Consider the following 231,487-nt stretch of genomic DNA (forward strand, 5'->3'; position numbering starts at 1 on the left):
TTTGATTTTTTTCCCTTCTACGGATGAATCGAACGTCTCAGTGAAATATGAGATTTCTATGACCTAGTGTCGAATGTGATGCTGATTTGCATATTAATCGATGAGTACAATGTGGACGCGGAATTTATTATTTTTTTATGTACATACAATAAACTTAGCTTGATTCTCATTTTGGTGACTAAGTGTTGAGTACATGCTGAACATCAGCATACCTTTCTTCCTGTGAGGTCTTAATTTACAAGATACAATACACTACTTTTAAATATATTATACGTCTTTCCACCGCTTGTTAGTATTGGACTGTTCTTCCGACAACACAGATCTTTAGGGGACGTCCATAAATGACGTCACGCACCTGGGGGGGGGGGGGGGTCAGACATTTGTGACGATGTGTGACGAGGGGGGGGCAGTGTTTAAGAAATGTGACGTCACATCAAAATGCCCAACTTTAAATCAATATAGACAACACGTGCTACTTAATTAAATAGACTTTTTAATAAATGATTTCTCCTACAACATCAGAGTGCAGCGCCACATTAAATACGCACTACAATGACAATAGTTTAAAGTGATTTGAATCATCTTTTTTTTGGGGGGGTCAGAGCTTTGTGACGTCATATTTGAGGGGGGGGGGTCTGACTTTTTGTGACGCCGTGTGACGAGGGGGGGGGTCCAAAATCGTCCAAAATCGCGTGACGTCATTTATGGACGGCCCCTTATGACATCATAAGAAGCCACTTCCTACGTTGCTCGGGATCTTGTATCACCAGGGGGCACTACACACATGGCTCTGGCTAAAGATTGGCGTTCTGCTGTGCTTTTTAAAAAGCCAGGTCTACCCAAACAGCCATTGTCACCGTCATTCATTGTCTAGCCACGGCGGCGTGGACGAATGCCTCTCTGAACAGTGCAAGGCTGTTACCATACATCTCACGACTACACCACACACACAATGATCTAATCTCTCCATCTCTGTGGTGGTCATCCTCTTGAAAGCGTATCTCCTCATGCTGCCATCCCTACACGAAAAACTAAACTATTTTTTATTTCAACAGGTAAGGCCCACTGACCCATGTCGTTCTTTTTCAGAAGCGCCCTGGCCACAAATGGTAGCTCAACGAAGTGGCTTATCATAACGTGGACATTTATAGCAGGCAAATACTTGAAATGCATGTTTCTAAATGTGGAGGGGTAAACCGGAGGACCCGTATAAAAATCCATACGACCACGGGGTAAAAATGCAAACTCCAAATATACAAACGTCAAGGTGGGGATCGAACCCACGACGTCCTGTATACAGGGACGAAGTAGTTAACATCTCGCGAACGTGGTGCCCCTATCACCAGTATAGTCCATCGACCCATCACATCGATCTTCAAGCCCTTTTACTTTTCTTAATCATTAAAATTATGCCGCTGATTTGTGTTTTTTTTTCCTGATCCATGTGTTCCACTTCCATGCATCTCAGAAAAATTCCAAGCATGCATTGTCACCCATCCAAATTTGCCTGGATTCTACTTGTTTTTTGGTGTGTGAACTGAGATAGATCTATTATTGCATCTACTCCAAGAGACTAGTCTGGCCTAGCCAAACAATTTACAGACTCCAGCCCTTGGACTCACTTCTTGAATTGTGCTGCAAGCTTAGTTCCAGGCTGACCCCAGAACAAGGTATGTCATCACGGGGGTTAATGCACAATTTCGGTGTAAATTTCTGACCGCGTTAGCATTAAAACAACGTGGTAAATGGAGTGCAAAAATAAGAGCTTATAATTTTAAATGTCTAGCCTAACCAATGACTACAGCAAAACGTGTTTAAATGAAACAAATTACGTGGTGACGCTGTTGCATTGACAGAGTTGCACGAGTACAATTAACAAAAAGTAACCCAACGAATTGTTGATAACCCCGCCTTAAAAGAAACATTTGTTCACGTTTCGGCAATGCAGCCTTCTTCATAGCACACACATACAGAGGCCAGAGAGATGGAGTTAATAAGGTTTGGAGACTGCACCTAACACCATGGGGCGTGATGGAAATTGTATTTTCCAATTGTTTTATGATAAGCAGTTTTGAAATAGATATAGTTACCTCATATTAGCTATTGAGTAACTTTAAAAAGATCACTCAGTGACCACCACCACTTTGGCTAGAGAGGGCAGTGATGACGTTGGTGTGTAATCCCCTAAGTCATTCGTAAGAGTTATCCCATTGTCTGCTGGTGTCAGGGTCCGCTATATCCACATTTGAAAATGAGCAGAAAATAACTCAATGGGGACTATACATAGCAATCATTGCCCCACTACTGGCAGGCTAATGCCCCAGGTCACTTTTGCTAATGACGCTATGCTGGTAATTTGAGTTCTGACGTGGTTAAACAAAAAACTTGAAAGACGAATTTGTGTACACAGTACAAAATCATATTTGTTGGGCTTGAAATCCCACGTAGCAGGGAGGAGTGCCATATTATAGTTGTGTTGTGGGGGTCCTATTGAAGGGTAAAACGGATTAAGGTGCAGCCCTGTAATGTCTCACTTGTGTCACTACTCGGGGAGAGGGTAGGGGTCGGACAGAGGCTGGGAGAAGTAACGGTCTCATTGTGGCAACTGCCACACGGGAGGTCAAACCGGTGACCTTTGGACTGCCAGTCCAGTGCGCTCACCATCACACCACGACAACATCCCAGACGGAATAGACCAATAAGATGTTACGCACTTTTTTTTCTTCCAATGTGACGTGTTGCCTTCCTCAAACACTGGAGCCTGTACCAAAAGTATTTGGTGAATATGTTAGAACAAATTTTGATTGAAAGCTTTCGTGACTGCAGTAATTCATATTCTTAGCTCTTTCGGTAAAGTCACGTTGAAGGGAAACAATAAAATAAGAAAATATATTTTATTATATTATTGTTTTATATTTTTTTATTATTATTTTATTGTTTCCTTTCAACGTGACTTTACCGAAAGAGCTAAGAATATGTTAGAACAAGCCACATTTCACAAGTGCACGTCTTACAATAGCTTCTGACCTTTGGAAATGTTATGACATAACACTGGGAGGGATGACTTTCTGGCAATAATTTTTTTTACCTCCGCTAAGATGTAGATTCATCATTCTCAATGTGAAGCAATTGAGCATGAAATGACGGCAACGATTTAAAATGTAACATTTTATTGGAGCGCTCAAAACGTTCAGGTTTTATTCATCTCAAAAGTGACTGAAAAACAGTTTGTGCGTTCTAAAGTCGTTTTTAAATTCGTTCGTCGACTCATGTGATCCTGGGGTAACGGTGTTGCCACATGCAAATGGAGGTTTCCTATCCTCTGGGCAATGCTGTACGTACTTATGAAAATGTGGCACATTTAGCCGCCTATGCACACATCCAAAAAGACAAATGGCATATGAAACACAAACTGCTCTTGCAGAGACAGAATAACAGTTAAGGGAGGAAACAAAGTGATTAAACGCACCAATCAAAGTGCATGTGGGAGTGAGAATGGGAGCTGCAAATACCATTTGTCAATTGCATTGCCATTGAAAGGTTCTCTTCGAGAAGATATATTCCATTAGCACAGTTGGCTATGTACGGTGAGAACGAAGTTCAACATACATACATTGAGGTGACTTCTTATTTGAAACGGGGGAGTCACAAACTGACGAATGTGACTGCACGGCTTTAATATGCGCCGCATAATGAGACTTAAGTTGTTACTCTGGTCACGGGCAGATGGTCTATCGATGTTTGGTCACCGGGTTGATGACATTAGTTGTGATTTTTCACGAAGCAGAGTGGGCCGCATGAAGGCTGCCATCTTCCACCCTGACTGCATAATGGCTGCCAGTTTGTAGATTTCCACAAAGTTACTGCACATGTTTCTATAACACACAGGGTTCTACAGACCCGCTGAGAAGTAACTGAGATGTCAAAAAGCAATGATAGGCAAGGACATATCTCCCCGAGAAGATGCTTCACGAACAGTTGCAAATTAATTTCCCGAGCGTCAACTGCTCAGGAGTTCTGCAGTATGCACATGCCGTCCTATCTCCTGCAAAATCTGTATGTCTAACCGGTAGCCCACTCTGTCTTTGTAATGCGACCAGCACTTAACCCCCGCACCCTGACCGACCAGTTCACCCCAGGAAACTGGCAGGAGGTAAAGAGAGGTCTCGCGATTGGCTGTTGAAACATGCGGAGATAAGATTACGACAGTTGGAGGACCGTCTCTTTGGCGAAATCTTTCCGTATTTGCAATCGTTTTTACTGCAATACGAATGTAAGTTTAAATCCCAACCACTCTAATGAATGTTTTAATAGAAAAGTGGCCAAGAACACCCCGGAGTGACTACATAAAACTCAGGGGACCATAGGTCGCCTTCAATGGGCACTTCCAAACACATGCACGGTCTATTTCATACATATTTAAAAGCTGCCCTATAAATATTTGATTCTTTACAGTGGCTGTCTGACAAACTATCTGTGCAGTTACAATATATGAATGCTATTTATTCAGTTATTTCCGTCCAGCATTATTTATTATTTTAGTTATTTTGCCTTGACAAAGCAAATGCAGCCACAAGTGTTTAATTTACGTATAGTACTGTGAAACATTTGATATGCATATATATAAAAACTAATCTGGGAGGCGTTGTCTACCAAAGGCGTATTTATTGTGCATCACATTGTAATGATCCTGTGCATCTCATTTTGTCAAAGGATATAGCTTAATATATGGATTTTACTCTCATTGCATGTGTGCCAATAAGCCGCTGCTGAACAGCTTACAGCACATTGGCTGACTTCACCAGTGAACCTGAAATCCTTTTTGACACAGTTACATTTTCTATCACACAGACATGACGAATTGAATAAAGTCCGCAGAATTCACACCTTTTGATACTCACCGTCTCTTTCTGCCATTTGTTAAGATCGCCTTGCTCGGGTTATTTTATTTGTTACACCTCTTGTGCAAATTAAACAAAATATAATCATCTTTGGAACACCCATTAATGCACAGCTTGATTCTTCGTACTTTTCATGATTTTTTTTGGTGTGGATAAATTATATAATCATTCTTGGCCAGTAGTAACTAGTTTTGCACAGAACTTCAACATTATCAAGATCAATTGAGTGTCCTTGTTGGCACACATGTTCTGCCACTGCCGACAGTTGTATCTAGGAGTATTTGATATTCCTTTGGTGTTATTTTAGTTTCGTGTTGATCATTCGTCCTGTCTGCTCACCATAGCATTTACCACGAGCAATTAATCCGGTGCACACATTCTGTCGATAGCTTCGGTAATACATCTTTAGTACCAGATATCAATTGCTGTACTGTGCCAAATCTGACTTGGATATTTTGTTTTTCCAAGCATCTGGATAGTTGATCAATTACTCCCGCAATGTATGGTATTTCATAGTTTAATTACTTGATCAGTTTCAACACTCGTGTTATTTGATTTGGTTTTGGCATTCAGTGCCCTGTTGATTTGTCCATCATTGTAACGGTTTAATTGCAGCACTTCTTTAACATGTTAAATTTCACTCCTCAGACTATCACCATCTGACACTTTCTTAGCCCGATGTATGAGCGTCTTGATGATAGAGGATTTCTGTACGGGGTCATGGTGTGACTCTGCATTCAGATACGCGTCAGTGTGTGTTTTCTTTCGGTAAAATCTGTGTTTTTTTTTACCATTTCGACTGCGCCTGAGCAGAATATCCAGAAATGAGAGAGTTCTGTCAGCTTCCATTTCCATGGTTAACTGAGATGATTTAGAAATTCGTTAAGCGTATTTTTGCCGTTTGGCCAGACCACCAATATGTCATCCACATATCTAAACCAAGCAGAGAGTTTTAGTGTGCTTTAAGCTATTGCTTTTGCTTCAGTCTTCCATGTACTGCTCATCCCGTTCCCCACGGTACACATCCACGTTCTTACACCCCCACTCACACTTTTCCTCACTACGCGGGTGCCTCTTTCTATTCCCCACCTCCTCATTTTCTTGATTATCCACCCGGAGTTCACCTACACACGTGTTTAAATCCTAGATCCTTCGCTTAATCATCCACCCGGAGTTCACCTCCCAACGTGTTTCAATCCTACATCCTTTTCTGAATCATCCACCCGGAGTTCACCTCCCAACGTGTTTCAATCCTACATCCTTCGCTTAATCGTTCACTCGGAGTTCACCTACCCACGTGTTTCAATCCTACATCCCTCGCTTAATCATCCACCCGGAGTTCACCTACCCACGTGTTTCAATCCTAGATCCTTCGCTTAATCATCCACCCGGAGTTCACCTCCCCACGTGTTTCAATCCTAGATCCTTTTCTTAATCATCCACCCGGAGTTCACCTACCCACGTGTTTCAATCCTAGATCCGTCGCTTAATCATCCACCCGGAGTTCACCTACCCACGTGCTTCAATCCTAGATCCTTCGCTTAATCATCCACCCGGAGTTCACCTCCCCACGTGTTTCAATCCTACATCCTTCGCTTAATCATCCAACCGGAGTTCACCTACCCATGTGTTTCAATCCTAGATCCTTCGCTTCATCATCCACCCGGAGTTCACCTACCCACGTGCTTCAATCCTAGATCCTTCAATTAATCATCCACCCGGAGTTCACCTACCCACGTGTTTCAATCCTACATCCCTCGCTTCATCATCCACCCGGAGTTCACCTACCCACGTGCTTCAATCCTAGATCCTTCGCTTAATCATCGACCCGAGTTCACCTACCCACGTTTTTCAATCCTACATCCTTCCTTAATCGTTCACTCGGGGGTAATAATTACACGACAGGACACCCCTGGTAAAATCGAAGCTTCCTCAATGGACTGGCTTATCCAGATATAAAAAAGTATTAATACACTGCAGACAGCCTTTATGGCTGTTTTTGGAATAATATGAATGTTCAATAAATAAATAAATATGCATAAAAACAACTGACTTTTTTTTTCATCTAAAATAATTACTCGAACCAAAAAATATATACAAAAGCGAATCGAAGGAAACCCGGGCGTGAATTAGACGGTTACATGATCTCGCATAGCCTCGTGCAGTGCTAATGACGGCTGCACGCGCAATGCGTATGCAGCAGTCATTAGAACTGCACGAGAATGGCTGGTCGTACATTCGACGTGGATGCTCCTCGATCCGTCATTTTCCCCGTTCTCATTGACAAAGTCACGTGGCAATTTTCGCGACGCACCAAAAAGAAATAATCCACACTGTCCTGCGATATTATCTTTCTTTCTCTGTCGAGGCAATCTCATCGCATGGAAATAAAACGCATTTCGCCCTACCACTTGAGGTCGGGGTGAAGCCTCTAAAACTTAAAAAAACGGTGCAATATCCTAAACACAACCACTCCATGACCTCACCAAAGATTAAGGTCGCCTTCCGCCGCATTACCTCCATCGGCACCCCCGCATCATCATCATCACCACCACCTCTGCGAGCCATGGAATCTGTCTACAGAGTGTTGGGGCAACGTTGGCTGTTCACGAGGAGCACCTATGAAGGTCGGCAACTTCACGCGAGGTGGCCAACACCACGCCCGGTCGCCTTTGTCTCTCTTTCTTTTACGCCTGTGCCATCGGGGACTCGGCCGCGGCGATGTCTACACACCGCACCAGGTACTAATTTGAGGCTGAGTCGACCCACGGGAGGCGCAGTACCCGGTTCAGATTATTCGTCACCGACGTTGGCCCTGAGCGGGAATCGAACTCGGTTCGCCGGGTTCGCAGCGCAGCGCTGACCGCTACACCGCGCACTAACCCCTACGCTTCGTATCCGCCGGTGGAAACGAGCCACCTCTGCCATGCATGTGCGGGTGACAATCGAGGGCGAGAGGTGGTGCTTGCTTCGGGTCTGGAAACCCCTTCCCCCCCCCTCCCCTCTGCAGAATAGTCTCTCCCATGCATCCCTCCTCCTGGAGGTTGTGCACACTCACGCACGCGTGTGTGGTGAGTGTTACACAGAGAGAGAGAGCGAGAGAGAAGACACGGGCGTTACACGAGCTCTTGTCAGCTGCTCAGCCAAACCGCGCACGTAGCCTCCACCGCGCACGCACTAGCGACGTCACCGCCAAGAGCTCCTACATCAGTCCACGCGCGCGAGAGAGAGAGAGAGCGTCAGAGAGAGGGAGCCTGAGAGAGAGAGAGCCAGACAGAGAGAGAGCCAGAGAGAGAGAGAGAGCCAGAGAGAGAGAGGGAGAGCCAGAGTCAGACAAAGAGAGCTGCACACGACAGACACACGCAAACATAACAAACGTACAGCGAGGGAGGCTGTTACAGGAAGGGTATTCGATTAAAGTCGTGCATACAGACGCACTCCACACGCGCGCGCACACAGCGTGGCGTGTGTATGCGTAGAGAGTTGCAATTTGCGAGCGCCTGCCGTCATCACGTCGCCAGAAGCAGTAACAACACGAGCGGCACCAGCGCCTGTGCCGGGAGGTCTTCTCGGGGAAAGACATCGCGTGCGAAGAAACAGCAGCAACTCGGCACCACCACCACCACCACCACGATCATCATCCTAAACATTATCATCAGCAGCTTCAGTGTCTCCATCACTTGCATCACCACCTCTTTCAGCATTATCATCATCACCGCAACGGTCTACATCATCACCACCAGCATCATCGTCTCGACGTTCATCGCCATCATCAGCACCACCAGTAGCACCTCCACCAGCACCATCATCAGAACCCACCAGTAGCATCATCATCATCAGCACCACCAGTAGCACCTCTACCAGAACCATCATCATCAGCACCTCCACCAGCACCATCATCAGCACCACCAGCAGCACCTCCACCAGCACCATCATCAGAACCACCAGTAGCATCATCATCATCAGCACCACCAGCAGCACCTCCACCAGCACTATCATCATCAGCACCTCCACCAGCACCATCATCAGCACCACCAGCAGCACCTCCACCAGCACCAGCATCATCATCAGCACCACCAGTAGCATCATCATCATCAGCACCACCAGCAGCACCTCCACCAGCACCACCATCATCAGCACCACCAGCAGCACCTCCACCAGCATCATCATCAGCACCACCAGCAGTACCTCTACCAGCACCACCATCATCATCAGCACCTCTACCAGTACCATCATCATCATCGGCACCACCAGCAGCACTTACATAAGCACCGTCGTCATCATCATCGCCTCCATCAGCAACTGCACCACCACCACCATCACCTCTCCGTGCCATGGAGCCGCCAGAAACAGTTTCCGAGCTGCGCCAGAGGCTACTGAAGGGCGTTAAGAAAGAGGTAAATACATTACATCTGTAACGTTCACAACGCTGTCATCATTACAATAAATGCAAGGTATATGGTAGTACCGTGTTGAAATATAACGCATAAATGCAATGTATAATATCATTATCATCATCACCACCACCATCTGTAAACGTTACGTGTATACATTATGTCTATATTACGTATTGTACCATCTTTACAGTCTGTTATATTCCTGTGTCTGGCAGCAATATGGTTCAGGAGCTGCGTGCCAATGTCGAGGTTCTGCTGCTAGCCACGTCGAGAGAGGGCATCAGGAGCGAGAGCCGGCGTTACGGGCACGTTACGCGCCTGTAAAACGTGTAAAATGTATATAGCGTTTCATATTTAACCTCATACAGAGTACACACATCGTGTGTTTTGAATAATGCAAAGGCGCCTGAATGAAGAAACTCGTGCTGCCGCTGCTGCTGGTGGTGGTGTTTGTTGTTGTTGTTTGTGGTGGTGGTGGGCGAGTGTTCAATTCAATTCCCTGTTGCGCTTAGCCGGGGGTGGGGGGGGGGGGAGACATCCAGACGCGCATGTAGCAGCAGCAGCAGGAGGCAACAGATACAGATCCCATTCATAATCAAGATTTTTGGGTTAGATCGCGTTATTTTATCAATGTGTCGCATTCATTCTGGCAAATCGCCCGAAGATGCTTGATGTATCTTGACTTAAAGTTTTTGTGACTGCAAGAATTCAGATTCTTTGGGTCTTTCGGTAGAGTCACGGAGATAGGTTCAAAGAAAATAACAAAAAACCACGACGTTTCGATCGCAACACAAACGTTCGTCATCAGAAAGACGAACGCCATCAGGAAGACGAACGCTTGCGTTGCGATCGAAACGTCGTAGCTTTTTGCTATTTTTCTTTGAACCTTTCTACGTGACTTTACCGAAAGACCCAAAGGATATGCCGGATGTAATTTCTAGCGAAACGTAATACTCAAAAAAATTTAAATGCCGTGGATTCACTCTTCAACACACCGGTGTGCTAAAGTAGTGTCAACGTGACACATTTTTTTTGTTTATTGATTGACCGTGTCGGGTGTCGGAGGGTTTGCGACACATTTATAAAAAAACCGCGATCCAACCCAAAAAAAAAATATTATTATCAATAATACTGGTCTCGAAATCCTACTACGTGTTAAGCTGCACAGATCCCGTTTAATAGGCTCCGCTGTTGGTCGATGTTTGTGCCGGCGACGGCGCGAGGTTGCGCGTCGAGCCCTCCTCCTTTGGCTCAAGCGGGGGCAACGTTTCTCTTCCGACGGTGGAGGAGGAGGTCCCCGATTCATTTGTGTTTACCCCGCGACTGATGCTGTCATAAATCGCGAGCAATCGCTGCTTGCCCACAGTCACTCACGTGCATCAAACACGCACAAAAAAAAACAAAGACAAAGATCCCCCGTATAGCCTGGAACAGACTGTTGGTGCAAGTGGCTGTTAGCGAGCACCTATGAAGGTCGGCACGGCACGGCACGCAAGGGGGTGGGTGACCAGCGCCACGCCCGGCCGCCTTTGTCTCCCCAGTGGCGATGTTTTTACGCACCGCACCAGATACTCGTTTGAGGCTGAGTCGATCTAGGGGAGGCCCAGAACAGTTTCAGATAATCGTAACTGATGTTGGTCGTGAGCGGGAATCGCACTGGGGTCGCCAGGTTCGTAGCGTAGCGCACTAACCGCTACATTACCGCTCCTCACACACTCACACACTCCACAGCACACACTCACACACTCCACAACACACACTCACACACTCCACAACACACACTCACACACCACACACTCCACACCACACACTCACACACTCCACAACACACACTCACACACCACACACTCCACACCACACACTCACACACCACACACTCACACACCACACACTCCAGACCCCACACTCACACACCACACACTCACACACTCCACACCACACACTCACACACCACACACTCCACACCACACACTCACACACCACACACTCACACACCACACACTCACACACTCCACAGCACACACTCCACACCACACACTCACACACTCCACACCACACACTCACACACTCACACACCACACACCACACACTCACATACCATACACTCCACACCACACACTCACACACTCCACACCACACACTCACACACCACACACTCCACACCACACACTCCACACACTCACACACTCCACACCACATACTCCACACTCACACACCACACACTCCACACCACACACTCACACACTCACACACAATTCACCACTCTCACACACTCCACACACTCAAACACCACACACTCCACACCACTCACTCCACACCACACACTCACACACCACACACTCACACACTCCACACCACACACTCCACACCACACACTCACACACCACACACTCCACACCACACACTCACACACTCCACACCACACACTTACACACCACACACTCCACACTACACACTCACACACCACACACTCACACACCACACACTCCACACTCCACACCACACACTCACACACCACACACTCCACACCACACACTCACACACTCCACAACACACACTCACACACCACACACTCCACACCACACACTCACACACCACACACTCACACACCACACACTCCAGACCCCACACTCACACACCACACACTCACACACTCCACACCACACACTCACACACCACACACTCCACACCACACACTCACACACCACACACTCACACACCACACACTCACACACTCCACAGCACACACTCCACACCACACACTCACACACTCCACACCACACACTCACACACTCACACACCACACACCACACACTCACATACCATACACTCCACACCACACACTCACACACTCCACACCACACACTCACACACCACACACTCCACACCACACACTCCACACACTCACACACTCCACACCACATACTCCACACTCACACACCACACACTCCACACCACACACTCACACACTCACACACAATTCACCACTCTCACACACTCCACACACTCAAACACCACACACTCCACACCACTCACTCCACACCACACACTCACACACCACACACTCACACACTCCACACCACACACTCCACACCACACACTCACACACCACACACTCCACACCACACACTCACACACTCCACACCACACACTTACACACCACACACTCCACACTACACACTCACACACCACACACTCACACACCACACACTCCACACTCCACACCACACACTCACACACCACACACTCCACACCACACACTCACACACTCCACAACACACACTCACACACCACACACTCCACACCACACACTCACACACCACACACTCACACACCACACACTCCAGACCCCACACTCACACACCACACACTCACACACTCCACACCACACACTCACACACCACACACTCCACACCACACACTCACACACCACACACTCACACACCACACACTCACACACTCCACAGCACACACTCCACACCACACACTCACACACTCCACACCACACACTCACACACTCACACACCACACACCACACACTCACATACCATACACTCCACACCACACACTCACACACTCCACACCACACACTCACACACCACACACTCCACACCACACACTCCACACACTCACACACTCCACACCACATACTCCACACTCACACACCACACACTCCACACCACACACTCACACACTCACACACAATTCACCACTCTCACACACTCCACACACTCAAACACCACACACTCCACACCACTCACTCCACACCACACACTCACACACCACACACTCACACACTCCACACCACACACTCCACACCACACACTCACACACCACACACTCCACACCACACACTCACACACTCCACACCACACACTTACACACCACACACTCCACACTACACACTCACACACCACACACTCACACACCACACACTCCACACTCCACACCACACACTCACACACCACACACTCCACACCACACACTCACACACTCCACACTCACACACCACACACTCACGCACTCCACAACACACACTCCACAACACACACTCCACACCACACACTCACACACTCCACACCACACACTCCACACTCACACACCACACACTCCACACCACACACTCACACACCACACACTCACACACTCACACACCATACACCACACTCACACACTCCACACACTCCACATCACACACTCACACACTCACACACCACACACTCACACACTCCACACACTCACACACCACACACTCCATACCACACACTCACACACCACACACGCCACACCATACACTCCACACCACACACTCCACACCACACACCACACACTCACACACTCCACACCACACACTCCACACCACACACTCACACACTCCACACCACACAACAACAACAACCGCCATTCGCCACTAAATGGCGGTGATGTCACCACGACGCTTGTGCCAGGCTATGTGCACCCTGAGGCCACGTGAAGTGTCGAACGCCCGCTGGCAGGAGGTCACGGGGCAGACCCAGGTGCCATGGGTCGACTGACTGAGATGAGTGGCCGATGCACCACCTGTGCCCCCTACTGTACCAACCTGCTGTGCTTTAGCCACCCGGCGCTCCGCTCGTTGTTCTGAGCGTCGCTTCTCCGCCCTCCGTTGTTGTTGGAGGGCGACTGCCTCCAACTGCCCAGTAACGTCCTTCACGAGCCTCCTCCACAGAGGCCGATCTTGACACCGCTGGTACCAGTCATCGGCAAGTCCACTCAGCTCCACGTCCTCCTGTACCACATCACTCCATCTCTTCTCTAGCCCGTGCCGCGCCCGCTTAGCCCCCTCAATCCGGCCGAATAAAAGCTGTTTCGGCATGTGGTGGCTGGGCATGCGGGCTACATGACCCAGCCATCGCAGCCTTCCCCGCTGGAGGAGCTCACCGATGGGACCTTGCCCAGATCTTTCAATGATTTTTGAGCTCCTCACACAATCCAGTCTGGTTAAACCCAGGATGGATCGTAGGCAGGCCAGCCTAAATGTGTCTAACCGGCGAAGATGTTCCATTAGGGGGGTCCACGTTTCGCAAGCGTAGAGAAGGGAGGGAATGACCGTGGCCGAGAAGACCTGAAGCTTAGTGCGGAGCGACAGACCAGGTAGCTTCCACACAGCGTTACGCAACCGATGAAAAGATATTGCCGCTCGACTGATTCGGAGTGAGACCTCTGCTGTTAAACTGGAGCCAGTCATAAGCACACTGCCTAGGTATGGGAAACTCTCCACTCTCTTCACAACTGCCCCATCACCGATTGGGAGTTGTGGGGGTGGAGTGTCCGATGGTACAAAATACCCAGGCAGGTGCTTAGTTTTGGTGGGGCTGATGGTAAGGCCCCACCTCTTAGTGGCACGCTCCAGTCTCAGCAGCAGCGTCTCCAACTCCTCCTCCGAATGTGCAGCTATTACCAAATCATCAGCATACATAACGTGGTTGAGCAATAGGGAGCCATCCCTTGACCGCACCCGGGCGTCGATCAGCCTCCCATTATATCTGTACCATATGGAGATTCCCCCGGTACAGCTATTGAAGGCTTCACGAACTACGTGGTCAAAATAGATGTTAAATAATGTGGGAGCCAGAGGACATCCCTGTCACACCCCAAGGTTAACAGGGAATGGCTCTGACTCCCGGCCACGTAGTTTTACCCGGGCCCGCTCACCATCATGAAGGTCCTTAATCATCGTGAGCAGAGGGTCAGGTACTCCAAAAGCACGAAGAACAACCCAGAGCCCAGGCCTACTGATGGTATCATAGGCCTTGACCAGGTCAATGAAGCAGAGATGTAGGTCTTGTTGGAATTCCCTACACCTCTGCTGTAGCAGACGGACAGAAAACATGGCATCTGTGCAGAACCGTCCTTTCCTGAAACCGCATTGGGGCTCCGCAAGCCTCTCCTCAGCGTGCCTGGCAAGGCGATGTTGAATAATCCTTGCCAGGACCTTTCCCGGCACACTGAGGAGTGAGATGCCCCTGTAGTTACAGTCTGTGCGGTCCCCCTTCTTAAAAAGGGGGACCACCAGGGCATCCTTCCAATCCTGCGGAACCCGTCCAGTGGTCCAGACTGTTGTTATGATGTCATATAGGGCAGTCTGTGCACAAACGCCGCCCTCCCTCAGCATTTCGCTTGGGAGATCATCTCTGCCCGCTGCCTTTCCTGGTCTCAGACTCCGGATCGCCTTCAGTACTTCCTCAACAGATGGCACCTCAGCCAGTCACTCACAGGGGGTGACTTCTTCCAATATTTGAGGCACCGCAGCCTCAGCAGGGTCATCATCACTTTGTGCCATGATGTTTTCCTGGCTGAGGGATTTTCCCTCCCGCAGGACCTCACAGAAATGCTCAGCAAATCTGCAAACCTGTTCCTGGGGGTTGGAGATTGGATCACCGTCTTTCCCCTAATGATGGTAATAGGTGTGGCGCTGCAGGTTACTTTTTTGATGGCGTTAAATAGAGATTTGTGATCGCGGGCCACTGAGGCAGGCTCCATCTCCTCAGCAACTCGCGACCACCACCCATCCTTGCAGCGCCTCACGGCTCTCCGAACCTCCGAGCGCAGGCTGCGGTAAGCCTCCTTATGTGGGATTCTGTAGCCGATGACATTGGGCCTGTCGCTTTTTCTCAACCATCCTGAACACCTCCTCTGTCTGCCAGGGTCTCTGGGGAGGTCTGGACCGCGTACCCAAAGCAGCCATTGCAGCTGCTATAGTCACAGTCCTCAACCTCGCCCATTTACTCTCAACATCAGGAGGAGTCGGGGACGATGCCAATCCCAGCCGCAAGCGATGATGAAATTCTCGCTTGCAACTTTCATCAGATAACTGAGACCAGGCCACTTTAGGTTGGAATGGGGTCCTGGGTGTACACCCACCACCGGAGTGGAAGAATGGCAGGCGCATCTTACAGATGACTAGTCAATGGTCAGAGGGCAAATCAGCTCCACGGTAGGTCCTGGTGTCAAGGACATGGGCTCGCATCCGCTGGTCCGTCACTATGTAGTCCAGCAAATGTTCTTGCTTGGACCCGGCATGCATCCATGATGTTGTGTGGATGCGCCGATGCCGGAACAGCGTGTTGGTAATTACAAGTCCATGGGCTGCACAAAAATCTAGCAGCCTCCTACCGTTGTTATTGAGCTGATCTGGCCCATGCCCTCCAATCACTCCAGACCAGGTGCCAGCATCATGACCAACTCGGGCATTGAAGTCACCCAACATGATGACTATCCCGAGGTGCCACTTTAGCCAGCACCTGTGACAGGAGGTCATAGAAGGCATCTGACTCATCGGCTTTGCCTGCATCCCTCCACGGATGTTCGTCTTCGGTGGGGGCATAAGTAACCACGACCACCACTCCTTGCCTCCGGTTGATGGGAAGGCAAGCCCAAAGTAGCCTGGGGCTTACAGCTTCCCACACCTCACCGCCACGCTCCCATGCCCCCTTCATTCTTTTGTTCAAAAGAAGAGCCACACCCTGTTGTTTGGGAGTCTGCTGCCCCGAGTAGAAGACTGTCCACCCCTCATGGTGGCAGGAGCCAGAACCGGTCCACCGGACCACCTGAATGCCACAGAGATCCAGGCGGTACCGGTCCAGCTCTCGACAGAGGAGTAGCAGCCTCTCCGCAGTGAGTGTTCGAACATTCCACGTGGCCATCCGTAGTGGCTTTTCGTTGTTTCTGGAGGAGCCCCGAGGGTAGAGATTTAATCTCCTGGCTCACATTGGGGTTTGGCCAGGGGACGTCATAGACGCCTGTCCTCCCGGGGCCTTCGACACAAGCTTATTAGTTACATATTTCAGTTTAACTCGTGGTTTAGTGGTAATTAATTGAAGGTGGAGGGGTTACCAGCCCCTCGCACCCGTCCAGAGCCCCCGTTTAGCCACTGTGGTGGACAAAGACGCCATGAGGGGAGGAACCAATCGGAATTGGCCCTCCCCCCACAGCACTGTCCACGACAGAGTTGCCCGTCCGGCACCGGACGAGCAACCCACACACATTCCACACTCACACACTCCACACCACACACTCCACACACTCACACACCACGCACTCACACACTCCACACCACACACTCCATACCACACACTCTACACCACACACACACCACACACTCACACACCACACACTCACACACTCACACACCACACACTCACACACCACACACTCACACACTCACACACCACACACTCACACACCACACACTCCACACCACACACTCACACACACACACCACACACTCCACACACTCACACACCACACACTCCACACCACACACTCACACACACACACCACACACTCACACACACCACACACTCACATACTGCACACTACACACTCACACACCACACACTCACACACCACACATCAAACACTCACACACCACACACTCACACACCACACACTCCACACCACACACCACAACACTCACACACTCACACACACACCACACACTCACACACACCCCACACTCACATACTGCACACCCACACTTACACACCACACACTCCACACCACACACTCACACACTCCACACCACACACTCCACACCACACACTCACACACACACACCACACACTCCACACACTCACACACCACACACTCCACACCACACACTCACACACACACACCACACACTCACACACACCACACACTCACATACTGCACACTACACACTCACACACCACACACTCACACACCACACATCAAACACTCACACACCACACACTCACACACCACACACTCCACACCACACACCACAACACTCACACACTCACACACACACCACACACTCACACACACCCCACACTCACATACTGCACACCCACACTTACACACCACACACTCCACACCACACACTCACACACTCCACACCACACACTCCACACCACACACTTGCACACTCACACACCACACACTCCACACCACACACTCCACACTCCACACCACATACTTACACACTCACACACCACACACTCACACACCACACACTCACACACACACCACACACTCCACACCACACACTGCACACCACACACACACCACACACTCCACACCACACACTCACACACCACACACTCCACACCACACACTCACACACTCACACACCACACACTCACACACCACACACTCACACACACACCACACACTCCACACCACACACTCACACACACACCACACACTTACACACACCACACACTCACATACTGCACACCCACACCACACACCCACACACTCCACACCACACACTCCACACCACACACTCACTCACACACCACACACACCACACCACACACTCACACACTCACACACCACACACTCCACACCACACACTCACACACGCGTGCCCACTTGTGATGTTTGATGTCAGCTGTTGGGAAATATTTTGCGGGGTAATGGCCGAACCTACACGGCTTGCATGAAACGCGAGGCAAATGAGACAGACGATATATCTTTACTTGACCAAGTAAGGCCCCACTTGAGCTATATAGTTCTCTTTCACAAGCGACCCTGGCGATCACGAATAATAGTCAAATTAAGTTGCTTATCGTCGCGTGGAAATGCATAGCAGCCAAATACTCTCTAAAGCCACGTTGATTCTAAACGTGCAGGGGGGTGAAAAAACCGGAGGTCCCGCAGAAAAATCAACGCGACCAAGGTGGAGATAGACACGCAAACTCCAAAATATACAGCAGCAGGCATCTTAAGGGTTGGAGATCGAGCCCACAACCTCCTGTATACCAGGCGAGGGAGTTAACATTTTGATAGCGTGGCGCCCTGTGAGGGTTTTGCCACGTCACAGCCGCGGTGATGGCAGCAACGTAGCTGGAGTGAATTGTGTAATTAATAGAGTTACCAAACAGGAGTGAATATATTTGCAATTAAATGCCCGCTTTCTCCTGCCTTATGGGAGGAAACATGTTATTGACAATGCATGAACAACTTAACCTGTAAATTGTGTTTATGGTGTAATAATAGTATGCGACATACGATGGGTATTTATTTCAATATAATACTGTGAACGTATTCATCACATACCGACAATTGTATAGGGTGTCCGTCATGTTATCATCCATCATTAAATAATTATAATTAGTAGTTTGAGCTCGGTCGATAAAATGACGCACACACACACACTTGGTCATGGAAATGTAATCGTATGCTTTTCCCTTACGTGTACACTCTGGCATTATATGTCCACAATGCCGTGTGTGCACACACTGCGGTGCATTCTCTAGTTGCTGACAAAAAGCGGGCAGCTTAGAATACGTGGGCTGCAAACTGTGAGTGCGGTTTAAAAAAAAACACAATCATTTCTCAACACATATTTTTTTGTTATCGCTGCGTGGGCAGCGGAGCAGTTTGTTATTTTTTTTGTTATTTTCTTTGAACCTATCTACGTGATTTTACCGAAAGACCCAAAGAAAATGAATGACCAAATGTTACAATGCGGCCATCCCAGCAGGGGGGGGGGGGGGGGGTGGAGCGGTGGTGCAGCGGTTAGCGCACTCGGTCGATTCTCAGCCACGGCTGATGTGAGTGGCGATCTGTTATCTGAACCAGTCAGTCCTGGATCTTCCCTCCCCTTCCACGCCTTTTGACGTCCTTCCTCTATGTCTAACACCGTTTGAGACTCGGCTCTAAAGAAAGCTGTCTCTGGTGTGGACTAATCAGTTTCAAAGACAATGCATATATTATCAGAGCATGTTTTTTTTTTTGTTTTCATTCTGACCACACGTAATGTGGTTAATGCAGACATGATTCCTTGTCACAGGTTTCAGTTTGGTGTTTTAACATCTTAACACCTGTGTTGTTGCCAGAAAAAAGGGGAAGCCTATTCTCATAAGTGAAGATGCTTCGCTCTGGCGATGTGACGGCGCTGCCTTCCAGGATTCTCGAACAGGTGGAAATTCAAAAGGGTGGGGGTGGGGGGTGGGTGGGTGGGCAACGACGCCGCTTTTAATGAGACGCAGAGCACAAGTGGTCGGTGCTGGCACGGTTATTAATGGTCAGCGGGTTGTGCCAGTGGAATAAACGCGCCCCTGCCGACTGCCGCGGGTCAATTAGCGGGGGAGTCACACGGCGGGGAGATGCCGCTGCTGTGCGCTTGCCAAATCCACCAGGCGTTCGTTAACGGTGGCCACCCCCCCCTACCCCCCCGCTACCCCCGCAACTCGCACCCCCGATTAATTTCGTGAATCACCCGCTTCCCACTGGCTCGTGGCCGTTGTAGTTGATGGGGGAGTCCTCGGGGGCAACGGTGGATGAGCGAGTATCGTGAACGATGCGAGGAACTTCACCGCTTCGCACGCGGGCGCAGCGCTGCCGATTAGAAGTCGTTAGGGCTGGGGACAGATTGATACATTAGTCGTCGTCTGTTTGCCGACTTATCTCTGCCTTGTCGTGATTTTCCCACTGGCGGGTGGGGGGGTTGGGGGGGATTTCCTCCTGCATCCTCCGAGCACATTGTCCTTTGCCCAGAAACCATCACGAGGAAGCAAGTTACATTCGTTATCCGCGTCCATGCGGTTTTCATAATTGCCGGTGATTTACACATTCAAGTATTAATTAGCCCCCGACACCCGCTAACAACGGCCCTCCCTCGGGTAAGATTCCACCCATCGTGATTTTCCACGACAGTGGCGAGACAAGGATCGGTGCTCCTCCTCCTCCTCCTTCTCCTCCTCCTCCTCCTCCTCCTCCTCCTCCTCCTCCTCCTTCTTCTTCATTGTCACCGAGCCAGCTCCACTGAGCTCATCCGATCGCCCACCTTCACCAAGTACGCACGAACGTTGAACTTCTTTCGCGCCGTACGTAGCCAACCGACGGATACGCGTTCGTCGAGATTTTGTTTTTTTTTCTCGAGTTGTTGAACGATCTTTCTTCTGATCCTCCTGATTCTCCTGATCCCCCCCAACGCCGGTTTGGCTGACACCCCCCCACCCCCCCCCAAATCAATCGGCAGGTTTCCCCACGTGACGTATGTATGTTGAACTTCTTCGGCACCGTTCGCGGCCCAGTCGGAGGTGGCGGGGTGCGGACAACAATTTAAACACAACAAGAGCACTTCTTGATGAATGAGTTTGTCAATCTAGATGATGACTTAACAGCGCGCAGCCCTAGCGGCTTCCTGAAACCGGAAGGAAGAGCATTCCAGGCGGCCGCGGAAGCGCATCTGAAGTGAGTGGTTGTAAAGGCGGCGACTATTTATCACTGAGCACGTGGATGAATGTGAAGCTTTGTTTGGCGTCGAGTTTGGAGAGGCAGCACCTTCGGCGCCGTCTCATCACTGGGGCCACGTACGCTGGAAGACGACGTCGTACACAGGGGCTCATACGCTACCTTTTTGGTTCTCAATATGACGAGCAATCGTATTCCGTGATATCAATATTATTTCAATGACGATGATCATGATGACGACATCGTGTTTCAATTGTTAATGGTACGATCTGTCCTCCTGTAACGCTGCGTGTTTTCATAACGCGAATTGGATATAATGCGATTAATGTATTAGGGAACACTTTTTTTTTTTAAATATTATATATTTAACGCGGATGCAAATTGGATATAACGCGATTGAATGAACAGAACTACGTCACGCAAGTAGGAATACAAGCGGTCGTACAGCCGCCTCGGGTTAGCATCACACGAAGGCATCGGGGATGCTGCTGGATGCTTCTCAATGCTACCCACGCGTGTCTCGGCCTTTGTTCAGCCTGCGTACGCATCTCACGTGTTATCGCGGACTGTGCTTTACCCTATGTTATATCTTATTATGACGCGATTTTTCCACAACGCGGTGTTTTTCAGGAAAACAACGACCGCGTTTTAGGAGAACGGACTGTAGTGTGAGAATGATTATTTAGAGACATATTGCAATGCATAGATGTATCGACAAGTGTCTCCAGCGAGCAATCTCAATCAACCAATGGCTATTGAGTGATTTTTGCCCACTTTTGAGGTCCGGCATCACGCTCACAAAAAATGCAAAATTTGCATTTTTGAAAGGGGGGAACATTAGTTCAGATTCTTGGTGTATTATTCAACCTTCCGTACTTCTCTTGGCTGTCAAACGATAGGCAGACAACTCTCATTTCTAGATTTGAAGCTTTCGTGACTGCAAGGATCCACATACTCTTTGGTTCTATTCGGTAAAGTCACTCTCATACCTGTCAACCCCTTATCATTGCCGACCTTATTAGACAGACCAATGCAGACCTTATTGGTCACCCCGTGCCCCTTTAAATCTCATCCTACAAAGTCCCATCACAAGGGAGAAACATCACGAACAAATTGACAAAGAAAAAAGATTGCCCATATTGAAACTTGCTATAAGCCGCGTGGACCTGAAAACTAAATTTCCCTGTACAAGAATACTGCTAAACCGTATGGGTCGACAGCGATGAACTCTAAGTAAATCAACATCGTAGCGTGGTGAATCACTTGTTGCAAATGTTAGAACATCTGCTCTGGTGGTTGTAAAATCTCTCGATGCCTGCCAACACTCTAGGCCAAGATTGACATGGCGAAGAGACGGTCAAAACAACATCGCACTGGCGATGTTGTCACCTCGACGATAATTACAAAATCAGCGGGCCGGAATGGCGTTTTAAATTAAATATAAATTAAAAAAGAAATTAAAAGCTAAAAACCACGACGTTTCGATCGCAACACAAGCGGTCTTCATTAGGCGCCTGATGAAGACCGCAAGCGGTCGAAACATCGTGGTTTTTTGCCTTTATTTTTAATTTAAATGTATTTTTTTTATTTCATATTTATTTTCTATCTACGTGACTTTACCGAAAAAACCAAGAATATTTTTTTCACCTGTCCCTTTCCCCGGATGCGCGAAGGCAACCGTTGCAATAAAACGTTTGAAAAATTCAGAAGCAAAAACAACAACAACAACAACACTCCCGTTAAACAAACAAAAACCTGCCACACACTGCAGCCATCATTCAGGGTCGGAGAAAAAAAATCTCGCACTTTGTTTCTTCTGAGCGACAAATATTTTGACATTTTTGCCGGTAGGATAACATTCGACTCCTGCTGGCTTGCCCATTGCCTGTATCCTTCCATCCGGCAGCAAAAAAGATTAAAAAAACAAAACCTCCCACGATACACAGCACCGTTGTCTGATTTATTCTTCTGAGGCCCACTCACTTGCTCGCTACATGGGACTCAAGGTGTCGACTCATTGCCCTGCCGTGGCGTATTCACCTCCATGAGCCATGAGCCCTTGGGAATCGAACCCAGAATTTCATAGCGGTTGCGCCAGTGGCCTGACTCATCCGTGGAGCTCTGCACGCTACATGCGACCAGTGTTTCGAGCTCTCCACTTTGACCCTTTCAAGATATGTGGGTCCCTTAACCGTGCCCCCCAAGGATATTTCTTGTGAATTTTGTTTAACATTTTCATTTGTACCTGAAAGGTGACAATTTTAATTAAGGGGGGGGGGGAGGGGTGGATTTAGGTGTCACATTTTGAAATTGCATCCTCGATGAAACCAGACGTCATTGATATTTATGAGTTGCAAGTTATTATTGCAGCCGCTGCTTGAAACGTGTTTCTACATACATATTTTTTTTTCCGCGGTGGTCAATTCTGAATTTATTTTACGGAGGATGTCGCATTCATCGCTTCGGGGGCTGCTTCCCCAGCAGCAGCGCGTCTACGGCAATAATTTGTAAACACGGCGGATTTGTCCTGCGGTGTTTTTTAGTTGTTGTCGCCGCCACCACCCCCACCACCACACATCTGTCGTCGTTTCTGCTCTATGACGTGACTTGTGCTAAAATAGAATAAGAGGACGAAGAAGAACACGAACCTACTGCATTATGACTATTTCTAAAATGTGCTGCAATGGCGTCAGATTCACAATGACCCTTGGTTACGTGAGGAACGAGCCGCTAGCGATGTCCTCTCGAGTTGCTCGCCTCGCAACGTTTCATTTTGTGAGTAAGCATTTTGGTCGGGGATTTGACTCAGCCCCACCGTCCGTCCAGTGTGGATAGAGTCAGCCCCGGTGGTACGTGAACAGTGGTCGCCTTGCTATGTGGAGGCACTGACCTTTCTTCACATGCACACGTGGAAACTTCACCGCTGTCTCAGTCCTGCTAATTGAGATGAAAACCCCATGGTTTGACCACTCTTCGTTCCATTGCATCCATAAACCCACTCATCGCATCCTCTCCTGCCCCCTCACGGAATCAACATCGCGTGTAATTCCCAAGTGCGCGACATTGTCAGGCTGAACGGCGCCCGCCCGCCCGCCCGTGCGCTCGCTCGTCCGCAAATTCTGAATCAGCCAAAACCCCCAAAGGGCCTGCAAATGGCTCCCATTTTGAGCCTAAATTCCCCCAGCCAGAAGACGACTTGACGCTGCACAGTCGAGAGGACAGCGTTAACGCAAAACCAGCCGGGCTCTTCTCAGACCTCTGCCGTACGGAATGTCACCCCCCCCCCCCCCACGCTCGTGGGGTCCTCAAGCACTGTCTAAGCATTCGAGAACCCCCTTCTCACAATCGAAAGACTCGGCCCCACATCATTGTTACTGCTGCTGCTGCTGCTCTCGTTAAATAAAACAAGTGGCCATCCTATGGAAATACTGGCCACCCCACCATGAGACTGCAGAATGTCCATCACTGACTCAGAGTCACCAAAGCAGAGGTGGTTACCACTACCACCACCACCACCACCCCAAGAAAGACGCTTGGCTCTACGTTTTGGACAAAATGACTCGTGTGTGTGTGTGTGTGTGCGCGCTTCCAATATTTGTGCGCCAGACGGGCAGCAGTGCTCGTAGCACGTGATTACTCTGTCCACTGAGCTCGTTTGCATGGAGTGGGAGGCTTTTATTCTCACGGCCGCCTCGTGGTTTATATTTGTGGAACTACTGGAGCGTGATCGCTCTAAAGGTAACGTTAAAGATCCTGCGACAACATTAATTTGTCTAGGAAATTATGTGCGGTGGTTGCGGCGTTATTCAAATGTCATAATTGAACATTTCCTCGTGAGTTAAATTTGAACAACCCTTTCATAACCACGACACAATGCTACTTGACATCTGTGACGACTGGACATCTATGGAAAAAAGAGCTTCACAGCTCGTCGGATTCCTCCAGTCTGAATAAAGATTCTGATGTGGATTTTATAGGGCATCCGAACTCGGCTGCATCTCCATTACAAACGCCCACAGATCCTGTATCTCAGTGGATTCCCACCTGGTTAATTGAGGGCCATAAGTGATCATGTTTGTCCTTTGAATTCACTTGAAGCTACAGTGAGGGAAAACAAGTATTTGATCCCCTGCTGATTTTGTACGTTTGCCCACTGACAAAGAAATGATCTGTCTATCATTTTAATGGTAGGTTTATTTGAACAGTGAGAGACAGAATAACAACAAGAAAATCCAGAAAAACGCATGTCAAAAATGTTATAAATTGATTTGCATTTTAATGAGGGAAATAAGTATTTGACCCCCTCTCAATCAGAAATATTTCTGGTTCCCAGGTGCCTTCTATAAGGTAACGAGCTGAGATTAGGAGCACACTCTGAAAGGGAGTGCTCCTATTCTCAGCTTGTTACCTGTATAAAAGACACCTGTCCACAGAAGCAATCGATCAATCAGATTTCAAACTCTCCACCATGGCCAAGACCAAAGAGATCTCCAAGGATGTCAGGGACAAGATTGTAGACCTACACAAGGTTGGAATGGGCTACAAGACCATTGCCAAGCAGCTTGGTGAGAAGGTGACAACAGTTGGTGCGATTATTCGCAAATGGAAGAAACACAAAATAAATGTCAATCTTCCTCGGCCTGGGGCTCCATGCAAGATCTCACCTAGTGGAGTTGCAATGATCATGAGAACGGTGAGGAATCAGCCCAGAACTGCACGGGAGCATCTTGTCAATGATCTCAAGGCAGCTGGGACCATAGTCACCAAGAAAACAATTGGTAACACACTACGCCGTGAAGGACTGAAATCCGGCAGCGCCCGCAAGGTCCCCCTGCTCAAGAAAGCACATGCCCGTCTGAAGTTTGCCAGTGAACATCTGAATGATTCAGAGGACGACTGGGTGAAAGTGTTGTGGTCAGATGAGACCAAAATGGAGCCATTTGGCATCAACTCAACTCGCCGTGCTTGGAAGAGGAGGAATGCTGCCTATGACCCCAAGAACACCATCCCCACCGTCAAACATGGAGGTGGAAACATTATGCTTTGGGGGTGTTTTTCTGCTAAGGGGACAGGACAACTTCACCGCATCAAAGGGACGATGGATGGGACCGTGTACCGTAAAATCTTGGGTGAGAACCTCCTTCCCTCAGCCAGGGCATTGAAAATGGGTCGTGGATGGGTATTCCAGCATGACAATGACCCAAAACACACGGCCAAGGCAACAAAGGAGTGGCTCAAGAAGAAGCACATTAAGGTTCTGGAATGGCCTAGCCAGTCTCCAGACCTTAATCCCATAGAAAATCTGTGGAGGGAGCTGAAGGCTCGAGTTGCCAAACGTCAGCCTCGAAACCTTAATGACTTGGAGAAGATCTGCAAAGAGGAGTGGGACAAAATCCCTCCTGAGATGTGTGCAAACCTGGTGGCCAACTACAAGAAACATCTGACCTCTGTGATTGCCAACAAGGGTTTTGCCACCAAGTACTAAGTCATGTTTTGCAGAGGGGTCAAATACTTATTTCCCTCATTATAATGCAAATCAATTTATAACATTTTTGACATGCGTTTTTCTGGATTTTGTTGTTGTTATTCTGTCTCTCACTATTCAAATAAACCTACCATTAAAATTATAGACTGATCATTTCTTTGTCAGTGGGCAAACGTACAAAATCATTATGGGATCAAATACTTTTTTCCCTCACTGTATATTGTGTGATAAGAGTATCGTATTTTAAGGACGTGGCATGCTGTGGTGTGCAATGCTTGTGTGAAAGTCTTCACTCTAATGGGTTATATAGCCGACCGCAGTTATATATTAAGTTATTGAAACATATACTTATTGTAGATGTGTTCAATTGCCAACCGTTATCTCAAAATCATTATGCTAATGTGTGTAAATAAATAAATAAACACAACTATTTGACGTCTCCTTTTGTAAAAGTAAAAGGAGACGTCAAATAATGTTGTAAAGAATGGAAAGTAAGAAAGACCCACGCGAACGTGAACTGAAATTGTTGTTTTACCCTGGGGGCAATACAACGAGGCCTGTGGCTGTTCTGTCGCAGTACGATTACACAGAGACGGAATTTCGAATTATCCCGATGTTTGGTTGATAAAAAAAAATGTGGGCTAATTCTTAAAAAATAAATATGTTGAAATGCCCTTTTGTCCCCACGTAAAATAACACAACACGCGTGTCTTCCGTGATTTTTCAAACAACCGGCATCCGCTTGGACTCTGTTATCAGGCCTGACACCCACTTTACGGTAAACATCGCTGTTACCGTGTCCGTTACAGCGTAAGCTGTGGGGTATAATTTTCTTTCCCACACCTCCGAGCTGTGCACAAATGGTGTGGCGTTGCTTATGCATGCGTCCTGCCACTTATGACCATCTGCGTGCTTCGTGGCAGCATTTTTGCAAATGGTCTAGCAAAAGAAAAACCATAATGATCATGATGACAGAATTGAAACGAACGCGAACGCTGGCAATGGACGAGCTCATTATTTGAGAGTCGCGAAAGCTGCACGCGTGCAAATGATTGCATCGTAAAAGGTTTTATTCGAAGTAGCCATCGGATCGTCATGTTGAACAAACTCTACAGTTCCGTGCCTGTGAACGCACGGGAGGGAGAGCTGCATTGCCTATTACAACAAACGACGCGGCCCCGATAGGGAGAAAACAACTAAAATTGGCGACGTTTCAGGCAATAGCCCCTCCCCAACGGCACACAAATGGGGAAAGGCCTCTGCCCAAAACGTCGCCTATTTATGTATTTTTTAATTTTTCCTTTTGGTGGCAGCGTTAATTGACGAATGAGTCAGTTATTATTTGTCCTTGGGCATCCGCTGCCAGCACAGGATCACCAAATAATATTTGACCGCATACCACTCCGAGGGGTTTTATTTGACGTTGAGAACTTGTTGAGACGAAACGTATTTTATTTTAGTTAAGCAGGGGGCGACTGTAATTTGTGTTGTTCTTTTTTAGCGGCCACCTTCCAGTGTGCGCGTTGCTTTGGTAATGTCTGGCGCACATGTCTGGACGGCTCCAAAGCAAATATCTGAAGATACGCCTTAGTGAAAGCTGCGGCTCAGTCGAGGTGCAAATCATCTCGACTGCGCTCACCTGTTGGGCCTTGATGTTGCGCGTGATGACCACGATGCTGCTGCTGCCCAACGTGATGAAGATTTTCATCTTCATCATACGTACATATTCCTAATTGTTTTTTTTTTTTACACCGCCGTTATCGCTTCGTGACGGTGGAATTTGTTAACGATAATCATGACTCGGCCGAGTTTTCGGGATATATGTTTTCGGCAGTAATCCTACACGGCGGGTGTTTGGATAGCCTTTTTAGTAAGACGTGGGGGAAAGCTCCCGTGTATAGAGACTATAACGAGACGGTTCACACATATGTGTTCACGGTCTCGCGCTTTACACTGCCACCTTGCGGTTTGAGACTTTTAACAAATCTGCACAACTTGCCAACCTTTGCCTAATAATGATGATGATGTCATTTGTAATGCGCCCAAATTTGCGGACGGAACGGCCGCAACTCGGAAGCGCGGAGCCAAGCTCAGAGTCACTCGAAAGTCAGGTCGCAGAGGTGAGTTTTTTAAGCGTCTCTTGAAGGAGACGATGGAGGCGATGCTGCGAATGTGCAGTGGGGATGCGTTCCAGACCGTGCACCGAGAAGCGGCGCGTAGCCGTGACCGTCCTGAGTCTTGGTGTCGAGAGGAGGTCGTGAGTCGCACTGCGAAGGCGTCTCATGCACAACCACGCCCGGATGATGTTGCTGGAAAATAGATAACGCGGACAATTTATTCTTCATTTACCTGTCATATCTATGTAAAATGTCAAGGTTTGTCGTACACAGCCCATTGGCTCAATGGCCTCCTGGGAAGCGCATGAATTCAGCAGCAATACAAACATACCCTAGACCGGTTGACGTAAAGTGTCTCATCAGCAGAGTCGGGATTGGATTTCTCTCCAACATACCTGTGGACTGAAGTAGTAATACGTTTCTTCACGTTTGTTCATGTGGCAACTTCATACATTTTCCGTGTCGGATAGAGAAGGGCGTGCGACACAGATTTTACTCGCGCGAGATCTGACACAAAAATCAATTATGCATCATAACATTGGTCGCGATAGCCAATGAGTCAAAATTTTCGGACCAACTTTTTTTGGACCACACAGCGCCTTGCTCTTGCCAAAGATATCGCGGCATCTTTGATGTCCACCGCTAAGCAGACGCAACGTGTTTTACGCTTGATACACCCGCAAAAATAACTGGGGTGGCAACCGCTGGATTCCAACCTTGAATCTCTGCAAAACAAGCAAACCACGAGGCCATCCTCAGTCCCATCGCTTTGTTCCGCGCGCTGAGCACACCCATTCTCTCTCTATCTATATCTCTCTCTCTCTCTCGAGAGAGAGAGATCTTCCAGAACACATTTTCACTGCCACGTTTTATTGCGTTCCTCCTCCATAGCGTCCTTTATAGGCGATCGCTCCTTGGAAACGCGTTGCTTTATTATGCCAATGTGCGCACGTGTTTACGCGCGCGTGCGCGTGTGTGTGTACAGTACGTGGTGTGTATTTAAACATCGTTCGTTAGTTTATCGATCGCTTGTCCCGGTGAAGGTCGCGACGAAAGCGTGTTGAGTAGGGCGGTCCAGACCTCCCTTTCATTGTCCACCTGAATAGATAGGTGCTCACACAAACATACTTTGTGTCGACAATCATTGAATGGGCGATAGGTCTTCATTCTGATAAGAGATACAGGCGCCGCCCTGAAATAGCTTGCTCATGCCACGCCTGGCAATAGGGCCGCTTATAGAGGAAGCTCTGGAGAGTTCCCCCTCGCCCCCTCCGATAGGCGAATTTGGTCTCCTCTACCGCGCCGATTCACACGTCTTAGAAGAGGTGGGAGTAGGCACAGTTGTCCCACCGCACGCGACCTGCCGATCGGCTGACCGTGGCGAACTCATTTATACCACTCCGTGGACAGAGGCGGCGGGGGAGGAGGAGGGGGGGGGGATGGGGAGAGAATTTAAAAACTTGCACCATTGTATCAATTGCCGCGCCTGGGAAACGAACGCAAGCGAGGCTTCTGGATTGCAAGTCACGTGTGCTAACCGTTAGATACATTGCAGCACCACTAATCCTTGTATAGGTCAATAGTAATTAAACAAAAAAACGAAAAGTAATACTGTGGTCTTCTTTGGTTCTTTCGGTAAAGTAACGTAGAATGAGAATAAAATAATAAAATAAAACAATAAAATTCTCACGACGGTTTAAATCGAAATTGAATACTGTGGTGTCGTTTATTATAATCCAGGAAAACCCCTTTGAGTCTCAAGCCACGCCCTTACCCCCCCCCCCCCCAGTTGCCAGAACATTTCTCCCTGCACGGAAGGTCCAGATATGGAATTGCCTCCCTGAACACACTGTCGGCGATATCACTGATTCTGAGTCTTCAGGCCTTCAAATGCCGAGCACTACATTGAGGTCTCCTAACTTCACCCCACGCTTTGTAGAGACCAAGTCTGATGAGCTGCAGTGAACAAATGATTAATGCCCTTTGAAATGGCTATTGTTCACAATTGCACCCGCTACAAAAAAAAGACCGTGTCAGCTGAGTGCTTCACTGGGCCATTTTACAATTGTAACGTGTGTTTTTGATGCGGGAGTCCCGACACACACAAAAAAAACCCCTACTTATATCAAGGATGTAAATTCTCAAAGGCCCACGCAGAGATGGGTTCATGAACCCACTGGATGTATCATCATTCTCCTGGCCACTTCATAACCCAGTGGATTCTTTAAGTTTCACGAATCTCTCCATGATACACCAACCTCTGCCACTTAAAGTCATACCTTTACAGTTGTGTGCTACCGCACTAAGTAGGAGATCTATATAAATCTAGCTCTGCACCGCTGCAACACCGCGCCGTAAACGTTGAAATGTAGCCCTGGCGCGGCATTGGCTCACGGCGGAATCGCCGAGTGGCACTCTCAGATGTACGCCGGCGCGTCGCCGCATTTCAGGTGAGCCTCAGAGGAGGCTGCGTATTGCTCGATGAAGTGGCGATGCTGCTGCTGCTGCTGCATTGGCAGTGGTGCATGAGCAAACAGACCTCTAAACCAGTGGCTCTTCACCTTTACTACAGCCTTGCACCCTCTTTGGATGTCAATCGCTAATTGTTTTTACAATATTAAGGAATACGGAGGTTTGATGAAAAAAAGTATCTGTGCTAACGTGCCCGTGCTTAATTTGTGTTTCGCTGATTTACCTTTTAAAAAAAATCTGCCCTTGTCTCGCACCCCTAGAAAGGGCATCTCGCACCCCCTGGGCGTGCGTGCACCCCAGGTTAAGAAAGACTGCTTTAAACATTCGTCAAGAGCACTGCGGCCTTAAAAAGTAAAACATATAATAGGCGACGCTTTGAGCAATGGCCCTTGTTCACAGCTAATAGATAACACATGCGTCAAGAAGGAGGGTGATTGCCTAAAACATCATCTATTATAATTTTCCTTTTGAAAACCACCGTGTAATTTACGAATGTGTGAGGGTGTATTTATATGAGTGCACAAAACCTTTTAGCATCATGGACAGTAGCTCGTTCAAGCCAGTTGACAATTTGGTATAATTGAGCAGTTAAAAGTCTACGTGTTTTTTTAGCAAATGAGACCCTGGGTTAGTACAGTTTTGTCTACGCAATGACTGTAGCTTTAAAATTACACAATGCAGTAGGGCCTTTCAGCACCATGGACAGCGGCTCGTTCAGCCAGGTGATCATTTGGTTCAATGACGCAGTTAAAAGTCGATGTGTTTTTTTTGTTGCAAAGTAGACCTTGGGTTAGTGGGGGTTTGTCTCCGCAATGACTGTAGCTTAGCAATTATACAGTGCAGTAAGGCGTGCAAATTATTTGTTTTGGAACATTGCAGTCAAAGAAGCTTTCAGAATTGGTCAATAACACTGCCTTAGGAAGAAACCGTTTCGGGCACTAGCCTTTCATCATAGCACACCCAACATGTATTTGTCTTTTTAGGCAGTGTTATTTGTGCTCATGCACCACTGCAGGGCCAACCAAAGTATGTGTGTTTATTATCGGTGGAACAATTGAACGATTTGTCATGATTTGGCTCTAAAGATCACGTGAAACTATTACATACAAGGTGTATGAATAAAGCATCGATTCTTACACGTGCAATTGGATGCATGTATCGTGAGCTTAAGATTTGATCTTAGTCAACCCAATCATTGCATCGTTCCACTTCTAATAAATGATCACGTTCCCATAATGGGTTCACCAAACTGTCCCATACGACAAAGCTGACAGCTCAACGCGGCACGCTTGGGACAAACTTCACTTCAGATGGAGGCCCGAGGATGTCAGAGGAGCTGACCGAGGCCTCTGGCGCATTCGCCTTCTGAGAAACTCCACGATTGTGTTTATTCCTTTTCGTACACTGAATCGGTGACTGGGCCAAGGTCTTCATTCTGACAAACACGTAAGAACCCGTGTTTTACGGGCGCAGAGCCGGCAGCCTGGAGCTCAAACCCAGAATTTCAGCAGCAACCTAGTTAGTAGCCTGACGTGGGCTCGCACGCCTGAAGCGCCTGTCACCCCGAGAACTTCGTTGTCTGACGCTAAACGGAAGTGACTTGATACTATTTGTAGAGGGAACACGTACAAAGGTTAAAGGTGCTTGTAGGACACGAAGTATTAATCACCATTACCCATTGTCCTTTAATTTAAATAAACAAACCCAGTCAGGTGTGTGCATTGGTGGGTTTATAAGCATACATATGCTTGCTCTGTTAAGTAAAATATTGGCTTCTTAAAATATCTCTCTATATATAAAAAATACAATTATACGTTTTTTTATTTTAGCAGGAAAGTTTACTTTAACAATTGGTGAAAACTCCTCCCCCCCAATAGATTTCACTTGTGTCCATTCCTTCGGCACCAGGTCAGAGGGACCCGTTTGGAAATCTCGCAGAGTGCTGTGCCCCGTGCGGCAGAGAAGAACAGCCAAACACATTCTTTGCAGGACTTCGAAACAATCCTTCCTTGGCATTGCTATCCATGACACAGCAGCGTTCACATTTTCCCACATTTTTGTTGCATCGCATTCGAACGCAGATATATTACGTATCCAAAAATCGGTGCAAAAATATATTTCAGTTTCATGGGGTCGCTTATCTTTTGTGCAGTCAAAGGTGGCCAAGCCAAGCCCATCAAGAGGGCGCCGCAGTGGCGAGGTGTTAACTACTTCGCCTGGTATACAGGAGGTCGTGCGTTCGATCCCGACCCCAATGCCTATATAGTTGGAGTTTGCGTGTTCTCCCCGTGGTCGCGTTGATTTTTCTCAAGGCCCTCCTGTTTTTCCCTCCACATTTAGCTTCTGAAAAATAGCTATACAGCTAAGTGGGCCTCACCTGGTAAAATAAAATAAAAAGTTAAGTCAGTCAAAAAGTTAAGTTATTCACTCTGCTTTGGAACCCAATGTAATCACCAGTGTCTGAAGCGCCCGGGTTCACACCCAGGATCACTGCAGTCCTGGTTCGACGCACTGACCTCCGAGCCATGCGGCCACCTTTTTTTTTTACAGCTGAAGACATTCCATCCCGTAATTTTACAGTGAGATGTTCATAAGCTGCGCCTATCGTATAAAGCAACGTGCGACTCAAATGAAGCTTGTATTGCACTGTGTACATTTGTAATGGATTCAACTGAGTCGCAGACGTACTCTGTGGAGGCAACACATTTTTATTAACATCATCACATTAACACAAAGGGGTTACTGCTCCTTTACCAGATAACCTATGGTGGTGGACCACCAGGCTAACTACGCTAGTTACTTGGAGTAGCTACAACGGACAGGACCCTAGCTTGGGTCCTTGTCCACGTGTTGGTGACTTCTTCTTGAACGTAGATCGTAGTACTTCAGATGAGAACAGCAACGCAGAGCCCTGGTCCCTGTGGGGACCCCGGTTTATATGATCCCGGGTCGTGGCTGGCCACGCCCTTGGCCACGACCACCTTCGAGAAACCTCCTGGCGTTTCTCGACCCTTCCCGTAGGATCTCACCCTGACACGTGACCACCCCCAAGCCCCCACCTGGGGCCCCTGTGTAGATCTTACTTGTCACGTGCCTTCCAGGGTCAACCAGAGTGCCATGGCCCAGGGTAACCTCACCCCATGGCTGACACTCTCACACTCCCTCTTGTAGGAGTCAGCAGTGCACGCCACGCGTGGTGCCACTGCGCTATCCCAGCGCTCACCGAGCCCCCTCTAGGGCTGGTACTGCACCAACCTACGGGGTGTCCGTGATGACGGTGCGTCGCACGCCGTGCCTCGCGATAGCCGGCATTACTCAGTGACATCCGCGATGTCACCCCACATTTAGCAGAGCCACTCGCGTGCGTCCATCCTGCAAGAGCCCCTTTAGCCACCAACGTGCTTGCCAGACCTCTGCCAATTCTGATGAATGATTCATGCTGGGCAGTGTGGAGCCCACGAGGGAGTTTGGGGAGGGGAGGGCTGTGGAGGGAGGAGGCAGGGATGAGCGAGTGCTCCCATTTTGCTCAACTGCCTCACGCACGTTGTCCCCCTGCTTTCGGCTCAAGCGCCTGACCGATTTTCAACAATTACCCGCAAAAAAAAAAACGTTTTGGAAACGTCATCAAAAAAAAGAAGACGAGAGAGAACCAGATGTTTCAAGGCTCCTTTATTATTTAGCTGATGGATGCACTTTACAATTTCACATCGCGAAGGTTTTTCATCATCTTGCCACTGAGTCACGAGCCCGTGGGAGCGTGCATTTGTCGCAACGGTCATTCGACTCTCCGTGCAATGAGTGTTCGTGTCAACACATTTCTCGGCCGCCTCTATGTCACCGTGTTTATTTATTAGCATCCTGGAGCAACACCGGCGGCTGCAACTTTAACACTTTGCTCTCCGTCCGCGGTGTCCGCGAGAATAAAAAGGCGCTTGCCGCACATTTTCGGCCTGGCGCTGAAATTTGCAATGATATATATTCACCCCTCTAACTCCTCTCACCCTTCACTTCCTCCGCCAGACAAGCCGAGGACTCCCCACCCGTACGTTAAACACCACTCCTCCTTTTCCTCCTTTTAATTTCTTATACACAGCCCCCCCCACCCACTCCCCCGATGTTACACAAAACAAGAAATGTTTTAGCGGCGCGATTTCCCCAAGTGAATGAGACAATAAACCCTCACCCCCACCTCCTCTTCTCCGGGTTATCGGTGTCCCCCCCCCACCAACCTCTCATGAACCACAGAACGCTTCAGGTTCGTCGGGCGGGGCGCGGGGGGCCTTGTGGATATTCGCATGCGGGTTTGTTGTTTTTTTGTTGTCGTCCAACGTTTCGCAGCGGGCCCTTTGTTATTGTGCGCAGCAACGATCTACTAAATTTTATTTTATTAAAATGAGATATATTTTTGGTTTGCAGCGATTGGCAGCCATCCCGCGCGTGCAAACGCAACGGCAGTCGAAAGTCACTTCCTGTTCAAGTTGAGCCATTGATGCCACGGTTCTAACGTCCTGTTTACACAGCCCCCGAGCCGATGGTGGAAGTCTGCCGTTCCTATGGCGGGGTCGAGTTTATCCGTAGGTCGACCACTGTGGACTTGTATTGGGATTAGCTCATCTGTAGGAAAACCACTGTGGAATTGTATTGAGGCTATTTAGATTATGTTGCTGCTATAAATGTACAAGTGATGGGCCACTTTGTTGAGCTACATTTGTGGCCGGATCGCTTCTGTTAATACTTCAGTTGGATTTGCCTGGTAGGATGGGAATGTTTCGATTTAAAGCTTTCGTGACTGCAGTCCTAATGAACACTGCTAAGCTTGGCAGCTAAGCTTGTCTTTCCGACAGCTCTGTTCTTCACCCGAGGACGGCTGCTTGCGTTGTGGCCGAAACGTCGTGAGAATTGTATTGTTTCTTTTTATTATTTTATTATTTCCCTTCTACGTGTTTTTAGCGAAAGAACCAAGAATATGATGGGAATGGTTTCATTTCATTTGTATGTGTGTAGGTGACGTGTTTACCTTTCATGTATCGTCTTTTTGTTCTGTCCGTTGTGGTAATGTTCTGACCCCGTGCCCCTACTGGACATCTGTGACAAAGAGCTGTACAGCTCATCGGATATCCTCCACCATAAATAAATATTATGCCGATTCTGACTTCTACACAAAACGGTTCGTGTTTTATCGACCCCAGAGGGATAATGGGTTCGGTCAACTCCCAGCCAGGATTTGCAACCTCTGGTTGTGAGCCGCATCCCCTCTGTTATACTCAGCCGCCACTGGCTAGGCCATCCGGGTTAATAAATTGAGTAACGTACCACATTATATGCTTAGTTCTTTCGGTAAAGTCACGTTGAAGGGAAACAACAAAATAATAAAATATATAAAACAATAAAAATTGTCACGACGTTTCGACCATAACGTCGTGACAATTTGTATTGTTTTATATATATATTTTATTATTTTGTTGTTTCCCTTGAACGTGACTTTACCGAAAGAACTAAGAATATGAATTACTGCAGTCACGAAAGCTTTAAATCAAAAGTTAACGTACCACATTGTGAATCGTCGACAGTGGTGGACATCCACGTGGTCAAACCGGCTCCCAACATGGGAATTAGAAATGTCCCACCGTTGAATCAAGGATTTCGAACGAATGTGAGCGTCACCCCATTGTGATTTGTTCGTCCACTTCATTTCAAACCCCCCTCCCCCCCCAAAAAAAAAAATAGGCATTCAATTAGCCCCGGCACATCGACGAGTCGTACACATTCATCGCGATGACAAAAAAAAGCGAACATCAAACGCATTTTTAATGTTCGCTCAGAAAGTGGCCTGAAACGCCTGGGCAGAGTGCCACTTCCAGCGTCGACGAGGGCCGCACAGAGTCCACGCGGTTTGCTCAATGCCGGCTGCGGGTCTCGGCGTCCTAAGGGGGTTGCGCACGTTTAGCCGGGGCCAGGCTCGCAACGGGTCGAGATGTCAGGGCGTCAGCAACGTTGCGAGCGAGCGACAGAGAAGGATGGAGCAGACGTCACGTTCAGATTCCACTTGCGTACGAACTCGACCGTGAAATCCCCTCCTACAAAGATGAGCGACCTCCATGCGGCCACGCCGAAGCTCCTGTCCACCTTCAATGAACTCGCCCACGACAATAAGAATGCAGATTGTCTGAAAAGGGAGAAGTTCAGGAGCGTTCCTGATGGAGGATAAGTGCAAGAGTCTGATCGAGAATCCCGTGGATGGGTTCGTGGTGAGCCGCATCCTGAAGGACCTTGGCGATGACAAAGATGGGGAAGACGACTTCCTCGAGTTCGTGATCACGATCGCGGCCTTGAAATTCTGCTGCCATCCCAACTTCCGAGCGCACCACGAGCGGAATGGCAGGACCCACGCGCTGTGCACATTCAAAGTGTTTGAATGATACGGATACTATGAAATAAACGTTGTGATTGCAAAAAAAAAAGAGAGAGAGGAAGCGACGCGCCCTGTCGATGGTGTCGCTCGCTGGGGTCAACTCCGTCGCCCGTTGCGTCACAGCACCCCAGGCGCGCTCTAAGCGACAGCACAGCAGAGGCTACAAACGCGGGGATTCAGCGCCACGTGGAGCCGGCGGCGAGACGAGAAAACGAGAGACGTGCCCGGCGGATCTCGGTCTGGCCCGGCACAGCTTCGGGTCGGCATCTTTCGTGGTCACGGATACGCCGCGCAAACCCCCCCCCCCCTGCCCCCCATACCACCCCCTGACTTCCCCCTACCCCCCTCAAGGTAGTGTTCCCTGGGGGGGGGGGGGGGGAATCAGCCTCTGCTTTGTACATTTAAAGCAAAGACAACAACGACAACGCCGCGCACGACTTTTGCCTGGAAGGGTTTTTTTTTATTGAAGGCGTTTCCTTCCGGGTGTTAACATTGCGGCGTTTCGCTGACGTTAAATCATAAAACATTGTAAATGTTGCGGATTTACTCTCCAACACCTCGGTGGGCTGAAGCAGTCACTCATTGGTGCGTTGTTTACGCGACAAACCTCGCTGGCTGTGTCGGGTGGTGGAGGGTTACGACACATTTATACTGACGCCATCTAACCCACGAGCTTCGCTCGCGGACAGTGAGGCTGCAGCAGCTGCGATAATCAACGCAGAAGGGGGGGGGGGGGAGGAGGCGTGAGAAGTGTCTGCCTCTACATTATTCTCCGCAGCAGAGGCTTTGAATGAACAGAAGCCGCCCTCTGGAGTGTGCCAACGGTGTGCGCGCTCGAGCCTAGCGCGATAGCTCACCATCGGGCGGGAGGTAAAATCTCATCTAATATGCATTACCCTCCCCTCCCCCCCCCGCAATGAATGAACGTGAACACGTGCTGCCACCCGCAACCGAACTCCTCTGCATGATAAAGCCAAGAATCCCCTTGCCCGCAGCTTTCTTCCATAACGCGGATGTATTCAGTTTTCTCGAGCCAGTTGTTGGCGTTGTTGACACGCTTTTATTACGCGTTGCGTGCCAAATCGTCAGCGGGCTTTCGCGAGCAATATCATCCATAATAGAGGGGGTGTTTTTTTGGGTCAGATCGCGTAAATACGCAAAATACTCGATCTAACTTCCCCCCCCCCAAAAAACCCTCTATTATGGATGCCAAATCGTGCTTTCGGCGCGAGGTAACACGTTTTTGTCATGAAATTCCCGACACGACCCAATGCCACGTATCATGTTGCAAACGCCTGCGAGGAACCCCTTTTACACCGTTCGTCCGAGTCCGCGTCTCTCGTCAGCGCCGCAGTTGATCAAATTGGCTCCCGCTTTGCGTTACTTCTCCAGGCCAGCGAGCAGTCAAGGGGCTGGGTTTGATCCCATCAGGTACAGAGCCAAAGTTGATACTCTGGTGAACAATTAATTGATCAACTCGGCTGCCAAACGACCACACTTGCTAGACGTGGCTTACCACGATACCAATTTGCTACGCTGCCGTGATCATTTTAAGGGGCCGTCCATAAATGACGTCACGCGATTTTGGACGATTGTTGACCCCCCTCCCCCGTCGTCACACGGCGTCACTTAAAAGTCAGACTCCTCCTCAAATATGACGTCACAAAGCTCTGCCCCCCCCACCCCCCAAAAATTAAACATGCTTCAAATCCCTTTAAATTATTGTCATTGTAGTGCGTATTTAATGTGGCGCTGCTGTAGGAGAAAACATTTATTAAAAAGTCTTTAATTAAGTAGAACGTGCTGTCTATATTTATTTAAAGTTGCGCATTTTGATGTGACGTCACATTTCTCAAACCTCCCCCCCCCCTCGTCACACATCCTCACAAATGTCTGACCCCCCCCCCCCCCCGGTGCGTGACGTCATTTATGGACGGCCCCTTAGCACGCGCGAGTCACCTGGGGTGTGGGCCACTTCAGAGGCGTAAACGAAACGCGATGGAATGGAAACATTTTGTTTTAACCAACGGCGATTTTGCTGAGCGCGCTGCCGTGTCTCACGACTGTTCGACGCGGTTGTCCTTCAACGGAATGCTGGGTGCGATGGATACCAGGCTCCGAACTGATCTGACCTAGGGCGATGCGGGGGCGACCAGGGAGCGATGGGCAAAATCTCCTCCCTCCTTCACCCTCCGCAGCCCTCGCTGCTCGTTCGGCACCGGCGCTGACTCACCACCGGGCAATTAACCGCGAAGCGACCGCGCGCGCGCGCGTGTGAGTGAGCGAGCGAGCGAGCCGCTCTCGCTGACTTTGTAACCAGGGCTGGACCCGACCCGACCTCGTAAGACACCGCTTTGCTTGTGCCTTTTGTCATTTTATACTGGAGGAATCCGATGAGCTCTAAAGCTCTTTTTTTTTACAGATGCCCAGTAGAGGCACGGGGTAAGAACGTTACAAAAACAAAGAGTTACAAGACATGACAGGCGTGCAAAGTATAAAGTCGGGGTAAACAAATGACCCAAACATTAATACATCGGCTGTGTCTGGTGGTGGCGGGTTTAACGACACATTAATATTCACGTGATTTAACCCAACACAAAACCTGTATTATGGATGATATTAGTCGCCAAAGCCCCACGACGTGTTAAACAAATGACCCAAATGCATACAAATTAAACGAAACCATCCCATCCTACCAGACGAAGCCCACTGAGCCGAGAACTACACCCGGGATGCTTTCTCACTGTGTGACGGATTTGATTTGAATTGCTACTTCTCAAACACATTTTTTCCTGATAAAAATTTTTCCAAGCCACTGTCAGTGTTCTGCCAATTAAGAAGCCACTTGGGATTCATTGCGCTTACAAGAGGCATCTGCAGTGATTCGAAGTCGGAACAGTCCGGAACGCTGTTCCAGGAATTGTTTTTGTTGGCACGTCACATTCACATCGTCTCAAGTGTCCCCAGTGGTGTATAGGACTCAAGGCCGTAGCCATGGAGTCAACATTGTGGGGGGGGACCAAATCTTCCAGGGGGTCTGGGGTCCCCCCCCAGAAAAAAATCTAAATTTGAAAACTAATTTCCTGCCTAAAATATTTTAAATAATTCACTAACACATGGGATGGACTTTTTATTTACTTTTTTTACAATAATGTCTAATAGTGTATTGTATTTACATTGCTCTGTTTCTACTTTTGTACTATTTCTTGTTTCATTGTATGTAAAGGCATAGATTAGGGATTAATAAAGTATAACCAAAACCAAAATCATATAAACAGAAATCTATCTTATAGCTATATATTGGGGGGACATTTTGAGCATATTTGAATATTTGGGGGGGGGATGTGTCCCCCCCAAAATATATTATAATTACGGCCTTGATAGGAGTACAGTAAGCAATAATATATTTGTTATGTATAGGCGTGCCTTGTACTCTAGTTGTAGTGCCTTACGCTAATAATCCTACTCGAAGCCAGCCTAGCAGCGTTCTGGAAACTATCGAGTCAGAAATGAATCCGTGGATATCTGGGTGACTCGAGTGACCGTCAATGCGGGGATTTTTCCATCTCGTTATTTTGCTGCGGGGATTATTCAAATGGGAACCTTCGACCGATATCGGCAAAAACGGTGAGCTGCTCTTTCTGGCTCGTCATTGTACAGGGTCGACAATGTCCAAGTTAAAGCAGCCTGCGCGACCTTTGCTAATAACTCGCAGAGCTGGAAATATCGAGCGATCAGCCTTCACCGACTCAGTGACTAAAAGTGCTCTCACTGCTGGTAGTGCCGCAACATGGGAAGACATTACTGGGGAACTCGTAAATGGCCTTACCCCGGCGAGATGAGTAGCCCCCTGTGCTCAGAGCTCGATCGTACCAACGGAGCATGAATGCAAGGGGGTGTAATAAATACACATTTTTTTTTGGTCTGCTTCAGCTCGTTGATTATAATAACAAAGTACACGCGCAGATTTTTTTTTGTTTCGTTATTCAGTTGTATGCATGTTTTGAAGATCCAGAGCATGATGGATGGACACTTGCGAATTGTATATATAAATATATATGTAAACTACCCACCGGTACACGCAGGACGGGTTCAAATGTTCACTCCCAGTGTTAATGAGAAGCGCCACTTAGCAGCCACACAGCTTAAGGCTGGACACGGTTCAAGAGAAGATAATACCAGGGCCGTATTATCCAATATACCACAATAGGCACTGTGCATAGGGCATACTCACTTATCCAGCGACCCACTCACTCACCCACTCACCCACCCACTCACTCACCCACCCACTCACTAATTCACCCACTCACCCACTCACCAGGGCCGTATCATCCAATATGCCACCATAGCCACTGTGCCTAGGGCCTACTCACTCACCCAGCCACCTACTCACCCACCCACTCACCCACCCACTCATTCACCCACTCACCCACCCACCCAGCCACCCACTCACTCATTCACCCACTCACCGACCTACCCAGCCACCCACTCACCCACCCACTCACTCATTCACCCACTCACCCACCCACTCATTCACCCACTCACCCACCCACTCATTCACCCACTCATTCACCCACTCACCCACCCACCCAGCCACCCACTCACCCACCCACTCACCCACTCACTCATTCACCCACTCATTCACCCACCCACCCACCAGCCACCCACTCACTCATTCACCCACTCATCGACCCACCCACCCAGCCACCCACCCACTCAATCATTCACCCACTCACCGACCCACCCAGCCACCCACTCACCCACCCACTCACTCATTCACCCACTCACCCACCCACTCATTCACCCACTCACCCACTCACTCATTCACCCACTCACCGACCCACCCAGCCACCCACTCACCCACCCACTCATTCATCCACTCACCCACCCACTCACTCATTCACCCACTCACCCACCCACTCATTCACCTACTCACCCACCCACTCATTCACCCACTCACCCACCCACTCACTCATTCACCCACTCACCCACCCACTCATTCACCCACTCACCCACTCACTCATTCACCCACTCACCCACCCACTCATTCACTCACTCACCCACCCACTCATTCACCCACTCATTCACCCACTCACCCACTCACCCACCCACCCACTCACTCATTCACCCACCCACTCACTCATTCACCCACCCACCCACTCACCCACCCACCCACTCACTCATTCACCCACCCACCCACCCACTCACCCACCCACCAGGGCCGCATCATCCAATAGACCACAGCAGGCACTGTGCTCGGGCCTACGAAAACGAAAAGGGCCTACGGGAAAAATGTTTTTGTATGTTAAAACATTTAACGAAGATTTCCTCTTGAATAAAATATTCATACATGGATAGGAACAGTACATATATACAAAAAGGTCACGTCAATGTCAATGGATTTGTTCATAAGGTGAGAGAAATTAACACTGGATATTAACTTTTCGAGATTTTTGTCATTGAAAAATGAGCAAATTACGTCTTCAGATGTTGTTTTTCGCACATTCAGCAGTGCAATGGAAGACAGAGCGTTGCTGTCCTGTGGTTGGTCGGAGACAGTTTAAAAAAATAAATCAGCTTTAGCGAGTGACAGCGACGGTCGTAACATTGGACAGCAGCAATGCCAGCCTGTAGACAATGTATCACTGAAAGGCCTGCGAAACAGAAGTGATATGGCCTACAATAACCTTAATCCGGCCCTGGGACCCAGGCCGGTCATTCTTTGGCCTCCGTAGCAACATATCAACGGGCACTGTTATCTGGAAAGCGTCTTCGACCCCTTTGTGCCTACACTGGAAAAGAATTTCCGCGATGACGCTCATCACAGATTGCTTCGAGATCATTCAATCAAGTCACGCTTGGGATTGTCGGGATTAAGCTTATCAATTGAAGACGAAAAAATGGTTCACGTGGATTAACATGGCCCCGGGATCGCTTGGCTCGTTTGAAGTTTGCAAAAGCGTGGCCTCGCTGCGATTTTTAATGCCGGGAAGGTACGGACCCTGTGCTGCGCGGTTAATGGCCCTGGTGGCGCGCGAGCAGGTGGAGTGGGCAATTCCGCGCTGGGTGCTCTTGACGGCACACGGAGAGGGCTGTCCCCTGCGTAGCGACGGTCGGGGGTGTCCGCTGGTGTCGCACAAAGCGATTGTCGGAAACCCGGGCGCGCATTCACGGCCTTGGCCGTTCAGTCGGGTGACGTTCGCCCGTCACGTCTGACCCGCACCCGAATGGCGAGGCGTGAAAACGCCGACAAGTTCAGACCTCGCCCCGCCAGACCCTCTCAATGCAGGGTCACCCGTAGGTGCCTGAACCTGATGCAGGACTCCATATGGTGAAGATCAAGGGGTGGGGGGCACTTTTCATTTCCCTAAGGCATTCCCAAAGTGATGCAAAGATTCACCAATTGTAGCTACAATTTTAATGCAGATGAGGCACATGTTTGTTAATTGCCATGAGTGATCCTGCTTCTGCAGCTGCTGCTACTGATGATGATGATCATATTTTCCAGCAAAGCCACAATTGAGTCTGAGGACTCTCGTTCACGTAGGCCCTGCGTTTGGATGTCTGACCAACACCAATTATATTGAATATGTTTTCAGCATTGGGAGAAAACTGAAGATACCAGAGGAAACCCATGCAGAACAGTGGGGAGAACACAAACTCTACACAGAGGTGCCTGATACAGTCAATCAATCAAACTGTATTTCTATAGCACTATTCGTGCAAAAAACAATGCAATACATAGTGCTTTATAGACACGAACAATAAAAGTGAAATTGTAGGAAAAATAAAATCACGTAACAAATTTCTAGAAAAGGCATAATAACAATAACACATTAAGAAAATCCAACAGGAATCCAACCTAGGTTATTCTAGCTGTGAGGCACAGGTGTTACTCTTACTGCGATGCCCTGCTGCCCAGATGATTGAGGGTGTCGTAATTTTTTGCTGCCACTGCTAATGATGATGATGATTCAAAATAATACTTGCCACTGGATTTGTTTTTATTTTGGGATTTGTGGGATATATATTTTGTAATTCCTTTAAGACCGGATAGGCTTTCACGAAGGCTTGGCGTAATGTTAATAAGATCAAAGAGGATTATGTTTAATAATAATACAATCAAAATCCCCACCCCACACCCACACCCCCCCCCCCCCCCCTCCGCAGGAATGAGCAGCGCAAGTGTAACAATGCCCGTGTCCCACAACATGTGGGACACGGGCATTGTGGGACACAAGCAAATTGCGCGTGACCTGCAGAATCTGCAGAGCGAGTAACACGTTATATAAATTGCAGCTCAACGCAAGAGAGAGAGAGAGAGAAACAACAATCAAAGACGGTTTGGGTAAAAACGTCGAGGTCTCGCGAAGATGACCAACACCTCTGCACGGCGCGACCACCCTCAGATTTTTAAAAGCCTGTCCGGTTTTTGCAACGCTCGAAATTTTTGGGATGAGCACCAAAAGGGCGAACGTGCGATTCGAGCCGAGTAGTGGGGGGGAGTTCAAATGTTCAGGCGTGCGAAGCACGCGTAACCGCCACGTCTTGGGGCCAAGGTCACGTCTCTCTCCTCTGGACCCTAATGATCTGATGGAGCTGGCTGATAATATAATGGGGTTTAAAACACCATGTCTTGCTACCGTTAATATTAGCGTTGCGGTTCGGTCACGAAAACTGCACGCATTACTCGTCGGTAACACTGCCTTGAAAAGGAAATTATGATGTAATTGGCAACATTTTGGGAAATGGCCCCTCTTGATAGCAGAGAGGTAAAGTAGGCCAGATCACTTTTGTCCCAAGCCAAAAAAGGTTTGTGCGCTTTCTACATTTACAGCCTCGAGACGCTGCTCACTGCGCACGGGGGCCCTCAGACAGAGCTCCTGCAAGGAGCCGTTGGACCACACGGCATTGAGAGCCCACCTGCCGAGACCATCGGGCAGCCCGTATCGGACAAAACGTGTCTCATGAGCACTTTTATTAAAATGACAAAGGCGTGTGATTGACAGCTTTGGATTCTGGTGTCACGGGGTCCCTGGAACCTGGCCTTCACGGGGCCCATGGAACCTGGCCTTCACGGGGTCCCTAGAACCTGGCCTTCACGGGGTCCCTGGAACCTGGCCTTCACGGGGTCCCTGGAACCTGGCCTTCACGGGGTCCCTGGAACCTGGTCTTCACGGGGTCCCTCGAACCTGGCCTTCACGGGTCCCTGGAACCTGGCCTTCTTGGGGCGGGGAGAGGGATGGTTCTGGCATCTGGAGATCCGTTTAACACCAAACTAGTCGGGGTGAGAAGGAAGAACGAAAGTCTGTCTTTGTACCCCTCATTGGTCCAAGTCAAAGCGTCTTTCTGCTCAAGTGACCAATGGGATGGTGGTGGTAATCACCATGTGGTGGAGCGGTAGCGCTGCGATACGAATTCAGTGACCCGAGTTCGCATCCCGCTCACGGCCAATACCTGTGACGAATCTCTGAACTGGTCCTGGGCCTCCCCTAGGTTGACTCGGCCTCAAATGAGTACCTGGTGCGGTCTGTAAACCTCTCAACTGGCGACAGAAAGGCGGCCGGGCGTGGTGCTGGCCACCCACCCCCTCGTGTGCCGTGCCGGCTTTCATAGGTGCTCGCTAACAGCACTTGGCCCAACAGTCTGTTCAGACTGTACGGGGGATCTTTGTCTTTGGCAACCACGTCTCCATTGGTCGGCTCTGAGTCGGTGATGGACATTCTGCAGTCTCATTTGTGGGGTGGCCAGTATTTCTATAGGATGGCCACTTGTTTTATTTAACGAGAGCAGCAGTAACAATGATGTGGGGCCGAGTCTTCCGATTGTGAGAAGGGGGTTCTCGAATGCTGAGACAGTGCTTGAGGACCCCACGAGCGTGGGGGGGGGGGGGGGGGTGACATTCCGTACGGCAGAGGTCTGAGAAGAGCCCGGCTGGTTTTGCGTTAACGCTGCCCTCTCGACTGTGCAGCGTCAAGTCGTCTTCTGGCTGGGGGAATTTAAGTCCTAAATGGGAGCCATTTGCAGGCCCTTTGGGGGTTTTGGCTGCTTCAGAATTTGCGGACGTGCGAGCGCGCGGCCGGGCGGGCGGGCGGGCGCCGTTCAGCCTGACAATGTCGCGCACTTGGGAATTACTCCCGATGTTGATTCCGTGAGGGTGCCGGTGGGAGGCAAGGTGGGGGGCGGGGGGGATGAGTGGGTTTATAGATACAATGGAGCTACAAGGATGGTGAATCCTAGTTTCATCCAGATGGTATATTTAGCAGCCCATTCACATGGAACCTGTAGTGGCCCTATCGATTTGGCGAGAAGCATGACATGAATAACGCGTGTGTGCGCGTGTGTGCATGGGGAGCGGTGGTGCAGCGGTTAGTGCTATGCTGCGCTACGAACCCGACGACCCGAGTTCGATTCCACGGCCGGCACCAGCGACGATTATCTGAACCGCCACGGGGGGAAACAAAGTCGACCGTGTGTGGTGCTGGCCACCCATCCCACCTTCGTGTGCCGTACCGGGCTTTATAGGTGCTCCCTAACAGCACTTGCTCCTACAGTCTGTCAAGGCTATACGGGGGGTCTTTGTGTGCGTGTGTGTGTGTGCGTGTGTGTGTGCGTGCGTGTGTGCGTGCGTGTGTGCGTGCGTGTGTGCGAGCGTGTGTGTGCGTGCGTGTGTGTGTGTGCGTGTGTGCGATAGTGTAGCGGTTAGCGCGCTGCACTATGAACCTGGCGACCCGGGTTCGATTCCCGCTCACGGCCAACACCAGTGACGATTATCTAAACCGGTCCCGGGCCTCCCCTAGGTCGACTCAACCTCAAATGAGTACCTGGTGCGGTGTGTAAACATTGCCACTAGGGAGACAAAGGCGGTCGGGCGTGGTGCTGGCCACCCACCCCCTCGTGTACCGTTCCGGCCTTCATAGGTGCTCGCTAACAGCACTTGCCCCTACAGTCTGTTAAGGCTATATGGGGGATCTTTGTGTGTGCGTGTGTTTGCGTATGTGTGCGTCCACTGCGAATATTCACCGAGCATCATCGCTCGGTGAATATTCGAACCGCTCCCGGGCCTTTGTCGCGATCTAACCCAAAACAAAACCCCTATTATGGAGATCAGAAGCCGTTGAAGCTAAACTTGGTTTGTCAAGCTGCGCGGTGTGATGTGGGCACAGCATGCACGCCTTGCAAAGCCCTGCTGCCTTGGGGATGAGGCAGGGATGGTGACTCACAGGGGAGTGAATGGAGGCCACGTTGTGTGTGTTCTAAACCAGAATGTGTGAAACGCACGGTGATACCTGCTTGAGGGGTCCAACAAATCGATCATGCGAAAAGGTCGATAGACATGAATCCCCGGCTTTTCATGTCCTCTGCTCTTCTGAAGCATTCTTCTGTCCTGAAGCCGTTCCGCTCTTTCACGTCAGTAATCCAGTGCAGGCCTTGCATTCCGAACGATATTTTCCAAAATGTTAATATTTTCTGCTGCTGAAATTGTGTATTGATTCCAGTCCCAGTTATTTGCTATTCTTGTAAACCTTTAACATTCGCCTTTTCTCTCCCCCCCCCCTCAACCCAGACGACATTCAACATTTAGGGTAAACTTAGGCTTAAATGTCATCATCATAATCAGCCATGGCCAATCCATTGATGGATAAAGGTCTCCCCAACCCGCTGAACTCTCCCTCGCGATTCTGCAATGCAATCATCCACCACAGCATCTGCACACGAGCTCGTTCTATTGCTCCATCCTATAACTACCCCCAATGCAAAATTCATGACACGATAATCCACAGCGCGCATCGCCTCTCAAACAATCATCATTTTGGTTGTTATTATAGAAACGATGAAATGCGAGCTTTCGTTAGCTTCCACGTGCCGTTCGAGTGAGAATCGCTCGCACGTCAGCCAGACTCGGCTCCCCCTCGAAGTGATTTACGAGGCGTGATATCGGGTGCCTGGAAAGCCCATTACAGCATTTTCTGCTGAATGATTGGCACGGGTTCCGTGGTGGGAACGCTGCCACTGCGGGGGTCACTTCTGGAGGGCGCGCCCACTGCTGCTGCTGCTGCGAACACGAAGCGCCCGGCGATGCATCGATCTATTCATTCAAATATTCAAATACATTCCCATGCTCGTGATACGTGCATTGAATTGAAACCACGTGCCTCGACGAAGACCTCCTCGCAAAGCCATCGCCATACCCCGCCCCCCCCCACCCCTCCCCCTCGTGATGCGAAATAAAATAAATTTGCTGTTGCATTGAGGCTAATGGAGCGGACAAAATTTGCGCAGTGGATGCACAACAAAAAAAAATGAGAAATTACAAATGAGATGTTTAAACAAAACTCATTTGGGCCTGCCGACGTGGCCCCAGCGGTGGCGCGTTCGTCGCTCGTAGCGGAGGGTCGGGATTCGAATCTCGCGGCCGCCCTGATTAACACCGCGGGGTGGATTTTATCCGTAACAATTTGCGCCGCCTCCTTCGCGGTAGTGGCCATCGAAGACCGCCGTGAAGTGGTTGTCATCGCGAGAAGAGAGCGGGCCCGCCGTTTTGCCCGCCGTTTCGCTCCACGCGATCCCGAAAAAGCTCCCCGCACGGCGGAGCGAAACGCCAGACTGTAGGCGTCGTTGCAACACGACAACCCACACGGTGGGGGGGAGGGGGGCGGGGCGGGGCGGGGGGTGGGGGGGGAGTGCTGCGTTTAATTTAAAACCAAAATCACGTAAGCCCGAATTTACCTGTCTTTCTAAGGGGGCCGATTCTTCGCAGAACGCACGCCGCTACGGGGAAATGTGGACAATCAATAAAAACACGCCGCTCTGCAGAGCTGCTTTGCCCCATGGGATTATTCCTGCCCGAGCCTCGGAATTGTTTAAGAAAATGAGATTTTTAAAATCATATTTTTCCAGCTGGGCTCTGCTCTGGCTCTCCTCTGCTCCGGCTAGCAAGTGGCAAAGCATGCACCGTGACCTCTCGTTTAAAGAGGGAGCAAACAAAAATTGTATGGGGGGGGGGGTGGGGGAATGCGGGGGGGGGGGGGCACGAGACGGTTAACGTTGAAATTAACTTGAAACGACGACGCTAAAAACAGAACGCGTAGCGATGGCGATCCAGATTTTGACGATCGTGCAATCGTCAGCTCTCGAACCCTCTCGCCCCGTGCGCGTGCACGAGGGGCGACTGCCACATTCGTCGGCTTAATTGTCCCAATTCGTATTGTGTGAACAACGGCTATGTTTAATTTTTACTTTAACAATTTAGAAGGGGAGTGGGCTAAGTCTACAGCAGGGGTGGAGGTGGGGGATCACCTCCTCTGCCCCCCCCCACCGCCAACATTTGTCGGCTTAATTGTCCCAACTCGTATTGTGTCAACAATGACAATGTTTAATTTTTACTTTAATAATTTATAAGGGGAGTGAGCTAAGTCTACAGCAGGGGTGGTGGTGGTGGGTCACCTCCTCTGCCCCTCCCCCCGCCGCCACCACCTCGTCAAAAGCTACAGGGCTCAGGGGTGTTGAATGTAGTTGGCTGGAAAGTTGACCTGCGCGAGCCAGGGACACAGGGCACGGATCTCGCTGTCGACTTGACCCACGGGCTGGAACCGCCGGCATTAAAACAAAACAAAAAAACACAACGAAGATCAAAAATGTACCCTTTTGACGGCAGGATGCCTCTGGAAGGCTTCTTTGATGTAGCTTCGACGAGGCCTGGCCGTTTACTCTGTCTGTGGCCTTTTGAAAACACCCTGCTGGCCACAGCAAGCCATCAGCGTCGTTTTCCAAAGGAAAGACTTGCAGCAAGGAATGGCAATTCTAACTCAACGTCCAGAATGCAAATTCCTCACCACTTCTCCTTCTGTATGGATTGATATCAGCAGATTAAAGATGCGATTTTAGATGTTGTTATCCACCCAATTGTCTGTTCAGACGCAGAGAGGATCTCTTCCGTTCCTCCTTTAAAGGGCCGAAGACATCGGCGGCAGTGGAATGTTTGCGATGCGGTTGATGGTTTGGGAATCGGTGGCCGGGCACCCGCAGGCCGCCGAATCTGTGACGGTGCCATCTCTGGAATTGGGTGGCCACGTCGGTCACACGCCCCGCTCCCGATTCGCCTGATGGTCGACCATGGGCGGTGTGGAAGGTTGACACCGGGGGAGGTTCGACGGTAGGGTCCTGTGTTGAGTTTTGACGTCGGGCCGGAGTCTAAACTCTCGCTATCACCTCTCGCCTCCGTTTGTATTTGTGGCGTGGATGGTTTGTGACATTGCTACGCTCACAATGTTTACCCACAGTCACCCGGGTGAAACATCCCATCCGGGGATGAAATCCATAGTTTGCCAACAACGCAACCACGTGGCGAGAGATTATAGATTCATATGAGCCCGAGGAATGTGGAACGCTTGCTCGACGAGCTCAGTCAGGGTCGACTGGGGAGTCGAGGAGGCAACGTTGGCATGTAGTTGGAACCAGAACAACTTTGGTCCAACGTCGGCCCAATGTTCCATGTTTACTGGAACACAATTCCCCCCCCCCCCCCCCCCCCCGTATATACGATTGGCACGGTTGGCTACGAACGGGGCGAAATAAGTTCAGCATACACATGTGCATTGCGAATTAACGGTAAATTATCTGCAGTGGAACAGATGCTTATATGTGGAATATGACACTTGCAGAACTACTTCTGGAAGCACTTCAATTGACCCCCGCTCGCTCTCTCTCTCAGTGCAATGTGACGGGGGATGGGGGGGGGGATGGGGGGGATTTGCTTTTTTTATCCCCGGGGTGGCAATTTCAGTTGTCGTCAAGTTCAGTAGTAAGCCGAGGAGAAAGAAGAGGAAGGAAGGGCTTAGGCTGAGCTTTGGACAGGAGCAGGGAGTCAACAGCACGGATGGTTGGAGGGAAGGGATTAGCCCAAAGCAGGTTTCATGTCAAGTCAATAAAACTGAAATGTTTCATTCTAAGGTAAATCTAAGCACTGGATTTTAACCAAATTGAGTTAAAACGCACGTTATACGTATGTAGTGACATAGCTCTGACTGTTGGACAGCACCAGCAACTGCAGGTGGGCACTTAGCGCACACGCCCCTGAGCATATACGCGGTGTGTGTACCGGCAGGGTGGAGGAACTGGGGCAAGGGTCACGGTAGACCTCGTGGGGAAGCCCCTAGAACCCTCTGGAGGGTTCGAGAAGGGAGGCGCGGCTAGGGCGGAGCCAAGCCGCGCCGAGGGGAATAAAAGCAGCGGAGAGCGAGAGCTCCGGGCTGCCGGTTCTGGGATTGGACTCGTCTCATCGTCGCCGCCCTCATCGCCGCTGCGACCACCTCGTCTCCGGCTGACTGTGTGTGTGAGGCACGCCACCCGCATGCACAGACGACACTTCACATATCGTGGGTGACTGGGCTGAGACCATGACCATCGACTCGCTATTTATGAAAACACGAGCGGCTGAAAACCTCTGACCCCTGAGCTACCTGGCCACCTCCACACAGCTTGACTACTCATCTCACGAGGTCAATGTTATTCAGATCTTGATGTGGTGTTTATAGCAGAGTTGATTTGCATATATAGAGCGATGAAGTATTCCATTGGTTTCTGAACCGCATCAGGAAATTATTGTAGAATGATGATAATCAACTAAATATTCGCACATTCTCACTCTGTACCCCGTTATCGGCAACACTGCTGTGCTCACACACCACGGATACGGGACATCTGCGAAGAAGGGTTTTAGAGCTCATCAGATTCCTCAAATCGAATAAACTCACGGGAACGCACAGACACACTCGGGGTTGGCCCCACTGAGTTCGCTTTCGTAAGAATAAGACTCTGGCCGCGTTATAAACTCGGGGTACAAAGACGGGAGTGAGATGTGGGGATCTCATCTTGTTGTAAACAGGGTGATATTACCCGACCGTGTGGAATGACACGCCAATCAACTTTCATTGTCATTATATACGTCTGGTAAAAAAAAAGGTGTTCTATCTGACAAATAACAATTTCACTCTTGTCCGCGAAATGAGATTTCCAGAAAGGAGAAGCAGAAGGGAAAAAAATGAAACCGAAACGTGAAAAATTCCTGCAATTTGAAAAAGGACAAATATATGCCAATTCTTTTTTTCCCGTGTCGCATCCATCGCAGCAGCCGCAAATAAAATTAGCGTCCTTGGCCCACAGTATCCATAGCGATGCTTTGCAACGTTAAAAAAAAGCCTCGATGTCAGGGTGTTCAAAGAGTCTCCGAGAGTGTTCGTCGTCTTCGTGCCAATGGTGACAGCAAATGAACAAGACAACAAGACTGACCGCAGTGTAAAAGACAAAGATCCCCCCTATAGCCTCGACAGTCTGTTGGGGCATGTGCTGTTAGCGAGTACACCTATGAAGGCCGGAACAGCACACGGGGGGGGGGGGGGTGTGGGTGACCAGCACTACGCCCGGCCGTCTTTGTCTCCCCCAGTGGCAATGTTTGTTACACACATCGCACCAGGTACTCATTTGAAGGCTGAGTCGACCTAGGGGAGGCCCACGACCGGTGCAGATAATCGTCACAGAGTGTTGGCCGTGAGCGGGAATCGAACCCGGGTCGCCAGATTCGTAGCGCAGCGTGTTAACCGCTACACCGCCGCTCCCCGCTACACACACACACACCACTACACACACACCACTACACACACACAAACACATTCAGATTCGAGGTGTCATATAGTATGCAGCTTGTTTCAAGCCCGACACTTTGCTTTCTCGCCATAATTGGTCATCAGTATCTGTGCTCAAATAATAAAATAAAAATTCCCCGCGCGTGTGCACACGTGGAAAGAGCTCCGCTCTCGCTCACCCCAGCGAAGAGACTATAAAGTAAAATCCCCCTGTGTAGCCTGTCACAGGCCATTGAGGCAAAGTGCTGTCAGTATGTATGCTACTGTACGTTGAACTTATTTCGCCACCGTACGTAGCCAACCGTGGCTAATCGGAGGTGGGGGCGGGGGGAAAGAGGATAGAAAACTAAACACAACGACAAGCAGTTCTAAAGAAATGAGTTTGTCAATTTAGATTATGTAAAAGTGCACGGCCCCCAGTGGCTTCCTGATATCGGGAGGAAGAACGTTCCAGACGGGCGCAGAAGCGCATCTGAAAGCGCAGCGCGGATGCGGTGACCACCGTCTTTGGTGATCATCTTTGAAGGCTGGTATGGAGCACAACGGTGTGGTTGGGCCAGAAACCGTGCCTCGCCACCTTTGTCTCTCCACCACTTATTTTTTTTTTACGGCTGAGTCAACATAGGGGGAAGCCAAACACAAATTACGGCTAACCACTTGGCACTGGTATACGGCACGCGGCCAGAAAGCGATCCCTGGTCACACAGGGCCCTTCACGTACCTAGGCGGGCCTTGCCGAGTCTCGGCCAACAGGAGGGCCCTGCATCGGTATGTTTGGCCAACTTCGTAAATGCGTTTGGCGTGGTGGCGGGGGGGGAAACAAAAAAACTGGAGACCCACGCAATACGAAGTGGTCACACTAAAAAGCTCTGCACGGTTAGATTCGTGAACCCGTGGCTGCGTACTCCCTGGCCAACTCACGGCCGGTGCCGTGGGTGCGCGCAACGAAAACGAATCGCGAGCGGCGGCGCTCTTCGCGTCACAATGCACCGCGACGGAAGCTTCCCCACGCAGCGCGAGGCTGCCCGTGAGAGCAGTCCCGTCAAAGAAGCCCCTTTATTTTAACCGAGCGAGAGCGCGCGGAAGGGTTAAAGGCATTGTTGACAACTGTGATTGCGCCTGCGCGGGAAACACTCGGCACGAGATGTCAAGGATAACGACGGCGTGGCAGGTAAAGAATGCGTGCGTGCCCGAGAACGTTGTCCGCCAAAGTGACAGAGCGATGAAAATCGGCTAAGTGTGTAGGTGGCCCGACGGGCCGTTGCCAGCATCGTGAGGGATGCGCTTTGGTTTGCAGCAAGGGAGTCGAACGCACCCCCAGTTTGACGTCGAGCGCACGGTCGGAGCGACGCGATCGGCTGGCCGTGCAGGCGCACGCCGTGCGAATTGTTCCATCGGCGGGAATGCGAGAGACGCCTCGAAGGAGGCCCTTCGATCCGGCAAGCGGATTGACCACGGCCGCCGAGTTGGTGGTGGGAGCCGTTCGGCACGCGGTGCGGCTTTTTTGCGGCGTGGAGCCAATGTTGTTTAACCCGGGAGATTTAAAACAAAAAAACAAATCCGAGCTGTAAATGACGAGCGCGCAGGTCCCACGCTTCCATTCGATCTTCTCGCACGGGATTCAAATCGCGGCCGATGCTCTTAAAGTCCCTCCGCCTCTGTGCACCCAGCAAGTATTAAAGAATGGCTTCGCCACAGGTAGTCGACCGGTGGTTTGCGTGTGGTGGGTACTCTCACCTACTCCAGGACGTCTCGCCGGTGTCAGAGAGTGGGCCAAATATCCTCTACAAGTAGCGGGGAAGCCCTCGCTTAAGCGCAATTGCGAGGCTGCACACTTACTCGAAGAGTGCTACAGTGACGAGATGTTAACTACCTCGCCTTGTATGCAGGAGGTCGTGGATTCGATGCCGATCCTGACGCCTGCTGCTGTATATTTGGAGTTTGCGTGTCTCTCTCCCCGTGTTTAGAGTATTTGGCTTCTATGAATTTCCACGTGATCATCCACGTCATTGAGCTATCATATGTGGCCAGGTCGCTCCATAGCTCAGGTGGGCCTTACCTGGTAACATAAAAAAAAAACATATATATGGGTCAATTTAGTTTGTTTTACCCGTGCACTCAATAACCCGCTCCTGTGAATGACCTCACAGCGAGCGGCCGTGCAACGTGCCCCGAGCCCATTGGTGGACGCGGGCCGCATGTGGAGCCCTTTAACGACAGCTGCTGACCCCCACCGTCCAGGCCACCGCCCAGGCCATCGCCCCCCCGGGCACGAGGCCAGACAGGCTGGGCACAAGGTGTGCCGCACCCGTTAGGGGCCATCCCATTGAGTCCGTACGCATGGAGGAGGGAAGGGGGGTTAAACCAAATGCGTACGCTTGCGTATGGGGGGTCTACTGACAATGTACGCATAGGAAACGGGGTGGGGGGGGGGCTGAAGCCTTGATAATAATTTGTCTACAATGACCTTCAAATGAGCCACAGTTCAGCTTTTTCAGCTGTCAGACAACAAGTACTAACGGGGGGGAAGGGGGGGGACTGCGGGAGAGGTGTCACTCGTGTGCCACCCCTGACTGCAGCTATCACGCAGCTCAGCAAAATAAGTGGCCAAGGTACGCAACTTAGTTATTTAATGCAGCCGGCGGTAGCCTATCTGTTTGCTTCAACGCGTTAATATCCCTTGATCGTTTCTGCGTGGATTCAATATCGGCCGTTCTATAGGATTCGGGGGGGGGGGGGGTGGGGGTGCGTCAGGCGTACGTACGCAGGTGTGGGGGGGGGTATAAAAAGTCCGCGTGCGTACAGGGAGAGGGGGGGAGGGGTCAAGATTTGACAGATTTTTGCGTACTCACTACATGGATGGCCCCTTACAGCGCTCTGAACGTTAACCTCCGGGGGGAGGGGGGGCGGCGAGACACCGTCGCCACGTGAACCGCAATTACTTGAAGCCTGGCCGCTCGAACCCGCCTTCGCCATTCACTGATAGTAAGGGGATGTCACGGGTAGGAACGGAGATGGACGCCACGAGGGAGACAGTGGGGGCGAGAACAGGGCAGGAGGAAGGGGAGGAGCAGGCGAGGAGATACAGGAGGAGGAGTTGGGGGGGCATTTGGGGGGCTCGGGGCGATTCTGGCGGGGAACGGATGTGGGAGAGGGCTGTGGGCACGTGTGAGCTGGGGTGAACAAAGGATGGACCCCCCCCCACCCCAAACCTCGTGTCGGCTCCAACTCTACACGAGGCATCACGAAAGCGCCGTTTCTCATGTTATTTGTGTTTCCGTTCGTTTGAGTTTAGCCTCAAGGGAGAAAAAAATAATATATCGACCCCTTTGCGTTTGCGTCGTCACTGCGAGAGCAGTGATTTACATTTTCTTCACAAGTTGGGTAATTAAATGCCTGAAATCACCGCCCACAGAGAGACCAGCAGAGTCTATTGTGAAGACGTCTCCTATATCAAGGTGTTTTCTTTTTAACACGACAAACACTAAAAGCAGGCACATCAAAGAAATGTACAAACATCGGAAAAAAGCACAAATGTGTCTAATGCCATCGAGAGAGAGAGAGAGAAACCAATCTAAAATGTGATGCAGTATCAGTTAAGCAGCTTTATAGTGGGAAAGTACACGAGTCATAAGGCAGTGATCTAAAGCGTTTACATTCAGGTTGTGCATGCAGCGAATGGAGTTCATTGTAAAACAAATAAAAGCCCCCATTGAGCAGTAGTTAAAAGTCTGACGTGATATTTTTTTTCACGTTCCAATTTTTTTTTTACGATCGACTGCGGCTTTTTTTTCCCTTCCAATTTAAGCGTCGACATCTGCCCGCGTTCTCCGTGTCCATCACGTTTGTGTTCGTGTGTCCGGTCGAAGCGTTCTGCTCGCGTTAAATATTCAATTTCGCCGTACCGGTCGGATTACGGTTGACCGCTCAGCGTTGGGTTTCACGAAGGTCTGCGAAGGGACTCCTCTCGCTTAAAGATGCATTCGATGACAACACAAGCAGCAACAACGTTAACGTGCAATTATTTAAATGCATTTTAAAAGATGCGGCAACAATGCAGCATATAGTTGGACTATTTATATAAATTATTATAAATTGCCATCTGGTACCTTCTGCTTTATCTCGTTCGCGCGCGTATTTTCCTTTCAATCAGTCAGCTGATTTATGCAGAATCTCGCACAACCACACGAGAGATGCCAATGTCCCTCCTTCTAAAGGATGTCGGCTTTTTACGATTACCGAGAGGTTGTGGTTTTTTTTTCTCTTCTCTCTCTCTCTCGAGCACAACGCGTGCCCTGCGATAGTTCCGAACGGACGTTCCGTTCCGTCTCGTGGCACGATACTGAGTGGCAACGTCTGGGAAAAAAAGGTGGTGCTCGACGGCCAACCCTCTCCCCAAAACCATCGCTCACCTCCCCACCTCCTCTCGAACTGACCGTCCGCCGAGTGACTCTGCGACGTTAGTCGCAGCAACCCCAAACCCTGGTGGAGGACACCGCGAGGGAGAATGGTGGCTGAAAAGCGCCACGATTTTGGCCGTCCGACCAGAGCCCTTTTTGACCGCAAGAGGCGCGCGGTTGTGCGCCCTCGTCCCTGCCGTCTTTATCGCCGGTGTAGGCGGCGCTGCCTTGCCCGGCACCTCGCTCGTTCGCCAACAGCAGCAGCAGCGGTGGCACGGGTCTTTCTGCGTAACCTGCAGCCCGGTAATGAGTGCTCATGTAATTGAAATGCAATTTACACTAACCGTGGATTTACATTCCCGGCGCGTCGTAGACACTAATTGCCCCCGCTTTCCTGCAGATTGTGTTCGTGCCAAGTCCCTCCTCTGGTTATAAGCGGTCACATTTACATCGCTAAACGCTCGACGCTGATGGATAGCGGGGGCTCGTAAATCGGTGTATTGTGCGTCACATTTCAATTACCCACAAATAATAATGATGGTATTTTAGGACAGAATTGTTTATCGCACTACAGTAATTGCCCTATTCTCGGTGAATGAACGGGTAACTTTAAATTACCTGGGATTGGTGGCTTTGTTGCAAGGTATAAGCACACAAGAAGCCAAAAAGAGTCATTTTGGGGTAGATTGTTCTCTTGTGCTTTGCGAGACGCAAGCATTCGAGAAGAGATCAAATTCACACCTTTTAAAAGTGTTGCCATTGCTTGGAAAGCATTTACGCTGGTATTTTAATTATTCATATTCTTAGTGATAATACACTGTCAGCTGCTAACAATGCTTTTTCAACCTTAACGTTACCAGCTATTAGCGTCTTGGTATTTTAAATAATGAGGTACGCTTGGAAATAAATGTATAATTGTGTTAAAGTACACATCACTATGCAACTCATTATCTAAATTTGTTCGTGTATTAATTATATATATACCTTTCCCCCGGCTTTTGTCCTGAATGTTCATTTTGAACTCTCCCAGAAGTAGTGCCCCCCCCCCTCCGATAGAGAATGGTCTGCAGAAGTGGATATCACAGATTTGCTCTTGAAATCTCACCTTCAAGGTGACCTCATCCACACTGGGGGGAGGGGGGGGGGAAGCACTTCCCCATCCACCCCGCTGCGGATTCATCTTTTTCCCGCTTGATAATCAATCTGATATATTTAATTCTCAGAGGAAGCAAACTAAGCCATTTCAAGTGCAGAATAAAATTCATTGGCATGGGGATTTGTATTTATTTATTGGTGTCCAGTCATTCGTTGACTACGATGCATTTTTGAGATCCCAGTTAAAATCACGGGGTGGCTGCCCCAGCTTTCATTTCACAACCCCAACACTTCCCAGCAGTTCAGCAGTGCCGGCTCGGCGCTCTTGCGTTGCCAGATCGTGAGCGCTGCCCAGTGGTTTGGTGAGACCTTCATCCTGCAGGCTGTGGATAAATTATGGTCGATGATTATTCGGCAAGCTCGTCGGCGGGCTTGAGAGCGCTGACGCGATTCGCTTTGGGATTACACTTTAGTCTCCCGCGGGAGCCTGGGATTCTGAACCCAGCGTCTCGGCAGCGTTGGCTCGCTTGCTCCGAACCGGGGAATTATCTTACCCGAGTCACGTGGCCACCTTGCTGTGACTAGTTAATTGAATGGCTTTCCCCACATCACCACTCCTTTTGTGCGTGTCTTTGTGGACTGGGCGTTATTTCCGACCACCCCTGCCATATACCAATGCATTTGCTGCTGGGCAACAGTTCATTGTTTCGATGCTCCCCAAAAAAATATTTTAACCAAGCACAGTATTTACCATCAAGTTGATTAGCATTCCTCGAGCGATGTTTATACTTGAATAATACATCATTACTTTCCACGTGACCATTGTAGATGTGTGAGTTATATTGAAAATAAAACAATTATATGGCCTTCCTTATTTTATTGCTCCGTCTTATTTATGTTTTAAATTGAAATACAGACGGCACAAACGTTGAATGGTATTCTCTCATTACTAACAAACTTGATGTCCGCGGTTTTGGCTATCCCTGCAAATCGCATGTAGAACTCTACACGACTGCATCGAGAGAAAGTGATGAGAGAAATGTGATGAGAGAAAGTTTGAGAAAAGTGGTAAGTGATGAGAGAGAATGTGATGCAAGACAGTGATGAGATTATTATAATCCTCACGTCGTATTTAACAGCGTATTTATGTATTTATTGAAGGTTAATATCATTGTAAAGAAGCTCCTTCGCAGGTTCCATTTTCTACACGATTTATTTAACAGTAACGAATTTACGAGGCGAGAGTACGACTCACACGTTTCCCACTAGATTAATCTCGGACAGTCCTTCTTGATGGTTTCCACCATGCAGATCTCACACAGTCCTTCTTGATGGTTTCCATCATGTAGATCTCAGACAGTCCTTCTTGATGGTTTCCATCATGTAGATCTCAGACAGTCCTTCTTGATGGTTTCCACCATGTAGATCTCAGACAGTCCTTCTTGATGGTTTCCACCATGTAGATCTCAGACAGTCCTTCTTTATGGTTTCCACCATGTAGATCTCAGACAGTCTTTCTTGATGGTTTCCACCATGTAGATCTCAGACAGTCCTTCTTGATGGTTTCCACCATGTAGATCTCAGACAGTCTTTCTTGATGGTTTCCATCATGTAGATCTCAGACAGTCCTTCTTGATGGTTTCCATCATGTAGATCTCAGACAGTCCTTCTTGATGGTTTCCACCATGTAGATCTCAGACAGTCCTTCTTGATGGTTTCCACCATGTAGATCTCAGACAGTCCTTCTTTATGGTTTCCACCATGTAGATCTCAGACAGTCTTTCTTGATGGTTTCTACCATGTAGATCTCAAACAGTCCTTCTTGATGGTTTCCACCATGTAGATATCAGACAGTCCTTCTTGATGGTTTCCACCATGTAGATCTCAGACAGTCTTTCTTGATGGTTTCCACCATGTAGGTCTCAGACAGTCCTTCTTGATGGTTTCCACCATGTAGATCTCAAACAGTCCTTCTTGATGGTTTCCACCATGTAGATATCAGACAGTCCTTCTTGATGGTTTCCACCATGTAGATCTCAGACAGTCTTTCTTGATGGTTTCCACCATGTAGGTCTCAGACAGTCCTTCTTGATGGTTTCCACCATGTAGATCTCAGACAGTCTTTCTTGATGGTTTCCACCATGTAGATCTCAGACAGTCCTTCTTGATGGTTTCCACCATGTAGATCTCAGACAGTCCTTCTTGATGGTTTCCACCATGTAGATCTCAGACAGTCTTTCTTGATGGTTTCCATCATGTAGATCTCAGACAGTCCTTCTTGATGGTTTCCATCATGTAGATCTCAGACAGTCCTTCTTGATGGTTTCCACCATGTAGATCTCAGACAGTCCTTCTTGATGGTTTCCACCATGTAGATCTCAGACAGTCCTTCTTTATGGTTTCCACCATGTAGATCTCAGACAGTCTTTCTTGATGGTTTCTACCATGTAGATCTCAAACAGTCCTTCTTGATGGTTTCCACCATGTAGATATCAGACAGTCCTTCTTGATGGTTTCCACCATGTAGATCTCAGACAGTCTTTCTTGATGGTTTCCACCATGTAGGTCTCAGACAGTCCTTCTTGATGGTTTCCACCATGTAGATCTCAAACAGTCCTTCTTGATGGTTTCCACCATGTAGATATCAGACAGTCCTTCTTGATGGTTTCCACCATGTAGATCTCAGACAGTCTTTCTTGATGGTTTCCACCATGTAGGTCTCAGACAGTCCTTCTTGATGGTTTCCACCATGTAGATCTCAGACAGTCTTTCTTGATGGTTTCCACCATGTAGATCTCAGACAGTCCTTCTTGATGGTTTCCACCATGTAGATCTCAGACAGTCCTTCTTGATGGTTTCCACCATGTAGATCTCAGACAGTCCTTCTTGATGGTTTCCACCATGTAGATCTCAGACAGTCCTTCTTGATGGTTTCCACCATGTAGATCTCAGACAGTCTTTCTTGATGGTTTCCACCATGTAGGTCTCAGACAGTCCTTCTTGATGGTTTCCACCATGTAGATCTCAGACAGTCCTTCTTGATGGTTTCCACCATGTAGATCTCAGACAGTCTTTCTTGATGGTTTCCACCATGTAGATCTCAGACAGTCCTTCTTGATGGTTTCCACCATGTAGATCTCAGACAGTCTTTCTTGATGGTTTTCAACATGTAGATCTCAGACAGTCCTTCTTGATGGTTTCCACCATGTAGATCTCCAACAGTCGGCCCCGATGTCGTCCACCTGCAGTCGTCCTTCAGGCCCCGACTGTGGGCCTCGCCCCCCCCCCCCCCACCCCTTATATCCCCACTCGGTTATGCCCCGGTAACTTCCAGCGCTTCCCCCCCCCCCCCCGGCAGATTCTCCCAGCAGACTCCACCGTCTTCTACTTCCCTTCTCCAACCTTCCCTCGTACAGTACCCTGCTTCCACCCACTTCCACTGACCCCACTACAACCCTTGCCATGTACAGTGCCCTACATCATTATCCGCGAAATTTGCTATTCATGAGCATCTCCGGAACGTACGCCTCGCGAATAACGAGGAAACACAGGACATCATTACCATTCTGAGACTGTGTTGACTTTGCCTATTCGAGCTTGTGCATATTGAGCAACACAGCACCCTGCAAATAATAAATTTGTCACTCTCGTGAAGTCAGAAATGTATACACATTTGGACAGCCAAAAACAAGTAAGTGGAGTCGTGGAGTGGAGCCAACGAGTAATGATATTTTCACAGTCTTAGCACCTCCCATTAGGACGGTTGGCTACGTACGGTGGGAAAGAAGTTTAACATACATACGTGGAGTAAAAGGGATTGCCACAAAAATATATTTTTTGGCGAATGCTTCGAGGTGTAATCTAGGTACAGGAGTGACTGTTTCAGCCAATGAAGTGAATAACATTTTTTTCGACCATTGGTATATTTGATATTTGTAGTTCAAGGCTTTCATGAGCGTGCTATTTTACAAATGATCATAGGACGCATTCGTTTCACCAGAGGGGTCGATGTGGCTACCAGGCATATGATGTTAAGATACATCACAACCGTCGTGCAATGATCCGCCCGGAATGGGCGATCGCTGACAGCACTTTCCCCCAACGGTGTCAAAAAAAGCTAAACGTGGAATCTTTGTTTATTTTGTTATGTGTGTGTGTGTGTGATCTGCGTGTGCACAGTGGCAAAGACCTAACTACGCAGCAGTAGTCGTGTGCGTGCGTGCGCTTGTTTTGTGCATTCGCTCGTGGTCCAATGCTAGCGACCACTCCTTCCATTCAGTGTGTCCCAGGCCTTTAAACACGCGCGGACATGGACTGCACAAAGCAACGTCGTTTTTGATTGCATTAAAAATATATATACTTTGTAAAAAAAAAAAATTCCGTCTGTGAATTGCGCGGACAGCATGGAACGTCGAATGATGCTGAAACCCACTGTAACTTTATCCAACGGCGGCGAGAGACAACACCACATTAAAGCTCGCAAATTTTCCTAATCATTCTTTTTCACCCCATCACCATTTGGAGAGTGCTGTGTTATCACGTGAGCGGTTTCTCTCTCTCGCTCTCTCTCGTGCTGCTGCTGCAGCCCCTGTATTGGACACGGAGACATTTAAGTTGCCATTAACAGTTTTACGAGAGGAAGTAGTTCCTGTGCAGTCATCAGTGACAGGCTTTGAGGCCATCAAAATGCGCTGCACGTTAGCATCCTTAACAATGCCGAGTGGTCGCTCGGGGTCTGGCAAACGCCGCATTGCAAGGGGCGACGGCTTGCTTGCAGCCCTCTGCGCTTCTGTACGAATCATCTTAAATCCCCTTGAGCCGCCATCCATCTCGTCGAGTGGACTTCGTTGTCAAATGAAATGTCACCCGATGAGGCTCGAATGAACCGTACCGAATTAACCACACTCGCGTTCTGCTTCAACATTTGGTAGAACGCAGAGGACGATGTTGCGGTACATTATCAACCTCGCATATCAACCAATCGCACGCCAGGCCGCCACAATTGCCCACCGCGACACTCCAGTGGAGTATTACGCGCGCGTCATATATCTGTCATTTCCTAAATCCCACGTTTTCATCCTCCGGTAATGGATCCTTGGTCTCGCCGACATGCATTCGCTCACCGCTGACGCACAGCAAAGCGTTCCCTCCTGTCTATCGGTTTGTGCTTCATCTGTTTTTTTTTTTGTCCAGCAACCTCGCCGTGCAAGGTAACAGCAGCAGCGAGAGTGGGGGTGGAGGAGGAGGGGGGGGGCGACATATCATGATAACACATCAACTCTCCGAAAGGATGGGATGGAAAAGGATGATTTGTCATTTGTGAGCTTCTTCGTGGACCCGTTTCACACCACCGCCTTTAGGAAATAACAATGGACTTTCGTTTTCGATTGGTGTTCACAGCTCTAAATCTGTAACCTATCCTGCCCCATTCCTCAGTTCCCACCGAGTCAGATTTATGCGATGTTTGTCCTGTAAGAATATTCACTGTGTCTGCCTCGCTAGGTTTTCTCTAGGCGCGATCGTATATGTATATACAGCATTATAGTTATAAAAGCTACGTTAAGATTACGTCATGGATCTGTAGTAACGTAACTTTAAGAAGAAAGCAAATAATTTACAAAACTACCTTCAGAGAATGCTTAGGTTCTGACATGTAGGTTCAAAAGTACACCGATAACTTAAACAATAATAATTATATCTACGTGGCAAGCACAGCTAAAATAACTCACATGCAGCACAAGTCAATTACAGAAATATAATCGACGTGGCAGGCTGGGCTTGACGCTCTTTTTCTATATTAAATTATACTTTCCCGGGGTGTCTCCCTGCAGGCTTAAACGGGCACATTTACAAGGAGGCCTTGTTTACGTGTGTGCAGCGCGGATTATAGCAATCACGCAGCACAAACACACCAGAGGAGCCCCAGAAAAGAAAAAAAACAATAAAATGGGGCTGGTGGAGACGTGTGCAGACATTACAGACAGCAGGGCCTTCAGCTTGGCGGTTATCCGATATTCAATTTGAAAGGGAAAAAAACGAGACCCTTACGTCGAAGCAATATGCGCCAGTGTGTGTTTAGGCTCAGTGCCTGATTAAGCTAGTGCCGGGCCTGTAGCATATGCTATAAAGGGGCCCTATATACAGTTTTAGTTTTCAGTTTATTTATTTGGTATAGCCCTGTGAGCCATTCGGCTCTTGAATCGGGTGCAACCACAACAAACAAAAAAACAAAAACACGAACAAGAAAACATCTTAAAGTGACCATGTGACTGTGCAAACAGAAAATCCATGAAAAAAACAGCAAAATCTTCCTGAAAAAGCACCGTACACCAACGCTGTGTGCAAAAATCCCAGTGGGATGCAAGTCAAACAACAACAACAACCACAAGAAAACTTAGATTAAGGCCATCAGTCTAACTCCGTACTACAACAAAACAAAAATGTCCAAACCAAAAAACTTTTCGAAATCACCAAAAAATAAAGCCATAATTGCAATGTAACAGTGATCATAGGGACTGTGACAAAAATAAAACACATACAATTTTTACTTGCATAGTAAAGTTATTGAATTTTTTTCATTTTCTATAAAGCCAGATAATGCGACAAATCGCTAACCTTAAACACCCAGTCGTTTCATAAAAGTTGAAGGCAGCATAGTACTATAGTCAAGTGCAGAATCACTGCACCGGAATTGATAGCTTGAAAGCATTTAGTGCGGGGCCCTTGAAAGTGCGGGGCCCGTAACATTTGTAGCCACTTTGCTACTAGGATAATGCGGCACTCTTTAGGCAGCCTAGCAATTGGGGGTAAATACCCCACATTGCGTTTTGAGCATCGCCAGAGTGCAGACACTTCACTCCAGACACATGAGAAGCTCCTCGACAACCAGAAAAAAATATATTTGTAGACCATGGAGCAAAAATGGATGAACCCTACTCCCCAGGATGAAATACTGTGTGCGTAGCCTGCATGGACGTTATCACAAGACACCTTGCAAGCCCGCCAGAGGGGTACAACAGCAATCTAAATTACTTTCCCAGGTTAAATAGCTTCAGGTGTTGCCATTTATATATTTCAGCGGGACAGAACATTGCCAACGTGCATCACTGTCACCATTATTAAAACCGATCTCTATATTGTTTTCTTTCCACCTGAAGAAGACCGCTTGTGTTGCGATCGAAAAGTCGTGGGTTTTTTTTGCTTTTAATTTAGATTTGTATTTTTTTAATCTACGTGGCTTTACCTAAAGAACCAAGAATATGAATTTCTGCAGTCACGAAAGTTTTAAGTCTAAAATTAAATCCGATCTCCATTCTACAGTCGCCCTATCCCCAGGACACAATTGTGCCTGTGGCTAGTAAACAGAACAATTCATCATCGTCAGCGGCCATGATCAATCCGCTGCTGGATCGAAGGGCGTCCTTCGAGACGCCTCTCACATTCTCGCCGATGGAACAATTCGCACAGCGTGCACCTTCGCGACCAGCTGATCGCGTCGCTGCACCCGTGTGGTCGACGCCAAACTGGGGGATGCTTTCGACTCCCTTGGCTGCCACTCTTTCGTGATTCCCTCCCTCCCACACCCACACCCCCACCCCACCCCGCCCCCCACACTTCGGCCGTCATCCCTTGTAACCAATGTGATCCGCCCAAACCTACGTTGTGTAACAAATTGAACACAAAGAACTGCACTTGTGTTGCTTCGTGCCAGCCTCTTGTCAGAGCTGTAGGTCAAAGCATACCAGGGTAGCTTAAATTCCCCTTGACGAACCTGCAGCTTGTCAAGTGCCTTCTCAGCCATTTGAACTTGATGCATTAACGCGAGTGGTGGGAATAAAATAAAAACATTTTTAATTTTGTTTTATTTTTTTACCTACGTAACTTTACCGAAAGAGCCAGAGAGTATGGATTCCTGCAGTCACGAAAGAACGAGTGGGGATGCTATCAAAGACCATTCTACAGATGATAATGAGACACTGCCTTCATGTTAGCCTAACGGCTTGAGAAAATGCATAACAATGGAACACATTTTTACGTGGTACTCGATTGGCACTGGTGCACTAGCACAACAAAAACAGCATATTCATAGAAGGGGCCATTTCTTGAAACGTTACTTTTTTCCTTTTAGGGAAATGTTATTTATGGCAATACGTTGATGTGGTATATGTGGTATATCATGAACAACAATGCGGATTCATATAGAACGTCTACAAATGACTGCATCCTCAGAATGCTGTGCAAAAAAACAATAAAAAAATAAACCTTTCACTGGAAGAACATCAAATTCCCCGTGCCACCGTCGGAGCCGTGGCAGGCCCTGCGAGAGTCCCCGCCACGTGAGACGGCGACCATGGCAAGGGCCAAGAGGCAGCGGCAGGATCAGGCCAGCAACGGGTTAAAAAAATGTAAAGCAATAATAATACATAAATAAATGAAATAACGGAGGGGATTAGCACATTTTAAATGGGTTGGGGGTTTTGCAGTGAAAATCTGAAGCGCTCAGCGGCATCATATCCTTTTCACAGGGTGATGGGAGACAGGCACAGCCAAATCGTGGCCATCGTCCCATTAAGGACCCATTCGCAATATTTGAAATTTGCCGTCACAGTTAAACATTCTGCGGCCAATCATAAGGAGAACAAAAAAAAACCCCATCCTTAGATTATGTAATTACAAACAGCATCTATAACGCTCTCTTTGCTCCCCACGACTCTGGAGATTTGCAATCACATTCGCTTGTTATTTTGAAACGCACTGCCACGGGTGGCATAGTGGCACAACGATCGGTGCGACTACCGTGTGGCCCAGTTTCCACGGAGGTACAGCTGGAGTTCCTCCTCATCAGCTTGTTAACATTTCCTGAGCAGAGTCAATCAATTGAAGACCACTTTGCGGGGAAGTCCACGTCCTACAGATAGACTCAATCTTGGCGTAAAAAAATGAGAATATCCACCAAATAGCTCGGACGAGCCACCGCCTCAATGATCATTTGAGTAAGAAATCACTTTGCCTTTGATTACAAAAGTATGGTAGATCGTCAGAGGTAATGAGGTGACATTTGCAGCAGTGACACGGCCTCACGGTAGCGCATTTTCGCCACTTGCTACGAAGGTTTACAGCTCGATTCCAGTGTTCGGCCCGGTCATATTTCCGTGGTGTGCATTAACCGAAGAATAATACAGGCCGACTGCTTCACAGTGATAATTACAGATCACGTGACATCATTCGCAAGTTGTACATGGCAATCATAACTGCCCCGCTTGAAATGCAAACATTGGCAGAACCCCTCCTGAAAAAGGCATGAGAGTGAGACTTTCCTGGTTAAACAAACGCGTGATAATACGAAAAAATAATAATAATACATTATAATTAAATACCCTTTGACAGCATTTTTCTCTCTCCTCCACTCTCACCTCTCATCCACCAGGTGAAGCAGATCATGGAGGAGGCTGTGACAAGGAAGTTTGTTCATGAAGATAGCAGCCACATCATCACATTCTGTGGTAAGCCGAGGCGCGTGCGTGTGTGTATGTCTGGCCTGGCACAAGCGTCGTGGGGACGTCACCGCCACTTAGTGGCGAATGGCGGTTGTTGTGTGTGATTGAGCTGTGACCCGAGTTAGATTCCTGCTTACGGCCAACACCAGTGAAAATGATCTGAACCGGTCCTGGGCCTCCTCTAGGTCTACTCAGCCTCAAATGAGTGCCTGGTGCGGAGGGTAAACATCGCCACCTAAAGTATGTTCAAATATGAGGGGGGGGGGGGGGGTCTATGTCCTTTTGAGTGTGAGCACGGTTGCGTCCGGTTAGTTTTTCCTTTGACAAAAATTATCACATTAAATGTGCCCGATATCGTCGTTTGGACAATGTAAGGTATGCAAGGCTGAGTTTGGTTCATACCTACAGCACCTGGATGGGTGACCACCAAGGCTTGCCAGATGTCTTGGAACTGGGGCTGCTCAATAGGAGATGACAGTGTTGAGTGTCACCCCGAATGTGTGTGCGTACTCGGGCACGTAGTCTTTTGATTGAACCAAATGAACGGTCACAAATGAATGGTCGTGAATACACATTTTTGACCGAAAACATGGGATTTGTCACTAGGAATCTCTGCCAAGGTTCAATGGGTCTTGCATATATAATTACACCTATTATGGTTTTTGGTCCAGGAAGATACACTGCACGTATATTGTTGATGAAAACGAATTCTATACGGTCAAGGGCTGGATGGCAGGGCAACGTTCCTCACGGCACTGTCAGACGACGCAAGATTCATGCTGGTTCAGCAGTTCCACTGCTGATATACTATTTATTGTTTTATTTTTCTACCTACGTGACTTTACCGAACGAACCAAAGAGTATTATTTTAAACATAAGCTACTGTGATGACAGTGGTTAACGAACCCTGCCCCCTACTAAGCCGTGATGGGCTGTACCTCACAGTGATCGAGCAAATAAGCGCTCCGCACGTTTCCCTCCCGTATCGGCCCTCCACGTATAAAAAAAGAAAATTAATTATTTACGCATCCCTTCAGCCATACTTCCTTTCGGGAGTGCATAAAGTCAGCAGGATTGGCTGAACACAGTCAAACCCTGGACCGGTTGCAACATTCAGTGCCTCATTTACAGAGTCAGGATTTGCCCAATGTTTATGGGCAAGGAGCCCGTCTTTTAAGCCACGAAATATGAGGCGCATAGAATTCATGTTCTTAGCACATTCCGATCGCTGCAAGCCACGAGTGTAGTGGTTCTCAGAGTGCGGCCCACCGCTAACACCAGTGGGCCGACGCGGTCCTCCGGAAATAAAAACCTTTTGTTTCGGACGTTAATTCACATTTTACTTAGAGAGTATTTAATTTAAAAAAATGAATTTTTATTTAAAGCTTTCGTGACTGCAGGGATTCATATTCTTGGTTCTTTCGGTAAAGTCACGTAGAAGGGAAACAATAAAATAATAAAAATATAAAACAATAAAATTATCACGACGTTTAGACTACAACACAAGTAATGATCATCAGGTGTGCAAACCACAGCAACAAAATTTGAAAAAAGTGGGGTTTTTTGAACGTTAGTACCACGGACAGCGATTTTGGCAGTTGTTTAGATGGACGAGTCCATCCATGTTCGGAAAATGAAGTTAAGTAAACAACCCTGACTAAACTACCCTAACCTTAAGATTTAGATGCTCCCCCCCAAAAAATCACCCTTATAGCTGCGTTAAAAAATGTGTTTTTGTGTTCCCTTAATATGAATCACGTTGTGTTACTGGTATTTAGAGAGAGAGAGAAGCGAATGCGTTTTGTCGCCAGGCGTGGTCCGTGCATATTTTTTACATCGGCCGCGCGGTCCGCGTGCCACAAAACAGTTTGAGAAACCACTGCAGTAGAGGCAGGGGGGAACTAAACCGCATCACGACTTTGAAAAAAATAAAACAGTAATAATTAATTCCGTAATCAAATCACAACTCGAATCGTGAGGCAAAGTGAACCGCTTCGCAGGTATGCACTGGGTGTTTTTTTTAAATTCCGCTCAGGCGGGGTTGTTTATTCTCGTCGTGCACAGGGAGGGGACGGGAAGGGTTCGATTTGAGGCGATCGTTACTGACGAACGAGGAGGATTTTGTGGCTTTTGTTTGTCCCAGTTTCGCCTCACAGTAGATTCTGAAGGGAAAAAAAAATTGCTCATTTCCTACCGTGCTCCAACACGCACTCCCTGCCACACCACGCACCCCCTGCTACACCACGCACCCCCTGCCCCACCACGCACTCCCTGCCACACCACGCGCGCCCTGCCACACTCTCAGCAGCAGTTTGCAGAGGTTACATCGGTGGCTCTTAACCTTGACTGCAACCTTGTACCCCTTTGGTTCTCAATCGTAAAAAAAGTATAACGTTAATAAATACTTAGGGTTTGATTAAACAAAGTAGTTGTAGGTACGCGCGCCCCGCTTAATTTGTGTGCTTCGATTGTTTACCTTCAAAAAAATCTGGGCGTGTATCGCATCCCCAGAAAGGGCATCTCGCACTCCCTAGGGACGCGTGCACCCCAGGTTAAAAAAACCGCTGTGTTACATGAACCAATTACATACATCGTATGTTGTTGGCGTGGATGGTTGCCGTGTCTGTAACTTCCCACTGCTGGTCAAAGGCATCCATTTCCTTAAATTCCTTCCTAAGTTATCCTGTACAGTCGTGGCTTTCAAACTCTTTGATGTCATCTCCCTGCTGCCATCTCTTCCACTGTCTTCCTCTTCGCTTCCTGCCTTCTCCCTCTTGATGTCCACTCCGTGGTTAATGTTGTCCACCTCTCGTCTGTTCTTCTCACGGCATCTCAAACGTTATCCTCTCGCGCGCGCGCGCGCGCTAGATTGGGTGCAACGTTGTTGCGAACGTGATCATCCATTTTAAAGATGAATCGATGCGTCGTCACACACACACGCACGCACGCACACACACGCGTACCGCCATGCAGCGGGGAAACACGCGTTCGGATGCAAGCGCTTCCCCCTTTGGGTCCTGGTGTTCGGGGCCACAGATAGAGATGGAAGGGGCGGGGGGGGGGAGTTAGGGAGATGGAGGGAGTGGTGGGAGTTGTGGGGGGGTCACGCGACGCAGCACAGATCTTCAGGCTGCTTTGCTCACTGCTCAGCAAACCGTGGCATGAATACTGCTTAACACCCACAGGCAGAAGCCAAATCTCGGGACGATGTGGAGCAGGCTGCATAATCCAAATTTAATCCGGCAGGGATTTTTTTTAATTCTTATTATATTTTTGTTAGAGTTTCTCTTCGTTTTTTTTAGCGATTGTGCTGTTGGCATCGGTTGAATCCGTCAAGGTCTGTTTTACTGTTTTGACTTTGCATCGCTAATTACATGAAAAATAGAATGCGAGTGATTGGGTTTTTAAAAAAAAATCTCTCTACATATATATCAACACGAGTCATTGTTAATCAGGCCGAGCCGAACTAACTCGCCGCACGACAACCCGGATTAGTCACCAGTGGCTGCCGCTCTTTGAAAGGTCCTCGTTACAATTAATTTTTTAAAGTGTGCGTCCGCTGGCTTGAGGCGCCTTCGTGTTCAGTCGTAGAGCCGCAAGGCACCGCACTCACACTTTGGTGCACCGCTTGAACAAATGCGCCGCGGTGTTCGAAATAAACAAAACAAAATCGTAATTAGTTTGGCCCCACAACTCGTTACATTTACCGAACATTCATTATGCATTATCCGTCGACCGTGGAGTATGTTAGTTTGTGTTTGAATAGCAAGAGCTTTTGATTTATTTCGAAATGCCTTTTTCTTAAAATGAGGGTGCTCCAACAAGGAATTCCCCTGTAGTTCGGTGATCTTCGCGATGCAGCGGTTGACGATTCATTGAGAGGATCGTGTTTTTGTTTCACCGTGCTGAATGGTGATGCCTCTAGTTGCCGCGGGAATGACACAAACCCATTACCTACAATATGTTTTTAAATCACCGATAGATATTTTTGTTTCAAAGTTTCCCTGCGTTGGTCTCACAGTGCCCAGCGTCAGAGTTGTATGATCACACGTTAGATTTCCCCCGACAAATATTGATTTCCCCTTCACCTCCGGCCTTACGTGAACCCAAAGCACTTGCACAGTTGCCCAAAGCACCGGAAAGTTGGAGCGAGACGTCTCTCTACAGCCATGGAAACCCCCCCCCTCCCCCGTCAATTCTTAAATAATATGCGACTCCATTTAGAGCACAACGTCGCACTAGGGACTGACTTGAGGTAGTTAATGGGTATGCACAAAGGTCGGATGCGTTAACTTCCGTAGCAAATGACAGCTAAACCGTGCTCATACCACACTGGGCGCACGCGGTTAATTGGTCAGGGCAGACACGCAATGGCCGGATTCGCACCGCTACGCAGTATGCCTATCGTGAGCTAAAGGATCATATTTCATCAATGAATTTACATCATTTCCACATCCTAGCTAGCAGACGGACAAACGAATGCACATGGGGGTTGAATCCGCAGAGTGGATTCCTTCCAACCTGACATCAAACATTACGAGAGATATGAGCCCTCTGCAACGAGCTTCGTGCACATTTATATATATACGGCAACATTTTGCGAACTTTTATCGCGGTTAAATTACGCAAAAATGGTGTCCCACGCGGTTCGGAGATGCGCGAGGGGAAGGGCACTTCGACAGATTCGTGAAAGCTGAAAAGCTGAAAGCTTCGTGGCTTTGCGAGAAAAGCCACGACGGTCGCCCACTGCCACGTCCGTCAGCGCTCGCTTTATCTCCGTTGACGGAGGATTGGCACCGACCGTGACGGATGCTCGCATCGTGTACGAGCTTCCGGGCTATGCCAACTCGTTTACAGGTGACCTACGGGTTGGGACACCACGGTGGAGAGATGTTAACAACCTCGCCTAGTGTACAGGAGGTCGTGGGTTCGATCCCGACCACGACGCCTGCTGCTGCTGTATATTTGGAGTTTTCGTCTCTCTCTCCCTCTCGCCCCGTGGTTGTGTGGATTTTTCTCCGGGTCCTCCGGTTTTTGCGTCCACATTTAGAATCAACATCACGCATTTAGAGTATTTGACTGCTGTATATTTCCACACGATCAGCCACTTCGTTGTGCTATCATTTGTGGCCAGGGCGCTTATGAAAAAAACAAAACTTATACAGCTCAGGGGGCCTTACCTTGTAAAATAAAAAAAGAATAGTTTATAAATAAAATATTTTATAGAATAATAACCCCGGGATGCAATCAGTGCGGCAGGGCGGCCAGGCGATGTGGAACTCATGAGGCTGGTACAACTGTGACGTTGATTTACCGCCGCAGCATTTAAAAGGGCACCACTGCGTGGCTGTTGGCCGATGCTGGCGCCGTTCACGTTCGCTTTTGATTCTTCGAGCCACCGCCCTGGCGATGTTGCTCCCGCCGTCGGGGCGACGGGGACATCGACGATTCCGATCTGCGAATGAGTCGAGATGCCGACGGGCGGACGGTGACATCCAGCAGCATTTGCGCCACGCGCCGCACGACCCTCGTGCGTGCCGTCAAATCCAGGAGACGTCAACTCGTCGCTGCCGCAGACCAAAAAATTGACGGGCAAGGAAAAGTCGCCGGACGCGCGTGAAATGGGGCCCACCGCTGTGCAGCACGCTCACCCTGGTGCCCTGCTGGGTTGTTTGCGCGGGCTCGCTCCATCGTGCCACGCGGCTTTAAACGCTTCCCACGGGAGCCTCGCGTCACACGCGTCCCGCTGAAACCAAACGTGATGCCCAAGGCAAACGTGGAAATTGCGCCTGCGGCAGACGCGAAAGGATCGCGAGCAATCCAAGAGCGCTGGAATCAGCAGACCGAAAGGTCGGACGACGTGGACCGGCTGCCCTGCGCGGCAACCCGCGACGCCGGTTTGACGTGAGTCGGAGTCATGATGGAGCTGGACGGAGGAGATCGTGGTTTTTCGCAAGGGGGGTGGTGACGGGGTTAGCGGTGGGGTGGCGGGGGTGGGATGCGAGCCGTGGCGCCGCTGGGTACCCGGCCGTCTCGGTGGGGTTGGAGAAGCCGCGCGTGCGTCACAGCCGGAGACGGCCGCTGTGTGACGGGAATAATGAGATTTCTCCCCGCTCTGACGTGCGCGACGCCCCCTTGCACTCCCTCCCCATCCGTCTTACGCCCACAGATAACCGAGGCCATTATTCAGAGAGACGCTATTTTTAAACGAACCGGTGGTACAGGTGTGGGTTATAAGCGGAAGGGGGACGAGGTGGGCTCGTGTGTGCGGAATGGGCCTGTCATTCCGCGTTCTATGGGACGAGTGCCACTCGAGGGGGGGGGGGGGGGGGAATCTGTGTACAGCAGCTTGCTGTGTGCGCGCGTGGCAATTGAGAGAACGTAAAAATGCGTCGTGTTTTCTTTCTTTCCCCGCCACGATGTAGTGTTCAATAACAAGTAGTAATACTAATAATAATCATGGAATGCACTTCTACGTAGAGCAAAGAAGATTTGTGAGCCTCTTATTGGATGAATGAGTATGATCATTAATTCCTGTTCCTCGAGACATCAATTCAGTACCGCAATAATGATGTGAATCTTCCCTGCGTTCAATCTTCCCCCACTCCCCTTCGTTCACTGCAACGCGTGGCTACAAATGTCACGACAAAAGTGCTGATGCCTTCTCTGGACAATCGTGCGTCTGCACTAACTTTGTCATTATGCCTGTGGCCCCCTGTAGCTGTGATCACGCTATGACTATTTTTCATCTTCACTTTGTTGGCTTTGCCATGGCTATGCGTGCGCACGCGTGCTGTGTATATTCCGGGCAGCACTGGGGGACTCTGAGCCCGTATGAAAGTGTCAAAAACCAGGCAGAGGCATCGCTGGGCCACGGTGCGCTGAGCGTCGTGCAGGTGCCGGTGAGGCAGCGGGAAAAAAGCGGACAAACGGCGTCACACTTCAGCGAGACCTTCGCGAGCTTAAATGTGACTACATTGCCTGCGGGTCATGCACCCGCAAGTCTGAGAATCCGTTACGCCACAAGAACTGCCCTGCGGATAGCTGTGCGGCTCAGGAAGATCCCTTGCAGCCTAAATGAACATTTTTAGTTTTCACATTTACAGACCTCTGCTAATCCACTCCTGGACGAACGCCTCCCAATGCTGCGTCGGTCATGCAGACTTGTTTGACCATACTTCACTACACTGGTCAGTGAGATAGGTAGGTAAAAAAATATTTTTTTACCTAGCGACGTGACTTTACCGAAAGAACCAAAGAATATGAATTCCTGAAGTGACGAAAGCTTTAAGTCAAGATGGTCATTGAGAGTTCATGACGGGTGGGTACCCATGACGGCCGGTTCAGATATCACTAGCCGACTAATGCTAATCATTGGCCTGGAATCGAATGCGGGTTGGTCATGATCATAGCGCAGTACGCCTCCCAATGGGCCAGCACTTCGCCCATTCCAGCCCTTCTAGCTTACCACAGGGAATACCGTGGTATAAGCCAACATGGTCATAAGCAGTTTCCTGCGCAAACGAGCATGGGGAGATACGTACCTCATACTTATAGCTCTGACCCAGCATGGGAATTCCACATTCCTCTGGTGGGGGACATGTTCGATAAAGAGGACAAGCACGGTTGACTGCCTACCGAGGTGCTTGTTTTATCCATCCTGAAGGGCTAAGGGCTGACTGGACCCCTGACTGGGATTTGAACTTGTAACTAGGAACGTAACCGCCTACACTCGTTCCATGAATTTGTCACAACTCAGGCTCGAGATTCCTTTCAATAAATAATTCACTCCGTCTCGTTTTTACCATCTCATTCGCATTGTTTCTCATTTTCTTTCCTGCCTCGACCGTATAGCTTTTCTTACCGTGGGCGACATTAGCATATGCTTTGCATATTTCAGTCAATGCATCGATTGTAATCAATGAGCCTCACACTCCATTCGATCCATATATAATTTGCTATGAAGAAGGGTCGTTGTCCGAAACGTCGTACATTATAGATATATGTGTTTTTCTTTTAAGGCCGCAGTGTTATTGACGAATGTGTTAAGCGTTTTTTGGTAAAATTGTGCTTTAGCCCCACTGCCAACGCAGCATCACCAAATTAATTGCCTTATTATTAGTTTAAAGGTGCAGCCCTGCAAGTGCTTGCTCACACCACGGCTGGAGGAAGGGCTTCTGCTAGAGAGAGCGAGAGAGCTCCAGAGAGTCGCTCTCGTGGAGGGGGATTTGGCCTACTCTTCCACGCTGGCCAGAGATCTTGGAAGAGTTGGGAGTGTCCACGCTTTACGTCACCGCACGCGACCTGGCGATTGACAGGCGGCGGCGTGCCCGATTATGCTGCTGGGTGGGCAGAGGTGGTGACTTCCGGGTGAGGAATTTTTCATGAGGACATATTACAAACCCACGGACACCACCAGACGAATCAGCCGCTCTCATTGGCAAACTAAACTGAAAAGGAAAGTGCGACATTGCCTCCCGCATTTGGCAATGCTTGCCGAGACCGTGGACCGAGATCTGACCTCGATTTGCCTGCTGTTTTCTCAATTATATCTCAATAACGTCGCAGTCTCTGACAGATTAAGGCGGGCATTTCTAACGTTCCCATAAGCATCAGGAGGGGAATTAATTTCTCTCAGTCTGCCTTCTCAGTTATTAGTATTAAGTCGGCAAGTGTGTTTGACGTGTTCGCAGGACCATGCGGCATCTATTTATTCATTCATTCATTCGTTTGAAATGTACGACCTCTGCTTGGGTAGAGACACTGAAATCAATGCATTTCATTTTCAGGAATGTTCATCCACAGAGGCAAGATTGACTTTCTACATTTGCCAGTGTGAGCAGTATTCAAATTTACGATAGTGAAATGTGGAAACTTTTTATGGGCTTATATTTTCTATATGTATCAATGCAATATATTTGACAATCTTATATCATATGCCATGTATATATTTCGTTTAAAGCAGAGGAGGTCCCCCTGAGATTGATGTCTGGTAATGGAAAGTTTGTAATTCAGCACTCGAAGGTATAATATTATATATAGGTACAAGGAAATAAATATCTGAATCCAAGATATTAATCTAAACGGCATCCAAATAAATAAATAAATACCGGTTTGTATATACAGTGTCTTGCAACCCAGGTCACCTTTGCAAAAAAGATATGAATCTCAATGGGTTCTCACTTGGTTAAACAAATGTCACTGAATTGAATTGCTATTCATCAATATCAACACTCGGGATTTGTGAGAATAGTTTGGCCATTTTGACAGTTGCTCCAGGTCTATCGCGAGCCCGGGAGCAGATTGGTGGGTGGGCGAGCGGGGGATAAGTATGGACAGGGTGCATGGGCTACACACAGAGTTCAACTGGGGCTGCTAGGCAACCGATAATGTTATCAGGTCATCAAGTAGGCAGGCCAGCGCGTGATTCGCCGATGATGAAATCGTGTTGTCTCAACTCTTAGACGTTTTATCACGATCGAGGGGCTTAGGTTAGTTCGTGATCTGGAGTCCTTCAACACACCCGGGAATGCCGGGGACGTTGCAGGGCCCTGCCCGCGAGGTTTGGCCTAAGAGACGGCTTTGAGGATTCGCTCCATTTCGACCGTCCAACCTCTCCTTCGATGATGCCGGTTTCCATCGTTCATGCGGGCCAACCGCGTCCAAGCAAACCCTACCGCCCAAAGACAAAGGGGGAGTATTTTACTCCTTTGGGGTGAACGTGCAATTGCGCCTCAACAGCTGCATGCCAGTGGATCCTTGAATCCATCTGTGCGTCATGTCCCCGTACGCGAAGGCTTTCTCCCGTTTTGCTGGTTTCCTATTGCGTGCCACAACAATAAATGGCAACGCAGGATCCTACTGAAAAATATTCCGAGGACCAAGCGTTGATGCCCTGGCTAGCTTAAGGTCATCGTTCTTATTATCGTTTAAGCGTAACTTGAATCGCACGGCCTACGATCAATCCCTGTGCAGATATTACTCGGGTCAAAGATGTCTCGGACAGTCCAGGGTTTGTCCCAATTAGATTTCTATCCTAATGTCTCCGTGTGTCCGCGTCCGTTTAACACGCAGGAGGCCTTCGCGGACCATTATTGTCCATAATAGAGGTTTGTTTTGGGTTAGATCGCGTAAATATTAATGTTTCGTGAAAGCCACCACCACCCGACATAGCCAATTAATAAGGTTTGTCACGTAAATAAAAGATGCCAATTCGTTACTAGTTCAGCACACCGGCGTGTTGGAGAGTAAACCCACAACATTTACAATTTGAGTACAATTCCAGCACTCGAGTAGTCGAATTGTAAATGGTGTGGGTTTACTCTCCAACACACCGGTGGGTTGATCTAGTAACGAATTGGCATCTTTTGTCCACGTCCATTTGCTCGATTCCTTCCTTGTGAAAAAGGGCGTTTATTTTACATTCACGTTGCGACTGTCTGCGAACTCTTGCCAGATGTTCTCCTCTCTCATTCCTCATCCCAGAGCCAAACGTCACAAGGATCCTCTCGCCTGCTCCCTTTACCTAACGTTTGCATTGAAGTGCCTTCCAGAGTAACGAATTGCTGTGTTCACCCTCGCTTGGCGGTTGATTAAAATTCTCAAAACATTTTGGTAAATTTCTATGACTTCGTGAACTTGTTGTTGTAGCGTGTATTAAATGTATGTTCATCTTGCAGCTCCATTACGGGCTTTGTGTTAGCTGGGCAACTTTATCTCAATGTATTATCCTCTTAAATGCTAAAACTTTTGTCGTTCCCCAGGCAGACCAAGTGTCATACTACCCATAACTTCTTATACGGAAACTATCCAGTTTCCTGGTTGCCCAAAATTGGCTACATCATGGTGATTTAAAAGCAGACAAATAAATAATCCATCGGCGCTACACCCCCCTGCGCACCATCTATCCTGCTACCTGGCGCCCATCCGAACGCCGCTCAAGCGGAGGCTTTACAATCTCGCACTGCCACCTTTGCCACTCTCGCGTGTTACCACTCTCTCGGTGTGAGAGCTCTGGGCATAGCAGGGCCGTCTCATTCCGTGCACATGGTTGCGACGGTCACAGTGACACCGCTGATTAATTACTGCCGTAATCTTTTTCTTCATTTGTATGACCAAGCGAAGGCTCATTAACGTGTACAATTTAAATTTCCAGGTGGGCCTGGTTAAACGTTGAAAGTAATTCCAGCATATAATAATAATAAATTTAGTTTTAGTAGTTGATAATTTGTTGCGTTAAGGTATCGGTTGTGACATTGGCACGCCTAGTTATGCGATGATTAAACTTGTTCTGGGGTATTTAACTCGCATTTAAGGTCTGAGTACTCCGGATTCCTCCCGCCCCACAGGGCCCTCATGAAAAAGTCTGTAGACCCATTTAAGACTTCCGAGTTAACAGAGGACATTAATATTTATTGCTCATGAGGGGCTTGAATACATTTTTTCTTAAACAATAACACACCTAATTCATATTCTTGGTTCTTTCGGTAAAGTCACATAGAAGGGAAACAATAAAATAATAAAAATATAAAACAATAAAATTCTCACGACGTTTCGACTGCAACACAAGCAATCATTATCAGGTGTGAAAACCACAGGAATAGAATTTGAAAAAAGTGGCGGTTTTTTTTTAACGTTAGCACCACGGAGAGCGATATGGTAGTTATTCAGATGGACGAGTCCATCTATGTTCGGAAAAGAGGAGGGGGGAGACGAAAATAATGGATGCGGTCTGAAAGCCACCGTAAGCGTCAATGTCATGTGAACCTACTGAATTATAACAGTGATCTGCCACGGCCGAGGTGTTGGTCCTACCGTGTTTCAGGTCTGCTTTGTGTTCACGAATGCGGTCCGAGACATGTCGTTTGGTTTCTCCAATGTAACTACTACCACAGAGGCAACTTAGTTTGTAGACGCCAGGGTACTGTATGTCCGGAATCACAGACAGAACCAGATCACGGATTTTATGTAATGTGTTGAAACGGACCTGGATCTTGTATTTATTAAAGATTTTGGAGATCTTTTTTGTGATCCCTGCAATGTAGGGTAAAGTGATGGTTTTGAAAGGCTCCTCAAGAGGGTCCTTCTTCATGGTTGGAGTGATAGCTTTGCAGAGTGTGTAGTCGGAGTAGCCATTAGCCTTAAGAGCTTGGTGTACGTGCTTGAGTTCAAACCATTTCGGGTCTTAATTGATTGTTCACGCTTACGGTGGCTTTCAGACCGCATCCATTATTTCCGTCTACCCCCTCCTCTTTTCCTAAAATAGATGGACTCGTCCATCTGAATAAATGCCAAATCGCTCTCCGTGGTGCTAACGTAAACAAAAAAACCGCCACTTTTTTCAAAATTTCTTGCTGTGGTTTTCACACCTGATGATTATTGCTTGTGTTGCATTCGAAACGTCGTGAGAATTTTATTGTTTTATATTTTTATTATTTTATTGTTTTCCTTCTACGTGACTTTACCGAAAGAACCAAGAATATTATTATTCTTTGTTTCTTTCGGGAAAGTCACATAGATAGAAAAAAAAATAAGCCCCTCCCCGCCCCACCTCATCAGGATGACGACCGCTTGTGTTCCGATCGAAACGTCGTGATATTTGTATTCACTTTATTTTTATTTTTTCCATCTACGTGGCTATACCGAAATAACCAAAGAATATGAATTCCTGCAGTCACGGAAGTTTTAAGTCAAAATGTATTACCTTATTATTATCTTATTTTTCATACTTTTGATATTGGCAAAGATATCCCATGATATCGCTGCTCAACCCCAGCTATAAATTCACCGACACATGTGGCATTGTCTTTGCACTGTTCGCCTATTGGCGTTCTCTGCTCTGGCACTGGTAGTGAGACTAGGCCAGAATGAAGGCTGTCTCTGGTGTAGGCCAATCAGTTTCAAAGACAATGCCCATCTATTATTATTATCAGAGCACGTTCGTTTGCATGTTCACCACAAGTGTTTGTGATTTATGCAGACTTGATTCCTTGCGAAAACTATCCATTTTGTGTTGGCCAGAAAGGGTGAAGACTATTTTTTTCATATCATTATTACATTTGAATCTTAATTATGTTTTTTTTAATGCACTGATTGACCGAGCCCCTCGTGGCCAGTGCTCGACCACTCAACATGACAGCGGCCAGGTGACAAGAGGGCATGTGCAGGGGATGATGATGATGGTGGTGGGATTCGATATGGGAGAGGTGGGGGGGGGGGCTTCAGCGTTTACTGGCAGGGAGCAAGCACAGCCTTTGCCTTCTGCTCTAAAGCAGGGCCTCGACATCTGCATGCAGGTATATATATACAGTATGTTGAACTTCTTTCGCACCAGATCCCATCGCTGTTTTTGTCGGATCCCATCGCTGTTTTCCGGAAGGCTCCGGTGACAGATATTTAGTGTAGCGGTCTCCTAAGCACACATAATAATTGCTGGTTCACCTGACCAATTACCTGTTAAGGGCACTTAACCGCATTCGTGATCGCATATCCATGGCAACCCCCATGGGACCGCAACCTAATTGGGGGGATGTTAAAGCTCGGCAGATGGCCCCAATGATGCGGCGATGGCCGCTGTGATAACGATGGCCACCGCTTGCTGGTGTCAGTCACAGGAGCCCTATCCATCGCTGTAACGGAGGATTAAACTGGCGGCAAGTGGGGTCTCGCAGCAGCGCAGATGGGGCGAGTGGCGATGCAGGAAAATGATTGGTTAGTTAGAGGTCGCATCCGTCGTGAATTAGTCTCGTGGCAAGGCTAACCGGTTGGCTCAGCAGCAGGACACGCGGCTCACGATTGGAATGCTGCGAGTTAAAAAAAAAAACTAAATCCCTGTTTGGTAGTTGACTCGGGGCACATCGTCTCTCTGGTGTCAACAAATCAAGTGCGGACTTTGTAAACGCGTTCGTCAACAGTGGTCGTCCTACGGAGAGACTCGCTCCCGCCACGGGCAATTTCCCTCCACCGGTTTCAGCGTTGTCAGCGGGAAATTAGCTCCGTCCCTCAATTGCTCGGTTTGAGCGGTGCGTGCCGAGGTCGTTGGTCCTGGGGACGGTGACACGGCGCAGCTCCAGTGACCTTTTTGCCACTTATTCCAGAGGTTTGTCATTCAAGACGAGTGGGCCATTGCGTGCCGGGATGACGGTGCAAGATCGCCAAATGAGAAACTGACTACATTTTGGATTGCACGTAGCAATCATCGCCCTCGCCCCCCCCCCGCCATCGAAACCACCACCACCTCGCCCTGTTGGTTGGCAGACAATCCTCGCATGCAGGCCAGGTGCTGAGTCGCCTTGTGCGTGTGGTGGTGTGTGCGAGTCGAGCGGCGTCGTCTCACGCTTGGAGCACACGCGCGCTCTGCAAATTGTCACTTACATCCGAGAACAAACCTCTGCGCCACCCCCAGGCGCACGACAGTCTCATCGACCACGTGGGCAATCGGCAGATGCTCAGGGGGCGGGGGGGGGGGTGGCTCGTTCATTCAAACATGTGTCCTGTGTTTTGTTGTTATTGCTGTAAATTTATTCTACGGAACGTTACATTTGTTTTGTATCAAGTGTTTACGTTGCGAAGTTCTATCACCTGTGGCGACTGCGCGTCGGGCGTCTTCACACTGACGGGCAACGCGCGCTCTGTGCGCTGACACTCATCGCGCTGATGCAAAGCGCCCCGAGACGCCCCGGCGTATAGGAGGGGCGCTGTACCGATTAAACGAACGATCGTTATTATTATTATTGTTACTCTTCTCGTGGCAGATCATTATCAACATGAAGATTATCAACGTAGTTTACGCACGGCACCGTCGTTTTCTCGCCTAATAACAACTGAACGTCACGAGCAAGTCATCACGGATGAAGCAAATAGCTGGTCTGCCCTGCCACGTTCGGTAGCAACTCCTGGAATAGAAAACATCTGGCCAATGACCAATATCTGATCGGCGTCGCGAAGCAACTTACATGGCCACACAGCGTGTACGGATGCAGGGCTTTTAGTGGAAACGAACTTGATATGGAGTGGCAGATTTTTTTTTACATTCATTTTACATTTATCAGTAGGGTGTATCGTGTCAGGATGTTGGTCAATTAAAAGCAATTTGAAGAACCCTTATCAACGCAATCGGAGGCCATCGTTGTGCAAGGAAAAGGTCTGCTCTTTGTGTTCGCGAGAATTTATCTTGCAGAAAATGTTCAACTTTGAGGTTTTCGTTATGTCACTGGCACATTGGCCTGCTCTCGCACATGATGCTAGTGGGTATTTATCAGCAATGTCACAGTTTTGGTGGTTCCTGGTAGATGTAGTCAGGCTACGTTTGGGTACATTCTCTCCCAGGAGAATGCACAGACCTCTAGACCCATCACGCATTCCCTCCAGGTGTGTTGTTAACCTCGGAGATGAATACGGCTGACTTTAGAGAAATCAGACATTTTGTGTTTATTATTTTTTTGTTTCGGGACAATCACCGATGCGAGCGCTGAGATTACCACCGTTGTGCCCACGAGATGCTGTTTTCCTGTGGTTGGTAACCAAAGTCAGATCTCAATAATTGCTGCCCCATGCGTCTAATCACCGCATAACCCTCCTGAGCCATCCGGTCATGCACGCAAGAATCCATTTTAAATGCATCACGAGTGCGTAGCCGTCACTTAGCACCGAATGGCTTTGAGAGTTTCCGTTGGGACATTTTTACTCAACGCGGTCTTAAATTGAGGGCTGCGGCCTTGCACAGTGCTCACAGCCGCGACTCACAAGCAGACGGGCCTCGATTCGAATTCTTAACTCTGCCGCCTTTCCGTGAGGAGTCTGTACGTTCTCAAGTCTGTACCGCATTGGTTTTCCTGCCTGTAGATAAAATAAATAGAATCGATGTAACTCATGTTGGCCAAACATCCCAAAACTCAAAGTTTAACTGCCGCGAGGCTTCCCTGGGTGATAAAAACAGCAAGAATAATAAAACATAATTGAGATAAACAAAAATGCCATAATATTTTTTTTTATTATTGTATTGTTTCCCTTCTACGTGGTGACTTCACCGAAAGAACCAAGAATATGAATCCCTGCAGTCACGAAAGCTTTAAATAAAAAAATGCCAAGGTGCAGCCCTGCAATTGCTTGCTCACGCCTCTGCTTGCGGAAGAGCCTCTGTAAGATGGAGCTGTGGAGGGCCCCGTCCGGAGAGCTTTGTAGACCGAACCATCCCACGGTGGCCAAACGTCTCAGAAAAGGCGGGCGTACCCACACTAAAACGACCACCACAGTGACCACACGCAAGATGCCGATCGAATAGTCACTGTGGTGCACGCACCCATTAACACTGTTTGGGTGGGCAGAGTGGGTGGGCGGGCGGGGGAAGAGGGGGCGGGCAGGAATTTTAACAACAACAACAACTGCTGCACCACTCTTTCGATGTTCACTGCACCGTGATGGTGGGTGGTGGGTGGCTCGTTCATTCACATGTGTGTCCCGTGTTTTGTTGTTATTGTTGTAAATTTCTTCGACGGAACGTTACATTTATTTTGTATCAAGTGTTTAGGTTACGAAGTTCTATCATCTGCGCGTCGGACGTCTGCACACTGACGGGCAACGCGCGCTCTGTGCGCTGACACTCATCGCGCGAAGTTGAAGCGGTTTCTTGCGATATGACATGAATAGAGGACTAATCGATTCAATAACGTAGTCACACCCGTGTTCAGTATTCCCGGCACCGCGTGTAATTGCACACATCTTTCACCAATGTCTTTTAACCAGATCAGCGGCGTAGCTATCGGGTGCACAGGCGGTGCATTTGCCCCAGGCCTCCTTCCCCCCCCCCCCCCCCAACGGGCCAAAGGGGCCCAGGGCGGGCGGGCGGGCGGGCGGGATGCTTAGAGAATGGGAAGAAAATTGGATAGGAATCCCCATTTTATCCCTTGCACCCAGTGCCCGTGCCAACCACGCTTAACCAAGTGGGAGGCTGTCGATATCAATGCCATCCTTTGTACGACGGACCCACACAGACGGCCGTGTGGGCACTGAGCGCACGGTGGAGTCTGCCCGTCGCGATTGCAGCAGCGACGTGCAATGTTGGTGGTTGCCTTGACAGCCCGTGGCGATGCTCGGTCCACGCGTGCTGCTTTCCTGTGCGCGGCAACGGTCGAATTGCGCTCCGTGATTCCCGTTGACTCGTCGGTGCTTGTTTTGCTCATACAGTATACGAGACGCGACATCAAGTATTACATTATGATGATGATGATGATTTAGTTGATGATGGTGCATGGAAATTGCCGGTTTGTCCAGTCACTTCAGAGCTTGACTCGTCGTTCATGTCTCACAAAGTGGTACCCGCTTTATCGACCATGGATGAATGATGGGACGACCTGTAAACTAATCTATTTCTGATTGTTGGATGATTGGTTTAGCCTCAGTGACACCTGGCAGGATCTGCTGTGAAGTAGGCAGAGATACACCTAGTAACTTAAATAATATTAAATAAGTTATAGCGCACACATATATCACAAATTAGCTGCATTGTACGATCGAGAATTCGGAGGCGTGGCGCCAGTATGTTAGCCCAGGTGAGAGCCTGGACCAAGTGAGAGCCTGAACAGGTGAGAGCCTGGACCAGGTGACAGACTGAACCAGGTGAGAGTCTGGACCAGGTGAGAGCCTGAACCAGCTGAGAGCCTGGGCCAGGTGAGAGCCTGAACAGGTGAGAGCCTGGACCAGGTGAGAGCCTGGACCAGGTGAGAGCCTGGACCAGGTGAGAGCCTGGTCCAGGTGAGAGCCTGAACCAGGTGAGAGCCTGGACCAGGTGAGAGCCTGGACCAGGTGAGAGCCTGGACCAGGTGAGCGCCTGAACCAGGTGAGAGCCTGGACCAGGTGAGCGCCTGAACCAGCTGAGTGCCTGAACCAGCTGACTGCCTGAACCAGGTGAGAGCCTTGAGCTGCTGCTTGAATGTGCATGGTGGCTGAATGCTGCGTACGCACAGTGGAAGAGAGTTTCAGATGGCCGGTGTAGTTAAGTAAATACTGTACAAGGTTGTTGTTGGGGTTTTTTCTAATCCAGAACAGCCTTACTGCGTCTCTCAGAAATCCCTTTCAACAGGCTCTCTCTTGCGACATCTACCCGAGCCGCTCTGTGAGAGGTATTTTTCATACGTGAGGAGACTGGAATACCTGGTGGAAAACACGCGATGTTAAAAAGGATAAAAGGGAACGTAGGTTCAACCCACTTGCTGCGCTCCTAGCTCCAGGCCACCTCAAATGTCCAGCCTCGTGTCACAGAATTTGACGGGGGGGATTTTTCTGCACGATCCGCCAAACGTCGCTTCGAAAGCACCGGATTATAGGCGTTGACGATGCGTCGTGGTTAATTATTATCCGTGGAAATGACTGGATGGATGCAGGAGTTGAATTGTGGACTCTTTGCAAACAGGCTCAGAGGAAAGCACATCACCTAAAAGTGTTCTCGTTTTCATGTTACCAGGTGTGGTCGACCGAGTTCTGTAGCTCTTTTTCATAAGCGACCTGGCCACAAATGATAGCTCAACGAAGTTAAACTCAACGAAGTGGCTTATCATGCGGACATTCAGAGCAGACGAAAACTCTAAACGCGTGGCGTTGATTCTAAATGTTGTGGGGGGGGGGGGGGACCGGAGGACTCGGAGAAAAAAATCCACGCAACCACGGTGGGATCGTAAAACCCCAAATATACAGGAGTCAAGCTTGCGAACGAAGCTCCCACCAAGTGGAGCGAAACGTCGGACATCATGCCGAACAACGGCCGGTACAACCTGGAAAACAAACATTGGAAAATCCGTACATCCGAACCTACGTTGTGCAGTGTGGATTGCTTAATATGTCCAATCACGATTATAAGGGCGTTTTTTTTCTTCTTCTTAATAGTAAAAATAAAAAATATATATTGTTAACGTGAGGACAGTCAATGCACATGCGCTTGTTAAATCCCCGCACCTCCGATTAGCACGGTTGGCAACGTACGGTGCGAAAGAAGTTCAACGTACATACGGTACATACAAATCTGGGTGCGTGTGTGTGTGCGTGTTATTTTTTGTTGAATAGCGAGGCAGGAGCACGGACGCGCGGGGTGGTTGCACGCGCCGGGCCATTTGAAAAAGCAAATCGTCTTCCCAAAGAGACTCGCTTATAAAAAAAAAAATAAGAGAAGAGAAAATGCATTAAATGTCCTAAAGCCTCGCATCTTGAATGGAAATGATGGATGTTCTTGGTTCTCTCGGTAAAGTCAGGTAGATAGAATTTTTTAAAAAAAATACATTTTCAATTAAAAAATGAATTATTATTAAAAATTAAAGCAAAAAACCACGACGTTTCGATCGCAACACAAGCGGTCTTCATCAGGCAGAGAGAAAAGAGTGGGGGCGGGGGTGGAAATGATGGAGCGAATGTCTGTCCGTGGGATTAAATGTTAAACGTGCACGGGTCGCCGTGTAATTCGCGTGCTGGGTTTTACTCTTTTTTTTCCTCTTCTCTCCCTTCAAATTAGCGGAACGGTTGTGGAGGGCGACGTCAGATTTTGAAGTCGCTTGCGCTAAACCGTGGAAAACCTTTGTCAAAGGTGTCACGTGGAACTCCAGTGTGTTCATTGTATTTAACAAGTGATTGGTTTTGTCGGGGCTTCATTATTTACTGAAAACTCGATGACGTGTCTTGTGGCCAGGGTGGAGAGCTGGTCACATGGTTTGACTCGGTGGAACTTCTAAAGAAATGGTAAAAGCCAAGCTCACGGCACTGCCGGCGGAAGGGTCTCTAGTCTGGCCGGATGTCGTGGAACGGGAGGTGGCAGTAGCCACACTTTAACCCAGCACACCACACGACCTGCCTGCCTATCATGCACACCCTTGGCTTCCTGCTGGGTGGGACGGAGGCTGGGTGGGACGGAGGCTGGGTAGGGAGAGATTCAAGAAAACCTCATCGATCGAAATGGCGACCTCTGTTTTGCAACTCACCATTACGCCACGATTTAATATTGTCTCATATATATAAACACACACAAATACATATACGTAAAAAAAAACAAAGATCTGGTTAGTTTTTTTTCACCAGTTATATCCATATTGTGACATCACATCGGTCATCAGGAATGAACACCGACACATCGCGACTGCCTCTTGCCAGTTACCTTTGCAGAACATCTGGCGTGCTATATCTCTTTTGTTCAAAGTTAACACTGCCTCTAAATGCAAAGGGGACACGCTCTAATGCTTCCAAAGCAGGTTTGTGGGTTTTCCTTTTTGTATGCTCGCACGACGCTCCGCGTTGCATAGAAACATTCCAAACAAAACAACGTAAAAAACTTCCCTTGCTTGTGCAGCCAAATGGAGCAATCTAGAATCGTGACTACGAGTGTGGGCCATCCCATTCCATGTGGAGGAGGTGGAAGGAATCCCGTTCTTTCGGGGGGGGGGCCCCCCTTAGCCTTTCGTAGCGCTCGCGATGGCACGCACGAGCCGATGTCGATCGTGTTAAAAATGCCGTGCGGTTTTTTTATTTTTCGGCATGCAAATCTTCGCCGGACACGACGGTTTCATGCGGTTGTGGTTTTTTTTTTGAAGGGGCCGTCCATACCACGCGCCAAATGGTAAGGGTTGTCACGTAAACACAAAACGTGGCCAATTCGTTACAAATACAGGTTGTGTGCGTCGGAGAGTAAAACCCACAACAACATTTACAATCTACAGACCTTACTAATCGGCTGTGGCGGGTGGTGGCGGGTTCGACGACACATTTATATATTTACACGATCTAGCTTCCGCCCGAAAAACACCTTCTATTATGAATGTTGGTCGCGAAAACCTACTACTGCGTGTTAAACTTTATAAGTTTAATCGCAACGATGCAAAACAAACCCTCGTCATCCAGAATGATACATTTTCAACAACAACAAAACAACACAAATAACAGAATCCGCAAGGTAGGTACAAGAAAAGGTAGCCATGGAATAGCATTGCCCGAGTTATGCGACGATATTTTTTTTAAAATAAACACTCCTATCAAAGTCAACAAAGTTGGGCTAAAACAATTGCTATCAACTTTAGGGGCCGTCCATAAATGACGTCACGCACCTAGGGGGGGGGGGGGTCAGACATTTGTGACGATGTGTGACGAGGGGGGGGGGGGGTTGAGAAACGTGACGTCACATCAAAATACGCAACTTTAAATAAATATAGACAACACGTTCTACTTAATTATATGTTTTCTCCTACAACATCAGAGTGCAGCGCCACATTAAATACGCGCTACAATGACAATAGTTTAATGCGATTTGAAGCATGTTTTATTTTTTGTGGGGGGGGGGGGCAGAGTTTTGTGACGTCATACTTGAGGTGGGGGGGGGGGGTCTGACTTTTTGTGACGTCGTGTGACGAAAGGGGGGAGGGAGGGGGGATCAAAAATCGTCAAAAATCGCGTGACGTCATTTATGGACGGCCCCGAAGGAGTTTCGGCTACAGAAAGACTCGTCGCCCCTCTGCGCCGTCGGCGAGCCCGTGAAGTGGTGGTAGGGGGGGGGGAGGGGTTTATCCTTAATGAGGTGGAGGGGTTTATCCTTAATGAGTTGAAAAAAATAAAGTTGTGCTCGGAAAGAGGCAGAGCACTCGCTCAAACGTGATTGGATTGAACTTCCTCAAGTTAAAGAGGGGCCCGCCTTGGCAGTCGTTGTGGTGCCAGAAACCCCAATAATTTACCGCCTTCATTGCCCAAAAACATTCGCCCGCTCTGTGTGTTTACGCGCTGAGGGAGATTTAACAGCACTACCGTCTAAATTAAACCTATAAAACGTCTAACCAATGCATGTATTGTACGTTGAGCCTCTTTCGCACCGTACGTAGCCCACAGTGCCCATCTTAAAACGTTGTCAAAAATAGGGGGACATGCATCAAGCCAAGTGGTTATTTTTTCTAAATTATTATTTTAAAAACAAGTAATGATGATAATGGTTTTTTGCTGATATGCACTTGGACTTTGTGCCTTGTTCACGAAGATGAATGTTATTATGCACAAATAATCCACCAAACTTAATCCGGAATTGGATCTTGTTCTGGCTTATGTTGTGATAAAGGCATCGTCAAAAAATTTCAAACAGCCGCATGACTGTTCTTAACTGCTCCGTAGCGCTCTGCGATTGTGCTCGACAGATCTTCGATGTGTTTGCGGTTGAGCCATGCCAGTGGTGTTCCGGTGCGAAGAAGCTCCCAGCATGCGGAGCAAAAACGTCGGACATCACGCAGAGCAATGCGAGGCACAAACCTCGAAAATGCGTCAGAGATTTTGCCATTAAAGCGCTTGTTTTAATTGCAATGAGTTTCAAAACCATCATGCACAAACGAGTAATCAGAACAGCGGCCTCCGTGCATTATGCAGAAGCCCATCAGCAGGAGCGCATTGTGCTCCACCGTAAGCATTCATTTGAGGAAATGTGACTGACAGGAAGCAGTTTTTCTTCTATTATCGCGAATGGGCAATGTTTCAGGAGCTAAATGTCTACATCTAGGTCTGCTAGACACAAGAGGGATTCACGAGAGAGTTCGTGTGGATTAGCTGCTCCTCCTCCTCCGTTGAACGAGTGCAAACAAACAAAAAAGCAAAAACATGAACAAGAAAACATCTTAAAGTGACTACGCGCAAACAGAAAAATCCATGAGACAGAAAAATCCAGGAAATGGCAAAGCCAGGAGGTGCGATGTTTGGGTCTCGACTGAGGCGTCTATTCTGGACGTCGGCATTGTTCCGCTCTGTCCGCCAGCGATCATTCCATGGATCTTTGAGAGTTTCCAGGATGTCACAGAGCAAACCGAGACGGGAGATCGGGACGTTGGTCGGCAGCGAGGTACATCATTGGTTGTCGTTGGCAAGAAAACGCGTGAACTACCTTGGAGTTTGTGTGTCTCTGCGGATATTTGGTAGCAGAATGTCTGCCAGAACAGTGAGCCAGAGGATGTGCATTGCGTTATTTGTGTGTCTCGAGCACAATGCTATGCTACAAAGTTCTGCTCGCACTCATTACACACAAAGAGATTGCCACAAATGAACCACAATACCTTGCTGATCTCGTCATGGGGCATAAACCATCACGTGAACTCTGGTCATCCATTGAACAAAGACGCTTCCGTCTGGAACACTCTTCCTTCCGATATTAAGAAGCCACTGGAGCCATCGACTTTTAAATCTAGATTGTAAACCCATGTTCTTTCAAATATGACGTTTGTTGTCCTTCCCCCGCGACTCCGATTAGCACGCATGGCTGGGTACGGTACGAAATAATTTCAACATACGCACACGCATTCTTGTTTCCGATCTTGTTGCGACACGCACAGATGACGCACCGCGTTCGGCACTGCGCAGTTTCGGAGCCTACGCAAACCGATGCCTGGTGTGGCTTTTACGCAGTGTTTGTTTCTGTACTCAGGCCCCTGATCCTCGAATATGTAATTGCTTCTCGCGTAAGTCAACACTGTGCACATCTCAAACATTGTTTAGTCAATCTTCAAATAGGGAAACAATCCTTTCGGCTTAACCGTGGACTCCACAAAACGGCGACGCGGGGCATTCAGCCGAGCCACGGGTGGTTATCCGGCCTCTTAAATTATTTTCACGGCGCCAGTTTTATTAGAGCTGGCATCGTTGGGTTATTTCGTGCCCTGTCGCGATAACTTATTGAGGCACAGAATCTCGCGTGAGTGTGGTTCGGCGGGGGACGGGGAAGGAGTGAGATTCACCGCGCGAGATGCCCGGCTGAGTTACGAGACACCAACACACAACACGCACAACGACACTCGACGGCAGCTTCGCGCCGTGCGGGAATAACGACCTGAAACTTCCCTCTCTGTGAGATTAGTTTTACATCTGTGTAAAGGGCCACAGGAGGGAATCCAACGCAGTGAGTGATGAAGTGGTAACTGCCAGTGGCTCACTTCCATTGCACATACCGTGCGCGATGGGGGGGGGGGGTTTGCGCGTGCCAACTTCACGATGGCTAAATCCCACTTTGAGCGTTATAATAACATACACTACACGTGCAATCCTTTCGTCAACGTACGTGCGTACGTACGTACGTTGACGCGTACGTTGAACTTATGATGCGTACGTTGAACTTATTCGCACCGTACTTCGCCAAATGGCATAATTTGCGTTTATTATTCATCGTTTTTAATTCCAGGCAGTCACCCCAATACCATCTAAAACCAAATCCTCAGGTTTCGATTTAAAGCTTTCGTGACTGCAAGGATTCATCTTCTTTGGTTCTTTCGGTAAAGTCACGTAGAATGAGAATAAAATAATAAATTAATAAAATAAAATAACAATATAATTCTCACGACGTTTCGGCCACAACACAAGTGGCCTTCATCAGGTGAAGGGACGAGACTGTCTGGAGGACAGCGCTGGAGCAAACTGAATGAAGGTAGATTGTGGGGGAGTTCGCTCCAGCGCTGTCCTCCAGACAGTCTCGTCCCTTTACCTGATGAAGGCCACTTGTGTTGTGGCCGAAACGTCGTGAGAATGTTATTGTGTTATTTTATTGTATTAATTTATTATTTTATTTTCATTCTACGTGACTTTACCGAAAGAACCAAAGAAGACAAATCCTCAGGTGTTTTACGTTTGCCTGCGCCTGGCCCGCATTGACCCCACTACCATTGTGAAGATCTGGTTTCGTGTTTAACTCGGCCCAGCAGCTTCCTGGCCGTGTGTGCCTGTTGTGTCCTGTTGGCTGGGTGCACGCAGTGACAAACCAACCGCTCAGTTGGCTGCACATGGGACAACGAAGTGTTGGCCAAGTGTTTGTGTAAAATAGCTCTCCCCTTAAAATGTCGGCTGAAAGGGCCTGTCATGACATTTCTAGACTGTTCTGCTGAGATCAGGTTGACCCTCATGACAGTAAGTGTCCTGAAATGGAAACATTATTCACTCTGTATTGAAAATGTTCAATACAAATTGAAAAATGCATATTTTGATTAAAATTAAAACTAATTTTTATTAAATTGAATTGAAACTTGGGAATGCAATCGGCATATGTATTCACACTTGTTTGGGATAACAATCAAAAAAGCGTAGCAGAGCAGGGAAACCCACTGCTTTATTCCATTGTTCTATTAGTATAATCACAAATTGACACTTGGAAATTCCACAGCTGGCAGTGAACCACTTTGTGTGAGAGAATGTGCCCTGAAAGATGACTTCACAGAACTACTCCCAAGGTCACTGCACTAGGACTCTATATTCACATTCGAGAGGTACGCATGTTATATTTTGCTTGCAAAGAGCGATTGGTGCATGTCAATCAAACCAAAACGTTTTACTTCTAGGAATTGGAATCAATCAATATCAAATGAAAACCCAAATAGACTTTGATTGCGGTGGTGCAGTGATTAGCGCACTGTGCTATAAATCCGGCCACCTGAATTCCATTCCCAGCTGTAGATACAATGAGTGGCAAGTGATATTTGAACTGTGGTGAAGCATCGTCAAACAAGCAACCCCCCCACAATCTACCTTCATCCAGCAGTGGATTTACAAAGATAATTAAGGTCGGTAAAATCATTGAGCGTGGATGTACATAGTTTATGTATTCAGCCCTCGTGAATGGGACAAAAACACACTGCCTTCGCTTCAAATTGTTTGTCAAACATAATAAGCATTTTATTATTGGTTCTTTCGGTAAAGTCACGTAGAAGGGAAACAATAAAATAATAAAAATATAAAACAATATATTTGTAAAGTCACGTAGAAGGGAAACAATAAAATAATACAAATATATTGTTTTATATTTTAATAATTGTATTGTTTCCCTTCTACGTGACTTTACCGAAAGAACCAAGAATATGAATCCCTGAAAGTCACGGATGCTTTAAATAAAAATGTAATAAGCATTTTCAAGAGATTATCCTAAAAATAATTCATATGAATAACGATTTCCATACGCAATCCGTTAATTTATTACACTCTTCACGTACGTATTTTGAGACAATTAACAGCTCGGCTGACGCGCACCAGGCTTTCTGCTGGCCAACGTTGAACTCTGACCCCAACCGATCGACCCTCCCAGCAACGCCTATTTCTAGGAAAGGAACTTTAACTCCGTATGGCCACGGTGAGAGAGAGTCCTCAGTGGAGTGCACGTCCAGGTGCTGGCTCGTAATGTTCGATTCCCGCTCCGTCGTCTGCTCTGACGGTCATCAGCAGCACGTTGTGCTCCACCGTAAACATTCGTTTGAGGAAATGGGACTGACTCAGAGGAAGCAGTTTTTTTCTTCTATCATCGCGAATGGGCAATAATGTTTCAGGAGCTAAATGCCTGTGTCTGCGTCTACTAGACACAAGAGGGCTTCAAGAGAGAGTTCGTGTGGATTTGCTCCTCCTCCTCCTCCGTTGAAGGAGCGCAGACTACGGTGGTTTACGATACGGTCCATAGATGCGGAGTATATTGGCCACAGTCGCACTGATGTGGCGCGTGTCTTTCATTTTTCCACACATGCAGGAGATGTGCGCACATCGGCCTGTTGATTTTCTGATGCGCTTGATGGTTATGCCACCCAGTGCCTTCGAGGAAATGGCAAAGCCAGGAGGTGCGGTGTTTGGTTTTCGATTGAGGCGTCTACTCTGGACGTCGACATTGTTCCGCTCTGTTCACCAGCGTTCTTTCCGCGGATCTTTGTGAGATTCCAGGATGGTGACAGCACAAACCGAGAAGGGGGATTGCACATCGCGTGAGCCCCTTTGCCACTCGGATGAAGCCATGCCCCAGACCCTAGAGGCTCGCATCAACCAACGCATTGCCGCGGTAATTATCGGTTAGGCGATTTTTAAATGCATCCAATTATTAAGCAACCGCACAAGGGAATGTTACTTCTTTATAAACTGATAATTATAGACGTATACTATATATACACCGCTGTGCGTGTAAATATAAACGCTATTTATAAAGTTTCACGTGCAAAGACGTAAGTGTTGATTTATCCCTACAGGATTATATTATTATTTGAATCACTGTCAACATTAAAGAGCTTTTTGCACGAAAATAGAAACCAAATTAACAGTCTATTTGATCACTTTCCATAGAGGAGGAAAAAAAATGTGATGTCATGCTCTGTATGCACATACACATACTGTGCATGTAGCACGGATACCTACACTGACTTAAAAAAAAACACTATTCAGTAAAATAAAATACAAAAACTTTTTGACATGGAGAAACGGCAATGATATCTCGCTCCCAAGGTCAAAAAAAGTAATGACTCGCCATTACCATCTTCATCTACGTTTCCAATCATCGGAAGACTCGTGGGCATTTATTTTTGCCGGCACGTTAATTGCGTGACAAAGTTGTGAATGGGTACCGAATAAGACCGATACGCTGCCCCCCATTAGAAATCGCTCACTAATAAGAGTTTATTTCGACATCCGGCTGCTTCAAACACAATCGCTCCAAATTCTGTCACCAGTCCGGCTATGGGCACCGTGTGCGTGATAGCCACGCTTGATTTCAGTGTCAAATATTACAGACAGTACATTGGCACACCGCATGCAACTTAATTAAAATACTGCACGCATTTCCATCACCCTCACGATGAGTTTTCGAGATTGGCGTGAAAAGTACGGCCACGTAAAATATAGTAACTTTTTTTTATATATAGTCGGGTATTTTTCTCTGTTTGTATATTTATTATTGCCAATTTCATTGCAGTAAACTAATAAAAAAACACGCAAAAAACATACCACCTAAAACATGGCATACAAGAATGTGCAAAAAATAAGCTCTTTTAATGCATGACGATGTAGCAATTATCCGGCGTTGCTGGAAATCTGGCACCCCCTCTCTCCCTTGATAATCGATTATCTGTCTATAATCGATGATCTACTGTATCTGTATTCAACTTCATTGGCAGGCCTGAGGCAGCGGTGGAAGCCCCAGATGCCACAGTAGGTGCCAGTTTTTTCTATTCGACGACTTTGCTTTCCAAAAAGTGGTCCCTTTTTTAAAAAAAAAATCAATCCCCGTTAGAACGCATGGGCTGGCACAGTGGCCCCAATGCTGGCATCGGCGCCGACTCACAAGTCAGTTGTGAAGCAAATCACGGAGGAGGCTCGTGACAAGGGAGCTTGTTCGTGAAGACATCAGCTACATCCATCACCTCCTGTGGCGTGCGTGTGTTTGTCTGATGAGCCGTCTCCCGAGTTCGATCCCTGCTTGCGTCCAACACCAGTGAAGATTATCTGAACCGCTGCTGGGCCTCCTCTAGATCTACTCAGCCTCAAATGAGTACCTGCTGCGGAGTGTAAACGTCGCCACTGGGGAGACAAAGGCGGCGGAGCGTGGTGCTGGCCACCCACCCCCTCGTGTGCCGTGTCGGCCTTCATCGTTGCTCGCGAACTGTGTTTATTTTGCTAATCAGTGGCAGCGACCACACAGAATCTACCGTCGAGGCGATGAATGTACCAAAGAGAGCAAAGTGTTCCGGCAGACACTCCCGCTGTTTGATTTAAGCCCAGACGGTAAACAGATTAATAATGTAAATACGCCATCAGGCTGCAAAACGAATTCTTCTGAATTATACAGCTACCGTGCATTACTGTATCTCCAAATACCCTGGGACGTCTGATTATGTAGCCGCATTGATTGGCTCGGTGCTTAAAACTCTGTTAGCGAGTGGGAGCTAAGCAAACACTTTTAATTCCACAGAGGTAAAATTACTTTGGTGCGTGGGGGCAGTGTTGAGATGGTGGAGCTCGTGGGGCTGTGGGAGTAGGTGGGGTGCGTGGCAGGTGACATCTCAGGCACAGTTCGGCTGCTGCGTGCCACCACCACCACTGGCTGGCACCACCCACTCCCGTCTGCCCACCCACCATGTGATCAATGCCTTCGTCTTCTTTGGTTCTTTCGGTAAAGTCACGTAGAATGAGAATAAGTAATAAATTAATAAAATAACACAATAAAATTCTCACGACGTTTCGGCCACAACACAATGCAGCTCTGTCGTCCCGGCAGGTCTGTTCCTTTCAATGAAGCTCTGTTGTTCCGACAGGTCTGTTCCTTTCACCTGAAGAAGGCCACTTGTGTTGTGGCCGAAACGTCGTGAGAATTTTATTGTGTTATTTTATTTTATTAATTTATTATTTTATTCTCATTCTACGTGACTTTACCGAAAGAACCAAAGAAGATGAATCCTTGCAGTCACGAAAGCTTTAAATTGAAATACAATGCCTTCGTGTTGTGCAGCGAGGATCTCGGGGAACAGGGCATTAGCCACGGCCATCAGCAGATGCAACAGTGCCTAGGCAGGGCTCGACAAATGATGGGGTGGCGACGCATCTTGTGCCTCCTGCTGCTGCTGCTGCAGCAGCCGCCACCCCGTGACCGACAGGGGCCGTGGCAAGGCAGTAGCCACCCAGATTAATCGATTTTAAATCGAAATTTGAAACAATGCGATCAGTAAGTCGCAAAGGCTGCGATTTTTTGCGATTTGAAAAGTCCTACAATTTTTTATATTCTTGGTTCTTTCGGTAAAGTCACGTAGAAGGGAAACAATAAAATAATGAAAATATAAAACAATAAATTCTCACGACGTTTCGACTGCAAAACAACACCTGACGATGATTGCTTGTGTTGCAGTCGAAACGTCGTGAGAATTTTATTGTTTTATATTTTTCTTGTTTCCCTTCTATGTGACTTTACCGAAAGAACCAAGAATATGAATCCCTGCAGTCACGAAAGCTTTAAATGAAAAAATTAAATCCTACAACTTTCTTATTGGAATTGTTTAATTTTTTTTATTATAACTTTATTTATTTAACTTAACAATTGTTCTATTTTGATTGTTCTATTTCAAGAAATACATCTTGGAAGCAAATCATATGTTTTTTCAAGTTCTCATCCTTGCATTAGAATATATAGAGCAGTTCATATTTTGATGGTATCATGTGGTAATGCTCCATCACATGTTTTAAATCTATTACACGGTGAATGTTAAACTGAAGCTTGACTTAAAAAAAATGTTTAATCGCAAATCAAATCGCAATATCTGTCAGAAATATCGCAATTTTATATTTTCCCCAAATCGTTCAGCCCTAGCCCGCGTGTCCAGTGGCTCTTCACGTCCTCATTTGAAACCTCCTCCGTTGCGCGTCTCCGCGTCGTGCCGTCTCTACAACTACGGTTGTAAGGAGGAGGAGGAGGTAAGAAGTCACGAGGTGAATCGGTGTGCGCCGGGCAGATGTGATAGGCTGTGAAAAATAGGGGAATCGATACACGGTGAGAATGATAAATACGGCAAGTCACCAGGGAGAATGTGTTCGCACGCACCTCGGCTGGCTGTAACAGATTGTGGCGTTTCCGTCATTAAACTCAAAAGGGCAAACAAAACCCTTTCAAGTGTCTATCATAGGCAGGAGCAGCAGCAGCTGTGAAAAAAAACATTTAAACAGTTAATATATTATAGTGGCTTAATCGTGAGAGGTTCATACTGCTGCTAGGGTGATGCTCGTTTCCACGCAACTGTACCATCTTTCTCAAAGTCTCTCCCAACTCAAATGTGCGTGGGGAGGGGATGGGGGGGGTGAAACGCCCATCGCCGTCGCTGGCCCTGAACCAGAGGTGGGAATTCCACATTCGCATGACGAGGGCGAGTATGGGATTGACCGCTGCTGACTTTCTAAAAAAAAGTTGTTACCCGTGCTAACGACCCAGGATGGGCTGTATGTATGTATATTGAACGTCTTTCGTACCGTACGTAGCCATCCGTGCTTATCGGGGTGTGTGTGTGTGTGTAGGGGGGGGGGCTGAGTCTCTCTGATGTGTTTCTCTGGCTGGGGCCCACGCGTTTCCCGACGCTTGATGTGCCACCCCACGCCCCCGGCCCCACTCCGGCAGCTTCCTTCGGAAAAGCGATCCCGACGTCGACGCCGTTCGCTCGCTCGCTCGCTCTCTCCACCACTTGCCGAGGAAGCTTCGAGAAGCTTGGAGCCAATCGGCCGCGGGAGCATCGCGGGCGGGAGCGCCTCGCGGGACGAGCCGAGTAGCAATGACCCCGCCTACTGCGCACAGGAGCCCGCGAGACGTGTTCCACTCGAAGCCATGAGCCAGAAATGACTACATGTCAGTCCCGATTTGCTGAAATGGGTTCGTATTACGTAACTGTAAAAAACCCCGACATATCCCCCCCCTCTCACTCTCTCACTCTCTCTCTCTGCCAGTTGTGCAGAGAGAGAGTGAGAGGTTTTTACTTCGCGCAAGCGCCGAATGGTGCCCGCAAAGTTGCTCCAAGGAGACGCGGCGAGACGAGTGTTCTGCGCGTGAGAATGTTTTGTAGGTTTTTATTTTAAATCGCTGGTGGCAAGCTGACATTCATATCCGAGATGCTTCGTAAGCAACTGCTCATTGGACCATCGCTTACTCTGAAATTTTTTTTAAAACCCCCCGCTTATCTTAGAGTTCTATAGCGATTTTATCCAAGGCACTTTACATGAGTTATGAATGCTACAATGAGGGTAACTAGAAGTGATATATACGGTGAATGGGGTATAGGGAGGGCGGTTAGTGGGCACCGGGATAACGGGGGTGATGCCTAGGGATGGAGGGAAGGATTGGGGCAAGGGAGACGAGGGGGGGGTCATGAGGCATGAGCGCAAACTCTACAGGGAGAGGGGGGCTTCTCGCTTCGTGTGGGGAGGGGAAGTTTGTTGCAGTGCGAAGGGGGCAAAGAAGGGGAAAAGGGGGGGGGAGGGCGGAGACGTTGATTGTGTGGGGGGGGGGGACGGTGAGGAGTGGTGAGAGAGAGAGCCGGGCGGGCGGGGACGTTGAGCGAGACGATGGTGCAAGGAAAGCCTCGAGTCGCCCACAGCACAACGGGCTCACTTCAATTGTCTCATCGCCCAACCGCTTGGCCCGTCACGTCGCCTCCTCGGCCACTTTCATTTGACCCGGAGAGGCGTAAAGAGAGACCCAAGCGTCGTGTTCAGGGTGAAATTGTCAAGGGATGAGAGCGAGAGAGAGAGACGTTCTAAATGATGTAGCCGCAGAGACTTGCGGTGGGGGGGGGGAGGCAGCTTTTGTGGAGGAGAGCCTCCAGTCAGACGGTGCTTCGCATTGGCGGTGCCTCTCCCAATGCGGGGCCCGATGTGGCTGAAGATATTTGATTGATCGTAGATTTGTAGGCTCAACGCCACCAGGGAGGAGGGGGGAATCCCGTTATTCGGGCCCAGGGTCTTTACTCGATTGTGATGCCATCTGGAGGAGCGTGGCGTTTCCTACACGAGCGTTGTCACAGCTCGGTCACAACTTCACCTGGGCATCCTCACTCCGGCTACCACCGGAGTTCATATTTGTCATTGGCACTGTGCGTGTGTGTGTCTCTGTGTGTGTGTCTCTGTGCGTGTGTCTCTGTGTGTGTGTCTCTGTGTGTATGTCTCTGTGTGTGTCTCTGTTTGTCTCTGTGTGTGTCTCTGTGTGTGTCTCTGTATGTTAAACATACAGTTTAACAGCAGAGGTCTCACTCCGAATCAGTAGAGCGGCAATATCTTTTCATCGGTTGCGTAACGCTGTGTGGAAGCTACCTGGTCTGTCGCTCCGCACTAAGCTTCAGGTCTTCTCGGCCACGGTCATTCCCTCCCTTCTCTACGCTTGCGAAACGTGGACCCCCCTAATGGAACATCTTCGCCGGTTAGAAACATTTAGGCTGGCCTGCCTACGATCCATCCTGGGTTTAACCAGACTGGATTGTGTGAGGAGCTCACAAATCCTTGAAAGATCTGGGCAGGGTCCCATCGGTGAGCTCCTCCGGCAGGCAAGGCTGCGATGGCTGGGTCATGTAGCCCGCATGCCCAGCCACCGCATGCCGAAACAGCGTTTGTTTGGCCGGATTGAGGGGGCTAAGCGGGCGCGGCACGGGCTAGAGAAGAGATGGAGTGATGTGGTACAGGAGGACGTGGAGCTGAGTGGACTTGCCGATGACTGGTACCAGCGGTGTCAAGATCGGCCTCTGTGGAGGAGGCTCGTGAAGGATGCTACTGGGCAGTTGGAGGTAGTCGCCCTCAAACAACAACGGAGGGCGGAGGAGCGACGCTCACAACAACGAGCGGAGCGCCGGGTGGCTAAAGCACAGTAGGTTGGCACAGTAGGGGGCACAGGTGGTGCATCAGCCGGTTATCTCAGTCAGTCGACCCGTGACACCTGGGTCTGCCCCGTGACCTCCTGCCAGCGGGCGTTCGACACTTCACGTGGCCTCAGGGTGCACATAGCCTGGCACAAGCGTCGTGGTGACGTCACCGCCACTTAGTGGCGAATGGCGGTTGTTGTTGTTGTTGTTGTGTCTCTGTGTGTGTGTCTCTGTGTGTATGTCTCTGTGTGTGTGTCTCTGTGTGTGTCTCTGTGTGTGTGTCTCTGTGTGTATGTCTCTGTGTGTGTCTCTGTGTGTCTCTGTGTGTGTCTCTGTGTGTGTCTCTGTGTGTATGTCTCTGTGTGTGTCTCTCTGTGTGTGTCTCTGTGTGTGTCTCTGTGTAGCGGTTAGCGCGCTGCGCTATGTACCTGGCGACCCGGGTTCGATTCCTGCTCACGGCCAACACCAGTGACGATTATCTGAACTTTCTTGGGCCTCCCCTAGGTCGACTTAGCCTTAAATAAGTACCTGGTGCGGTGTGTAAACATCGCCACTGGGGAGACAAAGGCGGTCGGGCGTGGTGCTGACCACCCACCCCCTCGTGTACCGTTCCGGCCTTCATAGGTGCTCGCTAACAGCACTTGCCCCTACAGTCTGTTACGGGCTACACGGGGGATCTTTATCTTTGTGCACAGACTGCCCTACATGATATCATAACAACAGTCTGGACCACTGGATGTGACTCGCACGGTCCTCGGGTCACCTACATGCAAACAAGTGGATTGGTCACCGAGAAATCACTTCAGTTGAATTCATTAGATTATGTGAATATACCGGAGTGATTAAAGGAAAATATCTGCAACAGGCGAAGTGCACTTTGTTATCAAGTTGTAGCGGACCTTACATAGAGCAGCCCCTGTTGGAAGGATATCCGATATTTAAGTAATTTTTTTTGAGCGTGACACTCAATTCTAATGCGGTTATGCTACTTCGCATTATTCCCGCGAATGCGTTAACCAGCGTGGAGCGCTCGATACCCAACAGAATTGATGTTCTTCGTTACCAAAAAAATGACCGCGTGATTGATCACCGAGCATGGGTATTGATTCCGGGAATACATTGCATCGCAAAATTAGCGCGCCTCTTTGAATGTGGTGTAGACATTTTTTTCCATTTGTCGCTGTTTTTGTTGTTGTTGTTGTTGTTGCTGGTGGTGGTGGGCAGTCTCACAGTCGACGGACGTTGAGGCATTGAGCAGACTTTGAGCTGGGAAGGCATCGTCTCTGTACGTCACAGCAATGCATTCTTACACAGGCAGGAGAGGGGCGGTCACCGTGCGTGGCTCGCTGTGCCCTGAACCCCCCCCTCCCCCCCCCCTGACCTGAGTTCGATTCCCCGCCTTGACTAACACCGGTAGCAAAGTGATAACTCAACTTGTCCTGACTAGAATAATGACGTCCCCTCGCTTAGTTCAACTCCTGGGCTGTGTTGTTGTAAAAATAACAATGTGACATCTTGACGTGACATAGCATCGCCTCGCCCATGCCTGTGTAATAAGAGACTACGCCGACGGTCGCCGACCGGCTGCATAGGCACCGCTGTATCAGCCATAAGCCAATCAAGTTAAGTTGGGATCATCTGGGCGGAAGTTCAGGGGCGGAGCTCAAGGGTGCTCGCCAGGAACCATCGGGAAGGTTCTAGAAGGGGCGTGGCTAGAGGCGGGGCGTGGCTCCGCGTGAGAGGGATATAAGGGGAAGCAGGAAAGAGGCTCGGGGTCAGTGTGGGAAGTCTGGAAGCGGGACCGCGTCTCGCACCTCCGGACACGTGGCGGTCCGAGGGTTGCCTCCCTGCACGCCGCCGGCCAGCGGCGGGCAGGAGCGGGGAGCGCGAGCGAGCCGTGCGCGGGACGGAGTCAACGCACACCGCGCAGAGAAGAACGGAACGGTTAATATCCGAAGAATGGAGGAGCGTGGAGCTGCTCAGCCGACACAGATATAAAGAAAGAAAGACACAAGTCAACGTTCGTCGTCGAAGTGTTTTTTTTACACCTGCATTAGAAGTTGTTGCAAACTATTTTTTTTTAATGTTTGGACGGCTCCCCTCTCCAGCCCACGGAGGCGAGGGAGGCCCACGGCGGCCGGATGGAGTGGGAGGGGAACCCGGCACCGGGGAGCTTCGGGAACCCAACTCCGTGGAGCTTCGCGGCTCGTGCTGGCTGGGGGACTTTTATCGGCTCCTGCTGATGATTATAGAACACTAAAATGGGGTGCATCTGGTCCCACCGAGTACCGTTGCGCATTGTTCTTGACATTAAATAAGTCACAAACCGGTCCCTGGTTTGCTTTGTTTCAACTCGGTTCAGGGGGCCCATTGGTTGATGGAATGAATCGTCGTTTTATTTTTTAAAACTTTGATTTGGCGACGAAGCAGAAAGCCTGCCCGTTTTGTTGTTATTACCCACTGGACATGGCGTAATGCTTTTATATGAACTACAACACGCTCGTATTGCTCTGTCAGTGTCCGCACATGTTGCTGTGCCAGGTGTCGTGGAGAGGAAATTGAGCACAGGCAGAAAAAAGCAGTTGACTGCTAAGTCGGGGGAGAGGTAAACAACCTGAAATAGAGCACAGGCCTGGAACGTGACATCTCAGCACTTGTAGTGATGCGCTAGACACAACCAAAAAAATGTGTTTTCTTATCTGTTCTTTAGAAGATGAGGATGTAATTGTTGATAGCATCGAGCTTATGAGTCATTTCAGACTACTTAGCTGTGTCTGTTGTTCTTCTCTGTAATCTAAGAATTGGTTACAACCAAATTTACAGAAGTAACTTCATAACGAGCTCTCACAATCTTGATTTGAAGCTTTCGTGACTGCAGGAATCCATACTCTTTGGTTCTTTCGAATGTCAGCAGTCCTATTTAAAGCTTTCGTGACTGCAAGGATTCATCTTCTTTGGTTCTTTCGGTAAAGTAACGTAGAATGAGAATAAAATAATAAAATAAAACAATAAAATTCTCACGACGTTTCGGCCACAAAACAAGTGGCCGAAACGTCGTGAGAACCTGTCGTCCCGACAGGTTGTTCCTTTCACCTGAAGAAGGCCACTTGTGTTGTGGCCGAAACGTCGTGAGAATTTAATTGTTTTATTTTATTATTTTATTCTCATTCTACGTGACTTTACTGAAAGAACCAAATAAGTCAGCAGTCCTGTTGTATCTGTTCCACCTGATGACGGTCGCTTGTGTTGCGATCAAAACGTCGTGATTTATTTTATACCTATGTGACTTTACCGACAGAACCAAAGAGTGTGAACTCTCACAACTTTATTTTGCTTGTTGTTTTGGATTGTGGGGGGAAACCAGTGGACCTGGAGAAAACCCACTCACGCATGTGGATATATCTCAAACCTCTGCACAGATAGATTCAAGAATCCATATCTATACTGTCATCTTCTGGACACTTCACAGGTCAACCCTACAACACCTGGCATCCCCAGTCTCCCATCCATTACTTAACCAGGCTTTAACTGGGTAACAATGGGGTGGTCCATCGGGTCTTAACTAAGGGAATAGAAACGAATAACATCTTAAAAACGAATGTACGTGTCATGACAACGCTGGGACCAAAATCAATGCCCTTTAGTCAATCCACTGCTGGATGAGGGCCAGACGATATAAACAAATTTTAATAAAACTCAGACGAACTGATATCAACGCTTAAATACTGCCAAGTGTGGATAACATTCGTGTGGTGGCAAGGATCAGAGAGAAAAAAAAACACCCAAACTCTTGCAAACCACCACGCGGGCATAGACGCAACAACGAGGCCCGGCTTCGCAAAGCCTCGCCTCGGTTGTAAAAAGAGGAAGCGTGGCAATTTCAACGAACACCAATGGGGGCCCAACATTTTGGGTTTGTTTCAAACGAGCCACACCATCAACTCTCGTATGAGGGCCCCTTGTTGACGGGCTCGCATTGGCCGGGTGAAGAAAAAGAAGAAGAAGAGGAAGAAGAAGAAGATATGAAGAGCGGGAGGAGAAATCGTCTGTGGCGCAGACGGCGGCTTAAATCACCGCCGACTTGGTGGCCATAAATGCAGAGGCGGACAATGATTTGCGCTGCGCTGGCTGCCAGCCTCCCGTTGGCTCGGGTCTCTGGTAATTATAGCCGTGTGGCGGCGTGCACACACCCAACCCGTAATTCGCTCGTGATTAATTTGTCCGTGCTCTGCATGGATGGGGGGGTGGCTCAGGGGGTGTTGGTCTGGCAAACACAACCCCCTACCTCCTCGTGGTGCCGGACGGCAACGCTGTAGTGGGCAGTGCCGTGGGGGAAGGGCTAATTTAGACTGGCCTTTCCCTTCATGGCGTTTGTAACCACCACAGCGGTTAAATGGGGGCTCTGGACGGGTGCGAGGGGCTGGTAACCCCTCCACCTTCAATTAACTATCACTAAACTACGATGTAAAAAACGTATTAAGCTTGTACCCGAGGCCCCGGGGCGACAGGCGTCTATGACGCCTCCTGGCCATCATAACAACAGTCTGGACCACTGGATGGATTCCGCAGAATTGGAAGGATGCACTGGTGGTCCCCTTCTTTAAGAGGGGGGACCGCACAGACTGTAACAACTGCAGGGGCATCTCACTCCACAGTGTGCTGGGAAATGTCTTAGCAAGGATTATTCAACATTGCCTTTACAGGCACGCTGAGGAGAGGCTTGTGGAGCCCCAATGCGGTTTCAGGGAAGGGCGGTCCTGCACAGATGCCATATTTTCTCTTCGTCTGCTATAGCAGAGGTGTAGGAAATTCCAACAAGATCTACATCTCTGCTTTAGTAACCTGGTCAAGGCCGATGATACCATCAGTAGCCCTGGGCTCTGGGTTGTTCTTCGTGCTTTCGGAGTCCCTGACCCACGAATATTAAGGACCTTCATGATGGTGAGCAGGCTCGGGTAGAACTACATGACCAGGAGTCAGAGCCATTCCCTGTTCACTTTGGGGTGCGACAGGGATGTCCTCTGGCTCCCACATTATTTAACATCTATTTCGACCACTTAGTCCGTGAAGCCTTCAATAGCTGTACCGGAGGAATTTCCATCTGGTACAGATACAATGGGAGGCTGATCGATGCCCGGGTGCGGCCAAGGGATGGCTCCCTATTGCTCAACCATGTGTAGTGACATATGACGTCACTACTATGTTGGGACTGTACGAGCGTAGAAACATATGACGTCACTATCATGTCGGCTCGGAATGGGGGCTGTAGGCGGGTGTCACGGGGGTCGCGTCAGGCCGTGGCACTCAGCGTGAACCCAACAGGACACGTGACTGGATAAAGGGGGGGCAGGGGCCCCAGGGGGAAGCTCAGAGGTCACGTGGTTGGGGGCCCGGACCTTCCCGAAGGATCGAGAAGGGGGGCGTGGCCTGGGGCGGAGCCGGCCACGCCGGAGGGGTTATAAGCGGGATGTGAAAGGGGAGCTGGGGGCTGTGATGAAGACGCCATGAGAAGTCTTCAAGTCTCCGATCGTCGTTCGTGACCAGGCAGCCGTCACCTGCCCTGGGTCACGCTGCGCAGTGTTCCCCGAGTGTTAGTGAGATTAGAAACAGTGGCCACCACCTTATGTATAGCGTTCACGTTGGTGTTATGCGTTAATAAATAGTGTTGCCTCCAAGTTGAGTGTGCGCCTCAATCGAACCCATTACACATGTTACGTATGCGGATGATCTGGTAATTGCTGCTCACTCATAGGAGGGGTTGGAGGCGCTGCTGCTGAACCTGGAGCTTGCCACTAATAGGTGGGGACTTACCATCAGCCCCACCAAAATGAAGCACCTGCCTGGGTATTTTGTACCATCGGACACTCCACCCCCACATCACCAAATTGGTGATAGGGCAGTTGTGGAGAGAGTGGAGAGTTTCCCATACCTGGGCAGTGTGTTCATGACCGGCTCCGGTTTGACAGCAGAAGTCTCACTCCAAATCAGTCAAGCGGCATTATCTTTTCATCGGTTGCGTAACGCTGTGTGAAAGCTATCTGGTCTGTCGCCCCGCACGAAGCTTCAGGTCTTCTCGGCCACAGTCATTCCCTCCCTTCTCCACGCTTGTGAAACGTGGACCCCCCTAATGGAACATCTTCGCCGGTTATAAACATTTAGTCTGGCCTCCCTACGATCCATATTGGGTTTAACCAGGTTGGATTGTGTGAGGAGCTCACATATCCTTGAAAGATCTGGACAAAGTCCCATCAGTGAGCTCCTCCAGCAGGCAAGGCTGCGTTGGCTGGGTCATGTAGCCCACATGCCCAGCCATCGCATGCCTAAACAGCTTTTCGGCCGGATCGAGGGGGCTAAACGGGCGCAGCACGGGCTAGAGAAGAGATGGAGTGATGTGGTACAGGAGGACGTGGAGCTTAGTGGACTTGCCGATGACTGGTACCAGCGGTGTCAAGATCGGCCGCTGTGGAGGAGGCTCGTGAAGACCGCTACTGGGCAGTTGGAAGCAGTCGCCCTTCAACAACAACGGAGGGGGGAGGAGCGACACTCACAACAACGGAGCGCCGGGTAGCTAAAGCACAGCACGTTGGCACGGTAGTGGGCACAGGTGGTGCATCAGCCAGTCATCTCAGTCGACCCGTGGCACCTGCGTCTGCCCCGTGACCTCCTGCCAGCGGGCGTTCGACACTTCACGTGGCGTCAAGGTGCACATAGCCTGGCACAAGCGTCGTGGTTACGTCACCGCCACTTAGTGCCGAATTGCGGTTCAGGTGGGTGGCCACAGGCAAAAAACAATGATGCGGACAGATGGATTTACTGTATGGGGTGGCCCTGGGCAGGAAAATGCTTGGATGCAGACTAAGTCATGCACTTACATACATAGTCATACAGATATATCATAAGAATGTACAGCTCTTTGTCAACCCACTGTCAGGGTGAAGGCCTCCCTTCAGGACAGGTTTAGGGGGTTGTTTGACCATACTTCACCACGCCAGTGAGTGCGGTTTGGTGAATGGGTAAGCCACAGGTCCGGTTCGGGTGTCACTCACCACAGATGCTGTTGCCATGTGGCCGGGAATGTTCTGTCACCGGCGCGTGGTAAAGTTCTGTCACTGGCGCGTGGTAAAGTTCTACCACTGGTGTGTGGTAAACGTGGTAAAGTTCTGTCACTGGCGCGTGGTAAAGTTCTACCACTGGCGCGTGGTAAAGTTCTACCACTGGTGCGTGGTAAAGTTCTACCACTGGCGCGTGGTAAAGTTCTACCACTGGTGCGTGGTAAAGTTCTACCACTGGTGCGTGGTAAAGTTCTACCACTGGTGCGTGGTAAAGTTCTACCATTGGCGCGTGGTAAAGTGCTGCCCCCTGCTGTGTAGAGCAACGTGACTCTTCTCCAACGTGGAGAGTTGCTGATGGCACGACCAGGATAAAGTTGGGCGGTTTTTTTTAAATAAATATAAATACATTGCACACGTTAGGCTGCACGACACTGCCTCCGTTTTCTCCAACGTCATCTCTCAGCGCCATCCTCCAGCGCAAACCCCAGATGCCCGATTTAAACTTCTTTGTTATACATCCAGAAGATAGACGAGAATCATTCCCGGCATTGTGACACCGTACCGACACGTGACATTTTTCGTGTCCTCACTTTAATCGTGCCAGTCTGTGTGCTGTGTGCGTGACTGCGCGTGTAAGTTGTTGAACTCTGTTTAAAACAAAAACAAAACCGTATCCTTGTTTATTAGTTGACGTTGTCAGAAGGCTCTGCGACTGCGTGGGTTTCTGAAATATATTTCTAGTGGCTTCGTGTGGACCTGAAGCAAGGGTTGCTCACAAGGGATGCTTGACATTAAATATTCATGAACCTGTTGATTCCATATAGCTCCAGTGCGAGCATCTCAGACACACACAGCAAAGCGGTCTTGTCAGTGCAGTACCCCCTTGTCTTAGGAGTTAATGTCATACGATTGTACAGTATGTAGTGCACGCTACAGTTCTCAGGTAAATGTTTCATGGACCAACTTGCCAGACGTCAGAAGCAAAGCAGTGACTTTGTCTGCCTCCTCTGGGCTTCACGTTCATACAATGGTGGGCACAAATACAGCGATAGTACTACGATATACCGTACGATATATATCAGAGTATCCAGAGAAATCGCATGCACAGATAGGGCTGCAATCGATGTGACCTCTGGCCTCCTAAAGGCACCTCACTGCCCTGCAGGGTGAGCGTCTCGCCCGCGTGATGTCCGCGCGTGCCACCAACCCCCCACCTCGGAGTTTCTGGAATTGCGGCCGCGCGCCACCACGTCTGGCTTGATCTCGTCACGAAGCCTTGATCTCTGCTCGCAGGATTTGAGGTAGATGCTCTCGATGATCAGGCGGTCTGAAACCTCTCGCCGCACCGCGCGATTTTCGTTTTTTATTACGACGGAAAGGGTTAGAATTTGACCGCGAGCGAGGAGTTCAAGAACATCGCTCCTGAAATTGCAGCTTCCAGCTCGCTCTGCCATCGCCGCGGATGATTGAGCGGGGGGGGGGGGCACCGGTTGCGGCACTTGGGCTGCGACTGCGTTGACACAACACAAATAGCCAGCCAACGTTGGACAGAGAGACAGAGAGATTGAGTGAGAGGGCGTTTGGCGATCGCACTCAATTCCAGCACCATTATTACATCACGAGGCAAGGAAATGACAAAGCTGCATCTGGTGGTTTCAGGTTCGAGTGCTGATGCATTACAGCACTCCCCCTCCCCTCCCCCCACGTAACCACAAATGCTTTGTGAAAAGTTTGGCAATTGTGGTGCGGTCAACAGTGCGGCTTGATTGCGTAGTGTCGGGCACAATTATTTTCGAGGTGGGAGCGTGCATGGGTTTTGCCGGTTCGAATCCCAACATTTCTCCGATAAGACTGTGGAGGCATAGCACCTGATTGGAAGTGGAACATGACATCCCTAAATGAGATTAACTTGAAAGAGAAGATCAGTGTTCTTTGGTTCTATTCGGTAAAGTCACGTAGGTAAAAAAATAAAACAACAAAAATCACGACGTTTCGGCCACAACACAAGCGGCCTTCATCAGGTGAAGGGACCAGACTGTCTCGAATACTGCGCTGGGGTGAAACAGAGCCAAGCTCAGGCCACGGGGGGATGCCCACAAAATGAAACCCTGACGATCGAGTGCAATTTATGACGGGATAATGTGATGACGAAGTTTAAGAGCTTTGACATTAAAAAAGTTATTCATTTGAAATCCGGCTATTACATTTTGTGCCGTTTTCATTATCACCACCATCATCATTATTACGCTGGTACTTCTTGCAGTGCTGGGTATCCGACCTGGTTGCATTTTGTATGCAATGTTCGGTTGCTAGGAAACGGCAGCGCATCAGAACCCCCGTCTCATTAAACGCCGGTGGTGGTTTGACCCGACTCTGTGCGATTATGGGGATGTGACATTTTCTGTCTGGCGACAGTTTTCTCTCTCTCTCTCTCTGTTACTCATGCAGGGGCCGGGGGGGGGGCATCGGAAATTGCAGAATTGTAAATTTTTGGTGAAAGGTCCAATCTGTGGGTGGATTTAATTACACAAACCCAAAACAGGCGCTGTGGTGCAGAAGTTGGCATGGCCGAGTCTCAATTTGCGTTTAAAAAAAAGACAACTTTTACGGATGTTTCCTGTTATGGAAAACCTGATGCTGCTATATGGTGGGATGGTTTGCGCACTGGAATTTGCAATCCAGAGGTCGCAATCCACCACGTTTACCATTCCTCCGTACTGCCCGTGTTCGATCTTCCCACATCTGTCCACCCAGCAATGTGTGTATGTTGAACTTTCGCACCGTACGTAGCCAACCGTGCTAATCGGAGGCGCGGGGGGAAGGACAAGAAACGAACACGCAAACAAAACAGTTCTAAAGAAATTAGTTTTCAAACTAGATTTAAAAGTGCACCACTGCCAGTGGCTTCCTAATATCACAAGTGCGTTCCAGACGGCCGTAGAAGCGCATCTGAAAGCGCGCGATGCAGTGACCATCTTTGTTCGATGGCTAGCCAAAAAGGTTCGATGGCTAAGAACGTGATGAGGTGAAGAGTGGGGACCAACACCTTATCCGAGCTGTCTGCCTGGCCAGGATGTCTCGCGGGGGAAGGGTGTTCATTCTTCGCGATTGTGGGAAACCCTCCATCCGTGTTCTTATTGAACCTTGCTGTCGATTCAAATATTCCTTTCGTCATTTCCCCCGAGTTTTTATCCTGAAAGCGCTGTCGTCCTCGTGTCATTGGATGATGAACCCCACTCAGAACTCCGACAGAGCAGTGCATCGCCCAGTCCACTGAACGAGACGTTGACGAGCTGCTTAAAGAATCTCTGCGATTGACTTATTATCGTGGAGTAGCGTGTGCCTGTGATCCAGCACTCTGAAGGCGAGGGTTGGTGGAGCATGCAAAATGTTGTGAAACTCTTTTCCCGTGGGCGAGGAGGTGATATATCCCGGTTTTACAGGAGAATGCGGTACAGCATTGTGGACTAATCTCTGTTCGTTTCCATTTGTTCGGGGATATGATATCGCCTCCTTGTGCGTGTGGATTTTCTACCGGGTGATCCGGTGTCATCCCACGTGTATAATAAACACTCGTCATGAATTGGTTAAAAACATATTTTTAAAAACAAACCAATGCAGGACCTTCTTGGGATAAAAAAAGACCTTGGGCACAATGTAGCATTATTGGATAAATAAAAAAAGAGTTTAATTATTATTATCCACACTCGTGTAGAACTCTCCAGTCTCGCTACAGAGAAATGTTGACAATGAGTCAAATCTTCCCACGCAATGCCACTAATGGGGCTTGTTTAACCATACTTCACCACGCTGACCTATGTGCAAGGGGGCGTGGGTCGGAGGGCTACACCATTTCAGATATCACTCGGCGCTGACGTTAGGTGCGACCAGGTTTCGAACTCGGGTCGCCGCGTTCATATGGCAGTGCTCTAACCAGTGAACCACCAACAATGTGCATGTTCGATCGCATCACGTGAGTTAATGGGATCAATGGTGAGAGAGAGAGAGGTGTGTGTGTGTGTGTTAGCGGGTTAGAACTTAGCGGTGCATTCACTGGAGAGAATTACGCGAACTCACAATTCATTTGCGTGCACCGGCTGGCTTGTGCCAGGAGACGCGATCCGTGGCGTGTCACCGTGCCCACCAATAACCGCGGCTGCATGACCGGTCGTACCGAGATCTCCGCACCATGCTACGCCGCTCCGCCCAAGCTGGTGCAGTCACCGCCGTGCCATCTGTATCGACGTGGCACTGAACTTGCCAAACCTCGCCGTGCTACAGCCTTGTTTTAAATAACGCACCACGTGCCGATTGTCACGCGACGCCACGCATCCGTCCCGTGTCATGCAAAACCCCCTGGCCGCACGCTATCGCTCCCCGCTAAGAGCATCCCCGCTGGCAGGGCCAGTAGAATACTCCCCCCCCCCCCCAGGTGACAGATGAGCTGGTATCTAGCTTTTTTGAGCCCCCCGAAATTCGCCGTGGTCACACGGTAATTTTTAAGGCCGGTGCATAGAACGTGTCGCTGCGAAGATGTGCACTCCAGTCTTGTGCTTTGGAATGCAATTCAGGTTTTGCTCAAATTGTGAGCAACTGAAATCAATATCGCTCACCGTTGTGTGCGCGGGCGGGCGGGCGGGCGCGCGCTAATTGTGATCTCGGCAACTTTCATTCGGCGGACTGTGCTCGAGTCGGTCACAGCACCTGACTGAGCAGTTGTCATTGCACGCAGCGGAGTATAGGCCTCGTGGAGGCCAAATTTAATCACACCGAGAGCAACTGGCGAGAGTCGATGAACTCAAGACGCCTGCAGTCTTACCACCATGCAACGTAATTCCCAACAAGTCTCAGGCACTTAGCACACAGCCAGTGGTCTGCAATATCGGATTATTATATTGCGTTTTTTTGTTGTTGTTGAAATGTAAAACGTTTTCCTCGCCCACATTATCTTCCCATTGCGCTATTGGTGTTTTGTCCTGAGATTACAGAAATGTCCGTAGGAAGCCCTTGCAGTGAGCATTGTACCTCCTTGTTTTTTTTGGAAAACAGCCCTCGAACATGATGTCACACGAAAGCATCAGGTCTGAAGTCACTTGGATAGACCTCTTCATCCACACCTTCCGTCCTCCCTGAAAATCACGTTTGTCACATCAATCAACACCGCGATGTTCAATTATATCAAAGCGGGAATACGCACGCGGTAATTGAATGAACGAAAGGCGCATTTGATGAAGACGGGCGTGGGTTGTTTTGTTTTGGGCGGTCGTTCAGCGAACGGGCCGAGAGACGAACAGCCCCCAGTGGCAAGGGACAAACCCGGGGGGAGTCTCATTACATTGGTGCCGGCTTGGTGCTCTCAACATCGGTCACAAACCCCCAAGTTCCGAATGATCCTAGTAGCAAAAGTAGCTACATATGTAGTAGCCTCATATGTGTGGTGTTTATAATGACGAATACACTCCTTATGAGGCACACTCTGCTTATTGTAATACTTCTCTTGCATAGTCCTTAACACACGGAGAGGTATACGGTCCCCTCACCCGATACCCTAAGAAGGTACAGCCTCTGGACTTAGCGGGACCTACACACAGGTCTCTTGCTAACCTAAGGAGGTACAGCCTCCTATCTTGGCGGGACTTACTCTCGAGTATACCGCTATCTTAGAGTCCTCCGGCTTGGACCTAGGGGAGGCTATCTGACCCACCGCTGGCCCGGTGGGTCTTGACCACTGGATACGCCGAGCCTTAGCCCTCAGAAGGGCTGGAAGGCTGGGTCCAGGGTCCTGTCTGTCTTCAGCCCGGGCTTCGGTCTTCGTGTAGGGAGAGAACTCCCCGCGCTCTGCGCGCTCACCCTTCTTATACCCGTTTGTGGCCAGGTCTAACCAATCCCACATTTCCACGTGGAACTGTCTGATTGGTTCTTACCACAGTGTAGCTGTGATCCGCTTCACCTCGTCTGACCCCAACCGTTATTCACACAGAGGTAACGCTGCACTGCCCCTTTGATACCTAGTGGCAATGCAGGTTACTGAACAGTGAGTAGTTAGCACCTCTACATGTGTAGTAGCTACGGGCTCCGCACTTTCAAGGGCTCCGCGCTAAAATGCTTTCACGCTATCAATTCCGATTCAGTGATTCTGCACTTGCTCTATTACTATAGTACTATACTGCCTTCAACTTGTATGAACGATGGGTGTTTAAGGTTAGCGATTTGTCGTATTATCTGGCTGTAAAGCAATTGAAAAAATACAATTACTTTACTGTGCAAGTTAAAAATCGTGTGTTTTAATATTTACGGTTTTTCTTTTATTTAGGGCCCATTTATAATAGATGTTACAGGCCCCGCACTAGCTTAATCCGGCACTGCCACCCTCCCCACCCCCAAAGCCACCTGATCTTCACAGCAATTTGATCAAACATATTCAACTTCTGTGAAAAGGGAGAGAAAAAAAGCAAACAAACACCAACCCCATTTAAAATGTTAATTCGCTTGTGCTGAATTTGAACAACTCCGAAATCAGCTGTCTGCCGGCTGCTCATCTTCCATGCGGTCTGTGAGGCCCCCACCACCACTACCAACACCACAACCACCACCACCGCCACTACCACCACCACCCCACCACCACCACCGTCCCCACCACCACTACCAACACCACAACCACCACCACCGCCACCACCACCACTACCCCACCACCACCACCGTCCCCACCACCACTAGTAACACCACAACCACCACCACCACTGTCACCACCACCATCCCCACCACCACTACCACCGCCACGTCGTCCCGCATATCCTCCACAATCGCCACTTGCCCCCCCCTCCCCCGTGTCCCATTCCCCGTACGCACGCACGCGCCTGCCCCGCGTGTGCCGCCCTGCGTCACTCACGCTCCCTGTCCCCCCGACTCGCACCCCCCACCCCCCTCCCCCCCCACACGCACCCCCACTCCTCCTCACTACCACCTCCCACCCCCCACTCCCACCCCCCACTCCCACCCTCCCCCCCCACTCCCACCCCCCCACTCCCCCCCCACTCCCACCCCCCCGCTCCCCCCCACTCCCCCCCCCACTCCCACCCCCCACTCCCCCCCCACCACGTGCGTCGCTCGCAAAGCGTCCGTGGAGTCGTGCCTGCTGCACGGACTGCGGCGCCGCGCCGCCGGCTTCCTACGCAGCAACAAGGTGGCAGCGCTCTTCCTCAAGGTGGGCAAGAGCTTCCCGCCCGCCTCCGAGCTGTGCCGCCGGGTGCAAGAGATGGAGCTGCTGGTGGAGAGCGGCAGGTGCGCCCCGAGCGTGCTCGCCACACGCGGAGAGAGGGCGCGGCTCGCGTCTGTATTTGGTGGGGGTGTGGTGGTGGTGGTGGCGGTATGGGGGGGTAGTGGTGGAGGGGGTCAGTGCCGGATGATCCTAGTAGCTAAAGTAGCTACTACATATGTCGTAGCTAAAGTAGCTACTACAAATGTCGTAGCTAAAGTAGCTACTACAAATGTCGTAGCTAAAGTAGCTACTACAAATGTCGTAGCTAAAGTAGCTACTACATATGTCGTAGCTAAAGTAGCTACTACAAATGTCGTAGCTAAAGTAGCTACTACAAATGTCGTAGCTAAAGTAGCTACTACAAATGTCGTAGCTAAAGTAGCTACTACAAATGTCGTAGCTAAAGTAGCTACTACAAATGCCGTAGCTAAAGTAGCTACTACAAATGCCGTAGCTAAAGTAGCTACTACAAATGTCGTAGCTAAAGTAGCTACTACAAATGTCGTAGCTAAAGTAGCTACTACAAATGTCGTAGCTAAAGTAGCTACTACATATGTCGTAGCTAAAGTAGCTACTACAAATGTCGTAGCTAAAGTAGCTACTACAAATGCCGTAGCTAAAGTAGCTACTACAAATGCCGTAGCTAAAGTAGCTACTACAAATGTCGTAGCTAAAGTAGCTACTACAAATGTCGTAGCTAAAGTAGCTACTACAAATGTCGTAGCTAAAGTAGCTACTACATATGTCGTAGCTAAAGTAGCTACTACAAATGTCGTAGCTATGGGCCCCGCACTTTCAAGGGCCCCGCGCTAAATGCTTGCAAGCTACCAATTCCGGTTCAGTGATTCTGCACTTGCTCTATTACTACAGTACTATACCGCCTTCAACTTTTATGAACGACTGGGTGTTTAAGGTTAGCGATTTGTCGTATTATCTGGCCGTATAGCAAATGAAAAAATGCAATTGCTTTATCATGCAAGTTAAAATGTGTTAAAAAAAATGTTTTAACTTAGGGCCCCTTTATGACATGTGCTACAGGCCCCGCACTAGCTTAATCCGGCACTGTGGGTGCGAGATGGTGGTAGCCTTAGCGTAGCAGCGCCCGTTCACGTGGTTGCTTTTTCGAGTCACCGCAGACACAACCGCAAACTGACGCCGTTGATTCGAATCCAGATACGGTCAGTAGCGCTAAATGCCGAATAAAAGGCCCAGTTGAGGGCCAGAAAACCGACGGGTCGCGGTCTCTCCCGAGCGGACCAACTAAGACCCTGAAAGGACTCTGAACACCTCAACCGGTGACTTCCTAAACATAGCCTCGCCACCCTCAGCAGGCGGCAAGGCCTAAGGGATCAATGCTTTAAATTCCACCGCCGGAAATGGCGGCACGTCGACAATAACTTCCGCAAGGGTGTTCACGTGACGGTCATCAATATATAATCTGGCTGTCGCCTGATGATGCCGGTTGTAATTACTGGCGAAACGTCGTACTCAGATTGTAAATGTTGTGGCTTGGCTCTCCAACACACCGGTGCACTGTACTAGTGACGAATTGGCCACGTTCTGTTTACGTGACAAACCCTTACTAGTTGGCTGTGTCGGGCGGTGGCGGGTTTAACGACACATTTATATATTCAAGCGAATAATATTGGTCGCGAAATCCCACTACGTGTTAAACTGTTTGTGTACTCGTGTACATGTGAGCCCCCGAATGAGGAACGGCCATCACCATCTCGACCAGCAGCCACTCGCCCGGCCAGTGGCTGGCCGGTCGATGTTTGGTGACATCGATAGCCGCCGGACACAACGGGAACGCTCAAAACAATTTACGAGGCCAGAGAAAGAGACGCGAGGAATGGCCGTCGGTGCGAGACGCGTTCCTGACATGCGACCCTAAAGAGCCGGGGCTAATTCCACCGAGTCCGATGGGAAATGAGACTGGAGCCAAGAATCACGCTCCGTCTCAAAAGGACAGGAACGGACAGCCACTAATTGCTTCACAAACAATTATGGGCAAATTTCCAAAGGGCCGACACAGACCGGCAGTCACGCACATTGGATTACCGATACCGGTTCATAACCTCGACACCGCGGCCACGTTGGTACTTTCGGAAGGCCAACCGGCCCAGCTACGAGAAAGATACCGAAGCCCAATTGAACCAAAGCTCTGAAAACTTCGATAGATTAATCAAATTTACGACAACTACTGCGAAAGTCTGAATCACGGCATGCCATCAAACCACGAGGGAAGGGTTAAATCGTTATGGGCTAATGACGACGACGATGAAGCTGGGTTTTTTTTGTTCCCCCCCCGTGTGTGAGAAGACGTTTTTTGTTTTCCCATTCCCCCAGCGATTCGGTACAGAACTTCCTGAGCTCGTTGCACGCGTTGCCGCAGGATCTTCACAACTTGGCCGTGGATCCACTGTACAGGCAAGTGTCCGCTGCGGTTCTCGGCAACACTCCGCTGGCTACTTTTACGCTCTATAACCGAACCGTGCCCCGCCGGGGTCATGCCGACACAGTCCGCCACCGCACCCTAACGGAGAGAGGGGGCCCACTGCGGAGACCGCACCGCAAGTCACCCCGTGGAACGTTGATCGCTCCCTGGCCGAGACGTCGCTTGACAATCCATGGGGTTATCAAAATGGGTTTCGCTTTTTACCCGAGGCTTGTCTAAAAAACATTGCCTATAGCCCGTCGGTCTCCCTTGAGAGACCCCTGTGAAAGCAGATCAAACTCGCTGTACGGGACACCTGGGCTACCACGCTCTGACACCCAGGATTGGTGTGTTCCCCTGTCAACCGCTTTGCCTCCTTGTCCTTACAATTGCCCTCGGTAATTGTTGTGGAAGTGGCATCCATGCTGGTAGTGCCAGCGGAGTGGTCCCCCAGGTGACCGATGAATTGGCGGTCACACTTTGGTGAATTTTAGGCCGGTGCATAGCTGCCCGTGTTGTTGGGGGAGAAATGCATACAGTATAATCCTGAGCTTTGCAATGCGGTGAAGGTTCCTCTCAAGCTGTGAGCGACTGTAATTAACTATCGCTCACCGTTGTGTGAGCTCTCGCTATTGTGCTCTTGAGAACGTCCACTGGGTGGTCTGTGTGCGAGTGCTGTGGGTCACGGCACCTGGCCGAGTAGTTATCAATGTGCGCATTTGAGTGAAGGCTCACGGAGACCAAATTGAATCTACACGTATGTTGGACCTTATTCGCACCGTACTGGAGCCAGCTGTGCCAATCGGAGGCGCAGCGGGAAAGGACAATCGGTGCACTACCAGGTATTGGTAGCGTAGCGGTTAGCGCGCTGCACTACGAACCCAGCGACCCGAGTTCGATTCCCGCTCACGGCCAACACCGGTGACGATTATCTCAACCGGTCAAGGGCCTCCCCTAGGTCGACTCAGCCTCAAATGAGTACCCGGTGCGGTGTGTAGTAAACATCGCCACTGGGGCGAAACAAAGGCGGTTTGGGGCGATGCGTTGCCCGCCCACCCCTTTCGTGTGCCGTGCCGGCCTTCACGGGTGCTGCTCGCTAACAGCACTTGCCCCAAAAGTCTGTCAAGCCTACACGGGGTGTGGCGTGGGGTAATCTTTGTCTTTGTGTGTGTGTGCGCGTGCTTCTTCCTGGGGGGGGGGGGCGGGGGTCGGGGGGGACAGGAGGGCGTCGGGCCGCGAGCCCATGAAGCGGCAGACCAGCGCGCAGAAGGGGGCCAACCTGTCTCCCCAGGCAATCCGCCACCTGTGGGTTCGCACGGCGCTCTTCGAGAAGGTGCTCGACAAGGTGGTGCTGTACCTCGTCGAGAACGCCAGGTACGCCACCACCGCCACAGCCACCGGCACCGCCACCGCTCGCTGTGCTGAGAAACGCCGGCCGATTTCAAAATTTGAAGAAAACATAAAACCGCAACGGAATCCCGCCGCTGTCGAGAAATAGTGCGGCGCCCAAGAATACAAAACGCGCCGCAGGTAGCCTCGAAGGGCTTGGGTGAGGTGGTGGGGGGGGGGTCTGCCAATTCGCTGCAATGCTTTCATCCGAAATACGTGAAAAACAATCAAAGATAGAACAACCGGTTCTCGCTTAAAAATTTAGTTTTGCTGCTTAACGCTCAACCAAAGGAAAACAACCACAATGTTATATTTTGAACGGTTTCTGAATGACACCAGGCTCAAACATGTTCATGGGGCACTTAAAATCGAGATTTTGGCGCCTTTAAATGAAAAAAATCTCGGATTTTCAGATCTTTCCTGTTGTTTGTGGCCTAAAAGCTACCGATGTAGCACATTTCGGATTTCTATCTTGTCGGGAAGTACCCTCGAGGTTGCTGAGACATACAGATTAAGGTCTTCATTCATAGCAAGGGCGTAATTATAATATATATTGGGACACATCCCCCCCAATATTCAAATATGCTCAAAATGTCCCCCCCCCCCAATATATTGCTAGAAAAAATAATTGCTATGCTATGTAAATAAAAACAACGATTTGCTAAACCTTGGCCACAATATCTGGACTTGTCTTCAAATAAATCAATGCATAGATTTCTGTTTACATGATTGTGGTTATGGTAGTACTTTATTAATCCATAATCTCTGCCATTACATACAATGAAACAAGAAATGGTAAAAAAGTAAAAACAGAGCAATGTAAATACAATACCACTGTTAGACATTATTGTAAAAAATAAACAAAAAGTCCATCCCATGTGTTAGTGATTTTTTTCTTCATATTTTAAGCAGGAAATGAGTTTTCAAATGTAGATATTTTTCTGATTTGGGACCCCCAGACACCCTGAAAGATTTGGTCCCCCCCAATGTTGACTCCATGGCTACGGCCTTGATATATAGATACCCTATAAACCATGCCGGACGAAAGAGGAATATAACGAGGCCAAATAGAATTGATGCGTCATTGGAATGACATTAGTCGGAATTGGAGCACGCGTTGGATTGATTTAGAATCACAATATTGAATTCATACTGGAGGAATCTGCTGAGCTACAAAGTTCTTATAACCTCCCAAGGATAGTCACTGTGTTCATATTCTATGCACAGACGTACCGTTTTTGTCTATACACTGGTTGCTGCTGCTGATGATGATGGTGACGCTGCTTTTTCATTAACCCGAGCTGCTGACACCATAATTCCACCCTTTCAATTGTTTTTCGGAATATTTATTGAATTTTACAAATGAAGTAATTATGAAAAAGTAATCAGCGGGGTGCATGTTAAGTAATGGTAATCTTATAACGTGGAGTAATAATGCAACATTTCCCATATATCCGTCTTCAGTCATTTTAATTAAGAGTCACATGCTTTGAGATACTCTTGTATTAGAGTTCCTAAAATAATTAAATACGGTAGTTATCCTGAGATCCTTAAACAGTGCGTTTAATGACCAACTTCGCTCGGCAGGCACGTGCTAATGAATCAATTAAGGTCTCATTTCATGCTCACAACACACGAGTTGAATTGTCTAAGAATCAATTATTCATGATTGATGTAAATGATAACCGTGCGCGAATGTTACATTTGCGCCCATGCCATGAATGTGTGTGGACGCCGAATATTATCGAACCTGTAACGGAATTCACAAGCGTAGGGCGTTGAATGGTGGTGTCTTTATATATTTCTGCGTTGAACTTCTTTCGCACGCTAAGTAGCCAACGGTGCTAATCGGAGGTGCGGGGGAAGGGCTACACAAAAAGCAGTTCTAAAGAAGTGAGTTTTCAATCTAGATTTAAAAAGTGCATAGCTCCGGTGGCTTCCTAATATCGGAAGGAAGAGCGTTCCAGACGGCCGCAGAGGCGCATCTGAGAGCCTGCGTTGCGGTGACCGTCTTTGTTCAATGGCCAGCCGAAAGCCGCTGCGAGGATGACCGGAGTTCACGTGATGGTTTATGCTCATTGGTGAGATTAGCGAGGTGTTGTGGTCCATTTGTGGCAAGCGCTTTGTGTTGCATTGGCCATGCTGGCCACAAGTGAGCGTAGACTTTATCTGCAGTGGGCGTTGTTTTGCTCGGAGCGTATAAGCACTGCCCCCCTGTAACGCCGAGTGCTGTTGTGTTTAACAGCGTCTACTACGAGAAGGACGCCCTGCTCGCAGACCCCGTGGAAGGACAGCTGCTGGCCTCCTTGTTGGGTGAACAGCTCCCTTACGTTCGACGCATCACAGCGCCAGCACAGCTCCATCACCAAACGCATATGTGTGCCCTTGCATGAGACCGCATGCGTGCGTGTGAACACACACACGCACGCACACCTCTTTTCGTGGTGCTTGTGCATGCATGTGCATTATTGTGCGTGGATATGTGTGGTGGGTGGCGCCTGTCTGTACGCGCGCGCGCGCCTGTGTGTGTGCGTGTGTGCACTCGCGCGCACGCAGTGGGTCCGTGTGCGCTGGAGTACACGCGCATGAAGACTGCAGACCACTACTGGACGGATCCCTCCGCCCAGGAGCTCGTGCAGCGACACCGCATCCACAGCCCTCGCGGTGGCCGGGCCGAGTCGCCCTCCAAGCGTCCAACGCTGCACGTGAGACTCGCACAAAGACAACGACACCCCCCCCGCGCGGGCCGAGACAGGCCGTTAGCGAGTACCCTATGGTGGACGGCACAGTAGACCGCGAGGGGGTGGGTGGCCAACCCCGCGCCCGGCCGCCTTTGATCTACCTCGTGGGGATTTTTACTCACACAGCACCAGGTACCCATTTGAGGCTGAGTCGACCTAGGGGAGGCCCAGAACTGACTCGGATAATCGTCACTGATTGCTGTGCCGTGAGCGGGAATCGAACTCGGTTCGCCACGTTTGTAGCGCGGCGCGCTAAACGCTACACGACCACTCCCCACACACGCACACAACAGCAGCCACAGAGGTCCAGGCAGTACCGGTCCAGCTGCCGCCAGAGGAAATGGCAGCCTCTCCTCCGCAGTGAGCATTCGATTCATTCCACATGGCCAATTGTAGTGGTTTCCTGCTGTTTTGAGACGAACCCTGAGGGGAGGGGTACAGTCTCCTGGCGCCACCAGATGGGGTTTGGCCAGAACACTTCATAGATGCCGTGTCCCCCCACCCCCGGGGACCTCCGGCACCAGCTTATTTTAGTGTTTTCTCCATAGTTTTTATTAACCCCTCGCATGGAACATTTACCCGCACATGGAGAAATACACGCACATACCTATGCTCGAATCTTCTATCATTTGCCCTATCTCGTCAGATATCAGGAGCTAATCAGGGCTCAGTCTGGATACACAGCAGGTTTATCATTAACCAGCACAGACGTGTTGACAAACAACAACAACAACACGTGGTAGACCCAGGAAACCCATCGCAGGGCAAATTACTCAATTGTGAATTCACGTAGCGATTGGTGGCAGCCTAACTGCGAAAGCCTGGCAGGAACCCTCCTGAAAAGAACAAAAACGTCACGAGCCTCGGCGAGCCGTTCCCCCCCCCCGCCCCCGGGCGAACGAGCGTTCACGACCGTGATGCATCCCCGCTACTTGCGTACAGCGGGCGCGTGTGAAGCTGCGTTGAAGCCGCGTTTTCCCGCGTGCTCCGCGCCGCCCCAGATCAAGAAGCGTCAGTCGAGCGCGGGCAGCGTGTCGGAGGACCGCCCGGTGACGGCCGCCCGCGACTACGTGGAGTCGCTGCACCAAAGCGCTCGCAACGTCCTCCTCTACGGCAAGAACAACGTCCTCGTGCAGCCGGTACCGCACGCACGCAAGCACGCACGAAGGCGGGGCCGGCACGCTCGGCTCTGCCCGTTTGCTCCCGCGCGTACCCCCTGCGACTACGTTCCGCACGTGCGCGTGTGTACGTGCGGAGTGTGTGCGCTTGGCGCGTGCACGAGCACGTGCGCGCAGCGGTTTGCATAGCGGTCGGCGCGCTGCGCTTCGGATGCGGTGACCCGAGTTCGATTCCCGCTCACGGCCAGCAACGGTGACGATTATCTGAACCGCGTCCTAGGCTTCCCCTCGGTCCACTCAGCCTCAAATCAGTATCCGGTGCGGTGTGTAAAATTCACCACGAGGAAGAAAAAAGGCGGCCGGGTGTGGTGCTGGCGACCCACCCCATTGTGTGCCATGCCGGCCTTCATAGGTGCTCGAAAGCAGCACTTGCCCCATAAGTCTGTTGAAGCTATATGGGGGATCTTTGTCTCTATGTGGAGTGTGTGCGTTGGTTGGGTGGGGGGAAGCAGTGGTGTAGTGCTTAGCGCACTGTGCTATTGCAGGCCATGAATGACATAATTGGCCAGTGAAATTATAACCTGTCCTGGGCATCGCGTAGGTCAACTGTGTTAACATCAGCGCTCGAGAGACAAATGCAGCAAGGCACTGTTCTGACCACACCGCACCCTCATGCTGGCCTTAATTAGGTGCGAGCGCTTGCCCAGACAGCCTGTATAGGCTGTACATGGGATCTTTGTATTTGTGGATCAGTGTTGTCGGGATTAGTGCACTCTTACAATCCCAGCTCCGTGCTGGCTCGGTGCTCTGACACGGTATTTGTCCTAAGGGCCACCTGGACTGTTCTGGCAGTGGTTGTGTTTGACCTTTAGTCGAGTTTGTGACTATTGCTGTTATTGCGGTGGTGGTGGTTGTTGTTGCGGTGGTTGTGATTGTGGTTGTTGTTGTGGTGGTGGTTGTGTTTGACCTTTAGTCGAGTTTGTGACTATTGCTGTTATTGTGGTGGTGGTTGTTGTTGTTGCGGTGGTTGTTGTTGTGGTGGTGGTGGTGGTTGTGTTTGACCTTTAGTCTAGTTTGTGACTATTGCTGTTGCGGTGGTGGTTGTTGTTGTTGCAGTGGTTGTGGTTGTTGTTGTGGTGGTGGTGATTGTGTTTGACCTTTAGTCGAGTTTGTGACTATTGCTGTTATTGCAGTGGTGGTTGTTATTGTGGTTGTTGTGGTTGTTGTTGTGGTTGTGCTTTCAGCGTGGGGACGTGGAGCCCGTGCCGGGATACCTGTCCCTGCACCAGGCCGGCGAGCGTCTCACCCTCAAGTGGACCCCCAATCAGCTGATGAACGGCAGCAGCCCTGACCCCGAACACGAGAAAAAGTAGGGCCCAGTAGCGCGGGCGCCTTCACCGTGGCTGTCTGCCCCCCCCCCCTCCTCCTCCCCCCAACTGCTCTCACTGGCAGGCAATAGCAGTGTCTCACTAACACACGTTTCGATTTTGTTTTAACTCGTTATTATAATACTGTCACATTAACAAACAAAACATTCTCACATGGAACTCTCACAGACAGTGGTGTAACGTCGTATCATGTCAGAGGGCGGGCACGATGGAAATCCCTTCAGTCGCCTCTTCATCCACACTTGGCAGCGTTCCTTCTCACGTGGTCCGCTTAGAGCGGCCTTCATCGCACACACATCAAAACTGGACACGCGTACCTTCAAGCTGCAGATTTAATACTCGTAGGCCTTCGCGACCAATATCACCCCCCAAAAAATAAAATATCTATTTCGCAGATCAAACACGATGGATTGTTTCGTGTTTTTCGGCGGCCAGCCCCTTTTACGCCTGGGATAAGACCATTGAGGAGCCACTCCGCCTGACAGCACGGGATGAATGCGTGGCTGAAACGCGGCGTTAAACCCAGGGTCCCAGTTTAAACCGCCAGCTGTGCTCGCCAGCTATGCTGTGCAGGATGGGGGGGGGGGGAGGGGGGGTCGCGTAGATTTTGTGAAACTCCCTCACTCGCCGGGTGGGCTGCAAGGTGGCCGGAAATTTGCAGCACAGACAGTGGGTTCACGAGCACATCTGTGAGAACCTTTGATGCCAGCGGTCCTGTGGCTAGGTGCTGAAGCAGCGTTTAGTCCTCTTGAGCCTCCCGGCCACCTACCATGTTTGGCGCTGTTTGGAAGTTGGTAGTTTAGTCGTTCAGTTCAGTTCCATTTATTTTGGTATAGCCCTGTGAGCCATTCGGCTCTTGAATCGGGTGCAACCGCAACAAACAAAAAACAAAAACGTGAACAAGAAAACATCTTAAAGTGACTATGTGACTGTGCAAACAGAAAATCCAGGAAAAAAAAACAGCAAAATATTCCTGAAAAAGCACCGTACACCAACGCTGTGTGCAAAAATCCCAGTGGGATGAAAGTCAAACAACAACAACCACAAGACAACTTAGATTAAGGCCATCGGTCTAACTCCTTACTACAACAAACAAAAACGTGGCCAAACCAAAAAACGTTTTCGAAATCACCAAAATAAAGCCATAAATGCAATGTAACAGTGAGCATAGGGACTGTGACCAAATTTTTAACAATAAACTAAATAAATAACATGTAACACCAAACCCTAGAGCCATAGCTGGCTGCATGAGTCACTCCACAAACAACAGGAGCATCAGTCGGAGTATCACATTTTTTCAATGCACCTTTAAGATCAGCACACTAAATCATTAATGGTACTGTTTAACACTTGTCATTTTGTGGATTTCTTGTGATTGCCGGCGCTGCGACTACATAATGTCGTTTATGATTACTTTGCCTGTATTTACGATAATTTATTCATACAATGTTTACCCGTACCTGGCAAAGAGTTGCATGTCCTTGCAGCGACATCGGAGGGTTGTCGCAGATTACGTGTTCAGTGCTGTGTGGTGCTGTCAGTGGCAGCAGTTGTGGTGGTAGCATTGGTGGTGACAGGAGTGGTGACGTTCATGATTACGGTGTGAGTGTTCATGTGTTGGGCGTGGTGGCATAATGGTCGTAGAAACACCGCTGTCATGGTATACTTAGGGACAGTGGTATTCATAACGGTGGTGGTACAGCAGTTATGTGGTCGTTGGTGGTGACGTTTGTGGTGGTGGTGGTGGTGGTTCATTGACGGTGCTGGTGTTGGTTGTATGGCAGATGTATATATTTTGATGGTGCAATGGTGGTGGTGATGATACGATGACGATAGTGGTCATGACCATATGATGATGATGGTGGTGGTGGTGATCGTGTAATGGTGATATGCTGGTGTGCTCTGTTGCTGTGAATGTGCGCTCATGGCTATCATGGTCATGTGGTGGTGCGCTCTGCCCAGCGTGTTGTGGGACTACGCCATCACCGTTCACCTGGAGCACATCGTCTACATCCACTGCCACCAACAGCGTGAGTCCCACCGGCCGAGGCCTCTGCCCAAGCAGTGGCCGTACAGGTCACGTCAGAGTCAGAATCTTTATTTATACTGGAGGAACCCCGATGGGCTATAAAGCTCTTTTTCACAGATGTTCAGTAGGGTCAGGTCAGAACGTTGCAACAACAAAGAACACACAAGCGCAATTTAAGTGCAAAGTATAGGAAAGGCAAACAAAATACTTAAAATAATATATGCAAATAAAACTTTAAATACTTTTGTTTATCTTACCGGGTAAAATCCACTCGGCTATGAGCTTCCCTTTCAGAAGCGACCTGGCCACAAATGACAGCTCAACACGTGGAAAATGTATAGCTGCCAATAAATAATATATAGACGCATGTTTCTCATTTGTGTGGAGGGGAAAAAACCGGAGGACCCGGAGGAAAAAAAAATCCACGCGACCACGTGGAGAGAGAGAGAGAGAGAGCACGCTTGCCACGGTGGTGGTGCCACCGTTAAACCAGATTGAAGCCAAAGTCTACGCGGGTTTGGTGGATCCTGCCGATCTGTGAAATCCGCCAACCCGCTGGACTGCGCGCGGTGGCCAGAAGGTGGAAAGCGCGCCACGTGGGCTCAATAACTCATCTGCGTGGACGCTTTTGAGTGTTCCAAATACACACGTGGGATTTCTCTAACCGCCGTGGTTACCTAACACGTGCACGGCACCGCATTGGGTGTTTGTCGCGCGTCCTAATGTAGGGGTATTGAGGGGGTCACCGAGCCTCTCCTGAATAAATAATGTGAATGTGTGCCAATGTGTGTGTGTTTAAGAACTGGAGAGCAACATCGCAGCGCTTCACACAATCCCATCCAACCGAGGTTCAATGCCTATCCATGTACAGCATCGAAATCCGGTGAAATTCTAACCCATCCTGGTCCTAACCTTGGCCAACTCAACCTGAAATGAGTGCCAGGCGTGCCTCGTTAAAATCAAAAGCAGCTGGGTGCGGTGCTGGCACCACCACCACCAACTCCGTGCACCATTCCGGCCTTAATAGGTGCTCGCTAACAGCCTCGACGGTCTCTAAGACTTGCGTGGGGGTGACGGGGGGGGGTGGGGCGTTGTGTCGGTGCAGCGGAGAGCGGAGGCACCCTGGTGCTGGTGAGCCAGGATGGCATCCAGCGACCTCCCATCCACTTCCCCCGCGGGGGGCACCTCCTCTCCTTCCTGTCGTGCCTGGAGAGCGGCTTGGCCCCACGCGGGCAACTCGACCCTCCCCTGTGTACACACATGAGCACGGTACCCACACACACACACAGCACGGTTACCCACACACACACACACAGCACGGTTACCCACACACACACACACACAGCATGGTACCCACACACACACAGCACGGTTACCCACACACACACAGCACGGATACCCACACACACACACAGCACGGTTACCCACACACACACACAGCACGGTTACCCACACACACACACACAGCACGGTTACCCACACACACACACACAGCACGGTTACCCACACACACACACAGCACGGTACCCACACACACACAGCACGGTTACCCACACACACACACAGCACGGTACCCACACACACACAGCACGGTTACCCACACACACACAGCACGGTTACACACACACACAGCACGGTTACCCACACACAGCACGGTTACCCACACACAGCACGGTTACCCACATACACACAGCACGGTTACCCACACACACAGCACGGTTACCCACACACACACAGCACGGTTACCCACACACACACACACAGCACGGTTACCCACACACACACAGCACGGTTACCCACACACACACACAGCACGGTTACCCACACACACACACAGCACGGTTACCCACACACACAGCACGGTTACCCACACACACACAGCACGGTTACCCACACACAGCACGGTTACCCACACACACAGCACGGTTACACACACACAGCACGGTTACCCACATACACACAGCACGGTTACCCACACACACACAGCACGGTTACACACACACACAGCACGGTTACCCACACACACACTGCACGGCTACCCACATACACACAGCACGGTTACTCACACACACAGCACGGTTACACACACACACAGCACGGTTACACACACACAGCACGGTTACCCACATACACACAGCACGGTTACCCACATACACACAGCACGGTTACCCACATACACACAGCACGGTTACCCACACACACACACACAGCACGGTTACCCACACACACACACAGCACGGTTACCCACACACACACAGCACGGTTACCCACACACACACACAGCACGGTACCTATACACACACAGCACGGTTACCCACACACACACAGCACGGTTACCCACACACAGCACGGTCACCCACACACACACACACAGCACGGTTACCCACACACACACACAGCACGGTTATCCACACACACACACACAGTACTGTTACCCACACACACACAGCACGGTACCTATACACACACAGCACGGTTACCCACACACACACAGCACGGTTACACACACCTACTCACAGCACGGTTACACACACCTACTCACAGCACGGTACCTATACACGAACGCACACAGCATGATACGCACACCGGACAGTACATACATACAGCAGAACCCAATTACATGTTTGTGCAGTCATTGGTGACCGGACCATCGACTCGCTGCACTTGAGAACCCGGTTCCATCACAGGCACCCGGTTTCATCACGGGCGGCCGCCTGGATTCGAGACCCAGAATGTCGTCGGCGCCAGCTCGGCGCTTTGATATCCGAGCCCGCTCCGAGCCATCTGCGATGTCGAGGACGACGAATTCTCCCGTTCGGCGCGTGGCTCCCACCCCCGCGTCTCTCGCCCTCGTCCCAGGGCGCCGTGTTCCCGCCGCTGCGCAAGCGGCTCGGCAGGTCACACGCGAGCGAGGAGGACCCCTCGCCGTGCCCCCTCGACGGTGCCGCCGTGGCCGCGGGGGTCGCTTCCCACGACGGGGTCCCCGGCCACGGGGACAACGGGGCCCTCGCGCCCACGCTCGCCGACGACGGCGGCGGCGGAGGAGGAGGAGGTGGGGAAGAGGATGAGGGGGCCGACGGCAACGTGGAGGACGAGGCGGGGTCGGCCGGCACCGACTACGTGTTCCGCATCATTTACCCCGGATACCGCAACGACTTCAGTAAGACGCGTCGCATCCCGGGCACGCGGCCCCCGGGACGAGCGAGATTTGACCCGATGACCCCGTACGGGTGACGCCACTGGTACGGATTCACCCTCACTTGGCAGACTGGGGGTGTGGGCAAACAATAGGGTTTAGCACCGCCCCCCCCACCCCCCCCCCCCACAACATGAAATCGCAGAGCACAGGGAGTATGTATTTTGTGTGTATTTTGTTTACACGTAAATCACACTATTAGTATATTCAAATCTTCTTTCTGTGTAAGCGCTTGACATTAAATATAATGTACTCCACACGATAGTACCTAACATACACGGCATATAGCTCGGTGGAGTGATGCTGTAGCCGAGGGGGTAGATAACTCGGGGGGGGGGGGGGGGGGCCGACACCACGTATGAGACTCGCATAAATTGAAATAATTTGAGCCGATTTAAATTGTCAAATCCGTTTTTTTTCATTGCCTTCCAAAAGGCATTATCTGTTCCGAATCGGTGATACAAACCCAAAACGTTAATGTATTTTATTTTGTTAAATGTTCCATTGCCTTAAAAAAGGTAATAATTGTTCCGAGTAGGCGATGCAAACCCACATCGTCAATGTATGTAACACATCCGCCTGCTGTCCTCTCGCCCAGCTACAGCGGCTCCCACTCACAAACCCATGCAGACTTCAGAATCAGACCATTTATTCACACTGCTGGAGGAATCCGATGAGCTATAAAGCTCTTTTTCACAGATGTCCAGCAGGGGCACGGGGTCAGAACGTTACAACAAAAACAAGCAATACATAAAACCACGCCGGGGGTTACAGCGCTGCGACACGCGCGATGTCACCCTGGCCGTGCCTCCGAGGCCCTACCCCATTTCGTTTTTTGCCCCGCCACTCCACCCCCCGCACCGCCGATTAGCACGGTTGGCCACGTACGGTGCGAAAGAAGTTCAACATGGGTACGCGTACGCACGTACGAAATGGTGGCGCCGCCCATTGGCCATCGGGGGTGAGGTTTTGGACATTTGAAATCGGAGCGCAATGTTCAATTCTTGATTGAAATGTTAAAAGTGTCTCGCCGTTTCCAACGAGCGTGGGACAGCGGTAATCTCCGTGGGTTGCCCCTTCAGCTCGAGTGGAGAGAATTCCCCACGGTGTTATAGCAGGGGCCTGTCCATCCCGAGAAAAAAAAAACACTTGTGATGTACACAAATGTGTTGCTTGTTTGTGATGATTGACCTCTAAAGGAATGGTGATGATGGGCTGCATTGACTTTCGACCAGGAATTGAACTCGCAACCTTACAGCCGTGGGGTGCGTGCTCTGACCCAGCACGATGCGGTTCTGGCAGAGGCACAGGTTGTAGCAGCGTTGTTGTTGTTGTTGTTGTGCCAAGGTGAACATGATGCGGCTTTATAGAAGTGCCAGAACCAATATCATCGTGCTGATCTCCGATGTGTTTTTTGGGGTTACACCGCACGTTATTTGGCACGAGACGCCTGACGTTCCGCCCCGCGTGCTGGGAGCTTCTCGAGGATCCGAAAAGCTCCGTTCGACTGGGGAATCCCGTTCCTGCAGAAGCTCCCCGGCGCGCGGTGCGAAACATCGGACACCACGCAGAGCAGTGCGCCGTGAAACTCGAGGGAGCGGCAGAGTAGCCGCCACGGAACGACCGAGCGCAAAGAAACCCTGCACAGTCGTGATATTAACGCGACGCAGGCTGCCCGGTCGTCGTTACTACTTTTTCTTGTTCGCTCGAAGTGTTTGCGGTCCTCCCAAAATGTCGTCCGGATACTTTTTGCTTTGCACAGCACAGACCACGACAATCTCCACAAACACCTCCATTCACGCTCGGCCGTGTGCAAATGGGGCTCACGAGATTGATGGACCCTTCACGGTTGTTAAGGGCCGTGTAAAGTGAATGTAATCTGCTTCAGTGCATAATCATATCTTCAACCCACCTGAAGGGCCAATCAACATTTGCCTCGGATATAAAGTCATGAATGTTTTTTTTTTCTCCCACTAGGACCCTGATTTTATTAGTATGCAGGACACACCATGACAAAGATAAAGGGACATTTTTTTTGCCATTATCAAAGTATGAAAAATAAAAATAGGTTTTACCCTTTGATCCTGGACAAAGAAAGGTTCCATTATATAGCTGCTCCCCCCCGAGCTATGAATGCTCTGATTACGTGTGACATTGACTTTGTACTGTTCGCCTTTTGGCGTTATTCTCTGGTCTAACAACTGGTGGTGATACTAGGCCATAATGAAGTCTGTCTCTGGTGTAGGCCAATCAATTTCAAAGACAATGTCCATAGATTATAATTATCAGATCACGTTTGTTTGTTTGCATGTTCACCACAAGTACTGTGTGTGGTTAATGCAGTTACTTGATTCCTAGCTAAAGGTTTCTGTTTGGTGTCTGAACATCTCAAAAACACCCGTTTTATTGCCAGAAAGGGGAAAACCTCTTCTTATTTTTCATACAAAAGATGAAAGGATCCAGCTTGCTGTACAATCTGCTTTCACATTGATTTGTGATTCGAGAAAAATAAATCGTGCCCATTAGGTTTGGCCATCTTTTGATAACAAATGTAACGTTTAGTGAAAGAGTAAAAAAAATAAAAAAATCTGCGCACTCATAACACACGTGACAATTGTCAACATACAGCAGCAGTAACGCCACATTTGGTCCCGTGCACATTTTGGAGCAACCGCTGTTAGCGAGTGACCTCTTGAGGTCAGCTTTGCTCACGAGGCGGGTCGTGTGGCCAGCAACTTGCTTAGTCGGCTCTGCCCTCTTAGTGCTGATGTTGACCACTCCGCAAGCGTGTGCTTATTTGAGGCCGAGCCGACCTAAGAGAGACCCGGGACAAGGTCAAATGTCATATGTCACCGACACTGGCGTAGCGTTGATGGCATGGACCCAGACGCGGGAGATGAACTTGGGCCCCAGGACCTGGGCCTCTCTTGTCCACGGTTCCTCGTCCATTTTGCAGCGCCATTTATCAAACTTGTGTTGATGGAATCATTGCAGAGTGCACTAACCCAAAGCGAGACCACTCCACACACACACGCGCGTGCACGCCTACACACAAACACGTGCACAGTCACGTACACACACACACGCATGCACGTGTTCCTTAAGGAAAACGGACAGGCCACGGTGTCGAGTGGGAAGGCTGGTATCCCGCCGGGCAGCCTTCCCGCAACCCGCCACAATCTTATTTGCAGTTTTAAATTCGTCTATTTTTTTGTGTTTCAGCAAGCGAGGGGAAGTTGAACTTTAATCAGAGCGTGCCACTGCACAGAGTCAAAAGCAGTGCTGGCTACGAGCACATCACCCACCTTATACGGCGAATCCCACCAGCGCAAGATGCATCACTGTGCGGTTCAATGCGTCATGCGTGCTGTGGGTAGCGCGGAAAAAATAACGATATTCTGTCACTCCTCCCGCATTCGCCAATCGACGTTGACCAATGTGGTGAGATACATTCAAATAACCCTCGTTGCCTAGATGGTGCGGGGGAGGCCCTCATCCAGCAGTGGATTGACGTATGGCCTCTACATGTACACACGCTGTGGCAAGTATCCAATTCATAATGGTGTTTTTGTTTAATGTTTTAATGAACTTTCGGGCCCTTTATTAATCCACTGCTGAATAAAGACTTTCCCAAGTCACGTCAGTCACGACCATACTTCGCCAGGCTGATCAACGTGGTTTGAAAGAAACGTTATCAAATTATATATCTGACTAAACTGAACTGTATGGACAAGTTAAAAATCCCATGAACTTAATGTTTCAGTGCATCCAAAGCAAACGAGTAGAGTGTCTTTTAAAAATATATCTTAGGTGAAGGAATAGCAGAACACCAACGTCTTATATGCCGTGTTCCCCTTTTACATTTCCACGATAACGATTTCAATTGGATTCAGAGATGTGTTCTGTTGTAGTGAAAAACAACGGGAGAGCTTCGTTACATCGCGTAGCGAATGAGCCGCGTGGCCAAAACCTCAGATCAAACGTCAATTTCCCCCCTGCTCCACATTTTAACCGAGTTTTGTTTGAAACTGTTATGTTTGATTTAATTCTACATCTGACCAGTGTCTCTCTCCTCTTTCCCTATCTCCATCCCCCCTGACCTCTGACCTTGACCCCTTCCACCTCCCCTCCCCCAAACAAAACACAGTCACCATTAACTACCACCACTTATCCAGCAGTTGCATGGGCTCCCAGGCGGAAAGTAGCGATGAGGATGATGAGGATCAGGATGATGATGTGGATGAGAAGGTGTCGGACAGTTGGGGGGCAGCACCAGCCGCTAGGCATGCTGGGAAGAGCGCCCAGGGGCGGCCTGTGCTGGCCAATCGGCTTCTGGCCGCCTTGCTCCCAACTTTGCTCTGGCCGTTCCGACCTGCCCAACACGTGACCCCTAACCCCAGTAACTACCCTTCCTTTTCAACTAAGTTATTTTTTTCGGTGTGCACTGAGCAAGCGTCCTTCTCCTTGGTTCGGTGTTTCGTTTTAATTTGTGTTATTTCTCATATCCTCGTGTCAAACGCAAAGTCGTGGAAGCCAAGTCTCTGTTCAGGGTGATCCTATGCCAGGGCCACAATTTGCTGCATCCAACTTTAAAGTGTTTTTTCATCTCTCTTGTCAAAAAGACATTTTCCAACTGAGAATTTCACACCGATATTTATATAGTCCCTGAACAATACAAACTTTAATTCACCTTCTATATGATATTCTCGGTTCTTTCGGTAAAGTCATGTAGAAGGGAAACAATAAAATGATAAAAATATAAAAGAACCAAGAATATGAATCCCTGCAGTCACGAAAGCTTTAAATCAAAATTCTATATGACAATTTAGTTAATGATATTTGAAAGAAGTGCTCAATCATAGTGATGTATCTTGGTAGTTTCCTTGATTGCCTCTTGTCAATGTGTCCACATAGAGCAACGTTGAGCTGAGCAGGACAGTTTGGAGTATTTTCTCCCTCTCTGTGAACTTCAATACGTTGCTTTAGCTTGGCTGTTAGAGCCTTTGGCATTTACACTGAATCTTAGAAACCCCAAACGTGCTGTGGCAAAGCTTATGATGCATCGACAGCTCTTAGACACCCTGGTTGTGAAAGTATTTGTTTTCATTGTTTGCTATCTATGTATGTTGAACTGCTTTTGCACCGCACGTAGGCAGTCGTGCGGGAAATTAGTTTCTTATTAAACTAATTAGTGGGCGTTGTATTATTATTATTCACACACTCGTGTTCGCGGGCGCATGCCCCCTATCTCCCTTGTGCCACGTCCAGCTGGCACTTAAAATGTTGGAAATTCTCCCCCGATTTTTCTATCGCCTAAATAGTGATCGTGTAAAAGCTACACGTGCGATTGATTTTAGTATCCGCGAGTCACGACGAGAGGTGAGGAGGCAATTTCCATCTGATATAAATCGAGGATACAGTTTTAGATGAACCCCAACCGGGTGTATCATTATCTTTAAATATTATTCATTGTTTTTAATTTGCCTTGTCACTTAGTCATTGCCACACATTTAGACTAGGAAATATATTATCGCATAAAATAGTTCAGTGCTCATAAACTGATGAACATTAGATCATGAGATGAGTTCTCCTATAATCCTCAGTTGGCTCAGCGTATGAATTTCGATACATATTCCTGTCCACGTGGCATTCGTTAGTTTGAAATGTCAGGTTTTATATCTCTTGCAGGGCTTTGATTTTGCCAGCAACAACAACCGAAGTCGATTTTTCAAATATATATGTATATAATCTTCTCGCACCTTTTAGAAGAACCTATGAATTGATACTGTAATTTAAAAGGTGTGATTATTTTTTTGTGGAATGTCAAGACATTTATTTAACCTGATCATTTAAAGTTGGATGGCACGGCGTCTCAAAAGGACGGTGTATTAAGCATGCCTCTGCGACATGTCCACGATGCAGGCCCTGCACATTAAACACAACCCCCAGTCATTTATAACTCATACGAACCACGTATGTAGGCAACGTTCCCAACAATACGACGTGAAATACTCTGCGCATGCCTTGCCCTGCATGGTGCATCGTATCTGGATCGCTATGCAGGCACCTGCATAATCCGCGCTGTTCAATACACCAGGCCTTTAATGTTCATTGCACCTTGGAACAGAGCAATGGTTTATTGCAATGGTCTTCCGACAGGTTCGTTTGAACCCTTCCACCTGTGAGAGCAGTAAAAATTCCCAACGCTGGGAGGCGTAACCCCGTGCGCGCTTCTAACACTGGAATTGCCCAACGGAGAAATATACCAGAGTGCACTCGCTGTGCGATCTGATCTCGAGTATTTTGAGTTCAAATTTCGTGCCGATTTCATCTCGCATTGAATGCCATGATATCCACGAAGGCAGTGCGTGTGACAGAACAGTGCCAGGTTCCCCGCCCGCATCGTGAGAATAATGTGCATTGCGTTGGGCCAAAGTTTGAATGTGCCGCCCAGGTGAATCTGTGGCACCTTCCGTAAAAGCCGAATTGCTCCGAGAGACGCGGTGAGAGACAGACTCTCTTTGCGACAACATTCTCACGCAAATGGGCACATTATTCTCTCGCTTAATTTCGGTAACATATGCATGAAGACCGAAGCGGGGAAACAACCCCCCACTGTGTCGACAGCACCACCAGCAGCAACATTTGCCCATGAGATGCGAGCGAGTCGCAGGTGAAAGGGGGGGTCCGTTTTTTTTGTCGCTGCTGCAAAACTCTGACAAAACTCGCGGCTGCGCGTGTCCCTCCGCTTGCAGCTGTTGCAGGCAGGCAATTTTGACGCATCGCTCTGCAGTCTGCCAATGCACAACCCTCCCTCCACCCCACGTGTGTTCCCTGTGCTGTTGCTGTTGCTGCTTCAGTCGACAGCGTCTGACTGGACCATTCCATTTCAAGTTTCGATACAGATGAAAGCTGACCCTTCTCCTGAGTCACAAACAGAGAAGTCCTCCTACGTTAGACTCATTTGGTCATCGCCTTCCTTTAACGTTTCTGCATTCAAAAATATATATTTATCAACCTATTGCCAAAAGCTAGGTTTTTTGCCATCAGGATATTATTAATTTGTATTATTCGCGTACTAAATCGAGGGGTATATTGTGATATACATCTACAGGAACGTGTTCCTACCAAGGCAGTTACGTGTAGCGGCTCTTGCAGATTCTCTCGTTCAAAAAAAGAACAACGTACGCCACGTGGAAAGGTGCTAATCTTAAAATGTTTACGCTCCTCAAGTCCCGGAGTAGAGGCGCCTATGTTATTACACGACCACTCTGTCACACCTTCATGTGACCCCATTCCCCCTCTGCCGGTGCTTCCATTAATCCGAGGAAGCACCGTGGTGCAGGCTGTCCCCCACACAGCGATGTAGCTCAGTGTGACTGGTTGTAATTAAGGTGGAATCGATGAGCCGTCACAGCCCCAGTAATTGGTCAATTCGCATTCTCTCCGTTGGTACGTAAACGTGGGAGAGACGAGCGACAGTGCCCCGCGCCGTCCGTTGATTTGTAAACCGAAGGCGCTGCAGATATGAATATCTGAGGGGTAGTTGGCTCAACGCATGAAATGATCAACTATTTAAATATATAGAGAGAAAAATACACAAACGTTTACATTTTTGATACAGTTCAGATATTGTATACAGAAGAGTGGAGTCTCAGTAGCTGACGAATATGACAAAGGTAAACAAGAAAATTGGACAGCTTTTCATTTTGCATTGCGTCTTCGAACAATGCACCACTCCAAAATTCAGCTGACCAACTCGTGGCTTTACCAACAGCGCTTTGTTTTCATCGTTATAGCATTTCAGGTTTTGTTTTTAAGCTAAAACAACAAAAATTAGCCCCACCCATTGCATGCATTTTAAAATGAAACACAACATTGCAACAGAGCGGATCGTTTCAGGACGGACACGTGTGCACGCGTGTATATTTGACTCAGAACGAGCGGCTGACATCGAATCCGCCATCCCTTCCCCCCGGTTTTTTTGTTTTTTTTTTGCGCAGCTATCGTTGTTCCTCAATTCGAGGTGCGCGCACTGAGGTTGTGCGAGCTAAACTTGGCACGCGTTGCTCCCCCTCGCCCCCAACTGCGCGGTCGGTTTGCGATTTTGAATTGACAAGCGACGTAGACGCCTTTGTTTTGCGTTGTGCGCAAAACACCGGATGGGTGGCAAGCTATTCCCGACTCTTCTTCATTCGCTGGGCTTCACTTTTTTTGTACAATCGCGAGTCGACATTTAAAACCCTGAGGCTTGATGTAACTAGTGTTTCTATATATATGCATCCTGTTGTGTCTGCAAACTGCCCTGCACGTGTTCATGAAATGTATTCAGTGCATCGCTGCCTTTGGCGATGAAGGTGCCGGGGTTGTGCTTCAGACACAAACGTTCTGGATTATTTTTTATTGCTCTACAACCCCCAACTGTTGATAACGGTGAAAATGTATAGTCATCTTGGCTTGCTTAAGAAAACTGTGAGTCTCTTCGTTGGAGGAACTTGATTTGGGGAATTAATTGGCCAGTTTCATTAATGGGGTTTGGCACGTGGGGAGAAACCTGGGGCACTCGAATAAAAGCCACACACACGAGGGGATAACGCTCAGAAGCTCCGCACAGATTGATTTTTATTTAATCCATTGCTCTGCTGCCTTCTCCCGGCCGCCTGGCAGTATGTATCATAACTTGTCGTTGTGTGGGAGGATTTTTTGTAGTTTTGGTTAAAGCATGCTTCCAAAACGTCTATTTCTAATTTTATGTAAACTGAGATGACACGATATATATATATGGAGTTGTCTCTACTCGTGGCCACACAAGCAGATATACGCTAGCCATCTCGGATCTGCCTGCATTGATAAACAGCAGTAACCAGCAACATAACAAGGCAGCTCAGAGCTTGGGCCATTTTTAGGTTTTTATACTGTATTTATATTTTTAATTGCATGGAAAATACGTTTCTAGTATTTGGGCTCCGTATGGTGTGAAGAAAGTTCAACATACGTACATAACAGAGCATCCTACTTTTAAGATAGTTTGTTTATTTTTGGAGGACAGCCGATAACCGAGACAGGCATTGACATCGTCTCCACCAGTTTGGTGACCCAAGGGGAAAGGAAGACCCTACTACGATACCATTTGGTGTTAGACTTCCAGGGCAGCCTTAGGTGTCACGTGTCTACTGGGCAGCAGCTGCCGGGTCTTAGAGAGAGGGTAAGGGAAAGGCATTGGCGAGGTCTCGTGGGATCAACAGTGTTGGCCATTGTGCAACCTTGATTGTTCAAACGCAACCCTTACACTAACAGCAATGCGGTGTCCTTATGAAGGGAATTTCCCCACACACAGTGCCCCCCCCCCCCCCCCGTCTGTTTCAGCCAACCAAGGTTGCTGCGGTCCTCAATTCCCTTTACCCGTTGGTACATTTCCAAACAAACCCCTGTCAGTCGGTTACATCAAGCCTGCAGTCGTTTTGAAAGTCTCTGCAACTTGCCGCTCGGAACGTGGGCAAAGATCGGCGTTTTGCTCCTCCGTACGAAGCGTGCGCCAACACGCGCCCCCGCTCCGCCCCCCCCCCCCCTACCACCCCACTCCCCACCTGCCTGTCGCCTTTCAAATCATCGTCTCTCATTTCCCAAAATTCCTTTCCAAGCTGGGATAGGGATCTTGCGATCGCTGCTCGTCAACAGGGCAGGGTAGTCCTGCGGGTGGCGGCGGCGGCGGGGGATGACCGCGTTTCCGTAAGAGGGTGACAAGCAACACCCACTGCCACCGACCCCCCCCCCCCAACCCCCCAAACTTCTAAGATCAACTGCCACTCCAAGTTGACAAACGACACAGCAGCCAACGAGGCCCAAATGTAATCTGAAAAAGCTGTTCTTATTTTAATGCAGGTGATAATTTAAGAGGATGAACGTCAACTCGTAATGCGCCGCACGGCACTCGCTCGCACTCTCGTGGGGGGAGAGGGAGAGAGAGACAACGACTTGGTATGCGCGAGGAACCACAGGCCAAGCGGAAGGCAACCGCGCGATGAGCCGTTGCCCACAATTGCCCAAGTTCTGCGGTCCTCTCTATATTAAAGAGTTATCGGCCAAAAATACAGCACGTGTGCAACGTTACTGCAAAGGTTCCCGTGTTTGATTCTCCTAAAAAAAAATAAAAAAAACTGTTTGCTAATTAACACTGTCAAAGAGCCCTGTGGGTGCGTTCTAGGGTTGTGCCGTGCGTGGCTCGGTACGATGCCTGGCGTTTCAACTCGCAAAGAAGCGCCCAGCCCGGGGAGTAAAAGTTCGGGTCGTCGCGCCGAATAACGCGCGGTTACAGCCCGAAAACACATCAGCATTGTGTGGCACAACAGCGAAAATCTACGCAACAACGTCAAATCCTTATTTGAGACCTTAGTTGCACGCGCGCAATGAACGTGAGTGTTCCGCGAGCGAGCCCTTTTGCGTACAGCGCTCAATATTTTCAATATTTGATATCCAACTTTTTTTTTTAATTTCGACAAGCGTAACTTGAGCAGAAACGATCACCATGCTCATTGTTCATGCAGTTATATGCCGGACAAAATCTCTCCACCACCCCCCCCCCCCCCCCCCCGTCCTCATTTTGAAGTTCCCATCGACGTGCTCCTGAGTGCCAACAATGAGCGGCAGCACAGTTGGAGTCATGCTCTCTCTCTTAGTCATGATTATGCCACCACCCCCCCCCCCCCTCTCACAACATTGTACCAATTAACCTATCCGATGGCGTTCTCTCCCACGGCTAGGCACCGATAACCTAATGTGTGTCTAACGTAGGCCGACAACTTTTAAATAGGTCCGACACTCGTCAGATGTATTTTTTCTTAGCACACATCAGTATTTACGCACGACAGCTCCGCTTAGCCTTAGCAGGCAACCCCCTTTGCTTGTCGCCGCAGGGGCAGAAGGGCCAGAAGCCGAATTTGACGCAAGGGGGTGACCGCAAATGCAAACGCCGTTGCGCGGGAGGACGCTTCTCTGGGCCTCGTGCTGCGAAGACGCTCCTGCCATCGTTGGCATGATTATAGTGGGGAGCTCATTGTTGACACGGCCTTGGGGTGGCGGGGGGCCCTCAGAGAATGGGGGCGCGTGGTGGGGGGTCGAAGTGGCGGGTGGTGCTTGCCTCTCTCTTCCTGTTTCCGCTGCCCTGTCTGGCGTGGTGGCCGTCTGCTCCATCCCTAACCCAGCTGTGTTGGGCTTTTTTTTCTGTCGGCACTGGCTTTCGGTTACACACGACAACGAAGGTTAAGTGTTGGGGCTCACCGTGGAAGACACAAGGCTCGCCCGCCTGGGTAGGCGGCGCCCTTGGCTCTGTGTTTTATCCACTCTAATGTCGGTTTTAATTTCGCATTTGTAAAACAACAACATTATTATTATTTATTTGCAAGTATTTACAGAGTGCACCCAAAACCACGTTATGCGGCTCTGAAAATTCCCGGTGGTGGATTTTTTTTTTTTTTTTGGGATCGAACGTCGATCGACCCCGTGACAAGAATCTGTCAGTGCGCGGCACGGTGACGAACGCTTTTTTTGCACATCATCCGCATCGCTCGCCACTCGTACGGGTGTTGGGTACAATTATGGACGTACGCTTCTCTCTTGTGGCGCTGTCGTTATCCACACTTGACGCACAATTTTGGCAAAAGGGGTCTGCAGTCTTGTGCGACCGTGTACACGCGTGTACTCGATGCGCACATGGCCATGGGTTTGCATGAACATGCGGCCTCGGTTTTGGGTGCACCCTACAAATATGTGACCAGTGCCCTGGGACAATTTCTACGAGTCAATGCTACACATATCTATAAACAAAAATGAGCCTGACCTCACATCTTAATGTAAGTTAGGGTGTCAGAGCACCAGCTATTATTAAATTGTTATTGCAGTCCACACAGAATCAATTTGTTAAAAGTTCCAAGCAGGTGTCATTGGCATTGCTTGGGGATTTGGCATGCCTCTCTGCATTTGCCAGCACCCTTTGTGCTTTCCAACAAAAGAATAGCCACTTCTCCAGGTTACATTTTCTACGGCACATAATCTGGAATAAATTATATAGGGCCCACAAATTGGACAGTGTGAAGCTGGAGAGGCAATCTCCATTTTCACCCCTACGGTAAAAAATAAGCTTCACGGTTACATAGCTGATGGGGAGGTGATTCGTGTGGGATGTACCTCTTTGTGCTGTAGAGGTTTATGTAATTAATTCACTGAGCCCCCAATGCCGTGGGCATTGCTGAAGCCCTGATGCTGGCATTTCCTCTGAGTGATAGATGCCAATAATCACATGGTGATGGACGACAAAACCTGAACCGACAGAAAAGAAACCCATTTTTTGGGAGCACATGCTTTTCCCCTGTAATTCTTCACCGAGTTGACCCAACCCTATCTCCCCCCCTTCCTAAAATTCCAAATGAAATGAATGAGAGCAAAAATCATAAATTTACACCTCCCTCTAACCTCTGACCTTTGAACTGTGGGATATCGGCCGCCCCTGGGCCTACCTTTCTTCAGCAGGCACTTGAGCCACGGGAAAGATCACTAACGGATGCTTTCTTTTTTCATAATTACAGTAGTATATTTAACATCCACTTTTTCACAAGCCAGTTGGACTAGCTGATTACGTCGCTTTACGTTTCTAGGCTTCACAGTGCCATGGACCTTGTTGGTAGACCTATATGAGCGTCAGAAGTTCAGAAAGCATGGGACATTTCAATTCGGCTGCCGTTGCGGGTGTGTAATCTTTCCAAAAAATATACGCACAATCTACATGACGTAATGCTGGGAAAGGAAATTTAGACTCGGCCTCCGTTGTTTTTTTTTGTTTTAACGCCCAGCATATAGTTGCCGTTTGCGTATATTTTTTTGCCAACGGAAAAGCATGCTCGCACGGTAGCGACACCACGCTTTGTCTTTAGAGGGCCAAACTTTTCAAATATCAAACAGCTTCGAGAAGAGTTCTCGTGTACGGCACCGCAGCCGAAACGTATCGGTCTCTGCACGCGTATTTTTTGGGGGGTGAATTTGACATTGCACGGACCATTGCACAGGAGGACCGAATTTAAAAAAAAATGCGACGCTTGAACTTCAAAGCGCTGTTTTCAATATTTTCAAAGTTTGACCCCTAAAGTGTTAAATAATGTATCGGGCGCATCTTTGTATATTTAAATATATATTGTGGCCTTCTATACAGATTTATTATAATTTGTTTTATTTATTCTTAGGTTCGGTTAAAAGAGTTGTCACAGGCTGAAGAATTAAGGTGAAGAGCATTGGCTCGGAGTAAAAAAAAAAAACCGCTTGGCTGCTCTATTAATGGACTTGATCTGACGTTGCTTTGCCCACCCTCTCTCTCTTTTGCCTCCTCCTGGGGGACTTTTGCCTACAGCTCTTAATCAAGACGCCACACTTTACACATCTTTTTTGTTGTTCTTCCGCTATGTGTTTGTTTATTGTTGTTGCTCGTATTCTAATTGTGGAATGCAGTTTTCGTTGAACGTTAAGGAAAACTTGTTATGACATTTTTTTCTCATTATAATTGATCGTTTGATTTAATAGAATGTGATTTGATTTTTTTTTACATTTGTGTCTCAGACGTTCTTGATGTTTGTTTGCGACGTTGAACACGGTTTGTTTTTCTGATATTGTGCAGGAAGGCTGCTTTGTAGTGATAAATATTTGCTAACTATAGTTGTTTTTAAGTTGGCATTTCAAGCCCAGTTGATTTTATTTTTACCAAATGAGTGTCATCTGGTGAAAGCTAATGTTTATCTCATCATAAAAGTTCCATTTACCTTTGAAACTAACAGCATCAGCTAAGTTAAGGCAACTATTTTCGTTCGGAAAAAAGCAAAGCGGTTTCCATCACAGCAAAACAATTGGATATTTTGCGGTACGCTTAAAAAAAACACAATTGGTATCAGGAATAAAACTAGAAATAATCGAGTCACTGCAAGCTGGAGTTACGTGTACTCTGTCCAGAAACCTCAACAAAATCGTCAAAAACACTGCCTTCAAAAGCAGTGCCATTGCGCTAAATGTCACCTATTCTAAAAAAAATCCTATTCAAGGCAGTTTCTTCGCCGAATGTGTTGACTTTCTATTTAAATTCGTGCACCACTGCCAATGCGGTGTCACCAAATAATGTTGCAGACGGCTAAATAGAAAAATCTAGACTCTTCGGTTGTACGTGCTGTACAGATCAGCTTTGGTGTTTGGATGGTACATTCCATATCTCTAGGGCAGTTGCCCTGGAGAGCTTCAGATAAACTCTTTAGAATGCACGTGGTTCGTCAGCCTACGCCGCCGCTGGTGTGTTTTCAGAATGCGAAGTAGATATGTAAACTGCATGGAATCCAGTTCAGAAGCAAGCGACGCCCAACAGACCAAACACGGGCACGTGTAGATTTCCCTACTCCTTTATATTATTGTGCTCTCATGAAAGAGACTGAACCTTAATCTTGTGAAACAAATTACGAAGCCGGAAATAAACCTCTGTCTTTTAAAGTTAATTACCATTGAATTATGATTACTAAACGGATCTCAGTTTGTCTCTTATTGACGTCCACACCCATAAAGTCAGTGGCAGCAATTTCCCTTTGGACAGACAAGCACGCTGCGGGTATAGATTATTCCTTGTTTACGCGCCTGGTGAGAGACACTTTGCTCATGTGCTGGCCCATTCAGGGTAATTTCAAGAGGCCATCTGGAAATGGTGCTGTTGTAAGCTCACTGGAGCAGAGCCATTGCTCAGAATTTACCATATGATCTATGAACACCTGGGTAAAAACAATTGGGCATTTTCTTGCAAATTATCCTTTTCGTTTAGGCAGACAGCCGCTGTTTGTCACAGACCATTTTTTTAGATTGTTAGTTTTTATTATATGGAACTGCAGTGCACTGTCATTAATGTGACGTCAATGTATACAGGTTTCTCTCACTATACGCAGCAGTAGTAGAAGCGTTCCAAACAGTTTTTGCGCACAAAGCGAAACCGCACGAGACGGCTGCCTTGTCGAGTAGCGCCAATGGTACACACATCACACACACACACAGTACACACATCACACACAGTACACACATCACACACACAGTACATACAGCACACAGTACACACAGTACACACATCACACACACACGGCACATACAGCACACACACACACAGTACACACATCACACAGTACACACACACAGTACACACATCACACACACACAGCACACACACATCACACACACACAGTACACACACACAGTACACACATCACACACACACACAGTACACACACACACATCACACACACACAGTACACACACACACACAGTACACACATCACACACACACACAGTACACACATCACGAATCCAAACCGCAACGAGCAAATTCTGGGCAAAAATAGGTTTTGCCACATGTATGCAGGGTGCTTCAAAAAAATGTTGACACTTACATGGGACTGTCGTTTTCAATTGGAAAAGAACGGATACTACACTGTAACGTGCTAACAAAAGTATGTTAATAGCTTCAAAAAGTAAAAGAGTCTCCCACTTGTTCGCCATCGTTGTCAACGCGTGGCCTGGAATCTTCCCCAGGTGGTCTCCAGAGCTCGGAGGCAGGACGCTTCTTGTGGTATTGTTGCAAATGCTCAGAATTGTTAAAAAACTCTTTTGAAGCACCCTGTATATGCAGATATTGCGCACAAAGCGAACCTGCGTAAAGCCAGGGAAACCCGTGAAGTGAGATTATATCTCGATTTGAATTCGCCAAGTAAGTTGCAACGTCACATTGAACAAATCACAACAAAAGTCCCCGAACTGTTTTGCGGCACGCAAGGGCTGTCTGCGAAAGAGGTGCGCTTCCTGTATCCTGGTATGAGGCTGCATACCACGGACAAAGTGCACGGAGCGGACGTTGCGTGGTCCGTCCGCACCATTTCATGAACAGCAGGGTGTTCTAATCAACGGTGTCTCCTCTCGAATTACACTGCGAGTCAATGCGTCGTCTTCTCTGGCTCCATCCTCCCATAGCCAGTCTATTATTAACATTTAAAAATAAACCTCAGGCTTCCTGCGTTTCTCCTGCGATGTAAATACATATTGGTTGGGATAAGTAGACCTTGCAGTTATCCTGTTTTTTATTTCACACAAATGATACAGAATCAGAATATTTATTTATACCGGAGGAATCCGATGAGCTATAAAGCTCTTTTTCACAGATGTCAAGTAGCGGCGGGTATTGTTACAACAGCAACAATACAAACACGACAGGATTACAAAGTACAAGAAAGGTAAAACACATCACCCAAAAAATATACAAATAAACTAAACCATCCCCATCCCACCAGGAAAAGCCCACTGAGGCATTAACCTATTTGTCAAAAGCAACCTGGCCACAGATGTAGTTAAAACAGAAATTAAAGCGCAGTAGCGACAGTTTACAGTGACTCGCGAAGTGCAGTGTTCAACCAAGAAAATTCCATGACAAGTCCAAAAATCGATAACAATTTCGCTTTGTTATATATATATACCCATTCATTATTTACTTAATTTATTTGACGCGTGTCCATGATTTTCCGGAGGCCACTCACTATTCGGCCAATCTTGAGAAGCTCCGCTGGAATGGCGGGTGAGGATTAACGGTCGACTGGCGGTTGTTGTTTGTTTGTTTGTTGTTATTGTCCCCGTGGCTTTGGGCTCAGTCTCGCAGGACCTGCTGGAAGTGCAGGCCTCTAACGTGGCCCTCGGCAGCCCCGGCCAGTGCCCGCCGCCGCCGCCGCCGCTCTGGCAGACGGGCGAGGCGAGCCCGATGAGGCCGTACGCTCCCGTGCCTGGCGTGGCCTCGCCCGGCTCCCCCCCTCTGCCGCCCAACGCGGTGCCCGCCGCCTACCCCGCGCACATCGCCGCCGAGAGGTACGCGGAGCCGCCGCCGCCACCACCACCCCCCCCCTGCCCCCCCGCTGCCCCCCTCCGCAGGACATCCGCGAGGGACTTTGGCAGGAGAAAGCGTGGCGTTCTTCAACTGAACCTTATGGGCGATACACCTTATGGGCGGTTACCATAGTCAACCCGGCTCTCGCATAATGTCCGCGATGCTCATCTCGACGAGCTGTACACGATGCACTCTTCAAAGTTGAATTGTTCGATAACGGATTTTCTTATGCTGATGTTTGGCGTGTCAACATCGCGGAGTAGCACCACCGATTTCGGATTGATTGGTACCCCAGTCGCGGAGTTAAGTTACACCCCTGGAAAAAAAATAGTGTCCCAAAAATAAAATATTTAATTGCCTCGGCCAATTTGTATTATTTGGCACCCCGGGGTACCGCCGCCGTGAGGATGAACTGGCAACGTCGGTGGTCGCGGTGGCGGAGCTGTCGAGCGGTTTGAGTTTCTTCTCGTCCTTCAACTAGTCGGATCGCGCACGGCCATTGTGCGTCGCTGAGGCGCTCACGTGCGTTCGACTTCGCATGTGGACGCTTTAGTAAATTGTTGTACGAGCAGTGCATTCGACGATGTGCCTTCGCCCGCGCTCAGTATTCCAGCAACTGCCTCGTAAGTGCGCGCGTCTTTTCGCAAAAGTCGATTTAAGCGCCGCATGTTAGCCTGCTCGCCTTTCACCGAGCTGATTGTTACTCTTGCGGTGCGCAGAATTGTTATTTTTACAATGTACTTACATCTACAGTCACTGCGTGTTTTTATCGCTTTTGTTCGATAAATTATGTTTCGCGCTGGCGATTGGGGTGTGTGTGTGTGTGTGTTGATGGGGAGGGCGTTCATCACAGCAGTGGATAGAGCAGGGTTTACGTCCCTTAACACTTTGCTGCTGCCATTAAGCGCACGCTCATTTAGATGCAGTTCAAGGGGTGTGTGTCTTGTGGTTATCTAAAGTACCCTTGAACTGTTGCTACATGTCATGAGCACATTCATAAACTGTCTGGGCAATGCCAGTACTGTGCTGCGTCTCGGGTTGCCCCATCAGTTTTCCTGGTATGTTCACTTTTGAGGCAGCTGCTGCCCAGGGAAATCCGAAAGCTGTCACCGGGACATAAAACAAATAAGTAAATCCAGATTTATTTATTTTTTGCAATAATAAGATACCACTCACATGTAGTTCTCCCTTGTTCCGGTATTCTTCTTCTGCCCACGATAGGCCCTTTTATTTTGTACCTCGGAGGTGGCAACGCTATTTTAAGCAGCTGGTTCACACAGCAGATCAGACGGCGTGCGTACGTCCCCGGTACGTACGTACGTTGAACTTCCTTCGCACCGTGCGTGGCCAACCGTGCAAATCGGAGGAGCGGGGGAAGGACAACAAACTAAGCACAAAAAGCAGTCCTAAAGAAGTGAGTTTTCAATCTAGATTATTTAAAAGTGCACAGCTCCCGGTGGCTTCCTAATATCGGATGGAAGAGCGTTCCAGACGGCCGCAGAAGCGCATCTGAAAGCGCCGCGCGATGCGGTGACCGCCCTTCTTGGTTTCGATGGCCGAGCCAAAATCCGCTGCTGCTGCTGCGAGGATGACGACCGGAGTTCGCGTGACCGATGGTTTATGTTCCTTGAGATCAGTGAGACAAACGCGTGCGTGTGTGCGTTTAGTTATTCCGATTGCTTGTTTCCTTCGGAAGCCTGTGCGTGCTGATTGTGTGCCATGTCCTCTGGTGGCTTTGTCTCTTCCCCGCGCGTGCTTAAGGACTCCACTCAAGAGCCTCTGCGACAACATGAGGAGACAAATTCTCTCCCGCGCCTTCTTCGGCTGTGAGTGCCCAAACGTCAGCCGCGGGGCCACCAGATCGATCGACTCGCCATCGGAAGGCTTTGGCGATTGACTCTTTGGGGGGGGGGGGGGGGGTTGATCAAAGTCAGTATCGCTTCGTGGGTAGGCAATATCGTAATGCCGAGCCTCTGGAGAGACTTGCTCCACCCGGAATGTGGAGTTTCCACCACTGGCTTAAGGCCACCGATGTTGATGAATACCGCCACACTCTCATTTGAGCAGGGAGACAACAAATCCCCTCCCACCCCCCGTGTAGCCTTAACAGACTGTTGGGGAAAGTGCAGTTGGCGAGCAGCACCTATGAAGGCCGGAACGGCACATGAGGGGGTGGGTTGCCAGCAACACGCCCGGCCGCCTTTGTCTCCCAAGTGGCAATGTTTTTTGTTTTTTTTTACAAATCGCACTAGGTACTCATTTGAGGCTGAGTCGACCTAGGGAAGGCCCCAAGATCGGTTCCGATAATCGTCACTGGTGTTTGTCCGTGAGCGGGAATCGAGCATGGGTCGCCGGGTTTGTGGCACAGCGTGCTAACCGCTTCTACACCACCCCTCCCCTCATTTGAGCCGGGAGGCACCCAGAGTGACACACACACACACACTCACGCGCGCGCGTGAGCGTGTGGCCCGGTGGCTCATGGGTCAGCGCACCGAGCCGGCACAACTGAGATCCTGAGATCAAGCTGCAGCTGCACGTCACTGAATCGAGTTATCAACTTCAGCGAGCTCTTGATCCCGTCCCGTCTTACTTATGACTCGACGTACAAATTTTTTTTTTATATATATACGTGTTTTGTTGCCAAATTTTGGCTTATTGGATGGGCACGTTAAAAGGTGAGCCGTTAGCGTGGGTAATATTCTATTGAGATGAATTCAGAAGTAATTCCATGATGACATCTTCCAGTGGGGGGGGGGAGGTTAAACACGTCGTATCACGAAATGGCGATGCCGAGAGCGAAATTTGAAAAAAATAATGTTTTGGAAACAAATGGTGAGGGGGGAAGTATGAGGTGGACGAGTGACTCAGGACGGCGATACGCACTCGGAGCGCTGACCCCTCGCCGCCAAAGTCCTGGGTTGTAATCTGGGTTTCACTCAAGCGAAGCAATACGTGTGAGCACACGCCTGTGCGTGTGGGGAACGGCGGCTCAAAAGCCAACGTCAGCGGTAAGTGTGACCAGAACTTGTCCTGGGCCCCCTCAATTAAAGGAGTGCACTATGTAACAATCTGCGGTTTGGCATGCATGTATGTTGAACTTCGTTCGCACCGTACGTGCCAATCGGAGGTGCGGGAAAATCGCGGGCGCGGCCGGTTGTGTGGTTCTGGCCACAGGACCCCCTTCGTGCACCGTGCGGGCCTTGATAGTTGCTCGCCATCAGCACTTGCGCCAGCGGAGGATCGCCTCGACACGGGAGTTGTGATGCCGTCGTGCATGTTGCGGTTTGCCAGGGCTCGCCTACTGCAGGCACCTGAGCACGGTGCGCACGCACCTGTCCGCGCTGGTGAACACCGACATTGTGCCGGCGGATCGGCCATGCGACGCCAGCAACGGCCTCACCCGGCAGCTCTGGGCTGCCATGGAGGCCGGCACGGAGGTTAAATTGCACCACAAACGGCACACCATCAACCACAATGCCAACCGCACCCGCCAAAACCCCACCCGCCAAACGTATCCGCCAACTGCCACACGAACGAACTGCACATTGAGAAAGTAAGATCAGTTGTGATCTTAAAAAAGTCTTTGCAACGTCAAAATCACCAGACTAGGCTTTGCATCAATTTCAGTCGATCAATGTGTTTAACTTGCTGACCCACTCGTACTGGACATCTGTGAAAAAGAGCTTCATAGCTCATCGGATCCCTCCTCCAGTCTAAATAAATATTCTTATCAAGTTGTACAGCGGAGTCGAGCTCCCCGTTCTCCGCTTTTCTTCAAGCAGCGGTGGAAATTCCATATTCCTATGGCACCGCGGCACGAGCGTCTCTCTCTTATGACAACCGCTGCTAATGCGCTTCGCCCAGGAGGTGAGCGAGACGGAGATGGTGAGGTTGGTGTACTACGGCGGAGTGGATCCCTCCGTCCGGCACCACGTCTGGCCATACCTTCTCGGCCACTACCAGCTGGGAATGACGGCAAGCGAGAAGCAGCAGGTGAGGCTCGGCCCCGCTTAGATCGACCGAGATCGATCCGAGCGGGGCCTCTCTCTCTCTCTCTCTGTGTTGGAGCTTTGTCCACAGAAACCTGCCCTTGTTTCACGAATTCGTCGTCTCTTCCTTCGCACGCGTACATTTTATCGTTGGGTAATTTTTTTTCAATGGGACGTGGAGTGTGTTCTGCACATGGGAGCGATCGTCAGCCCGCAGAGACACGTGTATGAACGGACCCGCAGAGCTACCATCTTCAGGCCATCTTACGGCCCAGCGAGTTTTGATGTTTCACAAACCTCTTCGTGCTTCACCAACCCTTCTTCTTTGGTTCTTTCGGTAAAGTCACGTAGAATGAGAATAAAATAATAAATTGATAAAATAAAATAACACAATAATATTCTCACGACGCTTCGGCCACAACACAAGCGGCCTTCATCGGGTGGCCGCTTGTGTTGTGGCCGAAGCGTCGTGAGAATATTATTGTGTTATTTTATTTTATCAATTTATTATTTTATTCTCATTCTACGTGACTTTACCGAAAGAACCAAAGAAGATGAATCCTTGCAGTCACGAAAGCTTTAAATCGAAATTTCACCAACCCTTGCTTACAAAAACGCTGGATCACAGCTGCAGCGCCCACCGCACCAGCTCGGCAGTGATTTCGTGCGAGAACATCGTGCTGTCAGGTTGCCGAGACAATGATCCGGAGATGTTGACCTTGGTGCGAGCGCAGAAAGCCTGAGGCCTCGTGTTAGAGCGGTGAAGGGCGACGACAAGCCTGCACCTGGGTGCCCCATCTCCCTCGCCGCCACCACCACCCTCTCGCCATTCCCACCACCCTCTGGCCACCCTTGGCCGACGCCGTGACGACGCTCTGTTCCGTACACGCACCGCTCCCTGTCTCCGCCGTGTCGTGTGTCCCCCCCCCCCCATGTCGGCGCAGGTGGACGAGGACACGCGCGCACGCTTCGAGGACACGAGCGCCGTGTGGCGCACGTGCCAGGCGGCCGTGCAGGCGCGCGAACGCGAGCGGGAGGCGCTGGGCGGCCACGGGAGGCACGCGTCCGGCACGCGCGCCGCGGGCTCCGCCGGCAGCCCGGGCGGCGCCGCCGGCGGCGTCGGCGTCGCCGCCGCCGCCGGCGCCGCCGCCGCCGGCAGCCCGGGCGGCGGCGCCGGCGGAGCGGTGCAGGGAGTGACGGCGAGGAGTCGCGCCGCGTCCTCGCTGGCGGCGCTCGGCCGCCTCTCGAGCTCGGCGGGGAGCCTGGAGGCGCGGCTCCTCCGCTTCGGCGCGTTCGGCTCGAGCGTCAGCAGCGAGGTGAGGAGGCAGCGGGAGGACGCGTCGGCTCGGCAGGCTCGTGGGCATCGCGTCAGGCCCACCGAGCTGGCACCACGGCGGCGGTCGGGGTTTTTGGGTTATGAGTTCAGCTGCTGGGGGGGCTAAACCAGGTTCTCAAGTGTGGTGAGTTCATGGCATCACCCCGCGCTGTGATGACTGCACGTAAATATACTTATTGTTAAATTGGCTTGCCACTTTTGTTCGGCTTATTTCAGCTCTGCTATGTCAACATTGTGCGCCACCTAGTGTCGGAAAGATCCATTGATATGAGATCAGAAGTAGTTCTATTACATCGTTTTCCAACACACGGTGGTACGCTGCTCACTCTGAGAGGTTCACGTGATATAGCTCTTTATCTCGCCACGTGCGTAGATATTTCTTCACCGCAGTGTGTGTGTGTAAATGCAGAATGTAAAAGAGGAGTTTAAAAAAAAAAAGGAGACAATTGCTGGTAGCGTGGTGAGCCGTGTGGACTCCAAGGGCAGTAGGCGACGAGGCTGTACCCGGGCCCTAAGCGTGCGCCACGCGAACCGTCGGAGCGCCGTGCCCCTCGTGCTTTGCCGCGCGCCCCACCGCGACTCTCCCGACAGCTCGCGTCAGCGGTTGCGGGGCCTCTCGAACCGTCGCAAGGGCCGCTAGCCTCGAGAGGGCGATCCTCTCGCAGCTGATGCGCTCGGTTCCCCTTCGCGTTGCGAGCGCCGTGGTTTTGGCGCGGCGTGCAGTGGCGGTTGCGGGCGCGAGCGCGCGTCGGTCCGACTTGTTTGTCGACGCGTCGGAGAAAGAGGAGCCCGCTCCTCTCCCGCGGAGGGCCCTCCTAGGAGGATGAGCCCGCGTCTCGTCAGAATCGCGCCCAGCAAAAGTAGAGCGGGGCGCGTGTGCACCGATTGCCCCCCGTGCAGCACGCCCGAGTTATCTTTCTCACGAGACGCTTCCTCGTCCGGTCCTCCGGACGTTTCGTCACGCTGCACCGTGCCGTGCAAATTGTGACGCACCAAAGCAGGTGGATGCAGGACGCAGGTGCAACAACAAACACAATTTATGTTTCGATTTAAAGCTTTCGTGACTGCAAGGATTCATCTTATTTGGTTCTTTCGGTAAAGTCACGTAGAATGGAAATAAAATGTTAAAAATAAAACATAATAAAATAAAATTCTCACGACGTTTCGGCCACAACACAAGTGGCCTTCTTCAGGTGAAAGGAACAGACCTGTCGGGACGACAGAGCTTCAATGAAGCTTCAGACCTGTCGGGACGACAGAGCTTCAATGAAGCGCCAATGAAGCTCTGTCGTCCCGATAGGTCTGTTCCTTTCACCTGAAGAAGGCCACTTGTGTTGTGGCCGAAACGTCGTGAGAATTTTATTGTGTTATTTTCTTTTATTAATGTATTATTTTATTCTCATTCTACGTGACTTTACCGAAATAACCAAAGAAGAAAAAACAATTTATGTTCATGTTCCGCCAAGGTATTGTTTATTCTCAAGGACAGATTGTCGGCAAACCATGGCACGGTTGCCATGGTTGTACTGTGGACTTCGTAGCAGTACATTTATGCAACGTTTAAGCTGGCATAATGAGTGCAAATAAGCCGCCTCGTTCAGGTGACGCATTTTAAACGACAGTCAAATAGTTATCATTCTCGCTTTTAACATGCGAGGTCTGTCTTCTTTCAATGTCTCACGTGGTTATAAATAGAGGACAAAATTCCAGCCTACCTATTTATCCACCTGCATGCAGCCTACCTACCTACCTGCTTGCCTGGCTACCTGCATGCCGACCTAGTGACCTACATACACGATACCCACCCAGCTCTATGCCTACCTCGTGCTTTACATGGAAATGTTTCAGATAACAAATTTCAGTTAGGTCACGTGAAACAAGATCTATCCTTAGCGAACAAGCGGCACTCTATTATACCTGCAAGTGCTGCCAATGTATCTGGAGAAGTATAGGTTCATTTAAATCACATGTGATAGAAATGTATAATACTATAACGTACTGTATAACCACATTGCTTGTTCTGATGGAAGTGATGATATGCTACGACTGTGCTTTCATGAAATACTGACCGGAGGCTGGTTGTCTTGTTAGAATGTCGGTTATGAGTCGCGATGGAAGAAAGCGGTCAATTGCGACCGTCATCTTTTTGCCGTTGACTCTGCACGCAGAATCTGTTGCGTGGACCTTCCCTGCAGCTACGCACGAATGCCGGTCAACCTGCGAGTGATTTTCCTGCTCCATCTCCCCCGTGTTTGGTGCCGCGGCCTTGAGTAACGCCTGCACTGCCGTCGCCATCGGACCGACGACAGATAGGCGCGCACCCCAGTCGTCCGATGCGGTTCACGTCGTGTCGAGCGGCGCTGGGTGGCTCGGGGCTCAGAGTGCACTGAGTCGGCACCCCCCGAGGCGATCCTGGGTTCAAAACCCTGGGGCTTCCGGCCGCATGTTGATAAAACCCCCAACAACAACAAAAACTTAATAACGTTTGTCAACGATTCGGATCAGGTTTCTCCAGTGGAATCTGTTGATGGTGTCAGCCTGGCCACCAGTGATTGCGAAAGTTGAGTTGTTCGCTTCACTCGGGTGTGTTCTGCACATGTGGACAAAAAAAAAGCTTTAACGCTCATTGGATTCTTCGAGTACAAATAAATATTGTGATTTCTACTTCGTTGGGCAAATTCCAGCTGTTGAAATTTCAAATGTTGTTTTGACTGTGTCATGATGACTCTCTTAATAGCTGGCCATGTGATGAAGTTCAGCAATCCCTCGTGTGGCTAAGATGACGTTGAAGGGGTCTCACAGGTTTCTCCGTGAGGTCACCTTTGAAAGGTCCCTGTTTAAAGACCGGTTGATGCAGAGCCTTTGTGCAAAAGTTTCGAACAGACAATTCTTCACAATAAAGGCCTTTGGGTTAGATCGCGTAAGCATTAATTCTTATATTATAATAGACAACTCGATTAGACAATTTTTCGTCTCATGAGATGACACTGAGAAGCACAATTTTGGGAAAAGGCCCAAATAATTTATTAAAAAATAGCATGCAAATTTCCATAAACAATCATTGTGCTGCGGTTACACATATATGTATCTGAAAACACATACACTCTTTGTTTTTTTCGGTAAAGTCACGTAGTTAAAAATAAAATAAATGAAAAAACAACTAAATTAGTTGTTTTTTCAATTGTTTATTTTAACTACGTGGCTTTTCCGGAAAAAAATAACAAAGAGTATGAATCCTTGCAGTCACGAAAACTTCAAATATAGAATAATACACTCTTGGTTGCGCTGTGGTGTGGTTAGGTAATGACATATAACATGATGTAAAAAAATGTTTTCTTTTTGCTCTTTCACTTCCATGGTAAACCAGTACAGGTGGGGACTTGCAGGGAATTGCTGTCAAGCATTCCTCATCACACGTTTCTGTTTGACCCTGTCAACGTACCGTGGATGGGCACGTGCGACGATTGTAAATCCAGTACAATGGAAGTTGCCTGCTACTGCAATCGAGTTTCACAACACAGCTTGGATTTTGGTGTGCTCCGGACAACCGCAATCCTAGCGCATGTAAACCACGAGGGGAATTAATGCTCCCAATACAGTAACGAGAGATGTGATAGGCTGGGTGAGCCTGCTAGAGAGTACCAAAGCTTAAAATGTCAAACAATCGAAAATAAATCCAGGTATCATGGTATTTTGTTGGAAAAAATATATCTCACAAATATATATTTTTTAATGGAAAATTATCGCCGTGAAAAAAGTTTCCCTTCGCAGATAGATTTTCCCAATATAACGAGTCCTGACTTATGCTCAGTGGGCCACAGATTTGGGGTCCACTTCACGTTGGGGCAACGCTCCTCTTCCTTCCGTGCCCACCAATGAGACATCGTCACCGAGCACAATGCCTTCCGGCCGTTTCGTAAACATTTTAAACTTAGCTCAGGGATCGTTATTAATTTCCTGCTCTCAACATCACGAAACACGTGACGGTGTACAGGTAAGGGGGTAAGAGTTACAATGCGGTTGACGTAGGCTTCTCTCCGGGTGTTTGGCCCCCTGAAGGGTGCACAGGAGCAGTCGCGCGACAGAATTCCCCTTAAATTTCGATTCAAAGCTTTCGTGACTGCAGGGATTCACCTTCTTGGTTCTTTCGGTAAAGTCACCACGTAGAATGGAAATAAAATAATAAAAATAAAACATAATAAAATAAAATTCTCACGACGTTTCGGCCACAACACAAGTAGCCTTCTTCAGGTGAAGGAACAGAACTGTCGGGGCGACAGCGCTTCAATGAACGCTGCTAAGATTCGCAGCGTCTTTTAAGCTAGGTGGGAGAAGTAAAGCACCTTGACAAAGGAGTTTACATATCAAACAAGAGAATTTAGCATTGACATAGCTGTGTTAAAGTGTTGGATCAGCAGGGTGTTAAAGTCAGAAATTAGCATGTAACTGGGAGATTAGCATGATGTTAATGTGAGGGATTAGCATGTGACTGGTCACGGAAATAGCTATGTTAAAGTCAAAGTTTACATATCAACAGAGGCATTTAGTATATGGACGCTAAAGGACTGCAACTACCGATGTGAAAAAACTAAGTATAAACTACATCAATATAATAAATGTACTCAATATATTCTTCAATAAGTTGAGCAATTAACATAGAGTAACTGGGTATACACTACACTATATAATGAATACAATATAGTAAACTAATAAACGTCGAGAGAATTTTATTTTGTTATGTTTTTTTGTTTATTATTTTATTTCCATTCTGCGTGGTGACTTTACCGAAAGAACCAAGAAGAAGAATTCGCCTTTTTTTCCCTGCCATCGTTTCAGATAAGGGTAGTCGCCGCACATTCGGGATAGCGGAACTTTCATACTCACGGCTTTTGTGAGCGCCCTGTCATTATTTCCGCTCCGGCAAATCGACCCTTATTACCGACGTTAGCGGGCGGCCCCCATAAATCACTGCGGCGGTCGCGTTGGCGTCGTGTTCTCGCGCCACGAGCCGTGCGGGTGGCTGGGAGTCCAGCCATGCGGTCACGACGCTCCCCCGGTAAACCAGCTTGCGCGGAAGTCGAGAGTTTGATCCCGCAGACGATTCGCGTTCATTCTCGTGCACCGTTATTGCCAGAGGGTGCCCTTCGCCCCCAAAAAAGTGACGCTGAAAGATTGTTTTTTTTCTCATCGTTTCTGTACTGGATGCCAAGTGGCCTCAAGCCAGATTTGTTTTCATAAATTGTTAAAATTGAATATCCTTCCCTTTGTACAGTAACAAGATTTACCATGTTGCCCTTGCAAAATTAATATTACTTGGCCTGTGGGCGTGCGCTGAAATTGGTACGACCCAGAGCTAAAATGTTTTACAATCAAACACCGTTTTTAACGTATAGATGTCTAAACTTGACCAAATTCTAGACGTGGAAATTAAAAGCATATTAATATGCAATCGCCATTTCAATGAAAATACATTTACATATTTGCAAATAGAGCTCTTTGTTAATGACATTTGAGACGTGCAATTTTCTGAACAGCTTGCCAACTCAGTTTAAAGACGTTTAGAAAGTGCAGTGATGCATGGTAAGTCAGCTCTCTCTGGCTGCTGAGAGCCACTATCAACCTGAAGCGATTATGTTGGCATGACTCCCATCAACGCCCGTACATGCTGACTTGACCGTTACATCTCTGAGGTAACTGCAGTGCTTATTGTTAATTTTAAAATCTTAAAGGTTTATGAAAAAAGTATTATATACTGTATATATAAATAAGAACTGCTAAAATTTTGGGGAAATGATGGCAGATTGGAAAAAAAATCTGGAAAAAATATGACACTAAGATGGTAGGGGGCCATCCATTGAGTAGGAACGCAAAAATCTGTCAAAACTCGACCCCTCCCCCCCCTCCCTGTACGCACGTGGACTTTTTACACCCCCCCCCCCACCTGCGTACGTACGCCTGACCCCCCCCCCCCTACCGAATCCTATAGAACGGCCGATATTTAATCCACGCAGAAACGATCAAGGATTAATAATATGAACGTGTTTAAGCAAACAGATAGTCCACCGCCGGACTATCTAACTCATTTGAAGGCCAATGTAGACAAATTATTAGCGAGGCTTCACCCCCCCCCCCCCCGGCGTTTCCTATGCGTACGCACATTGTCAGTAGACCCCCCCATACGCAAGCATACGCATTTGGGTTACCCCCCCCTCCATGCGTACGGTCTCAATGGATGGCCCCGTATGGAGATTATATAGTGGGACAACTTGAACACGTGCGTATAGTAGCTTGTTTACTGAGGGAAGTTTGAAGCTCAGCATGGAGGAATTAGTTTCCACACTTACATCACGACACTAACCACTTTCAGCTCAAGCACATGTTAATAATGACAATACTCGGGACTAAGTTTCAAGATTGCAACGTTTAAAAACCTGGGTTAAAAAAAAACGGCCTCCGTATAATTTCTGATAGTACACAGTTAGAGTCAGCACCTGCAAAAGTCCAATCCTCAAGTATATTTTCCCATCGATTATTCCCCTGACAATATTTCAGAAATCATTTCAAAATATACATTTATTCTACCTAAAAGTCCACGAAGTAAAATAAATTATTGCATAAATTAAATTGTCTCATCAGCAACCTCTCAAGAGTCATCATCATCTGTCCCTTATGTCGGCTGAGCCGAATGAAACCCACCTTTGTTCTCCTCCTAGAGCTAGCATCACTGTCCTCATTCAGTCAAAATCATTTTTCGCCTCGAAACCTTTTACCGCTGCATCTCTCCACCCGGTGGTGTCTTCCTCTCCCGAAAGCGTAAGTGCGCTATAAAACAACAGAGAGAAGTTACTGATTTTTCTTTCATGTGGTGACCCTCATTCTGAGAGCCCCCCCCCCTCCCTTTGTTTTAACACCGGCGACCGTCTTGCGTTCGCGTGTTGTTGTTGGCGGCGGGGACCGTTTAGGGCCCAGCAGACGTCTCTCCCGCCTTAGCGGGTAACGGCGGGGAACGAATCGCGGCTCTCTCCTGCACGAAGCCCTCTCAGCAGAGTGGCAGCAATGGAGGGGGAGGAATGAGACCAAAAGGCATGCCCTGTGTGCGTGTCGCCCGTGTGTTGTAGTCGAGCGTGCACCCGTGCCTGCCTACTGGCTGCAGTGTGAGCGCCCAGGTAAATGCAGCGTGGCTGCCGTGCCGTGTCACCGCATGCGACGTTGTCGTCCTCTTCTGCCGTGGGCCTCCCCTGGTTCCTTTCAAACACCCCCCGCCTCCCCCGCCCGCCCGCCCCGCTCCCCCACGGTTCCTGCTCGTGCGCAATAGCGCCGCGTCCCAGCTCTGCGGCTCGAGGTTGCGGGTGGCAGCTGTCGCCCCCCTCCCCCCCCCAGGGAACCGGTGACCACTCGGCGTGCCGGACGCTTACCGGCGTTCGGGCGCGCGCAAGTGCCGTGGCGCGCTCCGCTCGCGCGGCGTTCGCAGCGTGGCCAGATTAACGATGCAATTGGCCTCCACAGTTCGACGGGAGGAAACGGGAAACTTGCGAGTTTGTGTTTGTTCACCACCCCCCCCCCCCACGAAACGTGAATTCATTTGGTATATTGACGCCGTTCTCGAAGCGCAAGGGGCTCTCGCGAAGGCGCGTCTGATTTACAGACGAGTAGCTTTTCGCAGGAGTTTCACAGCAGGGGGGGGAGAGGGGGGGGGGCGATGTTGCATTGTGGCTCTACTCAGGATAATTTTGCAAGTAATGAAAAAAAATTGCACATCGCATATTAAAACTAGCGTATCACCTTGCAGCGGACTAGACTCTCAAAGAATGATGAGGGGCGGCCAAGGTTGCGTATTATTCACAGGCTGATCAACAGGTGACAACTCAACCACCATCTGCTGGGTCTCATCGCCTCAATTCTCAAGCTCAAAACTATAACCCTAGTTGATGACAGACGGCGCCCGCTGTCAAGCGGTCAGATTTCCAGTGGGTGTAACTATCACAGCGGCGCTTCGCTGAGCAACAATCGTGCAACTTTGAAAGGAACAGGCCCTGTGTTCCCTCTCGTGATGTGCTGTGCTCGTACCACCCATCCGTGCTGCCCGTTCTGAAAAACACCACGAAAAAGAGGCCAGAGCGATGCACACCACCTGCTGATAATCCACTGTGTAACAATAAAAACTTAATTTGTCCCTGGGTAGTAAGTGTTTTTTTCTAATTGCTTATGCCTCAAAAGTACAGAAAATGGCTGTTATCCCCCACGAAACTTTGCTTTTGTTCTTTTGAAATGTACCTATTTTCGATGAGAAAACGTGGTGTACATTTGTGTCATTCCTTCACGTAAAGTCCTGGTCACAAAAAAGCAAAGTTTGTGGGGAATAAGCCATTCTCTATACTTTTAAGGCATAAGCAATGAAAAAAATAACACTTACTTACCCAGGGACAAAAATCGTGTTACATCGTGCAATCTGTACGTGCGCGGGCACTTGTGTTTTTTCCTCTTAACACCTTGATCGATAACCCTCTTGGCGCTTCCGTGTTATCACACTAACGGCATCGTGTTTTGAGGCGTCGCTTGTCCGGTCCCGTCTCTTCTTCGTCCACGCAACCCCGAGTGACCGTGGCGATGTGCAAAAAAAGTGGCACGGCCGTTGAACGTGTGGCCGTCGTCGTGAAGGCCCCGCCGAACGTGATTGTCCCGCCGAACGTGATTGTGATTGTCTCGCCGAACGTGATTGTCTCGCCGAACGTGATTGTCTCGCCACGCGCAGTGCCACGATGGGTGCACTCGCACGTGCCAGACCTCCCCCACCCCCCCCCCGTTCTGGTTTACACTTAAAATAATCATAATTCACACTTTAATTTTTTACACAACGCGTCAGCACGACCCTAGCGGAAGGGGTGAACCCGTTAAAATCTTCCCCGTAGCAGCGCTGAAAAGTTCTAAAAGAAGGGCCATTTCGTGGAAACGTCAGCGGCACATTTTGTACTTGGTGTTTTGAGGCAGCGTTACCGATGTACGTGCTGAGCTTTGTTCTAATTTGTGCCAAGTTCAACGCGGTAGCTCGGGTTTGCTGATGGGCAAGTGGCTTCGCATTGACTGGCGATATAGGAGATCATACTTTATTTGAGCTACGGCGTAATGGAAGGAGCCCATCAGAGGACAGAAATCAACAACTTGTTAGGAACGCTCACGAGAGGCGTGTTTTAAAATTTGGTGAAATCTCAATGTGTTTCGTAGCAATGCCTGCGCTAATCGGCACATTCTGCCATAACCAATAGCGAGTTGGTTACGTTTAGTACAGGCGTCGCAAACTCCTGAATTAAAAAACGCGCGTGACAGCAGCGGCAGTTATCTGACGTGCACGTGTGAGCTTGAGAGCCGTGCGATGTGAAACAGAATGCCACATTCATAAGACAATTCTATTTGGTTGCTTGAATTCGAGGTTTGGAATGCTGTATAGCCTGGTGCGGTCAATGTGCTGGCCACGGAGCTACGCCTCGCAGTGAGATTCCCATAGCCGCCTACCAATTTACGTGGCGAATTACCAGAATGTGTCATTTGCTCAAAAGTGAACCATAAAATCTTTGTTGACATTGTTCACAAGATTAGGCGGAGCCATGCCGGTGTCATAGCCCGCATTGCAAATTGGACCAATATATAAAACATTTTACTCCTAAAATATTTTTTCATTAAAATGCAATATCCGCTCTTTTGTAAATATACATAGTTAATTATCTGCCATGCACGAAGAGGGAATGACTCTCACTGCATCACGTGTGATTCTATATAAAAAATAAAAACACACAACGTTGAATTAATTCGATAAGTAATGTTTATTTTTTTAATTTGGAATAGTAGATACGATGTGGTGCTCGTAAGTTGCCTGTGGCATCGACACACACAGGCATCGTAAAAAGTGAGAAAAGCAGAAGCCAAAAACCACAGGCAGATTTAATTTGAACTTGGCTTATAATGGTGGACCATTACTTCTCAACGCTGACACCACAAAGTGTCGAACGCATGGAATTGCTGCAGGTTAATTGCTTGCTGATAATTTTGTGAGTTAATCGCTGTGGAACAATTACCCAGGGTTAATTGATGTGGGGAAACCACTTTGAGTTAAGTGCCCTGCGAAGAGCCTGAGTAAGCCATTACGATTCCAGATTGGAGGGCGGACTCATTTATTTGATTAATGCCAGTTGGATGTCCAGTTCTTAGCTCTTGTCCCAGAGTTAGTGTCCATGGGTTGAAATCCTACCGCTCCACGATAACGTTTGCAGGAACACGTCAAGGAATATGAGCCAACGTCAGATTTCATAGGTCTTCAGGGACTCGCAGCAAATGCAGACTTGTTCTCTCTGTATTCCACAGTGAAATTGTAAAAAAAATCTACCTCATCACCAGGTGCCCCTTGCAAAAGAGATAATGAGTGTCTCAGTGAGCTTTCCCCTGGATGAATTGACGGAACCATTGTTATTTAAATTAGTTAGTATTACCCGTACTATTGTTAAAATGCTGAATGTTAATATTGCATTATCATTGACAGTCCACCTAGCTCCATGTTGACAGCCACTTTTTTTTAAATATTTTTCTTGAACCAAATTTAAGAGGTTACGTAACAATCAAACCAATTGCATGTGGCTGTGGAGGCCAATGCTGCATATGTCCGGGTACCGGATAGACGGTTAACCTTCATCAATAACAGATAAGACCCCCGCTGAGACCAGACGTCTCGTTTTCACTAACCACACTATACAGCAAACCAGTTTCAACATGAAGCAAAAAAAACAAACAAAGGCAAACGTTGAATACTTACGACCGCACACCTCTCACCGTTATTTTTGCCCAGTGGAAACGAGAGTTGTCATGTCTATGTAATATTATATCAGCGCAGTGACGAATGATACGTGTACTTGATTCAGGTCAGAGATTGCAACAATAACAGTATCAGAGGCAGGATAGGACACGCATAGTGCCTCCTGTACATTAGCTCGGTGACAGGATTGCGGTGTCTCATTTCGGACCTCTCTATCGCCAGGATTAATTGCTTTGCTCTCAGTCGGCGGTTAACAGTGAGAAAGAAAAAATATGTTTTGCCCAAATGACAAAGTACAAATTGTATAAAATAAAAGGGTGGAATAATCTGTAAAAACACGACAAAACACGAGTGCCATGAGTTGGTAAATGTTGGCTGGGAATAATTGAGTTTGACACGTAGGCTTTCGCAACCAATATTATTCATAATGAAGATGTTTGGGTTGGACTGCATAAGTATAAATGTGTCGTAACCCTCCACCACCCGACACAACCAGTCAGGGATTTGTCACGTGAACAACGCGTGCCAATTAGTTACTACTTCACCCCACCGGTGTGTTGGAGAGTAAATCCACAACATTTACAAGTTTAGTTCTATGACGTTTCGCTGGTAATTACATCCAGCATCATCAGGCGATTTGCCAGAATAGTGAAGCCATCCACCTGCTTCCGGTCTTAATAGAGCAACAGGACGACGTCATCACTGTGAACCCATCAGGTGTAGAGATCAGAGGGGGAGGAGGGGGTTTTATTGGCTGTGTCGGATGGTGGAGGGTTACGACGCATTTATACTTTCGTGATCTCACCAAAAAACCTTTATTATGGGAATAATTGACTCTGCCCGACGTCTGGGCAGGTGTTTGAGTCGGTAGACGAAGTGGAGACACACGCAGGCCCCGAGGCGTCCACAGCGCTGCAGGAGTGCCTGCCGGACCTGCAGCTCCCTTACGCACCCGGCGAGGACCCCCAGCCCGGCCTGGAGACGCAAGACTCGACCGATACGCATGGCACGGGCAGCCACGCGGAGGCGGGGGGCAGCCCGTGGGAGCCCGAGGAGCAAGGCATGCTGGGGGGCGCGGACGAAGCCGGTTGCCACGGCGATGGCGAGGCAGTGCCGAGCCCTGGCTTGGGGTCGCCGCCGTCTCAGCCAGAGCCCGACAGCGCGGTTGGAGATTACACGGTTCGTACGGCCTCCACTCTCTCGCTTTGTCGCGTGCGTTTGTCCAGGAAAGCCTCGCCGGTACATCTTTTTCACCGTACAACCAGAACGTGCTGAGCCAGCCCAACACGGCTCAGTAGGGGCCAGGTTCATATTCTTAGCTCTTTCGGTAAAGTCACGTTAAAGGGAAACAATAAAATAATAAAATATATATAAAACAATAAAAATTCTCACGACGTTTCGACCATAATACAAACGGTCATCATCAGGTGTGAAAAGCTTTTGGTGTGAAAAGCTTTTCATACCTGATGATGACCGTTTGTGTTATGGTCGAAATGTGAGAATTTTTATTGTTTTATATATATTTTATTGTTTCCCTTTAACGTGACTTTACCGAAAGAGCTAAGAATATGAATTACTGCAGTCACGAAAGCTTTAAATCAAAAGGGGCCAGGTTGTTTTTCCTCTGCAGAACCCGAGCCGTGCCACTGATGGTCACGTGCAACGAGACGGGTCGAGATGCATGCAGTGTGCTACTCTGTGATGCAACTTGTGATGAAAATTATTTAACACCACCCCCCGTACCCCCCACCCCACGCCGTCCCCTGCTTGACCTGGATTCAGATACATTTTGTGAGGCCAGAGTTTCACGGTTTAATTCCGACTCTGCTCTGCATATAGTTGAAATTCACCCATGCTGCGAGGGTTCCCCCGACCCCACGCCGGCACGGCTCGCATGTGCTAGTGGGAATAAAAAAAAGTGGGAGACACATTTCTGGCTGTACGTGCATTCAAGCAAGCGTTTGAATGCAATTTTTTTCATTCATAAAATGTTATTATTTCTAAGGATTTAAATACATTAACATATCAAGCTGATGCACACGAGTTTGTGGGAAACATGCTTGTGGCGAATAGAGGTGTGGGCAGCAAAGGTTGGCTGCGTGGCTCACAGGTCAGAGCTCAGAGCGCTGAGCCAGTACTGCTGGTGTCCTGGGTTCAAACCCAGGCTGCCACCTGATGATAAAATCAGGTTCTCCAGTCGATTGACTTATGAGTCAATAATAACTGCACAAAAATCCCATCGCATAATGTTTGGCTTTGTACTTAATTTGGCTTAATACCAGCTCTGAGAATTACAAATAATGTCGGTTTCACCGTCACGAGACAAAAAGATGTTCCATCAGAGTGTGTGTGCGGGAAAATGACACCAACTGTGCAAATCATTTAAACAAACGGCCACTGAAGCATTTTCCTGGTGAAGCCCCGCACAAAATATCTTCTGCAGCCATTCTCTGGATTGCGAGGCACACTGAATCCGTGAGACGTCCGTACCGATTCCTCAGCTTTGCCAATGATGCCAAAGTATAATTGGAATGCGTTGTGGGGGTAAAGGCACAAACTCACTCTTTTTTTTTAAAGAAAATGGAGGGTTGGGAAGGCGAGTGGTGATGGTAGTGTTGTAAACATGCTACCAGAGAGGCAATGACTCACAAGCAGAGAGGAGATGAGTGAAGCTGATTGCGAGCAGGGTCAGTTCCCCCCCTCCGTTGTATCGTAATTGTTCCATCGGCATCACGGCACGAGGCGAGGGCCGCGCCGATTCCCAACGCTTCGCAGGGCCGCACATCGACTCCCTTGCACCCGAGGACAGCCCACAGAAGCAGACGTCGCAGAAATGCTTTTACGGAAATATTCGGTGACGTCTTTTTTTTTAATCCGCATACCAGGGGGCGCATTTTCCATGCAGAAAAAACTACTGAATTAGTTGCGTCGTAGTGATACTGATATATATAAAAAAAATTCTCAAACCAGGGATTTAATTGGTTGAGAGAAAAGACCAAATTAACGTGACGAGTAGTTTGGTAAACAATAATCGGTGATCGGGCTGAGACCGTGAACTCGCTGCGCGTGAGAATCCAGCTTTAATCTGACCCCTGACTTAGTCGGTCATGTGCGCTTCCGTAGCAAGAAGAGCTGGACATGTACGCTATGAACTTCCATCGCATCGACAAGGATGTTCATCGGTGTGACCGCAACTTCTGGTTCTTCACTGCGGGGAACCTGGAGCGGCTCCGCAGGATAATGTGCAGGTTTGACTCCATATCCCGGTCCAGTCGTTCCAAGCTGACATTATTGTTTTTTATTATTATTATTGTAGTGCCATCCAAGAAATACAGCAACCAGGTGTGTATTACGTAACGACCGGGCAGGCAATTAATGGCGGCTGCCGCTGTTGCGGTCGCTGTTGTTGTTGCTGTTGTTGTTGTCCGCCCACGTGGTGCTCGTTGTCACGCGTGTGCTCGTGGCAGCTACGTGTGGGAGCACCTGGACGTGGGCTACGTGCAGGGCATGTGTGACCTCCTCGCGCCGCTCCTCGTCATCCTGGACGACGGTACGAGCGGCTATCGCCGCTACCACTCCTCATCCGCACTTCAATCACTCCTCATCCACACCTAATCCGTACCTCATCCACTCCTCATTCATTCCTCATCCATTCCTCATCCACTCCTCATCCACTCCTCATCCTCACCTCATCCACTCCTCATCCACACCTCATCCACACCTCGTCATCTCCTTATACAAACCTCACCCATTCCTCGAATGTCTCATGTGGAGACACGGTCTCCATGACTCGGAGCTGCTGCTGCTGCTGCTGGGCCACTAGAGCTCGGTTCTCCGTTGTCGTGGAAACGGTCCACGAGTTCTGCTTAGTGGCGTCGTGACGGCCGACCCCCCCCCCCCCCACCGACGTGTCCCCGCAGAGGTGCTGGCCTACAGCTGTTTCAGCCAGCTCATGAAGAGGATGATCCAGAACTTCCCCCAGGGCGGAGCCATGGACAACCACTTTGCCAATATGCGCTCGCTCATCCAGGTGCGGCACCCGTATCGGTCGGCATGGGGGCACTCGGCACGGTGGCTCTTGCCACGCACATAAGAGCACACACTTGCGCAAACACGCACACACCCTTACGTACATGCACTTACACGCAAACGTGAACGAACACATGTATACTCTTTGGTTCTTTCGGTAAAGTCACGTAGGTATAAAATTAAATAAATCACGACGTTTCGGGCGCAACACAAGCGTCCGTCATCAGGTGGGAAAGCGATGGTCTGCTGCTGAGGCAGACTGTTTAAAAAAAATTTGAAATGGGTGTAGGCCAAGGGTCATAAAGAAGTGGCGTCGTTGCGTCGCAGTTTTATTGAGCTGTCTTTTGTGGTCCCGGCCAGATTTTGGATTCGGAGATATTCGAGCTGATGCATCGCAATGGAGACTACACTCACTTCTTCTTTTGCTACCGCTGGTTCCTGCTGGACTTCAAGCGAGGTGCTGCCCCCCCCCCCCCCACCCACCCCACCCCACCGTGTGCCCTTTCTACTACTCCGATCCCTCTCAAACACTGGCTGCTATAAATTTCCACACGATGAGCCACTTTGTTGAGCTATCGTTAGTGATAGCCAGGTCGCTTCTGAAAAAAAACCCTCTATATAGCTCAATGGGCTTTAGCTGGTAAAATAAAATAAAAATGTTTAATCGTTTCGATTTTAGTGTAATGTCCGACTCGCCAGAGACATCTATATCAGCAGATACGTGAAAGCGATAGAATATGTAAAAAAAAATATTTATTCAGAAAAACAAACAGGTTATTGGACGCCAAACAACTAAATACAGCACAAACTACTTTAGAATGAAGCGCGTATAAAAGCATTTTACTCCCAGCTGCTGGGAGCAGCCGACTAGCTGCACGTCTAAGTCCCTGAAGAAGCTCCCAGCACGTGGAGCGAACTGTCGGACACGGCGCGAACAACTCGCGTTGCGACCAGGACACACATCGGGGAGCGGTGCGGCACAACCGCGAACATCCAGCGGTAGCAGCGGCGTGGGGGTGGCAATGCGACCCGCGCGTGGATGATCCGTCATCACCGTCCGCCGCTGCTCCCGTCGCGTCGTCCATGCCCTGGCGCGCTTCCACCCCTCCCGTCTGTCTCCCGCGCCACCCCCCCCGCCTCTCACGGCCCCCAGAGCTGGTGTACGAGGACGTCTTCGCGGTGTGGGAGGCCATCTGGGCGGCCCGGCGCGTCTCCTCCGAGCACTTCGTCCTCTTCCTGGCGCTGGCGCTGGTGGCACGCTACCGGGACATCATCCTCGAGAACAACATGGACTTCACGGACATCATCCGCTTTTTCAACGGTTCGACTCGCAGACGGACACACGTACGGACGGACACGTACGGACGGACACGTACGGACGGACACGTACGGACGGACAGACACACATATACGGACAGACGGACGGCCACACGTACGGATGGACACACGTATGGACAGATAACGCGGACGGACGGATACACATACTGACAAACGGACGGACGCGCGTACGGATGGACATATGTACGGACGAACACACGTTCGGACAAAATACCTTGTAAGCAGGGCTCTCTCTTGGGAGAGAATATTATGTACTTTTAAAGCTAAACTGAAAACGAATTTTCTTTACAACTGCTTTTCGTGTTTAGTTCCTTGTCCTTCCCCCGCATCTCCGATTAGCATGGCATGTCCACGTACGGTGCGAAAGAGGTTCAACGTACATACGTGCATGCGAGAAAGGTGCTCGCCGTGGTGTGAGCAAGCAATCGGTAAGAGTCTCCCGTGGGTCTTGGCCGCCCGCAGAGATGGCGGAACGGCACGACGCCCGGCAGCTGCTGGCAGGGGCGCGCGAGTTGGTGCACCGCGTGCAGGCGCTCATCGAGAACAAGTGAAGCGCGACCCGGTGCCGGCAGCACCAGCAGCAGCCGCCCCCACTCGCCACCCACTGCCACCACCGCTGACACCACCACCACCGAGCAGCCGCCTCGTGGGTGCTGCTGCTGCTGCTGCTGCCCCAGGGCGTCCGGGGGTCAAACGCCAAACCGGGGACAAAAACTCTGCCGTCGGATCCTGCAGGTTTCTCCCAGTGGCCTCACACAAACACGAGGCAGCACCTCAACCACCGGTGGTGTGCAGATCGGGTGCATTGCTTTTGGATATTTTGCTCGAATCTGTATAATCATATAATGAGAATATGATTATACAGCCCAGCGTTACCGCTACCGTTTACATCTCGTGGGTTAATCCGCGAATTTCCACTCTCAAGAACATTCCAAAGTTATTTTTTTTTTGCTCAGTAACACCCCCCCCCCCCGTCCCTTTTTACCCCACTGCCTTCAAAACATTACTTTCACACACGACGCAAATGTACACGTTCGTGTGTGTCGTTATTTTGGTTTGATAGTTTTTGTATAATTATTATTATTTACGCCCCCTCAGGCCCCAGCCTTGGCCCACACTCTTGTGCACCATAGCAATGCCACCGAGGCCCCGATAGTGGCAATGCAACAAGGAGCCAGGGGGTCTTTGCCAGCAGGGCCCATAGCTCAGACGGGACAAGAATGCACTGTGTGCTCCAATTTTCCCGCTGGAGGCTACTACAAACGAGACCTTTTAACGCCCAGGCCCGAGACCTCTTTACGGAGGGCCACGCTCTGGGCCAAGTTTATTAACGTGGGTCGGGGCTTACGCTCGGAGGGACCCCCCCCCCCCCCCCCCCGCAGGGGATTCTGCGCCGGTGTGGTGGCGGCGCTCCTCCAGTACGCCCGCCGGGGCCTTCGCGACGAGGAGCGGACCTCGCCTTGCCCACGGCTGGCCTGCGCCTGGCCACTCGCCGGCACCACCGTGGTTGACGTGCCGGCATTGTTGGGTTTTCACTGCAGCTCAGGTTGGGGGGGTGGGGGGGGCAGCACCAATTAAAGAGCTGGAGCTGCGCACGCCGTAGACGGTGCCGCTCGTCCATGCCACGGCCGCTCACACGCTCTCTTGCTCGCTCGACCCAGGGATGTGGCTCAGGTCACGCTGACCACCGACGCTCACGCACCTCCGATTAGCACGGTTGGCTGCGTACGATGCGAAAGACGTCCAACATGCACACGTACATACTCTACACGGACACTCAGCCTATGCCCGGCGCATCCTACGTCCCCCCCCCCCCCCAATCTACCCATCCGAGCCTAATGCCCACGCACGCACGACCGCAGAGACCACGAAAGTTTCTTAACGTGAACACACAAAGCTCACTACGGCCAAGTACCGCTCACCGGACTTTGCGCGTGTGCGACGACCTCCCCGAGGCTCCGCTGCACGATGCTGGTTTGCACAACTCACTCGGTGCTGGTGTCTCTCTGCTGTGCGTCGCGACGGTCGCGTCTCACGGACGTGGACGATGTTGGGCCGAGAGAGAGACGCCGGCTTCGCAGGTGCGTGGGTCGGTTCTCCTGGGTTTGGAAGCACGAGGGGGCGGTTCCCTTTTGCGGGGCCCTTTGTAACTCTATCCTCAGCCCCGGCCACTCCTGTCCCGTTAATTTGACACACGCTTGAGTGCGAGGGCTCAAATCTCTTCGAACTCGTCGTTCCCCGTTTGCTGTTTAAGCTCCGCTCCCCGACCTGTCCATGACTACAATCTCCCAAAGGTTTCTGCCAATCAATGGGAGAGACCCTCTTCCCTTCAACTAACAGAGCTCCCCTGCTGCTGTCCGGGATTAGCTGAGCCGTTGCTACACCACCCTGCACTCACAGCCCATCCTCGCCACCGCAAAGGGCAAACCAAGGGCAGTGACCATGCGTCACACCGCGTAGTCTTGTCATTTGTACGACCACCAGCTTCCCTGGAGGTGGCTTTGTGCCAAGCTCACCATATCACTGGGTCGGGTGGCCTTCCCCCCCCCCCACTGCCCTTCAAACGTTGCCAATATTTGTCCACCCAAAGGAAGCCCTTGGCCAAGGCCACCTGCTAGGATGCCCAGGGAGGAAAGCCTAGGGTTGGTAGAGAGGTCTGATGCCAGGGCTATTCTAAGGGTAACCCACCCCTTTCCCCCGCGATGTGAGCAGTGTGCAGTGCTGGGTCGCGTTGACACTGGGCTGCTGCTTTGTAGGTCAGCGTCACGCGCATGTCACGAGGCTTGTCCTAACCTTAGCCTCGTGCCGCGATCTTCGGCCTGGACTTCATGGTCTAGTGCGACAGGTCTCAGGCCTTGGCGTAGTGGTCTAGCGTGGGAAGCCTCCGCTTTTCCCTTCTCTTAGAAGAGGCTTCGACCTCATGTTTGGCTTCGTGTAATCTGCCTCAGCCTTGTCCTCAGCCTATTGTGAAAGGTTTTGACCTTTTTCTTGGCCTTGATTTAAAAAAAAAAAACACGGCTCTGTCCTCCAGTACCCAGGCCTTGAGCATAGACGTAAGTGCGTACGATGGGATCTCAGTTCCATTTCACAGAGCACGCGATGCCCACAATTACAGAATATGAAGGACCGGTCCACACAAAGAGGATCTGTTGGGGACGTGAGAGCGCGTGCCTATTTGTGGAGCCAAACGCCGCAATGTTAAGCAAAGGGAAGCACATCAACATTCCACTCTTATTATTATTATTGTTCGCTTTCGGGCGATGATGGTATTTAAAAAATATATATTAGAATATATACCATAGTTGTTTATTGGAAGTTTAAAAAGAAAAGTTATCTTTATAATGCGCACTGTGAAACTACAAATTCCATGCGTTTTGAGCGATGGCCCACACATCGCAGTTTTGCGAGGGGGGCGTAACTTTTTTGCGAGGTTCCGAGTGGCCTCCGTGACCTGCGTGACCTTTGTCAGAGAGCGACGCGGGGAGGGCACAACTGAATCCCTGACTTCATGGCTGGCCAAATGTAGACAAGAGTCTTTGAAAAGGACTATGCTGTGAATGTGCAACCGAAGTGGATTAAAGCGAGGATATGCGTGTGGAAAGAAAATTGGGCATTTAATCTGAAGAGGCTAGGTTAAGTGAAGAATATACGGTAGAGTACATGCTTAGGATAAACGGTAGTCTGGGTTTATCAAGTTTAAATGATTTATGTAGATTCAAAGGTTATTTTTGTTATTTGAATGGCTGATGCTAAGAATTGTAGTGTTGAACCGTCTATGGAGTTTGTCGTAGATGTGTGTGACATCCAAGGTCACACAATTTGTCAGACTTGGTGCCAACGATGCCCGTTACGATCCACTCAGTGCGAAACACAAGAGTCACGCTCATTTACTTTTCAGCAGCTTCACTATTCAACACGTGCAGCACATGCATTCATGATTACGGATGACCTACTCTTAAGTGATTTCATTACGAATAATAATACAAATCCGCGAGTTTGTGTTTTGTGTAATTTGACATTGCCGAGGTCAACCGGTCGACATTTTGGGAATTTATATCTGAGAGTCCCGATTCCTGCGAGAGCCTTGCGTGGGTGACAAGGTGACATTGCCTTCGCCTATTCATACTTCACACCCAATGAGGAAATGTGCAGTTCGCACCTCCTCATTCCCATCGTGATCGTGGTTTTATGGTGGCTACTGAATAGTTCCAAGCCGCTCGTTTCTATCCGTTTCGTGTGCCAAAGCCTGGAGATTTTCGCACGAATGCCTTGACTGCATTTTTGCCGTAAACAGGCAACACCCCCCGCCCCCCCCCCCCCCCGGGACCTTGAATGCCTCTCCGTCCCAGCGTGGCTATCGATTCCAGAAGCCTAAAACCCCGAAACCAGAATGCTGTGGCTTTGTTGTGCATGCTGGTGGTGGTGGTGTGAAATGTGTGCCCATTGCAGGGACATGCATGGCATTGTGCCAGTGTCAAAATGACTTTGTGATGCTGTGCGTGTGTGTTTTGTGGCTCGCAAGCGGCACACGAGTTGCGTTAATGGGGCTTTTGTATAACCCAGAGTTGGGGGGTCATGGAAGTGTATCATCCTTAACGGTGCCTGTTCTCTGTATTTATTTTGAAACTCGTTTGAGGAGGAAGGCATTTTGTCCACTCGCCTTCTTTCGAGTCCGCAGTGTGACCAAAGGAAGGGCCTCGAAGATTGTGGCTTCAGGATTTCCAAATGACTCATCTGTGTAGCAGTCGTTGGCCGCAGAAACCGATCATTTCACTGGGAACTCAAACTGAAATTTCTAAACCAATTTCTCATGCGATATTTTATAACAAATTTTCCCTTTACAATCGTTTAGAGCCATTACAAAGAATTCACAAATCCCTCCCCATGGTAAACAATTCACAGAAAGCATCTACTGGTGATGATGATCAAAATGACGATGATGATTATGATGAAACTGAGGACATGCAGAATTCTGTACTCGATTTTAAAAATTATTCCTGACTTGTGTAAGCCAGACGCCTTTCCAAAATTGTGTAAACTAAATGTATTTAACAATTCAACCGCCCAATTCCCTTGCAATTGTACGTGAAGTGAATCCGAAAGGAGCATGAGGTGACTGCTGTGCCTCGGGGCAGCTAATCCGCAACGTTGCCAACTTCTGAGAACCTGGGTTCAAAACTTACGCGAGCGATTGTAATATAGAAGCGGGATCTCAAAAGTAATTGCGTTTGTTCAATAATTTGCACAACAGACTGCATTATTTTTTTAAAGGAGCCAGCCATCAAACACTCCTGCACGACTGAGGAATGTCCCGTTAGTTGTTGTTGTTGTTGTGAAATGCACCCTGAACCACATCGGGCAAAGCGCCGTGATGTCACCCCGATATTGTTTGCCAGACACGCGGCTTTGCGTGTTGTCTGAGAGGAAAACGATGTTGCCCCAGTTGCCAATGGAACAGATCGAAACGCTTATTGGGACACCGTTGAAAAAAAAAATCTGAGTTTGAATTTGAACAACTACCCCACGATTAAACTGGGACTCTTGAGTCGAGTTAGTTGATGGCTGTCAGGTCGAATACCAATGCCCACACGTACAAAACCCATTTCGTAAAACAATTGTTGTGTATGTGTGTGTGACAACTTGATTCATTCGAACTCAGAGAATGAAAACACAGTGAGTGTTACGACCACGAGACAAACACGGTTTGAAGGGTGTATACAGCGGTGCCTCTCATGCGCGTTTCTGAGGCCAATCGAAGGCCCTCTTGATAAACCTTTGGCGTCGTCCTTCAGGGCCCTGCTCTGGCACACTGCTCACTGTGAGAGGTCTGTACGCGGAAATACCTTTGATATCATGGCGTGGCATGGCTATTTAAACAAACTGGGTCTACAGTGGTGAGAAAATAGCAAAGCTGTGTCAGTTCGCTGTTTACGTGAACACGTTACACGAATGGCCGCACTGCTCCCAGATTGGTTATTCACGAAGACAGTCGGTGGCGTGGTGTAAGAGGGCGCGGCAGGTGACGCCGATGGGCAGGGGACGAGGATGACGGCGGTCCACGATGGACTTCCCGACCCTCTCCGAGTGCTTGCAACTTGCCGAGGCAATCCTTCGGCGGGAGCTTATGAACCTCATGGCGGTAACCAGAGTACCCCGGCTCTCGCACAATGTCCGTGATGCAGTCGTTTCTAGTCTGTTGATGGTCGGCGACGCGGCTATCGACTCATCTCGACGAGCCGTACTCACGACGCGCCACCACCACGGTGCGTGCCGCGAGCGTTCGGAGGTTTCGGCGCGATCGTCCTCGCTGCGTTTCGACATCGCGGAGTGGCGGCACCGATTTCGGATTGATTGGTACCCTAAGTCGCGGAGTGAAGTTACACCCCTGGAAAAAAAATAGTGTCCCGGAAATAAAATATTTAATTGCCTCGGCCAATTTGTATTATTTGGTACCCCGGGGTACCGCCCTAAGGATCATTTGTCGGGTGCAGACGACTACTGGAGGCATGTTTATGATTCACCTCCCCGGTAAAATCAAAGATTGGTCATATTTAATCTCATTCTGACCGTCTCGTTTGTATTTTTCATTTCTTATTCTGGCTCCTGTTTCTCCCCCCCCCCTCCCCCCCAAACTCAATTATGTTAACTCTATAGCGTTTTATAAAATGTGCAAATCTCCTGAACAGTCGATTCTTGCACCCACGCTTGCGTGCGTGTGAGGGCGAGGAGCGACGATACCCGATGAATCCCCGTATCGTCAACGTGCCTAATGACCCGCAGTGTTCATGGGCTGCGCCATTACTTCCAGTCCTTTTCTTATTGGGTGCCATACTCCTGTTTTGTAGCCTGGGTTTTTTCTCATTTCTGCTCTTGTTAGTTTTCTTGCCGGGCCCAGTTATTTACTTTCATCTCAACTAATAAAATAAAACAATTGGTTCTCAAATAAAAACGAAACTTTATTTTTTTATTTTTTATTTTACCGGGTTAAGGCCCACTGAGCTATATATAATAATTTTTCAAAAGCGACCTGGCCACAAATTATAGCTCAACGAAGTGGCTCATCGCGTGGAAATGTATAGCAGCCAAATCCCTGAGCGCGTGGTGTTGATTCTAAATGTGGAGGGAAAAACTGGAGGACCCGGAGGAAAAATCCACGTGATCCGCGGGGAGAACACAACAGGCGTCGTCAGGGTCGAGATCGAACCCACAACCTCCTGTATACCAGGCGAGGTAGTTAACATCTCCTAGCCACCGTGGCGCCCCACGCGTTTAAGAATTGCGACGAGCACCTAGGGACAGCTTGCCGGGCCTCAGCTGCTAAGACACAGCTCCCGTTCGAATGTCTGCCAAACCTCCCCTGCTCAATTGTCAATTTGAAGCGAGCGTTACACAATATCCCTCCAGTTGAGTGGTCGACACTTAAAGTCGGTGGACTTGACTCTGCCGCGGTCGTGTACGGCGGCGAGACTTACAACGGTCGTGTTTTGCATCGGCTCCCTTTGTTGTCTTGAGAAAATAATAAATATATATTTAAATAACATAGTTATTTAACTTTACCCCCGATATTTAAAACTGATGGTGTCATGTAAAATAGCCTATTCATTTTTCACACACGTGTTCATGTACATGACCCAAGGTAATACAGTACTGTAACACACAGCAGTATGGACCATGTCTATCGGTATATATAGCAACAACAAAAGAACATCTTCTAGACTTTGCACTTTAACGTCATGATTATGTTTACTGTAGTAGTGTGTTGATGGTTGGTTTAAAACAAATATAAATGTAGGAATAAGGTGCAATGTTTACTTGATGGGGACCCACAACTTCTACAGTTGAGCTGATGGGGGTACAAAGGAGGAGGCGGTGCCGCTCAATGCCCAGCGGGAATCCTCCTGGCGAACCCTGCTTGCTTGGCGAACGTGGAACACCCCTTAGAATTACCGCACGTGTTACCCAGGGCATTGGCCCGTGAACACGGCTGGCTGGCTGGCTGGCTTTGGGAGGATGACGGCGGTGGCGGGCGTGGTGGCATTTATTTGCCCTCGTGGTTGAATCCGTGAGTTACCTTCACCCGCTTTGCCTCTGCACCCGAGCTACTGCCTCAGCAAGTGAGGGCGAGGCAGCGATGAGGTTTGCAGCGTGGATCCGCACCCCCCCCCAACGCCCCACCGCTTTCAACCCGTTGTTGGTCGGTGTGGTGTCAAAGGTCAAAAAAAGAGTACGTTGTGCTCAGACGAGCAATGTGGCAGCGGCACCTTTTGTTTTCTGTTGGTGGCCCCTTAGCCCAGCTGTGGAAATTCCACATTTCCAAGCCGTAAAGCCAGTGTCACTGTAGGATAAACCCACTGTTGGCTTTCCACAAAGTGGTACTTTATGCAGCCAGAGAGAGGCGGTAGGCCTCGGCCAGCCAATACTGCTGTCTCTATTTGGGAGCATGAGCCACAGCGCAGCCAATGGCCAGCTAAATGATAGCAACGTGGAGTACAGAAACTTATCTGCAGAAGCTCAACATTTGGGATTTGAAAAATATCCCAGACGAACATCTCAAGGGGAATAAAAGGATGGGAATACTCTGAAGAGAATGCCCATTAACCGGAATAAAACTTTTTTCCAGTATTAAAAAAATACAATATTCAGTAGTCCCAAGAAAACGCAATACCACGCAGGCCCATGTACTTCAAATGTAAGTGCACAGACTGATCCTGTCACCAGCTGTAACACTCTGGAAGAGTCACCTTTAACAATTTTAGAATTAAAACAATTTTACACCCATGTAGTTGTATTGTTATTACTACAGATCATCAGCGCGCGATGATCTTACTACTGCAGTTGCCATAATTGTTCCGGCATATAGAGATTTAAACGCGCCAAAGTCGCTCGCATCAAATCCCATCAAACGTGCGCAACACGTTTCCGTACACTCGTGACGTATAAGCTTATCAAACTGGGCATGTAAAGGATAGTGACTGAATGAGGGCTGCTGTGCAAATGCATTTTCCTGACGCCTGCAAGGTATTGTGTGCCCTGCACGTCTACATTGTTTTGTTTGTATTTTAAAGTGTAGGGGTAATTTCTCGATGCCATGGCCGGGGCCAGTCTATTCCTCGCCTGACCAAGTACCGACCCACTGTTCAAAGCTTGACTTTCACAGATGAACACGAGAATTTAACAAAATGTACGGTTGCCAATAATCCTGCTTGTATCTCGACTGCACGGTTTTTCCATTTGCAATCGAGGATAATTGTACGTGCAAGGGGGCCTTTGTTTGAAGACACCTTTAAAGAAATACAAGTTTGATAGACATTCCACACAGGCGGTGATAATATAATTTGTCTTATGAAGCTTAGAGAAACAATGATGGTGATAAGACAATTCGACCCCAAAATCAAATTAAGACTTTCCCAATGCGAGATTGTGCACGGGCACAGCCACCGTGTGTGTCATGGATGTCCACACACCACCGTGTGTGTCATGGATGTCCACACACCACCGTGTGTGTCATGGATGTCCACACACCACCGTGTGTGTCATGGATGTCCACACACCACCGTGTGTGTCATGAATGTCCAGACGCCACCACCCCCTCGATGGTGTTTAGATGTGGCTAAGAGACACCCACCAAAAAATTGCATTCCCGGTCAAATTTTATTTTTACACGCCTTATAATAGGGAGTGTGTATGGTTACTCCATAAGAGAGGTTTTTTTGGGTTAGATCGCATAAATGTGTCGTTAAAACCCGCCACCACCTGACACAGCCAACTAGTAAGGGTTGTCGCGTAAACAAATCTGGCTGTCGCCTGATGAAGCTAGTTGTAATTACTGGCGAAACGTCGTACTCAGATTGTAAATGTTGTGGCTTTGCTCTCCAACACACCGGTGTGCTGTACTCGTGACGAATTGGCACGTTCTGTTTACGTGACAAGCCTGTTCGGTGGAGGAGGTGTTGGTGTGTGGATGGGGTTCTTTATTTGGAGAAGCTTCGGTTTGCCGTCGTTACAGACCCTGCACAAAGACAACTATCCCCCGTATAACCTGTGTCAGACTGCTGGGGCAAGCGCTGTTAGCGAGCTGCACCTATGAAGGCCGGAACGGATACACGAGGGGGTGGGTGGCCAGCAACCACGCCCGACCGCCTTTGTCTCCCCCAGTGGCGATGTTTGCACACCCGCAGCAGGTAACTCGTTTGTGGCCGAGTCGACCTAGGGGAGGACCGGTTCAGATAATCGTCACTGGCGTTGGCCGCGGGCGGGAATCGAACTCGGTTCGCCCCGGTGTTCTTGGCGCGGCGTAAGCGCTAACCGCTACGTGACCGCTCCCCCCATACAGACGCTGCGCGTAGACACGCGCACGCACGCGCACGCACGCGCGAAGCGATGCCTCTGCACGCCCAACACAAAAAGAAGAGAACCCGCGCTTACCTTGTTCCCCCTGCCGAGGGCTGTGCGACTCGCCTCGTTCCTCGGGTTGTCTCTCTGGCCTGCCCGTCTGTTCGCGTCGTCTTGGGTTTATTTTATTTGTGGGGGGTGGTGGTGGTGGGGGGGTTGGGATGGGGTGGTGGGGGGGGTGGGGTGGTTGTGTCGGAGAAAATTTAAACAAGGAGCTTGCCGCCGTCTGAATGTACCACCGTGGATTGTGAATGTTTGTTGTAAGTGACTCAATAAAAAAACAAAAGCGCGGTTATCAAACAAACAAACTAAATTAAGAGATGCCGGGAAAAGTTGTTTCATTTTTTGTTGTTGTTGTTAAAGGGGCCAATGCCACCGTTTGTGTTGTCGGATTTGAAGTGAAGAAATGTGTGGCGCGCGCACGCGCACACAGGAAGAAAAAACAAAGACAAAAATCTCCCGTCTATATTCTTAGCTCTTTCGGTAAAGTCACGTTGAAGGGAAACAATAAAATAATAAAATGTATATAAAACAATAAAACATTCTCACGACGTTTCGACCATAACACCTGATGACGACCGTTTGTGTTATGGTCGAAACGTCGTGAGAATTTTTATAGTTTTTTATATATATTTCATTATTTTATTGTTTCCCTTCAACGTGACTTTACCGAAAGAGCTAAGAATATGAATTACTGCAGTCACGAAAGCTTTAAATCAAAATTTATCTCCCGTCTAGCCTAAACAGACTGTTGGGGCAAGTGCTGTTAGCGAGCACCTATGAAAGCCGGCACGGCACACGAAGGGGGTAGGTGGCCAGCACCACGCCCGGCCGCCTTTGTCTCCCCAGTGGCGATGTTGACTACACACCGCACCAGGCACTCATGTGAGGCTGAGTCGACCTAGGAGAGGAGGCCCAGGACCGGTTCAGAAAATCGTCACCGGTGTTGGCCGTGAGCGGGAATCGAACTCGGGACGCCGGGTTCGTAGCGCAGCGCAGCGCTGACCGCTACACCGCCGCTCCCCACACACAGGAAGACAAACACACAAACGCACACAAACGCATAGACAACAAATGAAATCGCGAGTGCAGTCCACTTGGTATTCGCGCCGTCAGTATTCGCACGGGAGCTTCACTTTGTCTGCAGCAGCTGTCGCAGTAAGAGGCGACGTGATTGTGTGGGGCACTACCCAATCTCGGTAACTTTTAAAAAGAGTCATTTACAAATGTGTACCACCTGTGATGGCCAGCACCGTGTACACGAAGAACATCGTGCGATCTTTTGACGTCCACTCTGTTTTGTTTTGTCTTTGCGTGGTTAATACACCCACCACGATATTAACCAGGGTGGCCACTCGCCCCGAACCCAGGAACAACCCCCCTGCAACAAAGCGGCGAATGCGCTCGTCGTCAGCCACGTCACCACCCTTGCACGAGCATTGGCTAAGCTGTTTGGTAAGGTTTTAAGAACAAAATTATCTCCACCAAAGTTTTGTTGTTTCTATCCCCCCCCCCCCAAAAAAAAACACATACAGTGGACTATCAGAGATTACAACCGAGCGTTGAAATGTTCACACGGTGCCCCCCCCCTCCATTAAACTATCCCACATTTGTGCAACACCCCCCCCCCACCCCATCAATTATTGACCACAGCCAGGGCCAGATTTAGATTTTGTAGGCACCCGGGCTACAGGTACTGTGAGCCCCCCAGTAATATTTTCAAAAGGAAAACTAAATTAAACTACAATTTATTTTTACAAGGCCAACAAACGAATACAATTAAGCAATCACAAATGAAATAACGGTTCACTTCATCTCTGGAAGCCCTCAAGCTGGCGGAGGCCCCCCAAGGGTGCAGCCCCTAAAGCCCCCCGTGCCTTAATCCGGCCCTGGCCACAGCTCTGAACAACCCCCAACCCCCACCCCACTCTCATCACAGCCGCAGGCACAGAGTTGCGGACCCGCGCCACTCCCCGAGTCCCTCCCACGCGAGGAGTCGACACTTTGGGTGTCCACACAGGAGGTGGCAAGCGGGGACGCGGTTCGCAATTGACGCGGGATGATGCCCCCCCCTACACCCAGTGGTGTGGTCAGGGCTGTTCGTCGAAGAACGGGGGCCCACCACCTGATGGGCTCCCTTACAAGTTCACGTGCGACGTAGTCGGAGCGTGGTTAGCGACCGGTGTACAGGCAGGGCTTTTGATACTTACATTAAGCTGTGGGGGGGGGGGGGGGGGGTTATAGTTGGTTGGCCGGACACATTCCGCTTTTTTTTTTGCGGGTAAGAATGTAAAAAGGTCACCAACGTGAATATGATCATACTCATATTCTTATTTTATAGCTACGTGACTTTACCGAAAGAACCAAAGAGTATGGATTAGTGCAGTCACGAAAGCTTCAAATCAAGATAGTCAATATTATATTCTTGGTTCTTTCGGTAAAGTCACTCAAGTTATTACGTGACTTTACCGAAAGAACCAAGAATATGAATCCCTGCAGTCACGAAAGCTTTAAATCAAAATTCCAAATGATCAGTTGACGATTGTGGTTGCATGTCGTCCTCCTCGGAGCTGCCTTGGCATGATATCGGACAAAAAGGTAAAAATGTCGAGACGGCCCTTTTGGTTTACCTGCCCCAGTGTTTGCGAGGCTTTGATGTTGCACCCAGGTAAGATGGAACAGGGGTCACGTGCAGAAGGTGGGGGGCTACCCCCCCCGCCCCCCAAGAGGAGAGGGAAGGAAAGGTGCTTGGGCCGAACACTCAAGTTATTAAAAGTTCAAATTAGTTTTTTAGTTTGCTAGGTGCGCGGCACTATGGTGTAGCTGAAGCGTGTCAACGACCGCCTATTAAAAAAAACACACATGGGCTTGAAGTAAAAATTAAAGTACGGTTTTAGTTTAAAAAATAAACACGCAAAACGGTGCTCGTTTCCACGATTCTTTCAGGCTGCTGCACTGAAATTATTCAAACCCAGCCATGGGCTCACAAGCAAGACGCCGGCACAACAATGCTTGGTTGATTGACCGAAGATTATAGTGTACTCGGTTCATTTGTGAACAATGCTTGTTCGCGGCAGTCTGCAGTATCAAAGGTTTACATGTAGGCAAAGGAGGTGCTGATTATTCTCGCTGTACGTTCTACAGAACCGGTTTCAATTTACTGGAGACACTTTAGTCCATAAATGTTGACAGCTGTTGAGCACGGCTGTATTAAAGACAAAAAAGGTTCGGAAAAAAACAAGACACCCTTCAAATTTCCCTTCTCAAAATACCAACCCTTGAGCCACCGCAGTTGAAGACAAATACGCAATAAACCAATTATTTGAAAAATCTCTTGACTGAAATATCCGCTCGTTGTTTCCCGCATTTTGCAAGGCATTCACTTCAAATTTTTTTCAAGCAGCTGAAATCAATGACCTTGGCATTTTCTTGATGTAATGGACTTTAAAGTGACCTGTGGAGTTCCAACTGTAGGTGAACCGGCTACTTTTGAGTCGATTGTATTCCCTTTGCGAGGTGAGATCATGCAATAATGCCAGGCTCGAGTTTATTTTTTGTTGCACTGGATGATATTCAACATTGCCAAACCATGTTCCTCAAAATGAACGATGTCCTGTGTATTTTTTTGTGTTTGGGTGGTATCATGGAAAGGGCACAGCATAGGGCACATCATCAAACAGGATGGTTAAGCACGGGGCAGCTTTGCAAAAACAATTCTAGCTCGAGGCAGATTTTTAAAACATGTTTTTAATGGACATTTCACTTCTGTACAAATTTGCAAGAAATCTTAATATAGAATAAAACTTGTCAGCCTTTGCATAAATATATGCTGAAGAATTAAACTTTCAGGAGCATTCACCATTTCGATTAACCAATGTTCCGCTAATGGCTGAACCCAGCAATGCGGTTCATTGTACAACTTTGTGGAAGATCACTTAAACCTGGCGTGTATCATTCCGTCCTGGCGGTGCCGTTGAGACAATTTTACAGCAAAATTCAAGATGATTAAAGCGGCCCTAAGTTCAGATGTGAATACATCAATAATTGAATCACGTGCCTTAATTTGCATGGGCAACATACATGACAATATCTCATATTGTACAGCTGAAGAAGTTGACTATGCAAAAACATAAGGGACACTCAAATTGGAGTATTCAATCTTGTGCAACGGTTGTCGGTAACTGAACATGCACAGAAGCAAATCAACATCACTTGCTCCTGTTCAGCATCCCACAATTACTCTCGACCAGTGACAATGCCTTACTTAAAAAAATGGTGTTACTACTTTTTAACTCATGTTCACACTCAAGTTAAAGGCAATTAAATATTTGCATTTGTAAAAAAAATGTTTAAAGTATTGAATACACAAACGGTGGCAAAATAATCATCCCAACATCATCCACACCTTGAGGGGTAATTTAACCTTTTCTCCTTCCTACGACGTACACATGCGTCGTTACGTTTTTCTTCCAATGACGTCACAATGACGTACGTGTACATCATGACGTACGTGTATGTCGTAAGTTTTTATTTCGATTCCATTGGACGTACGTCATGACGCACCCGTGTACGTCATCGGAACTGAATCAGAAGCAAAACAGCACGTGGATGCATCGTCACACATCAGGCCGAACAACACGAGGCACAACCCAAAGACGTATCGGATGTAAAACACACAAAACATTTCGTACGCACCCTAAAAAGATATTTCAACGTCCAGGAATTTGCCAACTAATTTCATTGTACTGACCTATAGAGCATTTCTCGTTGTATTCTAAATTTTGGTATCCTCATGAATCCCTCGTTAGTGTGACCACGTTCAAGTGAGTATGGGGGAGGCGTGCTCAATCTCCATTGCCAGCCCTGAGGATGTAAACATTCCACATTCCACGATGGGAGACAGTTATAGGACAACCACCACATACCCAAAACCAAGGTTATGGATTGGGGGGGGGGGGTAGGCTATACACGGAATGTCGTATCTCCTGGCTGATGGTGAAGTGCCCACTTTATTGGTTGATGGATGAGACCCACCCCCCAATTATCGATCGATTGACGCAAGACCATCAATCATCAACAGCCACCTTTTCACGTGCAGCCGTCCATTCTAAACTGATGTACAAATACGGCTGTTGTACAATGGCGGAGCCAGTAAATATTTCCAATAAATTTGCATTGCAGTACCGTGAATTTCAGTACCTGCGACTGCCATATGACACGCAACAGTTACGCGAATGAAACGTCACCATAACAAACACCACGAAGCATCGAGGCAGGGGGTGTTGAATTAGTTGAGCCTCCCTCGACAAAGATGACGATGAGACGTCTTGCAATTGGCAAGTGCTTGATGGTCGGCATCAACTTTGAGATAATTAATACATCATTCGGAGTATTTTGGCATATTCTGGGTGGCCGTTAGAATCACAGCAGGCCTTTAAAATGGGCATAACGCTACAACAATCCTAAATGTAATTAATATTTTTTTTAATGAACGCCCTTTTCTCACCGTTTAAATGGGAAATGCTATCGAAACCAATGTACGCCACGTACACACACACACAATCTGAATTACAATGCTCAACCAGGGTAATACAGGTCGCTTAATGTGACCCCCCCCCCATCCCCCCGACTGCTCATAAATGACAGACCGCTTCAAGACAAACAAGAGCAAGGTCGCAAGAACAGTACAGCTGCAATGCCCGGTCAAAAACAAAAGAACCTGTTTCATTAAAAAAAACCTTCAGTTTTGTTAGAAAATATCCGAGTGCAAAAATGCATTTTAAAAAAACGCCGTCCCTCTATTGTCACGGTGACAGTACGCGAGTCGATTTAAACAAGCCACGGTGAAGTATAGCCAATCCGCACGGCGTCGTCAAATGAGCATCTCTCCTCCCCCACGCTCAACAGCGGTGTGTGTGCGCGTGCGTGCGGCACGTGTTAAAAGTGTGGCATGCGAATGTATTCGGTGCCAGGTCCGGAATACGAAACAGCCGAATGAGCTGGAGCACAATATGCGCAACTGGTTAAGAACACCTTTTTTTTCTCTTGCACACAAGCTTGGCCACTCGTTTTTTTTCTTCCTAATTACAGCTTGCCCAATGCGAACTCTGCTGCTTGCACAATGCAGAAAACGTCAAAGCTCGTGTTGCCTGCGATGCGTTCTCTCCCTCTGTCGGCTGCGCCAGGTACTGCTGTAACGTTGTTCATTTTGGTCCGAGGCGCCTTGGAATGTAATGTTTTGATACTTTGTTGTGCCTTGCACGGGGGAGGGGGGGGGAGGAGGGGTTATCTAATTCGGAGGGGTCTCGCATTGGTTGCAAAGAATGCGGCAATGTCATCCTGCCGACCGAGTTCTAGCTGTATGTCTTTTGTTACGTGGACGGGAAATATTGTAAGATGTTGAGTAAAGGGGAAATACAATGGTCAATGTTTGTTTTACCTGTGGGAGATTACTGTCCACATCCCATGTTCAGATTCTATTATTTCACAATGGCAATGATTAAATCCTTCAACAACAAAATTGGCCAAGTTGGATACATTTTTCCGGTGATGTCGCGAAAAGGAAAATGTTTTGGACAAAAAAAAAATCGCCTAAAATGTATTTCTGGTCTCCTCGGGCCAAGTTAAGCCACCGAGATAAAATCATTATTCTATGACTTATGGGCTTAACGGACACGTAACTGTGTACACAAAGCCAAAGCAAGGGCAGCTTCAGGGGCCGTCGAAACATTTCGGTTACCACCAGTCGCTAAGCTATAACACGTAGCTAGAGTTCTCCCAAACTTCCCCACAACACACCTGGCTTGCTCACCCATTGCAGACTTCTCATTTCCGTCGTCAACAATACCCACGCGTTCATACGAAAGAACACGTTGCCCGGGCAGAGGCTTGGTTGTCATGTGAACCAGCTCTGGGCGCAGATCGCTGAGGCCGACAAGAGACGTTTCGTTGTTGAGGAAGGTAGGGGATGTGACTATGTGCGCCACCGCCACACGGGAGCGGGATGGTTTCCGCTGTGCGGCGCCCCCACGGCTCGCCCAAGGGACTCGCACAGGACACAGGATATTGCACTGCTACGCACGTTGCCTCACGCACAGTTATCTCGAATGTAAAGCTTGCGCTAGCCAAAATACCAAAATGCTATGCTGTAATATAAAAAAAAAATATTACAAATTAAGTGTTTAATAGACTTTGACCATCGGCTACTGTAAATGACATCAGTTAAGCGTTTTCAAGAGCTTACTCTTTCCTTCGTGTAAATGCAGCTGGGCAAAGCTTTAGTAAGCATCCCAAAGCAACACACAGGGTCGGTTTATAATAAACACACTTGCCACATCTTCACAGTATATACCAGCAATTAATATGTACAAAAGTTCCATTTATTATAAAATTGACATTACGATAATATACAAATGTCAGCTGGTTTCTATCATTTAAATTAGCTCAGCTACACATTTAAACCTTCGACAATAATGAAAACTTCGGATCATTTTTGCCAAAGGAAGACACTAGTTCGACTGCACGGTAACCAACGTCATTCATGTACCCGACCGGCACTACCCAAACGATCATCGTGAATAACTTGTGCACAAATTCGTCCACGCCCGTTCTCGTACACCTCACGGGCAAATACACAATGGGCACATTTGCACAGGCGCAACGAAAAAAACAAAGCGTGGCGTCGTAATCGTCCATGGGCCACGCCGCAACGAAACGTCCCTTCACTTCGGCGCTTCCGCATCTCGTGGCGGCGGGGCAGGCGAGGGCGCTGGCGAGGGCGCCGACACAGTCACTGGCACTGCTGCCGGCGCCGACGCCGGCGCCGGCGCAGCTCTTCCTGCGGGCGTCACGTTTCGCTGCGTCTCTACTGCGGTCGTGGCAGCGGCTGGCTCGGGCTGCTCCACGGCAGGAAGTGCGTCGCCGGCAGGCGCTTGTGCATCCGCGGCGTTGGCGGCAGCAGCGCGAGCATCGGCCAAGGCGGAGGCGACGGCGGGAGCGACGTGCGGCTCCACCAAACTGCCCGGCCGTCCGACCAGGACCGAAGCAGCTGCCAGCTGACCGGCCGCTCCGCTGCCTTGCCCGATGAGGACAGGCAAACTGATGATGTGGGTGGTGGCGACAGCACCGGCGGGTAAAGGGTGCACGAGCGTGGGCACCTTCGGAGCAGCCTCCAGAGTCACCGCGGATGGAGGGGCCCCCCGGGGTCGCGTCAGACGGGGGCCGCCCCTTGGCCCCACCCCACCGATCACGCCTTGCGGGACGCCGGGCTGCGCCACGTGGATCACTGCGGCGCTGGGCCGCCCGATAAGGATGTGCGCCCCCGTCACGTGTCCGAGCGGACCGGTCTGCCCGATGAGCAGCGGTGCCGCCTTGGGGCTCCCGCTCACGGCGTGGCTCATCGCCGGGGAGCCGGGGCCCGCGGCAGATACGGCACGAATGTCTGCCGCCTGTAGGCTCGTGCCGCCGCCCAGGGTGGGCTTGCCGCCCACGTCGGGGTTGATGGGACGGAGGACGTGAAGCGCGTGGCCGAGCGGGGCCTGGATGACCGACGTTTGGCCGGACGCGACGGCCCTCTGTGGCACCGCCGCCGCCGCCGCCAGGCCCAGCGTGGTCGCCGCGCCGGCCTTGTCGTGCACCAGGGCGTGCGGCAGCGTCAGCACGTGCTGCGCGACGCTCTGATGCAGCGTCGGCGCGTGCGACGGCGCCGGGCCCACAGCACGAGCGGTCGCCGTTGTCACCGTCACGGCGTGGTAGTGGTTCTGCAACGTCGGGGCGTGCTGCTTCTGGGACGGCGCGCCGACTACCGTCGCCAGCTTCGGCGGCCGCAGGGGCTGCTGGGAGGAGCTGGGAGGCGCCGCGCCGCCCACCACCTGCACCACCGACGCGTGCTGGGCCGCGGACACCGGGGCGCCCACGTGCCGACCCGGACCGACGGCTGGCACCTGGCGGACGGCCGCCGCCGCCGCCGCCGCCGGCTGCGGTGACGTAGCCTGTGGAGATTTACGAGGCGTCGCACTGGACGGCGCGGTTGGCGGCGCAGGGTGGCAAGCCACCTGTATTGGCGAGCCAAGCTGGGAGAGCACCTGCACCGTGGTACGTGGAGATAGAGTCTGCACGGTCGCGTGCTGCGCCAACGCCTGCAGGGCCGCGTTTTGAGAGGTCTGTACAGGCGGCTCTTGGGAAGGGACCTGCACCGGAGCACCCTGAGGGAAAGCCTGCAATGCCGTGTGCTGGGCGAAGATCTGCACCGTGGCGTTCTGACTGGCCGCCGGTCCTTTTGCACCGTGGGGAAGGGCCTGCCAAGGCGCACTCTGGGCAAAAGCCTGCACCTTTACATTCTGGGAAAAAGGCTGCATCGGTGCACTCTGGGAAAGAGGCTGGGATGGTACATTCTGGGATGATGCTGTCTTTTGGAACCACGATGGTGTTTCAGAAGGCAGGACGGGTCCAGAATTCTCCAGTTCTTCATCCACGTTTTCTTCTCCCTCTGCAACAAAGCAAATCGGTTCAACCGGATGTTAAGGATGAGGGGGATGCTCATTTACCTCGAACCCAAAGGCTTTAGCGAGACAATTTTGACATAAGAAGCAGAGGGATAACATTAAAGAGCAAAATTAGCCAATGCTCTGACAGTTCCATCTTTTGTGCATCGGTTGTTTGTGGCAGAAATTAATTGTCATTTGATACAGATGGGAAATAATAAATGATTGACAATCGGACCCAACAAAAATATTACGAATCATATTCGCTGCGAAAACCTACGTGTTAAATTCATAAATGCAATCTTTAAAACAAGAAAATTACAAAACATATTTCTAGTAAACTCTGCCTAACAGGAAAATGTGGGAATGACTGGCACATCCAGAGCTGCGCCAGTGTAGGACCCCCGAGCCAGAACCATGATATGGCCTCACCAGACATCTGAATTTTATTTGGCGACAAGCAGGGCCCAGGGGGCTGGGGCATAATGATGCATTCATTGCGTGCGATGTCAGTCAGTGGCACACTGAAGAAGGGAGAGCGTCACCCTGCGTCAATTAAGTGCACCTCGGACTCATTCACACTCGAGTGTGACATTAGCAGTGCTGCCCAGCTTCTGCGGTGCAACGCAAAACCGATGCTTCTGAAGTCCATTACGGGCTGGCTCGGCATGGTCCCCCGGCACAGCTTAACTGTGAAGTGAAAAAGTTATCAATTTTGCGTGACCCACTGCTTGAACAGACAACCGTGCGACACACCCGCTTTAATCCGAGCCCTGCTATGCGAAATCACACCTCACACTCTCAATCAGTCACGTGAGAAGAGAGGCCAACGTGACCTCCCCTCCACCCCGCCACTCCCATTCGATTGATCGTTCACCCCTCCCGACACGAATGCAGGGAAGCCGTCGCTCACCAGAGGCTGTGGAGGTCGCGTCGTCGTCCTCCGCGTAGTCATCCTCGTCGTCATCGGTGGCGGCGGTGGCGCCGCGGCTATTCGAGTGTCCCGGCCGCGGTGTGGGCCCGCGGGGCATGGCCTGGCGCAGGAGGCTCTCAATGTGCGCCGAGTCCAGGCTCTCGCCCAGCTCGTTGCGCAGGTCGGCAAGGCGTTGCTGTGACGAGATCTTCTCGCGGGCCAGCCGCTCCATCTCGTGCTCAAACTCCTTCTCCTTCCGCTTGAGCACCTTTGTGAGCGGCAGAGGTCACGGACAGTCACAACGAAGGGCCGTAAGCCAAGGTGATGAATCGCTCCACTGCGTGATTAGGTGAACAGTTATAAATCAGGATCGCGACTCGATTTCTAGAATGTTTTGGATCCAGTTTTACCATCTCATTTGTCGTACATTTGTATAGTCCCATTCGCTCAAACCCAAATTAAACACTTGCATATAATTTAAAGAAACGGTTCAAAGCATGTATGATGCGTGTTACAATGGCTTTGAATTTCATGTCGTGTTATATAAACCACTATTGGTCTCCCGAGCCGCTCACAATTGCTCTTATTAAAACGACCTGCCTCCTAAGAATAGGCGAGTTGATGCCAGGTGACAATGACATCCAAAACGTGCAATTCAGCAATTACGCAAAAGCACTCGCAACATTTAGAATAACAAAATAAGTCTCTAAGCGTCTCTCTGCTCAAAGGAGCCTGAAGCGGTGCTCATGAGCACCGGATGACTAATATTAACTTCACACAAACTCATCTTTAGATCGCAAAGAAATTAAGGGCTGGGATTGTAACTTTTAACCTTCTGATTTTCAGTCAAGCACGCTTGCCACAGTACAAATTGCTAAACGATACATTAAAGTATTCCTTTTGAACCAGGAAAGAAGAATCAGTTATCCCAAGACTCGTTGAGAAGATTCCTTAGTAGAGATTGTTGACCGATTCTTTTGGATGTTGTACATGGGAGAAAACTATAACATCTTGACGCTTTAACCCCCCACCCCCAAAAACCTAAGTATGCATGCTACAGTGAGGGAAAAAAGTATTTGATCCCCTGCTGATTTTGTATGTTTGCCCACTGACAAAGAAATTATCAGTCTATCATTTTAATGGGAGGTTTATTTGAACAGTGAGACAGAATAACAAAAAAATCCAGAAAAACGCATGTCAAAAATGTTATAAATTGATTTGCATTTTAATGAGGGAAATAAGTATTTGACCCCTCTGCAAAACATGACTTAGTACTTGGTGGCAAAACCCTTGTTGGCAATCACAGAGGTCAGACATTTCTTGTAGTTGGCCAACAGGTTTGCACACATCTCAGGAGGGCTTTTGTCCCACTCCTCTTTGCAGATCTTCTCCAAGTCATTAAGGTTTCGAGGCTGACGTTTGGCAACTCGAACCTTCAGCTCGCTCCACAGATTTTCTATGGGATTAAGGTCTGGAGACTGGCTAGGCCACTCCAGGACCTTAATGTGCTTCTTTTTGAACCACTCCTTTGTTGCCTTGGCCGTGTGTTTTGGGTCATTGTCATGCTGGAATACTCATCCACGACCCATTTTCAATGCCCTGGCTGAGGGAAGGAGGTCTCACCCAAGATTTCACGGTACATGGTCCCATCCATCGTCCCTTTGATGCAGTGAAGTTGTCCTGCCCCCTTAGCAGAAAAACACCCCCAAAGCATGTTTCCACCTCCATGTTTGACGGTGGGGATGGTGTTCTTGGGGTCATAGGCAGCATTCCTCCTCCAAACACAGAGAATTGAGTTGATGCCAAAAAGCTACATTTTGGTCTCATCTGACCACAACACTTTCACCCAGTTGTCCTCCGAATCATTCAGATGTTCATTGGCAAACTTCAGACGGGCATGTGTATGTGCTTTCTTGAGCAGGGGGACCTTGCGGGCGCTGCAGGATTTCAGTCCTTCACGGCTAAGTGTGTTATCAATTGTTTTCTTGGTGACTATGGTCCCAGCTACCTTGAGATCATTGACAAGATTATCCCGTGTAGTTCTGGGCTGATTCCTCACCATTCTCATGATCATTGCAACTCCACGAGGTGAGATCTTGCATGGAGCCCCAGACCGAGGGAGACTGACAGTTCTTTTGTGTTTCTTCCATTTGCGAATAATCGCACCAACTGTTGGCACATTCTCACCAAGCTGCTTGGCAATGGTCTTGTAGCCCATTCCAGCATTGTGTAGGTCTACAATCTTGTCCCTGATATCCTTGGAGAGCTCTTTGGTCTTGGCCATGGCAAAGAGTTTGGAATCTGATTGATTGCATCTGTGGATAGGTGTCTTTTATACAGGTAACAAGCTGAGATTAGGAGCACTCCCTTTAAGAGTGTGCTTCTAATCTCAGCTCGTTACCTGTATAAGAGAAACCTGGGAGCCACAAATCGTTCTGATTGAGAGGGGATCAAATACTTATTTCCCTCATTAAAATGCAAATCAATTAATAACATTTTTGACATGCGTTTTTTCTGGATTTTGTTGTTATTCTGTCTCTCACTGTTCAAATAAACCTACCATTAAAATTATAGACTGATCATTTGTCAGTGGGTAAACGTACAAAATCAGCAGGGGATCAAATACGTTTTTTCCCTCACTGCACCTGCACTTATCTTAACATCCTTTCACACACTATGAGAACATTTTCTCTGGCTGGCTCTCATACGCATGTTGGTCGGCTTGCGTGCAGTGGTGCGCCATCGCTGGGCACATCGGCACGATGGTCACCCACCATCCCACAGCGTTGAGCCGGGTTCGTGCGTGGCGCCTACGGCATGCCTCCCCGCCCACCCACCCACCCTCCACATCGGTCGTGTGTGTCCCACGCAAATGGGCGGCCAGTGCCGGTTATATACAAAAGGCAAAAAGCACGACAGGGCTTCCTCATTCTGTAGAGTGAAGCCATGTTACGTGGTTTTGGTTAGCACGCAACATTTCACGGAATAAATTCAAGATAATCGTTCTCAGAGTTGCATTATGTTGCAATAGACTTGTGAACAATTTGCAGGAAGACTTGTGAACAATTTGCAGGAAAAATTGTACGAGCGCTTTAAAAAAAACTGCCGTATAAGTTTGCGGCATCTGGACAGTAGTCTAGGAGAATGCATGATTGAAATTGAGGGAATAGAACACGGTGTGAATGAATAGACGAGTGGTGGGGACCGATGGCCCGTTTCATATTCCTGTTCCAATGATTCTGTTCTACCCTGCTGCACTGTCCATCACATGGATTACACATTGGAAATTAAATCCCTCAAGCATAAATTATGGGGCGGTAGCCAGGTGGCTAATACAAGGTCAGGGCACGGATCTGGAACCACCGACAACCTGAGTTCAATTTCAGGCGAGTGCGAGATTTATACAAGTTCCCAAATGTAGCCAGTTGTTGGTCCCAGCGAAGTAACCAACGAATGCACTGTAAAAAAAACAACTCATGTTAAAGTTGAGCTTTATCACGTCATTTGGCACACTTCAGGCCGATAATTATAAAAGGTTGAGTTTTATATGCAACGAACACTCTTTCGAAAGGGGAAATAAAAGTTGTGCCCCCCATGTGGAAAAAAAAAGCGGCTAAACGATTGAATTTAAACATAATTCTGACAGCATGTGCGTTTGCTGTTTGACACAAGACGGTTTGCACGGTTTTGCTACGAGAGCGTAAAAATAAAGTGTCTCTTTACAGAACTCCAATAATGCAATTGTAAGTGCAGGTAAAAATTATATTCTGGATGATTCCGCCCCCCCACCCATTACCTTCCTCCACCGAACTTCTCCTTCCCCCTGAAAATAAAATCCCTCGACCATCTCAGAATGCGCGTCACCACGACACGCAGCTGCATCTAATTATTATTGTATTGCTCCAGTTCGATGATTAGGCACAACCCTTAGGAGCAACAGCAGGTTTGTTTTACATCCAAAGTGTCTACCCCCTCAGCGATGCAAGGATGTGTTTGCTTGTAGCAGAACTGGCACAGTGGATGTTAAAAGATCTTGCCACGTTATTCAGAAAAGGAGTCAGCCACGTGTACCGGCATCCCTGTCTATATATGCCACATTTAAAAATTACTTGCAATCTGCTGAATTGGGTGAAGCTCAACAGCAACATCACCCCCATCCCCCCTGCCGACACCAAAACACGAACACGCATCACTCTCACGACAGCCCTGCAAAATGACACAATGACACGAACACCAATTGTTGCTCACGAGTCGGATTTGATAACAAAAATGTCTGTGCTCATATCCGGGCTCCTGTTGCGGAGTCGACACTGCGATAATCACCAAAACCAAACCCCCCCCCCACCCAGCCTCCCGCCTGCCCCCTCAACACTGCACCTGGATATAGCGCAGGGCTCCACGCAGGATCGTCAAATTTGACGTCTTCTTCTCCTCCATGCTGGGGATGATCTTTTTGAGCGCGTCGAAGCACTCCTTGAGGTGAGCGCGCCTGCGGGCAAGCAGGGCCACAGGTATCGCGCAAACGCCCACCACGCACTGTTCACGGTCGCGCTAACGTTAGCCAAGACGCGCGAGGAGGAGGGGGGGGGAGAGTCATGCCCATCGTGCCTGGACCCGGACAGGAGTGCAGCAACAATAAGATCAGTTTACCACGTAGCAGGCTTTGGCGACCAGTATTATCCCAAACAGAGTTTTTTTTGGGTTAGATTGCATAAATATAAATGCGTCATTAAACCCGCCACGGCCAATTAATAAGGTTTGTCACGTATACAAAACATGCCAATTTGTTACTCGCTGTCGCCTGATGCTAGTTGTAATTACTGGCAAAACATCGTACTCGAAATGTAAATGTTGTGGGTTTACTCTCTAAAACGTTTTGTTTACGTGACAAACCTTACTTATTGGCTGTGTCGGGTGGTGGCGGGTTGAACGACACATTTACGCGATCTAACCCAAACAAAAACTCTTGTGAACAAGAAGATCGCTCGAGCCAAGAGGAAAGACGCTGCCATGTACACAAAAAGAGAAAAAACATGAAGTGAAAAAAACCGAGACGTCAAGTGTCACAGGTCTGCCCTTTACAACAAAAATCTCGCGCAGGAGAGGCTGGAATGCTAACAGGACTATATTTTACACCGTATTATAGAATCTACGGTATCACAGAATCTCGATCCGTCAACGTAGTTATTGTGACCTCAATATATTGGCCAGGTGCTCCCCCGTTACTATCGTCACGCGTGATGCATTACTGCAAATGCATATTTTGCAATAAAGCACAATCTCAAAGATACGTATCAAAAATAAAAACTTGCGTCTTTTTTCATTTTGGAATGTGGCGTCGTATACTGCGATTCGGAGTGCAATGATCGCAGATCCGACATCGCGATGCACAATCCGCTCCCGCGACATCAACTGGAACGTGGTCGGGATGAAACCGTTTACGTTCGAAGACCACCCGTAACGCATTCCCCTACTTATGCAAGGGGCAGCACTGCGAGAGCGCAAACGTCGGCCATCGAGATTAAAAAAAAAACAGGGGGCTCTTGAAAACACCACACGTGCGGCAATACATTTCAAACAAAAATCCTGCGCTTCAGACCCCGTTTCTTACTCCGAAAGTGAAGGCGTTTCAAACGAAGCAAACTGGTGCTTCAAAGATTTATTAAAGGTCTCGTGAGAACCGTCCATGGGGCTTTGACAAAGCAGACGTAAATGGGGGGCTTTTTTTTTTTAAGGGAGACCGAGGGAACAAACTTTTGTGCAACAGCACAGAGGACAGAACCGGAGAAGCAGAAATCGCTCCGGCTGGCAAGGTGTGGTTATAAAGCTCCCTACATTCCTCCCCCTTGCAGAATGTTAATTGGGTGACGCTACATTGACAGTGGATACACAACCTTGTAATACGTCATCTTGGTAGACTACCGCCTGTTCCTACATAAATTAAAACCACATTACAATTAAAAACTAAATTTTGATTTAAAGCTTTCGTGACTGCAGTGATTCATATTCTTGGTTCTTTCGGTAAAGTCACGTTGAAGGGAAACAATAATATATATATAAAACAATAAAATTCTCATGACGTTTCGACTGCAACACAAGCAGTCATCATCAGGTGTGAAAAGCAACGGCAAGAACATTTGAAAGTGGCGATTTGTATTTATTTATTTTTAAAACGTTAGCACCACGGAGAGCGATTTGACAGTTTGTTTAGATGGACGAGTCCATCTATGTTCGGAAGAGGGGGGAGACGAAACATTAATGTATGCTGTCTGAAAGCCACTGTAAGCATGAACAATCAATTAAGACCTGAAATGGTTTATCAAATCCTTCAAATGATTGCTAAGCCAGAATCCATCTTGTCGGTTGAAATTGTCTCTGTGTTTGTATATGTGGATAGCCTCATGAACGAATCTCTCATGGTAGCCAGATGGCTTGCAAAGAACCTCCGTCTTGGAGAAGTCAATGTCATGTGAGCCAACTGAATTATAACAGTGATCTGCCACGGCCGAGGTGTTGGTCCTACCGTGTTTAAGGTCTGCTTTGTGTTCACGAATGCGGTCCGAGACATGTCGTTTGGTTTCTCCAATGTAACTATTACCACAGAGGCAACTTAGTTTGTAGACACCAGGGTACTGTATGTCCGGAATCACATCTTTTACAGACGGAACCAAATCACGGATTTTATGTAATGTGTTGAAACGGACCTGGATCTTGTGTTTATTCAAGATTTTGAAGATCTTGTTTGTGATCCCCGCAATGTAGGGTAAAGTGATGGTTTTGAAAGGCTCAAGAGGGTCCTTCTTCATGGTTTGAGTGATAGCTTTGCGGATTGTAGTCGGAGTAACCATTAGCCTTAAGAGCTTGGTGTACGTGCTTGAGTTCACTGCCTATGTGTTCCTGGTCGGATATGCATTGGGCTCTATGGTGCAGAGTCTTGATGAGGGAATTCTTCTGTGATGGCTGGTGGTGGGAATCCGGTTTCAGATAAGCATCTTTATGGGTAGCTTTCCTGTAGACAGAGTGGCTCACCACGGTGCGCGAAGGTGAAAGTATTTGTTCCTCTCATTATGACGATGCGCCCCCCCCCCCCCCTGGTTTTACTCAAACATGCATCGAGATTTTTCAGATTATTTTGGTGCTGTAAATATCCAAATGATGGGCCACTTTGTTGAACCATCATTTATGGCCAGGTCACTTGTGAAAAATAAGTTAATACCTTAGTGGGCTTTGCCTTGTAGGATGGGGATGGTTTAGTTTAATTTGTAGGTGTTTGGGTGATTTGTTTACATTTATTTTACTTTGTACTATGTTTTTGTACTATTTTAACCTGTCCCTACTGGACATGTCATAAAGAGCTTTATAGCTCATCGGATTCCTCTACTATAAATATTCTGATTCTTAAAAGTGCCGCCACCCTCTTTTCTGCCCGCCCAAGCTGTTCACCCCCCTACCCACCCCGCACATGACCCTGACGTGAACGTGAGCGCACGACGTTGCGCGACCGTGGCAACTCTCGCGTGCTTATGTGCAGCGGCTACTCTGCAGCGGTGCTTGGTGGCAGGGTGGGGTGGACCGTCACCCAAACCGCGAGGCGTAAGCTCACCGCTATGCAGTTTGACCTTCTAAGCTGCACGGCGTCGCAGTGCGAGCGCGTCTTTAAGAAGTCGCGTGAAAAATCAACACTCGACAAATCTGACCGCTCGCCGTTACCGAACGAGAGCACGTCTCGCGCAATGCACAAAAACACACTTTTCGAATTCAATACGCTTAGGTGGCACCCGAGCGTACTGTGGTGTGAAAATTGTTCAACACCCGCGCAAGAGTTTTAAGCTGTCATAAAGCGCTGCTTATCAACACGAGCTTTCATGTTTCGGTACCATCTTCATTGACGCTCTGGAAAACTGCTTCTCGTGTTTAGTTCATTGTCCTTCCCCGCACCTCTGATTGGCACGGTTGGCTAATGTACGGTGCGAAAGAAGTTCAACATATCTACGTACGTACATCGTGATAGCACCGTGTATTTCAACACGTGTTAAGGTTTCAAACGGCTTCAAAGGTTTAAGCCCTCGTTTGTTCACTTGGCCTCTCTTAGAAAACGGCAAGACAGTTTTGGAAAATGGTCTCTATATCAAAGTCCCTCTCCCAGTACCCGTCGCAAAACTTACCTGGACTTTTCGAGCTTGTTGTGGACTTCCCTCGTTCCGGCACTGTTTATCGGGAAAGGGATAAATGACATTTACTTTTTTGGCTTTATTTTGCTTTCGTTAAATAAATAAAATATTTTAAATGTTAATCAACGGATATATATTTTTTTGAGCCTTCAGCTACGGAAAAGAAACGGAAAAAAAAAAACTTGATGGGGTTAACCATAGACGCGGGTTTGCAAAGAGCGCTCGTAAGTTAAGCCTCACAAAGAAACACATTGCTAAGATAAAAATAGGAAGCACGCAACCAGGATCCAAAGTTGAACAATCACTTACGCAGCCGAACTAGGCCAGAGATTAAATCAACCAGAGGTTAATCGACTAGACCAGAGACGAATCAGAGTACTGACCCTCCTGGTCTCCTCTTCTGATCGGCTGGAAATAGCTCATCTGGCGAAGCCTGTACGACCTTGCTGGGCGCCATGGGCGGTAGCAGCGCTGGCTGAGCCGACTGGCCAGTGACCCCGGCTTGGCCCGGACTCGCTGAACCCGGCCCCGCGGCCTGTGAGAACGCTCGGCCGGGACTTTCGGAGCCCGAACCCGCAGAGAGCGACGGCTCCTTAAACGTGGACGCGGGCAGCAGCAAGGCGGGCTGCTGCTGCTGATGGTTCTGATGATGGTGAAGCAGGACGCGGCCTGGGTTCGCAAATCGAGCATTAACTGGGGCTGGGATCGGGGCTGGAGTCTCTGCGAGAGGTGGTTGCGATGGCGAAACCGTCACTGCCATCATCCCACCCGCTGTGGCAACGTTCGCCTGCTGCTGCTGCTGCTGAGCAGCCCGACCACCCAGGCCGGACCTTGGTGTGGCATTTGTGCCGGCCAACAGAGGCTGCGTTGGGGCGAACCTCTTGTAATCGGGCGTCAATTTGCTCGGGTCGGACGTCGAGCTGGCCGATGGGGGCGGCACTGCCGCCGCCGCCGCCGCCGCCGCCACCGCCGCCCCCCCCGGGCCCTGGGGGGTGCCGTGATGGTGCAGGGTCGAAGGCGGAGCAGTGGCGCCGGTGACAGCCGAGACGGCGTGCACGCGCTCGCCCGTGTGACCATCGCACGTGCCGTTCGTGGGCTGCCGAGCCGAGGAGGGCGTCGCTGCGGAGGGCAGCAGCGCGCCGGTGGGTAGCACGAGCGTGTACACATGCGGGGTGTGGTCCCCGTTCGACAGCCGGCCTTCCACATCGCGCTCCAACGAGATCTCGAGCTTGTCCGCTGAAAACACAAGTCAACACCTTTCATTACTTCTATTTAAAGGCCTTGCGAGTTTTGGCCAAGCAGAGCTGTTATTTTTGCATCGCACACTCATCGAAGATGGGACAGTGAGAAGGTGCGATGGCAAGTGTTTGAACAGTGGCATCATTAAACCTGCAGATTTATGCAAAATATTTTTAAGATATAAAGATAACACAATATAGCATCATAATTGTATTAAAAAGTTGTAAATTGTTGATTACAGCAACGATAAATGTGCATTAACCTGTAGTGACATAAAATACTCGTTGTACAATGTTATTTTTGTATGTTGAACATCTTTTGCACCCTACAGTGAGGGAAAAAAAGTATTTGATCCCCTGCTGATTTTGTACGTTTGCCCACTGGCAAGGAAATGATCAGTCTATAATTTTAATGGTAGGTTTATTTGAACAGTGAGAGACAGAATAACAACAAAAATCCAGAAAAACGCATGTAAAAAAATGTTATAAATTGATTTGCATTTTAATGAGGGAAATAAGTATTTGCCCCCTCTGCAAAACATGACTTAGTACTTGGTGGCAAAACCCTTGTTGGCAATCACAGAGGTCAGACGTTTCTTGTAGTTGGCCACCAGGTTTGCACACATCTCAGGAGGGATTTTGTCCCACTCCTCTTTGCAGATCTTCTCCAAGTCATTAAGGTTTCGGGCTGATGTTTAGCAACTCGAACCTCAGCTCCCTCCACAGATTTTCTATGGGATTAAGGTCTGGAGACTGGCTAGGCCACTCCAGGACCTTAATGTGCTTCTTCTTGAGCCATTTCTTTGTTGCCTTGGCCGTGTGTTTTGGGTCATTGTCATGCTGGAATACCCATCCACGACCCATTTTCAATGCCCTGGCTGAGGGAAGGAGGTTTGTCACCCAAGATTTGACGGTACATGGCCCCGTCTATCGTCCCTTTAATGCAGTGAAGTTGTCCTGTCCCCTGAGCAGAAAAACACCCCCAAAGCATAAAGTTTCCACCTCCATGTTTGACGGTGGGGATGGTGTTCTTGGGGTCATAGGCAGCATTCCTCCTCCTCCAAACACGGCGAGTTGAGTTGATGCCAAAGAGCTCCATTTTGGTCTCATCTGACCACAACACTTTCACCCAGTTGTCCTCTGAATCATTCAGATGTTCATTGGCAAACTTCAGACGGGCATGTACATGTGCTTTCTTGAGCAGGGGGACCTTGCGGGCGCTGCAGGATTTCAGTCCTTCACGGCGTAGTGTGTTACCAATTGTTTTCTTGGTGACTATGGTCCCAGCTGCCTTGAGATCATTGACAAGATCCTCCCGTGTAGTTCTGGGCTGATTCCTCACCATTCTCATGATCATTGCAACTCCACGAGGTGAGATCTTGCATGGAACCCCAGGCCAAGGGAGATTGACAGTTCTTTTGTGTTTCTTCCATTTACGAATAATCGCACCAACTGTTGGCACCTTCTCACCAAGCTGCTTGGCAATGGTCTTGTAGCCCATTCCAGCATTGTGTAGGTCTACAATCTTGTCCCTGACATCCTTTGGAGAGCTCTTTGGTCTTGGCCATGGTGAAGAGTTTGGAATCTGATTGATTGATTACGTCTGTGGACAGGTGCCTTTTATACAGGTAACAAGCTGAGATTAGGAGCACTCCCTTTAAGAGTGTGCTCCTAATCTCAACTCGTTACCTGTATAAAAGACACCTGGGAGCCAGAAATATTTCTGATTGAGAGGAGGTCAAATAATTTTCCTCATTAAAATGCAAATCAATTTATAACATTTTTGACATGCGTTTTTCTGGATTTTTTGTTGTTATTCTGTCTCTGTTCAAATAAACCTACCATTAAAATTAAAGACTGATCATTTTTTTGTCAGTGGGCAAACGTACAAAATCAGCAGGGGATCAAATACTTTTTCCCTCACTGTATGTAGCCAAACGTGCTTATCGGAGATGCACAAGTAGTAAATTGAAAGCAACTCCTTTGACCAGAGGGCTTGATTAAAGATATCACACGGCACAACTATAGGCTCTCAAGTATTCAACGTTAACACATTAACGCTCCGCACGACCGACCAGTCTGTAAATATAAAGCACGGTTCTCCCAACGCCATTCCTCACGACCGACCACAGCACGGTAATACATTTCCATATTGAACAGTCTCCTCCGTTTTAAAAAGACCCTTCAGCACTCCATGGACGTAACGGTGGATAATTAAGTCCCACATTGATGTAGGGAGTGCCAAATTAAATAAATGTCTTAATGGGGGGGGGGGCCTTAATAACATGGAACCTTTACTTCCAGTATCAAAGTATTAAAAACACAAGAATAGGTTTTACCCTTTCTGGCAATAAAACAGGTGTTAAGATTAATCTTCTTTGGTTCTTTCGGTAAAGTCACGTAGAATGAGAATAAAATAATAAAATAACACAATAAAATTCTCACGACGTTTCGGCCACAACGCAAGCGGCCGTCTTCAAACACCAAATAGGGGGCCTAAATGTAAAAAGTGCGCTCTATCACAGGTATAGTACACTAATTGCACGACATCACACGAGACGTTTTTATCAGTTGCCAGAGAGATGCAGCGTCCAATTACCTCAATTGTATTTCAACTTGATCATAACTACATACTGTATTCATTTCCACACCCTTCATCACCGCTGGCCTCTTATGGAGAACCACACAAACGCTTCTCATCAGGTGAAAATTATGAATGGGAAAAAAACCTACTACACGCGAGCCATTACTCTTCATCGCTTGACGCGGCTGTGTTTAATGTATGCTTCGTTACCATACATATCCCCTGGTTTTATCTCTATTGTGAATGTCGGCGTCATGCCAAGACAAAGTATCATAGATCCCGCAGATGCAGTGCGACCCTTTTGTGAGAGAACAGCTCACAAAAGTGGATAATACAGATGCCATTGTGCTCATGCCGCCTGCCAGGGCAGTTAATGTCAAGAGGAAATGACCGATTTTAAGGTTTACGGTTTTGAGGTAATGATCTCCATCTGTCCTGAAGGACCACTGGCCGCTTGTCAGGTTACGTTACATTTCAGTACAGTAAAAACCTTGGATTGCGAGTAACTTGGTCTGCGAGTGTTTTTGCAAGACGAGCAATTTTTTTAAAAATAAATATTAATTTGATAAACGAGCGAGGCCTTGCAATACGAGTAGTGTACGTATACGCTTTGACTGCCGAGCGTCACGTGATCACAACTGACATACGAGCGCTTTGAATTACAAGCACGTTTCCGGAACGAATTATGCTCGCAATCCAAGGTTTTACTGTATTTCGGTTTAACACCGAGCACCAAAATCACCGGATCTCATCAGGTACACGGAAGGGGAGCACGGCTGAGCTTAGACGGAGAGGGCACGGGAGAGGGCACGGGAGAGGGCGCCTACTCTCCGGAAAACAGGGGATTGTAGGTCGATTTGGCGCTGTAAAGTTGGCAGCGAGCATTGGAGAGTACAATAATTGTTGTACTCCACAATGCTCCCCCACCTTTAACCATCTGACACTGCCCGGCGTGACGCATTAAACAAGAAATGTGATGCAGCGTTGGGAGTGGTGCACAAGTACAAATAACAGACAAGAAACTCACATTCGTCAATAATACTCTCCCCCTCCAGAGGAATTGTTTTTTTATGTTATATATAACTGGTGACGTTTTGGTCGTTGTACCTTCAAATCTCTCTATGAAGGTCCATTGCCCGAAACGTCTTCAATTACATGTTTCTCTCCCTCTATAGAGCAGTCTTAGTGCCAAATGGGTTTTTGTTGTTGATATGCGTTTGTCAGCGTGTGGTCAAATAACTGCAATGCCTCGCACGGCAGCAGAAAGGGCCTCTCTCATCTTAGCAGCGGATTGACAACAGTACCCGTAAATGTCGACGCTTCACTCGTAGGGCGGCTCGAAGGATGACGATGGCAAAGTGGTTTTCATGCTGCGCTAAAAAAAAGAAACCTCCCCACAATTGCCTCCACAAATAACGTGATGCCATGTGGCCACGTGAAGGGGCACATGCAACCCGCTAAGGGCAAGTCCACACGTAGCGTTGCGCATGTAAACCCGCGTTTGAGGACACATCTCAAAAGCATTATTCCTACAAAAAAAATTCCAATTTCGCAAGCGGCCGTGGTGATGTGATGTTGGTGTGTGCGTGTGTGCATTGTCCTGGGGCAATATTCGGGGGTGCTGCTGAACGCATTACATCACTGCACCGGTGGTGGTGGTGGTGGGGGGGGAGGTGTACGCTGCCGAGCCAAGACGTCACCGCAGCCCCAAAGGAGGGCTTTTCCCAAAGAGTGACATTTCATTCAAGGAGGAGCCCATCCCCAAAGCAGTGACGAGATTGCAATGAATGGTGGGGGAGGGTGGTGGTGGTGGGGGAGGGCGTTTACAAACCCCATGACATCATCCCCGCGCAAATGGCCTTCTCCACCGTCTCCTCTCCCGACGCGAGAATTCCTCAGCCGGGGGAGCGCGCCAGCGTAGCGCGCTCGGCGCGCTACGCCACGAACCCAGCCACACGCGTTCCATTCCCGCTCACGGCCACCAAAACAGCAGTGACAATTATCTGAACCGGTCCCGGGCCTTCCCCGCGGTCGACTCAGCCCCTGGGGAGACAACGGCGGTCGGGCGCGCTGTTGCTGGCCCGTCCATCCGCCCACCCACCCACCCCTGCGCAGGTGCTACTCGCGAACTGCACTTGTCCCGACAGTCTGTTAATGCTACACGGGGGATATCTTTGTCTTTGGCGGCAGGGTGTTGACGCGAACCCCGTGACATCATCTCCGCGCAAATGGGCATCTCCAACGTATTTTCCCCGGACGGCGGAATTCCTCTGGGGCCAAGCCGGGAATGAGAAATTATTGTTTTTTGCTGCACAGGCAACAGCACGGACATTACAAAACAAAAATGTGCACGAGGTGAACGTACATGCCCTGTAGATTGACACACGTGGTCGTGCAAAGGTTGCAAAAAATCTATCGTGGGTTTTTGTTTGTTGCGTATTGTTTTTGTGTATTGTTTTTTGTGTATTGTTTTTTGTGTATTGTTTTTTGTGTATTGTTGTTTTGTGTGTATTGTTGTTTTGTGTGTATTGTTTTTTTGGGTATTGTTTTTTGGGTATTGTTTTGTGTGTGTATTGTTTTTGTGTATTGTTTTTGTGTATTGTTTTGTGTGTATTGTTTTGTGTGTATTGTTTTGTGTGTATTGTTTTTTTAGTATTGTTTTTTCGTGTATTGTTTTGTGTGTATTGTTTTTTTAGTATTGCTTTTTGTGCATTGTTTTTAGTGTAGTTTTTTGTGTATTGTTTTTATGTATTGTTTGTTGTTGTAACGTTCTTACCGGCCCCGACTGGGCACCTGTAAAAGAGAGCTTGAAAGCTCATCGGACAGATTCCTCCCAGTATCAAATGAATACTCTGATTCTGAAACCAGAGATGAAGGGATCTTTTTTCCGACTACAAGCGTACGATGTTGGAGTGTGATCATAGAAATCTGTATGTATAGATAAGCCTCGGCAACAAAGCTTTTGCCCGTTAATTTTTTTTTTACCATGGCCACGGTAAAACGACATTAAATGCGCCGCGATTGTAATTAATTTTACTCGGGGACTGCATCGTGAAGCCAGGCATGTTATTTACCCCATCCATACGCACGTGTCAACTCCTTCACCCGAGTCACGTCTCTCCCCCCACCTCGAGATGAGCGTTGCAAAGAATTCCGCGATGCTGCTCCCGTCGACGTTTGCGGATTTTAATTAAAATGTTAAAAAAAATCGGTCAAAGAGAAATCGAACACCACCCGCTGTACCGTTATCCCTACGGAATGACTACCATCGCCTGTAGTGGGGGTGTCGATCACTCCACTGCCAAAAGTTCGGTACCACTGGCTGCACTACCGCTGCCTGTTGTCACACAGGTTGGTTATTACGGCAGCTACCACTGACGGAACACGTCCGAACGACTCGCGATACGACCGCAAGTACTTTAGTGAGCACGAGCCAGCGGTACTAAACATGTGCCGCTGCTGTGTGCAAATCATCAGTAGCGATGTTGCTCCAACATTGTACTCGTCGGTGGCACAAACCGCTGGTGACCGTGGTCGGTCGTACCGACTTGCCACTACCACCGGTTCACCACCGCGTAAAAGCTGCAACGAAATCCGACAAACGCCGCGTGCGCGTCACGTGCCGCTGGGGCATTGCCAAGTGACGCGGGGTCCACGTGCCCCACTGCACCGCAAGTACAAAACACGCACGCACGCACAGGGTGGGGAGGGGACAATGCCCGCTAGTTGGAAATTCCACATTCCTTTGGCACGGGGACAAGTGTGGAATCGGTCCATCCCCGCTCCTCCTCCTCTCCACCACCACCCATTAACCGCAGCACGTCCAATTTGTTCAGAACGAATGATCGATTTTTTTTTTGTTTTACCAATGCGGTATTCCGATCGTCCAGCGACTAAAAGTGCAGGTGGGGCACGCGGAAGCCGCCATTCGCACTCGCCCACCCACCAAAGACATTAAAAAGCCGCAATCCCCGCCGCCGTCAGTGATGCCAGCCTGGGGTGCAACTCTCCATGGGCGTCTGAGACGTACCGCGCGATCCTTGCTTGTCCTGCCACTCCACGTATCGCGCGGCCTCCAGCAGCGTGTCGATGTTCATGTCGGCGCGACGTGGAGAGGCGACGGTGGTGGTGGAGGTGGATGTGTACACACGTGCGCGCTACGCCAAGGCAGGCGCGCACGCGCACGCACGTGGAAGCCCGCGCATGCGCACGCGCGGCGCGCACACGTGGGTCGCGCGCGCGTGCGGGGGGGGGGACGTGCGCGCACGTGCACACGGCCCCTCCCCTTCACACCCCACCCCCTCTTCCGCAGCCAGCAAGCAAGCTCAATGAACGCTCAACCTTTTTGTTTTGCTATATATTCCCCGAGACGACCACGCTAACTAACGCCCGCTAATAACATTGCGGCGACCGCCAAATCGACTTCACCGATGACAAAACCACCCCACGCACGCCCGCCCGCCCGCCCGCCCGGACGTCTTCTCTTTCCTGTTATCTCCAGTGCTTGACGTACTTCAAATTTCGCTTCGTAAACCCCAGAAAGGTAAACGAGTCCGCGCCACGCACGACCGATGACATCCGATCCGGCGGAGCACGGATTAAGCGACTCTTGTCCACTACCACACCGCTCAACCACCGACTCCCGGGGGACGACACGCGATCGCCTTGCACGCCGCGGCAGCAGCAGCAGCAGCGGCGGCGGCAGCGGCCGCCGCAAGGCCGCAGACGCCGGCTGTAGACGAGGCGACGAGGAGACCGCCCGCACGAGTGCAGCCCGTGCCCCCCCGGCTCATCGGGACAATACCGCCACCCCGCGCAAAATGGCGGGCTCGCACTCCCGCCCCGCCCCCCTCCTCCTCCTCCTCCTGCAGCCCCGCCCCTCACAAGCTCTAAACCCCCCCCCACACACACAACCTAGCCCCGCCCCGCCCTTCGCGCTAGAATCTCCACCCGGGATAAGCGCACGCGGTGATGTGGGGGGAGGGGCTTTGGGTTGTTGTTGGGGGTGGGGGGGGCACCGTCTCGGGCACCGCCCCGCCCCAACACTCGGCGTCAAAACACTTCGGGTGCGCGCCACGCGCAGCAAAGCAAAACCCGCAGCGGCGCGGTGGCAGCGCGTGATGTGGATTCTGGATCGTAGTGTCGGCGTGGCTCTTGTGTTTTTTTTCTCTCCCGTTACGGAATGTTGAAGGCGAAATGTATATTTATTTATTTTTCAATTTATTATTGTGCGATAACTGCATTGGGCCGGGCACGAGGTTAAAATCACAACGTCTCAAAATGCTTGCACGATAACGCTGCACTTCTGGTCCGTGGGGACCCTTTCATCATTAGTGGAGAGACGCAGTTCAGGCGGTTTGGGTTTGTGTGAGAGCTTCTAAAAGAGTCTGGCTCTGATAAGCACCTACTTGATTTATAGTTGACTGATCAAATATATTAGGCAATTGATACAATAATTGCAAATTATGGTTCCTTACAAACAAAAAAACTTTTTTTAGAGGCCACGCTCTATTGATGAGAGACAAGGGGGCAGGGCCTGGTCACTAGAACGGGGTGAAAATGAGCGATGATCAAAGCTAACAATAATAATAATTTACATTTGTAAGGCGCATTTCATCCAAGGATCTCTCCCCCCCCCCCTAATGACGGAGTGGCAGTCAACGAAGGGAATGTGACCGAGAGGGCTTACACCACGGAGATGGAGCAATTGAATTAAACCATGCCATTATAGCAATGATCTTTGGTTATTTCGGTAAAGTCACGTAGGTAGAAATAAACTAATATAAAATCTACCTACGTGACTTTACCGAAAGAACCAAAGAGCATGGATTCCTGCAGTCACGAAAGCTTCAAATCAAGATTATAGCAATGGTTTGGAGAAGCCGTCATGGATTGATCATAGCTGCTACTGATGATGATATCATTAACACAAGTTACATTTATTACACGTTATATTTCCCTTAATCCGCATGTATTTCATGTTGCATCCGTGTTTATAACCCTAAACTGTTATCTTTTAATAGGCAGCAATGACAATGTATCATTTTACCTTAATATTAAAATGACTTCTGAAATTATTTTCCTGAAATTGGAGAATAAGTCTCAATAGTAATTATCCAAAAAAATTTATTCTACATCAATATATTCCAGATCGCTGCTAGAGTCTGGATTGGAGTAAGAGTCATCAGCCAAATGCACTACCACTAGAGTACAATGCATGCCTACTCACAATAAACGTATATGAATGTGCCCCATACAGCATTGCACCCTATGTTCGTACAACCGTACGATATCGCAATCATACGCAAGGGAAAAATAGAGCGAGATGAATGTAGCGTTGCCAAAACAAGCACCTTCCAGATGACCCAAGATGAACTGAGCAATTGTCTCAATCTCGGGGCTATCATGTCGTAGCCTCGAGGATATGGGCACAGTTCAAGTTACATTTCGGGTGCGTTCCCAATGTTGCAATTCGCCCCGCCACTAATTTGAACCGTCAATTCTCCCGCAGAAAATTGTTTTGGAGCCTAGCAAATACACTTGCAAGCCTGCACAACCACACCTTAAGCTGCTCTGTGCCACCGCTGTAAGGTAACCAGGGGGGGCTGCCGGTCTCATTTGCCGATGCATTGGGTAAGAACGTTCGTGGGGTAGCTGTGTCTCATCACAATTCAGCTCCACACCGCCCACACCAGTGGCCTAACTCCTGGCAATGGACGTCCACCGTGGGAGAGAAACACAGGTGGCGCAATTTGCACCGCTAATTACTGTGAATGTCACTGGCGTACACTGCGCAATAACAAAGTATATATTTTGATTTAAAGCTTTCGTGACTGCAGGGATTCATATTCTTGGTTCTTTCGGTAAAGTCACATAGAAGGGAGACAATAAAATAATAAAAATATAAAACAATAAAATTCTCACGACGTTTTGACTGCAACACAAGCAATCGTCATCAGGTGTGAAAACCACAGCAAGAAAATTTGAAAAAAGTGGCGGATTTTTAACGTTAGCACCACGGAGAACGATTTGGCAGTTATTCAGATGAACGAGTCCATCTATGTTCGGAAAAGAGGAGGGGGGGGGACGAAAATAATGGATGCGGCCTGAAAGCCACCGTAAGCGTGAACAATCAATTAAGACCCGAAATGGTTGATCAAATCCTTCCAATGATTGCTAAGCCAGAATCCATCTTCTCGGTTGAAATTGTCTCTGTGTTTGTATATGTGGATAGCCTCATGAACGAATCTCTCATGGTAGCCAGATGGCTTGCAAAGAACCTCTGTCTTGGAGAAGTCAATGTCATGTGAGCCTACTGAATTATAACAGTGATCTGCCACGGCCGAGGTGTTGGTCCTACCGTGTTTAAGGTCTGCTTTGTGTTCACGAATGCGGTCCGAGACATGTCGTTTGGTTTCTCCAATGTAACTACTACCACAGAGGAAACTTAATTTGTAGACGCCAGGGTACTGTATGTCCGGAATCACATATTATACAGAAGGAACCAGATCACCGATTTTATGTATGTGTTGAATCGGACCTGGATCTTGTGTTTGTTCAAGATTTTGGAGATTTATTTTGTGATCCCCGCAATGTAGGGTAAAGTGATGGTTTTCAAAGGCTCCTCAAGAGGATCCTTCTTCATGGTTGGAGTGATGGTTTTGCGGATTGTGTAGTCGGAGTAACCATTAGCCTTGAGAGCTTTGTGTACGTGCTTGAGTTCACTGGCTATGTGTTCCTGGTCGGATATGCATTGGGCTCTATGGTGCAGAGTTTTGATGAGGGAATTCTTCTGGGATGGATGGTGGTGGGAATCCGGTTTCAGGTAAGCATCCGTATGGGTAGCTTTCCTGTAGACAGAGTGGCTCATTGAACCATCAGGTCTCCTTTTAATTAGGACATCCAAAAAGGGTAGCTTGCCATCTTTTTCGACTTCCATGGTAAATCTGATGGCTGGGTGTATGGAATTGATGTGGTCGAGGAATTGGTCTAGAGCAGGCCGGCCATGTGGCCAGATGACAAAAGTGTCATCCACGTATTGTTTTATATTTTTATTATTTTATTGTTTCCCTTCTACGTGACTTTTCCCTAAAGAACCAAGAATAACAAAGTATATGTTTGTGGTGGGGTGCGGAGGGAATGAACGGGTGCGGCTGTGCGATCCAATTCCATTCCGGCCTCTGCCACACGATCCACTCCACCGCGCGGCTTTAACCTCCCCCTGCAACCCCCCGCCCCCTCGTGGTGACGTCACGCGCGCCAGCACGCTTTGGGGTCCGGGGGGTGCAAATGACGTCGGGCAAAGGCGGCACCCGCCGGCTCGTGACGTCGCACGCGCGCGCCGCCGGTTTCATTCGCGGTTGGCGACGTCATCGCGTAGGCGTGGCCCGCCGCTGTAAACACGAGCCGGCGCCGACCAATGGGAGCGCGGCGCCGGGGCGTGGGAGGGCGCGGGTACCACGTGGTGGGGGGGGGGTGGAGGTTCGGGGGTGGGGTTTGTGGGGGGTGAAGTGGGGGTTCGGGGGCTGTGTAAGAGCATCGGAGAGGCGGCGAGGAGTTGCACGCCGCCTCGAGTTGCGCATGCGCGGTGCGCGCGTCCGCGTGGAGGGAGCACGTGCCGCGTGAGGGGAGGGGCGCGTGGGTGGGGAGAGGAGGGAGGGAGGGGAGGGAGGGAGGGAGGGGGGCCGCCACCCGCCCACCCCGCCCCGACCTATCAGAGCTACCAAATACAAAGGCGATTTCCGCCACTCGCCGCTGGCCCTCCTGTTGTCTTGTGGCCGAGATATTTGTTGTTGTTGTTGTCGTCGTCGTTTCTGTTGTCGTTGCATTACACCGGTGCGCCGCATGGAAAACGATTACAAAACGCAAATCGGTTACCCGTTTTTTTTTCCCTTGTTGTCGCTTGAATCATCGACGCACAGAAATGTCTCGCAATTTAAAAAAAAACACGAATTTTTTTGGTTTGCCTTTTGTAACTGCAACACGATGGAGGTGGATGACGGGGGTGGGGGGTGTTTGTTGCGGTGGCACCCGACTTAAGAGCCGCATGGCTCACAGGGCTACGCCTAATAAATGAAACTTTTGAACTTGGGTGAAGTTGTCGTGGTTAGCGACACTGAACTTTGGCAAGCCGGTTCCATTCGATCTCCCGGCGTGCAAATTGAAACAATGGGGTAAAATCTTCTTTGGTTCTTTCGGTAAAGTCACGTAGAATGAGAATAAAATAATAAATTGCTAAAAAATAAAATAACACAATAATATCAATTTATTATCAATTTATTATTTTATTCTCATTCTACGTGACTTTACCGAAAGAACCAAAGAAGATGAATCATTGCAGTCACGAAAGCTTTAAATCGAAATGGGGTAAAAGTTGGTCATGTGTCCGCCAAAGGCAGCAGTCATGTTAGGGGCCGTCCATAAATGACGTCACGCACCTAGGGGGGGGGGGGTTCAGACATTTGTGACGATGTGTTACGACAGGGGTGGGGGGGGGTGAGAAACGTGACGTCACATCAAAATGCGCAACTTTAAATAAATATAGACAACACGTTCTACTTAATTAAATATACTTTTAATGTTTTCTCCTACAACATCAGAGTGCAGCGCCACATTAAATACGCACTACAATGCCAATAGTTTAAAGCGATTTGAAGCATGTTTTATTTTTAGGGGGGAGGGGGCAGAGCTGTGTGACGTCATATTTGAGGGGGGGGTCTGACTTTTTGTGACGCCGGGTGACTAGGAGGGGGGGTGTGGTCAAAAATCGCGTGACGTCATTTATGGACGGCCCCTTATAACGCAGTCCGTGGATAGGTCGCGTGCGACGGGGTAAAGCGTGAAGACGCACCACGCCTGGTCAGCCACCAGTGTTGGCTGTGAGTACACTTCTGAGGGTAAACGTACCACGCGGTGCCTTAGGGGCCGTCCATAAATGACGTCACGCGATTTTGGACGATTTTTTAGTCCCCCCCCCCCTCGTCAAACGGCGTGACAAAAAGTCAGACCCCCCCCCCCCACTCAAATATGACGTCACAAAGCTCTGCCCCCCCCCCCAAAAAACCATAAAACATGCTTCGAATCGCTTTAAACTATTGTCATTGTAGTGCGTATTTAACGTGGCGCAGCACTCTGATGTTGTAGGAGTGTTGTTATAACAATTCTATATTTATTTAAAGTTGCGACTTTTGATGTGACGTCACACCTCTCACCACCCTCCCCCCCCCTCGTCACACATCGTCACAAATGTCTGACCCCCCCCCCCAGGTGCGTGACGTCATTTATGGACGGCCCCTTACGCCTGCCGGATGGCGACTGCAGATTGCCCTGCTGTTGACCAAAACCACACACACACACGCCGATATCAACCCAAAATAAAACCCTGTATTGTGAACACCCGCTGCAGTTTGAAGCACGGGTCGGTAATTCCATCGGATTCTATTGGGTTTTTTTTGGGGGGGGGGGGTGGGGGAATTTGCAATCGGGTTTTGGAAACGGTGACCACAGGTTCCTCGAACGTCGTCGAACGAACCCAAACACGTGGGCAATCGTAAGCAATGTCTCCCTTCACGTATCTCTCTCTCTCTCTGTCTCTCTCACCGCATTAAAACAAAAACAACAAAAAAACCCTCAAGTTTGATTTTACAAAACCCATCGTTCCAACGGTATTCTGGGAAGGACGTAATTCCAGCAGCATTGACTCAGTACAAGCAACGCGGTTTTGACATACCAGTGTCTCATCAGCAGCCACACTTGCTTGCACAGCGGTGCAACAAAGCAGGGAACTAAACCGAACACTATTACACCACATGGCACACAGATGGGAATGAACCCCTTAGTTTATTGTAGGGCAGCCTCCAACTATTATGGGCCGTACATAAATGACGTCACGCGATTTTGGACGATTTTTTATCCCCCCCCCCCCCTCGTCACACGGCGTCACAAAAAGTCAGACCCCCCCCCTCAAATATGACGTCACAAAGCTCTGCCCCCCCCCCCCAAACCATATTTCCATTTTGAAAATAAAACATGCTTAAAATCGCTTTAAACTATTGTCATTGTAGTGCGTATTTAATGTGGCGATGCACTCTGATGTTGTAGGAGAAAACATTTATTAAAAAGTTTTATTTAATTAAGTAGAATAGAACGTGTTGTCTATGTTTAGTTAAAGTTGCGCATTTTGATGTGACGTCACATTTCTCATCCCCCCCCCCTCGTCACACATCGTCACAAATGTCTGACCCACCCCCCTAGGTGCGTGACGTCATTTATGGACAGCCCCTTAGGCACTCAATCTGCAGCACCTCTGCTGTGAAACGTTGCACATTATATATTTCATTTCCAGGCAGAATTGTGGACGAATGTGTTTAGTATTTGCTAAGCACGTGTTGTTTCAATCCACGGCTGGATATGAGAGAGGGTGGGAGGGGTCAGTCGGTATCGTTTGTTTAACCATAAGATAAAATATAGGCCCGCTTAAACCTGGGTTACATCAACAAATATTTTGAATAGGTAGGGACCCATACAAAGCCTAGTGAGTGTGCAAGCGGGCGGAGAAGATCACTTAGAGAAGGTGTGGGGCGCTTGGAAAGTGGAGATTGTTGAACGATGGTGATGGATATCAGCTGCATGGAGATACGTTGCCAATGAACATGAAGGTGGCAGGTGGGGTAAGAACACTATGGGGGCGGGTAATAGGGAGGACAACATTAGAAGCGAACACTGTTAAGGGAATTCTGGGGGTTTGGAACGCGGCGGTGCGGTGGCGATAAACAGGCTTAAGTATCCACAATAAAGGTCTTGTGGGTTTGATCGCGTAAATATAAATGTGTCGGTGAACCCGCCACCACCCGCCTGATGATGCTAGTTGTGATTACTGGCAAAACGTCGGACTCAGATTGTAAATGTTTGGGCTTTGCTCTCCAACATCCCGGTGTTGCTGTACTGGTAACGAATTGGCCACGTTCTGTTTACGTGATAAACCTTACTAATCGGCTGTGTCGGGTGGCGGTGGGTTTAAATGCACATTTATATTTACGCGATCTTCCCACCTGATGATGGACGCTTGTGTTGCGCCCGAAATGTCGTGATTTCTTTTATTTTATACCTACGTGACTTTACCGAAAGAACCAAAGAGTATGGATTCCTGCAGTCACGAAAGCTTCAAATCTAGACTAACCCAAAAAGCCTATATTATGGATGATATTGGTCGCGAAAGCCGACTGCGTCTTAAACAGGCTGAAGTATATAATCTTGGTTCTTTCGGTAAAGTCACGTTAAAGGGAAACAATAAAATAATAAAAAACATATTTTATTGTTTCCCTTCTTTCGGTAAAGTCACGTTAAAGGGAAACAATAAAATAATAAAATACATATTTTATTGTTTCCCTTCAACGTGACTTTACCGAAAGAATCAATAATATGAATCACTGCAGTCACGAAAGCTTTAAATCAAGGCTGAAGTATAAATTTTGATTTAAAGCTTTCGTGACTGCAGTAATTCATATTCTTAGCTCTTTCGATAAAGTCACGTTGAAGGGAAACAATAAAATAATAAAATATACATAAAACAATAAAAAAAATTCTCATGACGTTTCGACCATAACACAAACGGTCGTCATCAGGTGTGAAAAGCAAAGGCAAGAAACGACCGTTTGTGTTATGGTCGAAACGACTTGAGAATTTTTTATTGTTTTATGTATATTTTATTATTTTATTGTTTCCCTTTAACTGACTTTACCGAAAGAATAAGACTGAAGTATGTTCAAAATGCGGCCGCCGGGGGTGTTGACTGGTACACTCTTTTTGAGGATCGCATCATACCTGTGCCCCTGTCCTTTCACTCTGGCTCCCTGTCCGAACCCCGATTGATTTTAAGATTATCTTACTTCTTACTGGTATTTAAGGTCCTTAAATGGACTTGCTCCTCCCCTGTATTCATGACCCCCTTCGGCCACGAATATATCCCATCGAGATCATTACGATCCTCAGCCTGTGCCTTTGCTCGCTGCTACCACGGCCTGAGGTTTCACACTCGGGGTGATGATCGTGGCACCTCGACTCTGGAGCTCGTTGCCCTTCGGGGTCAGGCAGTTGCAGATCTTCAAATCTCGACTAAAAACCTATCTGTTTAAACTTGATTGGAAGCTTTCGTGACTGCAGGAATTACTCTTTGGTTCTTTCGGTAAAGTCACGTAGAAAGAAAATAAATTACATAATATAATACACCCCCCCCCCCACCTCTCTCTTTATTTAAGGCCTCGACACAGAGGCATTGGGTCTCTGTGTGTCTATGCTGTGTGTCTCTGTGTCCGTGTTCTCTCTATCTCTCTGCTTGTGTGTCTGTGTTTTGTCTCTCTCTCAAATTCAGTTCTACCTGATGACGGTTGCTTGTGTTGCAATCGAAACGTCGTACTCTATTATTTAATTTATTTTCTGTTTAAATTGGTGTTTTCTTTCTTTAGTTATTTTCAAACGTATTTCTCCACTCTTATTCTTTCCTTGGTTGATGTTAAACTATTTTACGCCTTTTCATGCATTCACGCCTTGAGAACGACTGTTTAAGGGCGCTTTCTAAACTTAAATTATTGTTGCTAAGGTGGCACATGTGAAGTGCACACAAAGACAACGAACCCCCCGTTTAGCCTTAAGAGACTTTTGGGGCAACCGCTGTTCGCGAGCACCTATAAAGGTCGGCACGGCACGGCACACCAGGGACTGGATGTCCAGCACCACGCCCGGGTCGCCTTTGTCTCCCTAGTGGCGATATTTACACAGGTATGTGTGCTCGCTTGAGGCTGAGTCGACCTAGGCGAGTCCCAGGATCGGTTGAGATAATGCACTGGTGTTGGTGTGTTTATGCATACACAACCACATGGGAGTGGGCACGTTTTAAACGCTTGTTTTTACTTGTGAAAAGTTTGTATACATTTTCGATCAAGTAAAAGGAATGCAGAGATGTATTCGGCTGGCTGGCGAGTGTGCACTACAAACACACGGAATGTTAAAATAAACATTTAACAAATATGAAATGTAAAAATAGTGTAATACCAATTTGACTAGGGCTACATATTTAAAGGGCGATTGCACATTACACAACAATAAACACGGAATTCTGTAATGCAATTTCTGTTAACTGATTTTTAGGCAATTGGATATATCAACAACACATTGGTTGAAGGTATGACAGATCTTTACTCATTTTCGTCAGGCCTATTCGTACGTTATGTTTTTGTTTCAAACTCTTGCTTTGGTCCTGATTGCATGTATACACATTTGAGGGGCAATGTGATTCCAGAATCTCGGGGCGTCAACTGATGCCAACTAAACCTATTATCTGCACCGGGTAAACGTATGTAAGTAAACAAAAACAATCTTCTAAAGTATGCCTGACACGATTCTTCAAACTAAAAAAACAAAGTGTTGTGCAGAACTGTCCTTAACATATGCAGCATGTTTTTGCTTGTGCTGGGAATCCTCAAAGCAAAATTGAAAGTTGATAAGCCTGACGGTAGGTGGCGGCATGCAATAGGGTTCCAACTGATGTAAAAAAAAAACGACGGCGTGCAAAGTGTCCTCTATTGAACTCTGGACTGGCAGTCGTAAAAGAAACCACAGCACAAGAATAGCCAAATCCCAGCGTTGCGGGTTTAGATCTATCCAAATTGTCTCGGACACTGGTTCTTAACCTGTACTGCAGCCTTGCACCCCTTTGGTTCTCAATCGTAAACAAAAATGTTAATAAATATGTAGTGACGTAAATGGTGTCACGAGGGTGTTCGCGCCAGCTACTGTTACAGGAGTGCAACTGTGCGTCTGGAGCTTCTCTCTAGCACCAGAGTAAGTACGGCGTGTCAGCCAGCCCTCGGGGGCATAGTCCTGGTGATGGCCTGAGAGAGAGGGCAAGTGAGCACGTGGTAGCCTGAGTGGGGCACGTGATGCTCGGTCGGGATCCTTCGGGAAAGGTCTAGAAGGAGGAGTGGCCAAAGGCGGAGCGAGGCCACGCCCAGGAGCATCAAGGGGCAGTCCCGAGAGCTTAACCAACACATACTTCACCTGGAATGGAACTTTCTACAAACAAACTAAGGGCACCCCAATGGGCCCCCCCCCCCTATCGCAGGTTGTAGCCAACGTATTCATAGAAAAATTTGAGACTGACACCATCCAGACTGCCACTCTACGCCCGACCTTATGGAAGAGGTACATGGATGACACTTTTGTCATCTGGCCACATGGCCGGCCTGCTCTAGACCAATTCCTCGACCACATCAATTCCATACACCCAGCCATCAGATTTACCATGGAAGTCGAAAAAGATGGCAAGCTACCCTTTTTGGATGTCCTAATTAAAAGGAGACCTGATGGTTCAATGAGCCACTCTGTCTACAGGAAAACTACCCATACGGATGCTTACTTAAAACCGGATTACCACCACCATCCCAGAAGAATTCCCTCATCAAGACTATACCATAGAGCCCAATGCATTTCCAACCAGGAACACATTGCTAGTGAACTCAAGCACGTACACCAAGCTCTCAAGGCTAATGGTTACTCCGACTACACAATCCACAAAGCCATCACTCCAACCATGAAGAAGGATCCTCTTGAGGAGCCATTCAAAACCATCACCTTACCCTTCATTGCAGGGGTCACAAAAAAGATCTACAAAATCTTGAATAAACACAAGATCCAGGTCCGATTCAACACAGTACATAAAATCCGTGATCTGGTTCCGTCTGTAAAAGATGTGGTTCCAGACATACAGTACCCTGGCATCTACAAACTAAGTTGCCTCTGTGGTAGCAGCTACATTGGAGAAACCAAACGACATATCTCGGACCGCATCCGTGAACATAAAGCAGACTTGCAACACGGTAGGACGAACACCTCAGCCGTGACAGATCACTGTTATAATTCAGTGGGCTCACATGACATTGACTTCTCCAAGACGGAGGTTCTCTGCAAGCCATCCGGCTACCATGAGATATTCGTTCATGAGGCTATCCACATATACAAACATAGAGACAATTTCAACCGAGAAGATGGATTCTGGCTTAGTTACCATTGGAAAGACGTTATAAACCATTTCAGTTCTTGATTTATAGTATTTTACGGTGACTTTCAGACCGCAGTCCATTCGCTGGCACTGCCTCTTAGTACCTTTCACACGATGGTCAATAGTATAGTTTATAGCATTTTGTATAATAATAAATAGTATAACAGTGTAATGTTTAACATAATTAATAAGGCAATATATAGTACCGTAATTGTATAGTGAATATACAGCAGTGTGGTATACAGTAGGGTTAGTAAAATAATACATAGTGTAATACTACAAGTCTAATATTTTATAGTCTAAAGTATAGGGTAGTGTATAGTAACGCAGTGTATTATTCAAGGGTGGGGTTTGTCTATGGCAGTGTATATTACGGTGTATAGTCATGTAATTTAAAAAAGTTTAGTTGGAGGCATATCAATATAATGCATAATGTTAGAGCTTACATTGGGTTGTGTATACGATATTATACAATGTAGTTTAGATTTTAAGGTATAATATTGTAATTTATAGTAGTCTAGTTTATAGCATAGTTATAACGCAACACAGGACAGAGCAATGCACCGTGGCTGTTTCCTCCTCTCCCCCCCCCTCCGTTCCGAACATAGATGGACTCGTCCGTCTGAACAAAGCTCGTCGATCTCCGTGGTGATAATCCCTCACACCAACATCATGCTAATCCCCCAGTTACATGCTAATTTCTGACTTTAACATCCTGCTAATCATATTCTTGGTTCTTTCGGTAAAGTCACGTAGAAGGGAAACAATAAAATAATAAAAGAACATAGATGGACTCGTCCATCTGAACAAACTGTCAAATCTCTTTCCGTGGTGCTAACGTTAAAAATAACCGCCACTTTTTTCAAATTTTCTTGTTGTGGTTTTCACACCTGATGATGATTGCTTGTGTTGCAGTCGAAACGTCGTGAGAATTTTATTGTTTTATATTTTTATTATTTTATTGTTTCCCTTCTACGTGACTTTACCAAAAGAACCAAGAATATGAATCCCTGCAGTCACGAAAGATTTAAATCAAAATCCTGCTAATCCTACACATGAACACAGCTACTGTTGATATGTAAACTCCTCTCCCCCCCTCCTCCATTCCGAACATAGATGGACACGTCCGTCTGAACAAAGCTCGTCGCTCTCCATGGTACTAATCCCTCACACCAACATCATGCTAATCCCCCAGTTACATGCTAATTTCTGACTCTAACATCCTGCTAATCCTACACATTAACACATCTACTGTTGATATGTAAACTCCTTTGTCAAGGCTCTCTGTTCCTCCCGCACAGCTTAAAAGACGCTGCCAAGCTTGACAGTGCTCACTCAAGCGCTGTCTTCCGGACAGTCCTGTTTCTTCACCTGAGGAAGGCTGCTTGTGTTGTGGCCGAAACGTCGTGAGAATTTTATTGTTATTATTTTTTTTATTTCCATTCTACGTGACTTTGCCGAAAGAACCAAGAAGATGTTCTGGGCTCGTCTGTGGAAGCAAGCCTTGGTCCCACGTCTCGTCATCTCCGGGTCTTCGTCTCGAGTTAACTCGCTACTCACGTGGTGAGCCACATCACCGACGATAGAACCCGAGTTACGTTCAGTGTTACCCGCTGGGGAAGTTGTTGAATAAAAGTGTTGCCTCCCAGTCCAGAGTGTGTGCCTCCGTGTTGAACAACACTACAAATACATAGAGGGTTTCATGAAGCAAAGCAGTTGTAACCTGCGTGTCCGTGCTTAATTTGTGTTTTCGATTATTTACCGTCTACAAAAAATGTGCCATGTCTCGCACCGCCAGAAATGGCATCTCGCACCCCCTGGGGGTCGAGGATAACGTGTCTGGTGAGCGTGGAAGCGTGGAGGTAAAACGCCCCACTGAAAACGTAAAGGCCCTCTCTATTGAAGTGGAAATTCTTGTGCAAAGTTATGCTTTGTGACTGAACGTACGATCAAGGTTTGTCAGGATTCCAAAGTGCTCTTTGGCGCGTTCTGAACGAAGCCCGGCGTTTTTGTTCCACGTCCTGACAGCCTCAGTCGATACAGCCATTTACATACACACCGTGCATCTATCGGAGAGCTACATTGCACGGATGGTGGTCACGAATAGTAACCGAGCTACCCTCGTGGGCGGCGGTGGCGTAGCGCGTGGTTTCCAGGGGACCTGGTGCAATAAATTAAATGGAGTGGGTGAAGTGGGGGTGGATGGAGGGGAGGAGGCTATCCGCCTAACCAACCCTCGTCCTGACTCAAGTACCTGGGTCCCTCTGGCCCATGGGGGCCGTCCATAAATGACGTCACGCGATTTTTTATGATTTTTTTACCCCCCCCCCCTCGTCACACGGCGTCACAAAAAGTCAGACCACCCCTAAAATATGACGTCACAAAGCTCTGCCCCCCCCCCCCCAAATAAAACATGCTTCAAATCGCTTTAAACTATCGTCATTGTAGTGCGTATTTAATGTGCCGCTGCACTCTGATGTTATAGGAGAAAACATTAATTAAAAAGTCTATTTAATTAAGTAGAATAGAACGTGTTGTCTATATTTAAAGTTGCGCATATTGATGTGACGTCACATTTCTCAACCCCCCCCCCTCGTCACACATCGTCACAAATGTCTGACCCCCCCCCCCGCCCCTAGATGCGTGACGTCATTTATGGACGGCCCTATGGGCCCAGGACAGTTGCACCACCTGCACACTCGACACAGTGGCTACACATCGGTGATGTGCGGCGCCACTATTGGTCGTTCCGGTGGGCCGAGGGTTATGGGAAGAGGGAATGGGAGACGCCAGGTGACGGGGTTGAGATGACAACATAGATTGGGGTTGGCAGCACTCCGGATTTGCTGGCATCTGAGCTCCAGGCTGGCTCTCCGGCAATCTCTACTGCAGTTCGGAATTGCTCCGGAGCAACTCCGAACTGCTCGTTCCGGCCTGCTCTTTCACATCACAGCATGGCCCTGTGGCCTGGCATCAGAGCGTGCTTTTTTGGCATCAAGACCTTTGCTCAGCGTGTCTGTGATATCGGAACTTTGCTCAGTGTTTTACACCATTGTACTGCGACATCACGGTCTGCGTTGTGCTCTGTGACATCAAAAGTGCACTGTGACGATCACAGCACGCTCTGTGTTCTGTGCTGTGTGTACTTTGGCAGTAGAGTCTGCTCTGTGACATCACGATGTTCTCCGAGTGCTTTTAGAGGGGAAAAAATGATGACCACTGTCATCAACAAAGAGGTTCACAGCCATGGAGATGGAGCGATTGTGGCATCACGGGACAACGTGATACGGATAACGTTTAAAGATGCATTTATCCAGCAGTTTGATAGATCAGGGCCGATGACGCTTACGATGACGGAGACGTCTTTTCCACGCAAAAAAAGAACTTTTATCTAATTGTAAACAACGCCATAATGAGAACACCTCAAGACTAATTACGTCGGTAATCAAGCACAAAAAAGCATTTACGCAATTCCTTGGTTTATTGTTAAAGTACCCGAGTGCTGAATGAAGTCTTATTATTAAACCCCCGAGGTTGTCACGAGAAGAGGCGTCACGGGAAAGATCAATCCAGGCTCCAGCTGCCATTGTTAATGCATGAACTGTGCCCCGCGCACAGGAGCCTTTCGGGTGGATGGGGGTCTCTGCCATGAATGTGTTGAGCCATAATTCATTTCTATCGTGAGGATGCCCGCGAGATTTGAGGGTAAAATGATGACGTTTAACATGAACGTGGGGATAATTTGAAGACGACAAACCCCAATTGGGTTTACTCAGGCGTACACAAAAATATCAGCACACGCGCAAAGCACAGCAATGAACTTGCAATGAGGTCACAGATGTAACCCTGTGCAATGCCATGCACGGGGAATCAACACGCTGCGATTCAATTTAACAAGCACGGATCTAATTTGACCTCTGGATCTGGGTACTTAAATGCGGCGATGTTAAACAAATTTCCATAATTGCTTCACATCGTCTCATTTCGCCACAATTTCTTCTAAGCTCGCTCTGTTACAAACAAAAGTGTGATCACTTATTAGAACTTTTAAAGCTCTATAAAAAATAATGTTACACGCTTTCATTTAACTCACTCTGTCTGTTGTTGTCTTTGTTGTTGCCGTTGTTGTTGTATCCTCAAATCTTGTAACTCAATTTTTACCCACTTCCCAATGTGGTATCGACTGCAAACTTGGTATACTTATGTCTTACTGATGACAATACAATATTATATCATAAAAAATACTTTTAAACATTCTTTGTTATGTTATGTTTCGGCTTGACTCTAATTGTCCACGCTCAACTGACGTTGGCTGTAAATGACCACGGTCCCCTTACGTTGTGGCAAGCTTCGGGGCCACTTCCTGGAGTCGTGGAGTTCTTCCATTACTAGCACATTTCTTTAAAGCGTGTTTTTAAAAAGTTTTTTTAAATATATTACTTATTTTTTGGATTAGATCGCGTAGATTTAAATGTGTCATTCAACTCGCCACCACCCGACAGCCAATCAGTAAGGTTTGTCACGTAAACAAAACGTGCCAATTCGTTACTAGTTCAGCACGCCGGTGTGTTGGAGACTAAACCCACAACATTTACAATTCGAGTACGACGTTTCGACGGTAACTACAACCAGCCTCATATTCTTGGTTCTTTCGGTAAAGTCACGTAGAAGGGAAACAATAAAATAATAAAAAAATATATAAAACAAAATAATAAAAATATAAAACAATAAAACTGTTTTATATTTTTATTATTTTATTGTTTCCCTTCTACGTGACTTTACCGAAAGAACCATGAATATGAATCCCTGCAGTCACGAAAGCTTTAATCAAAATACAACCAGCCTCATCAGGCTATAGCCAAAATTTGTTAAATTCCTTACAGGTGAGTCACATCCTAAGTGGCTGATTACTGATCTATTACATAATTGCATGCACCCCACCTCCGCCTCTGATCTCGAATCCTTATGGGGTTCAACAATGATGATGTCATCCTGCACTATTTAAGACCGGAAACAGGTGGATGGCTTCATTATTCTAGCAAATCGACCGAAAATGCTGGATGTAATTTTCAGCAAAACGTCGTACTCAAATTGTTAATGTTGTGGATTCACTCCTAAACACACACCGGTGGACTAAAGCCGTGAACTATTTGTCTTTTGTCAACGTGACACATTTTTTTACTGATTGGCCGTGTCAGGTGGTGGAGGGTTGCGACACATTTATAAATAACGCGATCTAACCAAAAACCTTTTTATTAATCATACTGGTCGCAAAAGCCTACGTGTTAAACTGTGTAGAATATAATAAAAACAATCAATGCATCGGTACGGGCGTGAAATCTTCACTACAAAGGGTTGAGCGAAAATTACTGCATTGCAGTTCGGCATCGTGCATGTCCGTTTAAACAACGTTTTGCTGCACGTGAATCATTTAGTTTTAGAAATTTACAGCGATACATTTTTACACTTTCTTGATACAGTAAAGTTTGATTTAAAATACTGCGCCAATGAAAAAAATGATGCGTGAATAATAACGTGGTGTATTTTTAAACGGTGCAAATGAAATCGTTTCAGTTTTAACAGGGATTCATCAATGTGTCAGAATTTGATTAAGTCTTAAGGTCTTATGCCAACGGCGTTTTGTCTGATCGTATTTAGCTCCCACAACTTCTTCTTTCATGTGGTGGGGGAGTTGATAGAGCAATGTCTGTACGTTCGTGTGCTGCCCGTTATAAGGGCCGTGTTTATATCATAGTTCAACGTTGCTTTTATCCGTACGGGAAGTCAACATTACGCTGACCCTTATAGCGACCCCTGTTTTCCTGTTGATGGGCAGTGGGAGAATGCGAACTTTACCAAATTACGCGTTGACTAACCTGAAGGTTCAGCTTGAAGCCTCGAATCTAAAAAAAACCCGTAGCCACGTTAGAAGTGGCAACCACCTTCTCTGCAGAACCCACAAGAACTTCTCATGCAGCCTGAGTTTGATCAAAACTGTACAGTATATTGTGATAAAGTTCAGCACAATTACAATACCGTACCACCGATTCCTGACACTTGAACGCACAATTCCAGTACCCGGACTGGGTCAAGCCCAGACAGGTAGCCACGATAAGGTTGTGTCGTTTTGCCCCATAACTCAACGTCTGCTAACATCGCGCTTGTCCCGAAGCTGGTTATCACAGATGTATGTGCAGATGTTGAAGCCCCGGGCGTACGAATTCACCAGTGCCACATGTATAGTTTGTTTGTAGGGCCCACGTGCAGTAATTGAGAGTTTTCAGGTTGAGGGTAGCCTGAACCATTTGTCAGGACATACCTTTGGGCCCAGGTGCTCTCGTCCATGCCTTCCTACAGTCGGTGAGGCCCACATTGCACCCTCTCATGCGGGGCTTCCGACCACATTGACCTCAAGCAATGAGAGAGAAGGCATAAAACCAAACTACTCCTGTGCCCTCGTTAAAGCTGCTCCATTTACAACGGCATAACTCGCACACAGGGCCCGATTAAGATTTTGTAGGCCCCCGGGCTGCAGGTACTGTGAGGCCCCCCAGTAATATTTTCAAAAGGAAAACACAGCTAAGGAAAAATAAAATGTTATTTTTACAAGGCTAACAACAAATAAAATTCAGCATTCACAAATGAAATAACTTTTCACTTCATCTCTGGAGGCCCTCCGGCTGGCGGAGGCCCCCTGGGCTGCAGGCCCTAAAGCCCCCCGTGCCTTAATCCGGCCATGCTCACACACAATGGCTTACCCCGAAATGCTCATCGGCAATATACAGGGTGTCCGCAGGCGTTTAGTATCATAGGTTATTCTTGAATTAAAACCAGACAGCAGTTGGGGCTACGTCAATAAAACTATACACACATACATTCGGAGTACGTAGATTTTTGGTTGTCATCTCATCCCCTAGGAAATTCAAAAAATGTCCACCACAGAGCTGGGTACACGCGTCCCGTCGAGATTCTAGAAAGACCCAGGTGGGAGTCCACCAACATCCCGATGCGTGGGGTGGGGGTGTTTGTTATGTAATGTTGTTTAGTTTAACAAAAAATAATAATAATCTAAGTACTGTGTATTGGTAATTATTCCATCACGGAATAACGAGACATGGCAGTTGCTTTGGCAGGCCTTCGGTCAGCAGTGGGTTGTGACCATGGCTGCCGATGATGCTGGTGAAAAAAAGAGAATACATTGCTAAATATTGCAACCACATTTAATAATGCACGCTACTTTTTTTAAGGACGCTTTTGTATTACTTGATTTCTAACGGTGCTGCAAAATATGAAATGGAGCATCGCGATGGATCTCTTTAACAGCAGGATGTATACCCTTTTCCTTGGCAGGAAATAACATCAAAGGGCGCATCTACAGGAACACTGAGGGCCCGGTGTGATAATCTGGTGACCTACAAAAATCCATGACCTTTTGCAGCCTGCCAAAAATATCTCCGCGTGAAGTTCATCCACTGGGTATTCGCCAACTCTTTTGAAGTGTAAAACGCAAAAAAATGAATAAGTAAATTAAATTCCAGTGCTCGTGGGTAATTTTGTACTGCGATTGGCATGAGCACTCACTCCTTTCACGGGTTTGCATGTAAACAAGAACAGATGCCACCAGGCTAAGTCCATTTGTCAAGGGAGTTGACTATCTGTGGTCATATCTCTCCCTTGCAAAAGAGCATTGTATCTCAATGAGCTAGCACGGATTGAAAAGAAATAAATAAGATTTTCATATGTCCATTCTAGCATCACAATAAACGATGCATAATAAATGCGAGTCATAAGCACACACGTGCCTGGTTGAATACAAAATAAACTGCATCTACACAGACACCACCGACCATGACAATGTTTAATCATGCCAAAAATTGGATGCCTCTATAGACAATAGAGCAAAACGTGACATTAAATCTGCAGTACCAGAATCAGATGGCCCACGCTCATATATTGAACCCTATCAGTTATTTCCAACCATTAACATTTAAATAAATTAACGTGCAGTCTGATATTGAGAATTGTCCTGGGTCGTGTTGCGATTTTTTGTAATCACTGCCACATTAAGTTCACCATCAGCGACCATCAGGCAAGGTTGTAAGTTCCTGCGGTAGCCCTTGACACGCGTGACACATGTCTAGTAACATTGCTTTTGCACAGGAGTCGGATCTCATTGCTCCATTATTTTTCGTTGGCTTTCACGTTTGGCGTTCTCCCTTTGGCTGTCATTCCGTCTTGAATCTCAAGCCTCCATCGGCCCGTTGGCACCTATAGCAGTGTCCTGCTCAAGCTCCCCAGCTAACTTTCATGGTAGTCACATGGTGTCTGTCCATTGCATTCGTTTTCTGATCCACGTGTTCCTCTTTATTTCTCTCAGTGGAATTCCAATCGTGCAAGTGTCCCACGCTTCTCCATCAGTACGTATGTTCCCATTTCATGTCGTAGCATGTAATATCCACCGATTGAAACCTTTATTTAGGTAGAGTGGCACTGTTACTTGTCATCATTTATTTCAGTTTTGCAAAAGCATTTAAAACGTATTCTTTATTTAATAATGTTGTCGTTAGATTTCCGGTTATGTCCCTTCAATAAACGTTAATTTGTATAATTAACTTGTATGGAACTTTTGCTTTGCTGACATTTATATTGAGCCCAACTTTGCAGGCTTCTTCATGAAGTTATTTAATCATTTCCTGTTATTGATTTCTCTTGGTTGTTATAATAAAAAAAGTACTATCAACAAATCTAAGATTGTAAAATACTTTCTCAATTTTGATGTTTATTTCTCCAATCCAATTTGAGGAAAATTAGAAAAACTAATGAGAGAACATAACACGGAAATGATTAAAAACATCAGCACCAGCAATGGGTTAGCATGAAATCATCCTGGGGTTGATGCTCGGTAATTTACAATCGGTAGAAGACAAATATATTTAACAGGCCAGTGGATTTAGTGTGTTATTACTCTTTACAACTAAAGGTTTGAATGCATTTATGCATAGGCTTTGTCTGTGTGTCTTAACGGCGGCGTGGGGCCCGATAACGCTTGTACAGGAACTCCACTACTTACGAACGAGTTAAGTTCCAGATGTTACTGTTCGTAAGTCGATTTGTTCGTAAGTCAAACTTTACTCCTGTCGATTCCAAACACGTTGTATGGCGTGTACACTAAACATGGGGAATGGCTTTAAAAGTTGTGTAAACTCCTGTAGATGCCACTGGTTCTTCACGTTCTGCAGATGTAGATGCCACCACCATTTATTGTGTGGCGGTTTAACTTACGACTCTCGGTCCAAGCAGGCAACTGGACATACGGGACAGGTTTGTTCGTATCTCAGAAAGTTCGTAAGTCGAATGTTCGTAAGTAGAGGAGTCCCTGTAATTATAATCCAATATGAGCGAAACTTATCAAGCTGTGTTGCAATCGTTTACCCTATTGATGAAAAGTTGTCAAATTGATAAAAGTGTTGCTCAATGTGGAGTAAAAAAAACCAGAGCAAAGCAAGCTATTTGCTCATATTTTCTGCTATGAAGAAGGACCATTACCTGAAACGTCGCTTAATACATTTTTAAGACCCGAGTGTTATTGACGAATATTTAGATTTTTATTATTTACAAATATGCAAACACATTTTGCCCAGAGAGCTACCTCCTCTTCCGTGATGCTAATTAAATATTCGTGATGACAAACGCATTTTGGAAAGTGTTATATCATAATCCATATGTTTGCACAATTATTATTATTTTCCTCCACATTGGTCTGTAAACATAAAGAGGCAGTCTTTTGAAATCCGGTCAAATGAAAGGTTGTGACATTTTCGCCACAGCCACAAGAGGGCGATGGCGTTCCCAACTCGCACTTAGAACTAGGCCCCAATGACACACAAAATAGGAATAAACAGCCATAAGATATTTTTTTGGGGTTAGATTTCGTAAATATAAATATCGTTAAACACGCCACCACCCGACACAGCCAATTGGTAAGGTTTGTCACGTAAACAAAACGTGCCAATTCGTTACTAGTTCAGCACACACCCGCTGTGTTGGAGAGTAAACCCACAACGTTTACAATTCGAGTATGACGTTTCGCCGGTAATTACAACCAGCCCCATCAGGCGACAGCCAGAGTTGTGGAGAACTCATCCTGCTTCGGTCTTAAATAGAGGGATACATTTGTACAAATAAACGACACCATATTTACGCGCTCTAACCCAAAACAACCTATTATGTAGATTGGTCACAAAGGCCTACGAATAAGCAGATCATTTATCTCCCTCACACATCTCTCTCTCTCTGCATTATATATATTTAAAACGTACACTTCGCATCAACCACAATGCCTTCTGGGAGTGCATAATTTAAATAGCATTGATTCCATACCACACACAGTTTAGTGGGCATTAAGCTCAGAGGAAGTGCTAACTGAGGAGTAAAAGCAATGCAACAACAGCGGCTGGCGAGATGGCCAGGTGGGATCGGTGAGATTCTGTGGCAGAGACAGAGTCGGCACCACTGAGGTTAGGCATGGGTTCAAATCCGTGTTTCATCCAACCTCGGTTGATCCAGATTCTCCATCATAGCGAATTAATGTTAACCCAGTCATAAATATGCACAAAAACGCATGTCAAATTTGGGCTTTCGCCTCATTCGAATACAGTGCATTCCAGTTTCGGAGAATAAAAAAAATCTGGACAAGTGATTAACTCTGCCTGAAGAATTTAACACGTAGGCTTTCACCATCAACATTATGAACTATTATTGATTTTTGGGTCAGATGGCACGAGTAAAATATCTGATAATGCTGGTTCTGCCAACGAAACGTCGTGTAACATTTTTTATCTATTGCGAGGTTGCTCTCCAACACACCGGTGTGCTGAAGCAGCAATACATTGGCACGTTTGTTGACGTGACAACTTTATTAGTTGGCTGTGTTGGGCTGAGGTGGGTTTATGACACGCATTTTTCCGGTGCGATCTAACACCTATTTATTTTATCCGTTTGAAGAGTGCACACTATTAAACGCGAACCCATAAGGCTATTAACGTGATGCCAGATCGTTCTGACGCCATATTATTGCTGCCGATTGATGACACACGCTGGTGCACTGCTCACTGCGATGAATTCATGACCGAAATGTCTGTCTCCTCACGCCTTGACGAAGGCAGCACAGTGTGAATTGTGTGAGGAGCGGGGGAGCAATGTTAGCCGTCGGTAACTGCCACATATTCAACTGCAATATATCCAGGTACTGCTATTTTATTGCCTGCCAACGACAGGAGGTACATGAACAATGTACGTGCATAGTGTAGGTTGATTACCATGTGAATAACCCGACCGGCAATGGATACCCATTGTAATTTACATTCATTCATGAATCCCCTCCGCCCTTCGCACCTGAGGACTAGCAAGTGACGTCAGCACACCTACCCTCTCTATTTAAGGAACGAAACGGGAGGATTTCTCCACAAATCTGGCTGTCCGCCTGATAATGGCGGTTGTAATTACTGGCGAAACGTCCTACTCAGATTGTAAATAAATGTTGTAGTGGATTTGCTCCCCAACACACCGGTGTGCTCTACTAGTAACGAATTGTCACCTTCTGTTTAAGTGACAAACCTTACTAATTGGCTGTGTCGGGTGGTGGCGGGTGTAACGACGCATTTACAATATGGAGCCTTTCTTGCCAGTATTAAAATATAACAATAGGTTTTACCCTTTCTGGCAATAAAACAGTTATGTCAAGATGTTAAAACACCAAACAGAAACCTTATTGAAGGAATCCTGTCTGCATTAACTACACACGTACTTGTGGTGAACATGCAAAAAAAACATGCTCTGATAATATACGCATGGTATTTGAAATTGATTGGTCCACACAAGAGACAGCTTTTATTAAATAAATCTCGCTAAAATGAGTGGTCAACAACCTTTGATTTCCCGGCTACGGCTAACGTAATTTTGACGTGATATCTCAACCTGTCCTGCCCCCTCCCCGCCCTTCTACAGCAATGACCAGCGTGGCGTATGGCACGGCCAAACCTCCCACAACTCCCTTCCCCCACCATCTCCACCAGCCACCCCATTCATCTGGTGTATTGAGAATGGCTGAAATAGAATAGGAAATGCCTAAGAGCAGTTCACGTGACATATCCATTATGGGGACATCTCAGAACATCCTATGTGCATTCTGAAGAGACGTTTTCCCAGCCTAATATATTCTTGTCACCTGGCTATCAATCCTGTACTGGCTTTCGTTGTACATTTTGCGTCCCAGACTTCTCGAGTGTCACGGTGGCCCGACAAGGGATGTAGCATGATAGGCGCTTGTTGCGGAGGGTTCGCGTTTGGAGACCCAGTGGCCGTTCTGGTTGACACAACAGATTAGCCATAAATGTGCAGCGCGTGTGTGCCGGTGTCGTTATCCCCCTCCCCCACCCCCCCAATGATAAATTGCTTGCAAAATTATTTAGTTTGTTGGAAAAAAATCGCAGCAACATCGTCCCCCTGCAGCAGAATGAATGCTCGCTTGGAGGCCGGCGTTGCGACAACTTTGTGGCCACACCAGGGACAGAGGCTGCGACTGTGGTTTCCTCTCGGCTGGCCTGCATCAGGGGCACTGGGATTGTTCAGATGAGATGCTGATTGAAGGCGCTTCGAGTTGCCCGCAATGTCCTTAGGCACCCTGCAAACGTAAATAATGATGCCTTCAGTCACGTTAAAGAGCACCGTTTCTCACGCCTGTTCCAAACGCGTGGCAACGAATTCTGGTCTCCCTCTCACATTCGCGGTTCATGAGGACATTTATCTCGCAAGAGGCAATCACAGCAAGACTCAAATCAACAAACAGCTGTGTCGATGCCATACCTAGGTTGCGTGTCCCGGGCTGACACGAAGTGTTAAGCTTGGTTAAATAAATAAAAAATGTATACTTTAAAAGTTAGTCGAGTGCGTCATATTTGTCAATCTCGTGACGTCAGTGTTTCGCCACTCCGCATTCTCTTCACGCGTCAACTCGGAAAGGTCAATAGAGCGCTAATGACAGTGACCCTGGCCGTGATTTAAAAGCCCCGTCTCTCGTTAACGACGCGTCCGTGTCGTGTCGAGCAGCAGCGGGCCGGATCCCTGGCGAGCGTCTACAAATTGAGTGTTTTTTTTATAGGTCGCGCCTTCATTTAATTAATAAACAAAAAACTCTACACATTCGTCAATAAGCCTTTGGAGTAAACCTATACGTGAAGCGACCCTGAATAGCACGCGAATATTTGTTTTTGCTGTGCTTGTGAACAATTTCCAACGCAGCGACACAAAGTCATTTGTTTGGCTTTATTTAGGCTGAGCGCCGCCACTGCAACCCTCGCTTAGGCATGATCAGCTGCACGTACACGTGGTCGTCTAGGCATGATCAGCTGCACGTACACGTGGTCGTCTAGACATGATCAGCTGCACGTACACGTGGTCGTCTAGGCATGACCAGCTGCACGTACACGTGGTCGTCTAGGCATGATCAGCTGCACGAACACGTGGTCGTCTAGGCATGATCAGCTGCACGTACACGTGGTCGTCTAGGCATGATCAGCTGCACGAACACGTGGTCGTCTAGGCATGACCAGCTGCACGTACACGTGGTCGTCTAGGCGTGATCAGCTGCACGAACACGTGGTCGTCTAGGCATGACCCGCTGCACGTACACGTGGTCGTCTAGGCATGATCAGCTGCACGTACACGTGGTCGTCTAGGCATGACCAGCTGCACGTACACGTGGTCGTCTAGGCATGACCCGCTGCACGTACACGTGGTCGTCTAGGCATGATCAGCTGCACGTACACGTGGTCGCCTAGGCATGATCAGCTGCACGTACACGTGGTCGTCTAGGCATGACCCGCTGCACGTACAC

General features: G+C 48.6%; 2 protein-coding genes across 4 annotated transcripts; one reads left to right on the top strand and one right to left on the bottom strand.

Annotated features, from left to right (window-relative positions):
• The first annotated feature begins 7,944 nt into the window (after positions 1 to 7,944).
• LOC116950310 (small G protein signaling modulator 2-like) lies at positions 7,945 to 179,464 on the top strand. The gene is made up of 27 exons (XM_076072471.1): positions 7,945 to 9,298; positions 68,558 to 68,633; positions 115,896 to 116,061; positions 118,388 to 118,468; positions 119,697 to 119,849; positions 122,110 to 122,177; positions 122,421 to 122,569; positions 123,607 to 123,744; positions 124,968 to 125,092; positions 127,074 to 127,141; positions 128,246 to 128,409; positions 130,000 to 130,371; positions 134,378 to 134,735; positions 147,037 to 147,247; positions 149,028 to 149,092; positions 150,558 to 150,703; positions 151,131 to 151,259; positions 152,200 to 152,373; positions 152,416 to 152,571; positions 159,710 to 159,757; positions 164,248 to 164,571; positions 166,516 to 166,640; positions 166,860 to 166,942; positions 167,313 to 167,422; positions 167,782 to 167,878; positions 168,575 to 168,742; positions 169,222 to 179,464. Exons 1-27 carry the CDS (start codon positions 9,236 to 9,238, stop codon positions 169,308 to 169,310), a joined length of 3,906 nt encoding a protein of 1,301 aa, XP_075928586.1. The 5' UTR covers positions 7,945 to 9,235; the 3' UTR covers positions 169,311 to 179,464.
• Positions 179,465 to 182,880: 3,416 nt separating this feature from the next.
• LOC116950135 (uncharacterized) lies at positions 182,881 to 206,384 on the bottom strand. 3 transcript variants are annotated; one of them, XM_032967634.2, is made up of 6 exons: positions 205,570 to 206,384; positions 198,596 to 198,953; positions 197,712 to 197,753; positions 193,924 to 194,035; positions 189,547 to 189,814; positions 182,881 to 188,638 (listed from the first exon to the last, which is right to left on the bottom strand). In XM_032967634.2, exons 1-6 carry the CDS (start codon positions 205,634 to 205,636, stop codon positions 186,873 to 186,875), a joined length of 2,613 nt encoding a protein of 870 aa, XP_032823525.2. In that variant the 5' UTR covers positions 205,637 to 206,384; the 3' UTR covers positions 182,881 to 186,872. The 3 variants fall into 3 exon arrangements, with proteins under 3 accessions (XP_032823525.2, XP_032823523.2, XP_032823524.2); XM_032967632.2 differs by having other exon boundaries at positions 198,101 to 198,953; XM_032967633.2 differs by lacking the exon at positions 197,712 to 197,753 and having other exon boundaries at positions 198,101 to 198,953.
• Between the last annotated feature and the right edge of the window lie 25,103 nt (positions 206,385 to 231,487).

This window comes from Petromyzon marinus, chromosome 38 (genome assembly GCF_048934315.1).
Source record: "Petromyzon marinus isolate PM22_M1 ecotype Great Lakes invasive population chromosome 38, UKy_Petmar_22M1.pri1.0, whole genome shotgun sequence".
In the NCBI taxonomy this organism is placed as follows: Eukaryota; Metazoa; Chordata; class Hyperoartia; order Petromyzontiformes; family Petromyzontidae; genus Petromyzon; species Petromyzon marinus.

Excerpts from the sequence above, each read along its gene's own strand:
- LOC116950310 (XM_076072471.1), top strand. The coding sequence starts at position 9,236 with ATGGAGCCGCCAGAAACAGTTTCCGAGCTGCGCCAGAGGCTACTGAAG. Across the intron at positions 119,850-122,109 it reads TACCTCGTCGAGAACGCCAG|CGTCTACTACGAGAAGGACG; the intron begins GTACGCCACCAC and ends TGTGTTTAACAG. Across the intron at positions 128,410-129,999 it reads TGTGTACACACATGAGCACG|GGCGCCGTGTTCCCGCCGCT; the intron begins GTACCCACACAC and ends CCCTCGTCCCAG.
- LOC116950135 (XM_032967632.2), bottom strand. The coding sequence starts at position 205,636 with ATGAACATCGACACGCTGCTGGAGGCCGCGCGATACGTGGAGTGGCAG. Across the intron at positions 198,954-205,569 it reads GGACAAGCAAGGATCGCGCG|CGGACAAGCTCGAGATCTCG; the intron begins GTACGTCTCAGA and ends TTGTGTTTTCAG. Across the intron at positions 197,754-198,100 it reads CAGAAGAGGAGACCAGGAGG|TGCCGGAACGAGGGAAGTCC; the intron begins GTCAGTACTCTG and ends CCCGATAAACAG.